Source organism: Pagrus pagrus (assembly GCF_965226575.1).
Source record: "Pagrus pagrus genome assembly, chromosome: 21".
NCBI lineage: Eukaryota > Metazoa > Chordata > Actinopteri > Spariformes > Sparidae > Pagrus > Pagrus pagrus.
In genome coordinates, this window is record NC_140208.1 from 14,272,368 (window position 1) to 14,531,654 (window position 259,287).

Sequence of the window (259,287 nt, forward strand, 5' to 3'; positions counted from 1 at the left end):
AGTCCTACCCATCGGTAAACAGCTCTAGATCAGAACAGAATCCAATGTGACACCAGGTATTTATTCTCCAGACGGTCGACTCTATACCCGACCTTTTAGCCGGCTCTACGCAGCGGCTACGTCCCCCTGCTCCATCCGACCTTCCACACAAAACTCTGTGAATGTCTTTTGTGCTGTTTCATAGTTTACATATATTTTCATGTTCTACGACATAAACAAGTCAGTAAACACCCCCATTAAAGCGTTTCAATGTCTTTAAAAAGACGGTTGCTAAAGAGTGGCTAAATAGGACTACAGAGGTTGTCGGGGACATTAAACATGGACACTCATCTCCTTACTTCGTCTTTACAGGAGGACTTAAGCTTCAAACTATTTTAACTCCACCTTTTCAACTTGTAGATTGATGAATATGTAGTTAAGTGTGCATTGTACATTGTAGTAGGATGCTTCGTGGTGGTGATGTTGAAGACGTGATCGTGGTGTGGTTAGCCTATAGCCTCACGTTAGCCTTTTTGATCTGGCACGTTCATTTACCTTTCAAAAATCATAAAAGTGGTGTGTATTTGTGACGATTATCTTGCTGGACGAAATGCGTAAGTATCACTTTTTTGTTGTTTTATCACAAGCGAACAATCCCATTGGTTTTTGTCGAGGGAACCAGGGCGATGCTAACTATGTGATCGAAAATATGTGATCCCTGCCTCTCTCTATTGCATCACAGCACATTAGATGTTCTCTAAAAGATTTTTATTATTAGGTATTATGTATAACATATGTAAATAAGGGCATTACAGCGTGTTACGTATTTTGATATTAAACAATGTCATAAGATATCACCCTAAAATAATATGCTACAGGGTTAAAGGAACATTTGTGGCAAAATGATAAGGTCCACAAAATTGCACTGCGATTCAATTGGATTACATTGGACAGGTTTAATATCACAGTGGGGTTAATAATTTTGTGGCCACCCTCTCTATGTCACCTTCACCCCAGTAGCCAATGCTTTAATCCATCCAAACAGCAAGCCGAGAAAAAGTGGAAGCTAATCACGAAGATCCTGCTCATCATCCCCTTCTATCGAGGGACAGGGTGTCTCAAAATGGAGACTCAGCTGCAGCACCAAGGATTGAATTTGGCCACAGGAGAAACCACGATTGGACTGATCAATACGATTAGATTGCCTCTCTACAGTGCATCAAGAGCATTAACGTGGCGAAAGCAAAAACATGTAAACTGATTCAGCATGCTCGACGCATTGCGTTCAGGAGTCAAGCAGGGTAATGTCACGCTTCTTGTGTGTTAAATCCAGATAAAAGTTGTTGAATTCTCCACTGAGGTCTTGCTAATGATGTTCTCTTGGAGCTGATACAATTGGCAAATGATTATTGATTTCAGCAGCAGAGGAGGCTGGCTCCTTTACAGAACAATCTTGTGGCCGGTTGCAGTCTGTGATTTTTCTAATTGCATTCATACATGCATATTAATTGAACAATCTCGTGTATTTCTTTAAAACACGACACCAAATGCTAATTTTCTGGAGGAAAAAGGTAAAGAACACGGAGCCGTCCTGCTTCTGCATGTGAAGGGAAGCGCGTTGCAGCCCCATCACACCACAGGCAATTTCTGAAATTTCATCACTTCTCAGACTGCACAAGAGGTGAGAAGTGAGAGGGTGAAAATGTAATTCCCCAAACTGATGACTGTTACACAAAATTACAAGAATAGAAAGACAAAGAGGCAGCATTAACTCTTAATATGCCTAGCCTTGGGCCAAACTAATAAAACCACAATCGAATCAGCTCTAAATAAATGATGGCGCTGTAGTTTAATAACACATCATCTCCCTCTCTGGCAGCATTGGTTTCGACGGTACTATACATCTCCATAATCCCACAAGTTCAAATTGAAGGACAAATTCACGTCGGGTGCTGCTTTATATCCCTAACTCGTTATTTTCTGTGTCCTCTGAGATTTTTTTAGGCAAACACTGAGCTCCACCAAGTGGAGAAAATGAGAAATGTGCACAAAAGAAATCATCCAAAGCCACGTGTCAACAAAATGTTACTTCCTGACATGATTTTATTTTGTCGTTGTTGTCTCGCATTGCTAAATCAATGCCGACACATCCCCCAAGAAATATGAACACAGTACATGTCAAAAATTACATTATATCACAGGGTATAAATGGAAAAATAAAAGTCTGATCATTCTCATGCATTTGTGAAAGTAAATCACTCCACACAGCATTTTGTTATATTTATACATCCCTCTATAATATGAACACAATATCACTGTATATACTGCATGTGTTGGGTGTAATAGCACAGTATAACACACTGTAGCCACCAGGCACTAAAAAATAATCAATCCTTTTACTCTGTACCATGTGCCAGAGAGCTACATGAAGTAGCTTGTGGTCCGGCTGCTTGGGTTACGCTCCTGTACTGTGACACTGACATTCAGTAAATCATTAACTCTGATGTATATTACTACAACTGTCAATATTCAATTTGTATTTAATGATGCCTTCCAGCGCAATCGTTCACAGTGAAATATGTCTTGTAGGTGTTTTTGTTAAGACAGGTTTGATAAAGACAAGAATTGAATTAATAAAAACAGTATCAAATTTTGCATCATTACTTTTTTGGGGGGGAATCTGCGGACAAAAGCAGAAGACAGCGTGGTAACAAAGAATGAGTTCAGCATCTCATCTTGAACCTGTCAGAAATCTTGTATAAAACACTACCGTCTTTAGTCCAGCTTAATTTCTCAACTCTCACAGAGGCTCTGGTATGAAACTTGTAAACTGCAGCAATGTTATGTCCCAAAGCCATATAAAAAGTTGTTAAAGGTGCACTATGTAGTTTTGGGGAAGAAATCAGAAGAGAAATATCCTCTTTGACCGACCTTTTATATGTCTAAACAGACTGAATGAACAAACTTAAAGGACAACACAGTTTCATACTGTTTTACTGTGTTTATATGTGGCGGACCCTGCCACCTTTCTAACTTCAAACAGTGTTCTGGGGACCTTATTTTCCGCTATTAGTTATAGAAAAAGAAATATCTCTGAGTTTGTATTTTTACCTCACTGATACTGTAAATACAAAAATTAAAAGTTTGAATTTCTCCTCCAAATCCACATAGTGCCCCTTTAAAGGTTGAGAACTGTGAGGAAAAATGAGACAAAATGAATACAGAAAACATCAATTTGCAAGTGAGTCGATTTACTTTGAGGGAGTGAATGAGCAATACTTATCATTCATACAAAAATGTATATTACTTTGAAGAAATGTGCAAACAAAGCTTTAATAAAGGATGCCTTAACATGCTCTCTGATGCTGGCATTTGGAAAAATATACAGTTAGAAATATATACACATCCAAGAGTAGCACGTCTACATACTCAGTGTGGGCATTAGCAAGAATCTGCTTGCATAGTTAAGTGCATGCATAAGCAATTTTTTTTTTCTTTTTTTTTTCATGCAACAACTGTCGTATACTTCATGAGCGGTGATCTCAATCCGTGTCGGTGTGTTTCAGTGCTGATCTACTCCGTGATGCAAGCTAAAGATGTGCACAAGCTGTGATGTAGACAGAAGATGGGCTGACTCAAACATACCACGATGCTCTGTGCGCGCGTATGTTTGAAACGAAAGCAACCCCAGCTGTCTCGCGAATATGCCGTCTGTGTGCGAGGTGGCTTTTTACATTGACCCTGTGTTCGTCTGAGAGGAATGTTTCGGAGATGTCTGGCAGTCTGAAGAAGGCTGATCTTCGTGGTATCAGCAGCTGGAGGGCAGAGGTGGTGACGGGCGGCGGAGGTTGTCTGAGGGGTAACTGGTTATTACAGGTAAATAAAAACACACACATTTAAGAACCATTACGAACCGAAGGTCTCCAGACATTTAACACCAACGACACATGCTTCATTCCTGCACTTCTCCTCTCTCTCTCTCTCTCTCTCGGCCTCTCGATGACAGTCTCTGCACAAAAACACTTCTTAAAGGCTGTTGCACGATAACTACACCAAGGAGCATAATGTAAACAGCAGTTCAGGTTAAATAGGCTTAAATCGTGTTTTACTTGAAACGACATTTTCAGTGCTTAATAAATATTAAAATTGAATTATAAATTTACCAACACCTGGAGTTATACAATTCAGATTAAATACTTTGATTATCTGAGGCACTGATGTTTGTTGTCGACATATGGCTCTCGGTAGTGAAGGAGAGCTGTACATAAAGATTTTTGGAAATAATTTCACTGCATCAGCATGTTAAAAATTGCCAGTAAACTTCCTTTGGTGACTGAGTAGTCCGTGTTTGACGTCTCTCAGAAGTTCCCTTTCCGACATTACATCTGCTTCCCATCTTGTGCAAAGTCACTTTTTATTCTCACCTCGTACCGAGGTGCACGTCTCTCAACTATGCTACAGACAGAACAAGGCAATAATGTCAATACATGTGCAGTCCATGCTTATTTACAATACATTATAATATTCCTCAAAATCAATGCAATCCATACAAAGTGCTTCGTTAAAATCCATTCCTAAATAACTATTTAACAACGTGGACAGGTAAGTGTCCGGTATGGCAGCTGGTATTCAGTAACCACTGTAGAGCTACAGGTGCTTTTAAAGATGTTTGTCAGACACTCGGTCTAGTTTGATGGTTGAAACACCTCAGAGCTGCACGAGAGAGATTGTTATGAGGCCGACTAAAATAACGTCACTTGGCCCTGTGGCTAGTTTGTGTGGAGTTGATGGGGATCTTCCTCGACTGCATTGTCTTTTTCGCAGGCTCTTTCTTCGTAGGGTCTTTTGCGTTGGCAGAGGATTGGGTGGTTGTTTCTGCTCCAGAAAGCTTGGACTTTGTGGAGGGCAGCAGTGAATGCTTAGCTGCAGCGGACGCCTTCGAGGACTCCTTGTCTTTGGCTGTGGTCACGTTAGTCTGGGCCTCTGAGGCGACATTCTGGGCTTTCTTGCCCGCTCCGTGTGGGGTTCCTTCCTTAGCTGCGTCCCCAGCACCATCCTCCGGACTTCCTTTAGCTTCTCCCGCCCCTGCTTTCCCACCATCAGTTGACTTACGGGTCTCTTTGGGCCTCAGAGCAGTTTTGAAGAAAGATAAACCTTTCTCCTCTGTCTTACTGTTCCTCGGAGGTCCCCGTGATGGTGGGGCTGCACTTGCAGAGGAAACACCTACACTCGAGGATCGGAGACTAGCCATGGAGGAGCTGCTGCTCGAGCTGCGGCCCGGAGGCTTGTTCTCCGCAGCACGGCCCGGCCTGCCCTCCGCTCTACTTGCAGCACTCGACCTGGAGGGAGGACCTCCAGAGCTAACCTTCCTCTCTGGGACCGCATTGGCCCGCGAGGATTCACGGCTAGTGCTCCTGTCTGCCGCTCTAGTCCTTCCTGAGGCTGAGCTTTTCTCGCCTCCCGATCTGGGTGATGTCCTCCTCTGAGGGTGTGAGCTTTGTAATCCCGGAGAACCACTCTTCCTCTGCTGGGCAGAGTCAGAATGTTTTACCTCCGGGGTTTGCGATGATCCTTTCTTGGAGGGGGTTGCAGTTCTGGAGGAAGCAGCCTTGCTAGTTTTAGGCGGTCCATCGCTTTTGTCCTTGGGGTTGGATGCTGATGCTGCACTCTTGGCCTGTGTTCGAGACTGCAACTTGTCGATGGCTGGGGATGCAGGAGACAATGAGCTGGATGACGTTGAGGACGTGGCAGGACGCTTCTTGGGACTCTTTTCACTCTCTACCCCGGTCTTCGTTGAGCTCCTTTTAGAACCAGCGCTATCCACAGACCCATTTCTTTGCTTCGGCTCCTTCGAAGCTGCCCCGTGTCGAGGACTGACCTGTTCGGCAGCAGTGACCACATTGTTGTTATCCCCGGCCTGGAGGGAGCTCCTCTGCTCTGCCTGTGCCACAGCCTTGGAGTGAACCTGCTCTATCAGCCTCTTACTGCCCGGATTACCGTCCAAAGCTGCGAGGGCCGACTTGCCCCCAGACATTTTTTCAGGCTTAGGTGACCCAGTGAAACAGGACGTATCAACCACCTCTCCTATCATCTCCAGTGTCGGGGAGGAGGAGTGGGATTCCAGGGAGAAGCGTGAAGGAGAGTTGGAACGGAGCTGGAGCTTAGCGGAGTGGGACCAGGATGGTTTGGTGCCATTTTCAGTGAGCGCCAACGGGCTGGCAATGGAAGATCTTGAGGAGAATGTTTGCCTTTGCATGCCTCTTACTGCTTGCCGGCTCGATAAGCCTGCTTTGTAAAAAAGACACACATCAATAAAATATTTTTTAAAGAAATGATTCGTAGTTGCCACCTTTGAAGCACTGAGAACAAATCAGAAATCGTGTGTGCTTGGATGAGTCTCTCACCATCGTCCTCGCTCCGTTCACCAGCAAACTCAGCGGATTCAGAGAGGGAGGCCAACGAGGTGCGTCTGGATGAACCGGATGAGGCTTGGCTAGGCGGACGGCTGCCCATCAACCGACTGATCCAGTGCTCACACAAAGAGGAACTGGTAGATCCTGAAGTCCAAAACAGACAGTGGTTGAAGATGTATAACATATTACATAGAGAACATTTAAAGGGCACAGATTATGCATTCCCCTTATTTCTGATATATAAGCGACAATGTCGGATGTTCATTGCTAACGTGGCCAAATTTCAAATAAAAACTTTAGGATTCAGACTGCTATGAATACTAGGTTTCTAACATGTGTTCCTACTTTTGTTTGTTGTCATCAGCTCCTTTATTGGTGTTTTGCTGAAGGCAAAACACGCCCATGAAGTGCAGGGATCCATCCATCCGCACAGTCTGCCTAGTCATATCATATTTTGTGGAAAATATATTGTCTGGTTTACCCTCTTCCCACCTGTCCTCCAGCTGCTCTGCTTTTGATTTACACAGTTTCCTGAAGGACGGAGAGCTGTACCCGTCACCAACATCTGCTAACTGTAACGTTAGCTGCTGTTAAGTAGTTGGCATAGTTAGCCCTGGTACTAAAGCTGAGTCTCCCCACCTGGTCCTCAAACCCTGGACCTAAAATACCTCCTCCTCCCAGCGGTCCACTGCTCCTCTGCAAGAGCTAACTAACTAGCTGAATGGCTAACTGAGCTAACCAGGTAAATAACAAGTAAAGCTTTCTGTCCATCAGTATTCTCTCCCTAAAACATGATCCAGTTTCACTTAAATCAGTGAATAAAATTATGAAGTTGTGTTTTGTACGGTAATCTGTTGGAGAAGCTGAAGTGAAGCTTTTAGGGAGGACTGGAGATAAACTGGGTTGTTTCAGACAAAAGATAAACAGAGAGGCTGCATAAAAGGCCAATATAAGATAAGTAAGGATGTTTTTGTGAATCATGCTCAGCTCTGTTGGAGCTCCAGAAACTAAATATAGAGCTGGAAACGAGCATAACAGGTCCCCTTTAAACATGCACATGAGAGATTGTACGAGCTACTATCAATAAAAAAAAACATTACCTCCCACAGAACTGTTGGCAGACCAAGATGGAATCGTGGCTCGTCTTTGATAGAACAAGATGTAGCCGGTCTGCTTGCAGACGTCATCTTCAGACATAGGCTGAACGTCGCTGTCATCGAAGCAATACCACTGTCCATCGATGGAGTTCTTACAGTGAGCTATAAGACACAACACAATAAAGTATGATGAATATCTTGGGAAGCTTTCATGAAAAGAAAACCACAACCGTAAGCAACAGGTTGTCGATCAGTGGTTGTTGATGTCTCTCTGCTGCTCTGTTACCTGTGTAATGTCCTCCCTGCATGGTCCCGTGATGGTTACACACTGCGTACAGGTCGTAAAGGTAGTCCTCCGGGTCACGGCCCATCCCGTAGGGCCGTCTCCATGGCGACCAGTGGGAGGGGAGGCTCCAGCTGCTCTGGCTCCTCTTCACCATGTGGGGCGCCATGTCCATGCCTGTGAGCGGGAACTTCACCATGTTCTGCATTTTCATTCGCCGGTCTCCATCCTGTTGTCGCAACACATTTAATGCATTTAATTTGACAGCATCATCTGTCACTGTACATTTTTTTTACTTTTTTACATTTCTACGTCAGTACCTGTCTGAAGCGTTTCAGGTGAAGTATGAGGATGTCCGGCAGGGTCCACAGACTGAGCTTGATGCTGCCCTGCTGAAGCTGCTTACAGTGTGGACATCGCCATGCATCATCAGGAGCCAGCTGAAGTTAAAGTGAAAGAAAACCTGCTCACATTCTGTTGTTTGTTGTTTTTTACCTGTTAAACTTATTTTACACAATATTATAAAGCAAAATATAACGTCGAAGAGAAAAAATATACTCCAACAACTCCTTTCCCACAGTTTACTCTCACACACTACAACCTAGAATACAATAATTAACAGAACCCATCTTTAATCCACATATGTATGATATTGTCAGCACTACTGCAGCCTACATGACGCCACGTCTCAGCCTACCTGTTCCTCTTTGGTGTACAGTTGAAAGCACTGGGCGAGCGAGCAGGTCTGAGGCTGCAGATGCTGCTCCTTCACTTGACGCACACTTTCAGCGTCTGGGATGTATTCATCCTCAGTTCTTTTGAAGAGACTGTGGGCAGAACGCAGCACGAGTCACAGAGGGATCACGTGGAACTTCAAAAGACCTTCACTACAGCTCTGAACGGACACGTCACACATCAGCCCCGAGCTTTGTTACGTAAGTGTGCGATTGGAGCTTCAGTTCGTGACAGATCTCACTTACTAGTCTTTCGTCTCTTTGTCCCATTCAACGACGATTTTGACGTGAGGTGGCCCTCCAGGACCGCAAGACTTGAATGCCCTGTTGAGAATTAGATTAAGAGAACGCCATGTTATATCTTTTATTTAGCTGATTTCTTACAGCACAAAATTATAAGCGGTTAGACTACAGTACGTTTCACCCCAAAACCACTGATATGAATGCAAAAGTATTTATCACAAATACAAAAAAGGAGCATCAGAGAAAGAAAATGTCATTGTGTTTGATGACTTGCACATTGAATTAGTAGTGCGATGTCACAAAGTCACAGAATTAAAGACGGGACTACTGACAAAGCATTCAAGAGCAGTGTTTTCTGTGGGAAAGAGGAGCTTCTGTTGGTGCAAACTTTGTCTATTTAGCTTTAAAGATCTATTACACGCACAAGAACATATATAAAACACTGAAGGAAAGGAACAAACAAAAAAGCATAATAGGTCTGCTTTAAAACAACCAAAGAGCACATAGACCAATGGCCAAGCATCAGGGAGAAGAAACTATTTAATTTGTCAAAAAACGAAGCATACTAAGTATGTATGATTGTTAACAATTACAAAAAATCATAATACAGACAGAGAATTGTATATAAAGCTCCTAAAAATATAGGAAAACTTATCTCTAATCCGAAAATAACAGGAAAATCTGCTCATCAGTCATCCAAATCCCTCATTTTACACTATCTTCCTGCAATCACTGCCTTCACTGCTCTGGTTCATTGTGCAGTTTATCAGTTGTGCGCTACAGGTATTGTTGCACATTAAATATAATATGAAATATCAATAAAATATGTCACTTAGTCAGAGGTCATCATGATAGAAAAGGGGTTGGGAACCACTGATATGCCGAGGGTTCATTAAGCTTACTCAGATACAATAAATGAAAATTTAAATATACGTTCTGGCAAACCAAACAAGCACTATATAGAGCCCCACTATAACTCAAATAAGTCTGTGGGTTAATTTTCTGTTAGTTTTTCATACAGTACCAGAGAAGCAAATGTCATTTTTTCTCATTCTGCTCATTTTAAATAAATCAATGCAACAAGCACAGAGGTCGACACCTTCTTAGAAGAAAATCCATAAAAGCAGACGAGCTATTATACATCTCAGGAGATATTTTCACATCAATACCACTGAAGAGTCGGCCTACATACTGTAGCTCTTCAATCAACTTGAAGTGGATTGAACACGCTGCAGGGTTTATGTAACGACTATTCAAGTGGGCTAACACTCCCCCCTGGTGGTGATGAGTGACATTACCTCTCCACAGAGGGATGGCAGAGCGGCTGCTCCTCCTGAGGCAAGAGATATGTGATCCCAACCACTCCTACCACACGCAAAGTGAAGGGCCCTACCTACAGACCATCAGAGATGAGACATTAAAACACATTACATGAAAGCCACCGGTGGAAGAAGTATTTGTATCCTTTACGTAAGTAGAAGTATTAATTCCACACTGTAAAAATACTCAGTACAAGAAAAAATCCTGCATTCAAAACCTGACATGAGTAGAAGTATGTTCAAATACTTTTGGTACTGTAATCTACATGAATGCATTATATTCTATACTATCATTATATTTGTGGCATCCCTGTCCCGTGAGAACCACGTATCTTTAAAAAGTCAACTTTTCATAGACTCAGAAAAACAGCCTGTTTCCAGCCTTGTGAAGATGCAGTTAATCCAAGAGAGTTTTAAAATAGTTTATTTAGCTTAAAGGATAGTTTATCCAGAAATAACAATTTGGTAATGAACTACTCACCCACATGCAGATAGAAATTGTGGCGTAGTTTCGTCAGCATTTTGCTAAACAACTGAAGTAGATGGGGACGGAAGCCCTAATAGCCCAAACTGATTTGAAAAGATGCTAGTTACACCCTTGACAAGCAGTCAAGTATGGGCACCCACTTCAAACAGGGTGCAGGCTAATGCATTTAGCTTAGCAGCTACAGGGAAGTTGCCTGCTTTTCAAATGTCCTTTAAAATCAATGGAGCCATTTTGTGTTATTTTTCCATTGTTAAATTCGTTTTAAAACAAGTCCCCATCTGCTTCATTTGTTTAGGAGAATGCTGCAACTCTGTTTTGCAGTGAAGCTCCAGAAATGTTTTGTCTTGACTTTCCACTGTCATGTGGGCGAGTAGTTAATTACTGAATTTTCTTTTATGGGTAAGGATGTCCTTTAAGAAGTAGATGTACTTTCTCAAGCCGTAAAGGAACATTCATAATCAACACATTTGGCTATACGATACAAGGTTTTCACTGGACAGGAAGGGTGTGAAGAAATGTAATCTGAAAAGTAACAAGTAACTAAAGCTGTCAGACGAATGTAGTGGAATCAAAAGTACAATATTTACCTCTGAGATGTAGGAAGTGTAAGATGACATAACACTGAAATACTCAGGTAAAGTACAAGTACACTTAAAGGATAGCTGTACTTAAGTAAAGTACTTTGTTAAATGTACTAAGTTACATTACATTACTAACAAAGACATTATTAAAAGATAACGTGCGGATGTAACGTACCTGCACAAAGACTCCAGGGCGCAAAAGATGCCTCATCTTCTCCAAGATCTCCTTCTGAAGTACATCCCACGTCACCGTACGCTCCAAATACAGAATAAATGGATTACCAAACCTGCAGGGAGGGATTACAAAAACAAAAAAAGGTTTGATCTGCATCAGTTTTAAGGAATTCTTTGAGGTAAGGTTTGCTGATGTGTTTCAGTGTCGTTGGATACCTGCGTCCCTGCTGTCCAGCGCAGGCTCTGTTACACACCAACAGGACGATCTTCTCAGCCTGCCCGCTGTTCTTATTGGGGCTCTGAGGCGGGGTGGTGGGCTCTTGTATTTGTGTGGATATCCTGTTATTGTCTGTGCCATACTTCAAGTTGTTCTGGTTGAGATTTGCATGTGGGCTCCCTGTAATAAACACACACAAGTTACAACAGTTGACTCAAAAGTCAGTCCAACATGCTGGTCAGTGTGTGTAGCAGCTCCCTAAATGAAGCACTTCTCCACTATTAGTCCTTTTCTAATCTAATCTCCACTCCTACTGGCACAGCGAGACAAAGTGCAAAACTAATTTCTGAGGGCATAAACAGGATGTCGTACCGCCTCGCTTGGAGCGGATCTGCTCTGGTCTGAATAGCTCGGGCGTCTCGAAGGCAAAGATGGAGTCGCTCTCCTGAATGATCTCGAGGTCGTCGTCGTCGTCGCAGAAGGAGCGATGAAAGCCGTCGTAGTACATTTCAGTGAGGACGATCTGAGCGGAGGAGGGAAACGTAGCGCGTGTGAGTGTGGTTTTCATTCTGATTGATTCTTTTGATGAAATGAAATGAAAGCACAAAATCTACTAGGTAGTAACAAGAAGGAGGCGCTTCCAGATATAAAAATGAGGCTTTATATTCTTAAAAACAGATATTTTCAAAACACTAGGGCTGATTATTTTCATCCTCGATCACTCTCTCTAATCCTCTCACTTTCGATACAGCAATGGCTTCAAAAAAGTTCAGTTTCTAATAAGACAGCACCTGTTGGGCAGGGATTTTGGTCTCTGAGGCCACAGCTTGTCTCAGCCTGGACACGGTGCCAGAGAGAGGCACAGCCACCCCGACTCTCATACAGTGGGAGCACTTTCCTTGGTACACCACTGTCACATACAGGGGGCTGCAACACAGAAACGACTGGAATTAATTGGCTGTTTCGTAACCGAGGCTGGACTGATGTTTCCAAGATAGACAGCATCTTCTAAATTTAGCCTTCTCCTGTCAGATGTTTCATGGTGTTTGTCTTGACACATCTTTTTAATGCCGGGTTCAGGCTGGATCTCGTCTTTTGGATACAGGGGACTTTTTTTTAGGCTGATAGATATTGTCTTACTCATAAGCTGGATACGGAGTCACCTTACCGTGTGTGAGGTACCGGGATTGGCAGTGAGATGCAGAGGAAAGGATCAAAGGTGTTGCTCTGTTTCTGGCAGTGAGGGCAAGTCAGGGAGGACCTGCACGGAGACATCACAAGAATAATAAAGCGCAGCTTGAAAAGTGAATCCTTTTAAAGCAACGGTTCAAGGTTTTATTTGATTTCTTTCCCTAACTTAGACGAGAAGATTGATACCAATCTCGTGGGTACACCACAGTAAACATGAGCAGCAGTTCAGTTTAGCTTAGCATAAGGCTAATAACAGCTGGCCTGGCTGGCTCTGTCCCCAAGGTACTAGCAACTTTAAAGCTTGCTAATTAACATTTTATATCTAATATGTAAAAATGTTGTAGTTTAACATACTGTTGTTTTTACTGTCAGCAAGATATCCAGGAGGTCCGCTGCACAACCGTCTTCACCTCAGATGATGGAAGGAAAATGACTTACATTTGGAGCCAGGCTAGCTGATTCCCCGTTTCCAGTCTTTGTGCTAAGCTTACTGGCATAACTCTCTTGAGATTTCTCCTAAACAACTGGAGTACATGGGGATTTGTTTTAAAATATAAAAGAAAACAACCGCAAAAAGCGTAAAATGGCTCCACAGAGCTCATACGGCATAATCATAATAAGTCTCTGGAGGTCCCAAGATCCAGAATTGATTTGAAATGACATTATTTACACCCTTTTTTTTTAAGCTATTTAATGTTGTTTACTTTAATTTTTTAAACAAGTCCCCATCTACTTCAGTTGTTTAGGAGAATGCTGCTATGCCGTTTTGCTGTGAAGCTCCAGAAATGTTTAGTGGACTACAAAACTTCATCAGACTTTCCATCGACATGGGGGGAGTATATAATGACTAAATTTTCAATTTCAGGGCAAACTTTTCCTTAAAATATCATTGGTGCATATAAAGATCTAATATTATGTTGTATTCCCTGTTGTTTGAATGCATGTTAAACATATCTACCTTTACATTTATGGACAATACATCGCATTTTGTTTCTACGTTTGTTCTACTTTAAAGGTCTACAAATGTACAAATAAAACATTTAAAAATATTTTTCTAGATTGTAATATGTCACCTGTATTGTGCCTGAAACAGCTCCTGTACAAAAGATCCAGGTGCTGGTAGTGGAGATCCTTCAGGGGGATTTTCTTCTTCCACTGGAGGCTGGAAAACAATGACTCGGTGAACATGAATAACATAATGCAGTCGCCAGCAGTATTGCAGAAAAAGGCGGCACCATCCAGTCAAAACATGAAGATATTGTGCAGATTTCCAACGTCTGACTGTGCTCTGAGTTGCTGTTTACCTTCCTGGGCGGTCTGATGTCCGGGTGGACGATATGGTTGAGGTCTTCATGAACTCTATCCAGCAACCAGAGGAGGAATTCCTGGGCGTCGTGCTGGGAGTTACCCTTGAACTGAAGGGCGCTCCTCGACACCACATTCTGCAGCACACGACAGCAGGACAAACACATAACGGTTAAAGTGGACTGTCCTGAAACAGGAATGATTTTGTAATGTACTGAGTCCCACACCGTTGCCTTTCATAAAATATTCAGCATGTTTGACCAGGATGATGATCAGCACAATCCTAAAGGTCAGCAGAGGTGAGGGGGGTGATGGTGAGACGCAGGCATGGAGAAGCTTTTTAAAACCAGGACACAGGCTGGAAATCGACAGCTTAACCCCACAGACAATTAGCTATTGGTGATGACAACAGTGTGTACTCTACAGAGCCAACCCGGGCTGGCAGCTATGAAGTGACCTCTGCTAGCTATCAAATGTCATGAAAGGTCAAAGATATGAAGGGACTGTGTACTCTGTGCCTTCCCAGCGCCGTCCCGCGGGACGTTCTCCCTCATTCTGAGGGCACTTCCGAGGCAGCGTCAGCATTTTGCGCACACTAAGAGCTGGCCTTCCTTCTGCAGCCACAGAGGTTGTCTTTAAGTAAAGCTCTATTGATGAAGTTAATCTCAAGCCAGCTCCACAGCAGTAGACTCCTTTGATGACGGGACACATTTTAAGATGGAAACAATTCAGAGATTTAGACAGCGGGTGAAATGCAGACAGAGTAATACGGATGCATTGTTTGAAATATCTCTATAAATAGCACAGCCTGACAGAAATACTGTGTCCTATGAATGCTCATGCTGTGTGTTCATTTCAAGGTTCTGGTAAAAAAAAAAAGGTAAAGTGTCCAAAAATAGTTAGACGCTTTGTGTAAATGAAATCAGTGTCAGTGCAACAATACAAACATTCAGCAGCTTTGAGCTCAGCTGTACGTTATGTAATAGGGAGCAACCTTCACGTTTAAACATATAGTGGCAAAATACATTTTGAGTCATTCATAACAAAAGCTTCAATGTTATTGTTACACATTAAATACTGTCGGTAGGTCATATATATTTCACAATGTTATTTTGCAATAAATAACATTATTTATTGCAAAATCAAAAACTGTGGGGATGCCAAATTGCACACAACACATATTCCTACATAATGTTGCTTTAAAGTGACAGTTGCCTTCTTTTAGGTGCCTTAAATACATCTTGCTGTAGCTACTGTTCAGCAGGGCAATGCTCTGCTTCCCTGTCGGTGCTACATGCTGCACACAGGGGGAGAGCTGACGGTATACATCCCCACATCAAAAGAACTATCTCTTTAAAAGTTATAAAGAAAGAAAAGTATTTTTGGCCCAACAACCAGGGTAGAGGTTCTTAAATTAACAGATGTGGTGAGGGGTAAAATGTCACACAAAGCCTGTTGTTGCCTGTGAGCTTCTCTGTATTCACTCAAACAACCAATCAGCTAGTTAGCCAGCATCTAATTAGCCAATAAGACAGGTGGAAGGATTTACAACGGAGCGATCATGTCTCCTGCTGCTGATTGCTTGAAGTTCATCATTTAATATCCCGACAAAACAGACGACCCACATAACATACATTTACCTGGTGTTGTGTCCGGGCTGCCACCTTTTTCTTGGATTCGTTTTAATCATCAATCACATTGTCAAATTAAATATCACTTTTCCCAAATGGTGCATGTCTCCTCTTGTAATCATTTGCGTAGATCGTGCTCTTGGGCAGTTTGGACTGTGTGTACAGCAACATTATCTTCAAACTAATTTGCCTTTGAGAGTAAAATGCACTCGGATAATTCCCCGGTGTTATTATTACGGATGTCTTCCTAATGATCTTTAAGTGCTTTGTGTTTCGGCTCAGAATGTGGTCTGAGGCCATCCGTCACATTGCTGAGCTGTAATGTACGCTAACCACAAAAAACTGCATGTTTTGCTAAAGACCAATTAGCTGCAGTTAAGGTTGGAGAGCAAAATCTTATTTTTGCCCTTTAAAAAAACACTTTAAAACATCTAAACGTCACGTTTTTTGCGATTTTAGAGGGAAAACTCTGTAACATTTCGACTGTATGACCTCCAAAACATACGAGGGATGATGCTACTGAAACGTTTACATCAGCATTAAAAAAAAGAACAAAAAAAGAATCGCCATGAGCTTTTAGATACACTGACAGGCTTCACAAATGAGATACTAAATTTGCCTGATAGTCTGAGTTTGCACTTCATTTCCCCACTGAGTTAAACATATCCAAGGCCTCTCACTCTGAACAGAATAATCTATATCCAATCAGACAGTTTGTACTCTGGCTGGCAACCAAGGTGGAAAAAAAAAATGGACAGAAATAGTAACACTGTCAAGAATATGCAATGTGTTGAATGGCCCGGTTCAATCTAGTCCCTCTCTATTGTGTATTTTGGAGCTTTGGGAAGAAGAAAATAGATTATCAGAAAGAAAAGAAGGACGCAGAAAATGCAGTGTCCCTGCTGTGAAAGAACAAACCTTTGTTGAGTGTGACAGGCAAAGTTTTCAGTGCTGGGATACAGTTGTGAGGGGAAAGGATGAAAAGGAGACGGACAATAGAGGAATTCAAAAAACTTTTCGGAGTTTTATAACATCTGAGATCTATTCTTTTAAAATATCAATTTTAGTCCAGAAGCGCTGATTTCACCCGTTTCATACGCCAAGAAAAAGGCTGATTGTGAGCGCAAATATATCGTAAGGCATCTGATTCAGAATGTACCTTTTTTAAATAATTAAAATAATAAGTTTTGCATTTTAAAAACAGTTGTTGACAGGAAAACCAGTCACTCAAGGCCAGTATAATCACTGAATCTGACCCTGTCTGATTTTTGAAGGAATTTCCTAATAATAGACAGACTCAAATTGGTATTTTAGACTCACCAGTGGGACCAAAACATCTGTCAATGGTGTTATAGATTCACTAGGGCTTCAACTAAGGATTATTGTCATTGGCTATTAATCTGTCGATCATTCTCCCGATTAACCAATTAGTTGTTCAGGCTATAAAATGGTCGATCAGTGTTTCCCAAAGCCCACGATGACATCATCAAATGTTTTGTTTGGTCCACAACCCGAAGATATTCAGTTTACTGTCACATTTAAGCCCTTGGAATCTGAGAATAACAACTTTTTTCTTAAAAGGAAAATACTCCAACCATTTAATTATGAAAATAGTTGCTGATTAATTTAATAGTTGACAACTAATCCATTAAACAGTTCACGGTGGTGCTAATGACCCCACTTTATATGTATTATCTCAAGTGGTAGGACACATGAGGCACAAAATGAGGCTGAGGTGTTGCCGGTTACCCAAAACAGCCACTTGTGACTTTACTCATCATTTAAGATTTAGACTTAAAGGAGCACTATGTAGTTTTGGAGAAGAAATTCAAACTCAGAATTTTAATATTTACAATATTCATGAGGTAATAATACAAACTTAGAAATATGTATTGTTTCCCCAACTGAATAAAGAAGCTGCTCTCAGAGGAAAATAAGGTCCCAGAACACTGTTTGAAGCTAGAAAGGTGGCAGGGTCCGCCACATATAAACAAAGTAAAACAGCATGAGACTGTGCTGTCCTTTAAGTTCAGTTTGTTTATTCAGTTTGTTTAGGCATAAAACAAAATAAGGATCTTTTTCTTTCTTTTTTCTTTTAAAGGACAACACAGTCTCACACTGCTTCACTTTGTTTATATGTGGCGGACCCTGCCACCCTTCCAGCTTCAAACAGTGTTCTGGGGAGCTTATTTTCCTCTGAGAACAGCTTGTTTTGGAAAAAAATAAATATTTCTGAGTTACTCATTGTTATTGTTTTACAATTCTGAGTTTGAATGTCTTTCTCCAAAACTACACAGTGTCCCCTTCAAGATAAAAGCCTGGACAACCTGGAAAAATGTCATAAAATGACATCTCAGTTTGTTGAGGTCCTCTGTGAGTATTAAAATAGACCAGTGGTACTGGAGGTGCTGTGTGTGGAAACTTTATTCTAGTCAGGAACAAATGATCTAATGTGGGTCAGTGAGAAGCCAGTCCCTCAGTATAGCCTACATGTTATCTGTGTGTTTGTTGTATTAGATATATCAAATCAGCAGCTCACCTTGAAGTCCCTGCTGTGCTGAGGCGTGTACTCAAAGGTCCAGAGAGCCCGGACCAGCCCGGACAGCTGCTCGGTCACCTCCCCGGACTCCTGCTGCTGCTGCTGCTGCTGCTGCTGCTGCTGGCTCGCCTTCTTCTGCACCAGCACCCCGTTGGACTTGGCCTTGTCGTTCCCGCTGCTGCTGGTCGGCGTCTCGCCCCCCTTGAACTGCTCCAGAGCCAGGTACTCTGCGAACAGCTCCGTGTTGCTCAGGCACTGCAAGATAGCGTTCATGAAGCAGGTGTTGCCGTGGTTCTTGAGCCCGGCGACCCCGGGCACCTTGTCCCCGAACGGGAACCCCCCGCAGTCGCTGTCGTCGGACGGCAGCGACCCCCCGGTGGTGGTCGGGATGGAGGCGGCGTCGTCCTTCTCGTCCTCGGCGGCCTGCTCGTCGGTGCTGAAATGAGAGAGAGTCGACAGAGTCCGGAGAACCCTGTTCATAAAGCTCCCCACGGAGCGGACCGAGCTCCTCCGGAAGAGCTTCTTACTGAAGGATTTCTTCTCCTTGTTACTGACAACTTTCGACATGGTTCACAGCGTGATGGCTTCCCCCCCCTCCCCGCGCGCGTTTAAATCCAGAAAGGGCCCCCCTGTTGTTCAGAGCGTCGCCTCATCGTCCACCTCGCGAGGCCCGGGCATATTTCACAGAAACTAACAGGCCTGGCAGTTCTGGGCATCATATGGAGACAGTAGCATCAAATCAGCCCACTTGCAACACTGCGTCGGATTGCATAAACAGCCTCCACGGAGAGCCTCTGTCGTGAACGCTCGGGGTCGTCCCGCACCAGCCCGCAGCCATCATCATCTGGGTCCGGTGACATAACATCACCTGTGTCACTGTTTGGACACGCAGGCGAGGCGGGGGACACAATGTATGCCGCACATAAACATCAAATCCACCTTTCACGGTTCGGCTGAGAGGGATCCTGAGCGGGATCCCTCATCATTTATTAAAGAAACCGCAGCTCCACCCTGATATTAAAGGTATTTCTTACACCTCCGGTCAGCACATCCGAGGTGATGCAGAGGCCGATAGTGTTGGAGATATTTACCCGGGTGGATGTCTCGTCCCTGAACCCCTTTAAGCCGCCTCCACGGGAGCTCCGCCGAAGTGAGGAGGAACACCCCGACCGGAGCGGCACAGCGCGCCGCTCCCTCGCCTTCCGCCGCCGCGGAGCATCTCTCCGTGAGCCCGATGTGACACAGATTCTCCCAGCGTTCCTCCGAGAAAGTTTTCGTTTCTTTATTTTTTTCAAACTCACTCTTCGTGCGCCTTAATTCCTCCTCATCCGGATGGGATTGACGGCGAGGCCGCTTCTCCTCGCCTCCATCATCATCATCTGTAGGCTCCGCGAGATACTGCAGGCAGGGCGGTGACGGCTGACGTCAGGGCCGAGCGCTGGTCCATGTTGGAGGAGAGCAGGTAGAGCAGCATGTGATGCTGGAGGAGGCTCCCGGGCCCGTCTCTGGACAGCACGGACACGGACGTGCGCCGGTTGGGCAGCAGCGGCAACCAATTATCAGACATCATTCACAGAATAATAAAATGAGTCATGTTTTTATTTTACTGGGTCTGCAACACGCTGGAGTAACCTGCAAGACCATGAAGAGGGTTTATATTTTTGTAAAATGTTCTTATAAATTGAACAAATCCGGAGTTCATTATCTTTAAATCTGCTTGTAATTCATACATGAATCTATTCAGGGCTGCAAACAGCAAAGATTTTTATTATCAATGAATCTGCTGATTATTTTCTTGATTAACTGATTAATCATTTGGCATAAATCAAGTCAGAAAATCACTATTACCTGAGCCACGGGTGCCGCGATATTTACGATAATCGCGATATTAGAAAATAAATCGATATCATGTTAACACATATAATAATAAAAGATGGTTCCACCTGCCTCTATGTATTTTAAGGGGTGATTTATTTTCCCAAAAGAGACAAAAAATAAAGTAAACAAAGTTAAAGATACAGTGGATTGCTAGAAATTTTCCAAATTTCTATAAATATCACGATATCGTGAATTTGGTTGGCCTACAGTAATCGTGTAGTGAAAGTGATATCACGAGGTGACATCTTACACTGATATTTATTCAGTTTAATTTGGGTTGCACATTGTGGATTTTGTTAAACCGACTCCGATAATCCATTAGTTACCTGCTTCTCATGATAACTGATCATTTCACATTTTTGTATTTTAAAAAGAAGTTCATAACCTGTAGTTCATGGGAACCTGAGATTTGTTTTGGTAAAACTCCTACACCCTTCTCCCAGAACCCTTGTGGACCGTGTTTAATTACAATCATACTATCCTCCACTGTGTGGCGCCACCCCATGCATCCGGCGATGGGCTGCACTTCTTCTTTATGTTTATTGACGGGTCACAAAGCAACTTTAAGGTGCATATCCCCAACCACTGTATCATAGTTTGTAAATGCTACGTGTTGAGTCAATGAATGTAATTTGGCTTCATGCAATCGGCTTCATTTATGGGCTATAATTTCACCAATACCGATAAATTGCCGCTAATATCAATTTCCCAAAGTTGGACCGCTAATTTATCGGTCCGATATTAATCGTGCATCCCTACTTTGATAGACTAAAAAAAGCAGCGAATCATAACATCCGAAAAGTTGGAAGTAGGTATTGTTCAGCATGTTTGCTTAAAAAAATCACTTTAAATGTGAATCAATCATCAAAATAGTTGCAGACTCTTTTAACTCTAAGTAGGCCATTTTTATTCATCGATTCATCACTTCAGCACTAATTTATCTTGTAGTCTATAGTAGTTTCCCAATCTGATCATTTTAGCACATCTAATACACGATTGGAAGTAGGGCTGGGCAATACATCGATACATCATCATTGTGACGACACTATAGACTATGATGCTGCGTAAGTGTTGTCTTTTCCTGGTTTCAAAGGCCACATTACATTAAAGTGAAACCACACTGTTCCACTTCCAATACCCACTTAGTCAATACATCCACATTACTGATGATTATTTATCAGAAATCTCAAAGTGTACTTCTGTGGAAGTACCAATAGTCATCCCTACAATACTGCCATATTGCCTAGCCCTACTTGAAGCATTTTACCAATATCTTCAAGTATCCATGGTGCCGCTCTCCTCAGTCAAGGAGTCTCTTTCTGCCACTATTCCCGAAACAACAAAATGCATTCAACATCAGTAAGGAACAAAAAAAAAGGCAAACCTGCAGCACAACATTGGAAACACAGACAGTTCAACCAGTGTGAGCGTACGAGAGAAGGATGTACAAGAAAAAGGCCATACGTTTATTAAACTAGATTACATTACAAACTCATTCATCTAAAGAATAAACATACTTTGATGAAAAGTAACACGACAGGCTCCGTTTTAGTGTTGATGTTAATGTTTTATGTACAGGTTTTCACGAAACTGCATGGAAAAATAGAAGATATCCAAACCATCGGTTCAGCCGCTACTACATCACCCTCACCTTTACATCGACTGCTGAATGTGAAGCTCAGTTAACAGAAAACGACGCAGCTCAAAACCTTATTATAATTTAATATCATAGATGAATTATATTAGTATGACAAATAACAAACAACAAACTGATTTAAAGCGATGTACATTTTGTTACTTCCTTAAATGCTTCAGTAACTTATAAATGCAGAAATTAACGATGTAAAGTCATCTTTTGGCTTGACTTGAAGGCATCATCCAAAGTCACACTCAACATTAATCCGTATAAAAAAAGTCTGAACCACCCTGATTTCAATCTCTGAACATTCCCCTGAATCCCATCTAGACAGGACCATAATCCTAGAAATGCTGTAGCCCCAAACTTGAAACTTAAAGGGCTGTAACACGTAAACCAACTATTATATAACATTCTTCTTCACAACCTGGAAATCGGTCAAACATGTCTGTGAGTCCCTGGTCTTCCTCTCTCCCTGCTGTTAGTAGTCGACGTTCCGCACTGCAGCGATGGTGGACACCAGTCGACGAGGCAGCAGTTTGGCGGTCTGTCTGTAGTCTTCTGGTTTGGCCCTCAGCAGGGTGACGATGTGCTGCAGGGATCGGGAGGGCTGCAGGCCCAGAGCGTCCATCACGTTGCTCAGATAATCTGCGGAGCAAGAACAGGAGAGTCCGTACAACTTAACTGGGAGAATACGTGACCGTTTTGCTAAGCGATCAGAGGGAACTGGCGTTTACTGCACCGATGTCTGTGGCCAGCTGTTTAGTGGAATGGACGCTCAGTTGGGGGATGAGCAGGATGGCGTCACAGTAGGTCTGCATGGTCGCCCGAGCGATGGAGCCCAGCCAGTAGTCTGCTGTGTTGTCCAGCTCTGGAAGGTCATCGCCTGAGACAGAGGGAAAGGGATGTTTCAAAGTGCGTCATTCACAAGATGTTAAGGGAACAAGAGTTAGTGGTGTGGGGACAGGACACGTTTTAAGACAGGTGGGGATTTAATACAAGATGTCAGGGAAAAGGAAGGAGCCGGACATGGAGGATGAAGGTCAAAGGTGTGTGAAAAACAACGGTCATGGGTGATGTTTCCACCGCGGGAACTTTCTCCAGGAAATAGGAACATTTGCAGGGACCACCGCAAGGACCGATTCAGTTCTGGGGACATTATTTTACCCCACAAAAAGTGCCTGCTCGGAGAGTAGTACTTCCAGCCACCTTTTAAAAAATCTGCAGCCGCAAACCAGGTTGTCTTTTGCCAGCTGTGCTTCGACGCAGAGTTAGAGAATGAGGCATACGAACGATGGACAATGTGGCATCACTGTTGCACAGTAAAGCCTTCGCTTTTCATAAGTCAGTGGACTAATTTGGCTGATCTCAAGATTTTGTTTTTTCTGTTACATGTTAAAATAAATGTCAAAAAAATGACAATATCTTGCATTAAGTGACTCTTTGTCACTCTGAACAATGAGGATTGGAGTAAAATCAATGGATACAAAGAAATAAAAAAATGGAGGGTTCGTGGAAAGAAAGCAACAAGAAATTGTGAACTAAAAGAAAAAGGGAAAAAAAAGCAGAAAAAATCATGTGGAGTGATAGACTGTGAGGAGAATCAGGGTTGATGGCCAGAAACCTTGCTCTGGAGGGAAAGGCAGCTTCCCAGCGTGTAGGGCCATCTCGAGTGCCGGGTCCTCCTGTGTCACAAATGGCTCCAAGTGGAGAGGCAGAGACATCAGGTACTGCCCAATCTGCAAGGGACAGACAGACATCTAGTTTGATATAACCAGCATCTGGGAGCTGCAGTATAATATGTATTGTACAAGACCGCAAGTAAAACTTAATCTTTTGAGGCATTTATCTGAACAGCACATTTTAAACATGTCAGTTATGATTTATGAATCATTTTAAAATACAATGACGTATATTAAAGTCAAACCTGACTTACATTAGTAATGTATTCCTGCGGCGACAGGCTGAAAGTAGGCAGGTCCTCCGTGTAGCGCTCTCCCAAACCAGGTGCCTCTTGTCTCTGAGCACAAATCAAACAGTATGAGGTGAGATTAAAATAGACACAGCCTGTCCAACTCTCAAATGCACACAGACAATCCAGAAGCTCTCAGCAATGCACTCAAATGGTGTCAGTCAGTATTTCAAATCAAATCATGTAGAAACTTGACACTTAATCACCTCCATCTTGGAGACGAGGCAGAGCTGGTGTTTGATCTGCAGGAAGACGGAGTCGAAGGCCAGCTGGTTGGCTTGCTGGTTGAGTCTGGTCAGGGCAGTTCTGGGCTCTGCTAACAGGCTGGAGTTACCTGTGCCCTTTTCCTGCAAGACAAAGGCAAATAGATGCATAAAAACAGCTGCAGAGGTAAACCAGAGTCAGCTCTCTCACAGGACATCAACAAAAATCTATTTTCATTCCAACTCCCAGACGCGCTCCGTACCTTTAGGGAGTAGAGGACCTCCATCAGGCTGTTGTATTCAGCCATGTTCCCCCTCTGAAGGTAGTTGTATTCCTGCCAGGGGTTCTTGGTGGCGCTCTTCCTCTCTGTGGAGCTCGTCTCCTGGATGCCCGCCAGGCTGCGTGGACTGTACGACTCTGACAGATACTTACCCGCCGTGCCCAGGATCCTGTGGGAAGGCATGGATTCCTTAAAACTCAACATTGTGTCGTTGTTGACAGTGTACCACGAGTTATATCAGTTTCAGAGTGATGAGTGGTGTGGAGCGAAAGAGAACAACTAGAACGTTACGATTAGAGATGTTTCCTCCTACCACCTTTAATCATTCATTTATTATATTTGATCTTTTTTGTGTTTGTTTATTTTCTTACAGATATATATATGTATATACTACTAACCCTGTATGGATGCTATGTTATGTAGGTGTAAGTTACACAAGTCGCTTGCCATTTATGGATATTTGGTACTTGTGCACTAAAAAGTCATTGCATACAGGTGCACGTGATGCTGCTGGGAAATACCATGGTCCCGCTTGTAATAAATAAATTATGTGGTATCGGGTCAGAGCATAGACTTGTGTACTGATCGTTACAGACTCCAGCAGTTTCCAATACTGCAATACCCTAATTATAAAATGTTAAGTTTAAAGATTGCTCTTACTTGTTTGACAGCTGCTGCTCGAACGCTCCACATTGTCTTAGCAATTCTCCACAAGTGGCAATAATTCTGCAAAACACAACACCAAACCAGAAAGTGTTAAAAATCCGTGATGAACAAATGAAACTGTACTTTGCAAAAATGTACACATAAATAAATAAATAAATGAAACATTAACCTGACAGAGTTCTGGAAGGCTGTCCAGTCCTCCTGGAAAACAGATGAACTTGGAGTATCCTCCAGTTTACACTTCTTCCTGATCGACTGCAGCGTTCTGGAAAAGTCTGACATGTACCTAGAACAAGCATAGTTAAAAGAGGCTTTATCAAATCGATTCAAATAAAGGGCCAGACATTTTTCTTCTATGAATAAAGCAAAGAGGTCAACACATTATACGTGGCTTAAAACTGTGATAATAAAAAGATCATTTACTTGGTGAATAGGGCTTTGAGGGCTTTGAGGAGGCCACACACGGCCAGGCCATCAGTCAGTTTGACACAGCGGTCCACAGCGGCGCTGGCCAGGCCGAACAACTTGCCAACAGAGTGACTCAACTCTTCCACGCAATCGATCACCTCCCCGTGTTCCTAAAGAGAGTAGAGAAGATGGAAAGTGCAAAAAATAATAACACAGAGATTATAAAAAGTAGGACGTGAATCAAGACGAAACAGTTTTGGTAAATCTGTTATCGTGTGTGTGTGTGTGTGTGTGTGTGTGTGTGTGGTGTCTAACCAAAGGTACAGCACTGATCTGGATGAGAAGGTGAGCTTCCTCCAGATCTCCATACTGCAGCTGATAAGGTTTGTAGGGGTCATACAGAGCACAGACCAGCTCATTCACCTTCAGCAGATTATTCTCACCTGGGGAGAAACGCACAGACAGAACATAAGGACCCTAACTCCACCTACACCTGCACCATCTACAGTCACGTCTTGTCTAAGTACAGACCCAGGTGCGGCAGCATGGCGGCCTCCAGGCTGTGTCCGAAGGTGGACGTGGTGTGATGGAGTTCCAGCAGGGTGTCGAGACGCTGCTCTTGGGCCGTCCGCTCCAAGGCTGTACTCAGGCACACGGGGATGGATGGAACCATGGCTCCCAGAGTTTGGATCAGCAACACAGTCACCACCTCGTACGGGTTCTTGAACACCTGTTAATCAGAAGAACATTTTGTACTCCAATTTTGTAAACCATTTCAAAAAGTGTGTCAGAATGGTTGAAAGGCGTCTCAGTGTGCCTCACCTGGCTGCTCCACTGTAGCTGAGAGTGCCACGTAGAGTTTAAAGTGTCGTAGAGTTCAGAAAGCTGCTGATTCAAACTGAGCTCGCTCTGGGAGAGATCCTGCCACATGCTCACCAACTGGCCCTGGAGATGCCAAAACAAGACATTCAATCACAAACGGACACTAGAGCAAACAGAATTATCATTTTGTGACGACTTCTTTATTAATATTATTAAAGTGAGGGAGGGACCTGTACCTTGTGGCACTTGTAGTAGTAGGCAAGGAGCTGTGGCATTCGATCTATCTCTGTGAAGACTTTGACAAACAGCTTGGCTTGATCTGCAGAGAAAACACATGTAAACATACCGTAAGTCTACATAGTGTACACTGAGAGTGGACAAGAAATGGAAGTTGGAATAAGTATGAGAAATGAAAGCACTTCTTCTTCCAGGTTCTTACCTATAGACATGGAATTAAAGGTTGCAACTATCTGTGGGCTTGCCAGGGCCTCCAGTCTGTTTTTCAGAGCCTCCAGGTGGACGCACTTTTCAGAGTAGTCCGGTGTGTCCACCAGCATGGCCAGGCTGTTCTGCATGCTGGTCAGCTTGGAGGAAATGACTGCAAGGTCCTGGGAAAGAAAGAGAACGAGATAGTACCTTAATATTATATCGCACTGTTACGTATTCTGACCCAAATAGAATCGGTTCACATCCACTGCATGGGGAATTGATTCTGTCTGTGAGAGGCCTTGGCTGTCTTGCACGTTTCAGCGAACTGTAACTTTTCCTCCAACATTAAGATAAACGTTCTATGCAGAAAGTCATATAACATTAAAAGGTTCAGTTCTATTCCAATATCCATTTTGATGAACGCTTGTATGGATGTCTGATCGGCTGAGTAGCAAAGGTTCATGATCACAAAGCAGCCAGACGGACAAAAGTTATCAAGCGAAGTCTTGTAGCAATGTCTTTTATTTATACCTGTGTTTTGAAGGTCTCCTCAATGTCTGCACTCAGCGTGCTCCACTTGTCTGCCTCCTGCAGAGCATCAGCTGCCAGATGCATGCGGCTCTTCACTTGATCTATCTCCACCAGGACCTGGTACATAGCAACAAAGTCATGCCAAAGAAAAACTCTGAGAAATATCCTGAGGAATACCCTTTATCCCGCTGTCAGACTATGATAGATCTTATCATCAAATACAATACTTGAATTGCATGATGTCAGGTTAATAGTCAATGTAGATTGGTATCTTTGTTTTCCATACAATGAGGCAATGGAAAATGTGAATATACATCAAGTATTTATGTAGTAATGACATAGGGATTAAACTCATGCACACCTGCATCGACTGCACAGTGTCTTGCTCAAACTTCTTGATGTCCTCTTTGACCAGAACCATCTGCTCCTTGAGGAAGGAAGCCTCCTGTTTCAAAGCCTCCACATCTCGCAGCACTCTGGGCATATTTTGGAGGGCCTGGTTACTGCTCTCTACACACAGAAATGGAGCAGTCTTACAGTTAATAAAAGGGCATGACAAGAGAAGTATAACTTTCACAATGATACATCACAGTTAGGGTCACTCTACAGAGAAATTGCCAGTGGTATTGGTTTCAACAAAAAATAAAAATCTAACAATCCTTCAGCTGCATCTTTTACAGATTGGTGTGATTTCTTCTCTAGTGTGTTAAAGGTGCACTATGTAGTTTTTTTGGTGTTTTTTTTTATTTTTTTTTATGTCTAAACAAACTTTATAAGCAAACTGTCCTTGAAGGACAACACAATTTCATACTGTTTTACTTTGTTTATATGTGGCGGACCCTGCCACCTTTCTAGCTTCAAACAGTGTTCTGGGGACCTTATTTTCCTCTGAGAACAGCTTGTTTGTTCAGTTATGGAGAAAATAAATATGTCCGAGTTTGTATTATCACCTCAATAATATTTTAAATATCAAAATTCTGAGCTTGAATTTGTTCTCTAAAACTACACAGTGCCCCTTTATATTGATTATGTAGGATATAAGAGTTGCATTGACCTTAAGCTATGAAATCCTGAAATTAGAGATTCCAGAGAGAGTCCAATACAGAAGTTGTGCAATAATTTCTGCTGTCATGAAGGCTATAATGTCAGGTTCTTGTTAAAACTGATTTCAGAAGGTGTTAAGTGTCAACCGATCGGTGTTTCCTTTATTTTCCGTTGTTTTCATCAACGAGGGCTGGATACATAACAGAAACCCCTCTCTGTACAGTATAATGTAATACAGCATAACAGCACCACAAACTACATCTGTTAATGCTGCATTGGTTTCAGCTAAATGTATCTAATAAACTGACTACTAAGTGTTTGATTCATATAAACAATGTTTTCCTTGAATGACCCTTGCTTACAAATTGAAACGGTGTAAAAACTGAAACACATTACCCTTTGATTATGTGCATTTATGCTAGGTTTCTGATGATCCATCCGGTATAGCCACTACTACATTATTAACATTTAGTCTGTATTGCTGCAAAATTACAAACCATTTCTCAGTGCTGCATGTTTTCAAACTACACCAAATTGGTGTCAAAGAAGAAAAAAACAAACTACATTTCTATATTTCATAGTGTAGTCATTAATGATGGATAGCTATGTAGATATACAGGCTTAATGTGTAGATTATAACAAACTACATTATGACAATAGTAAACATTTAGCCGTGCTTTCAAGAAGGTTATAAATAAAGGTTTTTCAAGAGGTGTTGATTCAACTTTATGGCCATTTTGAGGCGGTTTGTGTCGCTGTTGAATCGCATTGAATTGAAGTGTTTCTAATATTAAAGTCTAACGAGAGAAGACAGCCTACAATGTGTTGAAACTGCCATTATTAGTTCACCTGAACCACTCACCCTCAATGGCATTGTTGACTTCCTGGATGAACAGCTGTAGCTTCATGACCAGTGTAGCTGCGTGTGTGTCCGCCTTCCCCGGCGCGTCCTTCTGCACCACCTTGAAGGCTCCGTTCACCCAGTCTTTGACATCAAAGTCATCATCCAGGAATTTGGAGAAATCCATGTCGCCTCCTCAGTCTACCAAGAGTGAGATAGGGAAGGCGGTGTTCAGTCAAACTCTTCTGCTTCAGTGCAGTCTGTGTCATCGACCCATTGCTAACGCTAGCTAATTCTTCCCAAACAGAGGCTTCGACACGAATATAAAATAAATAGCCCAGGAAAATGAAATTATCATTACAACTAGATATAGTTCCAGCAGGGCGACGGCTTCCTCCAGAGTTATTTTTAAATGTCTACGGCTTTAAAAGAGAAAAATACTGTCATTTTCCTGGATGTATGATGCTGGCAGGGCTACTGACACTTGACAACAACTTCCTCTTTGTGCCTTCTATTTACCTTCCCCCGGAAACAAGCGCCCGCGAAACGATCTGACCTGCCGAATAAAATCTTGACAACAGAATGAAGCACATTTCGTCAACAAAATGGGACGATTACTGTGTTTTTAAATGAAGTTATTTAACATCTGGACAAGTATTAAAGAAAAAAACAAACGCATACAGCGGTTAGCTTGAAGCAGTGTCACAGATAAGTATGTCCCTGTAGAAACATTTTTTTTCACTGTGGTAAAGGATTTAAGGTCAAGTGTTTTGTTTTTGTTTTTTTACAGATTTCGCCGTAGTAGTACATCATATTCATGTTTTATGCAAGGGTTTATGTACTGTTGCTATGACTGTTTCAGAAACTAGCTAACGCTTGTAGGTTATCATTTTCCTCACCTCATGCATTGCAGGGTCAACTTCCTGTTTGATGCTCACCCAGCCCACCTATGTGAGGGCATGCAATACTGATTGTGTGGTTTCACAGCTAAGGCTCAGCAAACAAAGTTTTCATTTTTACTTATCAGATGAGAAGATAACCCCTATAGTTTTAGCATCACCTCTGAACCCTATGTCCCTTTATTTCACTCTCGCTTTTTGTTGCGACTTATTTGCCCTGAACTTGTCTTCCAGGCTTTGTGATTCCCCATACATGCTCTATCCATCAAACATTTTAGATTACACTAGAATGATGAAAAATGCCCTCAAAGTTAAAGACTGAGAAAAATCCGTCCGTTTATCTTGATCCACCCCAAAAGTTAAAGGGATCTATTCTGGGCCGACACCAATCCTCCATCCAAGTTTCGTGCAAATCTGTTCGGTAGTTTTTTGTAACTCAGTTGACAAATCAACAAACACAGGCGAAAACATAACACTTGGGGTGATCTAGAGGAAGGGAAAGCTGCTGAACTATGGAGCTTTGCAGAGTGTGACTCCCAAGGAAAAGAAATGAACAAGTGATAAGTCTGATGTATTAACGATCATACCAGTGTATATTAATGTTTGTAAAATGGTATTTGATGGCAGGAAACAATGGGCACAACGCACCATAAGCACGACGAGGGATCTCACTTGGTTATACACGTCACATCTAAAGCTGCTAATGCAACTCAGGAGTCAAACAGAGAGCCTGTGCTAATATAAGTGGAAAACCAGAACACCACTCTCCACCCTTTCTTGTGTGTGATGCATCTTGTGTTGGCTTTTACGTCCACAGATGATAGGTGTTTATTCAGGTTTACAGGTAAAATAGATGAGTTATGATTACATTTCTGTAACCGTGTCCTGTTAAAATAACGGCTTTACGTAGCCATGTGTTCTAGTTACATCATATCTCCTTCAGCAGACATTTATCTCCACACACAGTCAATTTCATGAATATTATGCAAACCAGAAAGGCAGTGAGATCCCAACAGTCCTGACATCCATGTTAAATATAAATCCATATTAAAGCAACACCTTGTAGGTTTAGGGACCTGACCCTCTGAACTGAGAGCTGGTCCTGCACCACCTGTACCGGGGTGACTCAGGATCTAACAGCAATTAAGGTTGGAAGTGGAGCTGGGAATGACTACACCGACGGATAACACTTATCAGCAGTTGTCGAGGATGACATACAAAGCAAAGGTGTTACAGCTGCTCTTGAACTCATTTAAAGATGGGAATAATTGATGATATTAAGGACACTGTGTCCAAGGCGGTATTTATCCCTTCCACTTTTTTATCCGGCCCAGCGGTCCAAAGGTCGATGATTAACGTAAAACTCTGCACATACACCACTCTACACGGTGAAGCTCAAACATTTAACTCTGGGAACAAGAAAAAAAAACATTTCTGAGTGGAGGGCGGCTTTACAAACAGCATGTATTGAAGGCAGTAAGACAACATACTGTATATTAGAAAGCAGGGCTGCCAATAGTCCTGCTCGTGCCCAGGGCAAGATTATCTTCAAAGGCCCTCACAGCGCATTATTTGAAGGGTTACAGGGCCTTTCTTGGCCCTCTTGTGACCCTGGCCCCAGGACAACATAGTCACACAGAGAGCCTATACTAAGATAAGTGGAAAAGCAGAACACCACTCTCCACCCTGTGTTATGTGTGATGCATCTTGTGTTGGCTTTTACATCCACAGATGATAGGTTTAAACAAATAATAGATTTTTTATGATTGCATTTCTGAAACTGTGTCCCTGTTCAAATAATGGCTATACATTGTCATGCATTCAAAAGTGAAACATTCTAGTTACTTCATATCTCCTGCAGCAGACATTTATCTCCACACGCAGTCAGTTTCATGAATATTATGCAAACCAGAAAGGCAGTAAAGGCTGGAAGTGGAGTGAGTACAGCAATGGGTAGCACACCTCAGCAGCTGTCGAGGAGGACATACAAACCAAAGGTGCTCCAGCTGCTCTTCAACGCAGTTAAAGATGGGAATAATTGATGAAATTAAGGACACTGTGTCCAAGGCGGTGTTTACTCCTTCCTCTCTGTTATCCGGCCGAGGAGGGCTTCACATGGCTCAGATCATTCTGTCTCTGGTCACCTTTGTCCTTGCTGGCATCAGAGGAGGGAGCTCCCATACCTACTGGATCTACGCCATGTTCACCTGGGCCTTCTGCCCCATCATGACCCTCGTCATCACCATTATTGAGATGTTTAAGCTCGATATCATACTCAATATGTTTTGCCTGCACTGGGATGATTTCACCACAGGGATGGCCATGTCCTCCACGCTCATGACCGTCTCCGTCGCTATCACCTACGGCAACTTCTACGCCTGCCTGAAATGCCTGTACGGCTGGATAGTGACTATATTTGCGTTCTTGTGTGGCATTGTCTACGCTCTGGAAGTGGTGAAGGACAAATTCATGGACAAGAAGAAGGGGGTCTACCTGGCCGCTCTGCCTGGTTTCTGGAAGGTTTTGGAGGCCTTTGTGAGCTGCATGATCTTCATATCACTGACTGGTTACAGAGATAAGCCGGCCCTGATCCTGTGTGTTATAGCATATATCATTCCTTTCCCCATCCTGCCACTGATCATAGCCACCAACATCCTCAAGAAACTGAAAACATGTTTGCCCTTTAACCTGGACAGGTTTGTGTTTATCTTTCTGGTCGTCTCTGTTGTGCTGTACATATTCGCTGCTATCATGTGGCCCATTTTTATGTTCAGAAACAACCCTCGTCCCAGTGACTGTCCACCCAGCTACTGTATCTGGGCCATACAGTTCATGGTTGCCTTTATGACCTATGTAAATCTCATTCTTTTCACAGTGGACCTCATTTTTACCCTGCTTGGTATCTGTGGCTTTAAACGCACCTAAACTTTTGAACCCTTTGAACTTTAAAGGTGCAATATGTAACAATTGTAGTTGAGAAAATTCAGACATTTATATTGTATTGTGTTGCAAAGATATATGTATAGTAAAGTTAGCAATGCTAACCAGCTAGCCCCTACCCGTCCTGGTGTATAACTCCTGTGCTAGTGGTGAAAACACCAACATTCCTCCAGAAGTCCAAACTCAGTCCAGAATGCTAGCTGCACAGCTAACAGCAGTTACATATAGCAGCAGTTAGCGATCACTCTAGCGATATGCCCCCCCCCCCCCCCTTTTTGTTTTGAATTCAACGGGTGGTCCATTCTTTCATATTGCACCTTAAAGGCATAATATGTAATATTGCTGCATTAAATGTGTAAAAACGACTAGACATGTATGTTAGGCTGTATATTTTGTTGAGTTGATTATCTATATTATCCCAAATGTTTCCAAAATGTTCAGATATATCGCCTATCTGTGTCGTCATATTGCCTTTAAAGCCTCCAGTTATCATAACCTCCAGGGAAACATGGGATAATCCGTAAGGAAGTCAGCAAACTAGCAAGCTAGCTAGCCACTTGTTTACTTTTGTTTATTGCTCGCTCATAATGGAGCAAATTTATTCATCTTTATCAGCAATGCTGGTTGTTTAACAATGAAGACAACAACACATCCTACTTCATACTTCTTGACATCATCAAGCTCTGTCTTTTGTTATTGTTTTGACCCCATAGTGGCAGAAATTGCATACTGTGCCTTTAAACTTGTACTTGTAGATAAAAAAAAACTGTAAGGTTGACGCTCAACATGTCTCTACTCTTTTATACGTTTTCCATTTAAATTTTTTGCCAGATTATTAGTGATTCAATGTAAACTTTAATGTATGCTGTATCTAAAATTACTAATAAGCTCTATGTATTTCCTAATGTGTTGCTGTGGTATTAAATACAAACCGCATATATGTCTCTGCCGATGAATATAAATAGAAAGATGTGTTGCATTACGGCTGTTTTAAAATGAGATTACACATGAATGAACACCCCTGTGTTTGCTGGGATCTGTCAGCCACAGACAGTGATGGATGTGCAGCAGGAATAAAGTGACGCTCTGATAAAGACACATTTGTGACCTCATTTTTTGAGTCCTAGATGAAAGGCTGGAAAAATATGTGCCTATTTATGTTGGAACAAGTCATAAAGAAATGATTGATACGTAATTGTCAGTTTGTGATTAAATGTCAAGGTAAAACTTTCATGATGAATCTGGTTGTGGTGAAAGAAATCAATTTCAGTTCACTACATTACATTCCGTGCAGAAGATCCTGAGAAGACAAAGGCAGCTGAGGTGAAAGATAAGAAGAAAAGCATGCAGAACATTTTTTTAAATATACTGATTTTAATCACATAAGAGAGAATATTTTATTTGGTGGTATACGGGTCTGAATATGTTTTGCTTGCAGAATACTGAAGAAACATTTTTTGTTAATAGAAATATAGACATGAATTTTAAAAACTTGTCTTTAAAGGGACAATATGTAAGAATTTGCTAACAATAGCAACAGTCAGGATGTATAAACAGAGTACAGTCAGCAGCAGTTAGTGGTTACTCTGGTGCCCCTTTTTATTGGGAGTACGACTTGAAGAGGATGGATCGGGAAATTTGAATAAAGGGAAATGTATAAGCGGTGCCTCCCCATCATATAATGCTCTATATGAGATCAAACAGGAGTAGAACAAGGAGAGAGGAGGTCATAGGCACAGTCCATCCTGCAGAGTGAGGCTTTAAATATAGAGATTTTTGCATCTTGATTTTTGACATCAAGGTCTCATCATGTGTGGTCCGTTCAAGGGCTGTCAGGGCATTTTACGCCTCTTGGAAATAATCTTCACCACTTTGGCTCTCATCATAGTCATCTTCAGAGGCAGGATGACGAGTCCGTGGGGCGTCTGGTGTGAGTTCGTCTGGGTTTTCTGCATCGTTGTGCCTGTGGTGGTGACCGTGGTGGAGGCCAAAATGTGGCACATCCTCCTGGTCGCCTTCCTCCCAGACTGGGCCGGCCTGGTCTGCGGGCTGACCACCCTGTGCGCCGTGATGATCACCTCAGCCACCATCATCTTCGCAGCTGTTTTTGTCTGCCTCACCTGCATCAGCAGCATATTGTGTTTCATCATCTCCCTGGTTGCCAATGTTTTCTTCCTGATTGACGCTGTGATGCAGAAAAAGACGTTTCCAAGCGGCTACCTGTGCAGCCTGAGAGGAAGCCTCCGCATGTCAGAAGCCTTTCTGGCTTGTATCATCCTCACTGCTGCCACTGATCACTTTGTCAATGCTGAATGGTTCTATCGCCCTTTTGGGATGATATGCAGCATCATTGTGTTTGCTGTTTGCCTCCTGCTCACTGTGGTCATCATAGTTCTCAATCTGCTGAAACTGCTGCAGTGTCTGGTCCCATTCGGGCTGAGTTTGATGGAGCTTGTGGTCAACATTGTGGCCGTGCTGTCGTATCTGCTCGCCATCATTCTTTGGGCCGTGTTTGGTTACAGACGCTACAAGTACAATCCTTACATCTGTAACAAATGTTCCTTTACAGACATTAATACTGTTGTGATAGGAGCCAGTGTTAATCTGATCTTATATATTGTGGATCTGGTTTTATCCTTCAAGTCTCGCTAGAAATGCAGACGTAAAGATTAAGGAAACACAGATTTATTGTGTGGTTTTGCCTCCCCCACCTGTTTTGCTGTCCCTTAAAGATATTTAAGGGACAGTAGCTGTATGTCACCAAAATTCATGTGAAATATCAGGCTTTTGATGGATGAGTACTTAACACATATAACTATGTATGATGTGTCTTGACAAATTTAAAATGACTAGAGGTGTATTTTGTATGATTTGAAATCATGTCTATAAAACGAAGAGAATAAACGTTGTGTTTAAACCAGAGTGGACAATGCAGTCTGTTTAATCATTTCTAAGTGTTTATTGTCGACATTTGACTATGTCTACACAGCTTTATTGCCTCTCTGCTAACACAACAATAATTCAGAGACCGAATATTCAAATCTCACAAGTCTGACCGTTACATGAAAGCGAGATAATGAATGCAAATGTCATAGCAACATTCCTAGTTGTTATACCAAAGTAGTTTTTAGAAATAATACAAACGGATTTACACACTATTTGTCAAATATTTAAAAAATCTTATAATATGATTGAGTTATAAGAAAACACAAGCATTCAAAAACAATGAAAAAAAACCATTAACGTCAGCTCCTTCAGGCCTCCTCTGGTTCCTCAAACTCCACAGTCTCCAGCAGACCCTGAAAACAGAAGTAGTGGGAGTTGCAGTAGACGGGAGGACTGTTGGGACACGAGCCCACCAGTTCTGGCTTCAGTGACGTGAAGGGGTTGGCTCCACTCCCCTTCATGTCCATCTCCAGCTCCAACAGGATCTGCAGGGAGTACGTCATCTCTGTCTCGCTGCGGACGGAGGACGAGAAGCATCAGCAGCCGTGACACGTCGCACGTGACACGGAGGAATTCAGATGAACAATAAGTGAGCAGTGAAGAGATAAAGTGGGAGCTCGGTCGACACGTTTATCAGACATTTGGTATATTTGCATACTCTCACATGCTTGTGTAGCATCCAGTGCAGTAATGCAAATCATTTTTTTCATATTGAGGTATCATAATACTGTAATATAAACATACTCCATTATTATACTACTCCTCAGTCCTATTATTATTATTATTATTATTATTATTAATAATAATAATGATAATAATAATTTAGATATTCTTTTATTTTCTCTTTTTATTGCCCAACAGACAACAGATCCACAGAGGATGCCATATCCACTGCCCTCCACTCAGTCTTCACACATCTTGCTAATAACACTCTAATCAAATCACTCTCTACTTCCTAAGGAAACTTAAGAAGGATCAATTCTAGGGCTACATCCTTGGCAACTTTAAATGATGAGCAATAGAAAGCATCCTGACGGGAAACATCACAAACTTCAGGAGAGGAAGGCTCTACAGCCGGTGATTACAACTGCCATGAACATCATTGGTACCCATCTTTTCTGTGATGCAGCATAAAGACACTCAAACTCAGTTTTGTTTTGCAGCCCTGGTGTTGTAGAATGATTCATATTTTACAATCTGACTATGTGTTGTTTATGTAAATTATTCCACTATGTGTGTGGTCACTCACCTGAGAGCAGTGAAAAGAGCAGGAATGTCATAATCCCTGAGGAGCAGGAGTGTTGGAAGCCAGCCCTGATCCAGACCCTGACTGGCATCAAATCCTGGACACAAAACCAAAACAATATCATAAAGAGTTCAGTCTGAACGAGAAGTTTAGCCTGCTCAGGTTTTAGAGTTTAAAGTGGGTTTAGGATTATATGTTTGTGTGATGGGAAACATGTTCTCACCAGGATTAAATCCAACAACCAGATCCGGCTTTGCTGCTTCCTCTTTCTCCACCAGCTCCTCCCAGAACTCGTGGTACAGGCCCTTGTAGGCGCTGATGTAGACGTTCCTCTTGGGCCCAAACGCCCTCAGAGGAGGCCTCACAATGGGGCCGTCCACCACCTCCGGTCCAACCATGACTATCTCGATACCCTGGTGTCCGGGGAACATGTTGTTCAGCTCGTTATAGTCGGTCAGCCTAGCTCCCATGGTCTCACTGTTACCCGCTCCCACCAGGTGAATGGTGAGAGGTTTGGAATAAGGTTTAAGGCCAAACAGCCTTATCCCCCAGGCAATGGTCAGCGGCCCGGAGAAGAACTCGCTGCTGACCCTCCACAGCGACTGCTTCAGGTCCTCGTCGTCAGGCCGAGGCCTGCCAGCGTTGGTCCACAAGTCTTTCATGTTTGCTCCATTTATGACGGGATCGAAGCGAGCTGTGAGATCTCCCTGCATCTCGAGCCAGTCATCCCAGCCTTTGACCTCAGACTCGGGCTTTGACCATTTGTCTGTGGGGAATGGACGGTCTTCTGATGATAGAAATACAATTCAATTAGTTTAGTTTATTAGAAGTAAAGACGGTTCATGGGTTTTGGTAAATATCCTTGACCTGGCTTTTCTCGCTTTTTGTAAGCACTTTCTTTTACCTTTGAACAAAAGCCACTCCACAACTCTGTCAATGGCAGCTAGACGCAGCTGTGAGCAGAACCTCTTGTGTTTGGGCCAGTCGTCCTTCTGACATTCTTTACGGCAGTAGTACACATTTAGACATCTGTGCAAAGATAGGAGGGACAGATCTGTGATCGTAAAATCACTGACTTCCATGAAGGAATATCCTGCTGGTTGAGATCCTGCGGGTTTGTTTCTTTTTACCTGCCGCAGCGTTTCAGACTCTGTGGGTTTGAAAGCTGATTTGGCCACTTTTCGCAATACGCACAGACTTTAAAAGACTCCTCCATCTTCTCAAACATCTCTTTTTGAGACCGGTAGGCCGTGGGTTTAGCCTTGGTCTGCGGACCAGCTCTGGAGAGACACATACAAGAAGAGGAGAATATTCTTAGAAAAGATAGAATACAATAGAAGTCTTGAGCATAAACTCATTAGTTATTTGGATGATAGTTAAGTGGCATCACTTAATAATAAGGGTTCAAATCATAAACCTAAATAATGCTTAACTAACGCACGATTCATGATGATTTGATGTATGAATTAACACAGGGTGTATAATGAAGTCCTGTTGCCTGCCTTTAACAAATGATTAAAGGAACAGTTCACCTAAAAAATGGAAATTCTGCCATTATCGACTCACTTCCATGCTGGTGGAAGTTTTCTAGTCCACAAAACCTCTCTGGAGCAGTTGTTTAGGAGAATGCTGCAACACTGTTTTGCTGTGAGGCTCCAGAAATGTTTTGCGGACTACGAAACTTCACCCGCATTTCCATCAGCATGGAAGTGAGTCGATAGTGACAGAATTTCCATTTTTTAGGTGAACTTATCCTTTAAGTTACCATGCTTCATGTGAATAGTTCATACTTAATAGATGATCAGTTACAGGGTGTTAATTCACAATTTACTTCATACATTAATTGATTTGCATCAAGTTATGGCTAGAGTTATATAATTTCAACTGAACTTCTGTTTAACGTGTGACGATCAGTTTGATAGAAAGGAAACAGCTTCATATTTCTATGAGGACAGGCTGAAATAAATGGGTGAGGTTCCAGCTAATTTGGTCGCATATCATTTCATATATGAAGTCACTGTGAATTAACATTCCTTAACTGATGATATGAAGTGAGGACAGATCACATGAAGTCTAACTTTATCATTTGTTAACGGTTAGCAGCAGGAATTCATGACACAACCTGCATTCATTCATGCATTAAATCATAATGAGTCATGCACTGGTTAAGCATTTCTCAAGTATATGATTTGTTCCCCAATTATTAAGTAGCAGAATAAGGCTGTAGAAAGCATGTTCACGACTCAAACATAGCTTGTCTCCTGCTAACCAGAGGACAACTGAGGCCTTTCTATTCTTAGACTGGAACATTTGCTACAGAAGCTGAAAGGAGAGGAGTGGAGTTCCCGCGTGGACACGTACATGAGTTTACATATAAAAATGTTGTAGAAAAAAGTGGGCTGAAGCCTGATGGTGGCACCTCGGACAGAGAGTGAATGGGACAGCAGGGAGCAAACAGCAGAAGTATGAAACAGGCTGTGGTGGCATGCAGACATCTGAAAACTGTCATTGTTAGCGAAGCACCAGGCGGCTCTGATCCTGTGGCTTCAGTCTCCTGTGACTTTGGTGGCGTCGTTGGGTGAAAATGCAGCTAAATGTAGACATGTTCTCCAAAAAATTATAGTTCGAGGTAATAATAGAAGTGTTTGGAGGATAATTGGGCCAAAACCTACTTACCTCTCAGTTTCCGTCATTTGTAAATGAGTGTCAGTGGCGCAGTTCACTGTCTCTTCCCCTGCTGCTCCTCTGTGTGGTTTGTAGCATGAGCGGCCTGCTGGGGGCTGCTGGTGCCAGATATAGCACCTGTGCTGTTCCTTCCAGAAAACTCCAGCAGAGCGGGGTCAGATTACTTTCAAATGTAGTCGGCTACTGAATACAAATTGCCTGTAATTGTATTTACTTTCAATTCAACATAAAACATTGAACATATTGCACCTTATACAAAAAAAAATGGATGAAGCCACAACAATTTGAGCTCAGTAAATACAATTTTTGTCTTTAAAGGTGCAATATGTGAGAATTTGCCACCTGTCAAACTGGGGGGAGACATATCACCGGAGTTACCACCAACTGCTGCTAACTGTAGTGGCAATTAGCTGGTTAGCTCAGTTAGCCGTGCAGCTAGCGGCACTGCAAGCCTAGGGCACCACGGAAGTGTTGGTGTTCACACTGCTAGCATAGGAGCTATGGACCAGGACAGGGCTAGCTGGTAGCATGCTAACCCCAGAACTGTCGATTCTTCACACTGTGTTATGGTTTATTTTTATAATGGTTTTGATCAGTACACATAAAATACACTCGTGTTCTGTATGTATTCAACAACATGTGAGATGCACATTTTTAAACAAACGCTATATCTTAAAGATGTTATCGAGAATGTAATCAAGTCATCCTCGACAATGTAACTAGAGTCTCACTACATATTTTTTCTGGGCTGTAGTTATTTTTGGTAATGTGATTATGTAACCGCAATCACATATAATCTGTTATTACCCAACCCTGAGCTCCAGACTATTCCTGACATCCCAAGATCTGCACACAGTGGCAGAGTCAGGCTTTCTGAGGGGCAGGGGTGGCAAGAAAAAAAAAAAAGGAAATGAGAAGTGCTTCGACGCACAGAAAGACATAATGCATTCACTGGCTCAAAACAAGATTCAAACTGTCATGTGATGTCACGACTACACAAAACATGGGCCTATGCTATTTAACTATTTAGAGGCACATAAGAGCTTTTTCACACTACATGTATTTAGCCCTGGGTTGAACTGTGGATAACTTAGTCCCTGTTCATACAACCAGTTACATCCAATTCACACTATTCATGCATCGTTACGCAAGCTTTTCCCCGTTGTAATCGTCTACGCTGTCCTCGGACCTCACTTGGCCTAACATCACTTATGTGGAGGACTATTCAAAACATTTCTTTCATCTGAGTTCTCGTGTCCTCACCGCTTTCCAACATAAAGTGACGTCCTTGGTCGGGGGTTACCGCACTTTGAAATGTGCCAGGATTGGCACCAGGGATGGATTAAATGCAGAGAATACATTTTGCTGCTGCATTTCATTAAACATGGAGGCACTATGACATGGGGGGTAGCCTTCAAAGCAGGAGAGAACCACAAGACCAACCATCACATAGTTAACTATTACGTCTGTGTGCTTTCACCACTTTCATCCACTAGAGGTCAGTGTCACACTGTAGGGGCTGTTACACCGACAATAACAAGACACTCATTTTAACATTAATCCAACAGGCGAGTCACTTTTTTCCATCATCACAGAGAGCAGTTGGTTTCTAAAGCAGGATTATCACATTGACCCCCTTCATTAAGGTTCATACAGTTCTGACTGAGACATGATTTTTTTTTTATTCAGTTAGAAGTGATTCATTGTCCACGAGGGGATCGTAATGATGAGACTGAATAATATGAATGAGCTACTTAAGCATTTTCTCTAATTGTTCTATGTGCCTCATCACTTGACTATAGAGGATGAATCACTCCTCTTCATGAATGGACGAGTCTCCACAAAGCTTTATCTGAAATGTCAGTCTTTTTTAAAAAGGCATTTTTAAAGCTGCTACGGAGGCAACATCTTGTGATCTGCCCATGACTCGTAGTATAATGCAATCTCTTACAATAGGCCTGGAATAGGTGAAGCATATACTGTTGTTTTGTGTTGTGTTGTGTTGGGACTGCGTCAGACAGGCATTGATTTATCTCAAGGCAATTTTTCCACCCGTGGCTCACACTGTTTCTTTGGATTACTTTGTATTGTTGCTATCAACAAACTGGAAACAGCTGTCAAACAAATGCTGCTTGACTTCTTGGCCATTTTATTGTTAGGAGTTAAGAGAAAATGCACAATTTTTTAGGGAGAACGTCCACTTAGCACATAATAACTATTATCTCATCATCTGCTCAGCACGGCACCATGTGCTGATATATGCTTGCACAAAAGATAAATGTAGGTAGTTGGAATTTTCTTTTTTGCCTTCAGATGCTTTCATTTATTCATTTATTTCATTTATTTCCAGTCATTTTACTTTAGACGCTTTTATTGTTATTGAATGTTGCCCTTTTATTCTCGGTACTCTGCCAAATCCGTCAGTCTCCCCACATTACAGCCCTGCAACAGCTACGAATGAGCAACAGAATGAAATCCAGGCACCGTATCCTTTATTGAGGTGTAATTTTAGACCATTTGTGACATTAGTATGCCCATGATCTGATTTCACGCAGGTATATTGTGAGATTTGGGAATAGATCGAGCCACAGAGCAATTTACAGGGAACCGTCAAATGATGACCGAACCAATTTTGGTCTCATTACGTATGAACACTCACGAGCCTTTATATCAATCAAACACGCCACCTCAGGGCACCGACAGTGCAAACCTTTGTGCCCCGCTGACGCCCTGTGGTGCTATCATCTTCAATAATGAGCTTTGAGAGACATCTATCATCTTTTTCATTAATTAATAATATCAGAATTTATAGGACGGTGTTCAGCACAGAAGTGTGGGCTTCTGCATCCATTCAAGCTGAGTGGCAGCACAGCTAAGCAACATCCATCTCTAAAAGGCTGTGGGAAGCCCTCAGAAGACCTCAGGGAATCCTATTTTGAAAGTGGAGCACAATAAAAACAGGCTTTTCCTTAATTGTCCAGCCCGGGCTCCTCAAAGTGTTCTCGAGGCAGCAGTCCCTGGAGACAGATGTAGTGAGAGTTGCAGTAGACTGGGGTTTTGTTGGGCCTGGACTGGACCTGCTCTGGTTTCTGTGAGGTGAACGGATTGGGTCCGCTGTCCCTGATGTGTATCTCCAACTCCAACAAGATCTGGAGCGAGGACTTGAGCTCCATTTCGCTGTGGAGCCAAAAAGAGACAAAAATCAATTAATCAAGTAAGTTTAGTTTCCTCATGAGAGGTTAACCGCCTCAAAGACTTATTTTAACATCCGCCCACATGAAAACAGTTTGAGAGAAACTGTGGAGGAACAGCATCAAGAGATGAGAAAGTGAGCAACATCAATAACTTTTGCCGTATCATCAAGTTAGAGTCGACAGGGGGAGTTTGCCGAGAGTGCCTGCAGCAGAAGAAATAAATCTTCTTCTTCAACTTGGCCTTTGTACAAACAAGAAACTGATATTTGCCCACCAGAGGGATGGAGTGTGAAGTGTGGAAGGAGTGGTGTGATCTGGGTCGTGGGCAAAGATAACTGTGTGGACTGGACTGGGACTGTGGTGATGAGGTCAGGTAAGTGAGGAGAAAGGATATTAGGGTGAGCAATAATTGTGCCACAGAGGAGGGCAGGGTTTTATATTCAACAATACAGAGGGAGGAGGTGGGATGGATTCAATATCCAGTGGGTATGCTGTTTTTTTTCCGGAGTTTTGAAAAGCAGATGGTATACATTGTAAGTTAATGAGTCCCTCTAGCACAAAGATCTTAAAATATTTACCGTTGCTGAAAGGGCAGGAAAGTTATTATCACCACTATAAAAATGTGAGACAGGTGTATGATTCAGAGGTTCAATAATGTGACTAACCTGTACACGGTGAAGAGGGAAGGGATGTTATAATCTCTGAGTAGCAGCAGGGTGGGCAGCCAACCTTCTACCAGACCCTGGTTAGCGTGGAAGCCTGTGTTAAAACACATAAAACACACGTGTAAGATCTTCACAAGATGTGTTTATCTTGTACAGTATACACTTCAGTTTAACTTTAGCATGCTACAGTGCTCATAAGGTATCATGTTTACCATTTCAGTAGAAGTTTAGCATGCTAACATGCTCATGAGATATAATGTTTATCATGTTTACCTCTTTAGTTAAAGTTTAGCATGCTAACATGAAAACAAGGTATATTGTTCACCATGTTTACCATTGTGGTTAAAGTTTAGCATGCTAACATGCTCATGAGACTGAGCCTAATTTTTTACCAATTTAGATGAATGTAGCATGCTAACATGCCCACAAGATATGTTTATCTTGTACAGTTTACCACTTTAGTTTAACGTTAGCATGCTACAATGCTCATAAGGTATAGCTCGCCTAATGTTTATCATGTATACCAGTTTTAGTTTAGTATGCTAATATCCTCACATGATGTGAGTTTCATCATGTTTACCATTGTGGTTAGCATACTAACATGCTCATGAGACTGAGCCTAATTTTTTTTTTTACCAATTTAGATAAATGTAGCATGCTAACATTTCCCGAAAACACAAAAGTACGATTGAGGCTGATGTGAATGTCAAGGTACAAGGGAAATGTATTGTCATTTTTTAAACAAGGGTCTAAAAATGAGTACATAGTTTTGCAGGTATTCATCATTAATTGGACAATTTTGACCCGATGACAGCGTCAGGTGTCGAATCCATAGAAAATAAGAAAAACAGAATGAAGTATCCCAAACTGTCCTCACTTTGGCAAAAACAGAGCGTTCATGTAGAGTCCCATCAATCATAGCGAGAAGCTGACTGAAAACACTGAACAGGCCTCTCTTGCAACATAAATGCCTCCCTGAATAATTCAGCTGAATGACACTGACAGAAGATAAACCTTACTGAGCTGTCTGTTTCCCACCATACGAGTCTCTAGAGGTGAAAATCAAATAGATTACGCCTGATTAGTCTCAAGCTGCCCGCGTCTTCCTCTTGTTAGGTCGAATATCCCTCCTCCTGAACATGTCACTGTCATTGTTTAGCAGTCTGACAACTTATCAGTCAATGTGACAAAGTTAATCTCCCTCCAAACACGTCGACCTCGTCGAAAAACTCAGCTGGACCAGAGAAAGCTGATAACATTCCTCTGCAGAGGCTGGTTTGGGTACATAATCCTGCAGCATATTAACTGACAGATGTCACTTTCCCCTGACTCTGCTTTGTATTATTAGTATGTTTTTTTTCCTTTCCGAGCAGCAGGGTGGTGTGGTGAATAGCTCAACCTTCAACCACATGACTGAGGTTCACGCCACCGCAAACGCTGTCGATCCATCCAGCTTAAGTGTCCTTGAGTGAGACAGAACCGGTAGTGCGGCATAACCCAGAATTCCTCCGCGCTGATCGGAAAAGTCCCACATTATTAGCTCGTCCGTGTAATCAGATGACATTTTAATCAGCATCTAGGAAATATGAGAGTAAGCTATGAATTTATCAAAGCCTCAGCTGTTTGGTGCGTTCTGAACGGTGCGTGCGCTGGTTGTAAGTGTGTCGGGGGGGCCTCGGAGCGTGCCACAGAGTATTGTTGGGCTTGTGATACTGGCACGCAGATGGTATCATGTTATCCGCAGCCTGTCTTTTCCAGGACTGCAGAAAGAGAGGATTTTCATTTGAATAATGCACGCCATGACGCCGACATCCCCGAGGTTACACTCCTCATCATGATAAAACATTTAACAGGGAGTAAGCGTTTAGGTGTTCAAGGCCCTGAGGAGATTAGGTGACAAAGAGACGTTATAGTCTGACTCTTAATGACTGTAATAATCGCCTGGCTCCGGTGTGAATTTGGGCCGTACAGTGGATAAAGTTGCTGTTAATGCTAATAGACTTTGTTTCCTGGTCTGACAAATAGGTTTTAGAACGATGCAAATGCAGTGTATTTCGAGGATAATAAAAAGTAATGCGGATGCTGCGTTTGTGTTTATGAGGCGCCTTGTATGAATAACATCCGTTCTCCTTTGTGAGAACTGACGGCTGCCCTTATTCTCCGAGGCCAGTGTCTGTTTTTCACGCTCCTAGCAGCGTTTCCCTCTCTCGTTCTCGTTGTCTTTGTGACTTTCACACACACACACCTTCCTTTTTTACTCCTTTTGTCATGCCGCCTGCTTCTGTATCACTAGACAGTGTCATAATGCAGCGCTCTGCCAGCTTTGCGGCATGAAACGCAGCCAGGCACTCAGGCAGTTTACTTGCAGGATGACTGATTCCTGTATATTTAGCTCCAGTGGAGCCTGCAGTGATAACCGAGCTGAGGGTTATAGATGAGGTTGGGTCGGGGGCTTTACTGCTGCTTTGCGGGTCAAAGGGTCGGAGAACTGATTCAGCGCGAGAGCTTAGTGGGTGCGGGGATACATTGCCACTTTAATGAGGTGGTTGTCAGTGAGAGTGGACAAATGCATTGTTTCACTCTTGGATGCTCCTATGATAGATTAACGTTATAAAGTGCCCTCTGCGGTGGACAGAACGTGGTGAAGAGGCCTCTCTTCACAACTTTCTGCACCCTTGCATACATGTAGTGCCCTTTGAATTTATTCGCCCCCCGCACTTCAAACATCCCAAGTCCGCCACTGGACAAAGGGGCAGATGTCGAGACTTTCAGTCCGTTGAAATGATCCATTAGGTCAGAGCATTGTACGTCCTTAGACTGATAAAGGGGACAGGCACGGTGAGATTGTTCTAAATAAGTGGTTTTGCACACAACTGCGGCCTGCGATGTTTGTCAGAGTGAAACCGGGAAGAGCTGAGACTTTCCAAAGGGCAGCTTACTGACATTATGCTGAGTCCAGCGATCAGAAGCCAAACTCTCTCCCAGCTGCTCCCATTAATCACCCAAATCCCCAATAAAAGCCCGGCGCTAATGAATAGGCCAGATCCAGTGAGTTATACGTCTCCTGCTCACTCTGTTCTCTGAAAGAGGTGATTGTCCAACAAGCATAAAGGGAGACAAGCCACTGGTTCTCTGAGACAGCTGACCACTTAAGCTGAGCACTTTCTATTTATAGATGCAGTCATCATTACTGGTTGAGTTAAAGGCACTTTGAGGGGAAAAGCTAGACCTGTCCCGAAGATTTTAGTGCAGTCACGTCTTTTACGTTTGTTTGTTCACGTTCGGCAGGATGATGTATGTACATACCAGGATGAAAACCAACCACCAAATCTGGTTTGGCTCCTCCTTCTTTCTCCACCACATCTTCCCAGAACTGGTGGTACAGGCCCTTGTAGGCGCTGATGTAGACGTTCTTCTTGGGCCCGAACGCCCTCATAGGAGGCCTCACGATGGGGCCGTCCACCACCTCCGGTCCCACCATGACTATCTCGATACCCTGGTGTCCGGGGAACATGTTGTTCAGCTCGTCATAGTCGGTCAGTCTGGCTCCCATGGTTTCATTGTGGGATGCCCCTGCTATGTGGATAGTGAGCGGCTTAGCGTAGGGGTCGAGGGCGAAGTGTTGCACGCCCTGCCCGACTGTGAGAACTCGAGACAGGAACTCGCTCTGAATCCGCCATAAAGATTCATGAAGGTCGGAGTCATCCGGCCTCGGCCTGCTGACGTTCTTCCAAAGGGTCGTCATGTTGGCCCCGGACAAGATGGCATCCAGACGTGGAGTGAGGTCCCCCTGCATGGGAAGCCAGTCGTCCCAGTTCTTCACCTCAGCAGCTGACTTGGACCACTTCTCAACGGGGAATGGGAGGTCTCCTGTGGGAAGTGAGGAATATTCATGATGGATTTCTACGACAGAAAACTGGTGACACAGATTAGTGTTGTTCTGCCCGGCGAGTTTACAAAGGCTGAGAAACTTTAATCAAAATTTCAAAAAAGACACCATTACTGCTCTGTGACTTTTTTTGTCTCTCGGGCGTTTTAATTTCTGCTGCTCAGCTTTAAAATATGCCATCTCATTACTGTGATTTCTCCGTTTTGTGAACCCAAACAGCCATTAAAGCGTTTTAATTTCAGCTGCACCGCCTATTTCCTTTCTCACCAGTGAACATCAGCCACTCCACTAGTCTGTCGATAGCCACCAGACGCAGCTTCTTGCAGGACTTTTTATGCTGAGGCCAGTCCTTTTTCTGACAGTCTTTGGTGCAGTAGTACACATTCAAGCATCTGTGACGGAAAGATGGGGAGAAAAGCAATGCAGAGGAATGAAACGGAGAGAAACTATGCAAGGCATAAGATTAAAGAAGTTGAACCAATATCTTAATTCTTTACACACCAGGAAAAGTAAAGACACTCACATCATCCTCAACTATAGACCCTCTAAAACACTGAAAAATACAGTATAGCACTGATGCACTACTCTGTTAACTTTACCCCATTGGTAGGCTACTGGGTAAAATAACCCTTTTTTGTTCAGTGCTAATTAGCAAATGTTAGCATGCTAACACGTTAAACTACGACATTGAACATCGTAAACATCATACAGCTGCTGGACATCACCATGCAAGCATAGAGCACCACGGATATACAGTATGTACAGTATCATAACCTATGTTGAGCATGTTAACATGCTAACATGCTAAGCCAGTCTATTGAACATGGTAAACATTGTTTGCTAAAAGTCAGCGTGCTAGCATGGTCGGTGTGTGCATCACAGATGTATATCTATATCCAGCTACAGTACTGTATATACAGTATATCTATCTCTATACAGTATAGGCTACACCATAATCTATGTTGAGCATGTTAGCATGCTAGCACGCTAATGCAGAACATGGTAACTATTAGAGCTGCTAATAATCCACATTTAATCAGCATTTTCAGTGTTAGCATCATAGATATATCTATCCATATACAGTATATATCATGACCTATGATGAGCATGTTAGCATGACAAGATATATTATATGGCAAAAACTATAAGCGCTAAATGCAACATGCTTGCATTGTCAGTGTGAGCGTCATACTCATTTTTCAGTATATGTTATAATCTATCTTGAGCATGTTAGCATGCTAGCACGCTAATGGTGAACATGGTAAACATTACAGCTGCTAAAAATAAACATGCTAGCATTGTCAGGATCTGTATCAAAGTCATATCCATCCATTTAGGGTATATACCATAATCTGTGTAAAGCATGTTAACACGCTAACGTTAGCATCAGCTCAAAGCATTGCTATGCCTCTGTCATCACCGATACAAATTTATTGGTAGAGCGGGAATGTCTTTTGCCAGGACACTAATAGCATCTTACATCCATGCAGAAGCCATCTTTGTATTTGATCGTCTCATTCAGGCTCATGAAGATTAATTCTGTCCTGTTTTAGAAAACACCTGGCAAAAACAGCCACGGCATGCAGTAGCTGGAATTCAACCTCTTATTGAAGTGGGCTTTTGCATTGTCCCACTGTTAAGGTGGTGAGGTAACGTGTTGGATTAGATGTCTCAGAGCCAGTGCCAGTTGGTGCCTTGGGAGACTGTATTACTTTACTTTGCAATCATGTGCAGCCTAAGAGGCACCCACATTTCCATAAAATCATTTATCAGCCGGCGTGTTCTGTCATAACACACTCTGGGCATACTAATCCTTCAAAATGGGCTTTGAAGTGGACAAGAGAGGCAAAACAAGGTGAGAAAACACAGGTGCCCTTGAACGGTAATGTATAAAAGCACTTCCGCAGAGATACCCCAGCCTTAAGTGCAACTAAATGAAATTAAAACGGTGGCGAGAAGTCACAAGCAGATACTGTTGGACTATCTGTGGTTGTTCTCAGATGTCAAAGTTCTTCAGGCATTTACTTGTCAGCAGTTCTGTCTTTTCTGCCTCAACGTCTGCTGACGGGAACTTTTTTCTGAGAGAGGCAGACACAGCTGGGAATTTGAACATGCAAGACAGTGTGTGTGTGTGTGTGTGTGTGTGTGTGAGACAGAAAGACGGCGGTAACAGAAGCAGAGTCAGACGAAAAATGAGGCACAGAAACAACGAAGGCGCTCGCAAAGACAGCGAATCGTATGCGCCTTATTCTTAACACACCACTTGAAACACACTGTGATGTTGTGACTTTAGGAATCGCATTAAGCTGCTCCTAATAAGCTGCCGAGTTGCAGAGAGATGAATCACGGTCAAGGGACGCAGCTATATTTGCCACTGGCCGCTGTCCACCTCTGCAGAGCTGTCCACACCTTGGTGGCCTTTCATTCTGCTGCTGATACAACGGCAACTGGTAATGCTTCACACATGACAACAATTGCACAACAATGTCAAAACAACAGCCTGACAGGGTGATAATAGGGCTGAGCAGAGAGTGGTGTATGTTTCTGCCGCCTTAATAACAGTCAACGCCTGGATCTTGCAAAATTATTTATTATGAGCCATACATCAACACGTCTCCGCAGTGTGGAGCACCATCCTTCAGTTGTGGCTTTGTACTCACTTCACACAGCGCTTCAGGGCCTGTCCCTCGGCGAGATGCTCTGGGAGTTTGTTGCAGCCGGTGCAGAACTTGAAGGTCTCCTCCATCTTCTGGAACAACTCCTTGTAGTTGCGGAACGAGATTCCTTTTGCCTTTCCCTCAAGAGCAGCCCTTGTGGAAATCAGACACGTTTGGTAAGCACGATTCAAGTCTGAGAATTTGGCCAGAATTTGAGACACTAAAGTCATTTAAAGAGGAAGTTGTAAACAAAGTGAGTATCAGCAGTTTGTACCTGTATTCTCCGTAGTCCTTCATGTTGAGCTTGTTGAGAATCACCTTCGAGAGCCCGGGAACATTGGTGTCCAGAGAGTAAAAGCCAGATTGGTCAGAGAAGACACTGCCGGTCCCTGGAGCATAGGACTGTGGGAGCGCCGGGATCTGGGATGCCATGATGTGGCCTTCAGTTTCCACTAAGAGAGGAGTGAAGCATTACCATGAACCTTCAATGTTATATTAGACTGTACTGAACATCTATCACTCAATGTTTGAGTGATACATAGCTCGCAAGCAAGCAGTGAAGTCGATAGATAACAGGGGAAATGGTTGAAAAAGTTAGCTAAAACTGGCTTAAATGACAGCTAATTAGGCTATCCACTTACTGTATTCCAACCATTTATCCATCACTTTGAAAAGCAATGATTAAATGGTCAAATAGTTTGCTAAAAGTAATTAGTAAATGGTTAACATTGTTATCTCAAAGTGATGGATTAACAGGCTAGCTAAAAGTATCAGAAACAGTTGGAAAGTTAGCTAAACTTCACAACTAAATGCTAACGTTAGCTAACTAATTGTCTTCATACTTTATTTATAGTTATACAATTTATAAATGATTAGTAGAAATTACATTGTCTCAAAGTAGTGGACAAACAGTTGAAAAATAGCTAAAAGTTTTAAATGCTGAAAAGCTGAAAGTATCAGAAACAGTTGAAACGTTAGCTAAACGCAACGACTCAATGGTAACGTTGGCTAATTATCTACTTAGGCTACTTGCTTAAACCATTTATGCTTGAATGGTTAAATAGATAGCTGAAAGTAATTAATAAATGGTTGACAATATCTACAAGTAATGGACAAACAGTTAACGAAAAGTTTAAAATGAAAAAATAAAAGTAGGTTCATGGATAAATTGTTCAGGTAAATAAATATAATGGTTAAATATTTGAAATAGACTGCAGAAAGTATCAGAAACAGTTGGATAAATGGCTGTCCGACTGGTAGACTGAATGCAAACTTGACCGCACTGAACCTGAAGCATTCACAGATCAGCTGTGCGACACAGTTACGACATCCATTTTGAAATCAACCCCGATGAGCACACGTGAACATGACGGGTGGTGTCAGTGAAGGGGTAAACTCATCTGACATGTGGCAGGGCCGCGGGGGCACATTAGAGAGAAAGGTGGCGTATCGCTGTGATAAGCCGCTAAACTCAAGAATCTGTCACTTAAACTGCACCTGGATCTTATTTCACTGTCCATATCCGTTAGTCTATCTCCGTGCGCCATATGCTTACTGACTGATTTAAAGCACAGTCAGTGGGATGTGAGTAGCACACACACTCCGATGACAGAAACTCTCATGGCAAGGACGATCGGCACATATCTCCGACAAGCGGAGGATTCATTAGGCATGTTCTTAGGGCTGCGTCACCGTGTCTCTGCATGAGGCCTTGTGGACACTTGCATGTCACATGATTTATTTATGTAGCCTCACATTGGGGGGGGAATGTGATCATCTGGTGGTGGCGCCACACACACCAGCGACTCACATGCCTCGGTCTTTCTTTAGATTTTATTGCAGACTTCCATCCATAAATCAGCTGTTTGAAATCAGGAACGTCTCCTCTGGGCTCCTTTCTGTTGTTATCGTGCGTTTGATCGCAGCTTCCAGAATTATCTTCAGACATTTTAAAGGTTGCAGTAGTTGAGACTGCATCCTCAGCTCAGCTGGTTAAAATGCAACATGGAAGATGAGATGAGATCTGTTGTGCGTGTCAAAGATCCTGAAAGTGAAAAAGCCCCAAGTCTGCAACAACGGAAGCTCCTCTCTCTGACGGAAAACACTGCTCCTCAAACGCATCGTCAGTAGTACCACATATTTGCATATTTTTTGCCTAGCGGCTAGTTTGGCATGTAAGAATAGATTTACCACTGCTGCTCTGTTGTTGTTAGCGGCGCTGGCTCAGGCGTGTGTGAGCTGACTAATCAGAGCAGGCTGGGTATTCATGAGGGCGGGGCTTAAAGAGACAGGAGCTAAAACAGCGTGTTTCAGACAGAGGGGGAACACAGAGCTGCAGCACTGGACAGTATGAGAAAACTGATTTTTTGAGCATTAAAGCATGTAAAGCTATTCTAGAAGTAACATAAAATGAAAGTATGAAGCTGAAAATTAGCATAATATGTCTTCTTTAATAAATCTATCTATGCAGAGATGTAATGTTTGTGCAGGAATGTATTCTTTTTCACTGGAATCAGACATTTTTTGGGCTCACATGAAGAAAATCTTTTTTCAAGAATAATCAGTGAGTGTGACACATTCGAGTACAAATTTCATACTTCCATGTACTTTTCAAAAAGTCAATACAAATTTAAAATAAGATCATGTGTGTCTGAAGTATGCTACAATGCCTACAATGAGTGCCTGAAATCTACATTTCCTGCTGATTGTCTCTAAAGTACAACACGACTTAACCTGGCCTTGAAAAGTCCATGCAGCTTGCAGCAATAAAACCCCCGGCAATAAATTCTTTACGGCGGTGAGACACTCTTTTATGCCCACGATGCTGTTCATTCCAGTCTGACATGAAAACAACTTTTCCTCTACTTCAAGGAACTCAGTATCTTTTCAATTTCATACTAAGCGTTGCTGGGGAATGTTTTATTTAGCCTTATCATGTGCAGACAAAATTGAAAGGCCTATATCTAATTAGTTCCTTCATATCTACACAGCAGCAGGGAGGAAAGGGGTTTGAAATGAACAGATTTCCCACGAGAGGGCAGGTCTTCTGCTTTTCTCTCCTCGCATATCTGACCGTGACACTGTGAAGTTTTAAGCATGCAGTGTCCTATCACTCACTATCTGGCCACAGCATTATCACATTTTCACCTTGTCCTGCCATGCACGGACTATAACGAAGGCGGCTCGGATCATTTCAAGACACGGACAGACATTTGAGTCGTCATACCTTTGGATCCAGATGAACGAAGAGCCTTTGTTTCTTGGTTGCAGGATAGAAGAAAGTGATTGGCAGCTCCTCGTGACAGCTGTCACCACGCTGTTGCGCCTCGACTCTGCTGGGGTCAGCAAGACTGACCACCGAGGAGGTTAGGGGAGACAACTGAGTGGGACTGTGGGAGTAAGAGGGTTGGGGTGGAGGAAGATGGGGGCCGAGGAAGAGAGGACATTTTTAGAAAAAGAAGGGTGGGGTGAAGAGTGAAAGTAGGGGGGGAGGTCTGGGAGAAGAGGTGGAGACTCCAACAGGGAGTGGGTACACCAACACAGCACAGAAACACAACTTTGAGGTACCAGAGAGATACATTCTGCAAAAACACACCGAGTCTGCCGGGACGAGGGGGTTCAGAGATGAGAGGAGGCACTTCACAGGCTGGGAAATGAAGAGCAGCGAGGGATCGATGATAACAAACACATCGGAAAGTGGATTTTTGGAATCAATACCAGAGCAGTAAACAAGTGTATGTGTAAGTGAAAAAACATCTTGGATATGTAGATACATTATCCTTTCATCACACTGTGTTTTTCCACTTCGCAGCGACACATTCATGAGCTACTGGCACATGGAGCGACAGGCCCGGCACTGCTGCTGCAACCCAGTCACCAGAGTGGAGGTTGGCAAAGTACGTCTGTAAACCAAGGATATGATGAAACTTTATTTGCCGCAAACCAATTTTCAACTGTTTGTTGAAACAATGCTGTGCTTTTTGCTCGGCACCCACAAACACAGCTGGAAATGTCACGATGGCTCCTTGAAAACGCCCTTTTTTGTGGCCACAAACACGACTGAAGCCGTCCCAACGTCCCTTTAAACACGTGACCTAGTTTTTGGTCACCAGAACACACAAAAGAAGAAATAAATGACAACGAACGCAGAAAACAAACAAAGAAAAGCATCAGTATCGGCCCATCCTTAGTTTGCAGTAATGACAAATGCTGCGTTTTAATTTAAAAAAATTTATTTGGTCCATCGGAACCTGAGATTGAAAATTAAACATACATATGTTTGTACACATATACTCATATCCCCCCCCAGAAAAGATCAATAAAATATATATCACATTCATCAGAGTTCCATTTTTTTCAGCATTAGGTTTAATTTTTTTGTTTCTACTATCATACTTTCATTTTTTCTTTACAAGTTTAAAAGGGTCAGTTCATTTTTTTTCCTCATTTTTTTTTGTTATCTTTTGTGTGGCTTAAGATTGCAAGTCTGTACAATTTACAAGGAGGGAACCAGACAAAGGAGAGGAGAGAAAAGGCGTTTTTTGTCTGCTGGAGGTCTGTGAACGACCAGCTTTTCTCTTTCGACAGCAGGGGGCGCCTGTGACGCGCAGAAGAGTCACCACCACAACTTCACAGAAGAGGAGTAGGTTCATAGGACACCAGCACAGAGCCAAGAATGACAATTATGACAAAAAAAGAAAACCCAAACATAGTATAAAACAAAAAAAAAAATCTCATGTAAATGTAAAGTGATCCAGCGGTGACACTGAATTTTGAGGTGCCTCGTCATTGCAGGTGTTTCAGTGCAGGTTCAGTTCTCGTCAAGCTAATCCCTCCGGGCTCCAAGTAAAGCCGTAAATCATCACATTCCTTTATCTGTCATTCATCAGTTCAGTATTAATATATTCATCAGACAACAGGCCTGCAAATCACTTCTAACAACAAATAAATTACACACTTCACAGCTGCTTTGGCTGCGAGCACGCACTCACTCACACAGGGCAGACAGACATCCGAAAAAGTGGTCATTAGGTTTCTTTGGAGAGCGTATTTACAGTTACTTCAGGTTTCATCGCGGAAACGTTTACGCTGCCGTAGTAGTTTTTCTCGTCGTGAAGGACAGCCCACCAGAGCTGGTGGAGGAAGTAAGACTGCAAGCATTCGCCGCAAGCATTCGGGACACGCTGCTGCCATTTACCATCAGCGCTGACAATGCCAACGCAAGAAGGGACGATGCTCGTGAGATTCAGCGCTTGTTTAACTCAAAGTCGCTGAGCTCAATGAGTCCTCAACTGAATCTTTAATGTTTGGACTTTTATCCTGGCATTTTGCTCATCAGCTTTCAAGTTTTTCCCCTTTTCACCACATAAAAGTAAGACATCAACTTTGACTCGACAAACAATCTCCCACTGCTTCCTGTAACTGTAGTACCGCGTTACACTTGCCCCTCTCTCTGATAAAACATCTATGCTGCCATGGTCGAGGACCCAAACATCCTTAACGAAACAGGCGTAATGGCTTTGACACGGGAGAGATCGGAAGCGGGTGGGGCCCTGAAAGAGCACCTACGTAAAAACAGCTGTAGGCAACCCAGCGCAGCCCAAACTGCGAAGAACTCGACTATTTTCTGTGTCACAGCGTGTCCCAGAGGCCCCTTTCTCTCTCTTGTTATGTGTGCGTGCAGTCTGACAAAACGGTAATTTGTTATTACACGAGGACACTGTGCTGTCGCTAATGTGCTGTCGGTGTACTCTAGTGGGAGGGATGGCCCAGATGCTCGCGCTGCACCCGAGCAAACAAAAATGGTCCCCGACCTCCCAAAGTAAACTCAGGCAGCTCCTCTTAAGAGCTCCCCTATGGCAAACCGACTGTTCAAACAGCCACTAGCTCCTCTAGCACTCCCGGGGTACGCTCAAGTGTAAATCAACACACTGGCAAACTGTTGACGTGCGGAAAATAGACAAATACTCACTGACCTTCAGTACCAAAAAAAAAAATAAAAGATCAAACACAAATTTTTGAGTGCAAGACACAGCATTAAATCACCTTATGTAATGTCTAGAGGGCCGAGCTGCTCCCAAAGTGTGAATTTATGTGTTAAGATATAAACTGCGTGAGAAAAGCCAGCGTGCCTGAGGGGAAAACTACAAAGCCGGTCATGTAATGACTCGCCTCCAGCGTTTAGACCCCAAACTGAGGCTGAGTGAAAATTAAAGTAAGAAAAAAAAGCGAAAATTGTATGTTAGTCTATCAAAACATGAGGGCGGGGAATCTATTATGTGTCGGGGACGAACAACACAGAGACAGAAAGATGCTTTTCCAGCGACACCTGCCACACACACGAGCTCACTGTACAAATCATGGGTTTGGTCCTGAGCTAGAGAGAGCGCTAGACAGCACTGCAGTGATGATGGAGTGGGGACAGACAGTACTGTGTATGAATGATGGCTTTTCCTACGACCTCAAAAACACAAATATGGACAAGACGGCAACGAGGGTCGTGTGTAAAATGAGTAAGACCGGTGTGTGTCCTCAAATTAAAAAAAAAAAAAAAAAAAAGAAACGTGTGAGTAAAACTACATGTTTGGCTCATTAAGTACCATACTGAGGGCTGTGTGAGATCAACTCCACCCCTGACGTCTCCTGCTTTGTGAGCTGTCCTCGCGGACGACACAGGGGGTAAGTGTCCGGTTGCTGCGTGTGATTGGCTCATAGGTTGTGGGCCGGCGAATGGCTCAGTAGTTACGGCACTCCACCCTGACTTCACGGGTCGTCTCAAGGAAACTCAGGGGTGACAGCGCTTGTACCAAAAAAAAAAAAACTAAAAGTCCAGATTTTTAAGTCGTCTGGAACTGGATCCAGCTGGGTGAAAAATTGTTTTGTGAGTAAGTCCCGGTCACCCCGTGTGGCCCGCATCCCTCATTTCATCCTGACATGGCACATCCACTTGGCAAGGGAGAGAGAGAGAGCACTCGCCGGATGAAAACTTCAGCATTAATGGAGCTCAGACTGTAAACGCTGCCCGTTTATGCTTTACATTCAGGTGTGTGTTCATCCAACAAAAGACAAGCTAATACACACACCACTCGCCCTCCCTTGCCTGGTTTTTCCAGTGGTCTGACAGTTCATTAGACTACAGTCTGCATGTGTGAGTTAGTGGGCGGTGGTCATAGCGGCCGGGGCCGGTGCAGGCCGTCAATGTCCGGGGTGAGCTGGGGGCTGTGGGTGGCCTTGGTGGGCGTCCAGTCTCCGAGGGAGGCCTGTGCTGCCTTGCGGTGAGCCAGGCGGTGGGTGATGGAGAAGCCGGCGTTTCCTTCCAGCTGGGAAAGCACCACCAGCACCTGCCTGCAGGGGTGGACAGAGAACACAAATACAGTATTTTTTTTATGCTGCGTTGTGTATAATGTACTGAAGTAAGAGAAGAGGGGCTGAAAAAAGGAATCCTAATTAATAGTATCTTTGGAAAATCTTCAGTAATCAGTAATTACATTGTAATGCAATAATAATAACCATTGTTCTGAAAAATTGCAGCCAGTCTCACATTTCAAATAAAGAGCTGCTGAATAAAAACTAAACAAAAACAGAAATCTCAAAGCCTGCCTATTAAATCTGACTGTTAATCAGACTTCATCTACTTGTTCATGCATTTTATTCATGAGAGCTTTTTATTGATTTATTCTATTTTTGATAGTGTTTTATTCAGGCATTTTATTCTTGTATTCTATTACTGGCAGTGTATTCTCTCTATAGTTTGCTCATGATAGTCCGTTCTCGGTTCAGTGCTTCCTGGGGTATTGCTTTATTCATTGTGTGACATTTTGTTTTTTTGAAAAGCGCTACACAAATATAGGCTGACTGGTTGACAGCTGGTGGACTCGACGACATCAACATTTTTGCCCCATTCCACATTCAGTTTAATTAAAATACATGTGAGTCAGTTCAAAACTTTTTGATACAACTATTAATTTTTTTTTATATTAATAAATCTCATAAGGGAAGCCTGCCATAAACTATTAAACCGGATGAGAGAAACTTCAAAGTCTCTGCATCAAACAAAATGTATTCTTCTGGCCTTTCCTCAGTTTGCCACTGGTGTTGGAACTGTTTATTAGTTAGTCAGCAAAGTTAAAACCAGAATAGGAGGAAGATGAGTTGATTAATCAGCACTCTGGAGTAGCTTGTTTCTCTGACTCTATTTTGAGGACAAGAGGAGGAAATACTGTGACAGGAAATGAGAAAGGTAAAAACCGGCTTCCTGCGGCTGTTATTCACACTTCCATCGTCTTTAAGGATGTCTGAGTACTCTACAGTGAGAATTATATCTTGTGCTGAATGCGATTACCTGCTGTAGCTGCTAAATGCTTTTGCCAGTGAACTGATTGTGTAACAGTATGTGAGTTAGAACATCAGAGAAAAAAAATAAGAGTGTGATACTGCAGCAGTGAGTGTTTTAATCTAGTGAACTGACGTAACGTTCTTGTTAGATCGGAGAAAAAGACATTTAAATAGATGGCATTCATGCATGGTGACTTTTTAGTGTCCCGTTACGCGGGACATAACTTCAAGAGGATATGGTACTAAATTCACATTAATGTGTGCTGTAACCCGACTGAAACATTCACACAGTAGATGTGCAAAGAACCTAGATTAAGACCTAATGAAATGTGAACAGTTCCACTGTGCTGCAGATATTTTCAGGTTTTTAAAGCTTTAATGGGCAGAGAAAAATGGGGACCAACAGAAAACAAAGGCACCTCTAATTGTGCGGAGACCAGCCTCGAACAGATTAATAAGAAATACAGAGTGCTAATCCTCTGGGATCACAGAGTTTATATAAGTGTGTACAGATATATAATCGCCTAAATGGGTGGATGTTTGCTGCACCTGTACCAAATGTTCCCAGAGCAGCTAATCTCTTCACCTGTTATGTATTCAGGTTTGCTTCCTTCAAAGAAAAACACAGCTTGATGAAAACAGACCTTCAGAGTTGTGTGTATGTGAGGAAGAGAAAGGGAATGTAGGCTACGCACCTGTGCAGAGGCGGGACGCTGTCGATGGTCTTGAGGCTGCCGCGCGTGGACACCACATTGAAGCTGTCAGTGCAGTCGCAGGAGACATGGAGGTAGTATTTGGGGTGGCGGTTCTCGACCACCACGATGAGCCCCGCCCAGCCGTGGGTCAGGTAGTAGCAGGTCATGCCCTCGCGGCCCTGAGAGAACAGGAACGGACATGATCAGTTTACAATTCCTACGACCAAATCCAATGCTATATAAATTATAGTGTCATTTCACTTAATAAACATGTTTATTATTACATTATAAGACAATAATAAGCACTTGTAAGAAATGTGTTACCAGTCATAGACGGCTAAAGAATGTCATTAAAATAATTATAATAAAAACATTTAATCATAATTATTATACAAAAATATAACAATTTGAGTTTAAAACATTCAAAAAATAACTAAAATCATCGTTTGGCGTTATTTCAAAGACATCTATGTATTGTGTTGCAGTTAGCATGCTAACCAGCTAGCCCTGGGCCTCAAAACCTCTTTCTTCCAGCAGTTCAAAGCTCCTGTGCTAACACTCTCCTGGTAGTTTGGCTAGCTGCACGGCTAACTGAGCTAACAAGCTAACACGAGCTACATGCCATTGATGTATAAACAGAATACAGTAAGCAGCAGTTAGCGGTGTCTCTGGTGATATGCTGCCCCTATTTGTTGGGAGTACAGTATGAAATCAACAGGTGGCCGATTCCTGCATATTGAACCATAAATGAAGATTAATGCATAATTTATTAAACATAAAAATGCACTTATTACCACCGCACTGAGAACAATGCCTCATTAATGTTAAGGTTATTCAGGTTATGTTGTTACAAGGACCTTAATTTAAAGGGCGACTGGAAGTAGCTGAAAGCTGGCTGTGGTGCAGAAGGAAGGATTTGTGTTTGCGTGTATAAAATTTGTGCCGAATCCAATTTGTATTCAATAAACAAAGCTCATATACCCACATATATGCCCGAGGGTGGTACAAGTGTAGAGAGAGATATCTGATAGCATAAAAGGCTAAATAAGTTTTCCTGCATACAATGAACCTTGTGGCTGCGCTGCATTCTGGTCTGCTGGGGCTACTATCTGCAGAGAGACTGTTAAGAAAACTAACATCAGATTATAATGTAGCTATACTGACATCACCAGCCGCAGTATTTCTCTATAGTGTTAAAATGCTTTTAAGACGGCATTCTGCATTCACAGTAACAGCTCTCTCCGGAGGTGAGATGACTGTTTGCTGATCTCTCTCTTCAGCTTGTAATAAAGTGAATGCCAGTGTAGCTAAACTGCTTTAGCTGCTGTCATTTCACATCCAGTGACACAGTTACAGCATCCAGTAATCCCACTGTAACTAAAAAATATCTGTCATGTGCTCGGAATACAAAACTCCAGCCTGCTATAATTATTTATTAACACCCCCGCTCAAAAACAATCTTTTTTTACCTACATTGTTAAGACACTAGCGTTTTGTGTGTGCACTCCAGAGAGAGCACTTGGCCCCATCTAGCTCGAGCGGTGAATTCCTGTTGAGCTGAACGACTTAACAAAGATGATCTCGAGTGTTTAAAAAGCTCTGTCATCCTCTGAAATACCAGCCACTGTGACAGCACTTTTCAGGAAAGCGCAGTTCATGGGAGCCAGAATAATTTGTGTCCACGGGTGTGAGTGGCTGTGTGTGTGTGTGTGTGTGTGTGTGTGTGTGTGTCTGTGTGTGTGGAGGAGAGATAATGTGCACGCACTTGCATGTGTTAAGGCAGAATGGGATTCGGGACTCTGCAGAGGAAATCTAAAGCGTTATCTCAAAAGTGGCTTACCGAGGTGCAAGCGTTCTCTGGCTTCACAAGCACATATATTATATTCAAAGATGAACAAACTGTGTGTGTGTGTGTGTGTGTGTGTGTGTGTGTGTGTGTATGAGACAATAACTGATATCCTTATTCGTTCTTCTGAACAGAGCGCGTCTCTCACCTCGTGTCTTTCCCCTTTGTTTTCTGTGAGGAGAATAATGGCGTCAGCTAGCGTGGTGGCGGTCGCCTCCACCTGCTCCACCATCACCTGCCTGGAGCTATAGATGGCGAGGATGTAGCCGGGGAAGTCCTGGCTGGGCCGCCTCGCCGCTCCACTGGTGGGGCTGGAGACTGAGAAGGAGACCACCATATGCTTGAGAATATGCTCCAGCATTTTTGAACGCATGGTAATGGTGATTAAATATACATCATGTCTGAACACCTACTGGGCGTGGGTGGACCTCCCGTGCTGCTGACATTCATCTGCCAGTGGTTGAAGGCGCAGCAGACGACCGCGTACTCCCCCGGCTCCAGCATCACATCGCAGCCGACAAACTTCTTCACTGCTCGCTTGCTGTGCGCCAACAAGCGGCCCAGAGTCAGCTTGTTGCCGCTGCCAAATGAGGCGCGAAACACCATGATGCACAGGTCCAGGAGGTGGCTGTCGGCCGTGTCCGAACGCCTGGAGGGAGGGAGAGGGGATGAATGGGTGAAGGTGAGGACCATGGATAAACCCACAGGCGACATCAGTTATTGGTTTGTGGACTTTTTTGTTCACCATCTTGGTTTTTTGGAGACAGAAGTTACCGTATTTATGGCTAAATTCTTGCAAAAGAAAGGATAACAGTTGCTAGCTTGTTTAGGTACATTCTGTTAGCGACCAGCGACCAAGATGCTAGTTTAAAGGTCGCTGTTGTTGTTTCCTGTAGCGGCGGGAATTTTGAAAACAGTAACATGCAGTCCACATCTGGTCTAACCAACAGTCTACATCCAGCCTTTTTTTCATAAGCTTCCATACAATCGAACTTCTTCTTGCAACCAGGGGCAAAAATGCAGGTTTTAGAGCACATCAGCATTGGCCTCACTCTTCATGCTCCATCCACTGTTTATACTTTCTGTATTCGGGACAAAAAAATGCTGACGGCCGTCCCATTTACCTGCTTCCCTCCTGGAAGAGGGCAAACTCCAACGCCGTCCTCTCCAGCACGGTGAGGGCTGTGACGGTGACCGGCCCGCTCGCCTTGCTGGGGAAGCAGCCCTGCAGCCTCACCTCCTGCCAGTCTGAGTGGATCTTGCAGATGTCCACTGAGTCAAAGTACCTGTAGGAGGAGGACATGGATGAAAGAACACAGCCTTCTTTAGTATATGCACATATAGCATCAAGCCTGCTGTTTTTTGTGAGACACCAACAATTTGACCGGCTGCTCTCCCCCCGCCTGTCGTGAGCTAAATCTATTTGTATGCACAAGCAACTCTTTAACATTAGCATAGCCTCTGAGGGTGCCGCCGTACAAACACCGTTTACCTTGCTAACATATCAGACCTCCTCCTTCAAAGGCGGAGGCCCCGGGAGACATTCTCCTCCCTCACTTTCAGTCTGTTTTTCATTGTTTCATCACTACCTGACCTCGCTGTCTTGCATCTTACTTTTGTCTTCTTGACGAGAGAGAAAGAAACTGCTGGTATGCTGCTTTTTTACAGTAGGTTTTGATCATTGGAGATCAATGTCTGCCATCCTTAATAATCACTATCAGCCATATTTGTCCACTTGATGCACATGAGACGACATAAGCGGCTTGATATTTCCCTGACAAAAGGCCCGCTTCCTCTTTTTCCACACTAAAACAAGTGGAGGCAGACACAGGCTGCAGGTTTGTCATAAAGCACAATGCTGAGATTATTTGTCTGTCTGAGAAAACGGTAAACAGTCGGAAGACAGATGGAATTCTGGTCACGGCTGAATACATTTTTCAGGTTGGAGTAGTTCAGGAGGCCAGACACATTGATCCATCTCGACTTATGGCAACTCTTATTTTGTGAGACAAGAGGGACGTGAAAAACATACACACACACAACTCATCTTTAGGTAAACATGCTAACACGGTGGACTGTGTGACAACGTCCATTGATCAGATGAATAGAAGAAGAAGGTTTCAAGGCAAGTGCAGTCTGGTCCATGACCTCACTTTTGTAAGATCAGGTTTTTCACAACATTTAAAGTGTTTTGTTGAAAGCCACACAGATTCGACAATCTTTGTCACATTTTTCGCTCTAGATTGATTTTAAGGCTGTAATTCATTTGCCATTTCCAACATTGTGGTTCAGTTGTGTTCGACTGCTGGGAAACAGGTTCCTTTTATGTTCCAGATTACTTTCTGTTCTGTTGTCCGTGAAACTGTGATGGGCAACTGTGTTTACTGACCTCCTCAAGGGCACTGACCAATGACAATTTTATGAAAGGCACATACACATAGAAAGAACAGCTAGAGGAACACTAGTCAATACGTGATGCTGTGTGTGATTGATTGACAGGATTAATCGAATATGACAAAACACAAGTCTGAGCCTCTGCCTGCAGGATCCGTGGCAACTGAAGCAGACACAACAAAACAACTCCATAACAAGAACATGGTGACAAACACAATGCCCTCAGAAAAAAATAAGAACTCTGTCACTCAGTCTGGTGTAAGTAACAGATGGTCAGCAAACTCCACAAAGACACAAGGTGGCTAAACCATCAGTCACTTTTAGCTTATCATGTGCATCTTAATGGTGCAATTAAAGGTGCACTATGTAGTTTTTGTGAAATATTAATCAGAAGAGAAACTGCTTTTTTAAGCCTACACAAACTAAATAAACAAACACTCTTTGTTTTCATGACTGAATAAACCGAATAAACAAACCGACCTTAAAGGACACCACAGTTTCATACTGTTTTACTGTGTTTAAATGTGGCGGACCCTGCCACCTTTCTAGCTTCAAACAGTAATCTGGGGACCTTATTTTCCTCTGAGAACAGCTTGTTTATGCAGTTACGGAAATAATTATTATTTCTGAATTTGTATTATTACCTCATTAATATTGTAAATATTTAAATTCATTTGAAGTTTGAATTTCCTCTGCAAGACTACATAGTGCCCCTTTAACGGACGAGTTTGAGAGAATTTCACCTGTGCTCAGTGAACTAAAGCTTCAATATTTGTTCTTCTAAACAGCTGGTGTTGGTGTAGATCTTTCCTGGGATAAATCTGCATAGGAAGTCATGCATTTCATATTTTCGGGTTGGTTTTTGGAATAAACAGGAGAGGAGCGTGAAAATCTGAAATCTAGAACCACAAGGATTAGTCGATTAATCCTAGAAAGAAAACTGGTCGCCAAATATTTTGATAATTTAATTTCTCAAGCAAAAATGTCACAATTTTGCTGTTTCCAGCTTCTTAAATGTGAGAATTTGCTGCTTTTCTTTGCTATTTATGAAAGTACATAAAGAGTTTTTGGCAGGATAGATGCTGCCATGCCTCCTAAAGGCCACCAGGGGGAGAAAAGGTCTCTTGGCAATGAATAGTCTCACAGAGTGGGTTACTTTATGACACCATACCTACTCATCCACTCATGAGGAAGTTGTGGGTTATCACTTAAAGCTTTGTGATGTCATTGTGGTTGTGTGTGTCTTGGTGAATAACAAGCCCACGGTTTCCTGAGCTGAACAAACCAAGAATGGTTTTGAACAGATTAGAAACACACATCTACCACTACAAAAGAAATTAAAATCATCTTGCTGTTCTTACTTTATAAAGTCTGTGTACTCCATCCAGAAGACACCCTCGCTGCTGCCGTGAGCCATCAGCTCGTGACGCAGGTGCTGCGGCCAGTCCGTCCACTCGTCCGACCAGCTGCCGTTCCACGAGAAGCGACCCCACGGGTTCCGCAGTCGCAGCAGCCTGAGGCGTGGGCAGAGAGCGACACAGAGGGAGGGAGATGATCAACAGGGAGGGAGCGACAAAAACAGGATCCAGTTAAAGTGTCTTTCAGTCAACGCACTATCCCATCTCTCCGCAGACTCATATTGCTCCTCTTATGGATGATTGCCTACTTTTTAACAACCCATTTCATTTTACTGCCTCCTCCCTACAGTGAGAAACTTGGGAGGTATAATGGAAAACCATATTGGAGAGTCCACACTTTCCAAAAAAAAAAAAGGGGGGGGGCAGGTGAATCACTGTTTCCAAGCTGCTTTTCATCTCCTCCGGCTCGTAGCAGGAGGACTCCGACCCATTTTAGATCAAGCACCGCGGCCCAATCTTCCACTCCGATTGCTTTATGGCAGTAAATTAAAGTGGCTGTGTGCGAGGCTCTTGAGCAAATTACACCTGGGATTTACGACCACTCTCAACTTCCTCTCACAGGTAGGTCGGAAGAAGCCCCCATTGTGTTGACTCACAATGCTATCATGATCAAAGTGATCAAGCTGGAGTGATGTGAACCCGTTCTCCGTTGGCAGCACACCTCCACCACATTTACGTATAAATCACCCAGGGAACACTTCAAAGTATGTGTCAGTTTTAAACTTGGGATACATTTCCATCAATATCTATGATGCATAAAATGTAGCTTTAAATCTGAGGGGAGACTTGTTTATGAATATGCTTTTTTAATGAGTAAACAAAATCTTTAAGACGTGGGTTCTTTGAAAGGCTGTGCCAGTGAATCCTGCCCTATGAGTCAACGGTTTCTACTATGAAATCTTCGACAGTTACGGCTAAGAAATGCAGCTGAAGGAACAGGAGGAAATAATTCAGCCATGAGACGACTAAGACGTAGATTTTTAAGTGGAAGAGCGTGCAGAGGAGTATGTATTTCTGTGAGTTCTCATATCCTCACTGTTACTTCACATAGAAACACAGGATTTTCCAGGGTTAATATTACGATCCTGTATGTTTATGTTCTGGCAACCGCATTGCTATAGAGAAGAAAACAGTCAGAGGTTATGCTAGTTTCAATAGGCAATGTAATTAAGCCTCCTCCGCAAATGGGTGAAAAAAAATCCAAAACTCGAGGAATGTTTTTTGAGCCTCTTCATAAAATATACTGCTGACAAAGAAAGTCAACAGACACATATATGGAAAGAGAAACAGAAAGGCAAGAGAAGCCGGTGTGTGTGCATTAAAGTGGACAAGTAAAGCAACAGTGTGTAGGCAGACTTTTAAAACGACTCTCATTCTCAGGTCGTCAGATACTGATGCTTTGACAGTACATTGATCTAAATTGCAGATTGCATTATGCATTTTTTCCACCCACAATTAGCAGCGTATGCAACATAACTTTAAGCTATGTGGTTCAATGTTTCTTGCCAAAATGCTACTAAAATAAAATAGATGTGTGGAAGAAGATAGAGCAGATAGACGGAAGTCTAAAGAGAAATATCACGTGATCAGGATGGGACGTATCAAAGGGCAAAGACAGGCACGTAATGACTCTACTTCACATTCTTTCTATTGTCTGTTCATACCTGTAACCTTGAACGTCTCGTACATCCAGGACAGAATAGGCATGTCGAGGCCGCAGACCCAGAGACTCGTAGACGACGTCGTCCACCTTCATGTTGCCTCCTCCACAGGACGCACCCATCAGAAACCTAACAAGGACGATACACAGTGGAAGATATATGAAAGTGGAAACATTTTTTGTGCTTCTTTTGTAATTTCCAACTAATTATTATGTTAATTGTTTACTTATTAAATATTTTTTTCCAGAAAAGCCTCAAAATTAGAATCTTTTTTATTTCATTTTTTTTTAATCCCGTTTGGCAGCAAAGTACAAAAAGCAAATATGCAAAGCGTTTATTCTTGTGTACGTCAAATACGTCCCAATATGATTGCTGCTCCTTTGCTGATGTTAAAAACAGCGAGCGACCGTTGTCACGATGTTCCAGGCTGTTCCCCTTTGATATATTAAAAAATACTGCAGGTTTTCTAACAGATGGACCTGCAGTTTAGCCACAGATGATTTTGCCCCTTTGGAGTTCAGTTAGCCGTCTCATGTCGCTTTGAAAGCTCACATATCAAAGTGCTCATTATCAGACCTCTTTTATTACTGAAATATGCTGCAAATTGTCATTCAAGCACCTTTGCAGCTTTGTAACACCTGAGTGTTTGTAGATGTTATGACAGGATGTTAAATCAGTGTTTTTCCAGGTAGATGTTTACTGTATTACCTGTATTGTAAAAGTACCTATTCATAGTGTAATAATATAGTAAAACAGACAATGTTCCACGTCTCGTACCCAGCCTCCTTGGAGCTGAGCATCTTGGCCCAGATGAGGTCTGTATCGATGGGCTCCTCCCGAGGGTTGGTGGAGCTGACCTGGAGCATCAGGGAATCGCATGGAGCCCCCGTCAGTGTGGCCAGGCCCTCGATGGCACGCCCTGCCTGCAGGGCAAAGTAGGAGCCATGGAGTTTGGCCAGGGCCTTCTCAATCAGCGCCACCCATAGCTGCTTCCTCTGAGCCTGGAACGATGGGAAACAGAAGAGGGAAAATATTGAGTCATATCTCAATCAAGAGTGAGCTCACTGATGGAGGCACGTTCGAATCAGGATGTTGAGTTTTAAGGTGTTGGCTCTAAACCTGTTGGCTGTGACTCAAGTGTTTAAAGGTTTGTGAACATGATAACTTGATAGAAAAAGTGGAAAGTCCACACATGTGACTGCTTATCATTTCGTCAAACAATTCGTGAAGGAATCCACTTTGACCTGGCCTACCCAACATCAGCGCTGGTCCTTTCTCTCGTTCTTTGAGGTTGGCGGTGCCAGGTAGTCTCAACAAGATTATGCAGATACTGTCCGACAGGTTTTACAGTGCGTCTCTGCAGCACCGTGTGAGCGCCTCGTTTTGTTTCCCTCTGCTTTATTTGTTGCATAATGCAATACTTCATCTGACTGCTGATTAATTAGACCTCGAGGTGCAATCCTTCTCTGTGGGCTCCTTTGAGACATGCTAGTGATAAAAAGCCAGATAATGAATGAACTTGAACTTACATTAAGAAGTTAATATGACACCGATGTTAGGTTGAAAGTCCATCAACGAGGCAGACATGAATACTCATGAACAAGCACACAGCAACTTATGAATGCATCCCTTATTCATAAATCACACAATATATACTGTACGTCTAATACGCTACACGTCAAATGTCCTTGCCGCTCCTGAAAGACTCAGTCGGACTCACAATGGACAGAAGGATCAAAAGCGGACTCCTACATTACCTCCTACACAACCCAACCAACGCTGAATAAAGTGATGTCACTTCAGGCAAATGAATGGACTTTGCGCAGCCCCCACTGGAGCCATAAAACTTTTATTCCCTTTAAACACACTGTGAAGTGAAAAGTCAGTACGAAGGCCATGGGTCAAACATATTATATCCTCCGCTTTCCCTTGATAATGAGTTAAATTTTATTCATTTGCTCGAGATGACGAGTTATTTATGCGGTTCCCCATCCACTTCAGTTGTTTAGGGGAATGCTGCAATGCTGTTCTGCTGTGAAGCTCCAGAAATGTTTTGTGGATTTAAACGTCACCTGACTTTCCATTGGCAAACATGCATTTTGGATGAATTAAGTCCACCTCTGTTCTTTCACCATTTTCTCATCCATTCATTCCCTACATCCCTCCGTCTTTTCCTGACCTGGGAGAAGAGGAGGTAGCCATAGTCGTCGCAGGGCAGCATGTCGTCCACCAGCACCGTAGTCCACGTCCCGTCTTTACATAGCCGCACCTGGTAGGCCCCCTCTGGGCAGATGGTCCTGGTGATCATCACTCTCTCCACCAGCTCTGGACGCTCCGCCAGCACCGCCAGCGCGCTCAGGAACCTGGGGAGGGATAAAAGTCAGTGAGTCGGAAAATGAAACCCCCGGATGAGGATGGACAGATGGGTGAATGAGAGGATGTGACTGAAACGAACACAATCGGAGCCAGGCTGTGAAATGAATGGAGATGCAAAGGCATAAATGATCAGCTGATTGTGACAGACAGGTGGACGGATGAATGGATGCTTGCTTAAGTCAGCAAAATCAGACAAGCAGTCACGAGACTGTAAATGTTGAATTAAAACATCGTTTTCCACACGGTACTTTGAGCAGTTATGAACGATTTTTTCCCCCTTTTTACATAATTTGCCCTCATTGAAAATCAATCACATTTGATGAGTCAAGCATCTATGCCTTCTGGATACATCCACAATACTGCTAATTCACCCTGCAGCAAAGACAAACTGGCTCGCCTCACCTAATTAGTTTGCAAGAGAGAAAATGAGTTTATCAAAAAAATCCGGATATATCAGAAAATGCTAATTCCTCACTAAAGAGAAAGGCGTCTGTGCACACGGGGATCTGATTTAAAAGGAATAGATTTTAAAGCGAACATTAGTTAATCTGCAAATGTAGAAAGAGCTCATACAATGCTGATGAAATGGCTACAAACTGTTCAAGTTTTGGAACAATGAGCTAAAAATATGTGTGCTGCTGACTCACTGCTGATTTGGCAGTATACTGACCCCCTTTCTTAACCCTATAGCCCCCGGGAGCGCCCATCATTTAATCTCAGAAAGAAAACTTGGAAAAATCCTGAGCTTTGTGTTGTAAATACTTCAAGGTGTCAACAATAACTAGAACCTGAAGAGTACGTCGTAATGATCTAAGATTTGTTTTTCAAGGCTTTCCAACCTGTTTCCACTTGTAAATCTCTACATCTTTATAATGAATGGATGCCTCGAGTTTGTGCTGTGAGAGAGTTCCTGACCCACTGTGCATCTTGGAAAGCAACAAAGACACCAAGTTCAACTATTTTGCTTGACATTACGTCATGTAATCATCATCATTAAATAGCGTGACCTGCCTGGTTCTCACTGTCACCGACAGAGGCTTTTTTCAAATGGAAGTTCGCAAAAAGAGTTTGTCGGTCCACATGCACGAGGAACACAAAATAGACCCTCTTTAAGTTTTGGTGCATTTTCTCAGGGAATAATACATGGGTCCTGATGAAAAAGGCATATTTAGGGAGCTGGTATTCTATGAGTGTGTACAATTTGATGCAGATCCACATAAAAATAAGATCTAGCAGATTTCAATAAGTTTTATTTGATACTGGATTAGGCCTAATGGAATTATTGAATCAAAGGGGACTGTTCGGCCTTGGCGGAAATATGCGCTCTACTGAGTGCCATTCTAATTTTAATGTGTTGAATCAAACTCTGTCTTAAAGGCTGCAAATGCCCATTATATGGTACCAAAGAGGAAGTTGTGCATTTTAAAATGAAAACAAATCTTCATCATTCTTCATTAGTGAGATAGAGCTGTTTGTTTGGATTGAGCAGGAAAACCTCAGTGAACCGCAGCAACATTGTAGACGGTTAATGACTCAACTCAAATTTACCAGACTGACTTGATCCTTCTCCCATGAGTATTACTGTCGCTATATCTACAGACGAAAAGTAATATCCCTTTCAGTCCAGCCGTCAATGCGTGTTAGTGCAGCAGCCGTTTAAAGACTGACACTCTTTATGTGTATTATTAAAGCTATATTCCATCTGCTCAAGTGGCAGCTGAGCAGGGCCGATCGGCCCGTTCAGCCGCTGATGAAAACCCAATCGGCTATGGAAAAAAAAAAAATCAAATGAAAATCCAATTAGCCGTGTCATAATGTGTGTCTAATGTCAGCTTGTATTTGCAGCCGAACTCAAGGACAAGACACTACCTCTTCTGCTGTCACTGGCTGGCTGTAGGGAGCTGGGCTGTTTGCTGGTTTATTAGGACAAGTAAGTGTGTGTGTGTGTGTGTGTGTGTGTGTGTGTGTGTGTGTGTGTGTGTGTATGAGAGCGAGAGAGCGAGAGAGTGAGAGAGATGAATTAGGGTTACATCTTGTCGCTAGTGAGAGGATTCAGCTCTGGGGAGGGTTATTTTTGATAAGCTGTGTGTGAAGCGAAAAGTTGTCTCGGGACAACTTTGTGAGTGACTGTTCTTTGTTGTGTGTGGGGGAGGATGGTGGATGGCAACACACATACAGTATAAGCAGACCCCAAAGGACACACGGAACAAGGGCAGAGAGATAAAGCGTGTGACCAGACTCACCATCCCGTGAATAATCTCCCTGTCAGGTGTATCTGTGCATCTATCCAACCACAGCCTGCTCCCTCCTTCATTTAATGCTTGCCTTCTCTTTCTGCCGTCCAATTTTTCAGTTTCTCGCTCTTCACTTACTGTTTCACTGCCTCTCTGTCACTGTCTCGGTCTCTGCTAGCTTCAGGCTGCAGTGTTCATCTAAAGCAGACTCCAGACAAAAACCCACACACAGACATGAAGTGTGATCTGTTGTCTGTTTTATATTACTCTGAACTTTCACAGGGACTGAAGTGAGTGAAGAATGTCCTTTTACTTCGGAGATCTTCGGCTATTCTTGTTCGACCTGAGCGAAAACATTAATCAGGGCACCCACCTCCTTGTTTTTCAAGCTTTTTTTTTTAATGAATGACCTGCCTCCACATTGGTCTAAGTTATCTAGACTGATGAGGTTCCCGTGTGTCCTCGGGTTCAGTTCTGACAGCTCACCAGCAGTTCCCGAGCAGGCCCTGCAGGATGTCGGACGGCCGAGGCGTGCGGAAGACGGACCACTTGACGCCCCGGTCTTTGAAGTTGCTGCAGTTGATCTCGTGGGGACGGAGCCACTTTTTAATCCGCTGCTGGACGCTGTCGCCCTCGGGGAAGCCCACAGAGCGAGGTCCCGGAGGGAAACTGTCATCCACGAAGTTCACAGAGTTCTGAAGGTGGAAAAGAGATAGGGATGAGTCTACTGAACATGTTCAACTATTGTCACAATGACTTCTATTTAACATATGTAATGGAGAAAGAAATTCAGATATTTTATTCAAGTGGAGGACCAATACTTCAGGGTAAAATTAAACCCATAAAAGTAAAAGACTTGTGTTGAAAATCTTACTTAAAGGGGGATTCCAGTATCACCTGGGCCTTATATTTACATGTTTGGGTGTTTAAACGCTTCATACTTAGTTTGAATGGTTGCAATGGCTGCAGTGTAATCCTTTGGGGCAACTGCAAAGGTCAAAGTTGCGTCCACTTAAAGCGCTTGTTTTGCCACTGACATGCTGAGGTTGTTTTTGTGTCTGACAGCATCATGGAAACAATTCATACAGAGACAGACCTTTTTGTTCAATAATAAGTTTTGTTTTGTTACCAGAAATAGAAGTCTCGTTTAGAGAAGTCTCCCTCTGGTACCTCGTTGTTGCCTCAGCTAGATTGTTAGGTAATCAGCCATGAATTCAGAAAAAAAAACAGAATTCCCCTTTAAGTTGAAGTTCAAAATATTATCTGTGTGTATTTTAAGTATCAAGATCTGATTGTTAGATGGTTGTTAAATCCATTTTCCAATCATGCCCAAAGGAGTTGTAGAGAGCACTTAAAAATGACGCTTTCCAAACAGCTAATGCGAGCCTGAAGGACACTTGAAGCTTTGAGGACTAACTGTTAATCTCTACCCTGCGTTTCTGATAGGACACATTTTGCAGGTGGATGATGATTACTACGGGACAATAAAGGCCCGACACATGAGCCCTGGATTCTGAGAGAACCAAGGACAAACTGCTGCCTGCCTGCCTGCCACATTTACTTGTGTGTTTGGAGGAATTTCTCATACAGTTAGTGTGGCATCACACGTGTACACAGCAGGAGATGAAATGTTGGCGCCTGCCATGTACAAGCCAGGATACAGGACACATATGCAAATCACTTTCAAATATTTCAAACGCTTCACTTCCTGACATATTCCCTGCAGAGCGCCAGAGCATTTAAAAATGACACACCGGATTTAAACACTCTGAAATGTGGCTGCCTCTCTGTACGCTGGACTCAGACAACATAGATAAATTAACAGATCAAGACACCCAATCTGTCACACTATCTGCCCATCTAAAACTCTCCTGTACAAACCCGAGAGGGTCAATAGACACACACGCAACCCTATCCGGTTTCCTGTTTGTGGTGTCAGAAGTGGGCTCGGCCAGTCACGTCAGTCAAAACAGGCTGGAGATGTAATGTGGGCACCCTACTGGAGGCTCACAGTGAAGCGAATTGATTAGTCGGCATCCTCCACAATCCAATTCTGTAGCCTCGATGCAGTATTAGCTACCGGACAGAATCACTTCAGCGCTGCCTTGCCGCCCCAGCCAGCCGAGGTCTCCATGTAGCTTACCGATTCTGTACTTTACTGGCTTATGTATGACCCTTGTGCTGGCTTATATTGTGTGGGCTTAGGGGCCGATGTGGATTTATTACGAGGGGGAGTGGAAAAGTATATAGAGACTGGACTTCAAACTAATGTAGCTCAAAGAGCACGGTCATAAACAACGGAGGGTTAAAGAGTCAGCCTCATTAAGTCCAAACTGCACCTGGTAGAGTTCAGCTCCAGCTACTGGCTGTAAGGTAGTTACTATAACTTGTCTCTTATGAGACAGGTGTTTATACAGAAGAGGTCCATTAACAAAAACAGCCTGAGTCTTAACAAGCACCGAATACTTATACTGGAATCTAATCTAAAATATTACACAAACATCATCATTTGGGAAGCTAAGAGGATAAACTCAAAGCCTGTTAGTTCTAACGGATAGATATAATATAAATTTGCCAAGATGTCTGCTTTATTGGCTTAATCTGATCTGTCAATGGCAGCAAATACTTAAACCAGTTATAAAAACGACTTCATTTAATGCTCCAAATTCAGCCTGAGAGAGACATTTCAGTTCACACATACGATTAATGCAATACTATGTGCGTCTGCAGACTTTTACATTCCGTGTTTTAAGAATTAATTCATTAGCTTGAGAAATACTGTGTGGCAGATAGAAGCCAATTTTCACACTTTCTCATCTGCAGGTTAAAGGGAACTTCAGTTGATGAATAAATCAGGAGGGCCTGATGATGGTAGTGTATGGTACGCCTCAGTATGTGCTAGGAAATCCTGCAACGTGCTTCGACATATTCTAATCCATCCTTTCACATCCAGAAGGTGCTTGTGTTATTAAGAGTATCCAGTTGCACCCACCTCTCGTATCATAAACACATTTGAGTGGATTGTTCTGAGTCACTTGACAGACTTGAAAATCTGCTGCTTCCCATAAGTAAAAGAATGTGGTGCACACGCTGCAATTAGCCAGTTCACATCTAGAACACACAGTTGTCTGTTTGCTTGAGAGCTTTTAACACCGTTCAGTAATGACACAGTAATATGAAACTCATGGACATGCAACTGATGATCAGAATCTGTCGCTTGTCAAACTGTCAGTCAGCCAACTAAACCTATTGCAAGCCTTTCCCAAGCGGTTCCTCACCAACTATTAGTGTTAGTATACTAATACAAGAAGAACTACTAGGGGTGCAATGGTACATGTATTCATCCTGAACCGACTCAGTACTGCTCCCACTGTCAGGAACTTTTTCCACCCGCCGTACTGAACTCGTACCAAACTATGACCCCTGTGCCAAGGTAAGTACAGTTACACCCCTAAATATTACTCATAACAATACTGTTTAAAATACTAATGATACTAATGCTAATAACGATACTACTAACAATACTAGAGGTAATAACAATACCAACAATAATAACATTACTAATAGTGTTATTAATGCTAATCAAGATAATAACAATACTAACGTTAAGAATGACACTAATGCTATTAACAATAATAACAATACCAATGCTAATAACGATACTGATGCTGATAACAATATTGATAATGATAGTAATGCTAATAACAAAGATAATACTAATGCTATTAACAATATGAATGCTTATAATGATACTACTAACCATACTTATACCAATGTTAATGTGAACAACGATACTAAGAACCATACTAATAACAATACTCAAACAGATCCCCATAGACGAGTATGGATAATGGACAAGCATTGAAGTAATTGCCTGCATAGAATATGATGTAAAATAAGTATCAAACTGGAAACCATCTTTTGGATTGTGTAAGCGCTATGAATGACCTTGACATACAAGAAAATATTTTCCCCTCGTTCAGGTTGCATTGTTGTGACATCTGCCAGCATAAGTCTAGCTGACTGTCCTCATCGAGTGAACACAGCGCTGCTGTCTCTGATTCTGTCAGTGGGCAAGCGCCAGCATGCAGCTAGACCAGGATCAGCCAATTCAGTGCTGAGCTAAAATCCTGCTGCCTTCCCTCCATCACCCAGACTACACACAACTGGCAGGCATACGAGGTCTTTTTTGAGGATAGTATGCTTGTATCTCGATATCCACATGTTACAGACAACCTATTGATCTCTGAAAATGTGGAGACAAGGAACCACAGAGCTGGATTTCATAGTGCCACACTAATTAAATCCCAAACAAAAGCGTCCCTGAACAGGCTGGTACGTACAACACTGTCACAGGCAGTGAAAACCTGTCACTGCAGGCAGTCACAACACACGATCCAACGTGCAAACCAAAACCCTAAACAAAATCCCAAGAGTGGCAAAAATCCAAGCAACAAGTAGCACAGAGAGCGGTGTAATGAACAAAAATAAAAACAAATCAAAGTCAATCTGTTGCCATGTAGCATCTTTTTGTTGCTCCCCCAGAGGGTGACATGGAGAGAGAACACAGAAACCAGTTCCAGCCATGCTGGGTTTTACAGTTCACAAGCGAGGCTGATGGCTCTCAAGACCGTTTATTCGTTTGGCACAGTGAGCCCTGTCATCAAGCACACACACACACACACACCCCTCGCTCCCCAGACCAATCTAGGGGAGTACAATAGCAAGGAAGCAAAACAATCTCCACTCAGGTGAGAAGAGTATTTCTCATTCAAGGGCTGAACGATACGCAGTAAAAGTGCAATTATTTTGACTGATATTGCAACTGCGATTCTAATCACGGTTTATGTGGGAATGGTAATTCTGCATTTCATTTTCACTGAAAAATAAATACCTTTTCTTGTTACAACTCGCCCTACTCTGCCTCTGATTGGCTATCACACCCTGCCTTCCACATGTACATGGGTATTTCTAAAAACTGGACTTTAAAAACAAAAACAATCTCCATCCAGACAAGTGTTTTGGCAGTGTTCCAGAAATAATCTTTGTCCATACAAACACATCTGAAAAGCATATCACAAGACCATTCATGTACTCTGGGCATGCACATGCTGGTGGAAACTGGATTCAGCTTGTATACGCTGTGTTTAGTTGGTTACTTGCAAAAAAAACTATGAATCATTTTTACTTTTAATTGCTCTTTGACTCTACCCATTTACTTTTAGTTTCTATTACATACAGTATGTTATGGGTGCCAGGGCTGGTAATGAGGCAACACATACATTTTCCTTGAAACATGACAAATGATAAGGCGGTGCACCGTGACTCCTGGATAACGCTACTCAGCAGCCGTTTTCGTCTTTCTCTTCCATCATTGTATTTCCATGTCAGTTTGTGTCTCTCTAAATATAGACAGTGTAACAAATACTCCACAATATTATAAGATAACAAGTTCACATTTGCCAATGCATTGCCAGACACTGATAAGACCCAATTAGGAAGAAAACGTGGGTGTCTGCATCATTGTTTCCAAACATCTCTGTTTCTGTCCATCCAAAAGTAAACATGGACAGCTGGGACTTTTGCAAAAGGTTTTCAGTTACCTGAAATGCTTTTTACATATGTACAAAAGCTGTGAAGTGAAGTGAAAGTCACCCATACAACTAGTACTTGAGTAAAAGTATTAAAATATCTTAGGTACCAAAAGTAATTTCCTTCAAATAAATACACTTTAGTAGCAAAAGTAGATGTAAAAGTGAAGTATACATATATTTGCATGTATGTATATACCGTATGCTGCTTTGCCTTGGTGCAGTGTTTAATCTGCAAAGTAACTAGCAACTAAAGTTATCAAATAAATGCAGTGGAGTAAAAGGAACATTATGTGGAGTGCAAGTATAAAGTAGCAGAAAAAAGAAATACTAAAAGTAAGTACAAGGACCTCAAAATTGTACTTAAGTACAGTACTTGAGTAAATGTACTTAGTTACATGCTATCAGTGATTTTAAGAAATATCCATGTACGTGTGAGAGGGCCTTACTCTGACATTCTTACACCAACTCTAACCAATGTCATTCCTCATGCCTAGACCGAAAACACTCAACCTACAAAGGCAACCAATTAGAGGCAAGAAATGCAGTAGGATCTGTAATAACCTGTCAGTACCAAACAGGCATGTTCCAATACGTCTGGAGAATATGATTTGTAGGCTGGGGCATCTCCGTATCACCAAATCACTTCATTCATAATGGCATGATTTTGTTGTTGTTGGCAGCTTTTGCTATTTGTGCATTGCATTTGGCCATATTTTCGATTATGTTTCGATTTATTGTGCAGCCCTATCTCAACCCATAGTTTTGGATAAACTCTCCAGGAACTTACAGTATATTTCATCAGCAGCACTATCTGCCATAATCCCGCAAGTCTACAAAGAAAAAAACTGAGACAAACAACTTGAAACTTTCACTGCATTCATGTGGCCAGCATGCACAAACACACACCTTGTCACAGGGTAAACCAAAAGCTTTAATCATTATTAAATTTTCACCTTTGGTTTGTCGGCGCTCGCCAAGTGTTGACGCCTTAACGGAGATAGATTATAAAGACTAACACCTCTTGCTTACCAATTCTTCCACTGCTACATCACTCTGACCCCCAAAACCATGCTGCAGCGGTTGATGCTGTTAGTGATTACATTCACTATAGGGAAGCGGATCATTTCTGCTCCTCTTCTCTCTAGCTCTGCTACTAAAAATAGGCCGGCCCTGTGTTCACCTTACCACATACACACACACACACACACACACACATTGACTAGCTACACTGGAGAATTGAGTGCAGTCGTGTGGAGAGGGTGGGATGGGGGTGGAGGGGGTGTGGTGGGTGGCACGGAGGGGGAAGCATATTTTGAGATATTAGCAGAGAGGAGGAAAAAAAAACAGCATGAAGCATGTGGGGATAGATGTGATGGAGGGAGACGGGATAAAAAGGAGATGAAGAGGAGAATGTACTTTGAAGAGCGTGGAGGGGCAGAGCTGGAGAGAGGGAGGCCTGAGATATTTGGAGGAGAAAAGGGAAAGATGATAAGAGAAAGACTGGCTTAAATGTCGATCTTAAATTGGGAAGAGAGGAAGGGATGGTGGGTGTGGGGGATCTCCGATATCCTTCCTTCCTAGTCAGCCAACTTCACTCCCACGCTCGCAGCAGTGTGCTCCGTGACTTTCAAAGAAGCAATTAATAATGCATCCTGAAGGCTTACTTCATGCTATTGTAAACATGGCATGATAGGTGTAGTTAGTAGGCACGCATCAGAAACCCACGAGTGCCCCCAAAAAATGACCCGATTTGATCTGACCAGGTCTGGATTCTGCAGAGGTCTAATTAGTCCACTCAGGTCTGGCTCATTAGCATAGGTGTTAGTATCCTGAAACGTCTCAAATGAACCCTTCTGACAGCCCTGAGTGAATATCCATGACAACTTAATACAGGCTTATCAAAGCTTTAGCACAGCATAGAAAGCGAACATGAAGTGGTGTGATACAAACAAGCAACATAAAGGGTGTCACATCTTCGGCGTAGTTAGGGAAGACATCTTTGTGTCTCCAAACAGCCGTGTCACCGCGAATCAGACCAATCACGGCTCATGAATGATTCGACTGATCTCGAAGTCTTCTTGATCTATGAACATTAAATGCAGAGGCACTGGAGCAGGTAAAACGTATCATTATTTCAGGTTGTGACAACAGACAAGGCCATAATTACAAAAGCATAATTAGGGTTTTGTCCCTACAGAAAAAATAAGATAAATCACTTAATGATTAATATTCATGCAACTAACTGAAATTGTTTTGGTTCACGGTGTGTACTGATATAAAAATGAGCGTGTGCTGTCTGCTTAATGAGAAACACAGTTTTGATGGTTTAATAACTTGGCAGAAAGTGATGCAGGGAAGTTCACATTAAAGGGAAATTACATTCAGAATGATAAAAATTGTTTTTATCTCTCACAGATGGGCCTGCTATTACACAGTGACATCTTTTTCATTAAGTAGTCTAATATCTTCCTCAATAAGAAAGTTGTGTTTGGTGTCAGACGAGAACAGGAAACAGAGAGTTTGACTCAGTAGACTGTCTTCATAGGAAAAAAAAACAATTCCCAGCAGTCTAATCAGAACAAATAATAAAACCGGCTAATTAAAACCTCAGAATAAATGAGTTACAGACTTCTGAAATCCTGAACAAGAATTATGTTAAGTGACTTCTCCCCTGTAACGGAGGGCAGCATGTTGCCCAGGTATATAAAAACGAGACACTGTCTCTGCAGCTCATTTAGGTGGCCAACATTCACCCGCCGGTCGTTTAAACCTCTGCTAACGAAGCAAGCGCAAACAGAGGCAATGACAAAGCCTATTAGTAATTTCTCTGAAATTTGATCGAGGGAACGGGAAGAATGCCAGAGTCGTAACAAAAAGAGGAATAACAATGAGGGAACTGTGCATTGAGAGGCAATGTGCATCCTGTGACACATTACACATTGAAATAAGCCAATTGTGATGAAGGAAACTCAGCAAAATGTAAAAGTAAAGAGATAAAATTGGCCACACATGATTTAATTTACTGTCAGTTGCCTGTAGATGAAGTTGCTACTACATAAATAATGCAAATTCAATACAACAGAAGAAAATCACTTATGAAGTGATAAAAATCCAAGAAGCATGAAAGATTTCACTTTAAACCGCCCTGAGCCAATGTAATTCACTATGGCACACAAAGTCATTATGGCTTATTAAAGTGTTTTCTTTGGTTTCCCTTACCTCTCTGCAGAAGCTCACTATGTTCTCCCAAAGCTCCTTGGCCTCGCCCTCATCATTCCGTCGACGGGCCTCTACATGCATGCTCTCCCTCCTCTTCAGAGGCTTAACAACCTTGCGGAGGGTGAGGTACTGCTGCGGTGTGTGGCATGCTGCACAGTTCTTGGCCTTGGTGTCATTGAGCAGCGTACATGCTGGGCAGCTCCACTGTCCTACCTTCTCCTGAAGGCTCGATGAGGTGATGGAGGAAGAGGAGCTAGAAGCGATAGCGGAGGAGGAGGGAGGGTAGCCCCGGGCCTGTTTCCGTGTTTTATGACCCGAGGAGGAAGGTGTACAGGAGCATGATGCAGTGCCAGGCCCCTGTGGGAGGCCACAGTGTGTACAGCAGCGGGGCAGCGGCACCTGCTGCTCCTGAAAGCCATGCAGCTTTGAAGAACCACAGGCTGAGCACTTGGGGGCACCTGTAGGGTTGCGCAGCGTGCACTTGGAGCATGCCCAGGTGCTAAAGTCCGGGCTGGAGGGGCTGGCCGGGGTAAATCGTACCGTCTCACAGCCTACAAGGTCAATGAGGTCAGCACCGGCCCGTGACGATCGGCAGGCTTCGCACTTCGACGAGCCGCCTGGGTTGGGCAACGAGCAGCTAGGGCACTTCCAGGTGGGGGCGGATGAAGAAGTAACAGGGAGGTGGGGGGTCAGCGGATGGTGGTCTTCTTCTTCCAAGATACTGAGGCGCTTGCTGGGGTAAGAAGGTTCTTGGGGCTGGGCATGTTTGGGCTTGGCTGGCCGTTGTGGGCCTGGCTGGGGTGGCACACTGGTCGCTGAAGGGGACGTGGGGCTGGGAGTGTTGGTGCCTGGGTTTGGTGGGCGCCCTGGAGGGGGCACTTCTCTCCTGCTGCGGGGCACAGGGTTGTTTTGGAGGGAAGAGGAAAAAGCAGTAAAAGGGGAGGAAAGGGACTGTGAAGAGACATGGGGAGGTTCTTGAGGATCACAGGGAGGGGCTGGGGGAGAGTCATCCGTTAGGTCTATGAGGAGTGGAGCAGCCCCTGCTGTGTGAACAGGAAACCCAAGCACAGGTGTGCGCACCTCAGGCACCACCAGTGCCTCAGGGGGGATTTTAGGCAAAGACAGTTTCCTGGGCCCACCACAGGCTGAGCATGACAGTGCCACAGGTGTGTTGTGAAGCGTGCAGCGAGGGCAAGCCCAGCCCGAGTGGTGCCCTTCTAGACTGACCACCTCTCCGTTGCTCTCAGACCGTCGGAGCACTTCCTCCTTAGCCGGATGCTGTCCATGGGGCTCAAGTAGAACAGTGGGGGTGACAGTAGGTGCTGGGGGTTCAACTGGAGCGGGCGGGAGGCCGTTGGCAGTGGCAGCGATGGTGGTTGTGGGGGGTGTGTGAGTGGCAGGGGATGGTCCGAAGCCACAGACGGAGCAGGCTCCAGATCCCTGCGGGTTGTTGAGTGTACAGCGGGGGCAGGCCCAGCGATGCTCCTCGGTGCTGCTCAGCCGCAGGATCTGGTTAAGGTCAGGCTTCTGGCGCGGTGCCTCACAGATGGAACAGCGAGGTGCTGCGCCGGCATTTAAGAAGGTGCAGCGTCCACATGACCACTCGCTGCCTCGCACCGCTGCTGCCATGGAGCCAGGGGAGTGAGAGTGGCTGGAAAACAGTAAACAATGAGTCAAAACAAATTCAAGAACCAAATGAGTCACTAACACATATAACTGCAACTGCTTAGCAGTAAAACATGCATATTAAGTGTGCTATTGTTGAGCTATTTCAGTCACTAATATTCTGAAAGTGAAGAGGAGCAAAGTAGGAGGAAATGGAAAAGACAGAAGCGAGACGGGGTCAAAACGGGTGAGCAATAAGAAATTTTGAAAAGTACGAAGAGTATTAATACATGCTTCCAGTCAACTATGGGTGATTATCTAAAAGGGAAGAGAGAGGACAGCAAAAACATCTGAGAGTGCAAGAGGAGGACAAGCAGACAGAACTAGAAAAGAAAAATTGAGGGTGAGAGGGAAAGATTAGTCAGTGCAGGGGAAAAATCAAATCTCCCTCCTGAGGGCTTCGAGGGCAGTAAATCCATACACAATGGCCACATGATTAGAGCCAGGAAGACGGCACATGGAGAGGAGGAGCAAGAAGAGAGAGGAGGACGAGAAGAGGAAGATGAGAGGAGGCTCGGAATACTAAGGAAGGCGTTCCTGGAGTCCTCCTGACTGACACTTATTTGAATGGAAAAAACACATGGGATCTCTTCCGCTTCCTATTAGCACTCCACTCTCTCCCCTTTTGCTCGGCGAATGCTAATGCAGGGCAGGCGGGGGCAACCTCAGGTCACCTCCAACGCCATGCCCAAATGAATTTCCAAATGAATTTTGAATGCATGAGCCTATTAAATATGGCAGCAGTCATGACTCTGGCATATTTTAGAGACATATCATTCACACTGCTGGATTTAAAGCAACAGCTACAATCAACATCTTTAACAGGACTTGAGCGGTGTAAACAGCGCAGAGGGAAATGTGAGGAGAGGAGAGCGAATCAATTTTAGAGTGTTTTGATTCAAAAGCATAGGGAGCAATTCATCTATCTAGTCAGGCTACTCAGTTGATTTCCACCTCCCTTAAGCGGTCTGTTGTTGTAGATTGACTTGTATGTACGATTCATTCTGTGCGCCCGCAGTTCAGTCAATCTGACTTATTGATGGTGGGTATATTAGGGCCTTTGGGGGGAGGAAGCAGCACAGTCGGATACCTCCAGAGAGCAAGGGGAGTTTGGAGAGGGACGGCCCCTGGGGAGGGACGCGGTCGGTGTCTGGACAAGCCCATAAATGTCACTGTCACTCAAGCTGCTCATGTGTGAACACCAACACAGAGAGGGTAATGTGGCAATAGCAGGCTAGTGGAGGGTAAGGTGCTAAGAGCTAGAGCAATGCAATGCTCTGCACAGAGATGTTGCCCAGAAAATGACCCGGGAGCTTGTGATTCTGGTCACATTTATCCTTATTTATTACCTCGACGAAATCTGAGGCTGCTTTTACAACTGCTTTTTGGGGGAAGCATTGGTTTATGTCTGTGTCTGTATATTCCCCGTGGAAACAGCCTATTTTTCTTTGAAATACATTCTGCTAATCCTTTGTTGTTTTCACAGCAAGGGGTGGAAAAGAAACAATCTCACAGTTCATATGACATTTTGATGCCACTGTTGAAGTATCAAAGAGTCTTGTAAGAGTGACTGCTAGTTGGCCTGGTCTTCACCATGTGTCCTGGCCTTAGTTCAACTCCATTAAACCCTTTCAAACGAGGCGTACACTCAGAACCCAGGGGAACCCCTCACAGACAACCTCTGTCTCCCAACACACTGTCCTCTCCCCTCGTCAGCTCTCCTCCCGAAGGTAAGGAGGAGAATGACAGTAGGGAGGGATACTAATGTGTCTCTTTGGGTGTGTTTGTGAGTGAGGGTCCTTGCCGCTGGCTGTGTGCGCTCGTGTGTATGCTCGCATGTAGCTATATTTATCTGAAGAGATTGCATAGTTGCTTGTTATATTGTCCAACTACATTTGTGCCTTAGTGTGTGCGTGTCCTCAGCCCCAGGGCAGCGACAGTATGGAAGAAGGAGTCCCAGTGCTTTCTGTCAGGAGCCATTAGCACTGCATTCATTCTCCTGGGCTGGAGTCAGCGCTCCGACATAAACCAGGAGGACCCACTGAGGGAGGAGGAAACTCGGCCTTCCAATGATAACAATCAGCAAAAGTAGGAAAACACAACCTCTGTGAAGACACACAAACACTTCAGCACTTGGCTCTTTGTTTCGCTTTTTCTTTCATCCCACATCATATGTATTATGTCCTTTGTACCATGTAGCTATAAAATATTAAGTGTTCTTGACATTAACCCCAGGGGAGACATGAAAACATAATTTTTCATGCACTGGTCAATTCTGAGAATTTGGGCTATTTTGCTTCCTTAACATGTCTTCTTTCAGACTAGTAAAGAAAAATGTCCAAAACACACATTTATGTGTTAATTTTATGGAAATAAGGGTTGCACAATATATCGTTTCAGCATCAAGATCGAAATGTAATCACATCAGAGGAAGTGCAATGTCAAGTAAGGAAAATTAACTCTGCACTTTCCCATTTTAGGTGTGTTTCTTTTCCCACAGCATTCAAGCTGAATGGTAAGATTGCAGCACTTGATAAATATTTACAATCCTACCACTCAGTAGTTGTAACCATAGTGACCTTCTGCCTACTTTGAAATCACATGGATAAGTCTCTATTGAGCTTTTCAAGTTATCTGGTAAAAATTCCTGTATTTTTTCTTCAATATGTATGGCATAAAACTGAAATACTGCGATGACAGTTTTCTCTCATATCTTGCAGATCTAAAGTAAATGGATGTTAATAAGCATGTATTTAATTAGAAAATCAATTTGCATATTTAAACACAAATTACCACTTTTCTTTCTTTTCTACTACCGAAGTTTCATGGTGATATCTATTTTTAGCCTGTTCACCTGTAGTGTCTTCGTTTTCTGTCTTAAAATGTTATGGAATTTCAGACTATTTGTTAAACTGTTTTACCTTTTTCCCTGTAATCTGTCCGCCATATAAAGGAGTTTAAATAATTCACAGAGTAATGAATTTAAAATAGCATGACCTAAAAATGATTTTAGGATGATCTGTAAATATTCTCTGCAACTCCCAACAAGCGGTGCTGTGTCCTCAGACTGCAACAACCCACCCAACCCCCTCCGCGATTGAAATTAAAAGGCAGCCCCATGCTGGCATTGCTGGCACATGTTCACACCGTGCTTAGCTCTCCAAAGTCCTGCCTATCCGAGGGCCGTAAACAGCAATGACGACGATGGTGACAACAACAACAAGTGTCGGCGCCTCATGTTTGATGACAGGTCCTTCCCTGAGGCCATTCTCATAACTGTCAGGCCTCTTTCATCTCTGACGAGAGAGCAAAGTCGTGGTGTCAGCCATATGGAGACTTTGTCAAAGCAATTGATTTGGTTCTCGATGGAGCACGGGGATTGCAAATTCATTATGTTTCTGTCTGTGGCGGTCGACAAAGGAGCTCTTCATCAAAGTAATCAGCCTCTCAAGGAATGTTTAATATCTAGCTTAATTATCTCATTATTATCTGCTGTAATACTCGTACTAGTCAAATGTGACTAACGCATGATGAACAACTACAACTGAGGATCCATCAAGGATGCATTGTGAATATATATTGAGTGCACTCACGCCTTTGTACATACAGGACATGCCTGCAGCAGAGCACATGATGAAGAACTACAGCCTGTGATCCTTGGACCCTTGTTAAAAGGATGCCTTCCATGTAAATGCTCCACTCACTCACAGGAGTGTGTACAAACACACAGGAAAAACACAAAGACACACGCACACACCTTTTGTCCTTGGCCCTGTGTTCAGTGGGGCTGCTCTAAAAGTGCCCACTTCAGCTCCTCGGCTGCTCAGTGTCGCAGACCTCGGCCTGCAGCCAATAGCTTACAGTGGGGAGAGAGAGGAGGAGAGAGAGATAGAGATAGAGACACAGAGAGAGAGAGAGAGAGAGAGAGAGAGAGAGAGAGAGAGAGAGAGCCTCTCGCTACGAGGTATTCAATGCAGCCTGCTACCCATAAAGTACCTGCTCCTAGTCTGAATTCACTCAAGTAAGAGCATCAATAACCCAAGGCTGATTTCTCAATGCTTCACTGGGTGTAAGACAATCACAGGGCAGTTCAGCAGACTATTATAAGGTGTAAGAGCTCCACAACTCTCAGTGAAATGAACAAACAGGGGTGTGACATAGACCTCCAAAACTTCAGCCTTAATATGGTCCCAGAGAGCAATTGATTCACAGGCAAGAGTAACATGACAAAGGACAATACAACGTTTAAAAGAAAAGAAAAAAAACTAAAGTCCATTTCAGTGAAGTATCAAGTGCAAGGGCCTATTTAACAAGCCAATAGCTGTCGGAACAAATGAGTGCTTGCATCTATTTGTTTTACTCATCTGTACTATAAAATGGGTACCTGGGGGCAGAATGTAAAAAGTGTGACTATAGTGGGTGATCAACATCAAGAAGGATGGCGTGAACTTTCAGCAGGGCTCGTCACTTGAATAACTTGAACAGATTCCATAATTTTGATATCCATACATCTGTGTGGTAGTAAACAAATACCACCGGCAGGTTTGAAACATTGCCAGTTAATGAGAGACATGCCTGAGGTGAGTTGTTGAGCGCAGCGCTGTTATAAATAATGTGCATTAATAACCATTTGGCTCATGTATGAGCATATCTGCGCTGTGGTTTATGCAAATGTCCATGAGAAGAGTAACGAGTGGGTTGCAGTGCTTTATAAGTGCTGAAAAGTTCAATTAATGGCATAATGCACTTTCTACACTAGCTAGCTACTCCTTGCTGTCCGTTTGTAGTGTGCTGTGAGTGAGGCAACTGTGTGACTGACCAGTACATATTATGGTTCTGTTCAGATAATAAATGACGGCATGAACAAGAAAAAGCAAAAACACGCCTACCGCTCATCCTTCTTCACACAATGCAGAGTCAAGGGTTTACTTGAACCAGACAGTCACGGTGAAATGTAGCAGAGTGTGGTCACACCTCACAATCTGGCTAAAGGCTGATATATTGTTGCACGTAGGCTCTATGAAGAGCTGAAGCAACAGTCGATGGCCGGTGCGTTTACTGGGGAAACTACAGGTCGCAATCCGTTGTATTAGTACAGGAGAGACTTGAAAATGCGATTCTATGAAGTGGACCAATTACAGTCGTTGGCAGTCCTCGTCGCTGCGATGTGCGGTTTCTGAGGAGGTGCACGTATATGGCATAGTTTACGGTGTAGGGTATGCATTTACACAGAGGTTAGGCCATAGATAGGGCGTAAATAAGACACAGAAGCATAAATCAAGCTCATGCGTGTTCTTATTTTTCACACTAATAAATCATAAAAAACCCTGACCGAATAAAAGATTTATAAAACATGGTTGTCAGTGTCTTGTCAACATTTTTGCAACATCAGTATAATTTAGCAAAACAAGTGCTTTCAAGCTTTGATACATAAGACATCAGAGCACAGTTTGCCATCAGTGACATTTCCTAGATAATTGTGCAGAGCTGGGTATCGCCACTGATTTCCAGAATTGACTCTACTGCAATTCACACAGTTTGGATTTGATTAAATCTCTGATTCAATACAATTCCATATCTATTCAGTTAGGCGTATTTTAGTTTGAATAACAATTTTGCTCAGATATGAAAGAGACTGAGAGAACTAATGCTGTAAAAATGTACAAGGGACTCACTATTCAAGTACAGATTTCAGAGTTTATGACCCTTGATAGTAGCATTCATAGGAGTCAGGGGTTTCCCTTTAAAATAACATCTCCTTGGTTGTTATTTGGTTTGAGATGGCAGCAAGGAAGTATTCAGGCCAGTAAGGTTTAAAGAAATGCTCAGGCTAGAGAAAGTCTGCAAAGGCACTGCTGATTGTGTTTTCAGACCACCTATGGCTGGCTACTTGGATTCATTCCGCATACTGAACTCTGTTACGAGATCAAGTGAGCCGAGTCTCGCCAGCTTCTCCCTGCGTCGCTGTGAGACATTTGGCCTTTGTGCGACAGTCATTAGCACTGCCTTTCTAAGGTTGGCCCTGAGCCCAGGCCTTAGGGGAAAGCGTGGTAACCTGTCTGGCCACTGGAGGCAGACTGTATCTGCTTTAAGCATTCAACACATAAAACAAGCGTCACCACCACACTGACAATTAGCAGGAAAGCAGCAGGCATGTCTGTTGATGTTGGCAATCCTTTTCCTTGATGACTAAACATGACAGTAAGTCATGTAAAAGCAACAAACATGATTAATAAAGAACGAACACCAGAAGTACTTAGGTGAAAAATGCAATACTATTAATTCTTCATCAACACTTCAAACACTTAAATGGCAGTCTAGTGAATTAATCCTGACACCACATGAAGCTAAAACACAAAAGGAGTCAGTCAGCGCTTCACAGATATTATATAACACATGGCCTGGCTGTCAGTCAGCAGTGTGCAGCGAGTGTCAGGGGTTCCCATGACAGTTCATCTTGTGACTGGCTGTGCTTTAAAGATTCTGCAAAACACAAGGCTTCTAAAAGCCTCGACTGTGACAACACAGCAATACAGAACGCCTTGATCCCAACATATTGTTCACGGTTTACTCCTGTTGCCCAACAGACGGATAACTGATAACAAATACATTACACTTCCACACTTCTCATCTTGTGTAAGAACATGCTACGTGCTTTGACAGAAACAAACCAAGTGGATTTCGTGCTATGAGAACATACTTGGCAGACACAAAACAGACTCCCAACTGTCATGTGTGGCTTGTCCACATTGCAGCACAGTGAAAGCCACATGCAGTACATGCCAAATAAATGAGTAAATTCAGGCTAGCTAACTAGTGGGTGGACACCTAATACTAACAATGAAATGCTTTATAAACCATATAATAAGCAATTGTCAAGATTTATAAACTTCAATTTTATACTACACAGTATTCATTAACCATTTACAACCATTGTCAATATAAACATCAGTTGCAACTTAACAATTAACAATTGCTTAATAAATGTTTATAAAGGCATTTCATTGTTTGCCAACAGTGAAAAAATTATTAACTAAGGTTTAATTAACAATAAACGTATTATTCATTTACAATGGTTATTATAGTGTTACTAGCTGTGGATGCCTCTCTGAGAAGTGCTCATACTTATGGAGCAATCTATACAGTTTTAGATAATTAGCAACTGAACATTTGGTCAAAGCAATTTAATGAGATTTACATGGGGTCAATGAGGCTTAAGAAGATTTATCAATACTGCAGATTAGTGGTGAGCAATCCGACAATTTCAGATGCTGTTCAATCTTGAAGGCGCCCCCGATCTAATTTTCAGGCGAATCATCCAGATCGCTGTATTAAAAGCAACTGCAACAGCCGTAAAATTATTTTGATGGTACAGTGTCTCGTACTGTGGTGTTGCACTCAGAAACAGTGCCAAATCACACAAAATGTTAATTTCTACATGTCGCTTTAATGTTCTCCAACTTATATTTCCCAACTTTACATAACCTCATTGACAAGCAGATCTACGTTATGTAAACATATCAACAGAGTGATGCAGCAAACTACATGGCTATGCTGATTGGACAAATTACTTCACGTGGCTCTTTCCTGGGTGACACATTGAAAAAATGCAACATGACTGATGTGGAGCTTGACCCGAAACAGAACTATCCATAATGCAATATTGTGTTTTAAAGGTGTTAATGGAGAAATTCATGGGCTATTCAGGTCCAGCTATAGTCTACAGGGCATTTCAAAATAATCAGATACTACCTTGCCTTCATGCTTAGGCTGCAAAACTAATTTTCCACCGGTAATCCCTGCTAGCCTCAATGTTTTCATTATGTTTTCTAAGGCACCTGAAGTTATTAGTAGATTGATGTTAGGCCTGTTTTTTCTTTGCTTCCTCCTGACATTTCAGTCTATAATAATACGCTGTATCCCTTAGTCAGCTATTAATATTATTACTTTTTACAACTACAAAACTACTTTCCTTGAGGAAATGAAGAGTTTTATCACATCTCATATTAAATGTGTTAGACTCGATTTGTTGATCTGTCCTTGAACTTCTTGACAACCAGCTTTGCAACATCAGTTACCAGCAATTACTGAGAAACTGCGTGAGGCTAGGATAACTTGAACTAGCCTGACTGTGTGGACCTCCCTTTGTGAGACCAGGCTCCAGCTGTAGCCCCCCCACACAAACACACTCAAATAAAATGAGTCACTCCTGTGATAAATATTTACAGGCCCCAATTTTGTGTGAACGCAGGGAGAGAACAGGAGATGTAGATACTGCAGCTTATAAAATGTTTATTAGAAAAATGTCTTGGTTATTGTGCACTCCATGATGAACTGGCTTAATAGGTGCATACCTTTTAATTTCTACCAGCTGCAAGGACATTACCTCAAGGTTTTCAGAGCACTGACATTACTGCTTGTGCCTTTTATGTCTTTTACTTCATCCACGCAATCATCTCAGGCTGACAGGACGATAATGCCGGCTGAGCGGTGGTCTTGTTTAACAGAGCAGAGCTTGTTATAAAGAAATGAGACTCATCAGAGGCTAGTGTGCCCTTCCATCAGACGAGCTGTAAAAAGGGGATAATGAATGTTGAAACATTCTGCTGCATCTGAACACACACGGCAAACTTCAGTGACGGGGATTAGATCGGCACTTTCACACAATCCACATTACCACACATGAGAAACCCAACTGAGAATTTACTTAGTAATGACTGCAGCCCGTCTGCAGTTTTACGAGCAAAAAGGTTTGTTTATCACTTTTTTTTTTCTTGCTTTGCGAGATCAGAGCAACCGCTTTACTTTAAAGTAATTCTCCCTCCAGCAAGCATTTCTCGCTGTCTTTCAGAGGGGCTGATGAGTCAGGGTCAAAGACTTGAGGATTATTTTTCTTTCTACCTGCCAGGTAATTTGTTGTTGCATGAATATGACTCATTACTCAAGCCTAACAGTTCTCCAGAATTAATTTGTCACAGCAAACAATACAGAGCTGAGCCACGACTGCTGCTTTATCTGGGGCGAGTATCTAGAGCTCAGACTTTAGCCGCAGAGAAAGAGTTTCTACTGTGACGCGCTGAAACTTGGTGACGGGATAGAAGGGATTGGTGACAGTGAGTGAAGCCTTAGTCACAGGGGAGAATACGGTGAGAAAATCGGGGAAGTCTTAATGAAGCGGGACACTTTTTGGTGAGGAGAGACTTTTTTTGAGCCTGAATATGGAGACAAAGTAGATTTATAACATGCAAGTATTTAGCTTTGGCATAAAGACTGCATACAGATACAAATGGACAGAGTCTTTTGAAAAATTGCCCTCCGGGGAAATTCCTCTGATAAGCATCACTGAGGCTATGCACGAGGAGCAACTTTTTAAAACTGAATAAATATATTCCCTCTTTCAAAAATTAATCAATAGGAGAAGGGTGTGATGCTGTGGAAACAAAGGTGACGTTGTGTAAATGTTACATGTCAGTGTGAGGGTAATGCCAGTGTTTGAGGATATAGGAGTCTGGCTATGATTTTTATAACGTTGAGTTCAAGAGAGTTCATTTCTGTTGCTGCCATTTGGCTATAAGCTTAGTTAACCATGTAGCTATTAGCCGAGTCTGCCTGGACTCGTGGTTCAGAGCATCAGGGGAGTGTTGGTGTCATTTAGTATAGGGCTAACACATTTTAATGTACAAAGCAGCTAGGGGCTAGCTGGTTACAGGTCACATTCCGTTTCTAATTTTTTCAAATTTGTGAACCCTTTAACAAAAAAAACATACGTATTGCACCTTTTATGTAAGGTTTTGCTGCTGTTCTTTTGTCATTTATGATAGTAAATGAAGAGTCTTTGGGTTTTGAACTGTCGGTTGGACAAAAGAAGCAATTTCACATTTTATAGATTAAATGATTAATCATAAATATAATGGGCAGATTATCAATAATGACAATGATAATCATATCCGCAGCCTTACTTTATGTAAGCCCTGCCCAGATGATTACACACCTCATAACCAAGGCCTCATAACCTAGATCTATTATCAAAGTAAGATGTGGACTAAATCATTTCTCCTGAAAGGGTCACTGGAGATAAGATGAATGCAAACACAAGTCAGGAAAGGGGAAACAAAAAGAGAAAGAACAACAGTAGCTTCTGACCTCTAGCTGCGCCCTCTGTGAATATTTCACGACCAGTGTTCATTTTTGACGAGTGAATCTGTCAACGGTGGAGACAGCTTTGGACATTTGAATCTTTAAACAGAGGAAACTGTCTGACTGGGTTTCAGCGAGACATCAGTAGCGCAGTGCAAAGCGAGAGCGAGCAGGAAGCCGGCAGGAAGCACCAAAACTTGGGAAGGGAGAGGGGGTAGAAATGGCAGGGGCACGCTGCCGCCCTGTTGAAGCAGAGTTCCTGCGGGCACCCGGACCTGGAGGGCAAGAGTACTGCTGACACAGCAGCGCTACAGCCAAAGGGGAAGTTCTCAGACAGGCACCACAAAGTAGAGTTTTGCTTACTGTTACCGTGAGGTTTCTCTAGCTCACTGGCTTCTATCGGACATCACTAAACATTGACATGAATAATCAGCAGGTTATATGGTGTTCTCCCTAGGTGCAATTTACCCGCACAGGTTTCTTTCTGTTTGTGAGGCTTCCAGGTTACCATGTGTGGTCTTATCTAGGCCCCGATGAATTAGGTTACTGAACATATGCTACAGATTTCCATGGCAACAGGAGTGGGGGAATCTGTAATCAGTTTGTCAGTTGCAGTGCCAATAGGCTAGTTTATTTTCTCGCCGCATCAGTGCTCTGTTTTCCAAAGACAGCCACACTGTGCGACAAAGCCTGCGTGCCAAATCTATTCTGGAGGCTCGGCGACTGTCCTGACGCGGCCCTGTCTTCATCAGACGGGCAATAAGCGAGGGAGGACGCGCTGATATAATTCAGACATAAACACGGCCAGTGACCATGCCGGTCGAATCCAAGTGGACCAGTTTTAATCCAATTAAAGGGAGGAGAGCTGGTGGAACGGAGCAGCGATAAACACCATCATCCATCATGCTGGGGCAGTGGGGAGAGTGGGATCGACTCAGGAGGGAGCAGCAGACGCTCACTTTAAGGCTCGGGGCTGCAAAGGCCATGTGCAACATAACACACAAGCAGTATGGGGCTGAGGCAAAAACCAGGGCAGTCACATTAGTTAACTTAAACAACTAGAATGGCACTCAGTAGAGCGCATACTTCCGCCATGGCCCATTTGTCCCCTTTAATTCAATAAAGCCTAATCCAATATCAAGTAGAACATAGTTAAATCCGCTACATCTGGATTTTTATTTGGATCCGCATCAAATCTACAAGGCTTTTTTCATCCAGATCCATGTATTATTCCCTGAGAAATTAAAAGCTGCACTATGTAGTTTTGGGGAAGAAATTTTAATTAGAAGAGAGATATCTTCATTGACTCATTGTTTGTGCCTCAACAAACTAAATAAACAAACTCTTTTCGTTTTCATGACTGAATAAACTGAATAAACACACTGACCTTATAAGGACAACACAGTCTCATACTGTTTTACTTTGTTTATATTTGGCGGACCCTGCCACCCCTCTGGCTTCAAACAGTGTTCTGGGGAGCTTATTTACCTCTGAGAACAGCTTGTTTATTCAGTTATGGAAAAGATAAATACTTCTGATTTTGTGTTATTACCTCATTAATATGGTTAATATTAAAATTCTGAGTTAGAATTCTTTCTCCAAAACTACATTGGGTGTATCTCGCTATATTCCTGGATCCATCCCTTTACCCAGACCATAACTCAATGAGGTTTGTTCTGGAACAAAACCCATCCTCCATCCAAATTTCGTGGAAATCCTTTCAATAGTTTTCGTGCAATCCTGCTGAAAAACCAAGCAACAAACAAAAGGATAAGGGCGAAAACATAACCTCCTTGGCTGAGGTAATTATAGCATTGGGATAAAATTGCATTGTGCTGCTATCGAGACGCAGAAAAGATTTAGATTCCACAGTTATGAAAAATTACAGCTCACACAGCCACACCTCTTGTTGCACATCTTTGTCTGCTGAGTGCCTTGTTGTCTCGAGTGAACCTTCACAGTAGAGGTACTGATTCAGTGCGCACAAAACACTTCCCAAAGTCAATGGGGCCCTGCTGGATGAAAACAAATTGAAATCACCCAAGGACAAGACTGTTCGTGCAGTCTCGGGGCTAAGAAAAACAAGGGAGAGAAAACGTTTTCGTCGGGCAATATATTACCGAATAAACTGTATGAGAATGGCTGAAGTTAAGCTGGGCTCATAGTGTTCTGTTGTTTCTATATTTCATGCTCTGTCACCGCTCGGCAAAGCTTGCCTAACGTTGTTAGGCTCACACAGCGGTGTGTATGTGTGCATAAGACTGTGAGTGAGTGAGTGTGTGTGAGAGAGAGAGCGAGTGGGGGTAGATAAGAGGGCATGTTCCAAGTGCTACTGCACAGTGTTTCTAAAACATCTATTGTCAGGATGGTGTGTGTGTGTGTGTGTGTGTGTGTTCCTCTTTGCCTCCGTCTCAGTACACTAAAATGTGTGTGTATTGTATACACAGTGTGTGCATGTGTTTATGTGCTCAGCTGACTGAGGGCGTAGTTTGATTGGTGATGGAGGCAGAAGCTTGTTACTACAGAGATGCATGAATGCAACGGAAGAGTGTGTTGAATAAAAAACAAGTTGTCGGTATGAAGGAAAGCTACACTGACAGTATGACCTACACTTGAGCTTCATTCATGCATGGAGATATGGCTGATGAAAGCAACGGCTAACGCTAGCCACATCTGCATTTGAAAACTATTTGAAGAGTAAGCAATGGAAGCCACAACAGCCTTAACCGTTAAATGTAGAGCAACTGCAAGGAAAGCATTGACAGCGGCGGGCAGGAATCAAGAAAGATGAAAGCCCAACTGGAGACCGATGCTGAATAAATAATGACATCCATTGTGGGGAAATGTGATCGGGCTCTCTGAAAATCAATAACTAACAACCGGACCATGATGCCCTGAGTGACTCAGCAACAACTTCAATACACTACAGGCGGTCGATATCAACTGCCTGTTCTCGTTGCGGGAGGCATGACCGAAAAAGCTGAAGGAAAACTGGAAACACTTCTAAACAAGTTTGTGTGAGGGCGGTTGAGAGGATCATCTTTTGAAAGAAGAGTCAGTCATAACTGCTGGATGAGCTGCACATTCAAATAGAGCCTTTCACTATGTTGACAGAAGGCAATGACTGGAACAATGGATTATTGCAGCAGTCTTTCTTGTAGATACAGTCACTGAATGCATCTTTTTTTTTTCTTGCAGTCAATACTGGCAAAACAGTCTATACGAATAGATGTCTCTTCTCCAAATAGTTTGCACCTCGCTCAATTACACAGCTGCTGCTGGCTCAATAAGAAGTTTGCTCTGAGAGAAACTCTTAATAGGTGTTCCAACCAATCAAACTAAGGAGCCTCTGTTCACGCTTAAGGTTTTCTGTAGATGAGTGAAACAACACCGCAGTGAAGCCACACTTACCCAGATGCCCTCAACGAACTCTCTTTATCTGCTTTGTTTTGAATCATCTCCCAAATTAACAAAGCGGAATCAAAGCTCGTCTTCATCGCACGACCGAAAAATTCATCTTCTAATTACCCTCAGGCTGGTTTTCACTGGGTTCACAGAGGTCAGGTCAATCTATGTGTCCAGGCAATCCACTCAGCACCACGTGAAGTGTAGCTCACACTGTACAGCTGTGCTGAGAGGAACCAATGGGGTGGGAATTTGGTTTACAAATCCGGCTTAGCCAGGTTTTGGGTGCATCATAGAAAAACATCGAATTGCAGGCTTTGATTAGATAAGCTTTGATGAAACAGGGGATTTGATCCATCACGGTGAGGTTACTGAATCCTCAGTAAGTGTTTCTAAACGCCTGTGAAAGCTAAAATAGGAAGTTCTCAAGTGAACAGTGTCAGTTTACGATAAGTGCACATCACCCAAATACTGATGCCAGTGAAAACATCAACACAAGAGCCTCAAAATAAAGCCACTTGGTATGCTTTCACTCACCGCTCTGAATGACAGCGTTCCTGTGTAACACAACCCCGCCACGTCTCATCCCTCCTGCGACTTCCCAGGCCAAGTTGGGCCAGCCGCCGCTGCTCTGTGCCCCAAGTGCACTCGACTGAGAAATGTGTTGGCACCCAGCTGGGGAGACGAGAGTTGGCTCTTACCTGCGCTCTCGGTGAGGCAGCGGGTGCTGCTGCTGACGCGTGATGAAGGTGGTGCCCCACACCGGACTGCTGTGGCTGTTCCTGAGCCAGCCCACAGGGGGTGACGACGGGTACGGGGTGCTGCGGAAGCCATGGTCTGACTCTGTCTCTGCAGTGAGGGACGAGGCTGAGCTCCCCATCGCCGCAGCACAGCGAGAGGAAATTAGTCTCTGAATGCACTCTGATGAGGGGGGGGGGGGGCCTGTTTGTTTCGTTTTTGCCAAGAGCGCAAAAGTTAACAAGGGATCCACAGTTGTATTCAGTGCGAGATACTGAGATTGGATACACTGATTAGAGTGAGCCTAAAGGGGTTGTTTGGAGCACGACAGCAACCCTTATCATGTGTTTTTCGCTGTTGATAACTTTCTGCTGTAAATAGGAAGAACTGAACGCTGAGGGTGCTGCAGGAAAAACAAACAAAAAAACACAGCAACAGGGAATCAAAGATGAGGGTACTCAAAAAAATGTAACTTGCAGGTGGCCAAGTATGCAGATCAGGGTGGATATCCCACAGTGCACGGGGGGAACCAATTCTCAATCCAAATAGTAATTTGATGCGTGGAGCGCCGATTCAACTTCAGCAGTCGCTCTCAGGCAGGAGGAAACACAATTTTCTCACAGCAAAGGCTGGTAATTCTCTCTCTTGTCGACTTTAAGCTGGTAACACTCTGCGCCGTGTCTTCCATAGTGCCACTCGTAATTCCTCCTGCGTTCCTTGCGACACATCTCCTCAGTCTGTGCAGTCTCATGCCTGGTTCCCCTTTCCTACGCACATGCTCAGAAAGTCAAATCAGGGAAAAGGTGCGTGCGGAAACAAAATCGTCCACGCTCTCTCTCTCTCGGCATTCTCAGCAGCCAAACGGGACGCCTCTGGAAGATTTAAGGTTGAAGACGTGAATGAAAATACATCGAGGACAGCCGATAGCGATCAATACTGCCATGGAGTGAAAGTCACACAAAATATATCCACAGAGTTATTTACAATGCGGCTGCAGGAGGAAATCAATGCATTGCATTTCCTGGGAGGGGTGTTGGCAAAACTACAAGTATGCTAATATCCAAGTGTCATCTTTCAGACATCCAGGCTGACTAACAGCTGCTGGGGAAGTTTACCAGTAAAACAGCCCAGCTGCTGTTCTCCCACTGGACCAAACGTCATGTTTGAAAGGCTTTTCTCACAGAATACACCACTTCTGGCATTTGCAGGATTTGGGATTTCCACAAGAAGAAAGACTCACATGAACTTCAGAGTGCACGGGGTGTCAGTGGAGTTTTAAACTGAGCTGCTCTTTAGGGTCCAAACTTCAAGCTTCGAGTTCAGTGTAATATTCCCCAGAGGAAATGTTTCGTTTCGGGCTGCCAACAGCGAGGACGAAGAGATGATCCCAGTTTCCGCTGTCTGTGAGAGGCTTAATTTCTGTCTGAGCCCACCGCCCAGGCCGGTCAGTCTAGTTTATCAACTTGCGCTGGGATTTCTCTGCGGACTCCCCCTCCATGGCATGGCAAGTCTCTGCTGGCGAAGCAGCTGGAGGGAATCATTCCAGGGACGCTGTCAAGGCGGAGAAACTACATTTGCATGCGTTTTTGACGAGTATCGACAGCTTGTAAAAAAAAATAAAAACCCTGAGGCTGCCAACGCAGAGATCACGTGTGCTTAAAAAAACATATAGTTCAGGCTTCCAGATTCATTGCGTGATAATAAACACAGATACTGCCAGAAAAAGCACAAGAGTGATCCGTGTCCACACAGAGGCTGGGGAGAGTGTCGTGTTAAAATACCCGAGGAGGTCTCATCCAGGAAGGAGCACTCAATCGCTGATTTCACCATCTTCCGCCGGGTCCATCCCAGCCTGCGTTCATCTCATTCCCCCAGCGTTTTGGGCTGTAGACGCAGCTGAGCCTTGTTGTCTTTAGCGTGAGGAGACATCCTCGCCCCAGCTCCTGCAAACCCGCTCCGTCCCGCAATGCCCGCATTTAGCGGATCCATTTGGTCACGTTACGGTCCCATTATGTATCCGTCATGAATATTTCCACGGGCTTTCAATTCTCCCTCACTGATAGCACGAGCGCAGTGGACGAGGATGCAATCTCCTCCTAACAGCGGATTACTGGAGTGTCAGCAGGGCGCATGCGCGCTGGCCGGGGCGAGCAGAGGCGAACCGGAGGGCTGCGTTCAAGAGATTTTAAATAAAACCCCAACCGAGCCGGAGCCGTGGAGATCTCACACATTAATGTATGTGGCGGGGATCCCAGTGTAATGGCCAGTGATGGCTGGCGGATCCGGTCTGCATGGGCAGGGTGAGGCATGCTCATTCTGGGAAAACAGTTTGCACATGTCACACTTACACAACTGTCTAACAGCCTTCAGTGTTTATTCTTTCTCAAGAGAGGGTTACCTTGGTAAATGGTCAATGCCAGCGGAGGACAGTGAAGGGTTAAGTAGAGGACCAGGGTGACTGCAGCACTCATCACTGCTCAACTGTCCCTGCACATTACCGAGATAAGCCTTCAAACTTTCCCTCTCCTCATCTCCTCTTTCTTCCACTTCAGATCACTTTGCTGACCTCTTTTCTCATCTCTCCGTCTCTCTCTGAACTCACACTGTTCACCAGCAGATCAACGCATTAAACCCACAGGACTGACCACACCACCAAAAACACTCGCATCATGTATGTTTCTATGTATTCTTGCTGCGCTAGAAGTAAGCGGGTTAACTGTTATGCATGGACTACAAGCTCAAGCAGGATGGCTGTGTGGAGAGCCATTTGTCTGGGAGTCAAAGCAGCTGCAAGGGTGTGTTCTCCAGTGTGTTGAGACTGAAACCGGTTCGTCTGGTAAACTTGACTTCCTTTTAAGTTCCAGGGAACAGAACAGCCTGACGTGTCACAGTTTCTGATACAGACAAGAGCTGCAACTGTGAGTCACTTTACTAAAAAGCATAGTGCCAACAAATGTCAAACATTTGCTGGTTCAAGCTTCTTAAATGTGAGGATTTGCTGCTTTTCTTTGTCATTTATGATAGCAAATAAAGAGTCTTTCGGTTTTGGACTGAAGATTGTACAAAAGAAGCAATTTAAAGAAGTCAATTTGGTTCTCTTGGAAAGTGTGACGACGCTGACATTTTATAGACTGAAAACATTTTCGATCACTCACTTATGCTGATGGAAAGTCAGGTGAAGATTCATAGTCCACATAACATTTCTGGAGCTTCACAGCAAAACAGCATTGCAGCATTCTGCTAAACAACTGAAGTAGATGGGGACTAAAAATAATCAAAAAACAAAACTTCATGACTCCATACAGCTGCACCGGTGATCCCTGTGATGTCACACTGACTTGAAAAGACAACATTTACACCCTTAGCAGCTAAAGTGAAGATTTCAGCTTTAAAGAGGTTGTAAATAACGTGTTTTTAAAATCACTTCGGGCTCTCGTTGCTTTTGAAGTCCCCGTCTACTTCAGTTGTTTAGGCGAATGCTCCGACGCTGTTTTGATGTTTTGCTGTGAAGTTCCAGAAATGTTTTGTGGGTTATGACACTTCACCGGATTTTCCATCTGCATGGGTGAGAGTAGATCATGAATGAATTTTCATTTTTGGGTAAATCTTTAATAATAATGAAAGTAACTGTTAGTTGATGGCCTGGTTTGGACCTAAGTCCAACCCCAGCCCTAGGGTGCATGACTGGAGCTGTCAAGAATGCCTGTGTCATACAGAAAGCTAGGCACAAACAGCTCACTTGTGTTAAGTTATGAAACAGTTGCGAAGGGTGTTTATTGGCTTGGCACTCAGAAATGACAAGGTGAGTGTAGCCGCAGATATAACTGCTACTAAAGCAGCTTGCACAGATTGCAGCCACAGAACAGCAATAACTAAGCAATAACTACACCCATGTGTAACCAGAAAAAAAGAAAAAGTATGCACATAAACCAAACTTGAGGTCAGAGGGACTGCACCCCTTTGTTAAGGGCGCACCTGTCTGAGGGCCACCTGTCCCTCTGCAAGTCAGCACCCAGAGACACAGCAGCTGACACAGTCAGTGCCAAGGAGAGAGAGAGGAAGGAGGAGAGGGAGAGAGATTGAATTTCATTTTCTATTCTCCAGGGACACAGAGGGGGGGAAAGGGAAAGGGGAGGATGTGAGCTGATTTCACGGTACATTGTAAGTTGTCATTTCGACGCCACCCAAAATGTCCTGACAGTCTGAAACCCTTTTCTTTCCTCCTCAGTGGACAAGCTCCGAGCAGAACAAGTTCACTCTCTAGCAAATGATGTAAACACTCCAGTCTTGGTCTTGTTTTAATGGCAATTCTAAAAACAAAAAACATACATTCAACTGGATCAGCTAACCCCAGGCCTCGGGTCACACATCATCCACCCTGCTGAAGTGTGAAGCAAGCCCCTCTGGATACATGTTCCTCTACCTGACCTTGCCCTCTTGACCTGCCGAGCTCCCCCTAAAACAAGACGAGCAGAGAGGAAAGCAAAAAGCCTGTGTTGTTATTGTATCATCCTGCTCTGTGCAGCGAGGCGGCGGGAATCGAAAATTAACCCCACAGGTCGTTATGTGAATCCACGGTTTGACACGAGGCACTGTCACATAATCGATCTATTTGTGGACAAACTGTGAGCCCTGTCACCAACACGGACATTAGCTAAACAGCGCAGCCGGAATGAAAACTCTCAACAATCCCATTGAGACAGACTGCACGGAGCGAGCCGAGGACGCCGGGGACCTTGTAAACAAAGACACTCTTATTCAGTCATTTGGTCGACGGTACAGACGCCTCCGGACAGCTCTGTACTCCACCAAGTCCACTCACGAACCGGTCGTTCTTACCTCAAGTCGGCTGAAGGGTAATTATTCCTGTTTTTCAGTCGTCTGCGCGTTAACTTTTCACAGCCATGGAGACGATAAGTTGTACCCGGGTTGTACTTTAGCCTCCGTAACCTCTCCAGGCTTTAGCTTCGCGCTCTCCGCCGCCGCTGCATGTCCCGGTCATCTGTGACAAACACCTATAGGTGCAGTTTATTTTCACTCCGTCGGGTATTAATGGGACTGATGCGACCGCGTAGGTTTACCTCAAACAGCCCAGGAAGGAAGGGGAATCTCCAAGGAGCAAATACAGAGCGCACGTACGTCAACTGCGTAGCGGCGGTTGGCCTGCCGTGGGGGAGCGCACGTAAACGTACGTAAAGTCCCTTCAGGAATGCGAGGGGGGGAAGACTCCATTTCCCATGTGCAACGCGGGCATTTTCAACTAGGATATCCGGGTACGAATGTCGTCACCTTTGACCAACACAAATAAAAAACAACACGTTTATATCACGCCTCACTAAAATAGATAAATATATCGAAATGAGTGATTTAATTTTATCTTTTAATTTATTAACATTTATTGTACAAATACCTTTAGGTTTAAATCTGTATTTTAAATTCTCAGAGTGATTCCACCTTTTGCCCACAGGCCACTGTCAGATAGTGGCACTCTAGTGTCATCTAGTGGCAATAAACTCGAACTGTCTGATATCGACCATTTCTATGAGTAATTTGTGAAGCTGGGACTGAATAAATACAATATGTAAACACATTATTTTACATCTTTAAAGATGTTCATGTCCTCTACACGCTTTATAGAATATGTTTTCAGAGTCCCAACTGGCTCACCGTAGGAAGCATTACTACTACTTCTATTACACAGTACATGCAGTGTAGATTTCTGTGTTTATGCAATTTCTTTATCATGCACTATCACTGTTAATTTATATTCTGCTTGCTGTACATTATTGTCAATGAAAATCCTGCATTCTATACATAATGTATACAAACTGTACATGTATACACGCTTATAATCCCACCAACCCATGTATGCATATTTATCCAATATTTATTATTTATTTCTTTTACATTATTTGCACTAATATCAACATTTTCTTGTTGTCTTTGTTCCTAGCTGTATGCTCATTTCTGTGTAATACGCTGAGAGCAATGTAAACTGGTATGTGTACGCATACGTGGCCAATAAAGCTGATTCTGATTCAAATGTTTTAGTCAGTGACTTTGTCTTGATTTTGTGCAAACAGAGCAGCCGTGGCACCGTTTGTGACCTTTTATTCAGATGTTTAATTTAACATATGTCATATTATATGATGTCATACCACAAATAGCGCTGTTTTGCAACCACCATTACCACCAGGTGTAACTGATGCTGTAATCTGTTGTCTTACATGTGACTGATGCACTTGAACAGCAGCCTCAAATCAATCGATCAATCAACTTTTTTATTTTACTCGAGAGCGGAGACAAACAAAACAATCCAAAGTAAAAGCAACAACAAGGAGAAATGCAGACCAAGTAAAGACGTTCCCACAACAGGGTAATAAAAAGCCTCAAGGGAAAAAAAGTTTTTTTAAAAAAGTTATAAAATAGTGAGAAATAACATTCAGTAACATTAAACCACTAAAACCTTGCAGCCATGTCAGACTGATTTAAGAGATCAAATAAATTCATTGGAAGTAAAACAAGACAAAGACAGTCATGTGAAATGGCTACAATTAAAACACATGAATGGTAATAAAAGTAGTCATTTAAAACAATTACAGCCGGTGGTTGGGAGGTTTAAGATCACATTTCTGTAATGGCTAAAGGGTATAAGGGTATTGATTTTTAATTTGGTGCTGTATTTTGTTCCTGGGGTCAGGAGCACTGAAATTAAAAGCAGTCTTTTACACCATGGATGCATTGGTCCTCTGAAAATATTAAAGACCATTCTGCTGGCCTACAGCTTAACCACTGTTCTTAATAGTCACCACATTACTATGATGATTTAGTCATTGTCTGTCCTTCTGTCATCTGCACCGAGGCACCTGCAGAAAGACATCACAGGAAAAATAAAGATCTATTTTCACTGGGCTCTATTACTTCTAATAGCCTACACCCCGGATGTAAGTCATATCAAAGGCTTCTTAAATAAATGGTTATGACATCATGATAATGGTAATCAAAAGTTAAAAAATGCTTTGAATATTCTAAGGCCCTATTGTTTTTTGTACTAAACAGTGAATTCATGTCTACATATTGTGTTTGAAGGGACACACTTTGTAGTTTTGGAGAAGAAATTCAAATTCAGAATTTTAATATTTACAATATCAACGAGGTAATAATACAAACTCAGAAACATTTTATTTCCCATAACCAAATAAACAAGCTGTTCTCAAAGGAAAATCAGGTCCCCAGAACACTGTTTGCCAAATAAAAACAAAGTGAAACTGCATGAACTTGTGTTGTCCTTTTAAGTTCAGTTTGTTTATTCAGTTTATTTAGTCACGAAAACGAAGAGATTGTTTATTTAGTTTGTTTAGGCATAAAAGGAAATCAGTCAATGAAGATCTTTCTCTTCTGATTAAAATTTCTCCCCCAAAACTACATAGTGCACCTTTAAGATAACGGTATAGCTAAAGTATTCCTACTTTAATATTGCTCTATTGATTATATTCATATGTTTACTTTGATGCAGTATTTCTCTTTTCTGGATATTTCCCCCATAACTTGGCATTTATTATTTCCATATTAAATATAATGAGAACTTTCCTCAACTATGTGATGTTGTATTTGCTGGCAAGATATAACTTACAGAGAATTGCATTTTACTGCATTGTTTCATTGACTAAATGCAATTCCCTGCTTTTCCTTTCAAACCATGGGTGAAATTTAAATTTCATTAGGATAAAGAGTAGCATGTGAAACTTCCACTGGGTCCGGATTATCGTTAATGCCGGTGTCACCCGGATTGTTTGAACCGGGGAAGTTCAAAGGATTAAGGCCGATATCAGCAGGGTCAGGAATATACTTCAATAACGTGATAGCAGGGTGAAGTCTGAAAACCCATTAATTTCTTATTAAGATAATTGTTCCCTGTGCAATCAATCACCAGAATTCATTTGGACTGTGTCTGAACCACTGGGGAGAGAAAAAACTTGGGTAGGTTGAATGACATTAATGAAAGTTCACAAATTCAATCAAATATATAACACATCAGACATGTACTATATATAATAGAACAGAAAAATAAGACACTCTAATAAATAATGCCTTCAAAATGAATCTGCTTGGGGTTTGTAAAGGTAAAAAAAGAAAAATATATATCTTGATTTTGAAAATTTCTTTGTAAAGTTTAACAGTTTTGTTTTAGTGTCAATAAGTGCCAGAGTTTTACTATATTCTTTAAATTCTCCCAGGAAACCTACACAGTTAGGGGTCATTTACTAGAGAGTCGAGCTAAGAAAGTGATCAAGTGTACACCAAAGTAAAATTCATGTGTTAAAGATTCTGGTTCATCATTACAAATGAAACTTAGAAAAAAAATGCAGATTTGTTGGACATCTTTGAGGTAAAAAACAAAACAAAACACAGCCTGGCATAAAGTAGACCTGTGAAGTGAACTCTTGTGGATCACAGTGATTTATCTGCAGGCTTGAGTGAGGCGGAGCGAAGCATCCCAGTTGATAGAAGCAGGCAGAGGAGTTGAGCATGAGTCTGGGCGGAGGAAGTTAACCACCGCTGGACGTTGTTCCCCACACATGCCGTGTGGTGCTCACAGTGACTACAGGATATAGGCTTATAAAATGTTATTACCGGCGTGGCAAACTTTAATCTTCAGGGCAGAGCTGTGAAAGTGAAGTGTCTGAGGGTAGCTAGCTGCGACTCGGAAGCAAAAGGAAAGGAAAAGACATCTCCGTCAAGAAGGTATGCGAATGAATGCATCTTTGTACTTTGTCTCCATTAGACATTTGTGCACTTGTCCTTCGCTGGAATTTCAGTCGCGGCTTTTATTCTCCCCCCCCCTCTCTCTCTCTCTCTGTGGGTTTTTTTCTTTACGGACTAGTTTGCTAACTTTCACAGAAACGTCTGAAAGTTTCCAGCTAGCACACTTCTTCATTGTTTTCAACTAGCTAGTGCGTACACACTGTTGTCATGACAATGCTAGGGAGCGCGAGGCACGTCGGGAGACAAAAGGCAGCAGCTTCAGTGCTCAGCTCGCTTTAAGACTTTCTCCCAACAAAAAACTCTGCTAAAAGTTCACCCGGAGTCTGGAACAGCACCACAAAGAGCGTTATGTTTTGTTTTTTTCTCTCTTGTACTCCCCTGCATGAAAATACCAAAGGACAGACAGCGTTACTGACGCTGGTTATCCTGTGTGAGGGGAAAGAGGAGCACATTAGGAGGTAAGGGGGTCAGAAGGATATGTGCAGACTGTTGGGCTAAGGTGTGTCCTGTGTTTATATGAGGCAAATTGTGACCCTGCTAGTCAGGAAAGGGATGCTTTTAGTCGGCTCTTTGCTGTTTTATGGCCAGCACGCATGTGGAAATGACATAGCTTCCACAATAGAGAGTGAATAACACAATTGTCTTAGGGGAAAAGGAAAAAGATGTGGGTGGGCAACAAAAAAAAATGTGTGTCACTGTACGCTTATGTTTGTAGGTGGTAGGAAGACGGGGTCAGGGCCACTACACATGGTCACGGACTCATGTGAGGACACGAGGGCCCCCCAAGGGCAGCGAAGCCAGAAGGATATATTTGTGTCAATGGCTGCTACAGATGTTACCACACATGTACAGTACACACTCCCAGACAGAGCAAATCAGGCAGCCTACGGCAAAATCGTAGCCGATGACAAGCAGGATAAGCTCTCCCCTCTGATGACTCATGATTATACCTGTTTACAATCTTGTGCAAGGGAAGTTTTCACAACTCCAGATGCCAAAAGATGACAGTCGATGGACCAGTGCCACGCTTGTCATTAAGTGCAGCGCCAGCACAATATCCAAACAACACCATCCGCTTTTACTGCTCATACATAAAATATTGGGTGGCCAAAGCACATGGAAGACTTAAACACACCAAAGTCTGGAGGATTCATTTATAATCTCAGCTTTATATTTTATAAATCTAGTTATCTATTTATTTTTAATATCTAATGATTGATTACCTATCTCTAATTACATATAGAGTTTGAAAGCATAGTCTCTGCACATTGCTGTCAGTTAAACAGTAAATCTTTTACAACCTTGAAATACAGCTTGATTAATAGACATGAATAAAAAAAAAAAAAATACCCATTGCAATTCCCCAGAGCTGAAGGGGACTTTTTCAGATTGCTTGTTTTGTTTGAGTAACAGTCCAAAACCCAAAGATGTTCATTCATTTAAAACAAAGGAAATCAGAAAATACTCAACATTTGGAAGCTGGGACAAGAAAGTTTTGCATTTTCATTTGAAAAATTACGTAAATCAGGCCTCTGGACTAACTTTATATACTGGTTGCACTTGTGTGTCTAACTTTTTCATCTAGGTGCACCAATAATACATTTTAATCAAATATCTTAACACGTCATATAAATCATTGTAAACAGGAATAAAGGTATACATGTTTTTCTTCATTTAAATCACAGCACATGCATAACCTCAACTGAACTGCTCAGCTACAGGCGTACCAGTGTGACCAATGAAAATGCACCCTGGAGCCCTGCAAATCTTGAAGCAATTGTCAAAATAGTTGTCGAATAATTTTGTTGGACTGCTTGACGAATTGACCAGTCGTGTCGGCTTTGAAAGGTCTTTGCTTTTGATTGATTGTGTAGCTTTTAGAGGTGGGAACCATTGCGTGGCACACTCAATATCACCATGTGTTGTTTGCGAAAACTATATGATATGCTATGTTATATACAAAGTAACTTAAGATCCTACCTTGACACTGTGGAAAATACATTTTGCACATTATATATTAATAATATAACTGGTCTATTTCATAGAATTCTTGTAAACTAGGTTGTTATGAAAAAGTGTATGAAGGTGAATGAAATGTCTTCCTTTCAAACAAATATACACAATAGTAGTATACAGAAGCGTGCCAGTGTAAAGTAGTAAATGGCTGAAATGTAAGAATCTTTTTAATCAGAGCCAAAGAAAACTCTAATACAGAAACCCTATCCAAATTAAATACACAATACATAAAGTCTGTCTAATGACAAAAGCTATAAATTATAGTCACAAAATTGCTTCCAATCACATGAATTATGCATTTAAACATAATTGATGGCAACATATTTCTGCATTGATCATTCGTCCTGCCAAAGATCTGTGTCAGCCTTCGCTCTCTCCTTGTGTGTTGGGGCATGCAGCCGCATCTCCCCAGTCAGGCTTGCACCCGCAGGGCCTGGGAGCACACTGACAAAGACACATAAACATACCGACACACAGAGAGACACACTCATTCACACACTCAAGCACATGGGGCAACATGAACAAGCCTACATCAAAGATACATCTGTTTCTTATGCATGTTTGATGGGACAGGCAGGCAGCGGCTGGCCACTGCTCCAAGTTACAGCACAGATTAGCATGCATGACTAGGTGGAAGCAGAGCGGTGAATGTGAAGGACTTCAGTGAGGGAAAGAGATAAATGAAACATGATGAATGTGTTAGATATTTGCTTGTCTGTTTTTCATAATTGTGTTTGGTATGACAGTTTTATGACCTTTTGGCTTCAGAGAAGCACAAAAACCAGGTGTTCATAGAAGAAAAGCTTTGCTTATAATCATATGATTACCAAGTCGTAGCCACTGCTAAGGATAAGTAAGCAGCATATCACAAAGCTGAGATATCAGTGAGTTAACAACTCTTTCCTCTGTTGTGCAGTCGGCTTTTGTCTCTGCTGTTTGATGTATTGAGGGATTTTTCGCTGTGAACAGCTGGTACAAGTCCCTTTGTCTGGAGTGAGGCGGTCCGCCTAAACTTTGCCATTCTGGGACACAGTTACAAAAAGTGTATCAGCCGCTTTTCCAAGACAAGGATTAAGGCCAGTCCAAGGACATTTAGGGAAGATGCTCAAAGAATGTCTTCTTTTTATTTTTGTCTGTATTAAGTCTGCTGAAAAACAGTCTTTTCTACATCTTCTTCTCATTCAGACATATTAGCCAACTATGGTCATTTACATAAACAAATAATGAAAATGTTGTATTTTTATATTTAAAACAGTCAAACAACCAAAAGAAACGAAAAGTACAATGGTATGAAATAGAGCAATCTTCACATTTTTTGGATTTTAAGTAGCAAAACATAATTTTAATAAAGGATTAATTTTCCTTTGATCCATTAATAAGCTAATAGGTTCAACAGAAGTCATGCCTTTTATTTAATTCTGGTAAAAAACAGAATGCTTGGCTTCATCAGCTTCACCCAAATCCCTCCCTTCCTGTACGGCACAGCACACATCAAGGAAAATGTAGGAGCGTGTCAAGGTAGATTAGTTTGCATTGACCTTGCAGTACAATGCAGCACACACTGTCAACCGCTGTCTCTGCTTTGCCAGGATTTTTCCATCAAATCAATGAAAGCTGCGATTGGCTGCTTCTCAACTTTAAGTGTAGCGCATCTTGGCAGAAACAGATACGCGCATCCCAGGTTTACCTGAAGTTCACCTTCAGAAACATTCAGCGCTTCAGATCGAGGCAGCGTCCTGTTGGTTCGACTCGACAGTGTGTTTCCGTTCTCGCCAGATGTTCTGCTTAATTATCATGCAGGCTCGGGGCGAGTGAGGTGTCACCACCCGTATGCAGTTTATCCAGGTGCCGCAGCTCTGAATAATTACCTCATATTAACATGAATAACATTAATTACATTCATGGTGCATTTCCTTGAGTGAGAAATAGGTCAGTGTTAATGGTGTACAGAAAGGTTTTTTGTGGATGATGATGAAGAGACGTCTTTCTAATGTGGTGAAAGTGTGCTTAGAATGAGTCGAGTTTAGCTGTGTGTGTTTGTGTGTGTGTGAGGTAATAGTAGAGCCTGACTGCATTTTTGGGTCAAGTGCTGTTACCAATTTATGAAGTAAGAGAAGTTTAAAAAATTGTCCAAAATCACATCGGTGTACTGAAATGTTAAACTTAGCAAATATAATAATTATAAATCATCCCAAACATCTTTCATCTGCAATATGTTCTGTAAACATGTTCATATTGGTGCATATCAGACAACATACTTATATGCAGGTACTGATATTGACAAAGATGGAGAGAACTTGATAATTCTGATCGCGTTTATTTGCTTCAGCGCTTCCTCAAACGCTCTAGACATCTAAGCAGAGGGGACAGGATCCTGGGTAGTACAACACATACAGGAAAGTCCGAGACAGCAGAGACACCAAGGCTAGCTCTGTTTCCATCATAAATCACACAGTATGGAGACAACTTTGAAACTCAACACCTCAACATCTGAGAGGCCACAAGAGGCTCTTAAAGAGACAGATAGAGGATGACAGACAGAGAGGACAGACAAAAGACAAAGCCGTGGTTTGAGTGATACATCCTGTTTGTTTCCTGAAAGCTCTGGTTTTAAAATGAGTGATGATTATAATGAATGAGTAAAAGATTACATAATTCTCTTTTATGTCACATAATTCTAGTTGATTGCTAGCCGCTGCTAGGCTAACTCATGTTTGTGTGTTCCCAGGTGAAACTACGGATTCACACTGTAAAAGGAGGACTATTAACCCAAACCTGGGGAGCCACTGGAGCCTCGGGGTGCTGGAATGGAGCAACTCATAGAGTAAGAAAGATTATGTCTTTATTGGTCTGATTTGACGGCTACACAGTTTGTTAACATATTTTATTGTGTTTACTAAATGAACTTCCTGCCTCTATTTTGGAGCTTCCTGGAACTGTTGTTGCCCACTGGAGAAGCAGCTATATATACTATCAGATTACCTCAGCCCGCTGGGTCTCTTGGATACTTTAAAATATGACTTGCGCAAACACACCAGGCCTTTCTACCCAGTAGTTTCCACCCAAAGCCTTTGGTTTTATGAAGGCAGAACCTTTAAAAGACTGGCTTGAATGTTTGTATTTAAGTGTATGTGTTTGCTAAGGTGAGGACATAAAAAAGGGAGCATGAAGATCATTCTGACTCTCTGTCTCTTTGAAATACAGCATCTTGACAGAAGTTGAAAACAAGCCCAGTCACACTGTTCTTTATGGACAACTCTTTTGGCAGCTGGTGACACCTAAACAGGCGCTGTGTGTCTCTCCGACCTGTCTCTCGCTGTTCTTCGTGGGACAGGTTGATGAGGTGCTTGAGCGTTTACAGCCAGACATGTCTGGGCATTTTGAAAGGCTGTTATTTTCTATTTTTAGCAAAACAGGACTTATCATCCTCCAGCATGCAAAAGGGTTGCATTTTGATTTGATGAATGGAGTTTTCTGGGAAGTGAGGGTTAGATCTTAGAGTCTAGGGAGACGCAGGGAGGGCAGGGAGTACAAAGACGCCCACATATAATCATGAAAACACTTTGGTAGCAGTTGCGCATACAAATCCATGGAGGGACACAATTATATGTAAACTTTGTAGGACACAAACACAAACATTCCTACTTTTGTCTCCCTTTTAAGCCAGTGAGTGATGCTACAGAAGAGCGATCTGTCTGTCTGTCTGTCTGTCTGTCCTTGGCTTTCATCATGTGTCGCTATTCTCCTTCAAAACCTGCTTTTCTCCTTTCCCCACACCGTAGCTTCCTTTGCAAACATATCCCTTCCCCTCTTTGTCAATGCTGCTGTGGCTGCTGGGCAGAGTGTGATAAGAGCCACAGTTGTATCTTCTTGGCTCTATTTCACGTCCTTTTCCCTTATTCTCAACACGCTCCACAGATAGCTCGGACAGGATTGGCATGGTGTTTCTGGAGTGTGCGCACATACTGTAGTATGTGATGAGTTTCTGTTTGTGTGTGTGTGTGAATCACAGACTCGTCACTTGTCACTTCGTTATACCTATCGCTCACCGGTGCGAGCAGATGCATAATTTATCATTCATAGCCATGACTGTGCAGAGGAAGGGATGCGTGCCTACATGCTCTACCTCCTACTCGCTACACCTCAACCTGTCAAGTAAAGGCATTCATTTACAGTACACTCCCCCCCACTACCCATGTCTAATATTGACGGTGACACATCAGTGATTGTTGAATCATCCTCCTCATTACCCGACACCCTCTGGCTCCCATGCCAACGTCACCAGCTTTCTCTTAATGATGAGGTTACGGCACCGACCTGCCTCTGCACCGTGCCGTAGCGGTGTGGCAGAGAGGGGTTCTTCACTTGCGCAACTCTCCTCTCTGGCCTGTGACTCACTGGTGAGTCATGGCAACAGTGAAAAAGGGGCTATAAATGCACCCCATTGTGTATGTGTGTGTGTGCAAGTGCACACACACATGCGCATGTACTTGTAGTTGTAGCGCACACCTTCCCTGTTGTTACACAAACTCAGCTGGAGTCAGAGTGTTGACGTTCATTATGGTGTGTGTGTGTGTGTGTGTGTGTGTGTGTGTGTGTGTGTGCACCCACAGACGTCATAGGGCTTTCTCTCCTCTCTCTTTTTGACACACACACACACACACACACACACACACACACACACACACACACACACAACTACACACCCCCACCCACCATTATTTATAATAATCAACAGGACTGTAATAGAGTTTGTCTTTTTCAGATAAAGAGCGAAAAGCGTTTCCAGTAATTGTTTGACACTCGGTGCATTCCAATTACTGTTTTGTTGACGCAGCCTCGATAAGATAAGGCCAAGCATAATGATGAGGACGGTTCTGATATTTTTGGTGAATTAGGTTTACATTGTTGGGTTTTCAGCCACTAGAGGGAGACACAACCATTAGTTGATAACATTAAAGGTTGAGTTCACAGAGTGAATCATATCATATTGTAACAGTATCTTCATGTGAATTGTATGTGTGAGTGTGAAATTTGATGTTGACTATCTTAACAGCATTTCATTCTTACTTTATATATATGTATATATATATTGTTACTTGATTGATGGTGTAAATGAACTCAAGTTGTAGCACAAAGTGATCGCAGCAGTATTGTATAATTTAAAAGTCTAAGTTTGGGAGAGTGGGCGATAATGACGCCTCATAACATATTTTCACTTGCAGTTCTGAACTCCTAAGAGGCTCATTTGCTGATGTGGATATTGGTTCTATTAGTCAAACACACATATGCGTAATATGGAGCTTCTATATATGGAATCAGTCAGATGTTCCTGAAGAAAGTGTGGGTCAGTATTAGATTGTGCTGCTTAATGTCCCATGACACAGCCTGTCGTGGCTTGACATTTAAACGCAGGTGTGGTGACAGCTTTGTAGCAGTGGGCCTCTAGAGGCCTCATAATCCTCCTACCTCTGCATCACTCAGTTGTATTATAAATATTACAATGGCAATTACATAAAGGGGACCATGAGAAACTACCATATCCAAAGTGTCATGTTACAGTAATAGGAAATGACAGTCAGGTATTCCCATGGGATACCATACTGCTTCTATAGATATTGACATATTGTCACAGTTAGTTATGGCATTTAGATTCCTCAGGAGCATTTCCCAATTTTTTTCCCCCAAACAAAACCATTATACGTAAGCATAAAACCACTAAACAAAACAGAAAACATTCCAAGCATACAAGATATCTCTGTCAATCAAAATTGTGTTTGTGTAATATGTGTGTTTGAAGTGTTTGTACAAAATTGACCACAAAATTGGATGACAATTCCCATCAGCCATCTTCGGCTGCAGTCAGGAAAAAAAGTGAAAAATGCCCGGTCCAGAATGCATCGATATTCAATGAACAATGACAAAACACTGGTGGAACCAGTGAATTTTTGGCATTTTTGCTTGATAAATGACATAAAAAAAATCCACAATCAAAAGTGTTTATGTTTATTTTTCTGTCAGCTGACCAATCAATTAATCAGCAAATTGTTTAAACAATAAATTACTTTAACGTGTGCCCTATTAGTGCCGAATATGAAGATAAACTTCCACAGCAGCGTGAACATTCAGCCACTATATATGGGGGTGGGGAGTTCAGATTGTTATACATGTTGATGCCAAATAAAACAATATTTTGTGAAGGGTTAGGGTCAGGATCGCAGAATTTAAATAAACTATTGCGCAGTTCAAAGTTTCTTCAGTTTTATGTTTTTAAGCTGAAGCTTAAGTTGTCGAACTCTGAAATATGTGTTAAGTAAGCTGATAGCCTATGGCAGATAATTCACGTTCCCCTGGGAACAGTAAATGTGTCATCATCGTAATGTTGCCAGGAGCTTGATGGATGGAGCTGTTGTTTGATCATGGCTGAGGTCATTCTTACGGTGTCCCTGAAGTGCTAATCACAAATCATAACAGCAAATCATAAAACATGATAGCAAGTTACTTTCCAGTTTCAGGCTCACCAATGCTGTCGAATTTTGTAAATGGCCGTTTACATTACTGAAATTGCAAGAGGGCCAAGTGCAATATCCAAAACACAGAAGCAAGGTAAAATGTGTGACAAAGCAGCATTATAAAGAAGTACTGTAATGCTGCAGAGATGCACTGGCCTACAAATTGAAATTGAAATTGAAAATCGTGTTGTAAAATGATCATTCCCTCCAATCGTAAATCATTTAGCAAACAAAATATCTGTCAAAACAATTGCTAAATAATTTGTGATTTGTTGTTGTGTTTTGCGCTTCAGGGCCACTGTACGTTGTACACTGAATGCCTTAGCAGCGGTTGATGAGTCTTATGTACGGTCTATAAACCGTCATAAAGACAGCTTTTAGTGCTTAGTCCAAGGTTTAAATTAAATATGGCTGCCTTGGGCCAAAAATAAAGGAGATGGCCGCCTTGCAGCAGTGTTTGGAAGCTTTTAATAGCTTGTTAATTTCCCTCCTTGTCTTTGCTCACATCAGGAACAGCTGGCCAGAGCAAATTTACCAGTCGCTTTTTCCAAGGATTGAATTACTTCCAACAAGGTTAATCCGGCAGCGATATGATCAGACGCCCCGACATTAGATTTATTCACACAGCGTATAAAGAAATCACTGGAGGGAAATTGGGGTCTAAGCTATTTGAAGAGGTAATGGCCACAGTGTATTAGGCGACTTTACACAAGGGAACCAGAGGCAGGGGGTTGATGTTAGAGCTGTCACCTCGAAGTCAGACTCTTCAGAACCCCAAGTGCCATCGCTGAGTTTTCTGATGAGCATGACAATGATGTAAAGTGGGTAAAGAAAAAGATTAACAGAGTCCTTGTCACGAATACCATTAGGCTCCTTCATGCTTTGTGCATTTGCGTGGGTTTTACTCATGTTGCGCAAGTAAGCAGATAACAAATGTGCGACTTGAGACACAGAGTTAACATGTTTATTTCTTGATCCTCACTCTGATGAGCTGAGTAAATACTATCTGTTGCAGTGGGCAGGTAACGAGAAGGGCCCTAATTGGTCATTTGGGGCTGAGCTGTCAGTCTGAGAGAATGCCAGGGTGAACTAACAAGTGGATTTTAATACTTCTAGCCTTTTCGCTGCAGCATTATTATGTGGATCTTTTTTTAAAGATGATTCATGGGTGTCTTACACACCGCTACTTTTGTAACCCAAATAACTGTTTTACCTAGAATAACACAGTACAATGCTTTCTTTTCACTATTTGCCCTGTACATCAGAACCAAACCACTAACCTAAAACTTTACACTTCAACACACATTTCCTCTACTTGTGCAAAATACGCAGGCTCAACACATCATTCAAGGGAACACTTGAAGCTTTCACGTCAAAGGTTCAGGGTTTGTTTGGCCTAATGACAGTGACGTCAGTGAGCAGTCGGCTTGTTTTTGCTCTCGCCGGTCTGTTTATTTGTTTGAGCAGTGTCACAGTTCGGTCCTTGAGGTGCCTGTTTTTTTCCTGCTCATCACCATGTATTCCTGCTGAGGGGAAGGCTGCGGCATGCATTTGGGTTGAGAACACAGATTATTTCTGCTGCCTCACGGGGAACCGGTGTGTTTGTCTGATTGTGAATGCATTTGTGTGACTGGGCCTGATTCTCCAAGGCTGTGCGAACAGCATAGCTGGAAGGTCTCATGTCTGTGTCTACAGATAGACATGATCTCAACACACTGTCAAAACCTTGTACAAACAATCACATATGCGAGTGCCTGCAGACTAACACATCTTTGATCCCTTTTATTGTTGTAGTCGCTTTCTGGTGTGGATTTTTGTTCCAAAACCCTATTCACTCTTCCAAGAAGAGATTCTGGTTGCGTTGTGATGTTGCGGCCAACACTGGATGAGCACTTGTCATATATGCACACAAATACATACAGCAGCGGCAGCCTAATGACTCTCCAGACAGTGATGACAATGAGGAACGACACACAGGGCGGATGAAATCTAACTGAACTGCCGCATAATGAATCATGGAGGGCAGCCGGCTGGACATCAGACATGGGCAAAAACAGAAACAGTGGTCGGCTTCCTTCAAAACAGTGTGTGTGTGTGTGTGTGTGAGTTTGTGTGTATGTGAGGAAATCAGGGGAGTGAGGTTGAATTATCTCCTCAGACGTTTATGTGAGAGAAAAACAAAGACAGCAGTGAACATATTGAGTGTTTGTCACTTGATTGAAGGGAGTGACAGAAATAAGAAGGCGACAGTGTATTTTTTGAAAGGATTAATTGCCCTGCAGCGTTGGTTTCTGTCTCAGAAATGTATTGAATTTTCCGTATAATTGATAAAAACCACATTTGGCTAAAATCAGAAAGAAATATTTGACGTCACTTCTTTAAATGTTGGACTAGAAGCTTCCTGCAGCGTCATCCTCACAGTCTCTCTTACACCTCATTTGTATGACTGGCTGTCAATTGGACATTTTGAAGTGACAATTTATCAGCAGTTTTAGAGGTCAAGAGTTTGGGTAGGTTATAGAAGTTGATGAGAGGTTCAAAGTCAGCAGCCAATACTTACATCGCCTCATCTTTTATTCAGCCAAATCCTCAGAACCAGAAGGTCTTTAACCTGCAGTATGTCTGACTGGCATATGCAAGTCGGGAGTGGCAGGGCGATGTTATGGAGTGAGGGAGGAAGAGATGGATACAGGTGGGAGAAGGGGGAGTAATGGAGGGAGGGAGAGGAAGAGAGAAAAATAGGCATCTGGTTCCAAGTCCTCCAGGCAGAACATTTCCATTTTCTCTCCGAAGATGATTAATTTAGAGAAGTATTGCTATTCCACTGTGGTGTAAATGTACGTGTGCATGCTCACCTGTCTGTTTGTGTCTGCGTGTGCATGTACTCATAGAACAGTGCTCATTTGGTACTTTTGAAGAGCAGGAATCTGTTCATAAAAATGCTAATTTTGTCAGATGTTGAGCTGAGTTAACTTGAGAACTTACTTTTGTGAACTTGCAGTACAACGGATGGACAGAACACCACAATATAAAAAGACCATTGAAAATAAACAAAATACCATCTCTAAATACAGAGAAGAAAACAAGCCAAGGACATGTACCTGTAAGTTTCAAAGGTTTAATGCTGAGGAGTGGAGTAGCCTCGGGGAATGTTCTTCTTTTGAAGCTTTCACATTTAAAACAAAGCTCTCCTATCTCCTCCCTGAGGGCATTTCCTCAAAGGGATGTTGGGTGAGAGAATGTCCCTCACAATATTCAGAGCCTTTTGGTGAAGCTGAAGTATATAAATTGAAGAACGAGACTCAGGAGATGCTGGTAATTTTAGATGCTGTCTCAAGTATTTTCTCTAATGCATTGTTTTCAGCAGCGGTCAGGCTGCCAAACCTAACTGCGACTTAGAAAGTTGGCACACTAATCACAGACGATGTATAACACTGGACCAAAGCTTCCCTTGGAACTACATTTTTTTCAGCTCCTTAAATAATAGAAAATAATGTACTCTCTGATGAGCTTGCTATGGCACATAAAGACCCGACAATGGTGCTGCTGCAGTCAGGTTAACAAACAGGAGTGAAGATAAATTCACTTATCAAAAGTAATCTCTGAGCTCTCCTCCCATCAGTAGACAGCTTCCTCCCCACTCTGCCCTCCCCACACAACACTCTGCAGAGGTCTTTTGTTTTGTTAGATAGACTAGGTGTAGAAATTGCCTATTTTGCGTTTAACATGTGAGGAGAATGCAAATTTACACAGCTCTTCAAGAAAGCTATAGGGACGCCAACAAGACAGAAAGCACACAAATAAAATGCCCTTTCATATCATCACTTGGGTGTGTTTGGTTATGTTTAGTTTAGAAACTTCATTCCTTCATCCTCTTGCCATCAATGTGTCTACTCTCTTACCACTGCTTTAAATGTTTAACAGTTGACAGCTGTTTCCAGCAAAATTATTAATTATTGAAAAGATCATTTGACCATAATTTTTTCCCGTGAACTACAGCTGACATTCTCCTCTATAAATACCAAGCGGATTCAATTGACATTTATGGAATTTGACTTTTGGCCTTTTTCCAAGAAGACATTTTTTGCTCATTACAGAAAAAGTGCATGTGTAAGTGATAATATTAACAGTGGGACTTTTCTATGTAATTGTCCCAACAGTTTTGCAATACCGTGGATGACAGACATTGTTAATGGTTTGTCACTGAATGCAACTCCACAGAAAACATTCTGACATGGCGCTCAAGGGCAAACACGATTTTAAGCTCTGTATAATACAGTTGTTGTCAAGCTAATGCTCCATTTACACACAAGTTTATGTAAATGTGAATTTCATATCTCTGAAGTGTGCTCTTTGCTAATGTCAGTAACGGATATGAATCATGTGGAACCCAGCTGTTGTTTGTTCCTCGCTCACCCCTTGAGCTGGATGCATAATGTACCAGGAGACACACACATGGGTGCATGTCAATAACTCTTAACAATTCTCTGTTAACTTGAATTGAAAGATGCTAAAAGGCCAAGCTCCTGTAGATGTGTAGGCTTATGTATAGGATGGATGATCCCATGCCAAAGAGCTGGATAAGCTTAAAGGAAATGGTTTGAAATATGTACTATTGTATTGTTCTATGATTTACATTTCAATGTGAAGGTGTTGTACTGCTAATTTGCAGCTTTCTTTGTTTTCTCCCAAAATGGTTCATGAACTAGAGCCTGATCTATAAAGTCTTTTTGGGTCTGATGCTGATACCGATATTTGGAAATAGGGCTGTCACGGTGTCAGATCCTCACAACATGATTATCGTGGCCAAAATAATTCATGTTAACAATGAATAAAACAACAAGAAATTACCCTAAAGCATCTTTTACTGCAATTTGTTCTGTAAAAAAAGCCTTTATATTGTTGCATATCTGACAACGTATATGCTCTAGCTGCACCAACCATTGAAGTCATTATCGATCAATCGGTTAGTCATTTTCAAAATGATCGTTGTCTAACCAAAAAAGCTACTTGATTAAATGACCAATTGATGCAGCCATAGATATGAAAGAAATAGTTTTAAAACTGTTGGCTTGAAGCAGCGCTATGTAGAAATTGGCATTTTATGTGATTTCCCTGCCCCCACAGTTTCTGACTGCATTACCACAATTCTTCAGACCTAATGTAGGTGCTAACTACAAACAAACCTTTTTGTGACGAAAAGTTGTATCCTGAAGTAAACATGTATGTAACGCTGTGATCCTACCCTCTTACTGAAGTTACACAGTGCAGAAACAAGTGATGGGGTCGGAGTGGCTGAGACAGAAACACCATTCACTCTATCACAAGACACTAAACCATCAGAATGATTATGAAGCTGTTATTTAAAGGTAAACAAGTTACATAATGTTGCTTTAACAGGTGAAACAGGTGATTTTACACAAGTAGCTGAAGTTGTAATTAGCTGTCGAACCAAGCCATTGTGTTGTACCAACTTTCCACGTGACTTTACATAGTGTATGCATCTATATCCAACACCAAAAGGAGCATTGATACCAGGTTATTACAGGATTATGATCAAAGAGGTGCTGTGGGGAAGAGAGATATAGAGAGAGAGTTCAAGCTGAAGGAAAAAAATTACTTAAAAAGAAAAGCAAGGAAAGTTAAAAGAGGTGAAGACATGGTCACAGGCAGAGCCAGAGACGTACACAGACACACACACACACAGAGATTATTCTGAAGCCCTTACTGATGACTCATAAAGACGGTGGCAGTGTTCATCCTCACACACACACTCATGCTCCTGTTTGAATGTGTGTGTGTCTGGTTCTATGGAGCCTGCTCATCATTCACCACGATATAAAAGATTCTTCCCGTGTGCTGGAAATTATGATGTTCATTTTCTGTGAATAACTTAGATTTTGTGTGTGTGTGTGTGTGTGTTTGTATGCACGTGTCGTTGTGAATGGTCCTGTCAGAGTGCCTAATCCCAGCAGGGGACGGCTGCGGAGTGCTGCCTCAGTAATTACAGGAAGAAGCTTTCTTAAACTGTCTCTCACTTTCTCCGTGGCTGGCTGTTTCTCTCCTGTCAGATGAGCTGTAGAGAGGAGTGATGTATCAAGGTGTCTGCAGACTGAGTGCCTGGTGAATATTTATTCTCGCTAGCAGTGTGTCACAAGTGGACATCGATTTCATGATTACATGCATGATCCATGCATCATAGCCTGACATATACAGGATTTTTGAGGATCAGATATCAACTTCGACAAATCCTGATATGTTGTCATATATCGATCAATATTAGTTTTTTAATAAATGTATGACATAAACTAGCATTTTTTATTAAAACCCCACACATTTTTATTAAAGTTATCACAAAGTACATAAAAATAAATAAACTCGAGGGAGGACTCGACAGGAACAAGGTTTCTACTCCATATGTCGTTTGCATTTCTCTACAGTGATTTCTTGTTACTCATCGTCCAACATGTATCTGATATCAATACAAAGGCACAAATACTCAGACGTAAAACACTTTCCAGCCACTGGAGGGACCCAGTTTAGTTTCTGGCAGCTGTGCAGCTGTGCTGGCAGGCAGCATCTGTGTGTTGAATGCCGGTAAAGCATCATGTTTATGACTGCAGCTCCACTTCTGCGTAACTCCTGTCTGTCAGATATTAAAATACAAACAGCTGGTGACGTGTAAAGAAGGAGACACATGGTAGTTTAGCCTCCTCCGACCAACAGAGGGGTCGGCAGCAAAAGAGATTGTTGCACACATGGCTAAATTGTGGGGAAAAGTTTAAAAATAACTTCCTTATATGTCCTCATATCTGAATGAAATTAGCTCCCTCATGCTGTGTGTTTTGACAGCTGTAATTTGATAAATATGTCACCAAAAATAACTTATTATGATTGAATTATTCAGCATTTACTTGAAAACTTCTTGGTGAGTGTCCACAGATGATCTCATCTCCATTTTTAGTTCAGTGGAAGCAGCTTTCTCAAGCCAAGTATTGTGTTCCCAAATGGATGTTGCCAAAGCGAGGATGTATCCGTGTTTAAATGAAAAAAGCCCTGGAAAAGTAGTGTTGTATGATTTATTTATCAGCCAAAACCATCTTAGAGCCAAATGCAGACTAAAGGCATAAAGAAGCCCGGGCTGGCTGTCAATAGTTCGAGCTCAGCTCTTCCTCACTGTGGTGGTAGATTCCCCTCAGAGGCTTGTTGTGCGCTCCAATGCTGCCGTATCCCTTTTTTTTCCCTCAAGATTCACTCTCTTTTACTGTGTCATCCTCAATCCTCTGAACACCAGCTGTCTCCATCTCCCTGACTCTCTTACTCTAAAATCTCTCCAGCTATTTAAAGCGGAGAACCTCATTTAGCAGCTAAAGTTTTATTTTTCCCTCCAAAAAAGGTGTGAAAGAGCTTTTACACAAGGGTTGCTGCATTCATAAAAATATTTCAAAATAAGATTCATAGGAATATTCAAACAGTATTTTGACTCAGTATTATGAATAAAAATAGGCTTGTATACCCTTAAACAGTACCAATACCAGTACCTTTAAAGTGATACCTATACCTATAGAGAACTTTACTTGAAACCAGCCAACTAGAGCCTGCCCAAAGCAAATTTCTTTTGATTAAAATTCAAGATAAGTTTTGACACAATAAAATGGAGTAATTTATTCTTGCAAGCCACTTGTGTTGAGGTAGTCGACAGTTGCAGGGTGACCTTGAGGAGAAGATGACTCTGGTGTCAAAGAAGACACATGCCTTGCAAACACCGTGCAGCTGTCCACCCAGATGTTTTCTCCATGCTTGATGAGGTGCTTTATCGTAATACCAGTTTGCCTGAAATGATCTTTCCACATTTTATGTATGTATATGATTACATTAAAGCCATACTTTTGAACATTTTGGTGGCATCTGGGCCCTGCCCTCATATATGGCGTGCTCAATTTCAACACATCACAGAGTGTTTGGGATGTAGCTGCTGTGGTCGTGGGCCAGTGGCGTGTTGCATTAAATCGAAGAATCCTTTCGGTGATTGGCTGAGAACAAAACGATACAAATATTCATTTTTTTCTAGATCTTGCTACAAAAAGGATCAAATGCAGGTATTGTTTGACTGGAGAAGCTTCAGTACCTTGACTATTTCATTCGATACTTCATAGGTATGGTGTACCGATACCCAGCCCTCATCCTAAGCCTCTGGAGTACAGTATGTGTTTTCTGTCAGCCTTTTTACTGCAGCGAGGGTAACAGCAGTATTGCAGAAACAAACATGGTATCTTAGTAGTAAAAAAAAAAAAGAAACAAACAAATTATAGCTATCTCATGAATTCACATTATTTCCCCACACGGCTGAAAATAAGGACAAGTGCATTGACACAGTTTCAGAATTGTTCTCAAATGAATCTACAGTACAGTGACTGTGCAGGAATTACTTCAGAGTATTAAAATGCAGCAGCACAAGACGCACAAACATTATATTGATAAATCTGTTCTGCAAATCCGTATGCACCTACTGCTGTCACACTGCAGGCTTACTGAAGAATAATATTGAAGTGTCTACAACAAAGAGGGATGGCAGAGGCTTTAAGAGTCCTTAATATTACACTTTTTTCACCTGATTTGTTTCTATATGTTTTTTTTTTTTAACATATTCTCTATCTCTCCCTTCCCCTGATCTTTCTATTAATGCTGAAAATATTACTATGCCTCCTGAGCAGTGTAGCCAGACCAAGCTGCTTCTCAGATCAATGAGTGGTCGGGGGAGGGGTAGTGCAAATCATGACAGAGAGGCAGGGAATGAAGAGAATTTTGATCGCGAAGAAGGGAGGGAGAGATGGGAGAAGAGGCTGATCAATAAGCCGAACTCTTTAGCACAGGAACCTCCAGAGCTCACACAGCCCACACCTTTCGCACACCATTAACTGCAGCGTGGGATCACAGCACAGCAAACAGAGTAAAGACAGATACACAAACACACACACTGACACATAATCTGTAAATTGTCCAAATATCAATGTCTGCAGCAGTGTCACTGGGATTCATTCATTCACATCACATTGCTTCAGACTCCTTTGATTTTAATGCAACGTTTAACAAAACTGGAACGTTTTGACTAAGCAATCGATTAATAGACTAATTAAATTATCAGTAAATTGTCTATTACCTCACCTACCCGGCAGCTAGAAATAACTGAAATCACAGAGGACACACTTTAGAGCACTACTGTGTCTTTTCTTACGAATCTCCAGTGTTTTGGTGAAATCTCTAAACTTGTTCCCTCTGTTTTGGATGAGGTGTGTTTTGGGGCAATTTCTTGTTTGAAACTGTCAGCACTTAAGCTGCCCATCACATAAAGTGGTCTGGTTTGCACACTTTGCAAGCTCTGTCAGTATCAGAGACAAATTGCAGCAATTTGAGGGCTGTATTTTCCCAATGAGCAATGTCAAAAATGTCCTTCTCTTATACCCTTCTGAAAGTTCAAGAGGAGCTATTTCTGACTTAATTTTGTCCACTTTAGTTTTGACAGTGTTTACCCCATTTCACTTGAGGTTAACTGTAATCATCAGCCACTTTGCACACCCTTAAAATTCTCGTTTCCTGCCACTCATTAATGGTGATTAATCAATTAGTCTAATGACAGAAAATTAATTAGGAGCTATTTAAATCGATCATTTTTCAAGGAGATATGCCAAACATTTGTTGCTTCTCAAATGGGAGATTTTACTGTGCCGTTGTTTGCTCCTCTTTCAACAAATAAATACGCTCAAGTTCTGATATTCTCGCTAGATGCTAATACGCTAACATCTTTAGTAGCCGCCATTGTTGTTTTCCAACAATCACAGCTAAACCACACCCATAGTTCTTTAAAGGATGCTGATTGGTGCAAACCACTGTGGCTCAGCCACAAGCATATAACTTGAAGCTTGGAAAGATGGATTCTCAAGATAAAAAAGAAATGCAGTGTATTTATAAGTGTAAATTTGCTGCTGATCTGAATAAACCTGGCTTTACTGATCCCGATCTACTCCTTCTGAGGTTTATAAAATGGATGTGAGCTGACCAGTAATTGCACATGATCATTCCTGTAGAAGCCCAGCTGTGTCCAAGATTAGTCTTCAAATGAATACAGCACATCGTGCCGCTGAGCCTGGACACTTTGATCAGAGCTGTATTTTATTGTCAGTGATTATAAAAATGTTAAAGGAACAATGAAAACTGCAGTGGGAATATTAGGCCTTTGCTTTTTCTTGAGAGAAAAGCGAGTGAGAGCGGGTAGAAAAGGGAGGCATGTGGAGGGAGATGGTTATAAAGGAAGGAGACGCAGGCAGCTGGAGGGGATGGAGAGGTGAATGGAGGGTGCAGCAGAGAGATTTTTGACAGTGAGAGCAGGAGGGGAGAGAGAGAAGATGAAGACACGGTCACGTATTTCTAAAAAACCCCAGCAAGAAAGAGACAGTGAATAGACAGAGGAATGCCTGTATGTATGGTGTCTGGATGTGTGGGAGGGAACCACACAAACACACACACAGGCACACTCACTAATGAGCTCTTCACAGAGAGCCCTCCCTCTATACATCCTTTCCCTCCTTCCCTCCTGTCCTTTCCTTGTTCCCTCGCTGCCTCCATCCTCCCATCATCCTCTTTTATTGCGAGTGGATTTCCTTCACGGGGCCGTCAGCCGGCCAAACCTCCAAACCTGCTTGTTTTTCATTATTGATGAAATTAGAGTTAAAGAGAGGGCTGTCCTTGTACGCAACATGTACGCACACACACACACTCACTCACACACACAAACAAACAAACATGCAGACAAACAAGAAGGGGAAGGTAAGGTTCGAGGAGCAGGTGCACTTCAGGTTGAATGTGTGTGTGACGGAGAGAGAGTGATGCGCACACAGAGCTCAACTGTTTCCACCTGCTCTCCAGCTTTGATCGAAGCTCGTGTGTGTGTGTGTGTGTGTGTGTGTGTGTGTGTGTGTGTGTGTGTGTGTGTGTGTGCGTGCGTGTGTGTGCTCACCGAGAGTCGAACGGCCGTGTGAAAGAATTCATGCATAAGAGAGAGAGAGAGAGGGCGCAACACAGACAATACGCGCTGAACAAACAGAGGGAGACATAGAGAGAGAACGAGGGGGGTGGGCTCAGATACAAGCATCATAGCAGCTCATATTCTCCCACCAGCTCTGCTTTTCTCCAGCACAGACGAGGACCGCCGCTCAGCCGCCACCTCTCTCTCTCATCCCCTCTCTCCTTCCCGTTTGCTCTCCGCTGAGGGGGCACTCCTCCCCACTGTGTCGATTTGTAGGCAGTTACAAACCTTACTATTTTCAAAGAGTCAGTGTGTGTGTGCCTTTTCGGTGGCAGTGGCAACCAATCGAACGGGGAGAGAGGCAGAGAAAAAGGCAGAGCGGGGCTCGGCTCGTTCTCCCGCACATTAAGTGCCGTGCACCAGAGGGATGAGGGAGCGTGGGGAGGCTCGGACCCGCGGCTGACGCCAAGCCGCCGAATCCAGGTAGAAGGCAGACACTCTTGTGCGGAGGAGCTTTGCAGAACAGAACCAGAAACATCTCCTCTTTTTATTAACGGATCAAAGAGAAAAAGGAGGCAAGGGGAGAGAGGGAGGTGGAGGTGAGCAGAGAGGAAAGATGGCGAGTTTTGGGAAACTCACAGACTACTTTAATCGGCGTAAGTCTCAAGAGGAGCTGCGAGTGGGAAGGAGCTCGCAGCGCAGTGGCAGTTACTGCTGCACTGTGGCAGAGGCCAGGTAACCTGTGTGTTTGTGTTTTTGTGTGTGTGTGTGTGTGTGTGTGTGTGTGTGTGTGTGTGTGTGTACAGGTATGCCAGGCTACATGGGTGCATGGCACACTATGCATTTGTCATCATGTCCCTATGTGTGTTTCTCTTTGTAAATGTGTTTACATGCTGTGTCTTGATAGGATTATGGTGACATTGCTCATTGTTCATCACACACTCTATCTGGATGATTTAATAATGTTTATCCTTTAAATGTATTTGATGAAATATAGAATTGGTCTCTTCAATCAGAGTCAGTCTTGAATAAGTTGATTTCTCATTCTGTCTGTGCATTCTTGTGTGTCTGCCAGGCATACAGGTGTTTGTACAAATGAGTGTGTGTGCATGTTAGAAGCATGTGCCTGTATGCATGTGTATGCAAGCATTGTGTTACATAATTGTGGAGGTGTGGTCGATGTGTGTTGTCAGGCATGGCGCTACTATGGATTCTTCCCACTGATGCATCGTTGAATACAGAGGCTTTCCTATAGATAGAAATGGAGAGGATCAAGTCGATTTTCTGCTTATAGAGGAGATGGAGAGCCAGAAAGAGGGGGAGAGAGCTTTTCTGGGCAAACCTCATACACACTGTCTTTCTCAGCAACATCCTGTCTCACATATATCATACTGTCCCACACATTCACACTAGGTGCTTCCCAGTGACAACCACAACTCACTACTCTTGATTATCAAGAAGCAGATCATGTAGGACTGTCTGTAAGTGCCTTGCTTAAGGGCAGATTGAGCAGCAGGTGTTGAAGAGGGGAAAAGGTCCTTCAGGTTTTTCACTCAGTATTTGTCAGACAGTCTGGGGATTTGAAGCAGCAATCTTTGTGCTGCGAGTCCTTAGTCAACTCTATTACCGGAGTAACATTTGAAATTACTTCTGAAGTGTGTGTGACAACATGTTTCATCTTCTCTGGTCCTGAACCTACGTTTCTCAATCACTTCTGAATGAGATGATGTCTGATTGTAAAGGTCTTGCTGGTATTTTTTGCTTTCACTGCAACAGTTTTTATACCCAGTTCATTTTGAGTCTCATACAAGCTGTTGAGCAAAGCAAATGAGACTAAATGGAATGTGAGTCAACCTAAAATCCTCGTCGGTGATCATTTGTGTGTGAGTCATGTCAGATACTTCCATCAGCAGTGTTGCTTGTTTAATGTTGTGTTCACCACCAGTGAAGTCAGTTTGACCGTATGAAACAACCAGATTACTTTACTTTAATAACTAACGGCATGCTCCAAGGGTGTGTGTGTGTGTGTGTGTGTGTATGTTTAAATTAATAACAGTCAGTCAACTCAGCACTCCCTAGAGACTCTAGGTGGTTCTCTCTCTTCTTTTTCCTGGCTCCTCTGTAACATTAGGTTCAAGAAGTACAGTAAATTTCTCCTCCAGCTCCAGTCGGCAGTCAACATTACAGTACGTAAACACCCAACAATGGAGGTCACCTCGACGATGGCTGTTGCAGTAGGGGTGAAAAACAGGAGTGAAGATAAATCCACTTTTTAATCCACAAAGTTAAAAAGTCATCTCTGAGCTGTCCTCCCGTTGTTAAATGGCTTCGGATCAGAGCAGAATCCGTTGTGTTTATTCCCCAGAATCCTGACCAGGCAAGGGGTAAAAGATAATTAAACATAGTTTTTCTGCAGTTAGTCAGAACAATGCGCACAGTACTGATTAGTCACTGGCAAGAAAATGGCGCCGGGTAAAAAGCATACCAGTTACACTGGAAACAGAAGTTGAGTGAGAATGTGAGCAGTCCGCCTCAGGTTTGAGAGCAAGGCAGATGAGATTAAACATGATGAATAACAGTTGTTAATAAACAAAACAGTTTGTATAGGGGCAAGCAGATTTCTGATTCACTTGCAGAACTGGGCAAGTGAACAAACGTTAACATTGAAACCCTGGTTTCTCTCTTTGGTTCCCCTTCCTTCTTAAAAATGAACCTTCCCAAACCTCCTCAGCTTTAACAATCATTCCATTAAATTGCCTGTGAGCTGATCTTAAATTCTATAACCAGGATCAAAATAAAATCCAGTATACTAGTGTATTAAACTCCCCCCAATGCCATTACCCTAGACTTTGAAATAATGTCCATCAAATCTCATATCATTCACTCCTAGCACAAGTGTTAGCGTGGGCGGACATGTGGTACCAAAAAAGCTCTCAAAGTCCCTGCCATCACAAATCTCGCATCTCTCTCATCCCCACAGTGTCTTTGTCTCCGTCTCTCCCACTCACTGTCTCTCTCTCACAAGCCACCTTCTTCCTACGCCCCTCCATCTCCTACAGTCTTTTCTCTCTGACTTCACCCTTCCTTTGCCTCTCTGTCGCCTCTTTTTTTTCTTCACAAGCCTGTTCTCTCTGTACTCTGACATTCGCCAAGAAGGGGCCACAGGGGTTTGGGTATCAGAGTTGAGACAAGTCTGTTTGTAGATCTGGAACGGGACAGCTGAGCTCGATCTTCTCTGTCTCAGAGAGTGGAAAGAAAAGTGCAGAAAAGAGAGCTTTATGATTTACTACAATGCATATATGCATGTATGTCTAAAGTGCAGAGAAAGAGCATGAGTGAATGAATGGCCAGGTTCATGGCCTCAGAAATCACCTCTTTCCAACATTCAGTATTGTCTAGAAAGTGTGTCACCTGCCACCTTCTGCTGAGACTAATTAATGACCTTGGCTCTAAATTTAGATTCGCCAGGAGCTCACACAATGCAGTATTCACGCCCCCATTGTCCTTAAAGCTGTCAAACTTCCACTCCTGCCAGATATCATTGAGATATCTCTAACATTTAAATTAAAGCTTGAGCCCATATTAACCTTCACAGTCATCTTTGTAAGTCAAGTGAGTCAATTCCAACTGAAATGCTAAATGATACGTCTACTGAGTTGTCCTGTTGGCTATTTTTCCATAGCTCTGTTTTCAGCGGCTCAGCTGTGCTTATTTTTTCTCTCATTCACGTCCTTTTGGGCTTTGGGTCTTTCAGTTTTGCTGTGAAGGGACATTATTATGATAGACTAGTGCAGTACCCGTTCAAAATCATGCTGTTCAAAAGGGGCTGACAGGCTGGTCTGTGGTTTTTGCTGCTTGCAGCATTTGAGAAAAGCTCAGTCAAACAAAATAACACCTGACACTGTGTTTCCTTGGGTACTGAGCCATACACCTGTCATGACGTAGTTGTATTGAGTGGTTGCATCATTTGGGGACCGATGTTCAGCATTGATTATCTGGTAATGTTTGAGGTTTATAGATCCAGGCTTAAACCTCCAGAACTGCTCTGATAACATCAAACATGATATTTTAAATCTGAATGTTTACATCAGTTCTTTCTGAGCAGGACCACACGCATCAACCAATGAGAGAGGCATGCAGGGGCCGTTGATGTAAACATTCTAGTAGGCTTGCCTCAGTGTTCTCGGTGTTAATCAAGAGGTTTGGAGATGCATTTTTGATGAACGATAGCAATGAACGATGCTTATCTCACTGAACACATTGCATTTCCGGTGTCTAACCTACTTCAAAATAAAAGTCAACATGCATTTCACCAGTGAAATACTTTTAATGTGAAGTTGAAGCAGTAGGAAATGTCCAGCTTGCATTAGCAGTAAATTAACACAGCACTCTATAGATAATAAGCATCTTTTCTTGTAAAAAGCAGATATGCTGGAGATTACCAATGATTTGTTGTCACAAACTTATTAGTCAGTGGAAAAATTCACCACGGCAACCCTACATTCTCGCCCTTGAGGCTAATATTGCTAGCACACTACTGTTGACAGAAACTTAAAGTCTCATCTCTAGTTCTCACTGAAGAATAGAAAACCCATTTCGACCATGTCTTCCCACTCATACAGAGTCATTTAACCTACTGCTTTTATGTTTTTGTCATTGCAATGTGTTACTACAGCAACCACGCTAATCTCCATTTTGTTTATGTCTGAATCCCCATGAGATCACTTGAGACGGTACTTTGTTCCCTCTGTTACAATAAATTCAATCCGTGGAGTTTGTCCATATGTGGTTGCCGAACGCTGTGGCAACACATCCGCTGCTGCAGTGACGTTCATTGTTTTTTAACACAACTTATTGAAATTTAACATGTCGTGTGTCCAAATTGCACCAAATTTGACAGTGCACTGGGTGCTCAGCATAAACCTGCAAAGTGTTAAGTAGATTGGATGAACAGTTCTCAAAATATGCAAAGGGCATTAAGACAGAAATACAGACAGACAGAGATTTCTTGCTTTTTAGTTAAATTACATGCCAATAACCTGCAAGAGATATATTTCAATTTCAGATTTTACACAGGCTAGGCACTAACCCTGCCCTCTGCTGGATACAGCCATAATGAATGGTGACAAGTCGGGTCGGCACATAATGAATGATGAGTGATGACAAATCAGTAATGTGATGAAAAGGTTAGTGTCCATCACTCTGTGATGTAGAGGGATAAATCTACAAAACCCACATCGGCTGACCTTTGCTCCCACCTGTCACTTAAGCGACTCAAAGCTGCTTCATTCAATCTATTCGGTCTGGTGACTCCTCGACCAACGTCTAGTGAATCACTGAAAGATAAAGACAGAGGTTAATCCGCCCATCTCCTTTTGCCTCATGGGGTCAGTCCTGTTTCTCCTCCAGAGTAGTGTCTTCCCTGTAGGTGTGGGTCAGTTTGTTTCTCGATCTATTTGAGTATCCATCTTAGTGAAGAAGAAGGGTAGAGTGTGGGAAAAATAATAATGAATGAGATGTATAAAAATGAAATGCAAGGAAGTGGCTAGAAACTAACTGAAAAAAGGCAAAAAAATGAATAAAGGTGATGAGCGCAGAAGCAAAAAAAGACAAATTAAGACACAACACCTCACCATCAAAACACACATTCAAACGCAGTGTGAGTACGATGATACTGAATAAGAATTTTAATGAATGGCTCAGTACCAAACAGCAAGGTTGGCTTATGAATGAGTAACCATGTGCTGGCTTCAGAAGAGCATTACATTAATGAATGGATCATTCATTAATGCTGATGCAGCAGTAGGTGAGTGGATTTAGAAAAAGATAAAAAAAAATATATAGTACTCATTAGTCTGGATTGTTTCAGGCTGTGTTAAATCCAGACAGTTTCTTGAGGATGTGCATGTATGTGTGTGTGTGTGTGTGTGTGTGTGTGTGTTGCAAGTCGATTCAGCACCATGGATAGCTCTCACTACAGTTGCATTCAGTAGCAGCGCCATTCACCATCATACAGCATCCATTCAGCTTCTAGAAACAGGTCACCGTGTTGACCAGCCGTAATGATGATGTGGCAACCCGTAGAGCAGCTTGACTGAAGGTTGAGGGTGTAAACTCGCCATGTACTGCTCTACTCGATTGTTCAGAAGAGGTTGTAGCGTCAGTGTTGGGAAAATACTTCAGCAGTTTCACAGTGAAGGAGTTGCATGTGCTACTTTTAGCATTAAAATAGGTCACTAATACAAATTGCTGTGCTGAAACCTCTTCTGGTGGAAGTGGGAGCAAAGAGTGTTGTAGCCAGCAGCGAGAAAGAGAAGAGAAGGTTTCTGCAAAGTCTTCTGAGCTCTCTTTATTGGCAATCAAGTACCAAACAAGATGTAGGGAAGTCCTATTTTCACACGACACCATCACCAATTCTTTGTCTATGTCTCCCCTCTTCCCTCTCCGCAGTACCCCATTGTCTGTCATTCTTATTTTTTAGACAAATCACTTTTTATTGTCTCACAAGTAATGGTTTTGCAGACACAGACTCTAACAAAGAAAGTGAGTTGTCTCCCTTGACTGCAACAACAGAGATAATAAATTTGGCAACGGAACACACGTCGTATACTTGATGCTAACAACTCGGGGCAAGACATTGTCTTTGTGCAAATGCAGATTGCTGCTGGGAAGAAGAAATGAGTCCTCCTCTCCTCTCCTCTCCTCTCCTCTCCTCTCCTCTCCTCTCCTCTCCTTTTCGTAGACAGAGTCGCTAAGCAACAGGTTTGTGGGATGAGTGAGGCCCAAATTGTCAGAGTGGCCTGGGCCGACTGTTCAGCCCAGTGTGTTATCATCATGATGTGCTGGTGGGAGGCCACCAACTGAGTCCGTGCATGTGTGTGTGCGCGCATGTGTTTGCTGATGGACCCTGAGTTTTTTCATCTCATGCCAACTGTGTGTGTATCCTTGTTTGTTGGCTTCAGGCGAATGCTTTGTCGTGCAAGTCAGTATGGATTGCTGAGGAGTGAGAGACCTGCCTGTTTGTATTACTGTCAAGGTGTTTATATGTGTGTGCTACAGTATCCCTGCATGTATACTACCAAGTCCTCCTCAGCTGTACAAAAGCATTATTCATCATCAGACCCGGCCCGAGTCCTCCATGTCTCAGCTTTGAATCTCATTCAGGGATTCACTGATCCCAGGTCAAATATTCACAACTGCAACACCCACCTCATCTATCAGGGGAGTGGTTTACTAGCTGACAGCAGGCATACTGTATGTCAGTGCTTTACTTCTCAAGCCTGCGGATGTGCTGACTTCGAACTGGCTGTCGGTTTACCTGATAGCTCCCTGGTGATAAATAGCCCGAAGCCAGAAAATACATCCTGAGCCAGACATCCAGGGGAGTTGAAAGAGAGCTGAAGTATTTCACATTCAAACACATTTAGAGTTTCACTCAACAGTTTAAATATGCTGACCGACACTAACTGCTGCATATACAACTGAATGATTCTCCCATTAAAATCATTAATGATTAATAATCTTTTATTGTAAAATCGAGCATTTAATGGATTAGATATGATCTCATGCTTTTAGCGGACTCCATTTCTGAACTAACGTCAGCTACTGTCTCGAAAGGCACCGAGGTGAGGCACTTTATTCCTACCTGAGTCCCTCACAAAGAAATCCGCAGTCCAGCAGCATTAAACAACTTTAAAAAATCATCATGGAAATGTAATAAAGGTTCATTAAGCTACTCTGGAGAAAGATAACTGACTGTAGAGTCTCGTTCCCAGGTCGTCAAATACCAACACCTTGGGTTGTTGATGTATGGTATCGACAGTCTCAGTGAATTGTTTTTCAGCTCAATATTAAGCGTGTATTTGAAGCTTCCATTCTAAAGATTTTCCATTCTCGGCTGAGATGGTTATTTCTTATTCCTGCATTTTAATTCTACTTGATCCTCCACCTTACTTTGTGTTTACTCCCAAACTACTTAAATCTGCTCACCTCGCCTTTCCCTTTAGTTCTTTTTCCACCTCTACTTATGCAAAACATTTGCATAAGTAGGCCTATGTTAAGCAGGAGAGGTTGCATCACAATCAGTGTGTTTACAGGAGCGGTGTGATATCCTGTGCTGATACCGTCTTTCTTTCTGTCTCTGTTTCTCTGCAGAGCAGGTACAATCGATCAGGAATGGGGTTGTTCTCTCAGACTTATAAAAAATAAAAGTAAGAAATGTTAAAAAGAGTTGGCAATTACACTGAGAGAGAGACAGAGAGAGAGAGAGAGAGAGAGAGACAGACAGACAGACAGACACAGAGAGAGAGAGAGCGCAGCTCCAAAAATAGAAAATCAATATGTGCCCGCCACCCGAATTAATGAATGTATAGGAAACCCAGCTCTATCTACTGGTAAGCACTTTTTGTGACAAAATAACAGCTTTTTTTGCAGTTGACCTTTACTGATAACCTCCCATTTGTCCAAGACATTGAAATCTTCCAGGACACATAAACTGGCACCAAAGAAATAGTGCAGCACATTATCTGCCGTAAAACAACAACTTGTTGCTTTTACATTTAGTTTTTTCTAAAGATCAAACTCACATGATGTGCAATGCTCTTCACCTCTGTTTCCAGTCTTTGTGCTAAGCTAATTATCTCCTCGCTCCAGCTATATATTTAAATGACATATGTGAGATGTATATCCTCTCATCTGTCCCTGGGCCAAAAAAGTCAGTGAGCGTATTTCCCCAAATTCTTAACTATTCCTTTAGAACTGAAGCAAAACATGTCTGGTTTTGAAAAACAAAGATTGGTGTTGAGGTGACAAAGGGTGATGAAGCACACAGGAGTATGTGGTGTGTGACAGAACAAAAGCTGCAGCACATAAAGAGAGAAAGTGAAAAATTCAGCCGCTGTCAGTAGATTAACTTCAATGCAGTGTCCTGATTTGCCAGTGATGCTTTTGTCAAAATTAGAATGAGACTATTACATCTCCTGATATCAGCCCACTACATTTATTTTCTAGGATAAATCGCAGGCTTAAACCCAACTCACTGAAAACATGCATTTCCGATTTTCAGCCGGGGATCATGTGCTTTGTACCCAAACTTGTCACGCAAGAGTCTGGAGTCACACACCTTCCTGTGGAATGCTGGCCATGTTTCACTGAATTTGATCACATCAGGCTGATCAGAGCCAGCATTGGAGGGGGATTATGTAATATTAATCACATCTGTTGAAATGTAATGTAATCCTGTAAATCTAGAAATTGTCTTTTCTGTCACTACTACTTGCCTGAAAGGCTTGAACAATACATTTTCTTCTGCTTTGACAGTAAAAGTGTGTCAAATACATCAAAGCCACCAAAAAGAATAAGATAGCTATTTAAACATGAATGTCACGTCTCATCGTTGTTATATGCAGACTATTTGAGTGTGCTGTGGCTTGTCAACAATTTGCTATTAAACTGATCTTGTGATTGTGGCTATTGATTTGTGTCCCACTGGAGAGTATGCATTATCAACTGCTGTGAAAAAAGAAACAATTTAAATTGGTTGTGTTCTAAATGGCCTTCAGCTTGATTATGCTGAGGTGGAAGTAATTTCACTATTGATCAGGACAGCTGCTCTCTTGTTGCTTATTAACAGTAAGCTGTTTGTGTGTGTTTGTGCGTTTAGCAGTGTGTCCCCAAGTGTGTATAGAGTCAGAGCAGTCTCAATCAATGCACACAAAATGGTTTTATATATACATTTATGTATAAAGTAAAAGTATTTTTTCAATCCACGCAAATATATTTATAGTATAAGAAAGGTTCGCAAATGTATTTCTGATGCACTCACAAACGTTTAGTTTGAAATAAGTGTAGTAGAAATCCATAAGTAAATGTATTTAAAGTATTTGTTGTTACATTTTTAAATAAAGGAACCGATGATCCTATAGACAATCAGATGGCTCCATCCATTTCAGCCAATCACATAAGATTCGCGATTTAATATCACATAACGCATGTGCACGAAAGGCAACCTGATCATGTTATATCACATCCCCGGGTCTACGCTGATTTGTCCAAACAGAAGGAGCCATCTTGTAGGCTGCAGATCATTCCCTTTTGAGAATTTTCTTTTCTACACAGCCCCAAATTCCGAAACTGTGCCATGAAACGAGCCATCAGGGCGTCTGTAAGGTTGTGATGTCACAACTATTCACTAACTGCCCTCAGTCAGGTCCCCAGCACGACCATCATTGGTCCCTGCTCAGGTCTGTGAGAGCTGACCAATCAGAGCAGACTGGGCTTTTAAGGAGGGGGGTCTTAAAGAGACACAAATTAAAATTTTGCATTTAGGCAGAGGGTGAATAGAGATGCTGCAGCAGTGAGCAGTATGAGATGAATAATGTGATTTTAAATATTAAAGCATGTAACATTTCTAGTAGACACCCAAAATAAAAGAAAAATTAAATCTGAAAATGAGCATAATACGGGACCTTTAAAAGTCTTCACTCCTCATGCTTATGCAAAAAATGCTGTATCCAAAATTGGCCGTTGTGCAACCAATAGCATGCTTTCGTTTGATGCATTTAACAGTGGAAATTGACCTATCTATGCTGTCCAACCAGGTCGCTGGAAAGGAAGCTGCAGAGACCCCTACTGGCTAAATCCCGTACTCTCCCCAGCATCCCTCAGTCTCCCACAGTCTCCAGGGTCCACCACTCTGATCTCATCGGTGGGAGTCCTCCTCGCAGGAAGAACCCACCAGATGCTACCAGCCACCCGAAGGCCTGCACGCTGCCACCCGCAGGTAAAGATAAAAACGAGGCCGACCGCTTAAGCAGCTACAGGATTTGTTTAGTTCTCAGTGCTCAGGGAATGCATGTTTACCGAACCAGCAGCAGGCGACTTTGCTGAATCGACTGCATCTGTGTGATTCTTTCATCTCCTTTGTTTGTTTATTTGTTCATTGTTCACATAATATCTCTGGCAAATCACTAATCCGATTTTGACAAAGCCTGAGTAAATTCTCCCCAAATGCACTTTTGTAAACAATGATGGTGAAGCATTTCTTTTCATCCTGAAGCGACTGTTTCTTTCTGACTTTTGTTGTAGGAAACAAAGCTTTAGCAGCAGATTATTCAGTATTCATTTTAATAATAAACACTCCTATCTTCATAGTTGGAATAGTCCTAACTCGCCGGATTTAATTGCCCCGAGCGGCACTGTTAGTTGTACTTTGTTTCTGGTCGACAATCAGCTGTTTCTTTGACCTTTTAATTCATAGTGTGCGTGCCTCTTGAACTACTGATCAGAGAAGAGTGTCAGGCTACAAAGCTTAAAATCTTGTAAGATGTGTCAAATGTGTCCTGTTTCCTTTTCCTTTCATAATTCCACAAATGCTTGCCTCCTTTGATATTTTCCTCACCCGATGGAGAGCATGCAGCACTTAGCTATAAAGCAAACACCGTTCCCTCACCTGAGAAGGGAAACTGTCATGGTGAATCCTTGAATCCTGAAACTGTAACCTGCCGACAGAGATAGCTTTCATCTCATGGACGGGTGAGGTGTTTCTTTAAAGGATGAAACCATTTATATGTGAGGAAGATTTTATGTGAAAGGAAACCCTACAGTAGGCCTTGGTGTAACACTTTGATCTATACAAATCAAAAAGGAGCTTTTCTATTAAACCTCTCGAGTCCCCAATGTGAGAAAAACAAGGTAATTTGAGAATTATCACCATAAATACAGTTAGATTGAATTCATGAATCAACACACATTATGTTGTGAATGAAAACAGACAAAATAGGGTCAAGAATTTGTCAAATATTCATCTGAACATTTCCTAAGGATGTGAAACCTTGGGCTTGCTTTTAAGCAGTTTAAAAAGTGACCTACATACACTATGTTTTAATACATTCATAATTTCTCAGTGGATAATTAAACATCAGAGTCTGCTTCTCGCAGCCCTCGCAATTCTCCAAAGTGGGTCATTTGTAAAGTAATCTTCTCTCCAACTCTTTAACACCACATCCGAGACAGACACGGACAGACTCTGCAACCCTCAGCAAGCCAGCATCCATCAGCTGTAGAGTCAGAGCATGACACGGCTTAGGATAAACATCCTTACACGCCCTTCTCCTCATTCGCATGCACTGACAAGTCACTCACAGTCAACAGCGGTCTGTCACGGCTGATTGACGTCTCTCAACTCGGCTTGATCAGAGCTCCCGTTGCCGCCTGATGAATGGGAATTGTCACATTTCAAGTGGGATAAGGGCAAAATGCTGTGTTATTATTATCGTCCTTATTTGTGATGTTTAATACAAGAGAAGCTTGCACAGGAGGCACACAGGCAGCCTCCCCGAAAACCACACTCTGTGTAGCTTTTGAGAGAGAAAAAATGTGCAACTCTACAAAGACAGGAAAGAAACGGCAAACATCAGAGAAAAGGAACTTAATAAAATAAGTTCTTCACTTGAAGTAAACCAAAGTCCCACTGGATTCACGGGCAGCAACACAGGAGGTGCCGACTTCGAAATAACTCAAACAGGCACAAAGTTTTCGCGATGTAATAAAACACCACTCAGAACCTTCTATTTATGGCTACCCCAGATCCACTGTGCAACTCTAAACTGAATTTAGACCATAAATAAACGTTAAATCTTCCATTTAAGTACACCAAGTTAGGATTAATTTAGCTTAAAACGCCTGTTTGGAAACAGTTTATTGACATTTTTTGTCCCTGAAGCGCAACTGCCAAAAATATGAGTGCAAATTAGCCCTTTGTTTAGATTCAATTAATATTAAGCGCTTAATTGGGTCCCTTCCTTCCTCAACACTCATCGTCGAAACAGCTTGCAGTGGTACAGGTTAATGAATAAAAGCTAGAGAAAGGAAACAGTAAGAAGAACAAACGCTCTCTCTTTGCTGGTCTTTCTCCCTCTCCCTCCAGATTGTGATGTCCTCACTAAACCAAACCCCAGCCCTCACTGCTCTCATCTGATAGATCTTTACTGTTACTACTTCTAATGATCCCGGACTTCATGACATCATCTGCGATTGGTTTATTGATCCCAAGTGCTTCCATTTTATGTCCCGACTTTACCTCTCTGGTCTGTTTGTCTGTTTTCACACGCCCTACTGCTGTTGCAAATATCAAATTGAGAGAGACTATGGTCTCACGTGGCCCCTTGTTGCTTAGCAACCGCTGTCACCGACCATGATGCTGCCTCTCTCTGTCTACTCTCTCACTCTCTTTATCTCTCCAGAAGTGCTGAGACAACTTCTTTTCTTAATTCTAGTTGTTTAATAACCCAGGTAAGGTACGCCTCACTCACAGATTTAAGTAACATGCTTTAATAGTGACAAGTGTGTCTCAAAGCTCACATCGGGAGATGCTCCCCAGTCATTTTGTTGCAGTATAATTTGGCTCAGCTTTGAAAACCAGATGCCTTCAGTCTGCTGTTCAGACAGTGGAACTGATACTTTAATATTTCACACTCTGAAAATCACAGAGGAAAGCAGCCACTGCAAAAGGACCTGCTGTTGGAGTCGTTTAATTAAGTATGTCATTACAAGGCAGCTCCGAGGCTCAATATAAATGCATCTTGAAGTACACAAGTCAGACAAAACTGAACAGTAACTTCAGAAACACTTGACACTGTCTGAAACTAAGTAGACCAGAACTTTTTGTATTCATTAGTTATGTTTTCACCCATGTCCCTTTGTTTTCTGTTGGTCTGTTGGTTGGTTAGGCCCAGAATAGACCCCATAAAGTTTTGTCACGGATCAGGATGAAGGGATGGATCAAGGAATTTTTTTAGATCACTTTCTTTAACATTGCGAGATAGGGCGAGCATAATGTCTTTAGCAGTTATGGATGGTTTCAAAATTAGGGAGATACAGGGCTATCAAGTTTGATATTGGGTTATGCTTCATTGAAGTAAAGGCGACTGTTGGGCCTTGGCACGTTACCGAGTGCCATTCTAGTTGTCTATGTTAACTACAATCTATGATCCTATTTTAGAGAAAGACAAGCCTGATAGCTGTCTCAAAACTGATTGACAGATATTTTAATACTGAATACAATTTTTTTTGTAATTTGTTGACGCCGTTGGCTGGTAACGTTTTCACCTTGTGAGTCTGTGTGTGTGTCATCATGGTAAAATGTGGTTCTGGAGACACCTTTAAACTAACATAGAAGCAGTTTTGAGTACTTAAGTATAAACACTGCCAGGTGTCTATATGTCTGTCTGTCTGTCCGTCTCTGTCTATGGACAGATTCTTGTCAGCATGATAGCACCACAACTGGGCAAGATGCAGCCACAAAACTTTATATAGAGAACAAAATAAAGGCAGAGATCAAAAATGGGCCTGGTGCGAGCAAGGGGGCCAAAATTAGGGTGGTGGCCCCCTCACACCTGGCCCGCATTCATTTTGGTGCAGTCATAAAACTTCACAGACGTAAAGGTAAAATCAAAGACTTGAAGACGGCTGTAGTCTGACCCATGAGCACTGAGTACTCATGTAATAAAGTGCTAATCACTACTTAGTAGTCATGGGATGTAACGTGTAATGGCTTAAATCAACCCATATAATGGCTATGTATTTGAATTATATGTGAGCATGAATCAGTATTAATGGTCTAAGGACGTCTGATGAACATCAGATGCAGAGTGATGGAAGTCGGCTGTGATTAGTGCCATGCTGACAGCACACATTCATCTCTGCTGTGCGACTGTGGAAGCTCAGCTGTCAGAACAGGAGAAAAACACCCCTGTCGCTGCAAATTTGTATTTTACATGAGCCATCATTTTTATTGAGCGTATGGAATCGTAATCAAGTTGTTAAGGAGACAGGCGGCGAATAATGTTTGGCTATAAAATATTTCACCTTAAAAGGAAGCTTGGTTACATTCAGGAAATATTTCATAAACACCTCCGGTGGATGACAATTTATGGAGTGAGTTTGCAGTAATTGTATTATTAAAACAAACATTCATTATTGGTCTGTCTCACTGTCATACATCTCCTTCAGTGCCCTAATCTTCTCTGTCCTTCACAGTTCTCCTCCTGATTGTACCCTACCATTCTAATCATTTGTCCTTTTTGTTGCTCCCATCCATCTCCTCCTCCAGGGGAGCTGTGGCGTTTGGAGGATGACATGGAGGGCGAAGATGAGCCTGGCGGGTGCACCGAGTCCCGCCCTCGCTCCCAGTCGCCCTTTTCCCATTTCCGAGCGCGAGCGGCCTACCTGCGCAAGAGCGTCTCCGCAGACGACCACCTGGACATGGGCTCCGACTTCAGCTCTGGAACTGCAGTGGAGGGAAAGCCAACCCGCGGCAGCAAGGGCAAGCTGAAGAGAAAGTTTGTAAGTTTGATCCCTCGTTTCTTTTCTTCTTCTTTTTTAACAAAGATGATGAATGGATTTGGCTCCTAAGACACTTTTCTTTTCTGAAACAGTTTGGCAGAACTGCATGTTCACTGTTACCACAGAATTGCACAATATCACCCTCGGCTGTGGCTTGAAGTGTGATCCCATCATGCAGACATTCGCAGTAGCTCTCAAATGAAACAGCGTGACTCTCTTTGTCTTTGTTCTTGTACTTCACATGTATGTTATTTTTACTCACAATCTCTTTTACTTCCCTTTATCTTTAATATTCTTTTGACAACTTGGTTTGGCCTTGTCTGGCCCGCTTGCTCCCCGATAAGTCTCATCTGCATCCTGAGGGAGAGTCCTTTAAGGGATAGTTATCAGACAAAGAATAACATCACACAATAATCCAGTATCTTTTAATATATTTGGAAAGTCTGCTCTCACGCCTCTCATTAACATGAAACGGAGGCAGTCCATGGTACATGGACGATATCGAAACAACACAAACACTCGTAAACAAAGCATGGCTGATAAAGACAAGGGCTGCGGAGTGTGTCCAAATTTAGTGTGCTGCTGTTAGTCCAGTCCAGTCAGTCGAGGCGAGGGAGAGTCTGGGAGAGAACACCAGGAAAGACACGCTACATCAAATTAATATAATTAATATCACTGAAAAAAGGATGTAATTACACATGGCTATTATCACTCCAACTATACAGTTTCAGCAATTAAATTATTGTCAATCAAGTTATGCAAAGCTACCGGCTTGTTTCCAGCCTCTACAACTGTTGTGCCCTCACCTAGATCTCTACACTTTATCTAATTGCGCAAGAATAGTTGTCTTACTGGTGACTAGATAGAAATCTATCTTTTAAAGTGGCACTTTGTAGTTTTTGGGAAGAAATTTTAAGCAGAAGAGAAAGATCTTCATCGACTTAATTAAACAACCTCTCTGTTTTCATGACTGAAGAAACACACTGACTTTAAAGGAGAACACAGTTTTGGGGGGCTGTGAAGCCACACATGGACAGCAGGCCTGGTGAATATGCATTAAAGATTGAAGACCTCTATATTGTCCCTTGGTCACTGGATCAGGTAACTGGAAACCTCATTACCAGCCTGAGCTTTGTAATTGATTCTCCGGTGTCACAGGTGCAACGGGACACCAGCATACTGTAGGTAGGGGGACAGTCTGGTGGGAGAAGTTTCTCTCTATTGTATAGTGCTGGATGTGGATGGATAGAAGACATATTGCTCTGATGAGGGAATCATTTTTGAGATCTCATGTTCAGTAGTTGAAAGAATCATCTGGATTAAATGGAATTCACACGTCAACGCCCGAAAGGACTTGATTTTTCATCACGGGCCCTTCAACCAGACGTCTTTGGGTAAAATTGGAGCACTTTGTGGGTATGATCAAAGACCGAAGTCAGGCCTCGAGATCCATCACTGAACTGACAAGACCTGAAAGAAGCTCATCATACAGACTTTTATCACAGTTCATCATCTTGACCAGAACAGTCTTCTGGTGTAATGGGGACAGCATTGGATCTGATGACCTGCCGCATGTGTTTTAGGGTGAGATGTCACACAGTTTTTTCTTGCACTGTAGAGACACTATATTAGAAGTAAGCCTATCACAATAACTGCTTTTGTTGGATGATATATTGTCCAAGAAGACATTATGACAAACAATTTTTAGCGTCATTTTAAGAGCATTTCATTCAATTTTGTGACAGTGATAACATAATAGCAAAATAATGCAAGTATACCCTTTCAAAGAGCAATAAAGTTTGAATTTATAAGAATATTCGTACATTGTAATTGGAACATGAAGAAATATTAATTATTCAAAATAAATAAAACATAAATATAATAAATCCACACAACCAAAACGGAAACTAGGGCTTTATTTGCATAAATTGCATGCAATTTTTACTATTAACCATATTAATGAGGTAATTATACAAATTAAAAAAATATGTATAAAATGATACATTTCTTTAGGCATAAGAAATCAGTCAATGAAGATCTTTTCTCTTCTGATTAAAATGTCAGTGTCACGATATCAAAATTTTGCATCATATCCAACAGTTTACACTCTCACATTTGGTGAACGCTTTCATTCAGCTCCATGGGGACTGCAGTTTGTCCAGCCAGATGTAATAAGACAGGTGTGTTTCCTTATGTGTATTTCTTTCAGTCTACCCTCCCATAAGGGACACGTGTCATTCTCTAACTTGGGAGAAAAACAAAGGGTATGTTTTTTTCCCTCTGCAGGGATTGTTTTTTTGTGTCTTCCAGACAATTCATTTATGCTGCCTGTCTTCTCTCTGTCGGTCTCCATTCTTTGTCTCCTCTCTGCATGAGAGCAGCAGTGTTGGCATTGTTGTTTTTAAGGACGCAAGGAGAATACATTTAGAGCGGCTCATTGTTGCTCATCACTTATACTGTCATGAAAATTACAGTGACAAAAACAACTCAGCTCAGCCCGCTGGCTCGCACAATCAGCGGGCTGTGCTGCAACGTTTGGGCACGGAGGCGTGTTACTCTGCAGGCTGACAGTGACACAGCAGAGCAACAGTGGCTTAGTGTCAGAGCAGTGATGCAGCAGCACTTGCTGAGTTGAGAAGAACTGTGTGCCAGTGTGTGTTAAATATACATCGGCTGTAAGACAGAAAATTCAATTTAAATTTACTGCATTGCTGAGACCAGGTAGTGTTTAGAGGCTGTACCGACATGTCCCAGTTTGTGAGTTCAGATGTTTGATCGCTGTGTGGAAAAGGAAAAGAGACTATAATCTTGGTAAAGAAAGGGCAGACGGAGGTATAAAGTTTGTATGGGATTATACGTGTAGAAAACTAAAAGGAGAGAAGAGGAAGGGAGAATTTACCTTGTGTTTGTACGGCTGCCAAACTGTGCATTACTGTGAAAGTTAATTATCTACCGTAACTGTATCATTTCTTCGCCAGCAAGTTTCCCTCTTAAGTATCACATTCAGAGCGCTGCGTATCTTCTGTGCTCAAGGTCAAACCTTTCTAGTTCTGGAGCATGCAGCACAATAAAGCTGTTTTCCTTTCACATCTTAGGTTAAAATAGCAATCATTGCCCTGTGTAATCTGCAGAAAAGAAGCTGCCTGTGACTTTACAAGTGCTTCTTTAATCTTTACCAAGCTGACAGCGGCTTTATACTTGAACTTGCCTGTGCTCAGCTTGCCTGTGTTAAAGCAAAGCACTAACAGTGGGGGCTTAAGTGCATAGCTAGGATAGCTAAGAACATGAACTTGCTCTAAAACATTAATAACATTTGCAGGGAACTGCTGTATCTGGAAACATGAGAAGTAGCCTGTTCATATAGTCAAAATATAGGATTGGCTAATAGTTGTGTCTAACCAATCTGTATGTATGTGACTTCAGTCTTGAGCACTGACGGCTATGCTATCGTAAAGACTTCTATGCCCTGACAGCTGTCATTTACATTTTTTATGACATCCATGATGTCTCTGACAGCGCACACATCCTTTTGACGTACAAAGCGATGTAGATTTCAGAGTTTAAGACGTGCACCTGAATGCACCATGAAGTCTCTCCGAGTGTGTCAGCAGAGGAGAGAAGCATAGATAAATCTACGGAGATAAGAGAAACCAAAACACAGCAGAGATGAGTTTTTTATCTGCTCCGAAGTATTGGTTTGACATCTGGGCGCTGACGTGACGTCAACGTTACGCGCCTGTAAGCATCTTGAGATAATGATAGATAACACATGAAGGAAGTATCCATTTTTCTAAAAAAAAGAAAAGTCTAGACTGTTGCTAAAGACGTACAGTATAATTCTCCACCTACCGCAGTCACGAATCTCACCGTCTAAATATATTCAAAAGTTTTCATCAATCATAATGTAATCTCACGACATCATGCGGTTCATCATATTGGATTTATTTTACATGACTTCCTAAATGTCAGTGACTAAGTGAAAATCTGTTTACCTCTCTACTCTCTTTGTGTGTGTGTGAGTTTTATTACTGTACAAATGTGTGACACGCACATGTACTATGCTAAGGAGCTGAGTAACCACACAATCAAAGTACAGAGCGTATCATCGCTGTTGATTGAATGGATGTAGCTGCATAATGTTTTGGTCCTGCTATTTTGCAGCACTCCTGTCTGACACAGTCTCTGTTTACAAGATGACTCATAACGTTCCTCTATTAAACCAAACAAGGGGAGTCAATTTTCCTTCCATTTATTCATAAACCAGTAGTTGTTTGTAACAATTTTCTGATTAACTGCAAACCCACAGGACACACTGCGATACAAATATCAAACAGATCATGTACGTATATATGTACTCACACACACGCAGGCCTCTTTATACTGTACTGGCAGGAAACTCAGTGGCGCTCAGTTTTGTCCAACGAGGCAAATGATATTCAGCACGTTGCTTTGATCAAAAGGCTCTTGGTCGTCCGGATGGGTTTAAGAGATATGTCTCTGTTCCCTGTGGTTCAGCTCTGTCTCTCTTTGGAATCATTAATGCTGTCTGAACACAGGCACAGAGTGTACTCACACATTATCATTCATAAACGCACACATCACACACATGAAAGAAATGTTACGTAAATACCGAGATCAGTTATTGAAATGGCATTGGCGAGGTTTTAATGGAGAGCTTGGAAGTGTCTCCGTACTGTGAGTTCTGAGGACTATCTCACCACATGATCTGTTTTTAAATCAGCACATTTGCCTCTCTGACGGAAAGTATTCACTTGAGGTAGGGACAGCGGGGACCTATTCAAGGATTTCCATCAACAGCACTCAGGCTTCTGTTAAGCAATTGGTTTATATTAAAAAAAGTGGTCTCTACCAAGCCTGGCCATCTGTTCACAAAATATCTTCAATTATTCTGAAATCCAAGAATACAGAAGGAAATACTGTGTCTTTGTGAAGGATCTTTGCCGTTTGAAATGGAATCTATGTTTGACAGCAGTTAAGTTGTTTGTTTCCCATCTGTTTTTGGATGCAATGTTGTTTTTGTGATGAATCACAAGGCTTGTGGTTTGTTTTCATCGGCTTAGCCACCATCTGATATATCCTCAGATGGCATTTAAACCTCATGGTGAAATGTGAATCACATTGGATGGTTTTCTTATGCTTAAAGCAGAGAACTGCGATGGACTACCTCAAAAGATGGAGTCTGACAAAATAGGTGCATGAAGCATTCATCATTATTGTTTGTTTCAGTGCTGAGATGAGGTTAGAAAATGAAGATGCAGCTAACCTGAGTGAATGAAAGGGATAAGAAATTGAAGTCAATTACATAGAGTTAAAGCTATTTAGACCGTAATGCCAGAGATGGTCTTTGTTTGACATATATTCTGTCCCTTTTCCCAAACATCAGTTCGTCTGCTTTATAACAACCGGACAGGGAAAAATATCAGCCAATCATGTTGTTGCACTGACACGAGCGCACAGTTGAGCTTCATAGCAATTTAAACTGATTAAGTACCAGTGCAGATGGACTTTATATAAGCGTGTAAGAGGAGTTTATCATGCTAATGCACAGGATTGCCTAGAAAGCCGATGTTGTTCAAATATTAGACATTAGACTTGTGTGTTGTGACAACTTCTGCATGCAATATAGAAGTATATCCTGCAGGAAAAAATGGTTTTGAACCTTATTTTGGGGCAAAATCACCAAACTTTTTAAGTTGTTCTTATCAGATTTCACTGGTTATTCTGGTGGCTTTTTAAAGTGAATTCATGGCTGTCCACCCATTCATTCAGATGGGGTCTTGTTGGCATGAAATAACTACTGAGTGGACTTTGGTTTGGTCCATCAGCCACCTGCAAAACTTGTTCTTTGTCAACTGCTGTATATTCCACTGTCTCCACCAGTCACCTGTTTTCTATTGGTTTTAGGATGCCGTGCACATGTTGTGTATTCGGCATTAGTGAGCTTTCCAGAGGGGAGTGGATGTATAGAGTTTTATCGGGGAGTGTTAGTTATAGACCAAGATGGTACTGACCGTATATGAGTTGAAAGTGGCACAAAGCTGAATGAACTTGCAGACTGGGGTTTTTATTCTCTGCAGGATTGACTGTATGTGAAAACCTTTCACATTACAGGAAGCTCTGTGCAGAAGCTTTAAGCTTGTGCTTGAACAAAAGGTGAAGAGCTTATTCTTAAGTGTAGATGTTAAGTATGCCACCCTTCAACTGCTTTTTTTTCTGTCATGCATTAATTATGTATATGCTCATTGAGTGACCTTGAAGCACTCAGTGCACGTAAAGATACTTCTATAAGGAGAATAGATGCTTTCTACAATATGAGTGCTAGATTTTTATTTGTGAACTTCTACCCCTTAAAATTGTAATGATAACATAGACACTCAACTCTGATAAATATCCTTATAGAGAGTAGTGTGTATCAGTGTTGGTGTTGGATAACAGCAGGGTGGTGTAGTGGAGGGCCTCTGTGTGCACAGCCACTTAATTCTCTGATTACAGTCATTAAAAGGTGAAGTGGTTGTTGCTAGCAACATGCTGGTATAATCTCAGCTAAGGGTCCGGGGTGGGTGGGTTCCTGTCAAGCTTTATCATTGTTTTTGTACAGTAGCCACCTCTCAGACACCATAAAGTACACACTAAAAGTCCAGCAATGACAGATGATAAAGTTTGAGAGCTCCACTACTCTCTCGACATGCCTTCCAATGGCCTCAGTCACAACAGGATGCCTCAAGGCCTTAGCAACATTAGCACGGTAAATACGAGGGTAATTAGCCTGTTGATGGGGCCCCATGTAGTCATGGGAAAGCATAGTGATGGGAACTACTCCAAGCTGTTTTCCTACCTGTGATATTATCCTCACTGTCTTTATTTATGTCTACTCCTGCTCTTTCATTCTCATTTTTCCAAGTCTGCCCCATTTAGTAACTCTCTGTCTGTAATTACAGCATCTTTCTCATTCTCCATAAAGATAATGAGGAGAGGAAAGACATCCGATTTGGCTTTAAATAGTCCTGTGGTCGCTTGGCTAATCACTCCTAATTAGCCTGATGAACTCGACTGACTCCGTAGTACAAGTGCCAAAGTACTTTGGAAAAGTTTCACTGGACTGAGTGTCTATGTATCCCTGCTGGCTTGACACAGTGCTAATTTGATCACCGCTTAGATGGATATGCCCACTTTGAAAAGATTTAATTTGTGATATTGGTGTGCTGGAGACTACGGTACAGTATAACTGCCACTGAATTAGCCGCACGTGTTCCCTTGTAAAACAGGAAGTTTGCTCATATATACAGGAGCAGTGTTGGTACCCTCTTACATCTAGACTCAGCTTTTCAAGGTCAGCACATGAGCTCTGCTTTACTTTGGATTTTTCTCATTAACATTTAGCTCACTCTTATCCTCTGCAACAAAGAATGTGTATAACACGTAAATAAGCTTAACTAAAATTCCAAATTGCCATTATGAAAACCCAACCAGTTGTAAAGACTGCATGGAGGATTGAAAACAATGTGCTCTGTCTGTGCTGATAAAGTGAGAAAGTAAGAGCCTGGCAGAAAACGCAGCCCCTTTGGCACTTTTCTATCTGAACACTTCCTCTTAAACTCCACCTTTGTCTCTTGTATAATATCCGTTATGTCCAGTGCTTTCCTGGAGTGCTTTTGTGTTTGAGATAATATAATGGCCTGTGTCATCCAGCTGTCATGCAAATAGGCATTACTACACTACACTACACTACACAAAATCTTTATCAAAAAGCACATTTGATTTTTGTTTTGATTGTTTAGTACCCACCACAACAAATGTCACATCATGGTTTTAATATATTTCTCCAGTGAAAAAGAAAATTGTTATGCAAAAATGAACTTTCGACGTTTTACCATGGGCTTGGGTACACTTCAGAAAGCCGTTGTCAGTAAAAAAGTTTGTTTGCAAATGATTGCAGCTTTTTTGGATGGTGGTTGTAGAAGTTGCACTAATTGTAAGACAGGAAAATCAGGAGGCGTACACGCCCACATAGTCCAGTTAAGTGGTCTAATCAGCCAAAATCAGTGAGGGCTCCTGTCAGGGTGTAGAGAGGGCATGTAGGTGCTTTAATGATAATTTGCACACTCATTTCAGTGTAGCAGCTCATTTACCAGCCTACACTCTGTCACCTGGGTCTGTATTAAATGTTTTGCACATGGATCTGTCACTCACTTTTATTGTTGTTATTTAATTCTAAACCCCAGGATAATATTCTCAGCTGTGTTCACTGCAGCTGCACGCCTCGGTTCAGCCAGCTCTGTTCCATCTTCTACTGGCCACATGGTGGCAGCATAATGCCACACAATAGGAGTCCATCCTCACAATCCCTCACCTCGCTCATCTCAGTGCTGTGTGTGAGAATGTGTGTGTGTGGCTGAACTGTTACCTGGGTGGTGCTTGAGGTTTCTCCCTGGTGACTCATTCATCCTGAGATGACTAACACACAGACACCACAGTGGACAGTCATAACCGCCATCGGAGCCAAGGTTTGGCTGCGGACGGCCTACTAACATTCATTATCTATGGAGACTTTTATTGGAATGCACAGCAGCAGGCGAAAAAAAACAGGAGAGAGACGCCAGACCTTTGGCTACTTTGTGAAAATAAAACAGTGGTGTTTTTGTTTGCTCAGCATTCCTATGCTGAACACCGGGTTTGACAATCACGGCTGTGAACTGGTGGCTCAGCAGGCTACTTTACCCATAAAGTAATGAAGTCACAGCTTTGAGTCTGGCTCATAAGCTTTTGTCCATCTTTTTCTGTGGCCCTCCTCAGTAATATAGACGTAAGATGGATGAAATGTATGAGTAATGCTGTAAAAGTGATTAATGTGAATAAACAAACAAAGACGACCACACTCAAATAGGATTTTGCGGAGTGTCTCTTGATGTAAACTGATTTCAACACATCATTTTTCATCAACTACATCAGTGGCTAAAGTTAATTTAGGGCACCAAAGGCAGTGGTGAAAGTTGTTGTAGTTCAAACTTGGAGTTAGGTTCAGAAAAATGCACGACCCTAATGGTCTGGCTGGGAAAGGTGCATTTATGGTTAGCTTGGTTACGGTTGGCTTTTTTGTTACACACTCGAATACCCATACACACAACTCACATCATCGCACATAATCCATCACCGTTTGTCAGCCATCCTCTCCCTCTCTTTGCAGTGCACTATTTTCCATCCTCTCTGTTCTGTCTCGCTGTGTTTCTGAGAGCCTGCAGCTCTGTGCAGCTCGGCTTTAATGGCTGTGAGTTTGGCCGGAGAGGAGAACCGCAGTCCGGTTATTTCACGTACAAAACAGGGAGAAAAATACCACTCATTTGAATGTTCTTGTTTGGCGAGACCTCTCTTTGACACACGTGCGCGCTCTCACACACACACACACACACACACACACACACACACACACACACGCTCACCCAAAACAGACCAAGAATGGCATGGGAATGTTTTCTGCAGCCACTTTGGTTGCCGATGGTTACCAGTGAAATGGTGTTCATTAACTATGTAGATTCAGAATTTTTCCTCTCCTGATCTGTCTCCCTTTCTTGCTCCCTATCACTCTCTCTCCCCTCTTCTTTCTCCACTCTGCATCTTTTCTCCCTGCAGTAAGGGGCTCGGGTTTGGTTTTTACTGACATGGGAGCTCTTGCAGAGGATTACTGTGGAGTCAGTAGTTCACTAATGATGATGTATAATAATCTCCTCTCCTTTCCCTCTACTTCTACTCTCCACGTTGACTGTTTCAGAGAAGAAATCAGACCACAGGACATATTTGGGGCAGTGGAATTACACGCTGTACTTACTAGCTTTGAATTCTTCTTGCTCTGTTTACCCTGGCTTCACCCTTTGACAGGCTTGACCACTCTCCCCTGCAGAGAAATGCACTGAAATTTGCATGAATTTACTTTACCATCCAGGATGTGCAGTCCTTCTGTGATCGTCGTCCTCCTGCTGCAGCAGTGCTGTGACTACAGGGAGCGGTTTCACCAGACATGGGATAATGAACTTTATTGTTCTTTGAGGAGTCTTTTTTAAACAAGGACCATGCAAAAAAAAACATTCATCTCAAAATGTTATGAGATGTTAAATTCAGATGTATCAATTAGCTAATTTCTGCACACATAGAACTAACACCACTCACTAAAAACATTCCTTTACATGCAATAACATTACCAGTGTTTATCACTCTTAACAATTATGCAGACAAATATGCAAGCACGCGTGAGCATGCTGTAAATACGAGCGCTTGCATCCAGTAGAACAATAACATTTATTACAATACAAAACCCAATCACAGTCAAATTAAAGGTGCAGAATCTAAGAACCAGCCACCTTCATTCATACTCATTCATACTCCAAACCAATAGGGGGCAGCACATCAGACCAGAATAACTGCTAACTGTAGCTACCATTAGCTAGTTAGCTCAGTTAGCCATGCAGCTAGCAGTCATGACTGGGAGCTCGGCGCAGCAGGGAGTGTTGGTGCCTACACCGCCAGCACAGGAGCTTTGGACTGTGACGGGCAACATCAAAACTGTTATTTCCTCACATTCTGCTGATAATGTTGAATGTTGTCAATTAAAATCCTTACATATTGCAACTTTAATGCCAACATGATTGTTGCTCAATATCCATTTTTGGGAAATATGTCCAACTTTGTCTCTCTGGCTTTAGGTGGTGATGACCTGGGTGACAGTCTCTCACCTCACCATTGTCCTGGTGTTTGATCATTTTCTCCTTAAATGCTTCATGCAGGGTGTGATATTGCAGAGGCTGAATCAAAGCGTTCTCAGGACAGGAGCCCTATTTCAAACAACGATGTAGATTTATACGTACATCTGAAACTTTAATGATTACACTGTGAATACGTTTAATCCAAGAAACCATGTTTATTGCTGCTACATCAAATAGAAATCTGATGTAACTTGTTATTTCAACTTTTCCTCCATAGCTTTTCCAGTGAGTGATTGGAGGTATTGCAGCGTTCGTGTCCTATGTGTGCTCTATAGCACACGCAGCCACTCAGCAGCTGTTCGTCTGTTATGGCGATGGGGCTCTTGGCAAGCCCTTTTCCAAACAGAGGCTCACACACTGGCTATGTGAAGGCATTTCACATGCCTATGAGCTCGCAGACTTAGACCCCCGGAGCCATTTGAGCGCACTCCCACCCATCTTTGGAGGTTGTGTTCAGTAAAGCATCAGCAGAGGGTGCCTGTTTGAAGTTGGACTTCACTTGCCCCTTGATCTGTTACTGTCGAATATTTCTGTATCATTCTGAGACCAATGCTTTGTTCTCACCACGGACCTTCAGGATATATACTTATTTACCTGTTAAAGTCAGGTTTGTTTGTTTTGGGTTAATACTAGAATAGGTTTACATGCTTTAATGCTCAAAAAACACATCAGTTTTCTCATACTGTCCAGTGCTGCAGCACCCTCTGTCTGAAACGCTCAGTTTTAGCTCCTGTCTTTTTAAGGCCCGGCTCCTGAATACCCAGTCTGCTCTTATTGGTCAGCTCACACACGCCTGAGCCAGCACCGCTAACAACAACAGAGCAGCAGTGCTTAATCAATTCTTACATGCCAGACTAGTTGCTAGGAATATTTTATGCAATTGTGTGACATGGTGATGTAGTGTGATGTCACAAAGCCACAGAATTAAAGGCGGGACTACTGACGAGGCATTTCAGGAGCAGTGTTTTCTGTGGGAGCGAGGAGCTTCTGTCTGTACGGACTCGTTTAACTCCGTTATTATAATCTGTAATTGTTTGTTACAAGTATTAGCATTCATATAGGATGCCATGCGTCTTTCCTCGATAGTGACATAGCTGTGTCCTCTCTGTCCCAAACACATTTTTTAATGTCCCGGAATGATAGGACACTGTTAGTATCAAACATGGGAGACTGTATATTATGTATCATTCTCCTGCTCCCAGTACATACATGTATCCACGATCCTTTCACAGAAATAGGGCTACAATATAAAATCCTCAAACTCGAATACTGCTGTCTGTTACATGTATCTGTTTCTCCTTCTCTCTTGTTGTCATCATATTATCCCTGTCTCTCTCTCTGTTTTTTTCTCTTGTTTGACATTATTTCTAAAGGTCGGCCATTTCTCTCTACATGTTTGCTTGCATTTAGTCTATTTATCTCTTCCTGCTTTCGCCACAATGTTTATTTGCTTTAGTACCCACTGTGTTTTTAAAGTAAGCCAGCACTAAGCAAACACTATCGATATCTCCTACCCCCAATCTCTCCTTTCCTCATTCCTTACCTCTTTTACATCGATCCTCTCATCTCTGTTAACCTCCCCACACTCCTTCACCTCTCCTGCCATCTGCCCTTCCACCCTGTTGCTCCCTCTGACTCTCCCATCTCCCACCTCTATCTCCGTTGGCCCCCTCTTTCTCTCCGCTGACCTGCCCTTAATTGGTCTGCTGCAGTTGCACCTACGGGATCCAGCCAGCTGTCAAACAGATCCCCGGCCTGTTGAGGTTAACCTTAAGTGGGCCTGAGTCGGGGCCAGAGCCCGGGGTTTTTGAGTGGTTCTCAGGGTCTAGGGCCTCGGGCACAAAAGGAGGGCCAAAAGCATTTCTTTGAGAGCACCAAATCTCCTGTCTCCTCTCTTCTCCCTTTCCCCGGGCCTCCCCTTCCTCCATCCCTCCCTCCCTCCCCTCTACCCCCTCCAGACTCTCTGTCTACGCTGACACCGCCTTTAATAAGGGGGAGCGGGGTGCACTGTTTATTTGTGTGGTGCGAGGTTAAAAACTTCCCCCTTAATTGACATTCCGGTAACACTTTCCAATAATGGGGCGAGCAATTTCCTTGAAATTGATGTGTGTCCACCGCAAGGAAAAACACCGCTTCGAGCTTCCACTGACCCATGGATGATCTACACTTGCACTGTGGCTTTGTCTGTATGTGTGTGTGTGTGTGCGTGCGTGTGTGTGTGTCAGCGTGAGAAATTGCATGATTGGTCTTTCGTGGGCAATGGCAGCACGCTCCCGTCCCTGCTGCTAATATGTGTTCATCAGTGTGTTTGTTGATACGAAAGCGTACATATGTGGTTGTATGTGCGCTCGCTATGTGCATGTGTAGGTGTCTGTAATTACTTGTTTTCAGAGCTTTTGTTAGCCTATTTATTGCTTGTATGCCATTTATTTCCGTGCCCAGTGAGGTGGACATAAATAAATAATTCAAATATTTTCATTTTTATTCAACCCACACACCAATGAGTGACAGTTGCACCGCGTCAAAACGCTAAAACAAATCCACAGTAGAAAGCCTATTTTGCCCTCTGCTCAGTCAATGTCTGTCTGTGAGAAAGTATGCAAACACAAACATCTCCCCCTGCTGCAGACTGCATCCTTGGCCTCAGCGGTGACCACTGGATAGGACTTGTGGTGTGATGACGGTTGGTGTTAACATGTGTGTGTGTGGGGAGAGAGAGAGCGCGACAGAGAGAGAGCGAGGGAGAGCGTATGAGACAGCGTGTGTCAATAAGTAGATGGGTAAGTGTGATAAATGTGTGAGTATGAATATGTGTGTGTGTGTGTCAGTGTGCGAGCGTGTGTCTGTGTCTGTGTGTGGCTGCAGGCAGACGCTGGCTGGTTCCTGGCCTTGTCATTCTGTCTCCCACACGCTCTCTGATGTGGTTTGAGGCTGTGGCTTTCACTATGGCGGGGGATAGCCACCGCACACACTCACACTGTTCTCACATGTCTGTGGAAACACACATTGCACGCTGGTATGCAGTCACATTCTCAGAAATGCAGACGCACATACTGAACACACACACACACACACACACACACACGGAGCTCAACCCCTGAAGGATGTAACAACACAACAGCGGCTTGCCAAAGTGTCTGAATGGACGCCGAAGCGCACTGGTAGACTAACACACACACAGCGCTAGACGCCATCCGTGGTGCTGGTGGGCTCCCACAATAAGCGGTTAGTTAAATAATATCAAAGACAGATGTTGGCTCTGGTCCCATCATACTTTGTGAGTGTGTATGTGTGTGTGTGTGTGTGTGTGTGTGATAGGAAAAAAGAGTAGAGTACTGATATGCAGATCCATGGGAACACATGTTTCCTTGGAAATTATTACATGTGCGTAGATAACTGTGAATCATTTGTAGCATTGAAAAATAGCTTCGTAGACACAAATGTTTCAAGGCTCAACTGTTTTAGCCTTTCTAAAAAAAAAAATGCATTTTTATTTCATCAAAACTGCATTTTGTGGGAATACACCATATTGTTTATTTTTTAACAGTGTCTTATTTTGTAAGCACTACTTAAAATACTCGTATTGTAAGAAATAAAAAGATAAGAATTAGAGATAAAAGTAAGATTTGATAGATAACATAATTAAATTAATAAAATAGAATATAGAAATGTTATCCCTATTTACAGGGTCCTTACATAAATTAAAGCATCCTTTCCCATGAATTCAGTAAAGCAAATCATCTAAAAAGACACACAAAAAAGATACTCTATCTGTTGTTTACTTTAGATACTGTATCTGTTGGCTGTCTGTTGGTCTATGTGCAGAAACTTTGAAGGATTTTTCAGTACACTTTGTTGTGCTGTGAAGCTCCAGAAGTCTTTTGTGGACTGTGAAATTTCACCCCCCTTTCCATCTGCATGTTGGTGAGTTGATAATAACTGGATTTCTGGTTGAACTCGTGACATTCTCTACGAGCAGGGCATCAATAACACACACACAGACTCAGTGAGACACAGACAACTCATGCACACATATTGTCTCTCTTATACTTGTATACACAAATCAGGCTCTCTCTCACTTACTCACTCTCTCTCTCTTATTCTCTGTCACACACACATGCACACACTCTGACAGTGAGCCTCAGCAGATACTTGATGTTACTGACCCCTTCTGGCTGAGTGGTGAATTGGACCTGCTGCACGACATGTATATTTACACTAATCTCGAATAAATATGTTCTCCGACGAGATGCCAGAGTCCAGATCGGTTCATAGTGAAATACAGTGTTTATCATGAAAAAGGACAGGAAGGGGAGATGGAGCTATGGCATAAAAGGACCAGGCTTTTTTTTTTTTATCAGTGTGTCCCTCCACTCTCTGTAATGACATTTTGATTATAGACTGCAGATACTGTAAGATGATGTGCAAGCAGCCGCTATACTTTCAGTAAGGTGTCTATCTCTGTCAGGCCTGTTCAAGGTGGACTGAACTGAAGGTGACATCCGTGTCATTATCTTGTCTGTATCACCAGTTGTGAAACACAATGCTAAGCTTGTTCTTCATTGCAGTCTTCAGCTTGCCCCCCACTTTACCTCTGTGAGGTGCTCCTTGCTCATCAACAACAACCACTGCCAATCCCCAAGCAGTGTGTATCTCTTAGAGGGCCCTTCAGGGGCCGTGCCGTCCCCTCATTTTCTGCCAGCCTGTCTCTTTAAGGTGGTGTTTGTTTATGCCGAGGCTCAGCTCAGTGAGACCTGTGCAGGCTCAGTGCTGGGCTCCTTTCATAGGGGCTCCATTTTGTTCTTAATAAAATGGCACTCAGTGGCCGGGGGACTGGCAGGCACCCAGCTCCCTGGGAAACCAAAGAATGCCGGCCTTCATTTAGCGACAAACAGCTACTGCCTGAGGAGGCTAGTTCTCCACTCTGCTCCTCAATGCTACTGCTGCTGAGGCCTGTGTGTGTGTGTGTGTGTGTGTGTGTGTGTGTGTGTGTGTGTGTGTGTGTGTGTGCGTGTGCGTGTGCGTGCGTGCGTGTTTGTGTGTGGAATGGGGCCACGGTTGAAGGAGTCAGGTATGGCGGCTCCTTACATAGCTTTTCTCTTGTTGACGTTTGCTTGCACCATTCTGTCCTTTCAGCTGGCTGTCTCTCCGTCTGCGTCCCTGTCTTGGCCGCCCACTTGAAAACATGCAGCACCACTTCTCCTCGTCCCCTTGCCTCCCTCTCCCGCTGCCCTCGCTCTCTCCATCACTCGGTGTGAATGGTGGGAACAGAGCGGCCATTAAGATGCATATTTAGAAGGACCTACCCCTCCTTCTCCTGCCATCTCCCATACACTCTCATAACACACACATACACCTACTGTAAGTCACTAAGAGTGGCTGTCACCAGGGACACACGCATCATTACACACACACACACACACACACACTTACATGCACTGAGGCAGACTTGTTGGAAAGCTCCTTGTTATTGGCTGTCCATGCTCATGCAGGACTTTTCCCGAAACCTGCCACCCGCTTCCCCTCTTCATTGCTCATTTCTTGATTTTTTTAACCTGTATTTAATTATTTTGGAATATTTGTATTGACAGGAAGCTTTTGATTTGTGGCTCTAGTGACAAGGTTTTAAACACCACACTGTCTTGACAGAGACCAAAAGAGAAAAAATGATGAATTTGTGTCCTACAGAGTAGAAAAGTTTCAGTGATCTGATAACAGGGCTACCTGGCTAAAGCAGATACCAGGCAAAAATCAGTTTGCTACCAAAATATTAATAACACACAGAGTAAATGATGCAGTGAACATCTTTGGGGTGTCAGATAAAAAAACGAGGATGTGGAAAAGGAGAGGACAGGTGCATTTGACAGATCTGAAGTGCAAGAAAATGACATCTCTTACCACATTTCCTTTTTAAGTTCCTGTATTGACAGTCAGATTCGGGAATACACAGAGGGGTAGACTGACATGATATAGAAATAAATAAAGCGGGCAACATCACTGAGACTGAGGTGTAGATGATGAAAGAGAAGGCGATGGGCACGAATGAGTGAACAACAGCAAGGGAGCGAAGAGAGGATGAGGACACGGTGAAGGAGCATACGAGGGGAGAGCTCCAATTTTGTCTGTCGTCTCCTCCTAATACGACGCATATGAGAGGCCTCGGAAACAATGAGTCACCCCACAACGGGACCGTCGCCACTATCAGGCCCGAGCAGGCTTTCTCTCTCTGTGCAAGATGATTATGTTGGCGCTTGTCATTTAGCCTCCGACTTTTCCCCTGTGATGGGGTGAATTTTCGCTGCCTCCCCTCCCTCTGCTGCCTTCAGGGAAGCACGGGTCGGGTGCGGTGAACGCTACTGCTTGATGGAGGCCGGATTTTTTTTTCGTGCACACACACAAGAAAACTCCGCGCACAGGTGTACCGCACAAGCGCGCTGATCTCTATAATCATTGTGTAAGCTGCATTGTCCTTTGGCGTCGCCACAGGAGAGATACTCCTGCCATGACCTCATCACATGGGACGCTGACAGAGATTGCTCCCAGTTAGTTTGTGTATGTGTGTGTGTGTGGGGGGGGGGGAGCTTGCTGAAGGTGTGGAGAGGTTGAGTGCGCTGCAGTGACAGCCACTGATGTATAGATGGGCAGGTGGGAGTCGGACAAAGAGGGAAGATGCTTGTAAATCCATTGTATGGAGTTGTCTGTTCTCTCCTCCTTCAGCTGCTGCAATCTCTCATTATGATGCATTTTAAAACAAAGCCTCTCACTGTCCCTGATTGTCTCTCTCACACACACACACACACACACACACACACACACACACACACACACAGTCAATCCCTGTCAAGTTTCCCCTCCTTTTCCCCTAAATTTTGGAGTGTTTTCAGACTGACTGACGGAGCGATTGACAAGGAAAGTCTGTTTATGCTTTTTTTCAGTCTAAAACTGACACACACTGTTCCAGCACCATAAAATAATCACTTACTGTTCACCCTGTGCCCTCTCTCGTTAGCCGCAGCAAGCCGTCACCATAGTGATTGATTGGCAGGCCTAGCTGCTCGTACAGCCAGTTATGTTGGGAGGTAAAGCAATCAACAGCAAGTTGCAGTGTGCCGGCGGTGGCCTTTTTCTGTGGGGCCAATTAGAGGGGAGATTTCCCAACAGATTGCTGCAGCTCCGTCTGTGTCTGGGGCTGTGCTTTGGTTTGATCCCATGAAATTAGCCTGAAACAATAGGGCCGAGCCATCCACTCTGCCTCTGTCTGCAATCTGTCAATTCTCTGCGTCGCTCAGCTTCTTTTCGTCTCCACTGTTTCTTTCTCTCTCGGCTGTTTGTCGTCTCCTCACATCGTCGTCTCTTACCCTTTTTCATTTCTTTTTGTCTGTCTCCATTTTCTATTCACACTCATCTTATCTCACCTGTCCTGTCCTTTCAATTTCACTCCCCAAACACCCCCTGGATGGAGTAGTAAACCTGTTTGAATTGAAAAAACACAGGGTTGTGTGCCTTCACTTGGCAATAGTAAAATTGACCATTATTATGGAGTCTAAAGCCCACTTTTATAGGCTTTTACTGTTCTCAAGGGAGAGCAACAGGCACAAGACTAGACCATGCTCGAGTAATGAGTACTCTTGGGATTTGGTCTTGTATTTCCATAAAGTTGGGAGACTCAAAAGAGACATACTAACAAAAATCAAAATACGAGAGGCTGAGATATGCTGACGAACACAGGAAAAACTTGCCACTCTGTTGCGTCTTTCATTATCTCAATGTCTTACTCCTCTTATCACATTTCAAACATTAACAATTAAGCTTTGCCACCATTATTGAACTTCTTCTGTTTTAGTTTTTTTCATTTTATGGGAAATACTCTTCAGGGTTGCCAGGCAATAACTCATTCAGTCTGCAGACAACGTGCAGGTCAAGAGGCCAGAGGGATGAGTGGAGTAAACATGAAAAAAGACAACAGCTTCTGGAGGAGGTGAGAGCAAGGGGAAGAGCGCGGGGATGAGTGAGGATATGGAGCGGATGAAGTGAAGAGGAAAGGGGGATTTGGGCTGTGAAATGAAAGATGGGGTGGGATGAGTCAGGGTGGTCCATGGGAGCGGGCATGTGAGACCCAGAGAATAAGACACTATAAAACAGTTTTTGAGGTGTTGTCATACTTGAAAAATAGTAATTTTGAAGTGAAAGCACTGTGTTCTCTGGTACACTGCCAAAACATAGCAAGTATAATATAACAAGGTTACAACATAAATGTATTATCTTTTTTTAACGCATAAGGGCTTAAAAAACAAAACTATATTTGAGTCCTTTGTGCTACGTCTATTTTAAAAAATGGAGCGTTGATGATGAATTGAGGAGTCTCACAACCGTGGGAATGAAACTGCTCTGTGGTCTGATGGTACTGCAGCTGATACTTCTGAATCTTTTGCAAGGGCAAACAGACTGTGTCTGGGGTGGGTGTTGTTTTTTAGTATCCTTTGTGCCCTGTGCAGACATCTCACTTCACTTATGTCGCTGATGCTCCGTAGATGGGTAGGAGTGATGTTCTGGATCTGGAGTGCAAAATTCCCACAGTTTGGACCTCCCTGTAGACAACTCACAAATTCTCTAGGCAGAACAGTTAAGTTGACAAAGCCATTTACATCCCCCGATGACTGACTTGGTGGTAAACCATTGGGTATAGCTTTAGACAAAATAAACAGAAATTAACAAGAATATTGAGCTCATAAAAAGGTTTCTTTGGTTCCAAAGGATAACCTTTTTTAGTGGCATCTGTGGGCAGGGACATAAAGAGAACATTTAAGAGAATGGCATGATGATGATGGCACTGTGATGCTATTTATGTGTGTCTGTGTTTTAACAAATACAGTTTCGCTATAGAAAAAGTAAAATATCCTGAAAGTAGGAAATAAAATCCATCCTCTGGTGTTAAAGTTCACCATTCTGTGTTTTTGCCTGAAACAAGAAGTGTTTTTTTTTGTGTGTTGCGTGATGAAATTGTTGAGAAACACTCATGGAGATTATGGATTTGATGGTAAACTCTTTTCGCCCTGATGACTTTGTAAGTTGTTGAATTCCTCTGGTTTATTGCAAATTTCAGCAAAGATGCAAAGCCTTTCAAGCTGCACTAATGACCTAACACACACATAGACGTGTATGCTGGACACTCACTTAACAACACACACACACACACACACACACACACCTGTATTTACTTATGCGTGCGCTTTCTCTTTTCTTAAAACACACCCACACATATCCTCATTATATTTTCTTCACACCAATGCACCAGCTACCAAATCAGATGTACTTCCCCCATCAAAGGAGTTCCTACATATAAACACATTAAACTCAAACACATTCACTCCCTCCCCTCGGTTTTCCCCTCATCTTTTTTTTTTTTTTTTGCCAAGGGCTTTTATAGAAGATCAGACTAACAGCAGATACCTACATCCATTAGGGCTTTGCAGTCACTCAACAGCAGTATTGTGATACAAGAGAAGAGGCAAGGGGACACGCTTGTCGCTCAGTGGCCGCCTAAGGGAGCATGGCTTCCATCTTGACAGACATCTCTGCTCTAATGCCCCCCAAGAGAGGCCTACCTGCCCCCTTGGTGACTGATGTGCAGGGGGAGACAAGAGGGACATGGCGGGGGGAAGATCTTGTGAAAGATTGTAACATAAATTGAAGATGCTTGTATGCTGAATATGCTGTTGGTTTGTAAGTGCATCCTTCAGTCTTTGTGTGTTCTTTTGTGTAAGCACTGTGTATACCCATGACTTGCAGTGGAGGCATACAGTTTGATTTGTGAAAAACGTTCATGGTTCGTTTGTTGTTCCGTCACAGTATACTGCAATACTAAATGATCTTTGATGAGCAATGATTTGATGATAGAGGGACCAAAAAAAATTCTCTGAAACAAAAACAATGACATATAAGCCGCGCCATAGAAAAGTATAATAAATATGTGGCCTGTAGCTTTTCTGTTGAAAGTAGTTTGTACACAGTAAAGGGACAGTTTATCCATCTAAGTGCCTTGTTATGAGTTGCCAAGTTTTGGAGATATCGGCCATAGAAATGTGAAGGAAGTATGTACTCATGGAAGAGAGGCTCATGTTCGTTACACTGCGGAATGTAAACATTAATGCCATCCTTCTCTTCAGACCTGCAATGTTTGTTTGACATTAATGATTATACCCAAAGAACTTTTACTGTACTAACCCAAGACAAAAAATCCCTATTTAAAAAGTTGGGTCTGTATGACAGTCACGAGTATAGTGACTTTTAAAATGCACCTTATGGCTCCCAGCCACAAGTTGAAAGCATCCCGGTGATATTAAATGACAATATAACAGGATGCAACACCAATCTGACCAAAAAGAATAGGTGACGATTCTTTTGCCCCTTGTACTCTAATTTGCTGGCTGACTGCAGAAAGACAACACTGTCTCTTTAATGTGGGGAGGGTCAAAGGTCACTGTATTGCATTTGTAAGGTCAGCGGTTGAGGTCACGCTCAGCTCTGGGCCTTCCTGCTGCAGACAGCTGGGTCATGCCACCTACATAGACTCCAATTATCCCTGCCAGCTAATAACTGCTCAGCTCGTTCCATCGCACAGCGCACACACACACACACACACACACACACACACACAAAATTCTCTGTTATACAACGAACGCCCTTCCGTGTGCATACTTGTATCTCTTTTGATAGACGTTCATGCAGACACACAGTCTTTAGGACAGACAGAGCGCTAAGCGAAAGGGCAGCCAACAGAACAAACCAATTTAAATTGGAACCATTCAAAGCAGAACAATACACTTCAAAACGATTCTTGACAGCTCACAAAGTAGAGAGTGAGCTGTACAGTTTTATGGCAGTACATCGGGAAAGAGCAAATTTCTTCCAATAACAGAGTCATGGCTGTCATACTGTTTTATATTGTTATGATCAATTTAGTAATCAATTATCACCACTGAAAAGTACTACACTTGGAACTTGTATGCAAGGAAGTGTTTTGTATTAACTGTCCATAACATGCCGGGCTTCCCACAAGGATGTGAAGTAGCCAGCCAGGGGAAAAAAATGGAAAGGGCATGCCAGGATGTAAAAGCCCATAAGAAGAAGAAGAAAAAGAAGAAGAAGAGGAAGAGGGGCTTGATAATAAATCCGTCACTGAATATCATCTGTGATTATTTAACCTTTTTTCTGCGTTGAGAACAGTGATTGATGTTAATATTGTTGCTAGCTATCCACTGGCAATCCCGTGGTGTTTTGAGATGCTGTGCTCCTGACTTGTTGACCAATCAGAGGCTGTATTCATGACTGTGTGGCAGCTAAAGTTTAAGGAGAGCTTGTCGAAAATGTAGCTGTTTGAGGCCCCGGTGTCCATCATCATGCTTGTATCAGAATAGTGGTTATAAATGTACATGCCTAGTGAATTGTAACCTGTTAGTCAAAACTGTTTTATTAGTGACAGTGGCCCTCACGTGGATCAGTAAGTCGAGTCAGCTACAGTGTTCTCAGAAACCACTCAATAATCAGATCTCAAGACACAGGTCATTGGGGTCAGGCCAGTTTGACCACAGCCCAGCGACAAAACAATGTCAATTTTGCAGGGTTTTCCTGGATTTCTATCAGACATTAAGGGAGTTCAGCTCATCTTTGCCAGAGGGACCTTATGTCATATAAAGGAAGCTCAAAACAGAGCTTCCTGATAGATATTATTGAATCGCTCAGCAGGTGGAAAAACCCTTGTAGGACCATAGATCTGCTCCATTTGAGAAACCAAACACTCCCTGTGGTTTAGTATGGAATGGAATGTATTTAGTGGTATCAATGTTTACGCCAAACCGCTTACATACCAAGCAGACCAATTCTTTATTTGGTGTACTTAAGGCTTTACACGGTATATATTAATTGGAAAGAAAATGCTGAATTTTAGACAAAGTAATCTATTGGATAGCCTCTCTACACAGACACAGCCTCAGCCTAACCAGCTGCACTGCCAAACCCACATCTAAGAAAAAAGTACATAATGCAAGTGAGACAGAGAAGGCCAGAGAGAGGAGATATTTTGAGGTGTATCCTGGCTGTCTGGCTCTGGCTAATGCCCTCTTCAGTGAGGTGGAATGGCACATAAGCTCCCATTAATACAGGAATGAGTTGAATTTAGCTCCGTCTGCCTGCATGGCTGGCCTGGCCAGCCCCCCTGGCTTTCCATGAAGTGTGGGGCGCAACACTTACTGAAAAGCTCTGCGCTGCGCTCCGGCATGCCACACCCTCCTGACACCCCCAGCGCTCTCCTTTGTTCTCTAACTATAGCCGCAGCCGTGCCAAGGCCCCCCGACTTAAATATTCCACCATAAAACAAGTGATAATGAACATGAAAAGCACCCAGTGCTGGTAGTTGACTGAGCCTCTAAGCACATGCAGCCATGTGCATACACTCATACGCAATCAGTGTTACATGTATGTGCCCGCATGAAGATACATTAAAGGTATACGCACACACTCGTGCAACACAGGTGCAGTCATACACATAGGCAACGTGCGCACAATGCACACGCATAACCCCACTCCCCCTTCTGCATATACAGTCTGAGTGTAGAATCAAAAAGGAAAGTGTGGAGAGAGGGGATGAGAGGTGTAGAGACCTGGGAGTGGAAAATGATTGATCCGTTTTAAGGGTCCTATAAATCCACCAGCTGATGTGGGTATAAATGGGGGCACACATGTCTTTCCTACCTGGCAACCCATCTCAGCATCACAACAGGGATATTTATACTGTCCATCCTACCGTAAGACCTTGACAAACCCCTCACATGTCGGGAATGGACAAGGAAATTAACATACATTGCTTTTCTCTTCCCTTCACAGCAACAGTTATATTCCAAGTTCTTGGTTCTTTGTTAGTTGATAGGAGGCATGTCTGTAGGTGAAAATTAATGTGTTGATTCATGAATGTTGCTATTATTGTCTGTGTGTTTGAGTGTGAGTATGGCTATTGATGAGTGGCGAGGGCTCTTACAGTAAACTGTATGTAACTGACTGTGGAGAGTCTGTACCGAGGGAGGCTCCATGTAAAGGTTGCCTGTCTCTGGAGCTCCCTGGAGTGCCCAGGCAGCCAGGCACCTTTGACCAGGACTAGGCCCCCTCAGGCCTTCACACACACAGGCACACACACACACCTCTCTGTGGGCCCCCCACTCTCCCTGGGGTGAGATGAGCCCACCAAGGCCCCTCCTGGAGCTGTTCCCCCAGCAGCCCTGGATCTCCACCTCTCTTACCGACCGCTCCACACAGACGTGGCCAAAAGCCAGGGGACGCCACTGTTGGGATCAGGGGTTGAGGCTGGTGGAAGATATGCATGTATATTCATGTGTGTGTAAGCGTGCACGTGCCTGTATACGTGCATGTGAGTGTGTTTGAGCGCAGAAGGGGGGTCTATCCCCAGACACAAGTTGCTCAGTTTTTTGGAAAGTCTCTGGCCCACCCAAGAGGAAAGAGTAGGAGGAGGAGGTGGTGGGGGGGAGGGGGCCGAGGCCTTGGGGGAACAAAGCCTTATTTCAAACTTGCCGAAAACAGGGGTCTTTATGCTGTGATGCTGGGGCCCCCTCCTATGTAGGGAGATGTTATCGCAAAGATGCAATATCCACCTCGGCATAGGGCCGGGGGGGCGGCTGCATAGGCCTCCAGTGTTACACTAAGTACCCTGGGGCACTGACCTCACTAATGAAGTCTCCCTTGGCTGCTGCTACCCACTACTGTACCCTCCTTTGTCTTTCACACGGGGATCTCTCACTCTATTTGTCTGTCTGCCTTTCTGTCAGCCTGCCTGGCTGGCTGCTAACAACAGCTGTGTGTGTGACCGTTGGTCATATTTTGTCTACTTTGATAGTTTGTTTATATAGCTTATTGTTAGTCTGTTTTGTCCTCGCGTGGTGATGTTTGTTTGTTTTGTCTGCCGTCTTGAATTGCTGCATGATCCTTTTTCTTTGAGTCTGAACGACTGTCTTTCTCTGCCATCCGTCTATCTGCACGGCTGTCTCCATAGCTTGCTTTGAAGTGTCTCCCTGATTTACTGTCCGGCTGTCTCTTATAGTCCTTTTGACTTTGAAGCTTTCAGTTATCTAACCATCGAAGCCTCCTCTTTTACTCACTGTGACTTTTTTATGTGGCCTTGAGTTGCATTTAAAGATGTTACTCCAAGCTCTTCAGGGAATCCGCAAGTGGGAAAAGGGAAATTTGATTTTGCGAGATGGGGATCGGGAGAAAAGCACAATTAAAGTGGACGCCCCACATTCCTGTGTGGAGCCAGTGGCCTGGGGATAGGATTTGCTCAGTTTTCCTGACAGCTTGGAAATCCCACCACTCCACGGCCTGATCCTCGTCTCAGCTTGCATCTTCTGTCCCAACCCAAAATTTCAAGATCGAAAATGATATTAATTTAGAGGAGAGACAGAAGAGGGCTGTGAGGAATTTGTGTGAGCTGAAGAGACGTCAAGGACTTGGAGACCATGAGAGCGGCTGACAACTTGATTTTACAGTAAAAACACATGAATAATTGTGATAGTTTTGGTACAAGTTCTTTATTTAACACACATCAGGGAATCATAAGAGAGACTGGTGGTTAGCAGTTCTTTGTTATAACGAATTCCAAAGCTCAGCCGTCTTATTATAAGCTTGTCAATAATGAAATATAAACTCAACCAGGACTCTTTCTTCGATCCTGGCTAGTTTTATACAGTCATCATATAGGATGGATCTCCCAGCCTCCTGTTGATGCTGCTAAGCCATCACTGGTCTCTGAATCCACCAATCAGTCAAGGGGTGTGGCATCCCTTCTTTGAGGCACCGAGCAAAGAGAGCAAGTCTCTCTGCAATTCCACCATGCCCAGCCCCTAGAGAGCCGAAGTGGAAAGTTTGCTTTAGCACCCGCTGGGTTAGAAGATGAAAGAGCTTTGGGATGACATGGGTCTATGGTTGGGGGGACGAGGGGGAGCACTGAGCACGGGGTGGGGGGCTTATATCTCTTTATCCTGTCTGGCGTGCTGTGGCTGGGCTCGACCCACATCAGCTGTCCACTTTTCTCCGGCTGCCAGTCGCCGTGCAGTCCAAAGCTGGCCTGTCTGCTGATGGATTACCTGGGCGAACGAGTGTACCCCTTCATCCCTTTTCGCTCTGAATACGCAGCTCACCCTATCCCGCCTGAAAGCCCTCACCTGAGCACCCCTGCATGGCCCTGGGGTGCAGTTATAAAAAGATGAAGGGGTCTGGAGCTTGTGTCGGGCGGGGCTGGACTAGGGCATTGGCAGGGGTTTGTGGGGGGACTGCTGTTGCGACGTTTATGGGGGCTAGCTAGGATTAGTTGGCGGCTGGTGGTTATTGATTCAATTTGAGATGCTTTTTTATCTGCAAGCCGCCTATGGCCAGTGCACATGCTAGCTTCCTCCAATGGGCCCTAATCCCTGCTGGTTATAAAAGGAATATGCCTTTGGTGGCGGAGGAGATGCTCTGAATGCCTGCGCTGCAGCAGAGGAGGCATCTGTCATGTGTGTGTTTGGTTGAGCCGGCACTGGGATCAGGGGGGCTCGGCATGCTGGCTGCAGGTTTTAGCCAGTGCTGAGAGCTAGAGTAGAGAATGAGTCGGCGTGCTTTTGGTATGCACTCACAATTTACACTGCTGGTGGCTTCCATGTCTCCAGCATTAACTTGCATGCATCTTGTAGTTGAACTTGCAGCAAGGGAGAGCCGTGAGTCACATTTTGACCTCACGAATCTGTGGTCAAGCATCCAGTGATGTTATTTGTCGAGTTAAAGTTGACTGGGACTAATAGGGATATATAATTCCACTAAATGTTGTTATTCTTCTCAATTTTGTTGCAAAAGTACATCTTTACAAACTTTGGAGAATGAGTGAAAAGAATGAAATTGAGTGACAGGCACCAGACGAGAGTGAGGGGCAGAGACCAGAGGTTAATGAGAAGACCAACAGAGGCTGATGGATGATGAAAGAGTGATTCAGCTCTTTTTCTCCACCCCCTCCCTCACTTGCGTGTTTATTCTGAGATTGTCATTTGTCATTGGTGGAGGGCCTTTCTTTCTCTCCCGCGACAGCCAGCTCCAAATCATGCGCAGACAGATGGAGGGGCCAGCAACTCAAATAGAGATGGGATGGGGGGGGGAACCAAGGCCAGCATCCCACGTTTGATGTCTCTCCCCTGGGCCTCATCCGCTCTGTCACCCCCCCTGGATGGTGCTGACAGATGGAACTTCGAGACACGAACCCACTGGGGACAGTGACACAGAAGTATGAAACACAAGGAGGGATGAGTGTGAAAGATGAATGGCTTGATGAATGAAAGTTGATGTATGAAACAATGTGAAAGGCAACAGCATCTCGCCATTTTTGCCTTTCATCGTGCGTGACGCACAACTCAAATTTCATGTACCTCATTGTGTTAATTGATAACACATTTTCACTTAGAGAAGAAGGCGTCAAGAAAGAATGTCATTGAACTCTGAGGTTCCCTTTCCTGGTTGGCAGGTACCACAGTGTTACTGGTGTTCTTCTGGCCATCTATTCTAATGACTTAAATGAGTAAAAAGACTGGGAGACTGGTCTGACCATCTCTGCTTTGCCTCGTCATCTTTGACTTCCCATTTCCGGTGCAGTTCCATTCAGTTGGTATGCATTAGTGTGAGGCATACAGTGTCGGTCAGATGTGTTTGTAGCAGTGTAGCAGCTCCATTAGTTTGTTTTGTGACTGTGAGAGAGTTGACAGTTCTACAGGTAACCACTAGAGGCTGACAAACTGCTGTGACCAGCCACCGCTTGCCACAGCTACTGACTACTGTATTGCAGTGCCACACAAATTAAAAGCAAATAATGCACACACATTCATATTCAGCTTCCACTCTCATACAAGCAAACCACTTACCAGCTTAGAGTAGAGCGTAATGAGGAGAGCCTGAGAGTTTTTATTTCCACTCTGAAACAATTTCAGGCTTGACTGGGAGTCGGTTTGTCTGACTCTCAGCTTGTCTCGTATTTGTTGAAAGGCAAGACTACTTAGAAGGACAAGATACTTGTGTATAGCTGTGTTGCACAGGAACTGAGTTCATTTTACTACCTTATACTACTCTCCTCACCATGATTAACAGGATTTCCTGGATACGGAAAAAGGGATGATGTAAGGTGATTGTATTCATCAAATCAACCTAGAAGCCGGAATTGAACCCTGTTGAGTTTCTCTTTCCATTCATGTCTGTGATGCCAAGGACGTGCCTGACTGATGCCAGTATGAATAGATAATTGTTGTGTCTACCTCTTGCCTGATATTTAATTTGAGAAACTGGATGCTGTGCAGGGGACAGTGGCAATGCCAACCATCTGGGGCTTTCACCTGCCACCCTGCCCATGGGCCAAGCAGGAGACCTGACATCAGGGGCCAGAGCTGCCTGGAACAATCCAGCCATTCTCGTTTCCCGCTAACTAGATGCAGGAAACCTGGCTTTTGGTTTCCTCACAGTTTATTTGTCAATTAAACAGAGAGGAGCTCACAATATATTCAGTGCGCGTCTGACATTTTTTGTACAGATGCACATTTAATATTTTTCCATCTGTCTCAACAAACATTGTCCAGACAAAGTGCCTGCATTATCCCTTCTGCCAATCTTCCTACTTACAACCATCCTGCAACTCCCACCTCCATTTACTGGCTTGCTGTGAACTTGAATTGTTATGTTGTTATATTTAATGTCAAGCATTAGAAATCACAGCAAGCTACTTAAGAGATAATGGATTACTTCTACTACTACTGTTAATGACTTTCTTTAAAACTTACATTAGCCTGCCGATTTCTTTCTTATTATGTCTTTTGCCACTGCATAGAGTCATGGGACACGCTTTTATACAATAAATTGATTTGAGAAAAAAATTAACAAAATTAGTTACTACTGTAAATGGATCTCAGGATGCAGAAGTTAGAGATGAGATTAGATCAAACTTTATTAATCCTGAAGGAAATTCTTGGAAGTACATAAGCTGCTGACTTTATCCATGTCTGTTTTGCTTCCCTGTCCATGCTGCATTGCACATATTTAGCTGTCATCAGTCAACAAATCATAGAACTGTGAGAATTGACATCTTTGAAATACTGTCATTAAGAGATAGTAGAATCTGTGCAACTTTGTAAATGTCACGAACTGCAGTTTATTAATTTTGATGAATTTGTGGGGAATGTATCCCCCAGTGAGAGAAGATTTTGCCCCTGCTCATGTGGTGGAAATTGGGATTGCCTGGCAGCTGTGTTCATGTTGGGGCCAAGGGGCATGTCAAGTTTAGCTTCCCTGGCCTTTGCAGCCTGGAGCTCATTTAGCCCCCCTGTATTATGTACTGTATTTGTCTGGCCTTTCTGATTGCTGCTGCAAGCCCTGCGGAATGTAGAGCACTTATGCACAGTTGTCATAGCAGTCCCATTCCAGAAGCTGCATTCGATGGGGACATGTACGTTTGTGTGTGTCACATCCATTGTGTCTGTCGCAGGACAAGAGCTTGTGTCACTGAGTTCAAGTGTTCTGTACACAGATGTAATTTGAAGTCTTGAAGAAATGTGTTCTAGCAAGGCTACTTCGTGAGTTTTGATGAGGGTGACTGAGCTTGAGCAAAGACAATAGAAGTAAGTTCATCAAAATACAAATACGCTCTGTTTTCCATAATTAGTCAGCTTGACCCTCGTCTTACTCATAAACATTCCTTGTCTTGGAAGTCATGGACCAGACACGACTAAATAAAAGCGCTTGCATCGCATGCAATGGAAAACCCCCTGCTACTGTAATCAGTCTTTTTACAGTTCTTTCATGATGATAGAACCCGTAAACATAGTAAAGTTATTTGCACCATTGAATCATACACTCACATGGACCCATTTCCGAGTTTACCCCGAAGAGCTGTGTGCGTGAACACAAATGGCTGCATCATTTGCCCTGGACTTTACCCTGCCAACTCCCTAGTCCTAATTTCGAGTGAGCCCCATGTGTCGGTGACGTGTGCATCGTGCGACTGGCACGTACCTGGGAGAATACAAATATCCGAGGGTGAAGGAGTGGCATTTTATACAATGACGACCAAGGAAGAGAAAATGACTGTGAACTGGACCTATGAAGATATTCGCAAACTTCTGGCGGTTCAGGCCAATGCCAAAATCATCAGTCAGATCCAAGGATAGTGATCCTGCAGGGTACTTTTTGCATCACACACACCCCCCCCGCCCAAACCATACGAAGTATTTCTAACATACGTAAACACGTCTGACACAGACAATCTCCTGTTGTGTACCGCATGTGTGGAAAAAAAAACAGGCAATGAAACACGCACTCCCCCTACATTTATGTCAAAAGAGTGGCATGGGGAAATAAACAAGATCATGACACTATGAAAGTCATGAGGATGTAATGTACATGGAATGGACTTGGGTGAAGCAGGTATTGATGGCAAAAAAGTGAACAAGAAGTACTTATTACGTTTCTCTTTACCTCAACCTTTAGGCACCAACCCCACTCAATCACCCAGGCAGTATGCAGCAAATAGTACTCAAGTGATGATGCAAGAGCAGGCTTGGGTCACGCTCTCGCCCCCCTCTCCCTTTCCTCGCCTCACTCTTTCCTCTCTCAACACCCACCTACCCCCCCTTCCTTAAACCCCTCCTCCTGAACTGACATGGCACCCACCAGGCCGGGGACCAGGCTGGGGATTCTGAGGTGGCGCCCAGACTCGGATTATTTACAAGAGCTGTAGCGCTGCAGAGACTGTGGTATTTCTTCTTTCGAATGCCTGGGATGGAAAGGCATGTAATAGGGAACACAGAATTTGCCTCTTTCTCTTCCTTTTCTCTGTTGCTCTGTTCGTTTTATGTAGAGTACAAAGATTTGTCACTCTGAAATAATCAATAATGCAAAACACTCACATGCTTTGTATTAAAACACACAACAAACAAGCAGTTTGTTTTGGAATTAAGAGTGAGCGTGCTTCAAGGTTTGTTGCTTTCTTGAAATTGGCATATTTGGTTCTCTGAAACATACCAATCCAGAGATGTTTGGAGTGAATCCTGTCAACCACCACTGCTCCTACAGCTCCTGGTATCACTTCTCTGGCCTCTTGTGACAAAGCAAACTGTTCTCCAGACTCCCTGACTGCTACTGGGCATGACACCTGAGCCAGCCTGCCTAAATGCTTATGCAGGGGATGGCGAGTGTGGTGTGGTGTGGTAGTGGGGTGCAGATAGGGGAAATCGCATGGATGTGATCCGGCATTGATGCCATGTTCCACATGCCCAGAATAGTCAGCCGTTCACGGATATCTCAGTACGCACAAACACTGTAAATTAGAGGCCTGCAGGTGGCAAAAAGGGTTGAGAAGGGAACGGATAGGGGAGACACCGGGGGTTGGGAGGGAGAGGGTTGACGGGATTTGAGGCTAACTGTGGGGTGGGGGTTGTTTCTGGGGAGTGGAGGCAGTGTGGAATCAGCAGGGGTCAGGTTTGCTGTCTTGGGTATCAGCATCCGGACACAGACGCCAAAACATCACAAACTGGGGAAACGATTAGACGAAAGGGAGAGGTGGAGAGACCTCCAGTGTGGGTCACGCTGTTTCGCGGCTACTGTAGCCCCCTGGGGGGTGAAGACACAGCATTAAGGGCAAGGAAGGGGAGCCGGAGAATGAGACAGCAAAGCGGAAGGAGAAAGCTTTGGCGTCAGTCGGGGGGTTTTGGGGGGGGGGGGGGGGGGGGGCATGTTATGACATGGAAATCCCAGCCTGTTGGTCATGCTGGCCTGTGTGGGGCTTTGAGCGGCAGGAAGGCCTCAGAGTCCAGCCTGGCTGCCTCCTACCTAGCGCTGGTTGGAGCCAGGATACAAGGAATGAACCTGTCACTGACTCCACTGCTTGTAAACAAACCAAATACCGTGGGAAAGATGAGGTGTGAAGCAGAGGATGCTGCTGTCTCCATGCCCTGTCTCCCTCTCTCGCTCCTCAACCCCCAACTTTTTCCTCTTGTGTCAGCGAGAAATCAAATACCACCCCCTTCCTTACCGATGTCCTGAACTCGTGAACTTTCTGAAAACCATGTGCTGTTTTATTTGTTTGCCACGTGAACTGTTGAGGTGAGCCAAAACCTGGAGCTCAGAAGTCAAGAGCTCATTAACCACGCAAAAAGATCCAATTCCTGCCTGCCATTCCTAATGATACATGGGTATTAATATAGTTTCTGTAGTTCCAGCATTTCACCATGTGCCCCATAGTTGGGGATAAATATAGATTTCTGTCCTCAATTCAGCATGTTTGAGTATGAGAGTTCCAGCTAGTTTACTCTCTTAATAATAAACCAGTGCACCAGAATAGGCAATATTGCAGGTCTCTATGACAACCACAGGACTTGCACACAAGAGATAGAGAACATGGCCATCAGCAGCTAGAAAGGCAGACAGGCAGAGACCATTACAACTTAGTCCAAGACTTCCCATCGCCAACCCAGCCATGAAACCCACTCTCAGAGTTCTTCCCAGTTTTGGATACATGTCCTTTTTTCCCCCCTTCTCCTCAGCCGCCTCCCCCCGACAGGTCCCACAAACACAGCCTGTCATTTTTAATAAATGCCTGAAACTAAGCACTGGTTTTTGTCCTGGAGGATCTCGAAAATGACTAAGCAGTGGCTGGTTGCAAAGACTCTGTGGAGAGGCCCTAGGGTGAGGGAATGGAGCTGGAAGGAGGAGCTGGCCCCCGAGACGCCTGCAGCCCGTCGGGATACACACTGGCCCGGCCACAAAAATGAGCCTCTGGCCAGTGTTGGCCGCCCCTCTGGCTTTGCACAAATACACTCTCTCTGACACACACACATACACACCACTGGAAAAGTGTGACTGGAGGTGGCTGAGGAGCATTTAGAGAGGAAGAAAGATGATGGGAGAATTTGGGAATAAGGGGGGGGTTGGGGTGGGGCAAATTCATTCATATTTCTCCCCCCTCCTTATACCAGCAAGCCAAACCTCACTGGGTGAATCAGTGTTCCTCGTAAACAAGCCGCAAGCACACAATGGCGCCTCCAACTCTCGAGAAAGAAAGAAATTGGTGCAATGAGAAAATAAGAGAGGAGAGGGAAAGAGTGACAGAAAGACGGCTTGCCAACCTCCAGACTGACATGCTGGTTTGGGGAAGAATACAATCAGAAAAACATGCAAAAAAACAAAATTAAATGAGTAAAAAAAAAACCCCAGAAAGAAATCACATCCAGCAACCAGTTTTTTTTATTTGATGTCCATGTCTTTGGACGCTTCATAATGCAATGCCGTTGTATTGACCTGGCTGCTCATGAGAATCTAATTAAGCAACATAAACATACTTTTAAGTATTTTGTACAGCATAATTGTTTTGTGCATTGCATCATATAATATATTCTTACTGTCATATTTGAGTCCTCACGCTCCACCATGATTGCACACAAAAGCAACAGGACCCTCTTAGGACTAATGTATTCAGATTACAGGCAATTATGGCTTATTACCATTTTGTGGGGGAAGCGGGGCTCATTTGCAGTATTTGTTCAGCGAATGTCTAATAGCGGGAAGGGGAGGGAGCCTCGTGCTTCCTGCTGTGCGAGCCGTGATGCTGCAGGAGAACTGTAGCGTAGCACAAATATTAACGACTCATTTCCCCCTCACCTGGAAGACGAACGTGGAGCTAATCCAGATACATCAGTGCTAATAGCCCAAATAAATCACTTGTGAGCTCACTTTGTGGCTTGTTGTCTTTTTGGGGAGCAGATATGGAAAATCAAGCCATGGTCTGGTACTCATGAAAGAAGCTGAATTTATTTTCAGTTTGAACTTCTTTTAAACTATCTTGTTGCTGTGAAGCTCTGATTAGACATCTCTTGGCACTGGATCAGAGGAAGGTTCAGTTCTTGACATGTCAACAAACACCACACGATCAAGTTTTGTGTCACTTTCCTTTGGCACAGCTTTTATTCCTTGTTCCTTTGCCGCAATTGTACACATACATGCTCAAATCGACCCAAGCTTTCTTTACGTAATCACAGTGCTGTGTGTCTTTGTAGTGGTGGGGATGAATAAGGTCAATATTAAGATTTTAAGCTGACGTGGCTCTGTGTTACGCATGCAACAAATGCTGTCATCCTAAATATTCAGATTTGTGAAATCCTTGCGCCAATCAAATTGCTGAATAATCAAATGTTGAATATCTGGCTGCAGGGAATAGCTTTATTGCTTGCCCAGCTTAGCACAAGCAGGCCAAAGTCAATGCCGCTCTGGTCCAATTTACTGGAAAACAAAAACAGCCTGAGCGTAAGTGTTAAGTGGCTTTTGGAAAGTCGGTTACCAAGACGATTTGAGATGGATTTCTTCCACTGACAAGGACCGTTTCCTTTAATGTTAAGGCCTTTATCAGGCCGACTGAAGCCACGCTGCTTTTATGGAGCAGTTATGGTGCGAGTCTAAATTGACATAATGAAATTCTGGCAGGGAAAGTAAGCAAACTTCCCCTTTTACCTCTCCATCAGTACTGCTAATGTACTGTACTTACCAAAAAACTGCCAAATGACACTGTCATTTACTGGCTAATATACTATGCTGTCAAATTCAGCTGCACCAAATATGAAGCATGAAAGGGTTGCTGTGTAGCGCCGTTCCTCTCCTCTGGACTCTCCGTTTTTGTTGCAGTGCGATGGAGTCTGCGGCGGTATATTTAGGTGTACGGTTTGGGACAGGAAGAGGGGAAGCGCTGAGGTTATTTGATTGCTTCATTATGGTCATATATATGGCCATATATTTATGTATACTTTGTTACGTATGTCATTACATGTACACCAGTGAGTGTTTGTTTGTTTGTGTGCATGTGCTTGTGTGTGTGCGACTGAGTAAAGAGGGCTCAGTGTTTGGACCACCCTGTGAGCTGGGCTGAGTGACAGCATGGGCCTCAGGACTCTCGCAGTACAGACACACACACGCACACACACGAGCACCGAGCACACACACTCAAGCACATACAGTGCTCACACACACACGTCAGCGAGCTCATTTTTCAACATGTTTTCTACTCTATTAATGTCTCATGACCAAATACATATCAAGCTCCAAAGCAAACATGCTGCATTAAAATGAAATAAATCACACTGGGATCAGGAGAGAACACACACACACTCTGGTGTACCACCCAGTTGTATCACAGCGCGTGTACCTGCTGTTTTAACCCTACCTCTCCACTCTATGTTTCTCAACACCTGATTTGAAAAGACAGGTCAAACATTACTGAGGTGCTTTAGAAATAATATTTTCTCTTTCTCTGCTAACTTGAGGAATAAAGTCAATGTGGTGATGACATAAAGCTAAATTGAAATGAATTGTTGCTTATTTTCAGACCGTTTTGACTCTAATTTGCCATTAGTCTCCAGTTGTTTCTCTTTATTACGACGTTTCGCTCTTAATGAATAGAGGCACGAGTCCAGTTATCCACCACAATGAAGTGTGAGCCTCCCTAACAGTGTATGTTTAGGCCTCCAGTCAGAAATTCAAAACAGGTCGGCCTGTGATGATGTCATTCATATCAAAGGCTCGTTTTTCTTCTGAACATTTCTTACAAGTCGACCTCCTGCTATCATGTCGAGCACACACTCACTTACAGTGGTGGTTTTGCCACACTCACGAGGACATTATATAGACTGACGTTTATTTCATCCTGTGCAAACTTTGTGATTTTGTTTGGTGATTTTTTTTGTGTCTGGTGTGTGTGTGTGTGTGTGTGTGTGTGTGTGTGTGCGTGCATTCTAAAAGGAGTACAAGCAGCAAAACGCTGTCAACAAATATTCAGGTTATATAACTGAAGCATCTGATACGGCAGCACAGCAATGTGAATCTTTGAGGGGTTGACTGCCAGTGAAACAGCATACACTCAAGCTAAACAACAGAAACTGGATTTCAGAGCAGTACATGTTTGTGGGGGACGTTAGGTGGACAAGATCTAATGAAGCTCGTTGGTGGGTTTATCATGGAAGAGGTGTTACCTGTGCTAGAGCAATAGAACAAATAACATAGATAATTAATTTATTTGATACCCATTATACTGTCTGAGTATCTTGCCCAAGTCTGCTGCTGTTAGGTACCTCCATAGTTTCATCTTGAGCAGGAGACGATCCTTGTATCCATCCCAAACATAATCGTCAAATCCTAATTTGTATGATAGTAGATTTCAGTTAATCAAACACAGTAAACCATTCCCTTTACTTGAAAAGTGCTACATGTCACATTCCCCATAATTAATCCCATCTAGCTTTATTAATTTACCCTGTGTAAGCATGCATACCTACAGTAGAAGAAGCTCAAACCAAATCTGATGTACCCACTGCATTTTCAAGTACACTCCTCTCAACATTTAGAGAAAGTTTAAGTAGATTTCTGTGAAACCTCTGTCGCAGTCAGGTGGTCATTTCAGGACACCATTTTGGCCAATGCCGTATCCCCTGGACGTCTGGATGGTAAGTAAAGGTTGGAAACATTGATGCACTTTTTGGATTTCTTCATAGTCTCTGGATCCCTGACCCTGACCATGACATCACAGAAGAATCACAAGGGCTTGGATCTGTGCTGTTATCTGGTACTAATCAAGAAAAATAACATTATTTAACTGAGCATCTCACAGACTCCATCCTTTCTCGTATTATTGCCTAAATCCAATAGCGTTTAATAGGAATATTTGAAGATATGCTTCCGTTTGATCTCTTAACCTCTTCTCTATGATGTCTTCTGCTGTTAGATGATAACTGCACTGATACCGAGTCTCAGTTACTATGCTTATAATTTAATAATATTATTGCATTGCGGAGGTCCTAAAAATAAGACTGATGAGAGGCAACTGATAAACCAGCCGTCTCAAATGAGAGCCCAGCGCTGGTAAATGAGAAGCCGACGGGAACTCTCTAATTCATACTGTACATTACATCCTCATACTATTGACACCTTAAGCTGTGCTAGGGTTTTATTACCAACTTTCTATTAGACCTGCTAGTGTTACGCTGCTGTTAGTGAAGCATTTCCTTTTAAAAACCAGCACTGTAGTCGCACACACTGCTATAGCCTTGCTGCTAGTCACACGAACTGGCCTTTCCATCAATGCACCAGTAATTAAAGAGAGACTTGAACACATATTACAGTATTTTGATAGATGCATGACTCAACCTGAAAAGAGCCCTGCAACAGAGTGGGCAGCTGTTTGCAGTAGCAGAAAGGGAAGGGAGGAGAGACACTGGCTCGCTGGTTGGCTGGCGGACCGACTACAGGGACATCAAAGAGGACGAAGCCAGCGCTGAACTGAGCTCTCTCCAATGATTAAAAGCAGGGGCCACAGTAACGTCTGGATGGGCCATTTAAAACTAATGAGGGAAAATAAATAGAGCCATGGCCAGTGGCATGTGTAGGTGGAGTGAATATGTATGTGCGTGCGTGTGTTTCCATCTATGTCTGACTATCTTTGCGGCCAGCCTCCTCACTGATGTGTCACTCCTTCTAGATCTATTATTAACCCCTGAATTGATCCGCACTGTCATACGCTGATAATTATTGTCGTCATATCTTACATGAAAATTGACTCACGCCATGTCGCTGTAAGTGACTGTTTATAGTATTGCGTTCGGTAAGCTGTTGAAGGCTGTAGGCAGGACGTGTTCGATTTAATGAACAAGTGAGTCATGTTGCTTGTTTGATAGGATGATGTGCGAAAGAAAAAAAAAAAAAAAAAGCCAACACCGAAGACGTCTTACAATGTTATGACGTGTTACAACATCTGTTCTGTTCCGTTGTCCTGTCACACATATCGGTTTAAAAAGAAAATAAACAATGAGTCATGTTACTTTGGATCATTTGTCCTCTCCTCACGCTGCCTGAGACCCGCATGCGGGAACATGCACGCAGAGTGAGGCGGGTGACGGTAAGTGGAAGTGAAGTGCTGACACGGGCACATCAATTTAGCCAAGGTCCTGTGGGGCGGACAACAAAACCATGTGTTCTGATTCATCGAAGGTGAAGGTTGTTGTCTAGAAGTAAATTGTGTACGTCATGAGTGACATCAGTGCTGTAGGTGTTTATTAGTCATCGTAAATGCCTACTTTTCAAACTTGGTGAAAAAAAGTGCCAGGAACTCTAAGATTCCTTAACCAGTCTACTATTTTTTTTTACTCTTCAGCTTCTGTTTCTTTTACGACTATATTTTTCAGTTTTTACTACAGTAATTTATTTTCGCCTTTCGTCTTGTTTTCTAATTTGCAGTTCTCTTCTCCTTTGTCCTCTTTTTCCCTTGTTGTCATCATTTTTTCCATGTTCAAAGCACAGCTTAGGCAAAAGGCACAGGCTCGCAGAGCTCCTGCAACAAGCCACGCTTTTCTTTGTTGATAATCCAAGTGCTTGGCTGCATGATAGGACGAAAAGCCAGCCCATCTTAACGGATTCCAGGCCCCTTTCACAATGTGACTTTTTTATTATTACAAGTTGCGTTTAGTGTCAGAGTTGAGTTATTTCTCAATCCAGTGCTCTTCCAAGATCTAATGGGCAATTATCTGTGGAGGAGAAGTTAATGGGTGTCCCATTTCACAAAGTCCCCAGTTATTTATGTCAATGAGCGCCATTGTGTGGAAACGTGGCAGACCCGTGCTAACCGCTCAACTTGTTTAGATTTTCTCTATGGAATCCCACACCCATTGTAAGCCAGCGCTAACCACAAGACCAATGTGTGTGTGCATGTGTGCGTGTTCTCCACGTGTGTTAAGTCCAGTCCAAGATGTGCAGTACCAGTGTGTGTGTGTGTGTGTGTGTGTGTGTGTGTGTGTGTGTGTGTGTGTGTGTGTGTTTATGTGAATGCATAGACATGTACATAAATGCAAAGACATGATGAAAGTATATAATGACAGACACATATCGGCCACCCCAGTACACACAAACCCATATAAACAGACATCCCGCCTCCCACATACACCACACACACACACACTCACCACAGACACTTACACAAGCAGAGCCGTAGACCTACCACCACATACCCAGACACCCCCCAACACACACGCACATACTGTAGCTACAGACCCATGGCCACATATGCAGACATCCCCTCATACACACACACACAGATCCAGAGACCCACCACCAACATCAACACCCACACGCTCGGGCTCGGTGACATCATGGCTTGGATGACAGCACGTCTTCCAGTCTTATTAGACTGATTGTAGGTGGCTCCGCCGCAGTGATTTATGGGTAAATATCCATAGTCTCTCTCTCTGCTCGGTTGATTTATGAGCCATGTTTTGGTCCCTTTGGTCCCCAGACCACAAGACTTGGGAGGGGGAATCCTGTACAAATAATGACATTGTAAAAGTGGAGACAGAGGGAGAGAAGACCCGCCCTGTCACTCTCTCATCACCCAGAGCTGTTGACATGTTTTGATTGGTCAGTGAAATCAGGAAGCTCACGCATGTGTAATGCCAACTAAAACTTTCTCTCGCAGTCATCTTGGAGTTTTGCGTCTCTTTGCATACACCTGCCCACCTGTCTAGCTCGACATTTCCCTTCTGCATCTGTCTTTGTGGTGCAGTCTTTCTGTCCAGTTGTTTTCCTATTGATGTAATGTTTCTGTCTTTTAGCTCTCCTTTGTCATCTGTTTTCTTTCCCTATTTTGTCTTTGCCTCAGAAGTGTCTGAGTTTTTAAGAGCCCTATTAATTCTTTCTAACGCCACAGTGGAAAATGGATTAGTGAGTAAGCAAAAGAAAAAAACAAGTAAAAAAACACAGTGTTCCTCCACATCACCCTTGCGATTGTTTTCAGTTTTTGTATTTATTAAGCATATTCTTGTTTGTATTCTGTTAAAAATTGCACAGTAAATTATTTGAACTCTTTGGCTTTTGAATCTTTTGTATAAACCACCTGGTGGCAATTTACAAGAAGTTTTTGCCCTTAAGTGACTATATAATTCAAATGTTTGTTTCATTAGCATAATTTCAACTACAACAAGTGTACTGTACGTTCAGTTTTCTTTTACAATCTACCCTCCTGTCTCCCATTTGACTCCAGTTCTTCTATTTAAATTGTTTTCTCTTTTTTTTTCATTTCTTCTTTTTCCCTCTGCCAACCCAGCTGCGTAGGAGGCCCCCAGTTGACTGCTATGAGCTGTTGTTTATAATTGGGTTGTGCTTTGGTAATATAGCCTGTGCAATGTTGTCCTCAGTTCAAACGTATCTAGCAATCGATAAAGCAGTTAAAAATGCACTTACCCTGATGGTGCAACAACCAGCAAAACAGACTGCCGATAGCTGTTAATGTCCTGAAACTCAAAGTTTGGATAATTTACTGGTCAAAACTGTTCTGCTTTTTTGAAATAGTGTTATAGCGTCTTATTAATGAATATCCTTTTAACTATACTTCAAGACATATTTATGTTTTTATTGCTTTTATTGCTTTGCACTTCCATAAACAGGAAAATATATTTTTCCAGCGAGTCAGTGGAGCATTTTTCTGTAACAGTGAATAACTGTATATTTGACAACATTCACTCTAAACACTCACAGTACAATAGTTTAATTCAAGACTAGAGTGATTTATTTATTTTTGTCTTTAGAAATTACGGTTTGTAAACTCCAGAACCAGGTATATTAACGGTCACATAATTAGCGACCCATTTTAGTTTTTCGTGCTGTAATTGTTTTTTTATTTATTCAGAACGACACCTTCTGCGATCGATTAACTAGGTGACTCACTAGTACTCGCTCTTCCCCTCCTATCTACTGTCAATTGCACATGCTCTGCAGAGGGAAAGACGCTCTCTGGTGTTACATCCGTCCTGCAAACGCATTGATTGTGATGCAACTTATCCTATTTAATGTAGGCCTACTTATGCTGTTGTTTTGTACGAACTTGTAAGCGCACCTGCTTGTTGCTTGTCGTTCGGTGAACGCACATACATCAACAACAAGCTTCCTCCAGACACAGCTCACCTGCTGTTATGGCAACAGTATCGCAAGTGAAAAAATCCTAAAATGAGGTGTGTTTTTTGGGCAACTTTATAACACTTACTGCTGATGAATAAAGCTGATAACATTGCAGGTAGAGAGAAACAGAAAGGAGAGGCAACCAGAGATAGTTGATTTTTGAGTCTCATGCCCAGGTATTCAAATACCAACCCCTCCTCTGAATGCAGTTATTTTTATAGATATATATATATACAGATGCTTCTAGTTGCATCCTAATGAGTTGCAGCTATTATTAGTATTGTTACATTGTTGTTGGGAGGCTTGTCAGTGACATTGCATCAGTGTATCCTGAAGCCAGCTAGTCTCCCCAGGAGCCTGTATAGGAAGGATACACTGAAAGGCCACCAGGAACCCATTGAGAGCCCTTCAAGGAAGTTGCTTAACGTGTGTGTGGATGTGTGCATGTATTAGAATGAGCAGTGTGTGTGTGGGTGTGTGAGTGTTTTGGGATGTGTGCGTAATTGTGTGTGAGTTATAATTAGAAAAGCTCCTCCTGACTGACAGGTGTCAGGGCAACCTGCTGCGGCCCCTCAGTGGTGCATGCTGGGTGCTCAAATCTCCTCTAGTCTCAGCCCCAGAAACTGGCAGGTGGATTTTATTGTTGCGGAAAACAAAGGAGGATGGAGGGATGAATGGGCGAAAGTAAGAATGAGAGGATAAAAAAAGAAAGTATGACAGTATTTCCTGTGTATCCTTTCAGAGCGATACCAGCATGTTTGACATTTCCACCAGCAATGAGTAATGCTCCCCTATACCACTCTGTGCTTAGGCTGCACAGTACTCACTCGGTGGACAGTGACGTGGCAGAGATACGAATATGCCCACAGCCAGACGCTGGCACACACTCAGTGAGTCAGCATACACCATGCCAGCACTATACGCACACATACTGTCTCTCCTACTTACACATATGCACAGTCTCACCCACAGCAGTTACCCACAGTCCCAATTAAGGTCACCAGCCACTAAACACAATGTAGATTTCATGACTAAATTGATTCATATTGACGTTCACCAGAGCTAAACATTGAAACTGGTGGGCTGTTGCGGAAGCATGATTTGCCTAGTGGTCATAACCGGTGCTCTCCACATCTCCATTTGCTGGTTTTCAAGCATCTAATAATACTTTTAAAGAGGAACTAAATCTGTGGGTTAAGGACTCATGGTTACGTGTCCAGCAGCCCACGCTGATGATGCACCTAAACCTTTACAGGACATTTACAGAATTATTGAGTGTGAACCAGAAAAGATTTTTTTCTGCACCGTCAGAAAATTTAATGAAATTGATGTCAAAGTGAAAAACAGAAGTACCTATTTGGTTGGCAATATTTCCATTTCAAACACAATGCTAATAGGGAATTACCTTACTGAAAAGTTGAAGGTGTGCTGCCTGTCTCCTGCAGTTCCTGCCTACCTCAAAATAAGACTTGTGTTTTGCCAGCAGTATTGTGCAATAGTGTCGCTATATATTTTAAATAGAGCTGGACCAATCCTCCATTTTTGGTTCCAAAGTGTAACTCCGATATTAGGAAGTAATACAAAAAATTATGACATGGATATATCAGCTGATATACACACATTTTTTGCAATGATCCCTCCGATGTGGTTATCAAAAACTGGTAACACAAGATATACTAGATCATTGCACTGAAATAATAAACTTCACAGGGAATTTAATAACTCTAAATTATCACGAGTATCTTTTTCTTCATAATAATCTCTTCAAAGAATTTTTTCCAATTTGTGCATTTTGGGTAAAATACCATATGTACCAATACATCTGTGATCAGATAATCTGATAATATCAGCCAACCATTATATCGATGGGGCTTTAGTTTAAAAAAAAAAAGGACATATCTTGTTCAAATATGCCTTTTTATCATCAACCACTGTATGCTGACGACTAGCTGCTTTTCTTGCCTGATCAAACACATTTTGCCAAATTGTTTAATTCATATCAAAAGTCAAATGAAGCTTTTATTACTCTGACAACTGCAGCAATTTCATTTGTTCAGAGACAGATACATAACAACGTAATACATACAAAAATGCTGATTTGAGTTGTTTGTAAGCTTTGAACACCTGCGTCTCAAAAACAATAATTAGCACCAGGGAGTTATGGCAAAGTGCTCACATGCATAATTAGCTAATTATTTATTTACTGCTGACTCTAGATCTGAGTTGTCCTCTCAAACATGATCACAAATCACTGCTGTAGTCTCAGTTTTCCTGCATTTAATGAGCAGAAAGCCAATGCCAACAGAAGCAAAACATAATCAGTAAGCATCTGATGCAAATGCAGGAAAAGAGACAGGACTTAAGTAAATGTATCCGTACATTGTTTTCCATTAAAAGCATAATTTCAAATCCTCCAAGTGTGCCCCAGGTTGCAAACAGTGATCCCAAAGGAAAACCCAGGAAGTGCACCTGCTCTTCTCCATCCATCCCTGTCTCTCATCTGCACAACTTCTTCTCCTCTTGTAAACCTTTCCCTTCCTCCTCCCCGTCGATCATTATCTTCAGGCTACTGTGTCTATAATGAGCATTTCCTCCAACCCCCCCTATTCTCTCGCTTTCTCCCCCCCTCCTCTCCTGTCCTCCCCTTCTCACTGTGTGCAGAATTGGAGAAGCTTATCGCCTAGCAACCACAATTAAAGTACAACAAGTCGGTGGAGGTAGCAGCCACCATCGGAGCAAGCTTCACAAACCTCCGTGTGACCGGCGCCTTTACACAGAAAGAGAGAGAAATAGAGGGAGTTAAATAGGGAGGGAGGGAAACGGAGCGCAAGAGTTGAAGTTGGACAGGTGAACAGCAATTACAGCCACCGGTGGAACACCACGATGAGGACTTTTTCAATACAGGAGAGGGAAAGAAGATAGGGAGAGTGGAGTAACGTTCTCCGACTGGGTTCACTTGGTTGGACTCGACAGGTATGTGTGTGTGCTGGAATCAGTGGGTGCAAAGTGAAGGTATTCTGCCAATACGATGTGTGATTTTGTGTGTGTATTTGCCAGTGAGTCAGTATTTAAAGAAAGGCATGTTAAGCAGATTATGTTTTTGAGGCATTCAGAAGGAATCGTGTGATTTTACAGCTGTGAGGGAATGCCAATTTATTTTTGGCACCTGCTGGAAAGGTATGTGTTCCCACACCTGCTTCCATACACATGCACACACACATGCAAGCAAAAAGAAAGATGCTAACTCAAGTCTGTAGTCGAAACTGGATGCTTTTGAATTATTTGACTGACTAATTGGCATGTTATTTTTTTACATTTGTTCCACTTTTTTCTCCCATATGTTCCCCTGTATCATTAAGATAATTGTCTGAGGTGTGAAGATGAGCTCCATTAGTTATCAGGTATGATATCTCCTGCTACCATCATCTTTGGATGCATTTCTGTTTTGACTCTGGAATTTATGGACCGTGTATTGGAAGAAACGATACAAGACATATGGAGAGAGAGAGAGAGAGAGAGAGAGAGAGAGTGCAGCTGAGATTGGTCATGAATCGTCAGTCCTGATTTGAATTTTGCTTTTATTTTTGTATGATTGTTAGAGATGCTTTCTATGGTCGCAGTTGGACAGAGGTGAACGGGTGCAGGAACCGTGAACCAAGTTTTTGAGAGACTGGTGTACACAGGCAAAAAATCATCTGATGCCATTTATTCAATGATCGATTACATCTAGGTAGGCTGATTGATCGATGATGAAATCCACACGGAAACTTTACATACTGTATATTTGGCAGAGGATTTGGAAGTGCTTGTATATTTGTTAAATATTGTCCTTAAAATTAAGCTTAATCAGCTTCCTGGAAGCAGTTATATTGTAAGATGCTGTTATAGCACGATTCGAAGAGGACAAATATGATATTTGGAAACGTCCCTTTCCCTGTGGCCAGAACATCGACCTTTTTTTAATAAATCAATGCAGAGGTCATGTCAGTGTGTGCAGGGATTGACATTTTTCTTTGATTTGATTTCCTGCACCACAGAGGAGAAAAAGCAAGTGGTGTGTGTGTTGCCTTCTACTCATCCAAAATTTGAAAAGGAAATATTTTTATCACAATGATTACCCAAATAATTCTCATCAATGTATCTTAAAAGCAGAATTGATTGGCCAAAACTCATTTATGATAATATAAAATAAAACTGGTTAATTTTATTCACATGAACTACAAATACACAGTTTTCTTGAAAACCTATTTTTGAGTCGAAAAAATGTATATGTTTTTGGCACTTGTGTTTTCTTTATGTAGTGATATGGAGAATTGAACAAGGACAAAGTTACTGTCTTTTTGTTACTGATCTGAAAATATCAGTATATATTATATATAATGAAGTTGTACTTTCTATTACTTTGCCGCCATAATTTACATTTTTATGAAAAACAATGTAACAATCGCTTGTAGTGATGACAGAGAATTCTCACTTAAATCTGCATCTCCACTCTGCGTAATGGAGCTTTATAGCGAGCTTTAGCTCCCTCGCTAATGGACGTGTAACCAAGCAACAGATTCATATCAACTTAAAATGTAAAATTACAGGGTGATATCATTTGACTTAAATTTGAAGCCAAGCTACATCACAAAATAATTGTTTGAAAAATGTAGAAATTAATCTGGGGAATAGGGAAATCTCAATGAACTGCTTGTAATTCTGTAGTAATATTATTCCTGTAAAAAAAACAATTTAGACAATTTTCCGCCATTGCAGAAATTAAAGGGGCAGGGCACTATGTAGTTTTGGAGAGGAAATTCAAACTCTGAATTTTAATATTTACAATATTAATGAGGTAATAATACAAACTCAGAAATATGTATCTTTTCCATAACTGAATGAACAAGCTGTTCTCAGAGGAACATAAGGTCCCCAGAACACTGTTTGAAATTGTAAAGGTGGCAGGGTCCAAGTAAAACAGTATGAAATTGGATTCTTCTTTAAGGTCAGTTTGTTTATTCAGTCATGAAAACAAAGTTTGTTTATTTAATTTGTTTAGGCATAAAAATATCAGTCAATAAAGATCTTTCTCTTCTGATCCAAATGTTCTGCCCCAAAACTACATAGTGCACCATATATGTCTCAGCCTCCTTATCCCTGTTCTGATGTGGTTAATAATTCAGCCCTAGAGGTGGCTCTGAAGTCATCCTCCTTCACCACCTGCGGACCTATCTTTCAAATGAAATGACACCCACCTGCCCTAATCCCCCATGCAAGAGTGGCGCTACCTGAGGGCACCGTGGGGGAGCAGGGAGGTGAAAGGTCAGTCACTCTGTATGGTCCATCCTGTCCCCACCAGGAGGATGAAGCTCATATGTAGACGTCTACTCACAGAGAAGTCAATTGCTGGTCAAAATGTCACTGCACTGCACACATAAAAGCGCGCACACATACTCAAAACGGCAGAGTAGAGGAGTCACTTGCTGGTGGAAATGTCACTGCACTGCTCACATAAAAGCGCGCACACACATGCGCACAATCACACTCATAACAACAGTTCCCTCTGATGTTCAGTTTGAGATTCAACGGGAGAGAATGCCTTTTCCTCACTTATTTTTTAAGCTTCGAGCACTGTCCTAGTCAAACATGTTGACAGAGATTCATAGGGACGGAACTTGCACCAAGGTCGCTGAACACTCACACATCTCCCATAATGGCTCCAATGCTCTGATAAAATTGAGACATTAGGCCTTATTTTCATGCCGCAGACTCATTCTGACCTCGAAATTCGCTTTGCCCGTTCATTTGAGCCGGAAAAAGCCTTCCTGACAAAGATGAAAATGCAAAACAACAACAGATTTTTACTCCAAAAATGTCTACAGCCTAAGGTCAGCTATATGTGCCTGTATGTGTTGAGCGTGTGTGTGCGTGTGTGAGGGTGTCTTGTGTGTGTCTGTCTCAGCAAGTGACAACCCTGAGAGCTGTACAACTCCAGAAGATGCAGGGAGGTACTCTGAGTGTGTCTGCACCTTTGTGCATAGGTGTGTTTTTGTGTCAGTGTGTGTGCTGCTGTGCACCTGTGCCTAACAATTTGGCTCTGCTGGAGGGATGTGTTCATTCGTCCCCCGTTGAGCAGTGCTGGCAGGACATTAAGTTCTCGCGCTTTGAGTTTCTGAACTCAGTTCACTTCATCATCAGGGAAACGGCTTTTAAACTCTCTCTTCTTGCCTCCTCTCACACTCACCTTCTGCCTCCCACACAGACATGCACTTGCACACAGACACCACATTTTGATTAATGCATGTTGAATAACGTCAATCCAGTGTTTGTAACTGTACCAAGGGAGCTAATTATTTTTCAGGCAAGGTCATTACCCATGTAATTGGCGCATACAAGGTGGCATTGATCATTGATCGGTGTTGCCTTGAAGATAAATGTCCAGATTAGATGGAGGTTGAGACATACATTAACTGTAGGTCACCTCGACTGTAATAAAGCAAACTCAATTAAGGGAGAAAGCAGGAAAGCTCTGTCTTTGTTTTGGCGTCACAGGATTGTGTTTTTGGTCAGTTAATTTGCTGATGTATTTCATCGAGGCTGGTATGCTTCGTGTGGAGCTTTTTCTACCTGCAGTTAAATAATACCGTTTCTATACACCAGAATTATCATGTATATGCAGGTTTTCTAAATGAAGGTAAACCTGCTAAAAATAGACGATTGACTACTCTCACATTGCCAATTGACAAGTTGACCTTCCAGGTTTTTTTTCTCGTGCGTCACGTTCATTATCACCAACACGCCGGAAAAACCGAGAACAGTGTGAAGAAGCAGATCTTATACCCAGGGCTCCAGGGTGCAACTGTTTTGGTTGCACATGCGCAACAAGTGCCACTAAACATTTTCATTTGTCGCGGTGGTGCACCTAAATTTAGCAGTTCTGGAAAAAAAAGTAGCCAATAAAAATATTTTTGGTAAACACCAACTGGGTGTGTAGACAGTTGCCTTAGAACAGCTATTAAACATATAATCTGTAGATTGTGTTGTAAGCATATAGCGGTATTTTATTAACATTTTGCACATTTGCACATGTCTTGTTATATGTGCTGTGATTTATCTGCACCTTTATTTATATTAACAATCCCCTACATAATGTGTTTAGACATTAAATGAAAAAGTATTATTGGTTGCACGCTCAACCAATAATACTCACTCACTCACACACTCACTCAACTCTTAATCGGTAACATTCTGGATTAGACACAGTTTTTCTGTTGTTCATCGTTCACCTTGCTTCTTTCTCATGTAGTACATGCCACTTGTACTCGTTCCCATGAAAGATAAAAGCCAGGTGTTAGAGGGTTTTTTTTGTCTAGTGTGAAAGGAGGTATAAATACTGCCATCAGCTACGAGCAATCAGCTATTCATCAGGTAGATGTAACAAAATACAAGACAAATTGCTCTGTGTATTGTATGTACCCGTATACCAAACATGCCCTCTGACCCAACCCGTGGTTTTACAGCATGCAGTGGAGCACTGTATGTAACGATGGAGAGCCACGATGTGCCTGTCTTTGGTGCTGATTGTAATGTCTGTTTTTCTTCTCTTATTTCCAGAGTCTGGGCTCGGCTGATCGGAAGGAGAATCAGCGCAAGAAGTAAGTTCCATTCCCTCACCTCCACCGTCCTTTAATCCATCCTTTTAGTGTTTGATTTCCTCTCCTTATTTTACTAAAGGACATCTTCAGAAGACATGGTCGACAAGCAATGTCTCTCAGAGAGTCTCTTGCCATGGTGGCAACAACTAAACTGTTGCTATAAGTAACTTTAACACTTAACCAGTCTTGTTACAGCATATTGCCTGTTTTCTAACACTAATCTTGAGTCAGATAAGGCATGTGTTTTCCATGAATGCATTCTTACTCTTACTGACCCTATTAGCTTAGCTGATTATGTCAATTTGGTTGAAGAAGAATATTAGGCAGCTCAATTCTTTTTAAGGTAACCCCCTTCCTAAAGAAACTGGCCGGATTCATCTGTGTTTAAATGGCAGTGAATATCAGTGTGTATGTGTGCGTGTGTGTGTGTTTGAAAAGGAAGTTAAATCTGTCCGAGCCTTACCCATAATCCATTTCATGACAGTAATGCCTCTCAGTAATTCCAGTTTTTCAGAATTGGAGTCTGCATTAATTCGTTACACGGAACAAAAGCAATCACAGGTTACTTTGTGAAAGGAGGGCTGTGTCGTAACTGAAGGTGTGATTGAGTTCACATCGTGGACCCTTTTGCTGTGAGAAGACCCTTTTAAACACGAAGCCTTTTATCTTCGCTGGTGTCATCATAATAAGATGAAGATTGCTGGAACAACATAATAGCAGGAGAGAATTTACTTCCCCGCATTCATATGTGATCATTGTTTAGTGCAAAGCCGCTGTTTATGATCTGTTACTATTAAATTTGCCCTTTAGTGCTAAATGTCATTATTGCAAACTAAACATACTGTAGACTCTATAAGAACAAACAAACCACTGCTATGAATATATCCGCTCAGTGGCTCATTAATTATTGTCTTTGCTAATTACACAACATCCTACTTTACTAAACTGGGGGTGCATAAAATGACACCAGACATTTTAATGGAAAACATGTTGAAACATTTTTAATGCAATTAATTTAAATTATCGTGTGAAAAATATGGAAATCTGACCCGACATTTGACGTGCACTTCAGAGCACCGTCTATTGACAGTGAGCAAATGACAACTGAGATGGGAACTCATATTAAACTAAATTAGCTGTATATTTTAGTTGCCCAGCAACCAAAGCCATGGGCATACAGTACATACCTATCTGCACAATATATCTCTCCCCTGTCTGTTTCTCCTGTCAGCAGTGCAGCCAGAAGGATCTGTGCACCTAGTTTCCTTTGAAAGCTTTGAATTGAGGCTTCAATTTGTAAAACTTCTGTTCATTTTTTCCTAGAGTACATTTTTGAACCAAAATGGGAAATTGCTGCTTGAAACTGTTTCAAGGAGCCACTTTCAAAAAGTACTTGGTGATTGGATAAACTGTCTCTCTGTCACCATCTATCACAGACTTCACTCAGAGCATCTGAGTAGAGAGAGTAGCTTGACCTCCGTTTCCTCCAATAGGAAAGCATTGTTCGCAGAGCCTCTCATTAGTTCCATACACTAGCAGGCCGGTACTGTAAATCAATCAATCAATAAATCATAAATCAATCAATCATTAAATCATTTATAAACGACGAACTGCCAAACATCGTACTTCTGTTTCTCTTAGAACTTCCTGGAACTATCTGAAGTCTCTGTGAATCATGTGATGATTGGCTACTCAAGGCCTCTGGCTTCACTGTGACTTCAGCCAGTCAGATCAACAGTAAGAGAGCACTGCCAGCGTAGCCAGTTGGTAATTCAGACTACTGAAGCAGTTCAGTAAAAACATTTTTTCCATTGAGAAAAGCTTTCAGTGCTCTTCTTTGCTCTTCTTTCAGTGAAGAAATACTCTCCAGCTCTGATATAACTGCTGCTGGCAGCATCGATGCTAACTTGTTAAGGTGCCAACAATGTTGTTTTCTAGAGTCGCTTCACTAACAGCTGCCAGTAGTTCCTCATAGGATGGATCAGTTTGGTTCCGCCACAAGAACATAACTTGATGGCAGGCAAGATGGATGCTTCTCGATCTGCTGATCTTGCGAATCCAGCTGCCTCGCAAGGTAAATGGTTATCAGCTGCTCATTTGAAGGGTCTAAGCGTAGTTTCATAGCAGCAGGGCTTTTCCATCTAAATATAGGGGATTGTATGAGTGTGTATAGAGCATGTGTGTGAGACTTGTGTGTGTGTGATATCCCAAAGACAAACAAAAAATGAAGAAACATAATCCAGCTGAATCCAAGAAGATCACTTATTGACTGAGAGTTTCCCAACGGTGAAAACGCGTGATTGTGGTGATTGTCTATATGTGTGGTCGTGTATGTTGAGTGTCTGAGGCTGAACTCTCTTCGCTCTATAAGTCCCTGACAGTGGCCCGTGAGTTGCATCATGCATTAGATGTAATATTTAATTTTTTTTTTCATATCCGATGTGTCTAACGTGCCAGGTGTGTTGGCACAGCGAGCACTCAGTGTGCCAGAGTGGGAGACATCTGTTGCCAGGAGACAGGCAGCTGTATTCATGGACAGGAGAATCATTATGGAGTGTCGGGTAAAAGAAGTCTTCCCAACACAGACTGGAAGAGGGTTTAATATACTCTGCCACATATTTATTTGCGCCAACGGAAACATGTGAATGAGCATAAATGAAGAGAAGTGTAAATATATGCACACACATACTTGTTTTTCTCCTAAAAATAATCATTAACCAGAGGAACAATGATAATATACAGGCATTTCTTACATATAATGCAAGTGTTCCTCAAACTGTCAAAAATCAAACGACAGGAATGTACAGGGTATTGTTCGTCCATTCATTCATCCTCTTACTCGTTTGTCACAAATTTGTGTTGTGTCTCTTTTAACCTTCGGATGGACTCACTGGATCATTTACAAGTGGTTCAGATGGCGTTTGTTAGGCTTACAAGCAGGTGTGCTAAAACGTCTTATGTGACAACTATGTTTATGCACACCAAACTCAAAGGCCGCACAAGAGATGCAACTGGTTTCCAACAAGTATACATGTTTGCTGAAATTATTTATTGGGCAATTAATTGGTATTATTTGCTTTATTCTTTACTGTGCATTTCAGAATGCATTTGGTGGTTTTGACAGTTTTTTCCATTTTATATACACTCAGGATCTTACTACATTTTATGCACTTTGTCTTTTGAAGCTCCCCTTCCTAATGAAAGCATGCATATATATATACATACATACCCGATTCCAAAAAAGAAAACTTTACTTTTTCTCTTCTAATTATGCTCAGTGCAGACAGTACATACAGGAAGGGATAAATAATGGAAGGATGGTGTGCTGGTGGGTTCTTGGAGGCTGGGGGATGCTCTGCTTTTTCATGAGGAAGGGGATTTAGGTGCGGATGTCAGGGAAGAGAGAGCTTGATTAGACTAATTTATTCATGGGAGCAGGCTGTGTAATTGTTCTCATATGGTGGTGATGTAGGTGTGTGTGTGTGTGTGTGTGTGAGAGAGAGAGAGCGAGAAAGAGAGAGTTGAAATACCTCAAGGTGAGAAAGAAAGGATATTTTTTTTATTGTTTTACTTAGTTGTGTTAAGGTAATAAAACCATATAGTTGAGTATAATTTCCCAGTTCCACAGTAAAATAACTGTAGAGAGCCTCTATTAGGTGTATATAGTATTAGACATAAAGGGCTTTTTCTTAATTGAACCTTCAGAGACATTTTCAAATTGATGAAGTTTTACTTTCCGAGCACTTAAAATATTCTCACCACTTTTCTGTAGCCTGCAAGTTAATCACTCAATCGAATGCTCCCTTTTCTCCTAGTATTGACATGTACAGTGTGCCAGAGAAGGCGTATTTGCAAAAGGTTATGCATCTGTCTGTCTTTATCAAAATTCTACATTGACATTTTTCAAAAGCTGTCACAGAAATCACTTTGGTGTGTCAGACCAGAGGGCAGCATTACTATCTTAAACTCATAGGTCAGTGAGCTACAAACCACAAGTAGATATACACACCTGCCAATTCAGCTTTAACATTTCTAATGCTAAAAGAAGAATTAACAGTTATATTCAGGGAAGTAAAAGTAGTATCTGTCCGGCCTCATGTCTTTCTAGCTCCGCTTTTTGCATCAGTTGGAAATAAGCAGAGCAGAAAGTGACATACAGAGAGAAGACCCACCGCATTACTCCGTCTCGTCCCCCAGAGGGACAATCCAAGGCAAATTCTAGCAAAAAGATAATAAGGACTGAGGGTTCCCGCTGTCTGACCGACGTGAAACACATTCCTTCATTTTTCCAGCCTTTTTTTTTCTTCTTTTCACCTCATTTTCTTTCCAGGATTTTGAAATCCCAGTGTAAATACATATTGAGCAGTATTTACAATAGTGGTAACGGTGGTAGGAGAGGGAGCTAAGTCAGCGGGCCGGAGGAGACTGCCGCTGGCGGACTATCTGAGTGTGTGTGAGTATTTGTACAGTTGATCTAGTGTGTGTGTGTGTGTGTGTGTGTGTGTGTGTGTGTGTGTGTGTGTGTGTGTGTGTGTGCGCGCGCGCACATGTTCTCGTCAGCAAAGGGTGTTTGTACGCATGCTGTTGATCCAGTGTGTGTCTCACAAATATAGCGTAGACTTGTGTGAATGTTAGCAGCATTTATCCCTCTATCAGTGTGTGTGGGTGTGCGTGCGTGTGTGTGTAAGTGTGTGCGGGGGATTCTTTGATGTGGCTTGGCTGCAGTGATGTTGGGGTTGTTTGAGAACTTCCCAAGAGCAAGCTGCCAGGCCAGAGAACTGAGCAGGCAGAGACAGTCATTGTTTTGGTAAGGCATCCTGGCCATAATTGTGTGTGCGTGCACGTGTTAGTGTGTGTGTGAGAGAGAGAGGGGGAGAGAGCTTAAATTGGAGTGCTTGATTAGCAGGAGTGCATAACCTTTTCCATTCTGCCATTAGATACAAAAGCATTCACACACATGTAACAGCCGAACATACAAACAGCCCGTCCTCACAGCCACATTGGCTGAGGGAATTCTCAGGGAAAATGTGTTTCTATTATGTTGCACAACAAGCTGAAGCCTTTACCCAGCCTCTCCCTCCAGTTTGAAACCACCCATCAAAATGTGATCAGCTTTCCCAAAAACATCAGCACTTTGGACGCTCACAGTTCCCTGGCTTACAATCATTCATATGATTTCGGGATTAAACTGCGTTTGGTACGAACAAGCCAACTCAGCATTTCAATCCCAACAAATTCAGGTTTGCTTTTTTCTCATCAGGAGTTGTCCTCCACTTAACCTTAAACTATTTTACTAGCATTGCTCAGTCAGAGCCATAATGGCGGCCAGCTGAAGCTTCTGCATTTCTTAATTCTCATTACAGGACTCTCCTTCAATTTTAGGACATGACCTATGAAGTTGTAAGACTCAAGGGAGGATTCACCGTAGCATCATCATTCCTTTCTGCCCCAGACCTCAATAAGGCCGTAGACAATGCAATGTTCAGGCGTTCCTCATAACCCATCAGGTCAGACATTTCTGCGTTTAGTTCCACGCTGCCAACCAAAAGAAACATTTTTTTTGTTTTGTTAAGTACTTGTTAATGCCGTTCAAACCTCAATAACATTAAATTGGATTCTCCTCCCTAATATAAACGCCAACTCGCATTCAACCAGATCGAGTGGACGGTCACCAAGCCAATATGGATGATGCACGCTGACTCACATAAAATTGACCGCCAGCGCCGGTTTAACCCACGTCACATCTGTCTGTCTGAAAGGCGTATTGTTGGTGTGTCTGTCTATGTGAATGTGTGTTTCCCAGCTCCTATACCCATCACAAGCTTTCTCCACTAAATGCTTAGTCATAACTCTTCTCCAAACCTAAACCTGTTAATAGTATCTTAAAGGAAAAGTTAATCCAAAAATGAATATTGAGTCATTATCTACTCATCCCGATGCCAATGGAAAGCTGGGTGAAGTTTCTTAGTCCACAAAACATTTCTAGAGCTTTACAACAAGAACAGCATTGCAGCATTTTCCTAAACAACTGGCGTAGTTTGGGACTTGGTTTAAAACGTAAACATAAAAATGAAAAAACACAAACATAAAATGGCTCCTTACAACTTGTCTGGCATAATCAGAGTATCCAGAGATCCCAAATTGAATTAAATGAGGTTATTTACACCCTTGACAGGCACGTGCACCCACTTCAAACGAGTGCATGTTAACTCTCAGTAGCTACAATGAAGATTTTTTTCTAAAAAGTGCAATATATATAATAAGAATTTTTATTTTAAAACATTTTTAAAAAATAACTATATTTGTCAACATAATGTGAAGGAATAACATTTTTGACTTTATGACGTCTACGGACTGTGTTGCAGAGATATCTGCAGAGATACTGTAGCTAGCATGCTAACTAGCTAGCCCGCGTTGGCCTAAAGCTCCCGTGTCAGTGGTGTAATCACCAATACTCCCCAAGCCACTAGAGGCACAGCCAACTAAGCTAACTAGCTAAGGGTAGCTACACTTACCAGCAGTTAGCATTACTCTGGTAATATGTTGCCTTGTAGCTGTTTTGAGAATAAATTTGACAGGTGGCCAATTCTCATATTTTGCACCTTTAAAAAGGGGTGTAAATAACGTCTTTTCAAATGAATGTGGTTGTGTGTTTTTTCTCCAGTTGTTTTTATGTTTTAAAAAAATTAGTCATGATCTACTTCAGTTTATTTTGGAGAATGCTACAAAACTGTTTCGTTGTGAAGCTCCACTAATGTTTTGTGGGATACAAAACTTCATCTGCATGAGAGTAAGTAGATGATGACTGAATTTGTCATTTTTGGGTGAATTTATCCTTTAAACTGTAAACCCAACCTGCAAATGAGTTCTTTGAATTGTGGAAAAATGTTGTCTTTGAAGGATTTTGCTCAACGTTCTGTCCACAACATAGACGTTTGGTTCTCACAAGTATGGAAATGCAAGAAACACGCACACGTCCCCTCTCCCTCCTCGAGGTTCCCTTCTCCTTTCCAGCATAAATAATCCCCTCAGTCTGCTGGCTCGACCCTGATTGGAATCTAGACGCCGTGCTCAATTGTGGGTTGATGGGGAAAAGTGGGGTGCCCTGTGCGTGTGTGTGTCTATGTTTAAAGCTGTTTCAAGGCCATAAACATAATACCAGAGGGGTGTCCACCTCCGTCAGGCCAGGCCTCCTAAAACCTCAGTCTAGAACTGAGGCTGGTACACGCATCCACAACCATGGACTTGCATAAGCTATCCAGACTTATTCACATAAATGATAGCATATTTACTGCAAATTGCAAAGAGATGTACTCAGATTGGGATACATGAACACTCTCATATTCACTCTTTATTCACTATTTAGCACGTCAGCCAGTGAGCCATGAGTCCTTACAGGCCAGCAGCGTACTGATTCAGGGGGTTAAGATCCAGGCTCCACAAGGTTTTATCAGCTTTTCTGCGACCAGCTGGAGTTTTATGCGGAGAATTATGAGATTCTGTGCAGAATTATTCGTGGGTTACAGTGTCATGTGATGTTATGTGTTGTGGTGTGACAACTGGGGACTGTTGTCAGGTCGCTGCAGATTTTTGACAGCAGCGCTAAGTCTTTCAGGTTCAATCAGATAAGTCCAGCTCCCCAGACACTTGAACGTTATTATGTTACTGTATGTCTTTCCTGGATTGTGGCCCACTAATTAAGTCAGTGCCTCTGCTCAACTTGAATTCGGGAAGCAACTGACATTATCGTGCGTGTGTCTTTGTACTGAAGGTGTGTAGCGCACTCATGTGTGTCTGCTGCTGTATGTTAAATCGCCCGTTACCACATCTCCCTGATGTGATAGCTATTAAATTACCCCAGATCAGTTTCCTCCAAATCACTTTCACATTATTATCCCAGCTAACCTAAAGCGAGTGGAAAGAGAAAACCATCTCTGGTGCCGCTTGCTTTGCCCCCTTTTCTCTCAGTGGTATGCTACTTCAGCTACAGCCTCTAATAGTTTGCTGGCTTCCATGCGCTTGTCAGCTCAATTCAAGATTAATTTGACTGCAAATCCATCATCGGTATATCTCACTGTGTTGAGTCAGCCTTATGCCACACATCAAACGCAGAGGGGCACACAGAGGGAATGGTATCAAAACCCAACACCACAGGGAGCCAACCAAAGAGAAAAAAGGCGCTGAATTCATCCCTCATTTTTGTCTCCCCGACAAATTTTGTACCATGTGTGCCAGTTCTGTGGAAAAAAAGGAGTGAGAGAAAGCAAAGTAATAAAAGTGAGGCGTTTGATGACATGATGAGTGTGACCCAGAATCGTGCAGATGAAGAGATGGAGGGAAATATCTATAGTGGGTGGATTGACAGCGAATGAGGGTGATACAGAGTCCCTTCCTTGGCACGTAGCATTATGATGAGATCATTAGCACTTGAAGTTGAGGCAGTTATTGTTAAGATTTATTTGTCAAGGCAATTAGCTGGCTGTTAAATGCCTCCCCTCTCCTTTGGGTGCCAGAAGAATTACCCTTCTCATCAACATATGCGCTCTGTGTTGACTTGTTTTTAGTCACGCGCTGTATCATTTTTGCTTCATACTTTATAGTAAGACACAAGCCAGATTCATCAGACTCCAGAGTGCCCCAGATATTATGCAACAGACGACTGTGATATTGCTTCTCATTTATTGACCCCCACTGCTACCAACGATTAAACATTACACTCCGAGCAATTCAGATAATGTAATCGTATCACAACTGAAGGAAAAGCTTGTTAGCCTGAAGAAATATCAGTATGTTTTACTGGTGGGACCGCGGTCCAAGTGAAATAAAAGCGGCCTCCACCATGTAGAGAGACGTACACACAGACATGGGTTTGGATGGAGATGGTGAGTGGAAAACAAGGCTTTCTTTGAGCGGATTTTAATTAGCAATGTTCATAGCTTGGCTGCGTTCTTTTATGATTGGACCACTGAAAGCCTTTTTGTTTGCCTAATGAAACACATTGAGGGGTATGTTCCTGAATTAAACTGGGTTTGTTTATGTGTGGGTGCGCACGCTAGCAAGCGTGTGTGCTTGCATCCATTTAATTTGCATGTATCTGTTATATGGGTGGGTGCCCACATTCTTTTTGGTGTATTAGAGTTCCATTGGCAGCAATATGAAGCCGTAGCAGGAGACAGAGATGAAAGAAATCCTAGCGCTTTGTTTTCCCTCCTCTCCAAAATAGTTGTTTTAGGTAGGCAGCCATTGCCCATAATTGCCGAAACAGGGTCAGGTATTTGTCTGTCCTGCTTATGATTTACTACAGTGTCTGTGCCTTAGTAATCTGAAATGCGATCTGTGGTTAAGGGCAGCCCAACCTCAGACAGACCACGTAGATTGTGTAATGCATAGCTCTCTGCTGGTTCCAGTGGTATCCCTGTAGAAACACATGAGTATGATCTGAAGCTTTGCAGAGCATGCCTGTCTTATTACTTACCAATAATCACATATGTAAATATAATGTTTTGAACAATAAAAAATAAAGTAATGTAATACTAAAATTGTATTTGTATCACTACTTTTACAAAGAAATAACTCATAAATTACATATTCATCTAAAATAACACACTTATACAATAATTACATTTGTCTACAGTGTAAATAAGCTTCTCCCTGCAGTTCACTGTTCAACGTCTTTCAGCTGTGGTGGTTTTTTCCAGAATTCCACGCAGTCTTAACTCCGCTCTCAAATAGCAGTGGGTTACTGAGGCTATGAGCGGGGTCAAAGTGCACAGTCGATAGCTTTGTGTACTGTGAGCAAGAACAATCGGTTCTTTAGCAGAATTTGTTCTGCACATGAATACCTCTGAACAGTTAATTGCTGCCATGGCAACAGAACAGAGAGGGAAAGTGACATTAGGTGAGTTGTTTGCAAGAAAGCGATCCTTCGTGGTGACAGTGTGAACGTGTGTGTGAGGGTCTGAAGTGTGTATGTGAGCGCAGGTCAACATTTTCTCCGTATCGCCGCACAAGCCATTCAGAGCTGACAAAAGCACTCTTGTGCTGCAGGACTGGGGAAAGTTACTAATGCTGGCAAGATCATAATCTAAGTCACATTGCAGCGAGGCAGTGGTGGGCTTTCACATTGGAGGGATATATTAGGAAAAGTCATCACATCTTGTAGTCACTGGGGCTATAAAAGGATGGACAAAAGATTTTATTAGAAAATTAAATCAAATATAAATTTCACAAAAGGCTAAGATTGGAATTTTATGTGTGATTAACAGCTGTGAAAATATACTTTCCAGTTTTGTTTCCTTCCAAGTGGTTATCATCATAATAAAAAATAGCCCAATTCAGCTCTCTGAGGTTGTATTTGGGTATTTAAGCTAAATGCTAATGTCAGCCTGCTAACATCCTCACAATGGCAAACATGCTGATGATTGATAGGGAAATGTTTACCATGTATACCATCTTAGTTTATAGTGTTAGCGTGCTAGCATTTGCTTATAGCAATAAACTATACTAAAGAGTTGCAGAGGCAGAAATGCCTGCAGTTTTTCAAGTATTCGGTCAAAAACAAATGTTAATGTTCAAGTACATGGCTGCCCCAAGGGGGGCCTTCAGGCAAAAGGTGGTCAGCATTAAGGTTTGATTTGGCCTACCAGATGTTTCCAGCCAAAATAAAATACATAAATAAATATATTTAAATTTTTAAATATGCAAAATAAATGACTGTTTATGCTGTTTCTTTTTCTTTTTGAATTAGATTTTTCATAATCTGAGCTAGTGCTGTCAAAAATATCACTACCTTCACTTTCACTATTTATTCCCCAGCATGTTGACACATGCACCTTTGCAGTGTCCACATAGCCCCGCCTCCTCCAGAAGTAAATTTACTTATATGCTGTTGTTCTTAAAGCAACATAATGTAACTTTTTACCTTACAAAAACTTCAAAATCATTTTAGTGGAACATGGGTGTCTCTGTCTCAGCAAGTCCACTCCCCTATCACTTGTTTCTGCACTATGTAACTCTAGTGAGAGGATAGGATCACAGTGTTACATACATGTTTAATTCATGTCCTCATGTACTTGGGTTTTGTTTGTAGTTAGCACTTATATTACATCTGACAAATTGTTTCAGACCTGGGATTTGTAGTTACGACAGTGGTGTCACACTCAGAAACTTTGGGGGGCGCCAAATTGCACAAAATGGGAAAATTGGAATCATAGGACCATTTTGCATCTTTACAATAAAATACAATACAATAGGTATTTGCTTTTGGCCTGTTGCCCTCCATTAAGTTTCAATTATGGACCTTTAAGGGAAAAAGTTTGGGCATCCCTGTTCAAATGTGTTGTGCCACATTTCATGGTATCTACCCAGTAGTTGTTGAGACAATTTACTCAAAGTCTGCCACATAGTGGGGCTACGGGAAAATATCACAAAAGTTCTGAGAACACAACTTCCTGGAACTGTATGTTCAAAATGTTATGCCAATCCAGATGTTTAGACATTTACCTGGATTAGTGATTATCACCAAGTCATCAGGACTTTCTAGAGCCACACTGTAAAGCACTTGTAGCTACATAAAAGACAAACTGACAAAAAAAAAATTATATATGAAGTATCCCAGTAAAATAGAAAATAGTTTTAAGATATCTTCCTCTGCAGAGCTGCTGTCAATTTGATGCACATGCTGTGCAGCTTTGCTCAGTGGGTGATCTGCATCCGTTTTGCATGTGGTCTAAAATGATTTGATATAATATCCTTTGTGTTTAGTGAGAACAGGGCAAAGCGGCTGATGTGTGAGATGGGAAATGACAAGGGACAGGCACATGCAGATGTGCCTACATTGCCTCAGTAGGTCTAAAGGATTTTTCTTCTAAGAGGACAGGACAGTCTGGCAGGTGCCAAAGGACTGGCTGGCTGTGTATACTGTAGGATCACATGACTGCAAGGTCAGATCATCTTTAGTGATTTGACTTGATGCATCCTCCGCTAGCCTCGGTTCCATAAGGAAAAACTATCAATCAAATGACTGACTTCAACAGCAATCAACACCTTTAAAATGAAAGAGAAAATAATTCCCATGAGGGGATAATCGACCGGGATATCCTGCGCGGGCCTTCAAGGGGATTGCATCATCGCAGTGCGCCTGCTGTGATGATGTTATCAGGGACAGCTGCATGGGGCGGAGCCAGGGTCGAGGCTCTCAGGGAGCCAAGAGGCAGTTGCCAGCAGATCCCCTCCACAGAAACCCACCTGCTTCGCATGTCCATTTTGCCTCTAAACCCCTCAAAGGGATTCCCTGAGTCCTCTTCTATGTCCACTGGCCCCCGCGTCTTTGAAGTCATGATCCTGTGTGTTTTCATGGCATTGAAGTCATTATCCTGGTTGTGTCGTGTCATGCGTTTGATCCAAAAGTTTGTTTGAAGTTTTACGGGGAACTCTTAATGTAACTATTGGTCACAGGCCAAACATATTAGATCTATATTAACCAAGGCAATTATTATCAACCAATGATGATCCAAACCATCACTCCTGAGGTCTATTTATGAATCAGAATTTCTCAGACCAGCAAAATCTACAGTTTACGTAAAGGGATATTAGCATCAATGGTTGGCAGTAGCTGACAGGCACACGGCATCACTACTAATTTAATTAAAATCCCTTGAAGAAGAAGAAGCCCAGCCTAACTTAATACCATCAATTAGGGGTTGCTCTGCCATCTGACTAAAATCCCACACCCCATCTGTGTGATTCATACAGGAAAATATGCCTCTTTGTCTTCGAGGTCAACCAACTCTTTGGAGAAGCTGGCGGAGGGTCAGGAAACAGTAGTTGAGGGTGTAGGAGTGGGAACGAAGGCAGTAAGGCTGGGGGGTTGTTCTACTAGATAAGCCATAGCATGAGGTCATTTTGAATGAGAACTCGTGTATTTTCATCTCAGCTTATGGCAACGTCTTTATAGTGAAACAGCTGCTCTCAAGAAGAAGAAGGAGAATCTGTTGTAGAGCATGAGATAATATTTTCAGGGTTTTTATTTCTATGAAGAGGAAATGCCTCCCAATGTCCAATAGAGAAGCTTTTCTTAGAAGTATTTTGTATGATTATACTGAAGGTTTATTTCTAGTGTGTGATCCAGATGCTTTGATTTAATGCCCACTATCAATCTGTGAAAGATTTATTGAATGTCAAAAGGCACTCTTCATTTGTCATCCTGCTTCTAAGTTGGTGTTCAGACAATGGTGATTGATGATGCCTGTCAAGGATGTGGATGCTGCCTGTTTTTAGTGATGGATGTAATACAATTAGGCAATAAGGCCATCTTATTTATTTTTATATCAGCTTAAAAAATAAAGCCTGGTTGGCATGCATCTGTTACTTTAAGATGGTTTTACTTCCATTTCCAAAGTCAAAGCAGTCTTTTATTTACACCTATGGGAACATTTACAAGACCATAATTCATCAAAGGTCTTGATCCAATTGATCTTTTTGTGTAATCGTTCTCTTAGATCTGATCAGTCTCTCATATACTGTAAGCATGACATTTGACAGGAGACTCAGACCTTTTGTCCTCTTTCTGAAGTAAAGCAGTCTCTTGGACAGGAACATCTGAATAACTCATTCGAAGTCCTGTCAGACCTCTGCATCAGGATGCCAAAATATGAGCATGTGACATTATGCCAACTTGGCAATTGAATTAAGTGCAACTGGACGCATTACCACACTGTCATTCATCCATGTCACTGTTCAGTAATCAAAGTAACGGCATGACCTATTGTGTGCGATTTCATCAATCCTGGTTTTATCAAAGCCTTATGTGAACTCTTATTTCTGCAACATCTCACAGAAAAGGACAGTGGGTTTTGTTTTTGAGTGACAGGGTGCACCCCAGTAGTCTGTGCTCCCCTCAATCCAACCATCCCTGCAGTTTGTCTCCAACTGGGTTCACCATGGAGACTAAAACGCTTTTTGGCTCATGTTGAGAGGCAAGCCATGTATGTGTGCGAGTACGTATGAGTCAGTATTAGGAATGTTTTATCATTTCATTATAAAATGGAAACAGCATGTGTGTGAGATTAGGTGAGTGAAGATGACAATGCTTGGGCATCATTTTATGCGATCGTCTGTCATTCAATTAGAATAAAAATGTTCATGGCAAGACCTGTAGAAAATTCCTTTTATAAGGTTTTTCAGTGCTTTAAAGCAGCTACAAGAAAATATGATATGTTTATTCTGGCGGCCCCTGTGGACAGAAGTGGTAGTGTTTCCACCGCTTACTGTCATACAGATCTTGATCTGGCTAGCACATGCTTTTCTTTTGTAAGCAAGTGAAAGAAAGACACATCTAATTCTTTTTTAAACACAGCTGTTGGCAGGATGCAAAGCGATGCGGTTATGTATCTATTTGTGGCTTTGTAAGATTATTAACTGTAATATGATAATGGCGAAACAAAGTAAACATTTGAGTGCCATTTGTACTCCTAAGCTAGCCTTCATGTAAACCTACAGCTAACAGATTTGGATGCCCTAAACAGTCATGGGTCGAACATATTATTTCCTCCATGTTCCTGTGATAACGAGTTACATTTATTTTCCTGAGATGACGAGATAATTTTCTTGAGATCTGAAAAAAAAACCAAAAAAATCCACGAACATTGTTTATGTCATTATCACGAGATAACAAATGTTGTTTCCCTGATTTAACAAGGTTATTTGTCATGAGAAAATGACTTCATAAGATTCACAAGAGTGACCATTACACACACTGCTCTGTGGGGTGGGTTTTGGGAGTTTCAAAGCAAACCACATGAATTTTTGCCCTTATAATGTGTACTCCTCGAGAAAATTATCTTGTTATCTCAGGCAAACACCACTTGTTATTCTGTGATAATGACGTAAATAACTTGTGATCTCGTTATCATGAGAAAATGGAGGAAATAATATGACCCATGGCCATTTCGGGCTTCCATAGTTAAAGTAATTTTGGTGAGAAAGTTATTAATATTCCCTTGTAATATTATGTCTGTATAATATTAAACCAACAGCAGGATACAGCCTGGTAGCAAAGGCAACATATAATGTTATGTTATAAATCAATTGCTATCTGACAATACAGAAGTATCTGCTGCAGTACCACCAGACTACAGAGCTGATTCTCTCCTCAGGCTGTGAGACTCCTCAATCAACCTTAGCAATCTGTCATAGAAGATAGTTTTAACTTTCAGAATCTGACCCGGTGGCAGGCATCATGAATAACTATATCGAATAGCCACTCTTCTGGCTGATGGTCTTGTTTGCTTATGTAGATCATGCAGAGGCCTCAGTATTAAATTGAAATCAGTTAAAAAATCCTTGTAGTATGTTTAACTTACCTTAATGTTCTCTACAGATTTTTATTCCCTTTGGTTACATTTATTAAAAAATGAAAAAAAACTTTGATAATAAGTCTTGAGAATCTTAACATCCCATACTCTTCTGTGCTCCGGCAATGTGCCTCTGTGAGCTTGGCTCGTTGATAGAGAATATTATTGCATTTTGATTAGTCCCCACTGTTACCACAGCAATATTGCAGTGCTGAGTCTCATCAAATGTATCCCGGGCTGGAAAGGAAGAAATATTACATTTCCTGTTTTTAATTTTGAGCGAAAAGTTGAACTGGGACATTGGCAGCCCAGTAGAGGAGATTAAAATGTGTGTGACTTCACGTTTTTTTTAATGTGAAAAAGATTTGGAGAAAATTAGGCAGGAAGTATGCGGCTTTCCCTGAAACCTAATGTTTCCTCTGGGAACTGCAGCATTGTTACGCTGTTTATCAACTTCATGGGCTACATTTCCACTGAGTATTGTGATTTCTGCTAAACTGAGTTTGGTTTTAGGCATAAGAGAAAAACATTTGTGTTCTCTGGCAATATTTAACCCTGGCTGGATATTTTAACTTTTTGGTGCAGAGAATTTCTATTGCACTGGAGGTGATAAACCCACAGTACAAATACCAGTCCCAGTGATCTCTTATTACCAATTATTCATGTATTTATTTATATATAAAGAGTGGATGTTAACTACTTTTGAACTCCTTCCTAAGAATGTAGAATGTATGACAAGGGAATATTGTGCAAGACAGAAAGTTCCTTGAAGATTGCCCAAGCTACATGTGTAAACCAATAAGTAGAGACTCATTCTGATCCATTTATTCTTGCTTTTTCCCCAAGGTCAGAGTCCGGGATCTCGAAATTTACCCATCGTCTATCCCTCAAAGAACGTGTGCCCAAAGCAGAGAAAACCTCAGCAGACAGACCTCCATCCTACAGGAGACGATCTCTTAGTGTGGACTGGTAAGACCAAAGACCCTCTCTAAATCTACTTAATCTCAGTCTTTCATGATCCCTAAAAATTCAAGGTAGTGTGAGTATACCTGACCTTCATTACTTCCTCCAGTTACTGATAAAAAAGACAGCAAGCAGTGACATTACTCAGAGCTGAGACCCCTCTACTTGGCTTTTAAATTCTGAAATGAATATTAATAAACTGGTATCAGTATCAGGATTTTGAAAAGGAGAATGATCAAAGTTGCAATCCAAAAAGTAATGGCTAACAAGACAGTGACGACTGCAGCTGAGCTTTGCTATGAAGTGTCTGTGTACAAAGTCAAGGCTGAGGTCTATGAGGACTGGGGCTGGTGTTTGGGGCGGGTGCAGAGAGTGGGTGGAGTGGTGATAGGGTCCTGCTCTGTCTCTGCGTCTGGGTTTCGTTGAGGAGCGCCAAGCAGCTCCAGTGGCGCCGGCTCATCTTGCTCTTGTAAAGCTCCAGTCCTCAGGCAGCCGATGAAAGGAGTTTGAAAGCTTTCCATCACGAGGCTGCCTTCCCGTCCCCACCCATGGGACTCCTTCCCAGTCTCCCCCTCTTGTTGCCTGGCCTCCACTCGTTTATCTACCCATCCATCCTGTCGTCCGTCCATCTGGCATCCCCCCTGAGCTTCCTGCTATGTGTTCTTGGCTCTTCCTCTCTGCTTCTCTCACCATTGGGAAAATAGCCCCCGGGTTAAAGCGGATCTAACACTTCCTTTGCACTTAATTTTGTCAAGTAAAAAATGTCCAAACGGTCACGGGTCTAAACAGTTTCCAGGTTTCTAATTGCTGTGTTGGGACTACAGTAGCTATTCAGTAGAGTCACTAAGCGGTTTGCGGAGTTACAGGTGTGGGATTCTCTGAGGTCCTATCGAATCATGCTAGGGCCCGGTGTGAGGTCTTACGAGGTCTTTTGTCGGCCTTACGAGACCTACTGTGTGGTCTCGGACTGATGTTGCGATGTGTGGTCCGCCAGAAGAAATGTGGTGTTAAGTGTATGAGCGTTGGAGTGCGTGTTCAGTGTGAGGTCCTTTACTTTAACTGCTCCGTGTTTTTCTCCCATGTTGCTGGAGAGGGGACCTGGCCTTTAAAGTTCAGGCCCTGATTGATGTAGTCTGGTTTTAATGAAACACAGTGGGTAGATTGGACATGCTCATTTACGAGAGGGATGAGGGGGGCTCGGCTACAGCTGGATTCTGACTTTCTCCGGGGCGAGCCACCGTTACAGGAGTGTGACTAGCCTTTTGTGACATAATAAACAAGGGACCCCAGGAGGAGAGAATCGAGGTTGAGGGCTGAGTCATGCTACTGGGAGGTGAAACAAGGTCGGTACAGCTCCTGACAAGACCGGCACAGCTCCTCTGGAATGCATAGTCATCAACACGGTCAGAAGGAAAACATGTGTGCTAGTGGCATCTATCTTAGTCAGTTGCATTTTTGGAATTGTTCGACATTTATAGTACTTCCTGTAGTCTGTCTGAGCAATTTGTCGTCTTGTGTTGTCAATTTTTGTGACCAGGACTAGCTCATTGCACAGGTAAAATTTGGAGAGCTAAGTAGCCATGAACCGTAATTCTCCAAAAGCTATACATTTTATACTTAATTGGTTAGACTGCACGACTTTTAAATTCTTCAGATAGCTGCACTGCTCACACTACACAAGTTTTAATAGTTTTAACAGCAGGTGAGCCGCGTGTGGAAGCAGCTTGTTCATTATGTAGCCGATCAAAACCAAGGTGCATCGATTGACATCGCAACAACCAGGTGCACTTACAAGTTTGTACAAAACAACGCCATAAGTGGGTCTTCATCTAATAGGAGAGGTTGCATCACAATCAGTGCGTTTACAGGAGGGATGTAATACCAGAGAGCGTCTTTCTGTCTGCAAAGCCTGTGTGATTGACAGTAGACAGGAGGGGAAGAGCGAGGGCTGATTGTCACTTAGTTAATCGATCGCGGATGGCGTTGTTCTCGCAAACAGATTTTTAAAAAATAAATAAAAATAAAGTAGCCTATAAAATGCTGATTGGGTCGCTTAATTTACGTGGGCAGCTGTTAATATACCTGGGCGGACCACCCAAGTTAAATATATGTGTGGGAAACACTGTTATGTCCGCAAGAAACAAGTTGTTTGTGCATTGATTTACAGTGAAAATACAAGGAATGGTTTGTGGCTGCTGCTCCAGTGCTCAGGCCTCTCCTACTCGACCAGCTTATTGGCTGTAGCTCATTGACATGACCAGATATTTAGCCTGCTTGATGTCTTTCGGGCATCTGTGAGTCATTAGTTAGCTTTTGGATCACATCTTTTAATAGTTCTGTCAATGCAATCGAGATCTGATTTGTGAGCGCTGAGCAATCTCAGATTTGCTTCTGATCTGGGGCTTTTGTCAGCGATCTCTAAAAACTGTCAGCAAGTGGAAAATCTGGGCTATAATCTCGTAGTGTGAATTCTGAGGCTGTAAAATGGTTAAGGAAAGCACTAGAATGCATTTGCCTGCAATGAAAGTGAACTGCGGAAATGTACTTTCATCCACCAACTTTAGATTAAAGTTTAATTATGTTTATCTACGTGCTGCCCCCCTCCTTTCTCTCTTTAAATCAAAACTTTTAAGAGTAGAGCGACACAAGGATTGTGTTAAATACCAATCTGGAAACCTTCCAGCAGCCCTCTGCAGTAAAACAGTCTCAGGTGGCTTAACACTTTACTATCTATTTAGTGGACCATTGCCGTTTATGTCGATTCTAGTCAGATACCCAAACAAACTGCGACTATTAAGGGAATTCTGAGCCAAGGCAGCCCATATACAGGCTTGAAACAGGAGCTGTTTTGTAGCTTTATCAAAGTCTGTAAGAGCTGGCAGGGCCTTGGGAAAATGCGATAATAAAAGATAATGGCAGTGTTATTGTTATTGGTAATCATAGTAAATGGGCTCTAGGGTAGGGGTGGAGAGAAGGGGGGGCAGGGAGTGTTAAAGGGAAAATAAGAGGGTATCTGCTGCCGGTTAAGATTACTGAAAAAGTATTGACACTTTATTTTTTTTCCTGGAAACCATTTGAATTAATAATTACAGTGCACATCTGTGACATCACTGGGTAAAAATTGTGGCCTTGTGAGATTTCTATTGAATCAGAATTCATTTTGACTGCTGGTTCTCTAAAAGCCATTTGAGAGTTAGATTCCGCCTCAGTCTGCCGCTGTATGTCGCTGAGGGAAGTCATTCCATTACGAGAACTTCAATATCTAAACTTATACACTCAGCCTCACATAGATCCCACTGGTGTGTATATTTGCTGCCTTGTTTCCTGCGCATGACGTGGACACAATATTGGGGCCGTAAAGGGACATCAGTTCTGTTCCAGCATAGGGCCAGTAAATAAGTCTTTATTTCCATATCCTCTCATGGTGACAGAGCTCCAGGCCTTTGCCAAAACCCTGGAGTACAATGGAGAGGCAGCCACGTATGTCAGCCAAGCAGTTTTTATTTCCCATAGCAGTTCCCCCGCAGTACGCCTGGAGAGGAAACTCTATACATAAGCACTTAAACATCAACGTGTTATGTACAATTCAGCATTCAAACTTCATTAATAAAAGTTGAAATTTGAAAGAGTGCAGCAGTAAGCGTTTGATTGTGATGTGTGTGGTTACGCAGCCCTCACTGGAGGGTTTAAATCCTCTCCATCCTCAGCCCCTCAAGGCCCCTGCGCTCTGCCTGGTGCCACCCTGTCTTCAGGGATAAAACGGAGCTGACAGCACTCTTTGGATGACATCTTAACTTCGATGTCGGTAGAGGAATCCAGCCGCCCCTTCCCGTAGTCGATATATTAACACACGCCCAGACAGACACACGCACACACACACACAGTGGAATAAACTCATGTCTGCATGTCTGATTTTCTCCTTAATATTCATGCTCACACACATACATGAGCAAACACACATTGCAATAGTTAGCATTGTGTTAAGTTGGGTGTGTGAGGGGGAGCAGGGGCTACCGAGTGCTAATCCTTATGAAATGTGCACAAAGGGAATAAAAAAAAAAGAACATAGAGAAAATCACCAAAGTCTTGGTGGAAAAAGAAGGGCCATGCTCAAGGGGCCCGGGTGTAAAGTGGTTTTGGACAGTGTGCCACTCGCCTCATTTGGTTCTAATTTTATTTAATATTACCCCAGTCTTTCTTTTCATCCTCTCTTTAGATTTTTTTCTCCTTTCTTCTGTGGCTGAGAGCTGTCAGTTCAAACGAGACGGACAAATGAGGAGGTTATAGATCCCTATAATTTTTCTCTTTAGAAATACCGATCAGAACATAATGTTAAAGATCACGACAGAACGAGGCTGATTTGCACTTGTGCTGGAATGCCTGACATTTTACTTCTTCTTTGTGGCTGCTATAAAATGATATTATTCTAAGAATATATTAACCACTGAAAAGCTTCGACACACATAAAAGTGCAGAACACCATGTCAGAAATAGATCAAGATAATAAAGTAGACGCTATATTAGGCTGGAAACTCAATTATTGTTCTTTATTCACAGTTTCAGCTGAAAATACATCAGAAATAGGGTAGTCATGAAGACAAGGATATTAGAAATCACAATGTAATAAGTATCAATCGCACTGGGATCAAAACATTGTCTACATGAATAAATAATTCTCTGTGGTTTGGAGTTATTGTGCAGGCGTTACTCTTTTAGTCAAAGAAAATATAAAGCCTTGTTTTTGTCTTCTTATTTTGCAGAGAATATTCGTCAAGTTCCCATGAAGTCAAAATCAGTGTTTCAGTGTTTTTATCACAACAATGTTTTTATCTTGCTCGATAACTAACGTACACAACAGTGTAAGCCCAACAATGGCAAAAAAATCATTTTTTGGTATTCCTAATGGTATTTTGGAGTTTGTTATTTCCTGAGAAATGATAACAAAGTTTGTCGATGACTCATCGTTGACTCGTGGGCGTATGCAGCCCCATGTTTAAGGACTCTAACCTTCACAGATGACAGTACAATAACACAGCTTTATAACTTTGTTTCCGGATTTGTGAGAAACTGAATCGTATCTTATAGAGGAAATATTTTCTTGCTGTCCTCTGGCTGCTCTGCCTCAACTCTGGATAGATGGCTTTGGGCTAGTTACAGTACCGAGGTGATTTATGATGCATTCTGATGGCCAAATGTAGCTGCCATTAGGGGTTACCCAGTCGCATCCACTCCATGTGCAGAGGCTGTGTCCTCGCAGCGGCGGCCCAGGTTTGATTCCAACATGTGGCCCTTTGTTGGATGCCGTCCACTCTTGCACTCTGTGTTGTTATGTTCAGGTTGGGCCGTGTTTACTGGGAGCTGCCACAGTCGATGGGCCGCTAGCCTGCCTCCATAGCAGGAGGGCCTAACACGCATTAAACCTTAATGGTGACTGTAAACACCAATCAGTATCTGTACCTTCCTAGCTGGCCATTTTTATAGGAAACGTGTTACCATACAGATGCTAATAGCCCTCCAAATAGCCTTTTTTAATGCTTTTATTTTTTAAGCCAACTTGAACGAGAAGTCCTTAGTTTGCACAGGAAAAAAATGGAAACATCTGATCAGTGATAAGTTGAGATTGTTTCCTTCACAATTTCTTCGACAAAATGGCCTTTAAAAGAATTGTGCTGTTTGATGACACTTGAAACAAGTTAACAACAACAAACCATTGAGGATATGGGAAACATTTTCACCAGAACAAAACTGTTCACCATTCACACTGTTTCAAGTGTCCTGTTAAGTTTGTACCTCAACTGCATCTTGGCCTGCAGTATTCATTTGTTGAGAACGGGTTGTTGGCCAGATGAGAGGCTCCAGATTCCAGTCCACATGAGGGAGCAGAGTTTCTGCTTACCTCTCTGCTTTTGGACAATCCCCGGGCTATTCTTTCTTACACACACACACACACACATACACAAACACACACATGTACGTACACATGCACTCACAAATAAACAAGCACAGAGGCACATTAGCCCACTCACATGCGCAGATTCACGTACACGCACTCACACAAAGATTAAGTACATTAAATATGCGCACACATATAATCATCTGTGTGCACAAAAATTAACATGCACAATATCATGTGTGTGACATCCATACACACACACTAGTACACGCACTCAAGTATTTACACACATTCAAACACGCTGTGTTCTTGACTCTGGATGATGTGGGCTGCACTAAGGGAGATTTATGAGGCTGGCTCCCTCTTGTCCTGTGTGTCTCCGACTTGATACTCTGGTTTCCACTCCAAACCTCAACTCAGCACACAGACACAGAGAAACATGGGGAGGAAGGGAAGGAGGGAGGTAGACTGAAAGAGAGAAGTAATGGGTGAAGGGTGAAGGGAAGAGGGGAATAAAAAAGGGATATCAGAGAAGACTGAAAAAGGTAAGAGGGATGGAAGAGGTGAGAGTGAGAGTGATAGAGACTGAAGCAGATGGAGAGTCAGATTGAAAAGATGATGGAGAGAGACAGCAAGAGTGAGCGATAAAGAGCCCTGAAAACTGGACTGCTGAGTTGGAAAGAGAGGGGAGAGCTAGAAGTTGCGAAATTGGGAGAGTTAATGTAGTGTGTCTGTGTGTTTGTTTCTGTTTGTGTGTGCAGAGACAGACAGCCCGTGGGGTCAGAGGGTTAGCGCGGCTCCATGTGTTGCTTATAAGCTGATAAAAGACGACCAAAGCTGGGGGAACTGCACCCCTCTGACTACTTTCTGTGAGTGTGCGTCAGGGTTGTGTTCAGGGTCAGAGGCAGAAAGAAAATCAGCTGGGGACCCAGGAGGCTTGTGGTTTGAAACTAGTCTTGGAAAATGGTTTGCAGATTGAGATAGGAAGCTCAGGTAGCACAGACCTACACACCCACGTCAAAGTACAATGGAACAGAAGCGCTGAGAGAGCAAGTTAAGAGTTTTCTCAATTCTTTGCACTTTCTCTCATATGAATGATTTTCTTTTCCCACTAACTACCCAGTCTTATCATGCCACAACCTCTGGCGTCCAATTGCCTTGTTGCTGTCGGGATTCTGTGGCTGTCAAAACATAAAGAACTGGTTCCAGAGTAGGCACTGGCTCCGAACCAGCACCTGAACCACATTGGTTGAAAAGAGGTAATAGTGAAACTTTGTTCTCTGAATTTAACCCATCCCTGAGAAGCAGTGGGCAGCCACAGCACGGTGCCCAGGGAACTCCAGTTCTATGCCAATGTCTTGGTTGAGAGCACTAACAGGACAATTAACCTAATGTTCATATTATGATGGTGGGGGAAACTGGAGGAGGACCACAGAACTGAGGAAACCCACATATGCATGGGGTGAGCAAAATCTTGACAGAAAGGGACTCCACCCAGCCAGGGATCGAAGGCGACAGTACCACTGAGTCACTGTGATTTCACAATGTAATCTTATCGCCATTGACATGGACATTTACAGTAGCTTTTCCCATTATCAGATACATTTATGTCATTAATTATTGTCAGCAACTGTCTTTCAATTCTTTTTATGATTAAAATCAAAGCGCAATGGACCATAGATGAAATTCTGCTCAATCAGGAGAGAGTCATACGCTGGTGGTGGTGATGAATGGCTGAAGGTCTGCATGAGATGAGATGGACTCTGGTGAGCTCGACCTTGGCTCTGCATATGATGAAGTGGAGGTGAATGGGGTGGAGGAGGGTTGCAACGATTTTGCCCTGAAACAGCAGCTGAGAGGAGAACAGATTTTAAGTTTAATCGTGATAAAGTCTGGTTGATTTAACTGAAAGAGTCTGATGTTGTTGCTGATGTCAGATGGGTTTGTGTCATCATGTTGTCACTCTATGCATTTATCCATCTATCCATATATTTGTGTGGGAGCATGCACATTATCCTCTTTACAAAGGATGTATCACAGTTAGGAGAAAAGACCCCCCCCCACATACACACACGCACGGACCCAACCACCTCCCTCCATCCTGAACCCAGATAAACAGCCGTGGGACTTTAAACATGGCGCCCGGCCGGCGTGTGACTGAGAGAATGGGCCAACTGGTGGATTCAGTGGCCAGGGGTCGCCCCCGCCCCTCTCCTCTCCCTGGCTGGGTGGGTGGCATATGGCGGCCCAGGCAGGGACCCCTTTGGTGTGACACACACACACACACACACACACACTGAGACACACAGAAGGCCTGGAGCCACCCAGGCTGGGCCCACGATCGCCGTGGGAGACATGGTGTCACCAAGCCTCTGACAGAGGAGGGGTTGTGTGTATGTTTGTGTGTGTGTGATCCCACCTTGGAAGCCCCCCCCCCCTCCTGAGAACGTCGGCCACTGCCCGCCACCACATCCCCATGGTGACTCTGCTGTTGTCTCTGCTCATCAAAATTAGAGAGATTTACCTCTGCGTGCACACACAACACATGCACACACACAGAGCCAACAGGTGGCAGGCCTTGCTCGGCACAGCAGGCCCACTTCAAAGGTTAAACATACAGCGGACCGCCCACTCTTTCTCTGCCGTTCTCCCAAGGGAGAGAGAGAGAAAGTGAGAAGACGAGGACAAGATAAAAGGAGAGACAGGAAAAAAAAGCTGTGTAGATAAAGGGCAAAGATAAAGCGCGTTCATGTGGGAGCACACAGTGCAGCGTAGTGTGTACCTGGTGTCCGACTCCCCAATTATGAACACGGCGCACACTTCAAAGTGAGTCGCGTATGAGCTAAAAGCATAAGTAAAAACAGAATGCCTACAGGCTTTTCCAGTTCACTTACTTTTTGTCTAACTGTGACTAACAGCAGATGTGAAAGAACCAACTTGGGTGCCAGTGATCTTAGCGCGGATCATAGCATATCGCAGTCAAACAATGTTCTGGGATTTTCACAAACAGATGAGAGAGGCCGCAAGAGAGCAGCCTGACTCACGCAATCAAATATCACCACACAACAAGCGTGACATGCAGAGCACCATCTCATCTTATCAGAAAGAGGAAGTTGAGACTACAGCAGACAGCGGATTACCAAAACTGGATGGAAAAATGTCATCTTGATGGTGTAAATCTGGTGTAAACAAAAGAACTTTGAACGTGGCTTTATCCTGTCTGGTATCAGTCGTGCTGTCTGCTGCCTGCGGTGCGACAGCCTCATAATGTTTTCTCAGCACTCAAGAGGCCGCTCGTTATCAAAAAGAACATCATTTGAACACCACAGTCTGTGTTAATAATCTTGCTGATCAGGTACATTTGCTTCCAGGCCAGTCTTTTCCAATGCACATCTGGTAGGGTAATCCATCCGCATCTCGCTGTGTGTACTGTACACTTCGGGGGATCAGGCGAAAGGGGATGTTTTTAGCAAATGTGCACCACTGAAACATTAACACGCTTGTGCACACACCTGATACACCCCCTCGATAAGATTTCATCTATAAAACACGAGAGCCTTAAGAGTCGCTCTCTGAGTGTCTTCTCGGCTGTAAAATCAAGTTAAATCTCAACACAGGACTGCACGTATGCATGCGTGTGTTTTAATATGTGAGTGTCTGCGTTTGTTGTGTTGCCATGCTAACATAGTGTGCATGAGGGGTTGCAGGTCACAGTGTTGGCTTGGCCTCATGTTGCCTATAAGCTGATAAGAGCCAAACAGAGGGGACCGATATATGAATTCCCCCCCCTTTCTCTCTCTCTCTCTCTCTCTCTCTCTCTCTCTCCCTCTGTGCGTCCAGCAGCCTGCCTGCTTCCAGCCTGTCTGGTGCCAAGACTCAGATTTCAGAATTTCCTTCTACAAGCCACATTTAGAGCAGCCAGCATACTCTGTGTGTGTGTGTGTGTGTGTGTGTGTGTGTGTGTGAGTTTGTGCAACTTTCTCCTCTCACTGTCTGCCTCTCTCTGACCCCCACCACCCTGCTTTCAGCGAGCACTGTCCTTCTGGTGCCGCTCTTTGCCTTTTCTCTCTCCATATATCCATCTACCTACCTCCAGTTCTTTGTTTGTTTTATGGGACTTGACCCGACGCAGACAACCAATGCAATACACGTCAACTAATATGAATGGTCATTTGTGCCTGTGTGTAATAAACACGATTAGACACACGCTAACATGCGGCAGAGATTTATGCGTTCTCGTGGCAGTAAACTAGCCGTGTGAGGGGGTTTGGAAAAAGGGTGGGGGGGGTCCTGTCAGCGCACAGCTGACCTGGGAGACCTTGTGACACGCTGCGATGGCAAAGGATGGAAGATGGAGTTGAGGTGTGAGGTGGAGCGGAAAGAAATGAGAAGAAAAGATGGGAAAAAACAAAAAGCAGAAGGAGGTGTTACAAAAGAAAAGAAAACTTTTTCCGTTTCTTTGCCTTGAAGCTCTTTTGGACAAATTACTGTTATGTAGGCGTCCATATGTAGTTGCATTGTGAGTTTTTGTCATTTAAACATAATTATAGCGTTGTTCCTCAATATCAGCATATCTGTCTTTGTGCTGCTGTAGCTCATTTGGGCAGCAATCAGTGTAATGTCTTTCTTTGTCATCTACATGGTAATACGGTGCTATGCAGCAAATCGTGTAGCTTCAGACTCCTTGTACCTGTATGTGTTGTGAAGAAATGTTCTATTGTTTCTAGATTAGATTAATGTTATCTCTATTTCTAGAAGCAGGACTCTCTGGCCAAGAATATTATTTTCTGCCCACATTCAGGTTCCAACTTGTCCTAAACACTCCTACATTACCCAGTAGGGCTGAGCAATTAATGATTTTAAAATAGTTTTTTTTGTTTCTAATTTGTCCCTGAGTTGCATTAGCAAATGTCAAGAATGCGTAACACCTCATGAGAGGTAGAGGGGGTTGAAACAAAAACAAATCTTGCGTCTTCGAGAGTGACAAAAAGAGAAAAAGGACAGTGTGGGAGGGACAACAAAAATGAGAAAAAAATGAGTCAGAATCAAAGAAACTTCACTAGAGAAGGTGAGATAGGAGTAACTGACTCCGGATTGTGACAAAGTTGAACCCCCAGAAGGGGTCTATTAGCTGTGAAGTGTTTCATTTCCAGCTCACCAAGATGCTCAGATTTGAATGTGGGAATTCAGTCTTATCAGCAGTGTTTCCTTGAATGTGTGTATTTGTAGTTACTGTTGGTTGGATTCAGTCTTATTTACAGGTCTGACCATGTCAATTATATTTTGCAACATGAACGGGAGTCATCAGACTAAGCAACATTTTCCACTCCGCTTCTGGTATGCAGATTTGCTTTGAAGTGTGTGTGTGTGTGTGTGTGAGTGAGATTTCCCTTTGCGCACCACTGTTGTGAGCTGTCGGGCGCATACTTGTGGCTGCCTTTTAGCTTGCCCAAAAAATCTCAGAAATTCTGCGATGCTGAAACCAACAATTTTCTTTCGGATTTTTTTCAATCATAGGTCTTCCCCATCTTGACTTTTAGTCAAACACCACATTGTCTAGACTCTGTCTGAGTATTTTATATGAGTCTTTGTTGACATGTGACTCACCGTCTTGAGGTCTGAACTGTTTGTGTAAACAGGCTGATATAACTAATAAAGCGGATGCTGCGTGTATGTGTGTTTGCAGCTTGGGGGTGTTGATTGTTTGTCGGGCTGATGCAGTCTCACTGTAGTGGGCCGGGTGCATTTGATGTGGGATTGATCGGGGGCCAAACACGGAGTCTGGCTTTTGCACGAGACTTTGGTTTCCCAGAACAACTGCTTCCTGTTTCCCAAACCTGGTAAAAGTGTAGGAAAATGTGTGACATAGACTCTGTGTGTATGTGATGTCTTTGAGCTTTGATCTTTGGTCATTTATTCCGATTTTTGTTGCAGTGGTAGTCCAAAAGCAATGCCTGCAAGATGGTGAAGGTGTTGATGATAAAGCACATGTCTGGTTTGTGTCACTCCTAAAACAACTGTAACCAGCTTCTGTTGTCAGTTTTCACTTAGTTCAAATATTTTACCCATTTTTATGGCAAGATGGAAGATTTTTATATGCCTTCTTAAAAGTTTGGGTTAATTCATTCTTATTAGGATTTCCAATGAATCAGGACCAGTACTTGATACTATTTATGATCAGCATTACTTCAACAATAGCCAGTGAACAAAGTTTCATTCTATTAGACCCCAACTGTAATATAAAAGTTTTCATCTTGGTAAGCTGCTTCACATTAAAAGCATTCAAATCACAAAATATAGGGACGTCTTTTTTTTGTGAAGCAGTCACAGGAAACAGTGTATTTGACAATGAGGTTGGCACTAACCACTGTTGTTGTTTGAATGCATCTACAAGACATTTATTGACAGCAGGTCAGTGTAAAGTACTGCAGGGAGTAATGTTGCAACAAGGAGCAGTCACATTGAGCTGCAGATGATGAGCTGCACACCTCCAACTCAACTACTTACAACGTACGTAACATCAAAATAAAAGTTTGTTTGCAGTGATGGCTTTGGGGCCACTGATTGGACAAGGTGTCCAAAGCTTCTAGTCTTCATAATGGTCATCAGCTTACAGTATGGATAAATGGGTTGCTGTTTCTCTCTTTCTAATGCACTCTGTTTGACACTGTGTTATAGTATGATCGTGTATTGTTTCTCTGTTTTATGTGATAGGACTGTCTTTCACCTTTCTCTGGGGTAGGGGGCATGTCATTGGGGAATGACATCCCAATCTCACGTGTAGGATGCAGCAAGTCTTTGAAAGTAAAGACACACACACCCCACACCACGTTGTACACTCCCTAATGTCGTCAGAGAGTGATGGGGCACTGTCCTGCCGACAGAAAAAAGTTGTCTGTTCCATCTCAGGCAAATAACAATAAGCCCGGGGCTGGATTCCAATGGGCTTTCTCTTTGAAATGGGATACCAGCACACGCATTACAAATATATCTCTTGTTTTATCTTCCGGGCCAGGCCCATGGAAAAATTATTCCAAATACCTGCCACGCTTTATCTGGAACCCTGGAATAGGTTAGGCCCAGCCGGGAACACGAGGATGTCTAAAATAAGGCCTCTATTACGGGATGGAGTGGAGATGGATGGGACAGAGCGGGAAGGGATGGGGATCGGGGGTATTTTAGGTGTATCGGCCCTGTGAAAAAGGTCTTGTTGCGGGGGCTTGGAGCTGCTTTAAAGTCTACTATGTGGGCCGCTGTCAGCTGTTGTACAAACTGCATGTGTTAGGGGAGGGTTTGTGTGTGTGTGTGTGTGTGTGTGTGTTTCGTGTGGGCTCACACGTCCATAGCGGAGCGGGAGTATAAATAACATTTTTCCTACAGATGTTCTCACCTTGACAAATCTGTTCTTGGCCTGTGTGATACTTCTTGGCATATGGCATGATGGCCCAACGTAACTCAACCTTTATTTACTTTCCTCAACCTCTGCCTGCCCCTGTTCAAACCGTTGCTTTTTAAGAAAAACATTTACATTTGCGGTATTTAACTGATGATGTTTCCCCGAGTGATTGATAATAAGCGAGCATTTCTCAAGGACTTAAAAGGGACACGTGGCTAGAGACGAACACGCTGACTGCTGCAAGGGATTCAAATCGTGATCGTTTGGTTCGTCTGCAAAGTCTTCTACTGATTAGGTCAGCAAATGCCAAAAGATGTCACCGCTCCCATTCATTAAATATGGATCATTTTTATCTTGTTCTTTTTTATTAACATAAAGTGAGTTTGGAGGCTTTTTGTGAGCTGAATAACTGTATCTTTTTCAGAAAGATTATTTGATTAGAGTTGAATCGAGGTTAGAAGAGAGGTGTTAGAGAGAGAGAAGTCTCAGGATGATAGGAGAGAAATGCAAGGCAACAAGGAGATAAGAGTAAAGAATGAAAGGCCAAGAGCAAGGGGAATAAGGGAGAAGATGATAAGAAGAGAAACAAGTTCAGAAGATGTCAGGGGAGGACAGAGAACAGAAGGAGAGAAAGCTGTTGAAAGTGCGTCCTTGAGGAATTCATTTATCTCTGCGTCTGTTCGGTGAGGCCGGTCACGGAGTCTGTCACCATCACTTGTAGAGTCCTGCTGACATTTCCTTCAGCAGTTGAGAGTGTGTGAACAGCACGTATCAGACTCACCCTAGAAACACAATGTCATCTACATAGTTCCCATGGCAGACAGAAGAGGGGCAGCATTGTCGTCATACCAGCGATGCCAAGACACCGGTGGCAAGAGATGCCGAGTCTTTTGAAGCTCAGAAGGAAGAGATGACGTTTTGGAGCAGTACTGGCAAGCCAGCCACCAGGCAGGCATCACCAGTGCAGCATGCTGCCAACATGGTGCCCATTTGGCAGATCAGTGTCATTTATCACCATGCCATAGATCAGTGGTTCTTGGTCTGGTGTTCAGACCCCCTTCCCAGGGGGCTGAAGATCATATTTTGGAGTTGTGGTAGTAATTGGATTAAAAAACAAATTGTGAACTATGTAAATGTATTATTCCTTTAATAATCAAGTTGTAGATCAGCTGTACACCTTTCTACATGTGCAGCCTGTGACAGGAGGTCACAAGTCGACATTTCTTCACAATATTTGTCTTGATAGAAACTGCCGTACATACTGCCACATCAACACCAGGTATGTGTTTCAACAATTGATGTGCAGAGCTGATCTAGAGCGCAATGTGAGTCATTGTCTCTGGTGCTGTTTTCCAGAGACAGAATCTAAGCTTGCAGGGTGACAGTTAACCAAGCAGTAAGCCATCCTTCCTTTCAGGGAATTTTCTTTATTCCCCCTTTAACCCTAACCCCTACATTTTCTACCAAAAAAAAGGCTTTTGTCTGATAGTAGCACAAATTATTGATAAAATTTAGTAGAATTAGGCAAGTAAAAGTTTGTGGAGATGAAAAGGAGAAGAGAGGACCGGCTTTTTCTAGTGCTATATGTAGAGGCTTCCTTTGACGTTGTTGCACCTTCGCGTTTGTCTCTGAGGGCAGTGATTATCTTTAGAGACGTCAACTCTCATAATGGATTCGTGACCAAGCTTCACAGGGTGTATGTGCTGAATCAGATGTCATATTCCACTCCGTTCTCTCATCCACAGTATCCCTCTTGACTCTCGCCCACCCATCTCTCCTCCAGGGCTGACACTGCCAAGATGACGCAGCCGATGAGGGGGGACCAGGCCCACCAGCCGGCCCCGGCCCGCAAGTCGGCCAGCCTGTCCTCGCCAAGCGCGGCTCGCCGCCTATACCGCAACTTGTCTGGAAAGTTCCGTACGGGCACCAACCCCCCTGCCCTGGAGGACAGTCTGGTGTCAGGACGGGGAGGAGACAAAGAGAGGCTGCGCAAAACCACCATAGTAAGTCAGAAAAAGAAGGAGATGGAAAAAATAACAAGCCGAGGAACATTGTCGTCTAAAAATAGCCAGGGAAAACATATAGAAGAGAACCTTGGGTTGTGACATCATACACCCAATCATCTAGCTGTAGCAGAGCGCGACAGAAAATATATTGTGAGAAATATTCTGCTGGTGTACACTTCATGTAAACTTTCTTTGTATCACAGTTCCAGAGTAATGAAGCGCTGTTCGAGGCAGTGGAGCACCAGGAGTTGGACTTGGTCCAGCTGCTCCTGTCGCAGTACAGTCTGGAGGAGCTTGACCTCAACACCCCGAACAGCGAGGGCCTCCTGCCCCTCGATATTGCTATCATGACCAACAACGTGCCCATGGCCAAGCTGCTGCTGCGAGCCGGTGCCAAGGAGAGCCCCCACTGTGAGTAGAGGAACACGACGTACCTGTAGTACCTACCCAGTCAGAGGGGGGCGAGGACACGGTGACCATTTGAATGTTAATGGAACAAATCCAAAATACAGCACATTGCACAAACTGACAGTCGATGCAGTGCAATGTGCTCTTCACGTGAAGAAAACTCTTTTTATCAGAGTGTGTAGCACAAACACGAATGTGCTGGACTGTGTTCATTTTCTGTGACTGATTAACTGATAACCGATTGGCAGTGAAACCCAAAACATATTTTGAAGAGAGGTCACACAAAGTTGATAAAGGCTATTGAGCCTTTTGTTACAGTCCATGCAACTGCACAAAGATAATCATTAGAGTCAAGGGTCTTGTAGCTCTATTCATTTTTTTATCATTTAAAAAAATAGCCAAATATCTTCTCGGGTCACAACAATGTCTCTCTCATAAATTCTCGTATGTAATCATAATTTTCTTTGTGTTTTGGCAGCTTTTGTTAATAGAACCTTGGCTTCCCTACAGGTGAATCCCACTGTAGTGACTGAAGTAGCTGAAGTAATTGGATTTGCCTCATCCTTTAGCCAGTCAAATCATGTGTCATATGTTGAATAACCAAAAGTTACATGACTCCTGCCAATCACAACTTATTCTGTTGATAATCTTCTTCTGAGTGAGACCTAAAACCACATCTCTCGCACACTGACAGATCTGTAGTTTGTTTTTTTTTACTCCTTATGTAAGTTTAAATCTTTAGCATAGCTCAGCACTAATACCAGACAAGGTTTGTTTGGGTTTGTTTGTCGTTGTGGCAGCAGAAATCGCTGTCACGACAACATCAGCTGCCACAACAACATCAGCTGCCACCAAAGCAACGCCGCACACAACAACTCATAAAGCAATCTCCAACCATGCATACCACTAATGCATTCATCCTCGCACTATTGACAAACTCACACATCTCCCTCTCTCTGTTTTTTGCTGGCAGTGAAAACATATTAGAGGCGATGAAGGGGTGGTAATAATGATGCAATATTAGTCATCTTTGTAAGCACTTTTCACTGTCTGTGATCTGCTGAGCCTCTGCTCCCTTCCTCTGTTAATGATTAGAACTCGCCAGTAAGGCTCCTAGGCTTGTTTGTGTTTGTACTCGTGCGAGCACACACACACAGAGAGACACACACACACACACACACGCTTCTCCAGAGCTGAGCCAGACGTCTTATAAAGGTATCATTAAATTGAAAACACTTGAATGGAAAGTGATGTTTACTGAAGTTTGCTCTTTGATTGTGCGTTCTTGCAGAACTCAAATAACTCATGTGAGAGTGTGAGTTTTGTATGCGTGTGTGTCTGTGTGTGTGTGTGTATGTGTGTTTGAAACAGAGGAAGAAAGAGAGAGAACAACAGCACATAAGGAAAATGAAGGCTTTTATTTCTATGAGCCTGTACTAATCAAACTCCATCTGAGGAGAATCAGCATCAAAGACGCTGCCGACTTTTCATTAAGCTTTGAAAGAAATTGATTCTGATGTGTATTGACATCTGCACACTTGACTTCTTTTTGTGTGGTTACCAGAGAGACAAACAAAGGGGCAGACAAAGACAATTGAACACTCTCAAAAGCAGCTTCATATTCACATAAATCTCTCGGTGGCTCTCAATAGGACAGTCACTTTAATAATGTTGTGGAAGATCTCAGCCTTGATGTGAAGTTAAGGACAAATCAAGACACACATACACACTGATGACAGCATCTGGACCAGTTTCTAGGCCTGGAATTGTAAATCTTCAACCTCCGACGGTTGTTTCCATCCGTCCAAGGGTCCAAGTCCAAGTATCCTCAGTAACAACTCTAACTTTAAAACTCAACCCCTCACAATACCTGTTTCAAAAGTGACAAGTGGCCTTTAAGTCTTCACACAAGTGGCTGAAGAGAACAACATAAAACTGACACCCAGAAGAGACGCTCAGATTCAAAGAGAAGCTCGCAGCCACTGCAGAGACACGGAGAGAGCCGCAGAATTAAACACCCAGATGGACATTTTGACACGGAGCTTTAAACTTACTGTCAACAGTGGAATCTAACGCTCAACAGTGGAATCTACAATGAACAAACACAGACCACACAGACTAAACACAGACACACACCAGTCCCAAACACTCCAGGAATGATCAGCCACCAAAGAAGAAGTACAGTACAGCTACTGTCCTTTGTGACCCGAACAGCTTTACATTACTTGTTCTATACTTTTATTTATCAGAAGAGGTTGACAGTTTTAAGATTTGGATTTGAACCTCTGATCTTTGTTCCATTACGATCTACTATCACTAACTGCACAGCCATGATTTTAGTGCCTTCATCGGTTGTTACATCTCATCTATTATAGTGATGTGTTTTTTGTTTTAGTAACACCCAGAAAAACATTCCACTGATGGAGGCTGTGGTATATGATAAAAATAGATCAGTTATACACATTTTTCCACCCGTTTTGCAGAAAAATACTTTTACAATGGCTGTTTAAAATGATCCCTATGCACGTTCCCACCATTTTGTGTTCCCCTTTAACCGCATATGAAGAATACTCCTCCCTCTCTTGCCCCTCTCACTTTCATTGCTACATTTTCTGTGTCATTTTCGAGGTGATGTCATCCCCAAAGAGGGACTGCTTAGTTAAATGAAGTTTATTGAGGAATCTGCCGCAGCATTTTGGCAAACAAAGACATTAAAAAGAGCGGCCTGCAAAAGCAATTTGCAACATTGCAGCCAGAGGGTTTCTGCAGTATCAGTGTAGCCATGTGTATTGTTTAGGCGCTTGATTAAAGTAAAACCAACACTATTCGCCATGGATTCATGTGCTTCTCCAATCATCCCAATTCCTGAGTTGTTTACAACATGGATGTTAAAAAGATGATGTGTTGTATTTTTTTCTCTTTGCTCAGAGCGTTTAAACAACATATTGATAGTTGTTTGAAGTTTCAAACTTTATATTACAAAGTGTTTTTGGCCCTGACATTTCCTAAAATCAATCAAATATGGCTTTGCCTGATTTATTATCAGGCTCAACACTAATAAATCATTTTTCTATTTAATCTAGGTCACACTGAAATGGAAGCAACTAACGCTTATAACCTAATATCATATTACAAACTACATGTGAGCAAGAAGTTGTTATGAAATAAGTGAATTAACAAAAGGTTTCTTATCATCAACCAAACATTTACTTTCGTCCACCATGTTTCTGTGTGTATGACGTCACATTCAGCAAGTTGTGCACCGAGATTTTCATTGTCTTTCCGAATTGTGTTTCTGACTTCAGAGGGTTTTAACTTGAATTTTCACAGACAGAGACTGATTTTTCTATTTATTCAGACGCCACAGGAATGCACTACAACTTTTCATATTAGGCTTGTAAATAATTTTTCGTTATGAACACGTTTTGTTCCCGAAAACATTCACATTGGTATAGTTCTACTAGATTTAAAGGGGACATATTATGCTCATTTTCAGGCTCGTCGTTTTATTTTGGGTTACAACTAGAAACTCAAGAAACACATCAGTTTGCTCATTCTGTCCCGTGCTGCAGCACTGTATTCCCCCTCGTCGGAAAGGCTCTGTTTTAGCTCCTGTCTCTTTAAGCCCCCTCCTGAATACCCTCCTCTGATTGGTCAGCTCTCACAAGCCTGAGCCAGAACTGTGAAAAACAACAAAGCATGCCAAACAAGCTGCTAGGCATAAATTATGCATCATTAAGGCGTTACGGGAGCAGTGTTTTCTATGGGAGAGAGGAGATTCTGTTGATGCAGGGTTTGACCTTTTTAACTTTCAAGGTCTTTTACATGCACAAGAACCTATATAAATACTGAAGTAAAGGAACAAACTAAAAAGCATGATAGGTCTACTTTAAGAGTTGTGTGTATAATTATCACTGTATAAACCATAAATCTTAAAGATAAAATACTTACGAAATCAAAAGTGATGCTCATACGGGAGAATTCTTTTTTAATTAAGAATTCTCACTATCGTCTGTTTGCAGTATTTTGTGTAAACTCTTTGAATCTTGGTTGGAAAAACAGCCCACTCAAATTTATAGTTCAGCGCTGCTCAACTTTGAGCTGTATTTACCAACTGCCTTTTTTATATGTGAATATAAAAGTGTTTTTATGGATGTCAAAGTAGTTTAGAAATAATGGAGCCACTATAACGTGCCTTAGTGTAATGAAACTCTCGTTTCAATACAGCATGCATTGACTTTTCTCTCTCTCACACTGTCTCTCCCATGCGTTTCTCAGTCGTGAGTCTGGAGGGCCGAGCAGTGCATTTGGCCACCTTGGTGCAAGAGGCAGAGCAGCGGGTGTCGGAGCTTCAGACTCAGGTTGGAAGCGAGGGTCCTGGTGAGCGGGAAGGATCTGACCGGGAAAGGCAACTGAAGGCCTGGGAATGGAGGCTGCGGCTCTTCCGACGCATGCAGACGGGATTCGAGCATGCCAGTAAGGCTTCTGGGTTTTTTTAACGTGCTGTACAGTTAAGGGAAGTTTGCCACTTAGATCAGTCCAGCAGTCTTGCTTTTCGTTTTTGTACCCTATTCCTCTGCTGGCACTCTGTCTGGGCTGAGTTAATGGCTTCCACTCCGTATGTGTCTGTGTGTGTGCAAACATAACACGGCTGTATTCCTGCTTTAATTTTTTATAGGCATTTCATGACACGCTTAGTGGCAGGGTAGACAGCCACCCCCTGAAAGCAGACAAACTCACACGCACACACTCCTCCCTTCAACCCAAACCAATCTGCACTTTGACGTAAAAAAAAATCGTTCCCATCTTTGTAATTCCACTTACTCATGTAGTCTGATGGGTAAGATGTGTAAACATTAATGGAAATGATGCATCACATGTCAAAATTATGTTTGTGTATTTACAGTCACAATTGCAATCCATGACACAATCAGGAGTGTTGATTGAGTTGACATTAATTTGTGAAGATGGTAGGTTACAGAGGCAGCGTTGTGGTCTTTTCCATCCATCACCGACTGTAAATTAAATACGTTTCACACGCATTTCATTACTTGACACATTTTAAATGTCTCCCACTTCTGCAACTAAGCAATGCATTGTGCAATAGACCAGGAAGACTAAATGATGTCATTACAGTTAGCTGTCACTCGCATGTGCTTGCTCCATTGCATTGGTTGTAATGTGCAGTGTAGGATCTTAGTTCTACTTATTGACTTGCCTTCTTTCTGTCTGCCAGACCCTCCAGACACTCCCAGTGTAGTTCGCCTGTCTGTCAGCAGCAGCACCAGTCTAAGGGTGGACTTCCAGGAGCCTGTCTGTGTCAACTCTGCTGTGGTTACCAAGTACAAAGGTCAGCCACTGTGCTCGTCCCGCTGCTTCATTTAGAACCAACGGCTCGATATCACAATATGTAAAGATAGCAAAAAAAGTAATAATGTCAAAACAGGGTTGTAACGGTATTGGCAGTATTGCCGGTATGGACGATAGTTCGGGACAAATACATGTACTGTTACACCCCAGATTTGTGCTGTTGTTGTTGTTTTCTTAAGGTGCATACAGTACTGAATACAAGTTAAACATGTTTTGTTGTTTGTGTGTATCTGCAGTGAGCTGGAGCAGTGCTCCTTCACTCAGTCCTTTGCTGGGTGAGATGGTGGTTGAGGACACCACTCTGCTACAGTGCAACATCACTGGACTCGTTTCTGTAAGTTCTGCCCAAATCACTGTCCAACGCATTATTGATGGTCTGTTGGATCAGTTTCTCCAGTGTGAGCATTCAATCAGCAGGAAATCAGGAAGAATCCTATCCAGAATCCAACATAACAGAACTAAATCTCTTATATGGGGTGCTGTCAGAAGAGAGCTGCTCCCCCGACAATAAATTTTACAATTGTTTTGAGGGTTTCCTGGATCGAGCATTCACTCATGTATATTTATGCTCTCATACGCCCCTGCTCTTTTTACATAAAACTGGTAAAGTGCTCTATGCTATGTTCTGACCTCAGTATCTTAGCACTACAAGATAGTTAAAAAAGGATGCAATCATGCTTTATCTGGTAGTATATGGGTGACAAAGCAACACAAAGAACTGCTAAGCTCTAGCTTCTCCAGCTGTTGGTGCTGACCGATAAAAAATTTAGAAGCTATTCTCCCACACGAAGGCCCCTGATATTATTTACATGCGAGCTTGAGTCGTTTGCTAAGGCGACATTTGAAGGCATTTCCCAAGTGACTCTTCTTTATTACATACATCAGACTCCACACACAAGTTGGAGTCACCATCAATCCCAAATGATTGGAGTTGAAGCGGGGGGGGGCACAATCAGTTTATTTGTTATTTGTTAAAAATCTTGGCTCTTGACCATCCATTAGCAACAGTTGCAAAACAGCCTCCAAAATGATAAAAAGAGCAGCTTGGTAGCCTGCCACCTGATTTATGTTTGGCTTTTTTAAGTGGGCAAGTAGACAAATGGACGCTCCACTGGTTGTTTATTATTTCGTGTGAGAACCCCCCCCCCTCCCCAAAGACCCCCGCTGCCAGCCAAAGCTCACTCCTGTCACATGACAGGGGTCAAGGCGAGGTCAGGAAGTGTCGGCGGCTGGTTTGATTGATCTGGCTGAGAAAGGAGAGACAGAGGCCTGCTGTCTGCACACTGGGCAAAGAGACAGACAGAGCTTCTAGATAGACCCTTCACCCTCCACACACACACTGAAATGCAGACAAACTGGGACCTAGCAAGAGACAAACAGATGCACTGAACGGCACACATACATATGTATATGGGTTGAAGCTGTGTGTGCTTTTGGCGAACTTTCGCCTTAACTGTCATGTGTCCCGTCCTTACAGGGGACCTATTACTACGTCCAGGTGTCAGCCTACAACATGAAGGGCTGGGGGCCTCCACTAGTCACCACCCCTGCCTGCGCTGCACCTTCCAGTAAGTCTTCATCATGAGTACAGATGTATGTATGTTCATTTGTGTATTTGACTTTTTTTTCCACCAAACCGGACCGAAGTTTTTGGCTGGCCTCACTAAATTAACACACTGCTAAATAGTTTTCACTCTGGACTTAGCTGCAAGATTTGTGTGTGTGTGTGTGTGTGTGTGTGTAGTTATGTGTGTGTGTGTGTGTGTGTGCGTGCGCGCTGCATGAATACAATCTCTCAGAGTTTTCCCAAACATAAAGAACTTGGACGTCACATCATTTCACATCATCGTCATTGCGGCGCTGCTTTGACATCATTCGGGGGGTGACAGCTGGACCCTCCTCAGCCAGCAGGCCGGTTGGGTTTTGGGACCCCCCTCTGCAGACGTCAGTGTGTGTAACCATAGCCTCAGGGTGGTGTTTGGGGCTTGCTGGCAGAAGAAGCTGCACCGGGTTCAGCCAAGAAGTTAACCGTGAAGTCATGTGCAACAACAGCTGAGGTGTTGACTCACCACAGCAGCTCTGACCCTCTTTCTTCCTTTCTCTATTTCTTAACCGATCTATCCATGTATCTACGTATGCTTTGTGAGTGAATGAATTCATTCATGTGAGGATATTAATTCAGTGTATTGATTTATGAGAGGGATTTCATGAGTGGAGTTTTCAGTGTTGAAATAAGTAACAAAAAGTTATACTTGAGTAAAAGGTAAAAATGTAAGTCTTAAAGTACCTCATTTTATAACTTTAGTTACTTGTTACTTTGCAGATTTCATGCTGCATCAGAGCCAATGTAGCACATTCTGAAATGTATTTTTTTTATCGGCACACAAGTTAAGTTAAAAAAAAACGCTGATTGTGTTTATCTGAAAAATGCTGAATATCGGACAATTTACTTTTACTTGTACTTTTGATACTTAAGTATATTTAATATCAGATACTTTCAGACTTTTACTCAAGTATGAGTATGAGTGATTTTCACTTTTACCAAAGTACATAGTATTTTAACATGATATCTTTGTTTTTACTCAAGTATGGCTTTTGGGTTCTTTTCACAACACTGGAAAATGGAAATACTCAAGTAGTGTACAAGAACCTCAGAACTGTACTTAAATACAATACTTGAGTAAATGTACTTAGTTACCTCGTGGCTGTTTGTATGCAGCATGTAGAGTCTGCACAGTTTGTACACACCTACTGTAAGAGAGTGAACATAGGTACTGTGCCTGTGAGCGTGTTGGCACACTCAGGGCACATCTGGGGAACACATGAACATGTTTGTCCTCATCAGCACACCGTGTTTTTCAGCAAGTGTGTGCATGTACGTGTGTCTGTGTGTGTGCGCGTCTTCATTTTAGGAGACTGGGCTTTCCCTCTCTTTTTTTTTCTACTGTCCACCTCCCTTCCTCCCTCTCTCAGAGCTAATTTCGATGTTGCGTGTTTGTGTTTTCCATTTGGGCCTACCACTGGAAATATTTGCATGTCTGTGCTGTAGCACGCGGCGCGGCCCCAACAGTGGGGGCCTTATACCGGGCCGTGGACGCCCATTAAAGGGCCCGCTTGTCCTGTCGGGACAGGCACCTTTCCGGGAATAGAGCTCACCGTGTTTCAGCCCCACGCGCCCTCCGGGGGGCTCCGGGAGAGGGAGTTGGTGTGGGGGTGATGGGGGTTGGGTGGCGGTTGATGGTGGTAGGGGGGGGGGCGGGTTATCGCTGACACATCCTCCAGTGAGCAAGCAAGGATGCTGGCTGACTAACACAGGAGGCAGAAGGTGCTGAAGGATCGTTCTCTGCAGAGCTGGTCATCTTTTAGGAGGAAAGGGAAAGTGTGTGTTTGGAATAAAGTGTTCAGAAAGTATCAGTGTTTTTATGATGACGAAGTGTGAATATGATTGGGAGGGGTGAAGACAAAACACAGGAAGAAGACAAAGAGGAATAGAAACAGTTTGAGATAGAGGTTGAGTTACAATTGCTACATTAGGAGTCTTTTGCTTTTGGTGTGTTACTTTCCTCTCTTTATGTCACTGGAGCAGCCACACTATGTTTGTGTGTATATGTGTCTGCATTTGTGTGTGCATACTTACTGTTCTGAGCCCAAATATGTGCAGAGCAGTCAGTCTCAGCGGTGCTCAGTAGGTCTGTCTGTCAGCCAACCACAGCTTTCTCACACTGGGGTGGGTGCTGTTTCCTATCGTACACACACTAGACCTGTTTGAGAAGCAGGCCGTCTCACACACCTCACACTCCTACTATTGGAAGCCTCAGGATCAGGGCCAGCCCAAGAATATTTTGGGTCCCGGGCAGAATTTGATCAACTCCCCTCCCCGATCTCCAGACTAACCACACCTAGATTCCCACACTGATGTATTACTACAATTAAAATCTTGAAAAAAATTTACAGTATCAACCTTCATTCTGAGCATTTCACAACTTCAAGTCTCTGGGAGCCTGCTGCTGCTCAGTAGTTTGATTCTGAGGCGTGCTTCAAATGAACAAGTTTTCCATAAAAGTTCAAGTATGAAGTCTAGTTTATTTTCATACAACCAAAGTTATTGCTCCATAGTGCATAGGTCCAGGTTCACCAGTTTCAAATAAACCAAATAATGCTAATGTATTCAAACTTTCCACTGTGAGCACAATCTGAATGCTTCTCCAGCAGCAACCTGTCCGTGAGAAAGATGTTACAAGGCCTCCATGGCAAAAAACAAAGAAATGACTGACAGTAAAGTGAAGTCTGTTGGTCTGAAAGCATGGCTCCACAGAGGAAAATATATAGAACAAAGAAGGACGTCCGTCCGGTCGTGTTCATTCTGACTGAATGACAGTAACGTCGCGCTAACATCAGCAATCACTTCTGGGTAGACATCTGGCAGTTTATATGCATAGCGAAGATATGTGAAATCAGCAAACTTGTTTATGTCTGTTGTCATTTCGAGCCATAACTAACATTCAAAGTGAGAGTTGGGGAGATATTTGTGATATGTGAGGCGACGCAACTGTTGGCCTCAGTCTCCACTAGTTCTTTGATGTCAGTTTGATGTGTCTGGGGCTTTAGGCACAGCAGTGCTTTCAGCTAAATGCTAACATGCTCAAAATGACAGTGTTAACAAACTGAAGTGTAGCAGGTATAATATTAATCATGTTTCCTATCATAGTTTAGTATGTTAGCATAATAACATTCGCTAATTAGTACTAATCACAGCTGAGGCTGATTAGAATGATACTTCTGCAGGTATGTTTGTATTGGACAAATGACATTTTTCTTAAATTCTGATTGCGATACATGATTTCGAGATTTTACAAAGATTTGTGCAAAAATGTCAAACTCATGACGACACACAAGAAACATCAAGAGATTGTCAAAGTCAGCAGGATTCATGTCTCGCAACTCGAGCATAACAGCAAACTATTTAACAAGCTTTTCACACTTGGAGCACCTTCATCTCATCACCTTTGCTTCAGCATCATTAATAATAATACATAATTTAAAAAATCGACCTGTCTAGCGATCCTGAATCAGTTCTACAAATCTTGATGAACGCAGAACAATACATGGTCACTGGTCTAAAACTGATTTTCTCGCCTCTCTCTGCAGGTTGGAGGGATATCGACGGTCGTGCTCCACGTCAGAGAGGCCAGAAGGAGGCACTAGACCAGCTGCTTGGACAGATAAAAGAAGCTCACCGCCACTGTGTCTGCCATGGTATCAGCAACTTTTTGATCGATTCTGTGGGTGTGTTCAACTAAAAGAGTGAACAGTAATATGAGAGATTTAACGGTTTGTGTGGTTGACCCCTAGTGAAACCCAAACCCTCTAACCTGGTTGCGATAGTGACTCGCTGTACTCATTGAACTAGATGTCATACAAGATGTTTCAAGCTGCCATCGGGTTCAACTAATGAATTACATGCAGCAAATTCTTAGGTAGAATAACAGCCTGGACCACAAATATGCCTGACCCTAAGCTTAGGATCAGTTTTAGTACAGATGTCAGTTGAAGTAAAGTACACCCGGAGCTGTGGTATGAGCTTCTGTCATTTTCACTGCGCCCGTCACATTTTAAACAAACACATCTGAATTTTTAGCCACCGTCTAGTTCATGTTTCAGAAATATTCTCGGCGTAAACAAACACGACTCGCAGGTGTAACACGTCTCGCCAATTGCTGTGTTTCATCTCACCTTGACAGACACTTTACAATCTCAGGCACGACAAGTACTTCGGGGGCCGTACACCCTAAGACGGCATGCCACCTCAAAAATAATACCCTCCCCTCTGTCTCAACAACCCCCGCACTCTCTTATGCGTCTTTCCATGACTCAGCCCTTCCTCTGCTGAATACCTCTCTTCTCTGTGACAAAATGCAGATCAACTTCTCTCACACTCAGGCTGTTTATATCCCCAAACACTGCCGGCTGTAAGCCGGTCCCATAAGTGTCAAAACCTGTCCACACTGACTCTTTTACATGACGGCAAACTGCATTTAGCATTGAGCAGGTTGTCTCTCTTTTTCTTCGCCCCAAACACACTCACCCACTTACTATTGTCCACTGTGGCCAGACCATATTTGCAATAGGGCGAGACGTAATATAATAGTCAGTATTGAGTGGCTCTTGGTTCTTCAGACGGCGACTGATTGAGCTTGAGAGTTCAGGCACGGTAGCCAAGGTGGCGTGTCCCGGGGTCATGTTTGTTATTCCTGTAAGAGACGAGTCCTGCGCTAGAGTCGGGAGAGGGCATAAATTAACACTGACTACTGCCGCCTGCCTCCCCTCCACCCCCCACAGCCCGCCAGTCGTCCTGTCTACTGTCCATACATATACACACATAAAGATAGACAGGCGCACACGTAGATACACATGTACTCCAACGGACAGAAATGTTCAAGTTCATGCTCCCTCTCCCACATGTCCATGTACGCACCCCCATCGCAGCCCGGCTTATGGCCCACGCCACATTCTCCCTCTTGTCCAAACACTATTAATTAAACTGTGAAAGAGGCCTTGACTAACACAGGCACCCCAGCAGTCGGCCCTACTTGTCTGTCTTACTCAGTGTCAAACAGGGACTGAGGCCAGGAGGACTGGAGCTGAACAGACTCGCGAGTAAAGAGAAATTTGGGGAGGTGAGAGGGGTCGAGGGGCGCTGTTTTTTCTTGTTACTCCACCTCGACTCGTCCACCTGAAGAGAAAATTAGTTCTTTTCGGCTGCTGAATGGGGGGATTTATTGACTTTAAGTGGCCTGGGGCTGGAGTAAGATCACCTGGGAGGGGAGGAGAGGGAATCTGTGAAAAGTTTGGGACTCAGGGTTTCTAATGAGCTGGGAGGTGCGTTATCTCACCAACAGGCGCCCACACAAACACACACACATACATATATACACACACCTCCCTCTCTCGCCTCCAACCCCCTCCAGGCCCACTAAAAATAAACATGTCCCCACAGACTTAACTGACCTCCCTGTCAGTGAGTGGCAAAGGGTTAAGACACATACAGACACACACACAAATTACTACAGCTCCTTGGCTCCACTCATATGGCTGTAGCTCAAGACATGCCATGCTCCAGCGGCTATAGTATATGCAGGTAAACACACACACACATACATATACACACAGTTAGTGTCCCTATGGGAGCTGAGAGCTAGTGGTTCCCTCAAGGCCCATAGTCTGCTGCTGGCAGTCAGCATGACTGTCAAATGGTGCCGCGCCACTGGAGCGCATGAAATGTCGAAAAACATTCCACTCCGACCGTGTTGTTGGACGTGTCAGGTTGGTTGTCAATTAGGTAACGGCCTGTCACTGGGAGAGATGTTTCCAGAGTTTGTCAGGACAGAGGCGTTCAGTGGTGTTAGCGAGAAAATCAGACAGCCAATCAAAGACAAGTGCCCTAACGTTCAGCATCAACGGCATCAGAATATTCATTTGAAAGAGGTAATGTCACTCTGCTGCTATGGAATGAAGATAACCCTTTTCTCTTTTCTCCGTCTCGTTCACACAGAACAGTGCAAAGCTCCACCACAGGGGAGGAAGCACTCGGTATCCAAAAGCCTCCGCCACCTCTTCCAACCCACCAGCAAATTTGTTAAAAGCTTGAAAAGGTAGATGACCCTTTTATCCATCAAGCGTAATGTAAAACAGTTGTTGACTTTTGATATGAAAGCCACTAAAATCACTACAGTGTGTTAATGGAAAATTAAGTGTTTAATTTGCTAAATTTACATATAATTTCAGTTAACATTTTGGAGAGAGCACTTTATATCCATTATTGAATATTAAATATTCTTCTGACCTTTAGGTGAAATTATCATTTTTTTTATGTTATTTTATTATTTTGATATTTACACTCTGAGAGATGCACAACAATGTAAACTTCATCAAAAATCAAAACATGTTGCACGACTCTTTTTCAGCCTTCAGACACAAAGGTCAATAAAGCATGGTGCACTAGCGCTGTAGTGTTTCTGCTAACACATGCCCTTCTTCTGCGTTACTCCCCAGAGGTCTCTATCTGACATCCATATTCTACAGAGATGATAATGTGTTGGTGACTTCAGAGGACCAGATTCCTATTGTGGAGGTTGAAGATTCCTACCCCAGCTCCCTCCTGCAGGACTTCCTGTGGTTTACCAAGGTAGAGCGACAGATAGAAAGAAACACACAACAACAATTCCTACCTCTTGTACCTTTAATTTTATTATTTATCAGTTATTACTTCAATATTCAGCTGCAAACAGCAGGACAGCAGACCATCAGCTGCCTCTGTGAACTTTATGTACGTATTATTCATCCACTCCATGTGCCAGGTATCGTATCTATGGGAGGAGATTCCCTGGCTGCAGCAGTGTCTCAATCCTTCCCAGTCGTCCTGTTCCTGTACTCTGCAGACGCGTCTCAAGATGCTGCAGGCTGTCTCTCTGCTACAGGTAGGACAATGCTCAGTAGACTTGCCCTCAATGTCATAAACTATTACAACTACGCTTTTTTAAATCAAAATTGTGGCTCTAAACTGAGTAAAAATACTGAACAGCAGCACAATTATCATCTGATGTCTATCCTCAGGGCATGCTGGGGACCCAGGACCTTGGTCAGGTGTATTTTGAGCCAATCAAAGACAAGCACGGTAACGCCCTGCTGGTGCTCCTGAAGGACATGAATGCCTGTCCCAACCTGGACGGGGTTCGCTGGACTCAGCTTTGCAAACTCCAGCTCCAACGCAAGTCCATCTCGTCCCCCGAGGAGCCCACTGCCTTGGACATGCTGCTCATCACACTCCATGTGAGTCCTACAGGAACAGACGGGCAGTGATTAGAAGCTAGTTCAGTTTTGGAAAAACGGGAATGGGAATAGCAGAATGGTTTGTCAGCAGTGGTTGAGGGTTGTTTTCAGGCTCATTCTTTGCATTTTTTGTTTCCGGGAGATTAAGCAAGATGAGACAGTGAAGTGTAAGGCACTTTGTCAAAAACAAAATTCCCCCAAAAGCACTGGAAAACATGTATTTATTGTCGTTAAACTCTCATTCACAGAAAACCAGTAAACACGAGACTGAAACAATAGGATTGTAAATTGAAATGTGCTTCCAATTAAGCTGCTTGTGCAGTCACTCTTTATTTAGACAAACATTAATCATCATGACTCTCTTCCATTTGTCACCTTCTTTGCAAGGACACACACTGAATTGACTCGCCATCAAATTAATTAAAATGGCCAGATGTGAGGTCAGATCTCGGATCCATGCCAGCTCGACATGAATGATAATCAGTTGCTCAGTTAGGAGGTGGAAATTGGAAATTTATATCTGAATTTCAGCTTTGTGGGCGTGATGATGATGATAATCAAGCTAATTGTTGTTGTTTTGTTTTCTGTGTGGTTGTTTTGTTCAATCTGGATTAAACCACAAGTTGATTTTGTCTATATAGCCCGGTAAACTTGATACCATTGTCGCGGAGCTGTTTTGTCTCCAGTGTAAGTCGGTTTGGCTTGTGGTTCCAAAACAATGGTGGAGACTCCCCCGGGCGAAACCACATTTTACAGAAATATTTGTTTTGTGGCCAGTTATGAACAAATTGTATGATGAAATACATCAAAATGCGCTAGTGGGCTGTTTTGTTGTGCTTACTTCCACTTTAAACATGTTGGAACAACTTTAGACTGAAGTCTCTCAAGGATGTAAACAACAACACATGAAAACAACATCATTTAGATGAATGTGAAGATAGAGATACAATTAGAATCAGTGTCACACACAGTCACTACCATACGTCTCTGTCCACCTGCTGTTCTCAGGAAAAACTGGCGTATCACAGGCGGAGCAGGAAGATGTTGTCTCCAGGCTTGTACCTGGGCTACCTGAAGCTGTGTACATCGGTGGAGCAGATCAGAGCGCTGGTACCTCAGAAACTCCCAAACGTCCTCTGTCACACCAAAATCCGGGACAACAGCAACGTTTCAAGGTGGGGATCACATGCCATCAAAATGAGCTTTCAATTTTTAGCACTAAAATCAAAAGCAGGATTGGCGATTCTCCTAGTATTTTTACGTCTCTTCACCTCCACCTACTTGCCCGAGTCCAAAGGATAAAAAAATAGTTTGAAATTGAATCTTGAATTTGGAGAACTGTGACATTCCTACTTTGGATCGATGCAACCTTTTCATAGCAGTCTTGTGTGTGTGTTTGAATGTGTATTGTGTCAGGGAGGAGTGGCAGTGGCTGCAGGCTGTCAGCTCTCTGGAGGAGGCGTTGGAGATGGACAATGAAGTACAGAGCGCTCCACATCGCCTCCTACAGGACCTGCGCAGCGCCATCAAGGACCTGATGGCACACATCAACGTCCCTGGAAATCAGGTCCGAGTTAGGCCAGAGTCAGTGGGATACTGCGTAACTTTGTCTGTAATCATTAGGTTTTGTATGGTTTGATACTGACTGATAGCATGGAACTAGACGAAAATCCTCAAAATATATCCAGCCAAGTGTCAGGGGCAGGCAGAAAATGCTTCCAATGGGTGGTCAGCCATTTCTGGTTAGACCACTAATTCTACATGATTTCTGTAAAAGTACATAGTTTGAATTTCAGCACAATGGCAATCATTGTCCTTTTGGCTTTAAGTTTTTACCACCCACTCTTCGAGCTAGCAGCATAAAAATTACAGACGGCTACAATTTACTATGAAAAGAGACATCGATATGAACGTAAATATAAAGGATTATGCATTAATATATGTATTGATAGATTAGACTGTCATCTGAATGTGGAACTGAAACTTCAAATATTTCACTTTCAGAGGGGATGGATGTTAAAAACAACAAATATGGCTTCAGCACTGAGATACTTTCACTCTTGACCTGCTCCACAAACAGTATTTTAGTGATATGCAATAACCCCCAATTACAGCAACCCATGCAGTTGCCTTTTTCCTTACTTTTCACTCCACTATTAGAGATGGAGCCACTGGTTCTACTTTTAAGATATGAGTGAAAACTGATTTCATGGTGGCCTGACAGTCTATGATCTATACCCTCTAACTTTGACCTGTTGTGGTTAGAGAGCAACGATGGACTCACCATCTACTCTACTTAAAGCATAAATGGCCTTCAAGGGGTAATTTGTAAAACATGGCCAGAATTTTAGTTTCAAACATTCAAAAAAGAACTAACATTATCCTCAGAGTGTGAAGAAACAACACTGTTGACGTTATGTCAAAGACATCTTTGTTAGCATGCTAACCAGCTAGCCTCGGCAAGAGGTAATAGTCCGGTAGACTTCTGTCAGCTGGGAGATACATATTCACTATGTTTCACAAGCTCTCTATGATTTTAGTGTAATAAACAACCTACATAAACTCACAAAATGTCAAGAAAAGAAATAAATTCTGTCCGTATTTTACAAATTACACCTTTAAAATAAATAAAATGTTAAGATAGAAAAAAGATAAAAAGGAGGATAATGATCTTGATTGTAAAAATCACTGCATGTATATTAAAGTGTCAGTGTTCTGTCACTGCTTTGAGGTTAGAGTTAAACTAAACTTGCAGACGTTCCTCTGAGTTCACGTGTCTCTGTGTGTCTAGGCACAGGACTTCCGTATCTACAGCCAGGAAGTGGTGGAGTTTGGGGAGAAAGTGTCCTTCCTGCTGCTCCTGCCGCCTTCAGATGAAGTGTGCACCGCTCCTGGTCAGAACAACCCGTACTCCCCCCGCTCTGGCTTCCTCACCCTGCCCCTACAGATCTTTGAACTGGGTCTGTATATCACATTGTAGTCAGAAAGAAGTTCAAATATTTGGCACCAACAGATGTTTTCCATATTAATATGTTTCTGTATTTACTGGCACAGGGTGTTACATTTTCTGTTTTCATGTTTGATTCTCCCACAGTCCACTTTAATGCATACTGCCCCAGTTTCATCGGCCAGTACTGCAGAGTATCGGCTCTGCTGGAGCTGGAGTCCCTCATGTCCCAGCAGGCACTAAGGGAGGCCTTCTCTGAGGCCGAGCTCCTGGCTGCGAAGAAGAAACATCAGCAGGTCCAGGAACACATGCAGGTAAGATCATTCAAGCCAAGGACAAAAACAGCTGGAATATGTATATATATATATATATATATATATATATATATATATATTCACAGTTACATTTGATTGTAACAAAGATTGATTGTTGTATCTTGATGACGATGTTCGACAGCAAATGGAGGAGGTGTGGCGGGATGCGAGGTGGATCATGGACGCCTTGCAGTACGCCCGCTACAAGCAGCCAACGGGGGGCATCTCCATAAGCTGGATAATTGACTTCTCTAAGGAGGTGTTGCTCGAGAAGCCTCCCTCCACCTCCTCTCAGCCAGACTTCATGCCCTCCCCCATGCCTTCACCCGAACCCTGCCGCAAGCACTCAGGTCAGAATCAACTCTAATGATATTAACAAACAAACATTCTTGTATTATTTTGATGAAATTGTCTTGTTTTTAAGTGCTTTTCTCACATTCTGCAGATTTTGCCGGACTATCCGATGAGGAGGGCTCCTCCGAGGTCTTCCTCACCACAGACAGCGACTACGACTCCAGCCGTGCCCAGAGTCCCCGTGAGCTGGACCTGCTGCCCCCATCACCCCTCTCGTCCTCTGCGCCGCTGGAGCCCCGCAGTTTCCTGCGCAGCGATGGCAGCGGCTCAGGGGTTGGGATGTGTCTCGGCGGAGGAGGACGTGGAGGGGGAGCGCTGAGGGATTCCACGCCAGATGTCCTCCAGGCCTCGGAGCCGCAGCACGGAAGGGAAGGCGAGCGGTGTGGCGGAGGAGGAGGAGTTCGGCGAAGGGGGGCCCCGGAGCTGTTTGACAGTGACTTCATCCTGCCCAGCAGGCAGATTGAGCTGTTGCACATCACAGAGAAGAGGCAGGCCTTCTGCGTGAGGACAAGCAGCCTGGAGTTCCCCTCCACCACCTCAGCCCACCACCAGCCTTACTGCTACCACACCACTTGCACCTCGCCCTCCACCTCACCACAGCGGAGATGGCACAGGCCCTCGTCAGTGGACCGCTGCTGCTCTGCTGAGCGCTGCCAACCGCAGCTTCCACCAGCTCGTACGTTATCAGAGGACAGCGGCACACAGAGACTCTCCTCACCATCACCTGCTGCCCTCAGGAAAAGCTGTCATGCCACGCTCAGAGTGTACCCGCAGTACCGCACAGGCCTGCCAAAGGAAACCAGCGTTAAGGTACAGATATGTTTTGACATGTTGATGTATTCACCTTTAAACTGCTGTCAGGTTTGTGACATGATGTCTTCCTGCCTGCGTTTCAGCTTTGTGTGACTCCAGGAACATCAGCGCGGGAGATGGTGCAGCTGGTGGTGCAGGAGATGAACACAGTGTGTCGGCGCATGCTCGGTGGCGAACAGGAGCACTCTGTTTACTACAGCCCCGAACAGTTGAAGCACTTTGGCCTTGTGCTGGTTTTGGACAATAGAGAGAAGTGGCTTCAGGATGATTTCTGTCCCCTGGAGCTACAGAACCCCTGGCTGCGAGGCAAACTGTGCGTTCGGATAAAGGAGTACTCACCACTAGCACTCAAACACAGCCGGGCCACCACGGTGTGATACTTCTGTGAGGGAGAATGAGAAAGAAAAAAAAACTGGAACTGTCACATTTGTACAAACAGGCTCCTAAACTCTACAGTGTTCTGTCTCACCGTGGTGTCACCGTCCACCGCTGCAGCTACAACATGTTGTCATATTTTCTGCTGTGTTTTTCCGAAAGGCTTCTGTTTTCATGAAATCTGTTCTCCCGTATGAAGGACCCTTTTTTATGAGACCCTCATATGGACACCAAATGAACAATAACACTGGAACAAAGAGGAAAGAGTTTTTTGTACTGTCAGAAATCATCGGGGAAAAAGATTGTGACGCTAAGCAAGATTAATGGAGCGTCACTTCGACTTCTGGCATGATTGACGCCAGCACATCGGGCCGTGCACGTTGCCAAAACGACATGGGCAGCATCATCTCCTCCCCCAGCCACACGCGGACACGGCTTTTCCTATGAACTCTCTCATTGTGTCATTCCCAAAGAGCTGTGGGCTGCAGCCGTCCGGCCCCATGTTCCCAGGATGTGGGCTCTGGACCCGGCCCAGAGGGCAGGAAGGAAGGGAGAAGTACAGAGGGGGGCTGGCGTCTCCACTTGGGGACGCAATCGGCCCGACGATTTGGCCCGTCAACCTGTCACTCAACCGCTCTTGGCCAGTGTGCTGTCTGGTAGCGAAGCAGCCAAGCAAGGGCGAGAGAGCTTGATAGAGAGTGAGAGAGAGAGAGGAGGAGGAGGAGGAGGGTGGAAGCTGCATCTTTTAGAACCTGGCACTGGCTCTCTGGTGCTCGCTTTCCCCCCTTTGCAGCAACAAATCCTCTGTATAGTAGACTCAGTCGTAGTGTAGCTAGCAAGTACGATCATCTCATTTTGTGATGTAAAAATAAACCCAGCTAATTTGGTCTTTCACACAGAGGAGAAAGAAAGCAATACTTGACTCTTTTTGTTTTTCTAATAGATGGGAAAAAAGCATGTAAACCTTCCAGAATCGTGCGCTGAGTACATCTACAGTACTGTAGTCATGCTGTGCTGAAAGTGAACCAGTTCAGTGTTTTGTTGTGTTTGGTTCAGTGGTATTCCCAGATGCATCAGAAAATGGTGCCCGTCAGTCTCAAACAGGCTCTCCCAGAGGGATTTTAGTAGAAAGGGATGACTCAAGTTGTTAAGAGGCCCAGTGTTTGTTAGTAAAGTTGCAAACAGACCGTCTCCTAAACTGCTTCAAAATGAGAGACTCTCAACGAAGCGCTATTACCTGCAATGTGAGGGTCATGCGTCTAACAGTGAGGTCACCTTGCTAACTTGTAGAAGGAGTTAAACAGGGAAGTTACAAGTAACATAACTGTCCTTAGAAAAAGAAGTTAAAGGATGAGTTCACCCAAAAATGAAGTCTTTATCCAGCAAAACAGCGTTGCAGCGTTCTCCTAAACAACTTAAGTAGATGGGGAGTTGTTTTAAAAGGCACAAAAACAACCAAAAAAGACATGGAATGGCTCCATATAGCTGTCCGAGAACCCAAACGGATTTCAAAGGACACTCTATGTTCGATCAAGCTTGTGCACCCACCTCAGACAGGTGGTGTGCTGACACTTGTGGCTCAAAAAAGGGTGTAAATAACGTGCTTTTCGAATCAATTCAGGATTTAAAACAAGTCCCCATCTACTTCAGTTGTCGAGAAAAATATTACAACGCTGTTTTGCTGTGAAGAGAAAAGTTTTGTGGACTATGAAACTTCACCTGACTTTTTTTGACGGCATGAGGATGAACAGATAATGACTGAATTTTTATTTTGGGGTGAACTTATCCTTTAAACTCTCTTCTCTCTATAACTGCAGTAGATCCAAATTAATCAACCTGCAGCGTTTCTTTATTCCTTCAACTCTATTAAGTTTTGATTAGCATGTTTTCAAATTAAAATAAAACATCTACAGCCGACTATGTACTACTATCTACTATCTACTATGCAACAAGTTCTTACTTCAAGAACAATTTTATTAAAAATAAAAAATAAAAAAATGACTTAAAACATTGGTGAATAAAGCATGCTGTGCTGGAGAAGTCCTGCAATTTGTGTTTTAATTTTGATGGAATTGAGTATTTATTATGAACTCTCGTGCAGTCTTAACTTAATCAATCACGTAAGTAAATTAGAATTTTGAAAACCACGTCTAAGGATCCCTTCAATCAACAGATGTAGTTTTCAGCAATCCACATCATCAAGTCCAGACAGTGTGGTCTGTCAGATATCATTGTACATCCAGTGGTCACTCAGCAGAAAACATTGAAGCACATTAGCTCGCTCGTGCTCGGGACCCTCGCCTTGCAAGTCGTAGTGTTTGCGCAAGAGTTTCCCGCGATACACAAGAAGCCTGTCTCAAATATGTCGATTACCTCAAGTACTCTTTTTTTTAAATTAAAAGAAGGAAAAATAAAAGAGAATAAAATACTCAACAATAATGTAAGATAAAAACAATAACAGAGAACACCTGTTGGAAAAGTGATTTAAAAGGTGTCACTGACTCTACAAGGGCTGACTAACAGTTCAAATCATCTTTTTTAGCTGATTTTCGGGAACCTGTGCCAAGTTTCGGTTTCTCTGTTCACTGTAACAGTCTGTGAAACCTCATGACATTAACTTTCACACTCACGGAAACTGCAGGCTGTTGTGTTTTATTTATTTTTTATATCAACCTCAGCTTATGAAAAGCCAGGCTCAGCAACATCATACCATTCCAATAACCAATCCAAATGTAGCACCCTAAAGGTCCAAAAGAGGAGAGTTCGATGGGTGACGTCACTGGACCTGGCCTCAGCTACTGTAGCATTTCAGGTTCACGCTGGAACCTGTCACAGGGGGAGTCGACTCAAAGTGTTTACACTGTTTAGTTTTCAACGATGTGCTCACATGTGACTACTGTATAAAGATGTTCTAAGTTGTAATTGGTTTGAATAATGGCTTGAACTCTTGTGTTAGCGCTTAGATGTCTTCTTTATTCACATTGTTAAAAAGCCGTTTTTACGAGTTACAACTGCACAAACAAATCACACGAGCAGAAGCCGAACCATGTACATAGACGAGCAAGACCGTGGGATGAATGTACTGTATCTGCCCTAAATGTGAAAGGAAGTGAATGGGGGGCTGTCATCACTGCAGAGGTCAAAGGTCAGTGAAGTTGTAGTCCATTTTAAGATTATGCTGAAGGGGAAGAAGGGGGTTTAAATTCCCTTTCCAGGCGAAAAATAAAGCCCCATGTTTACAAGGAGCTGTTGGCAGATCCGTCAGGCGAAGTCATGAAGGAGACATCACGTCACTTTTTTAAAATCTATTTTTATTGAACAATAAATGAATATTACAAAATAAAAGCCTCGGCTGTTTATGTGGGTTTTATTCTCTTTTAACGGATCTCCGAGTGTAGGAAGTTTCTAACTTTCAAGAGTGTGCCACTGGGGCAAGAACAACATTTTTACACTTCCTGTTTGAGAGATAGACCGCGCTAACATCGTCTTAGTTCAAGAGATGAAAATACCAGGAGCATCCGCGTCACACCTCGTCAGCCATACAGAGCACAACGAGCTTCAATTTCAAGTGTGTACAGATCAGATTCTCTTTGGGGCTTATTCTTTGAGTTTGGAGTTTCATCCACATGTATGATACACTCCTAAAAGCTGCTCATTCATCTGATATGAATCAGAGCGATTGACAAATAGAGGGCACTTGTTCCTACAGATGCTATACTGCAATGACCTCATCAGTGTTTGCCACCCGGTTGATGAAAACTGAATAGCGGGCAGCTGCAGAGAGAATCTCACAGCCACATGAATGGATGAACAAAGACGTTACTATCGCTGATGTTGAGGTGGTGTTTTTACCGTCACATTTGAAACAGGTGCCAGTAGAGTCTGGGCTCGGCATTTGGAAAATACTCGACATCATGACAGAGTGATGTGCATTAGGTCAGCGTTACGTTCTTAATGCAGTACTGTCAAGGTGAGATATGCATGCTCATAGAAGTACACATACACCCACATAAGATACTGAAATGTAGGTCACCAAGCTCAGTGCTGTTACCTTCATCAAATACGATCGGTCTTTAAAGGCTTCGTCGCACCTAGCAGTGATGTCACAGTGTCCTGGAGAACACCTGTGCATCACTGCAGCAAGATCTGCCTCATGGATACTGTTATTTTACTGACTGTCAGCGTGAAGATAACAGTGTGTCATTTTGAATATCTCATCCAGTCAAACTGTTAAACTTTAAAATTAAACACGGGAAACAAACACTATAAATAAAATAGGCAAGCGATTAGTGTCACAGCCTGTTTACATATCCGTTTACATGCTAATTTAGTGCTGTTGAAAGCTCGATGTGCACTTATAAGTAATGGAAATAAACTTTCATGAATGCATTTCTTGCATATGAGGAGTGCATTACCACAAATGCATTGCAAGTATGCAAGCACAGATAAAAAGCCATCCTCGAAATGAAAAGGTCAACCCCAGTTTGACTCGTGCAAAAAGACATGATTTCAAAATCAAACCTGAAATGTCTGTTTTTAATATTAACCCCTCATCTGCGCTAATGAAGCTGTGTGTTGTGTGCACAGCGTGTTCAAATGTTCACTTGAAGCTTGATCCCGGGGTTGAATTCTGGCCGGCCAGCTTGCTTTCAGCAGGCTCATATCACAGCGCTCCCTTGCTAGCGCCATGTGTTTTTTCAGCCCTTGAGCAAATAAAATGCTGCATGCTTCGCTGTCAACAGATCCTACAAACACTAATGTGCAGATGGACGCACAAACACGCGCGAAAACACACACTGGTGCACATGAGCGGCATGCGCTCTGGAATCCTGATATTTAGATGTGTAAATGCACATGTATACCATGTGGAGGATTTACACTTTTTGTACTGTACGGAGACAAATTCACACACGCTTTCCCAGGCAGCTTATCACACACAAATCACGGCGTAATGCATCCGTGCCAACCCACTACGCCTTTAAGAGCGGCCCTTTACCGTTTATTGACAGTAACTTAAGAATTGTGCTGGAATTCTGACACCTCCTAATTTTAAACCTTCTGACTCCAGGAGGACCCGAGCTAAATATAACCCCCGGTATATATCTGAATACCTACAAAGAAAACATTCCCAAAACAACCTGAATAGTGGCTATTCATGCTCATAAAAGAGATTCAAAGGGGAGTCTGCTTAGCTCGGGTGCACCGACTCGTGACTCATCAAAATATCTGCAGCGACGAAGAATCATCTGACAGGTGGTTTCATCAGCACCTCCCTTGGCAGATTCAGAGGCTGTTAAGCTGAACTGGAACAGTCCGAGCTGCTCGTTGCAGTTTGAGCCCGGGCTCCGGTTTTGTGTGCGCCTAAACCGATCGGAAACCAACGCCTCTTGAAAGTGAGCAGGCTTACGACCTTAATCCCTGCCATCTCACCTCCGTGCTCTTCAACTTGACCCTTCCTGAGGTCGTTTGGGATTAGGGCCCGAAAGGTAACACACACACACACATTTACGACCTTACAGCTCATTTTACGTGAATCAGAAACGGGCGTGTTGGCCCAAGATGTGCAACTTTCTCGGAACGATGGGCGCGAGCTTCGACGGCTCTTCACTGACACCGCAGTGACATCCCTCTTCTCTCTTCTCCTCTTCCCTTTCTGCCCGACCGATCACCTGTTCTCCCCCCAGCCCCTCACATCCACCGCCACCCCCCCCGGCCCCACCCTGCCTACCACCAGCCGATCTCACCCTGGCTCTTACTGGCGGATTAGCGGTGGCACATACAGTATGTATGTCATGTGTGTGTTTCTGTGGGTGGGAAAAGTGAAGCCTGCCACTACTGCATCACTCATTTCTCTCTCTCCCTCCCTCCCCAGGGCCCATAAACCTTTAAAGCACCTATAAAACACTTGGCGAGGCCTTTTTGAAGTTTTTATGAAGATCTGGCTTTATTGTTCCCAAGAGATGAGCCCCGCTCCGCTGGCGCCTCGGAGCTTTCTGGAAGTGCCAGTGAATTCAGGAGGGGGGGCGCTGGGTGGTAGCAGAGGAGGGAGTCCCAGGGAATGGGGGTGGGCACCGTGGAGCCTGTGTGTTTTTATGCCCCCCTGTGCATATGGTGCATGTGTGTGTGTTTTGTGCATGCATGCGAGTGCGTGTCAGATGAGCTGCAGATGCAGCAGGAGCAGCAACAGTGATAATTTTATCTCCGGGGCGTTGACTTTATGTCCTTGACGTAGATTTAAGACGCATCGAATCAAACAGGAGCTCAGAAAGCAACATGTGTGTTTGCATGTGTCGTAGCATGTGTGCGTCTGCGTATGCCTGCAGACGACGGGGCCAGCAGGTTGCGTCCTTGTTGTTTGAAGTGGGGCTCTGTTGTTCTCATAGAGCTAAATGAATGGAGCCGGACCCCCCTCCATCTGTCTGATCCAGCGGCACCGGCCCTCCCTCCCAAATCCCGGCTCCGACGCCCGACGCATCGGCCCCCTCAAAGGAACAGTTGGCAAACGGACGGCCCATTAAACAGGCGAGGGCGACGAGCCCTCACCTCTGAGCAACACTTGTAAGAGCAGAGAGAGAGAGGGAGAGAGAGAGGAAGGAGATAAAAGTGATCAAGAAATGTGTGTGTGAGGAGTGTGTGTGTGAAAAGCAAAAGTTGACTCCTTCTCAGTTCTTGTGTGAGTGCAGATTTGTGTGTGTGTGTGTGTGCGTGTGTGTGCGTGTGTGTGTGTGTGTGTTTTGGGAGTGGCAGTTACAACTCAGTGGCCGTGACATTAGCCATGCTGGTGGCTTTGACTGTGCCTTTGCCCTCCACAGCCCCCGCTGTCACAAAGGTGTGTATTCTCACCTTCTAATCAAGACTTTGACAGGGAAACGTCTTGTTTTCAAATATCCAGCGATCATTTCTTGATAATCCAGTTGGATTACTTGCTTGAGTAGACGGTACTTATCGGGATCTGATGAAATCATTTGTTTATGTATAAATTCCAGCTGGTTTTTGTAATAAAATGTGTTTTCACTCGATCCGATCGCCCAAATAAATGTTGGCACTCAACGTTTCTGCAGACATTTAATGTTTGATGTGTTGAAGCTTAACATTTCTTCATGCTGCAACTTTGCAGTCCTTGATTTTAAATTTCGAATTTGAATGTTTTGACAGTGCTGTGCTCATGGTTTGGTTGGCAGCCGTCAACCACCGTCCCGGCAGCCTCGTGACAAGGTAGAAAGCTCACATGCATGAAATGTGAATGTCACATGAAACCGGTTGTAGAAATGTCAATATAGTGCAGATTTGAACGTGAACACAGTTTGCAGAAATGTAAAAAACCCAAATTTGATTTTGGCGACTGGGCGTTTTAACCATAACCAGCAAAATTGGCTCCCTTGAAAACCCGGGAGATGTGTCCGTTGGTGAGGATATACGTAGTTTCTACTGGGAACCGAAGTTTGGTGCCTCCTGTTACCCAAAATCAGAACTACATAAAATGTAGTCATCTTGACATAAAGCTTCTCCTGTTGGAGCCCAAAGACAAAACAATTCATCCAACATCCTTACTGAATCTCACCGCAGCCCCCGATGCTTCCCATGTCAACCGTTTGTCATCGCCTGCACAGTTATGAACCACTCTGACTTGTTTGAAAGCGCTCCAAACTTCCCTCAACCACCCTGCGTTTGAATGCTGACAACCGAACGGGTCTGCCGCGAGGAGCCAGAGGGCCGGTCCGGAGAGAGACAGAACTCTGATGACAAAAAGAAAGACTCTAAGAAGCAGACAGAGTTGAGAGAGTGAAGGGGAAGTGAAGGGCCGACCGAGGGTATTCTGTGCTCGGTTTAAGTACCCTGGGTCTGGCTGGCAAACAACCTGAAAGCAATTTATTTTCTTTCCCCAGACATTTAGGATCAAATCCATGTTAGACATCGACATGAAAGGGTCTCAAAAAGAAAGAGAAAAGGGAAAAACACCAGCCTGCCTCACGCAATAAAAGGAAGAAATGTTTGCAAGGAGTCAGACTGCGAGTTCGAGTCGAGAGGGGGGGGATCCAGAGATCATGAGGACATGAGAGAAAGGACAAATCTCGCTTTTCAGCCAAACGCTGTGACCGATGGGCTTGTATCCGACACACACACATTCACACATACATCCATATTAACCCCAGCTCCAGCCTCCTTTGTGCAAAGGATGATGTCATGCCTTCTGAAAACATGTGGGGGGCGGCGTCGGGGGGTTTAGGGGGGGATTCCTTTGGTCCTTTCAAGTTTGCAGGGGGAGCCTTGGGCCACGGCAGGGTAGACAGTACGAGGGCAGGAGGCTCAACGCTGCCACCCCCCACCACCCCACCCCACCCCAGCAAGCAGTCACATTAGGCACGCTCCGGCCACGCCATCAAAGGCCCGGCTCACTGCACACACACACACACTACACACACACACACACACACACTCGCATCTGCACACTCAAAAGTATGCCTGCACACAGTTGCTTCACGAATGCATGTACGGACCTACAAGTCAAATGAGCATGTTCACACTCAGATGAAACATGCCTAAAAATAACGACACACAAAGGACACACACACACACACTCGCATACCAACAGATCAAACACGCACACACTTCAATCATGCCCACCCCCCCGGCTGTGTTATTGTTTTGAAAATATGATTGCGGTGACGGATGGGGTGGGGAGAGGAGAGGGCTCTGGCAGGGGCGAGTGGCAGGGCCCCTCTATTGTCCCCGACCAGTGTGAGTCTGTGTCCATAGCTATAGAAACTGGGGCCACACTGGGAAGGCATGCTTTCATCTCCACCACAGGCTCACCGCTGGCAATAAGGGGTCAAATAAATCCCCCTGGATGCAGTGAGGAGGAGGAGGAGGAGGGGGGGGAGTGTGCAGGCTTACATGCGGGCGCGCGCACACACACACACACACACACACACACACACTTTGAGCATGTTTACCTGAGCAATCTTGAGTTCACACTTAGCGATATAGATAAAGAGATCTCTGTAATCAATCAGCGCTTTTCATATATTTATCCATATTCGTGTCTTTGTCTTCGCTTTCACTCTAACTACCATCCAGTGTCCTTCAGTGCTTCAGTGTCCACGTCTGTCTATACTTTAACAGCAGCTACAACATTGATTCTCTTTAAGTGATTTTTTTTCAGCTTTCGCAAACAAAACAAAGTAAATTAAAAAAAAAACCACCCAAGAATCAACACTTTAAGAAAAGTTTAAAGGGGCACCGTGTAGTTTTGGAGAAGAAATTCAAACTCAGAATAATAATATTTAAAATATTAACAACATAATAATGCAAATTCAGAAATGTTCATTTTTTTCCATAACTGAATAAACAAGCTGTTCTCAGAGGAAAATAAGGTCCCCAGAACACTGTTTGAAGCTAGAAAGGTGGCAGGGTCCGCCAAATATAAACAAAGTAAAACAGTTTGAAATTGTGTTGTCCTTTAAGGTCAGTTTGTTTGTTCAGTTTATTCAGTCATGAAAACAAAGAGAGTTTGGTTATTTAGGCAGAAAAAAATCAGTCAATAAAGATCTGTCTCTTCTGATTAAAATGTCTTCCCCAAAACTACATAGTGCTCCTTTAAGTCTGTTAATGGAGCAATTTTTGAGGTTAGTGCGACTAAGAATCATTTGCACTTTACTGATTTATGTATTTAAGGGTTGCAGTGGTCAGCCGGTTTCACAGTATGCCGTCATATACTACACAATCAACCATTGTCATGCCATCAAAACCTCATACTGTTGAAACCCTCGTCTGTTTATTTAATGTATTTACTTTGACATATTTATTTATCAGGGACAGCACATGTAAATTAAGATTAATGTGATACAAATGTGCCAGATTGAACCTAAAGGCACATTTTCATCTGCCATCCCTACACAGACACAACTTCACACAATGAATCTGGGGTTACTGCACAGACATGATTCAGATGTAACATCTTTTGATTCACCTTCCCATGAAATATTATTATTCTAAGAAAAAAGAAACATGTCTAGAGGCATTTTACCAGCATCATTACATTCATCTAATTTTTGTTCAGTGTCTGACATTAGAGCAACATTATATAGAAATTCGTATGCAACATAATGTAACTTTACGTGCTAACTACAAACAAAACTCAGCACCTCATAACAATGTTATGTCTTGCCTTGATGTAAACATGCATGCTCAGGAATTTTTGCCATGTGGCCCTCAAAGTTTGCACAAGCGCCGCATAAAACTCCTTAATATTTAACAGCAGCACGTCCAGCTCGGCGTCTGCCATCATCGTATGCGGCCTTTTATTTAGCGAAGCTGTCGCTAGCAACTGAAAGTCAGTCTGAGATTTGCTGTTGCCTCTCGTTCACTCACCGTCTCTTTTTCTCTTATAAGCTTCCTCAGTCGGTCTCTTCACGTCGTAGAAGCTGCTGAGCTCGGTTCGCCTACCTGCTCACCGGGCTCTGGTTTCTGCAGCTCCTCTTCGCCCCGGGCCTGAAAACCTCCTGCTCTCAGTGGTTCAAAGCTCCTCTGATAGCGATGTTAACACCAACACTCCAAGTGAGTGAGCTGGCAGAGCTAACATGTAGCTACTGTACGCAGCAGTCACAGGTTGCTTTCAGGAAACTGGACTTGGAGGCAGAGGGAAAAGGACATCTTCTCCTTAAAATTGATACAGTTTCGCCGAAATCACTGATAGTCTGTGCTGTGTGCGATGTTCAGCCGTGTTAGAAGATCCTACCCACTCAGCACAGAAACAAGTGATACGGTGGAGTAGGGTGAAAGTGATAGAATGATTATGAAGCTGCTTTATTCAGATAAAATAGTAACATGCTTTTGCTTTAAAGACACCCTCATCTCACCACGAGGGAAGTGGCCTACATCACTGAAAGATAAGCTCGCCCTGAGCTCGCAGCACATGTAGCGCGGGATCACGATGTTGATCATCCAGATTCACGGTGGCTTGAAACATTCCAGACTCGCTGATTGCACACACACACACACACACTTAAACACACATACTGTATACACAAACAAAGGCGTGCAAAATTGTACAGACACACTCTCTGACAGCACCGTTAGCAACGGGCTCACACATGCGGATAAATAAGCACTCAGTCAAACACAGAGACAACAGCGCTGTGAAGAATTTGGATTTCATGGAAAGCTGAGGACTTCCTCGGGGGATCTTCATGACTCATTCTGACCAGATCGTTTGCGAACCTGCCACCCCCCTCCCCCCCCCCGCTCTCTTCTTCTGTGGTGTTATATCACACATGTCCATCTCGGCTTCATCTTCAAGGCCCTGAGCCCTGCCCTGCTGAGGACCAAACCCTCGCGGATTAATGTCAGACTCGTTCATTATAATGCTCTGTGTGTGTGTGTGTGTGTGTGTGTGTGTGTGTGTGTGTGTGTGTGTGTGTGTGTGTGTGTGTGTGTGTGTGTGTGTGCCCACAGCCCAGCATGAAGATGTTAGAGCTGGATAGTTGGATCAACTGACCAAATATTAGACAAACAGGCAAGTAAACAGCGTCTGGAGCCGATTGGATCACATGTTTCTGTCTCCCTCACGCACACACCTACAGGAAATGTTCATATTGTGATATAAATGGCTCAGTAAATGTTGTTTTGGGCACTCATTTAAGCTAATTTTGGGCTAAGACACATTTACAAAACAATAAAAGATAGCAGCTACTCCATTCAGCCTGTTGCATCACGTAAACAAATATCAGAGCAGCATAGGGAAGACTTCACCGGACAAGTTACGGACATAGCGCGCAGCCAGCTGTCCCGCTAGCACCTGTGTGTGAGCGGTGCTGAGGGGTGGGCGGGGCGCCTGGTGGAGCCAGAGCCAGTCAGAGAGTCACCAGGCCTGAGGAGAGGAGAGGAGAGGAGAGAGGGAAGGTCAGCACCACCGCATGCCACAGACAGACTGACGATACTTCTACTGGGCTCCACGCCGGGGACCTGGCTGTAATTACACCACACACACACACACACACACACACACAAATTCATGCATGCACACACACTGTTACCAGACAGACTGAGAAAGGTGCCCGGCTCCTGAATTCTGTCTCTCTCTTTCTGTCTCTCTGTCTCATTATAGTTTTATGTCCAGCGTGACATCCTCTATCCCACCTGAACAGCCCCACGGCTACATTTCAAAGCAGTTTGAGAGTGGTTACCTAAAATAGAGACCTGTGATGCATCCATTGCATCTCAGAAAATAGACAAAACAACAGAAAAGTATTCAAAATAGCCAAAACTTTGTAGACACATGACCATTACATGTATATGTGATTGTGGTGTTCCAGCTGAGCCGATGTATGTAACAATGTAATGTTGGGGAATGACGATGGCTTATAAAAAGGCAAACGTGACGTGCTGTGATTTCTGGTTTCAGGTAGAGCTTTTCTCATGCTAAGAAAAGCGATAAAGAACAAACAAACTGTGATGTCATCACAATATCAAGTCTATGGGCAGAGCGGAAACTCACGAGGGGGGCAAGTGGGCGTATACTGCGTATATTCAGTGGACCACACAAACAGGAAGTAAACCTGGAAACTAGAAAACCTTTTTGGCGTATTCACCAGGCGAGCAGTTCTCGTTGGACTGAATAGGTGCCTTCTACCATCTTTCCTCGTTCTCAGGTAACAAAAACAACAATTTATAGCTTCAGGTGATTATAAACTAATCAATTATAACATCATTATGAATATTATACTCCATTTCCATCTCCAATTTTTCCAACTAAATCTCCCTAAATCCTACACAATTGACCTATAAAATGGTACTGCATATAAAATGTGAAGTAAGTCTCTGGGAAACAGGGCTGATTCTGCCACAAGAGCATTAGTGAGGCACTGATGTTGGATGATAAGGCCTGGCTCACAGTCCCAGAACATCCGGAAGGTGTTGGATGGTGTTGAAGCCAGGGCTCTGTCAAGTTCCTCTATACAAAACTCTTTAGCCGGGCTTTCTGCTTGAGGGCACTGTGATGCCCAATGACCAACTGGTGTCCACATACTTTTGGCCATATAGTGCATCTCAATAGTCAGATTCAGAGCGCTCTCACACAAACATGGATTTCCCAATTTTCTTTGTGAATGGACACTTGTAGTCTGAGCTCTCGACTGGCCAAATCCAAGGTTAAATAAGGTCAACAAGGTTATTGGCACAAACCACAATTGTGATCCTGTTTGGCTCTCAGACTGACACCAGCACAGATCTCTGGTATCAATAGCTCCTTGTTGATCTACTTGGCCAGGCAGTTTGCCGTCTCTCTTTCTCTCCATGGGCCCTCTGACTTGTGAAAGTTATTGGAGTGTAAATGCGTTTAACAGCCTCTGTCTGCTGCTCTGCGTACGGAGAGTGCTATCTGTTGTCTGCTTCCTGCTTCGTAGTTATCTGTGCCAGTGGTTGAGGGTTTCTAGTTCAGTCGGGAAACTGTTCATGTGGGAATTGACAAGCTAAATTATGATAATCTGATCAGTCTAATTCAATGAAAGACTGGCGTATGAAAGGAGGTGGGGATGTTTGGAGAATACCTCGTTGGTTATGATTTTCTGCCTCCATTCCAACCAACGTTTTTAGGGATCAATTTGCAGCAATGTTGTTCAACTTAGTAGAACCCTGTCAGTCGTTTTACTTGTGCTGCATGTCCCCGCTCCATGACCAACATTTATTTCAGCAGGTGGTTATTAAGAAGATATTTTTATTCACAATTACAGGTAACTGGGACTCTAACCCTTAACCTTAACCCTACTTCTAAATGCTGACCCTAAACCCTTGCTCTAAACCCTAAACCAACTCTAACCCCCAATGCTAAACTCTAAACCCAAACCCTAACTCTAACTTTAAACCCTAACCCCCAACTCTAAACCCAAACCCTAACTTTAAACCCAAACCCTGAACCCTGTTCCCACTGAGTTCCCATTTAAAACAACACCTTAATCCTTGATTGAGACATTAGCAGTTTGAGGTCTTATTGTTCTGCTGTTCTTCAACCGCAGCACCACTTCAATCTCTCATGGCTTTGGCACTTCATTATTCTCCTTCAGTCTTCATATGCCCCCCCAGTCCCCGGCCCATTTCCCCATGGTGACAGAGAAAGGCAGACGCTCCTGTTTACTCATGGCTCCAGGGGCTTGTGGCTCCCGATTAGCAAACCAGTGTGAGTCAACATCTGGTACATCCCTTGGACAAACTATATCTCTGCGCGCACACTCAGCCTGTTGTCAAACCCCCGTCTCTTTCCGTCCGGTTCCCAAGCAGGCAGGCACCCCCCGGGCGGCAGTGCGCGCTCACACATCGGCGAGACATTTCCCAAAGCCTTCCCAGTCCTCCTGGCATCTCGGCAGGCTGTCACCTTCTTACCCTCCTGCGTGTTCCACAAACATACCAGAGGGCCAAAGGGCAGCGGGGGCCGGCGCTGCCCGTTTGTCGACATGCTTGATTGGGGTTAGGGGCGGCAGGACTCGTTCAGGTCGCGACACTGATGCGGTCCATCATGTCTGTGCAACCTGCGGTGATTATTTGACTGCATTCCACCCAGGACGCAGGAGTTTTTTTTATGGGCTGCCAGGTTTAAACAGGGCAACCTCGATCTGAATCCTGTCACAGACCGATGAAGACGCCATCGTAGAAATTCCCTCCCTTTGTTTTTGTTACGCAGTGCCAGTCTATGAAAGTATCTTGGCTCTAGACTCAACAGAACACACATGCTGAGGAGAGTGTCAGGCAAGGGAACATCTGTTGTGGTCAGTGGCTGTGGGCAAACTGTTTCATTTCGACAAGATGGCCTGTGGCAACACAATGGCTTAGTGGTTGGGAGAAAGACCGAATTGCCAGTACTTTGTGGTGAGGGTTTACCTAAGTTGGACGGAGCTTCTGAAAGACATGTGGTCACATTTTGCATCAAATCACTCTCAGTTTGTAATATAAAACAGGATAATGACATTGTCTTGACACAATTGTGCTTCAGAAATTGGATCTTTTAAAGTGGAACTGTGGAGTTTGAGTAACCTATTCATTCCAAATTATGCCTCGTCTGAAGTCTTTATTCCATTGTAGTCTCTTTTCCATTTGTCATCCTGTGTAAACCAAGAGCCCAGGAAGTTTTTTCACAACAACAGGCGTGCAGAGTGTGATCGATACCGCGTGCCAGCGATGATTTCACTGATGAGAAAGTAGATTAGAATGACAGATTGAATCTTGAGCAGTCGCGAGAAAGGGAAAACACATGACTTAACTGTCCAAATAAACTGTGATGTTCTGTATGTTCCACTATCGCAGCTCTCATATCTCTGCCGTGGCATCCATTCAAACACAGCTTGGTGTCTCCAACCGGCCAAGTCTGTCCAGAGGAATGTGGAGCGCTGGTCAACGCGGCTGTCTGAAGACGTTTGTGTGTTTGTGTTCTAGTGTGTAAAGCGCGGGCCTTTAGGTCTTAACATTGCTGGCATCCTCTTCCTTTTCCCCTTTTTCTCTCTATCTCTCCCTCTCTGTCTTGCTCTCTCTGTCTCTCTTCCTCTCTTGGCTGTTGTGCCACCGTGGAGAAGGCAACAGTGACCCTATTGTGAACGGTGGGAATTGGGCAGCAGGCCAATGATGTCATCCTGCCATAGGGAAGACCAGGGGGAACGCCCTCCTGGCGTTCGGAATGCACTATTTTTTCCTGTTGTTTTCCGGAAGGCGGTGATCAATTTAATTCCATCCTCATCACTCCCCGCTCCAAAAAGGGGGGCGAAGGAGGGAGGGAGGCAGGGAGGGCAAGAGAAGGAGGAGGAGGAGGAGATGCAGAGAATAGAAAAAGGATGGGGCACTCTGTTACCCGTCCAAAATGGTTTGCGACAAATGAAACGAAAGGAGAAGAAAATAGATGAGGGGCACGGGATGGTTCGAGCTGTTGAGATCCTTTTTCATTTTAACTTTGTAAGATGTGAATAAGGGTAATCACCCTGGAATGCCGTGAGGTCACACCAACCTCCCTAATTAAAAGTTGCCGGGCATCATTTCAGAAGAATAGTCGTGATTCATGAAGAAAGAGGGGGACTGGTTTACGGAAAATAACAACCCCTAACTCCAAGTAACCCTGCCGGCTTAAAACATTGACTCATTTACATTCGCCGCCTTCACACCTCTCACACAGATCAAATGTAACTACAGCGCTGACAGTCACACTTGGAAGAGGTACAGTTGAAGCACTCTGCAACAGTGGCACTACAACTTTTACTTGGTGATATTTAAAGGCTGATTACAACTTGGCTCTTGTTTTTAGCCATCGTAGCAGCATGAATCTGATGATGGCAGTCGGTATGGTTTTGGACATTATTCCTGCTAGTTATCTTAATGTTGTACACAGCAGATATAAGATGGTGAGATATAAGAAAATCGCAACGATGAAGTCCAAAGGGCCAAGTCTGCAATCATATAAGTTGAAAAATTAAGCCAACACATAAATGCTTTCAAACCTGCATCCTTTTTAATGGCCAGCAGAGGGCCACTCTACTGGTTTCAAAAAGTAGTCCAATTATATGTAAGCTTATGAAAAAATGACCCTACTTCTCACTTGATTTATTACCTCAGTAAACAGTTTCCTGATGGGTTTACGGTCTCAATCACTAGTTGTGACTGGTAAAACTTGAATCCCTCATCACGTTAACTGTGGCAAGTGTGGCAGGTCAAAGTTGGACCAGGAAAACAATCTGTATTAAGTTTTAATGACCTGAGACCACCTTTGTTTTTGTTTTTTTTCCCCTTTAGCACGAGTATAACACGAGTACAGTCTTTTCATTGCCTGAAAAAAATACAAAAAAAAGAACTAAGTTGTAATAAACCAGAATTATTCTTTAAATGCACAGTGTGGAGTATCCAAGTCAATGTTTTAAAATTGCAATCTTAGTATTATATATATTAGAAGTTATAGCAACAGGCGACCAAATGAAATGCAACATTACTTTGAATAAAATGAGGGATTTCTCTGGGTCTGAACATTGTTGGAAACATTCGGAATATTGTTTGTAATGTAAAACTCAACAAAATATATAACAATGTCTGGTTGTTTTTAGACACTTTAATGGGCAGATGTTACATAATATATTTTTATGTCAAGTGACAGGACTTCTACCTTAGTAGAATAATCAACAAATATTTTGACCCCTGGTCTGCACATGCTCTATACAGGGTCTTCAAAACAGGCAGACTTTAGTATTAAACAACTCCAGTAATGAGTGACTGAAGGCAAAACATTTATATTCAGAGCGTGTGTGTGTTTGTGTGTGTGTGCTACAGTGATGTTTTTCTGGCTTCTTTCTTGACTTCATCAGTCCCTGAGTTCAAAGTGGGCCCCGCCGTCACATCACAAAGCCACCGAGCCGTCTACGATATGATCACCATTAATCACAGCTTGTGATCCAGCATTGAGCAGCATTTTCTCCATCACGACTGGAATGCAAGTAGTAGAAACAAAGGATGCGGGGCCGTGCCCAGATTGACTTCAGATTGCACATCAGTGTGTGGTGCGGCATTCCTTCAATAACAGGGACAAGCTCGACACTTAGCGCTGTGCTCTTTTCTTCTCCTTGTCGTCAGAGGGAAGGGGAAACATATCACTTTGATGCTGTTTACTGGGTATTTTGCAAAAATAACTTTATGATGAAATTTTTAAGGGAGAGAAAAAAAAAATGTAGAGGGGGCTTCAAAAGTAGCGCTAACGGGAGACAGATTTTTGACATGCTTCCCAAGCCATCTGCTTTGGGTTAAGGCTCGGAGACAGAGTCGAATATGGAGGAGAGAGAAGAGGGGAGTAAGACTGGAGAAGATGGCGAGGGCAGCAGGGAATAGAGGGAATGCAATGTTGACATGCGGCGGTGGAAAGCTATTTATTTGCATTGTGAACCTCTGTTTTGAATTGTTGTGGCACAGGGTGTGTGTACAGCCTATACGGCCAATCCGAAGATACAATAAGTTGATCTTGTTCTTACAGCTATTACACAAAAAAACATTTAAGTGAGCTATCATACAGGATTTCACAATAGAAACAAATATGCTGTTGTTCCAATCTTCTTGGCTTATAAAATACTTCTTGATTCTTGACAATTCCAAGACACCCGTGAAGCTCTGGTTGGTTCTGAATCTGTCAACATGCCATAAATCCAACAGAGAGTGTTCTGCTGGCGACGCCACAACACAAAACTAATTAGGGGACGTGCTCCAGGCATATCTGTTGATTCGAAGGGAGGCTTTCAGAGCTGCACTATCTCTGCCACTCATGACTATTTCCAAATGGCCACAACGCCTTGCCAAAACCCTTAACTTCCCTTATCTTCCGAAGGGTTATGAAATGCAAAAACAATGTCGATTTGTCCCTCCAGCTCTGCCTGATGATGTTTTTTGTCTTGGAGTGTCTCCTGTTTACTCCCCTCTCTCCTCTCCAAGCTGTCCGTCTCCATCCACCCCCCTGTGCCATTCTACCAGCCCCCAGTGGGCACAGTCAGCCAGTCTGGCCAGGCCTGCCCCTTGCTGTGCCCCTGCACTGGATAAGCTCCTGCCTGGACCTTGGGTAGAGGCCTTTGTATAGAGCCGGTGGGGGTGTTAGTGTGTGTATGTGTTTGTGTTGCGTGTTGGTGTGTATGTGTGTGTAGCATTCACAGCAGAAGGGGAGAAGGGGGTCCTATCTGTGCCTAAGGGCTGCCCCCCAACGCACCCTCACCATGCGCCCTATTGAGACCTAAGGGAGCGTGAACAATCACTGCAAAACCAAAGAGCTAAGTCCCCTTGTTATACAAGCCCAATTTTCAGCACCAGCCCCACCTCTCTCCTCCATGGTGCGTCCCACCCCCCATCCCAGCACCCCAGCCCCACTCGTCAGAGGTTGACGGGCTTCGTTAAAGCGAGCCGGGGTCCTTTTATGGCCTTATTTAATTAGCCATTCCACAGCAAACTGCCATCCGGCACTACCACTGCCCCCCCCTCCTCATCCTCCTCTCTTTGCTAACCATCTTCATCACCACCTTCACCCCCACCTACTCAACATCATCACCACCACCCTCCCCACTGTGCTCACCGGTTCTCCTCCTCTCTCCTCTCCTTGTCTTTATCTCCAGTAATTAGCCAGGGGATGGGGGTGGACTCATTGCTAGAGTTGCCCGACAGTATTAGTGCTGGAGACTAGGAGGAAGGGAAGTGTCTCTCCCGGCATGGGGTTCTCTCTCCCAAGACCTGTGGAGGAAGACAATGGAAAAGGCAGGTTCTACAGTAGCCAGCTCAGCCTTACTGTCCCCGCTGCCCACTGAGATCCGTCTACACTGGCACCCTAATCATTAACCAGATTATGACTTTGTGTGTCTGCATGCATGTTGGAGCGGCAGGATGCTGGCAACTCTTCCAGTGTGGTTAATGCAGTAAAGATCGGCTGATGGGCTGCCAGAAACTGAAAAATTGGAGCACCTCTTGTGATAAAAGCTCATCCACCCTTCATCGGGAGACTTTTATATCATACTCATACTGACGCTGATTCAGGTTAATTGCTTCATTTTGGAGTAATGGCTCCGGCGTTGTGTTTTTTTTTGTAGATCTTTGATCAAAAAGCTGGTGAGCAATTTCACTTGATCTGCACCGTAACTGTGAGCGCACATTCCTTCCCCATGCACTCAAACATGAGTAGTCAAACAGCGAGGGAGGGAGAGGGAGAGAGAGAGCCTGGGGAGCCCCTGGCTGCAGGTCCACACCATGCTGGATCGACGCCCTCTAGTGACCACTACAAAAGACAAGCACAATGACAAGTCCAAATATCCAATAATAACCCTGGTCAGCCTGTCCAAACTGAGCAGGATGAACACAAGAGCCCGAGCTGTGATGAAGCTCATTGGGTAAACACATTTAAAATCGTTTTAACAACATTTTTCATGACTTGATGAGTTAAACTTCTTCTTATTTGTGATTTTGATTTCAAAAAAAGTTCAATATTTTGATTTATGTTCAACCTAAGGATTAATTATGGGTTATTATGGCTCAACAACATCTTTAAACACATTTACTTAACAGCCAATCTGTTATACTTCATTTTAAGTGTCTTATAGGAGGAACAAGGCAAAAGTAAAAAAAAAAAAAAAAGTCCAGCAAGGCTTTAATGACTGCTTAGCATGGGAAAGGTACCGCTTAGTTATCCATGGCCATTTATAGCCTTTAATTACGCGCCTATTTTGTGACCCCTGAGTTCAACGGGCCAATTCCTGTGTGGACCCAAACGCTGCCGAACAAAGGTGGAATGTGATGCCCCTTTTCCGCAGACGAGCTACTAAACGTTTCCCATCAATTTCATGGGAAAGTTCAAGCCGAGGAAACTCTTGCAACGCTTCAGCCGAGTATTGACAGCGTATTGAACCTATTAGTGCATCACAGAGGCTC

General features: G+C 43.0%; 8 protein-coding genes across 15 annotated transcripts; 3 read left to right on the plus strand and 5 right to left on the minus strand.

Annotated features, from left to right (window-relative positions):
• Nucleotides 1–2,051: 2,051 nt before the first annotated feature.
• LOC311250999 (ubiquitin carboxyl-terminal hydrolase 31-like) lies at nt 2,052–19,724 on the minus strand. 2 transcript variants are annotated; one of them, XM_084343235.1, is made up of 16 exons: nt 18,194–19,724; nt 14,023–14,160; nt 13,792–13,880; nt 12,696–12,788; nt 12,319–12,454; nt 11,900–12,050; nt 11,527–11,707; nt 11,312–11,423; nt 10,048–10,142; nt 8,753–8,830; nt 8,470–8,599; nt 8,093–8,212; nt 7,776–8,001; nt 7,493–7,651; nt 6,384–6,536; nt 2,052–6,264 (listed from the first exon to the last, which is right to left on the minus strand). In XM_084343235.1, the coding sequence occupies exons 1-16, from the start codon at nt 18,758–18,760 to the stop codon at nt 4,733–4,735; spliced, it is 3,960 nt and encodes a 1,319-aa protein (XP_084199361.1). In that variant the 5' UTR covers nt 18,761–19,724; the 3' UTR covers nt 2,052–4,732. The 2 variants fall into 2 exon arrangements, with proteins under 2 accessions (XP_084199361.1, XP_084199360.1); XM_084343234.1 differs by having other exon boundaries at nt 2,052–6,267; nt 18,194–19,722.
• A 1,792-nt stretch (nt 19,725–21,516) lies between these two features.
• Nucleotides 21,517–29,415, minus strand: cog7 (component of oligomeric golgi complex 7). The gene is made up of 17 exons (XM_084343072.1): nt 28,926–29,415; nt 27,381–27,529; nt 27,020–27,136; nt 26,499–26,667; nt 26,296–26,378; nt 26,060–26,182; nt 25,769–25,967; nt 25,553–25,680; nt 25,253–25,407; nt 24,999–25,115; nt 24,824–24,889; nt 24,146–24,332; nt 23,886–24,026; nt 23,644–23,727; nt 23,332–23,446; nt 22,450–22,593; nt 21,517–22,355 (listed from the first exon to the last, which is right to left on the minus strand). The coding sequence occupies exons 1-17, from the start codon at nt 29,089–29,091 to the stop codon at nt 22,189–22,191; spliced, it is 2,310 nt and encodes a 769-aa protein (XP_084199198.1). The 5' UTR covers nt 29,092–29,415; the 3' UTR covers nt 21,517–22,188.
• A 2,416-nt stretch (nt 29,416–31,831) lies between these two features.
• On the plus strand, nt 31,832–32,728 carry LOC311250077 (myeloid-associated differentiation marker-like protein 2; the record flags this gene model as incomplete). Its single annotated transcript, XM_084341577.1, has 1 exon — nt 31,832–32,728. One exon carries the CDS (start codon nt 31,832–31,834, stop codon nt 32,726–32,728), a length of 897 nt encoding a protein of 298 aa, XP_084197703.1.
• A 1,535-nt stretch (nt 32,729–34,263) lies between these two features.
• LOC311250258 (myeloid-associated differentiation marker-like protein 2) lies at nt 34,264–35,395 on the plus strand (the record flags this gene model as incomplete). Its single annotated transcript, XM_084341849.1, has 1 exon — nt 34,264–35,395. The coding sequence occupies exon 1, from the start codon at nt 34,553–34,555 to the stop codon at nt 35,393–35,395; it is 843 nt and encodes a 280-aa protein (XP_084197975.1). The 5' UTR covers nt 34,264–34,552.
• Nucleotides 35,396–35,682: 287 nt separating this feature from the next.
• On the minus strand, nt 35,683–39,746 carry LOC311250801 (putative protein MSS51 homolog, mitochondrial). Its single transcript, XM_084342858.1, has 6 exons — nt 39,612–39,746; nt 38,066–38,215; nt 37,840–37,964; nt 37,159–37,722; nt 36,939–37,032; nt 35,683–36,202 (listed from the first exon to the last, which is right to left on the minus strand). Exons 1-6 carry the CDS (start codon nt 39,626–39,628, stop codon nt 35,998–36,000), a joined length of 1,155 nt encoding a protein of 384 aa, XP_084198984.1. The 5' UTR covers nt 39,629–39,746; the 3' UTR covers nt 35,683–35,997.
• Nucleotides 39,747–41,881: 2,135 nt separating this feature from the next.
• On the minus strand, nt 41,882–53,419 carry LOC311250800 (putative protein MSS51 homolog, mitochondrial). Its single transcript, XM_084342857.1, has 7 exons — nt 53,252–53,419; nt 50,300–50,477; nt 50,029–50,178; nt 47,636–47,760; nt 46,786–47,349; nt 43,480–43,573; nt 41,882–42,797 (listed from the first exon to the last, which is right to left on the minus strand). The coding sequence occupies exons 2-7, from the start codon at nt 50,455–50,457 to the stop codon at nt 42,590–42,592; spliced, it is 1,299 nt and encodes a 432-aa protein (XP_084198983.1). The 5' UTR covers nt 50,458–50,477; nt 53,252–53,419; the 3' UTR covers nt 41,882–42,589.
• A 945-nt stretch (nt 53,420–54,364) lies between these two features.
• Nucleotides 54,365–96,846, minus strand: capn15 (calpain 15). The gene is made up of 12 exons (XM_084342856.1): nt 95,705–96,846; nt 79,797–81,447; nt 71,470–71,678; nt 68,553–68,736; nt 67,151–67,374; nt 66,377–66,502; nt 64,656–64,808; nt 62,025–62,186; nt 61,314–61,549; nt 61,049–61,218; nt 59,055–59,233; nt 54,365–57,369 (listed from the first exon to the last, which is right to left on the minus strand). The coding sequence occupies exons 1-12, from the start codon at nt 95,881–95,883 to the stop codon at nt 57,192–57,194; spliced, it is 3,651 nt and encodes a 1,216-aa protein (XP_084198982.1). The 5' UTR covers nt 95,884–96,846; the 3' UTR covers nt 54,365–57,191.
• A 7,380-nt stretch (nt 96,847–104,226) lies between these two features.
• Nucleotides 104,227–239,778, plus strand: ankfn1b (ankyrin repeat and fibronectin type III domain containing 1b). 7 transcript variants are annotated; one of them, XM_084342852.1, is made up of 25 exons: nt 104,227–104,486; nt 104,905–104,965; nt 109,252–109,347; nt 134,657–134,838; nt 139,168–139,400; nt 187,817–187,857; nt 204,057–204,179; nt 219,246–219,465; nt 219,672–219,879; nt 224,155–224,352; nt 225,113–225,226; nt 225,483–225,580; nt 226,724–226,814; nt 230,395–230,532; nt 232,799–232,898; nt 233,299–233,431; nt 233,604–233,723; nt 233,860–234,075; nt 235,084–235,250; nt 235,492–235,642; nt 236,867–237,035; nt 237,170–237,336; nt 237,479–237,686; nt 237,782–238,500; nt 238,587–239,778. In XM_084342852.1, exons 3-25 carry the CDS (start codon nt 109,331–109,333, stop codon nt 238,878–238,880), a joined length of 4,107 nt encoding a protein of 1,368 aa, XP_084198978.1. In that variant the 5' UTR covers nt 104,227–104,486; nt 104,905–104,965; nt 109,252–109,330; the 3' UTR covers nt 238,881–239,778. The 7 variants fall into 7 exon arrangements, with proteins under 7 accessions (XP_084198978.1, XP_084198977.1, XP_084198975.1 ...); XM_084342851.1 differs by lacking the exon at nt 104,905–104,965 and having other exon boundaries at nt 104,228–104,486; XM_084342849.1 differs by lacking the exons at nt 104,227–104,486; nt 104,905–104,965; nt 109,252–109,347 and adding an exon at nt 124,278–124,793.
• Nucleotides 239,779–259,287: the final 19,509 nt, after the last annotated feature.

Excerpts from the sequence above, each read along its gene's own strand:
- capn15 (XM_084342856.1), bottom strand. The coding sequence starts at position 95,883 with ATGGGGAGCTCAGCCTCGTCCCTCACTGCAGAGACAGAGTCAGACCAT. Across the intron at positions 67,375-68,552 it reads GCTACCTCCTCTTCTCCCAG|GCTCAGAGGAAGCAGCTATG; the intron begins GTCAGGAAAAGA and ends CCATCGTTCCAG. Across the intron at positions 61,219-61,313 it reads GGGAGGTCCACCCACGCCCA|TCTCCAGCCCCACCAGTGGA; the intron begins GTAGGTGTTCAG and ends TCTCCTTCTCAG.
- cog7 (XM_084343072.1), bottom strand. The coding sequence starts at position 29,091 with ATGGATTTCTCCAAATTCCTGGATGATGACTTTGATGTCAAAGACTGG. Across the intron at positions 25,968-26,059 it reads AGCTACAGTGGAGCAGCCAG|GTGTTCAAGAACCCGTACGA; the intron begins GTGAGGCACACT and ends TCTGATTAACAG. Across the intron at positions 24,027-24,145 it reads AGGTCCTCTACTCCCTAAAG|GAAAAGGGCACAGGTAACTC; the intron begins GTACGGAGCGCG and ends TTTGTCTTGCAG.
- LOC311250800 (XM_084342857.1), bottom strand. The coding sequence starts at position 50,457 with ATGGCATCCCAGATCCCGGCGCTCCCACAGTCCTATGCTCCAGGGACC. Across the intron at positions 47,350-47,635 it reads GGAGTGGCTGATGTTCACTG|GAGACCTCCCATTCCCCGTT; the intron begins GTGAGAAAGGAA and ends CACTTCCCACAG. Across the intron at positions 42,798-43,479 it reads TCCCTCTTCACCGTGTACAG|CGAAATGGAGCTCAAGTCCT; the intron begins GTTAGTCACATT and ends TTGGCTCCACAG.
- LOC311250999 (XM_084343234.1), bottom strand. The coding sequence starts at position 18,760 with ATGTCGAAAGTTGTCAGTAACAAGGAGAAGAAATCCTTCAGTAAGAAG. Across the intron at positions 11,424-11,526 it reads GCTGGACAGCAGGGACGCAG|GTTTGGTAATCCATTTATTC; the intron begins GTATCCAACGAC and ends CCCTCCCTGCAG. Across the intron at positions 8,831-10,047 it reads TGCCATCCCTCTGTGGAGAG|GGCATTCAAGTCTTGCGGTC; the intron begins GTAATGTCACTC and ends AATTCTCAACAG.
- ankfn1b (XM_084342849.1), top strand. The coding sequence starts at position 124,675 with ATGGCGAGTTTTGGGAAACTCACAGACTACTTTAATCGGCGTAAGTCT. Across the intron at positions 219,466-219,671 it reads GGCTGCGCAAAACCACCATA|TTCCAGAGTAATGAAGCGCT; the intron begins GTAAGTCAGAAA and ends TTTGTATCACAG. Across the intron at positions 230,533-232,798 it reads CTTTTTGATCGATTCTGTGG|AACAGTGCAAAGCTCCACCA; the intron begins GTGTGTTCAACT and ends TCGTTCACACAG.
- LOC311250801 (XM_084342858.1), bottom strand. Across the intron at positions 37,965-38,065 it reads AGTCTGAAACGCTGCGGCAG|ATGTCTAAATGTGTACTACT; the intron begins GTAAAAAGAAAC and ends ATCTTTGCACAG. Across the intron at positions 37,033-37,158 it reads GGTTGTTGGATTTAATCCTG|GATTTGATGCCAGTCAGGGT; the intron begins GTGAGAACATGT and ends TTTTGTGTCCAG.